Source organism: Pagrus pagrus (genome assembly GCF_965226575.1).
Source record: "Pagrus pagrus genome assembly, chromosome: 3".
Classification (NCBI taxonomy): domain Eukaryota; kingdom Metazoa; phylum Chordata; class Actinopteri; order Spariformes; family Sparidae; genus Pagrus; species Pagrus pagrus.
In genome coordinates, this window is record NC_140187.1 from 2,809,677 (window position 1) to 3,043,675 (window position 233,999).

General features: G+C 40.2%; 18 protein-coding genes and 2 long non-coding RNA genes across 33 annotated transcripts in view; 5 read left to right on the forward strand and 15 right to left on the reverse strand.

Moving 5' to 3' along the window:
* LOC311255474 (serine/threonine-protein kinase 4-like) overlaps positions 1 to 4,151 on the forward strand; it is a 30,950-nt gene extending 26,799 nt beyond the window's left edge. Inside the window, exon 11 of the mRNA XM_084349988.1 lies at positions 708 to 4,151. Within this exon, the coding sequence (XP_084206114.1) occupies positions 708 to 866 (159 nt within the window). The 3' untranslated portion in view covers positions 867 to 4,151. The remainder of the gene's footprint in view (positions 1 to 707) is intronic.
* A 2,468-nt stretch (positions 4,152 to 6,619) lies between these two features.
* Positions 6,620 to 19,923, reverse strand: LOC311254295 (delayed-rectifier potassium channel regulatory subunit KCNS2). Its single transcript, XM_084347995.1, has 10 exons — positions 19,678 to 19,923; positions 13,143 to 13,319; positions 12,916 to 13,049; positions 12,502 to 12,666; positions 12,224 to 12,395; positions 11,430 to 11,513; positions 11,173 to 11,334; positions 10,931 to 11,014; positions 9,363 to 9,455; positions 6,620 to 9,152 (listed from the first exon to the last, which is right to left on the reverse strand). The coding sequence occupies exons 2-10, from the start codon at positions 13,311 to 13,313 to the stop codon at positions 8,691 to 8,693; spliced, it is 1,527 nt and encodes a 508-aa protein (XP_084204121.1). The 5' UTR covers positions 13,314 to 13,319; positions 19,678 to 19,923; the 3' UTR covers positions 6,620 to 8,690.
* Positions 19,924 to 23,130: 3,207 nt separating this feature from the next.
* LOC311254304 (odorant receptor 131-2-like) lies at positions 23,131 to 26,168 on the reverse strand. The gene is made up of 4 exons (XM_084348007.1): positions 25,663 to 26,168; positions 25,301 to 25,441; positions 23,990 to 24,254; positions 23,131 to 23,876 (listed from the first exon to the last, which is right to left on the reverse strand). The coding sequence occupies exons 1-4, from the start codon at positions 25,833 to 25,835 to the stop codon at positions 23,472 to 23,474; spliced, it is 984 nt and encodes a 327-aa protein (XP_084204133.1). The 5' UTR covers positions 25,836 to 26,168; the 3' UTR covers positions 23,131 to 23,471.
* Positions 26,169 to 35,269: 9,101 nt separating this feature from the next.
* On the forward strand, positions 35,270 to 144,604 carry LOC311255408. Of its 2 annotated transcripts, XR_014622369.1 has the most exons (5): positions 35,270 to 35,355; positions 37,522 to 37,625; positions 137,427 to 137,575; positions 144,235 to 144,295; positions 144,517 to 144,604. It is a non-coding gene; the product is annotated as an uncharacterized lncRNA (long non-coding RNA). The 2 variants fall into 2 exon arrangements; XR_014622370.1 differs by lacking the exon at positions 144,517 to 144,604 and having other exon boundaries at positions 144,235 to 144,416.
* LOC311254665 (odorant receptor 131-2-like) lies at positions 39,870 to 41,623 on the reverse strand. Its single transcript, XM_084348542.1, has 3 exons — positions 41,410 to 41,623; positions 40,705 to 40,969; positions 39,870 to 40,592 (listed from the first exon to the last, which is right to left on the reverse strand). Exons 2-3 carry the CDS (start codon positions 40,942 to 40,944, stop codon positions 40,188 to 40,190), a joined length of 645 nt encoding a protein of 214 aa, XP_084204668.1. The 5' UTR covers positions 40,945 to 40,969; positions 41,410 to 41,623; the 3' UTR covers positions 39,870 to 40,187.
* On the reverse strand, positions 50,658 to 52,326 carry LOC311254239 (odorant receptor 131-2-like). Of its 2 annotated transcripts, XM_084347880.1 has the most exons (3): positions 52,094 to 52,326; positions 51,493 to 51,757; positions 50,658 to 51,380 (listed from the first exon to the last, which is right to left on the reverse strand). In XM_084347880.1, the coding sequence occupies exons 2-3, from the start codon at positions 51,730 to 51,732 to the stop codon at positions 50,976 to 50,978; spliced, it is 645 nt and encodes a 214-aa protein (XP_084204006.1). In that variant the 5' UTR covers positions 51,733 to 51,757; positions 52,094 to 52,326; the 3' UTR covers positions 50,658 to 50,975. The 2 variants fall into 2 exon arrangements, with proteins under 2 accessions (XP_084204006.1, XP_084204005.1); XM_084347879.1 differs by lacking the exon at positions 52,094 to 52,326 and having other exon boundaries at positions 51,493 to 51,895.
* Positions 58,155 to 61,314, reverse strand: LOC311254800 (odorant receptor 131-2-like; the record flags this gene model as incomplete). Its single annotated transcript, XM_084348799.1, has 4 exons — positions 58,155 to 58,559; positions 58,673 to 58,937; positions 60,820 to 60,960; positions 61,169 to 61,314. 4 exons carry the CDS (start codon positions 61,312 to 61,314, stop codon positions 58,155 to 58,157), a joined length of 957 nt encoding a protein of 318 aa, XP_084204925.1.
* LOC311255406 (odorant receptor 131-2-like) lies at positions 69,432 to 73,461 on the reverse strand. The gene is made up of 5 exons (XM_084349858.1): positions 73,389 to 73,461; positions 72,096 to 72,335; positions 71,492 to 71,630; positions 70,763 to 71,188; positions 69,432 to 69,831 (listed from the first exon to the last, which is right to left on the reverse strand). Exons 2-5 carry the CDS (start codon positions 72,296 to 72,298, stop codon positions 69,574 to 69,576), a joined length of 1,026 nt encoding a protein of 341 aa, XP_084205984.1. The 5' UTR covers positions 72,299 to 72,335; positions 73,389 to 73,461; the 3' UTR covers positions 69,432 to 69,573.
* On the reverse strand, positions 74,921 to 75,758 carry LOC311255042 (odorant receptor 131-2-like). Its single transcript, XM_084349172.1, has one exon. The coding sequence runs from the start codon at positions 75,741 to 75,743 to the stop codon at positions 74,967 to 74,969; it is 777 nt and encodes a 258-aa protein (XP_084205298.1). The 5' UTR covers positions 75,744 to 75,758; the 3' UTR covers positions 74,921 to 74,966.
* On the reverse strand, positions 83,976 to 86,214 carry LOC311254801 (odorant receptor 131-2-like; the record flags this gene model as incomplete). Its single annotated transcript, XM_084348800.1, has 2 exons — positions 83,976 to 84,797; positions 86,059 to 86,214. 2 exons carry the CDS (start codon positions 86,212 to 86,214, stop codon positions 83,976 to 83,978), a joined length of 978 nt encoding a protein of 325 aa, XP_084204926.1.
* LOC311254802 (odorant receptor 131-2-like) lies at positions 88,138 to 89,182 on the reverse strand (the record flags this gene model as incomplete). Its single annotated transcript, XM_084348801.1, has 2 exons — positions 89,072 to 89,182; positions 88,138 to 88,896 (listed from the first exon to the last, which is right to left on the reverse strand). Exon 2 carries the CDS (start codon positions 88,885 to 88,887, stop codon positions 88,138 to 88,140), a length of 750 nt encoding a protein of 249 aa, XP_084204927.1. The 5' UTR covers positions 88,888 to 88,896; positions 89,072 to 89,182.
* Positions 91,550 to 92,594, reverse strand: LOC311254803 (odorant receptor 131-2-like; the record flags this gene model as incomplete). Its single annotated transcript, XM_084348802.1, has 2 exons — positions 92,484 to 92,594; positions 91,550 to 92,308 (listed from the first exon to the last, which is right to left on the reverse strand). Exon 2 carries the CDS (start codon positions 92,297 to 92,299, stop codon positions 91,550 to 91,552), a length of 750 nt encoding a protein of 249 aa, XP_084204928.1. The 5' UTR covers positions 92,300 to 92,308; positions 92,484 to 92,594.
* On the reverse strand, positions 94,627 to 99,464 carry LOC311254804 (odorant receptor 131-2-like; the record flags this gene model as incomplete). Its single annotated transcript, XM_084348803.1, has 5 exons — positions 94,627 to 94,641; positions 94,940 to 94,977; positions 95,119 to 95,196; positions 96,148 to 96,940; positions 99,315 to 99,464. 5 exons carry the CDS (start codon positions 99,462 to 99,464, stop codon positions 94,627 to 94,629), a joined length of 1,074 nt encoding a protein of 357 aa, XP_084204929.1.
* LOC311254805 (odorant receptor 131-2-like) lies at positions 103,374 to 105,542 on the reverse strand (the record flags this gene model as incomplete). The annotated part of the gene is made up of 2 exons (XM_084348804.1): positions 103,374 to 104,168; positions 105,387 to 105,542. 2 exons carry the CDS (start codon positions 105,540 to 105,542, stop codon positions 103,374 to 103,376), a joined length of 951 nt encoding a protein of 316 aa, XP_084204930.1.
* On the reverse strand, positions 107,047 to 117,750 carry LOC311254806 (uncharacterized protein; the record flags this gene model as incomplete). Its single annotated transcript, XM_084348805.1, has 6 exons — positions 107,047 to 107,865; positions 109,548 to 109,707; positions 112,703 to 112,962; positions 113,212 to 113,392; positions 115,408 to 116,171; positions 117,601 to 117,750. 6 exons carry the CDS (start codon positions 117,748 to 117,750, stop codon positions 107,047 to 107,049), a joined length of 2,334 nt encoding a protein of 777 aa, XP_084204931.1.
* Positions 125,523 to 139,864, reverse strand: LOC311255403 (uncharacterized protein). 4 transcript variants are annotated; one of them, XM_084349847.1, is made up of 16 exons: positions 139,634 to 139,864; positions 139,216 to 139,370; positions 137,205 to 137,312; positions 136,690 to 136,827; positions 136,160 to 136,297; positions 135,732 to 135,857; positions 135,451 to 135,555; positions 134,444 to 134,522; positions 134,062 to 134,290; positions 132,116 to 133,895; positions 131,842 to 132,015; positions 131,285 to 131,458; positions 130,002 to 130,169; positions 129,104 to 129,265; positions 128,503 to 128,549; positions 125,523 to 128,325 (listed from the first exon to the last, which is right to left on the reverse strand). In XM_084349847.1, the coding sequence occupies exons 3-16, from the start codon at positions 137,270 to 137,272 to the stop codon at positions 127,778 to 127,780; spliced, it is 3,936 nt and encodes a 1,311-aa protein (XP_084205973.1). In that variant the 5' UTR covers positions 137,273 to 137,312; positions 139,216 to 139,370; positions 139,634 to 139,864; the 3' UTR covers positions 125,523 to 127,777. The 4 variants fall into 4 exon arrangements, with proteins under 4 accessions (XP_084205973.1, XP_084205974.1, XP_084205975.1 ...); XM_084349848.1 differs by lacking the exon at positions 139,216 to 139,370; XM_084349849.1 differs by lacking the exon at positions 136,160 to 136,297.
* Positions 141,180 to 171,539, reverse strand: matn4 (matrilin 4). 5 transcript variants are annotated; one of them, XM_084349851.1, is made up of 20 exons: positions 171,208 to 171,539; positions 157,266 to 157,401; positions 155,517 to 155,692; positions 155,157 to 155,315; positions 154,582 to 154,813; positions 153,487 to 153,609; positions 153,046 to 153,168; positions 151,809 to 151,931; positions 150,048 to 150,170; positions 149,832 to 149,954; positions 149,624 to 149,746; positions 148,958 to 149,080; positions 148,304 to 148,426; positions 147,753 to 147,875; positions 146,147 to 146,244; positions 145,419 to 145,550; positions 144,838 to 145,021; positions 144,591 to 144,743; positions 144,124 to 144,228; positions 141,180 to 143,092 (listed from the first exon to the last, which is right to left on the reverse strand). In XM_084349851.1, the coding sequence occupies exons 2-20, from the start codon at positions 157,336 to 157,338 to the stop codon at positions 143,034 to 143,036; spliced, it is 2,478 nt and encodes an 825-aa protein (XP_084205977.1). In that variant the 5' UTR covers positions 157,339 to 157,401; positions 171,208 to 171,539; the 3' UTR covers positions 141,180 to 143,033. The 5 variants fall into 5 exon arrangements, with proteins under 5 accessions (XP_084205977.1, XP_084205978.1, XP_084205979.1 ...); XM_084349852.1 differs by lacking the exon at positions 150,048 to 150,170; XM_084349853.1 differs by lacking the exons at positions 149,624 to 149,746; positions 149,832 to 149,954; positions 150,048 to 150,170.
* On the forward strand, positions 144,913 to 154,673 carry LOC311255407. Of its 2 annotated transcripts, none has more exons than XR_014622367.1 (7): positions 144,913 to 144,998; positions 145,451 to 145,591; positions 147,245 to 147,353; positions 148,351 to 148,487; positions 153,093 to 153,199; positions 153,515 to 153,661; positions 154,587 to 154,673. It is a non-coding gene; the product is annotated as an uncharacterized lncRNA (long non-coding RNA). The 2 variants fall into 2 exon arrangements; XR_014622368.1 differs by having other exon boundaries at positions 153,093 to 153,160.
* rbpjl (recombination signal binding protein for immunoglobulin kappa J region-like) lies at positions 157,357 to 200,860 on the forward strand. 2 transcript variants are annotated; one of them, XM_084349857.1, is made up of 16 exons: positions 157,357 to 157,471; positions 164,260 to 164,316; positions 164,637 to 164,770; positions 165,185 to 165,279; positions 171,113 to 171,260; positions 176,575 to 176,709; positions 176,793 to 176,863; positions 176,990 to 177,105; positions 179,114 to 179,288; positions 180,087 to 180,224; positions 181,280 to 181,392; positions 182,916 to 183,056; positions 183,138 to 183,293; positions 183,638 to 183,741; positions 186,238 to 186,569; positions 200,778 to 200,860. In XM_084349857.1, the coding sequence occupies exons 4-15, from the start codon at positions 165,225 to 165,227 to the stop codon at positions 186,536 to 186,538; spliced, it is 1,653 nt and encodes a 550-aa protein (XP_084205983.1). In that variant the 5' UTR covers positions 157,357 to 157,471; positions 164,260 to 164,316; positions 164,637 to 164,770; positions 165,185 to 165,224; the 3' UTR covers positions 186,539 to 186,569; positions 200,778 to 200,860. The 2 variants fall into 2 exon arrangements, with proteins under 2 accessions (XP_084205983.1, XP_084205982.1); XM_084349856.1 differs by lacking the exon at positions 200,778 to 200,860 and having other exon boundaries at positions 186,238 to 186,769.
* Positions 200,861 to 204,139: 3,279 nt separating this feature from the next.
* Positions 204,140 to 226,367, forward strand: LOC311254947 (CD276 antigen homolog). Of its 3 annotated transcripts, none has more exons than XM_084349029.1 (7): positions 204,140 to 204,260; positions 204,405 to 204,604; positions 217,052 to 217,363; positions 220,911 to 221,186; positions 223,593 to 223,610; positions 223,930 to 224,018; positions 224,215 to 226,367. In XM_084349029.1, the coding sequence occupies exons 2-6, from the start codon at positions 204,535 to 204,537 to the stop codon at positions 223,983 to 223,985; spliced, it is 732 nt and encodes a 243-aa protein (XP_084205155.1). In that variant the 5' UTR covers positions 204,140 to 204,260; positions 204,405 to 204,534; the 3' UTR covers positions 223,986 to 224,018; positions 224,215 to 226,367. The 3 variants fall into 3 exon arrangements, with proteins under 3 accessions (XP_084205155.1, XP_084205154.1, XP_084205156.1); XM_084349030.1 differs by lacking the exons at positions 204,140 to 204,260; positions 204,405 to 204,604 and adding exons at positions 213,205 to 213,257; positions 213,424 to 213,606; XM_084349028.1 differs by having other exon boundaries at positions 204,140 to 204,604.
* Positions 226,368 to 233,999: the final 7,632 nt, after the last annotated feature.

Below are 233,999 nucleotides of genomic sequence, written 5' to 3' on the forward strand. Positions count from 1 at the left end.
TTCATTGGATGGGGACAGAGGCAGACAGAAAACAGGGAGAAAGAGGGACATGATGTGCAACAAAGGCTGGCAGCTGAAGTCAAACCAGTGACGATTGTGCTAAATTAAGTGAGAAGCGAGACCTTATGGAAAAGTTAAGTTAGAAGATGTATCCAACAGATGTTTTCCCCTCTATAAAGGGTATTTTTTATTTTGAAAAATCATCTATGTCATCTGAGATTTGTTCAATAGTACAACCCCGAAAAGTTGGGACACTGTGTAGAACATAAATAAACACAGAATGCAGTCGTTTGGCAAACAACTGCGTCAGAATAAGCAGCAGACAAAAATCACTGAAGTTAATGAGTTGGTCAAAAAAAAGATCAGCAAAGAATCACGTTCTGTTTTTCTTTACACAGCGTCCCAACTGTTTTTAAATCAACGTTTCCAAAAACTCGCCTGTTAGAATCTCCTGAACCGAAGTTGACATCTTCTAAACTTGTATTTTTGTCAGACCGACAGTGGAAACACAAAGATGTTCAGGTCAGCGTCAAATAGGACAAAGAAAAGATGAAAATCCTCACGTGATAATCTGTCAATAAGCGTTTGGTATCAATGACTGGAAAATGACATGAAAATAATTCCCGTTGATGTTGGTAGATATTCTGAACTGTGTTTGTTTGTTGTTTTACACGACGGATGTGAATAAAGATGATGTGTGTGTGCAGGTGAGCACGTGGTCGGTGGAGGAGCTGCGTCTGCGTTTGGCCTCTCTGGACCCTCAGATGGAGCAGGAGATCGAGGAGATCCGTCAGCGTTACCAGGCCAAGAGGAAGCCCATCCTGGACGCCATCGAGGCCAAAAAACGACGGCAGCAGAACTTCTGAGAGGAAACTGCTGAGCTCCTCGCAGCAGCAACTGGAGGTTTGATCTCTCGTGTTCAAACGTGTCTCACAGCTGCTGAAGGACACGAGACGACACCGCTGGACGTGATATGAAAAACTGTAACGATCGTCACTCTGATGTCAAACTGCTGAAGAAGAACAAAGAGCTCATCGTTGTTCAGGATATTATTATTGTGTCTGTTTGGTTTAAGATCCACGTTTCCTTTATTCTGCCTTCTGGAGACAATCTGGAGTCTTCAAGAACTGTTTTGGATTTCTGGCTTTAACGGTTTCAGAAAGTGAGAAAGTTTGATTTCATACCATCTGCAGCTGATTTGGACATTTTACTTTTTTCTTTTTATTTCTCAGATATCTTTGAGTTGAGTTTTTTCACTGATTTGTGTGGTACAACGTCATTTTAACTGCTGTCTGTTTGACTAAGGTACTCGTCTTAAGTGTTTCCTGTCATTGTTGGTAAATGATGACGCTGCTGGACTTCTCTGTGCTCTCAGTCCGGACTGTGAAAGTCTGAAGTTTGCAGTCTAGAAATGGATCAGTACCTGGTCCTGTCTGAAAATACAGATTATTGTTATGGACACGTGAATTTGAATGTTTCTCTCAAACTGGAATTGAAATTTTCTGAAGCAAAATGTTTGAAGTGAATTTAATCACAACATTTTGACTTTCCTTTGTTTAATTTAATTTGGTGTCCAGCGTCTTATTTGTCTTCCTGAGTAAGCTACAAACAAAGACCCGAGTCGACAAATTGATGAATTGAACAAAGCGCTTATTTCCTGGATTTATTAGTTTGATCTGGCGCCGAGGACCGAACGAGATTTATCCCCAAAAACGTGCCAAGAAGCCGCAGACTGAATCTGGCGTCGACCGCAGTCTGATTTAACTTCTAACATTCCTCGGAGCAACTCAGCCGCTCGTTTTTCATACGTCACAAGGAGGATTTATATTTTTCTACACATGTTTAGAGGGTAGATACATGTTGGCTCGGAGAGTTTTGATCACAGGGACGTCGTCAGAATGAAAACCAGCTTCTCAGGTCATGAAACTCCTCAGGGTGTAAAATAATGATGAGAAATGACTGTAGATAGTTCACACAAAGAGTCACGTCTGTGTATATATATGAGCACAACCGAGCTGTATTTGTATATTGTGATTAATTTGATCAGTTGAAGGGTTTCGTCCCAAAAACGAGACACTTTTCTTTAAGTTATTACTCTGAATATTAAACTGTTATCAATAAGAATCGGTGTCGGATGTTTTTGGCGAGAAACCCTTCAGCTGAGTCCAGACCCGATAACAAAATACTGTATTCAAACCTCCAGACTTGTTCTCGATGTGCAGGATTCTCAATGATACGTGAGCACAATTCATTTATATTTTTCTGTTCTGTGTTACAAGCATAGCAAAATGTTGTTTTGTTTCTTTTTCTGCCTCATTTTGGATGTTTTTATTTTATTTCTGCACAGTGATCGATACAGAAACTGTCTGCTGACTTGATAACATGAAAAAAGGGAAAATACTGAAAATAATGGAGCTTGATTGTTATAAAATGTTATAAAATGTGGTGCTGAGCTGTTTGGGAGGCATCAGGAGTTAAAGTCGTAATCACTGGAGAAGATTTGAACAGAAGTTAAACTGTTCAGATGTTTTGGAATCAGTTTTTACATGAATCACTGTTTTTGTTTTCTTTTTAATGCTTTTAATTATTGTCTGAACCTTTAACACAACATTGTTTTCTGTAAACTGGTGACTAAATATTTGTTTGTTTTTGGTCAGAATCACTGAATTGTGCTAAAAAGAAATCACAGCACCATGAAATCATAAGAAACATCTGGATTATATTTAAATGTGCTTTAAAGGAACAGTTCTTCCAAAAACTGAATGTAATCCAGTCATCAGCTCCTCCCTCCATGCTGATGTAAAGTCAGGGGAAGTTTCGTAGTCCACAAAACATCTCTGGAGCTTCACAGCTAAACGGAGCTGCAGCATTCTCCCAAACAACCGAAGTAGCTGAACAAAGATAAAATGGTCCCATACAGCCCAGCCGCTGTAATCCTGGTCCCAGAGATCCCAGACTGATTTGAAAAGACGTTATTTTCATCCTTTTTTAAGCCGAACTCTTCACTGTCGATGAGGCCTGTGCGGTTGAACAGTGAAGAGTTTGGCTTTGGAAACGCGACGTACCAGGAGCCACACTTTCACATTTCCTCTGTCTGACCTGTTAAACTGGGGATTCAAATGTTAAAACAATCTCGCTCGTTATTTTTAATTTTTCACTGTTGTTTGTTAGTTTTCACGTTGGGGGGTTAAAAAACAAACATAAACAAAAGTACAGGGAAAAAATGCACCTTTTTGATTTTAGAAGTCTGTTGTCGGTTTGATTCTTGTGAATCATCTCTTTTACCAGCCTCGCCTAAAAACTGTTTGGTTTTTTTACAACAATTCAGTTGTTTAGCAGAACGCTTCAACTGTTTTTCTGTGAAGCTCCAGAAATGTTTTGTGGACTACGAGACTTTACCTGACTTTCCATCAACATGGAGGAGAGAATGACTGGATTTACATTATTTTGTTGAACTGCACCTTTAACTTGCTCTCGGTAGGAAAGCGATCTCTGTAAAGATGTTTCAGAAGCACAATCGCTTCCTGAGGCTCTCATTTATTTAATGAATGAATCGGTTACGTTGGCGTCTAAATTTTTACTGAAACACAAAGTGAGCGGAGTCGTGTTTTCTGAAGTGTTACCAGCTTCGGCTGCTCAGATGTTTAATTTATTCACTCATGGATCCTCAGTCGCTCATATCTTTTTAATATTTTGGTTGTTCATGTGTTGTTCAAACCGTCTGTGGTCTCATAGCTCAGTATTCAAGTACAAACTGTAAAATATTCAAAAGCAAAACTCATTTGGTTCCATATGAAACTGTGATGCCTGAAAAAGTGAACAAACACAAGAACAAAAAGTGAAGAGGAGGAAAAAAATGAAACAGTTTTTTACAGATTTACGTGAAACACCAGTTTGAGTTCTGCTCGGCCTTTTCTTCGTTTGGATCTGCTGTTAACTCGTCTCTTGAGCTCTCCTCACATTTTTGCACACTTCCTGTTTGATGCCTGATTTATTGTTCAGTTTCTGAAGTAAATGCTGTTTTATGCCTTAAAGTATGCAGTGGAAAGTTGTGCATATGTTTGAGATCACTGATATTTGGTTTGTGTATTTTATTTGTTTTTGTTTTTGCTCGACTAATAAAGAAATTAATAAAAGTAAAGAAAGTTGAAGCACGTGTCTCTTTGTTTTTCACACCACATCCTACATTTGGCACTAGAAGGCTGTTTTCACATTCACATCTCAAAATGTAAATTTTCTGTGCGCTCACTGAAAATCAGATTTTAAGAGGCCTACGAGCGTGATTTGTGACTTCAGACAGTTCGGAAGTCGATCCTGGTCCGATATTCAGCCAAGACGAGCGTGATGTGGAAACCTTTGAAAAGTTGAGACATGAGAAATATTTAAATAATCACATAGTCAAGATTTTATAAGGAGGAAGAACAAACATGTCATTTTAAGGGCTTTAATTAGATAATAGAACATTTTTTTTGTGTCTAAACCACATCAGAAACACATTATGAGTCAGAGTAAAGTGTTTTATACACATCGTAAAACATCTTTAAGTGGTGGAGGATGTAGTCAGATTACTGAAGACAGAGTAGAAATACCACGCTGTAAAAATATAACAAGTTCCTGAATTGGAGTGTGATTCACTTTTCCCTGCAGTAGATTTCTATATCATCTACCAGCAGTGACGTCAGAAGTTTCAGCTTGTAAAGTCGATGTTTTCACATTTCTTCCTCTGTATTTTCCTCCTCTTCATCGGCCTCGACTGAAGGACGGAGCGACTGAACTCAATGTCGTTGTCGCTGTTTATCAGATCGGTCGGAAACTTTTAAAGCTCGTTTCCTTTTTGTTCTTTTTCACCACGACGAGACGTCTGCCGGCCAAAAGAGCAGCGATAAATTATTTATCAGCTGGTCACGAATCTGATCTCAGGTGTGTAGTTTCACCCCTAAATAAAGAGCCGAGGGTGTGTGTGTGTGTGTGTGTGTGTGTGTGTGTGTGTGTGTGTGTGTGTGTGTGTGTGTGTGTGTGTGTGTGTGTGTGTGTGTGTGTGTGTGTGTGTGTGTGTGTGTGGTCACAGATAAAAGAAGTGTGTCTGAGAGTTTGTAGCTTCTTAAAGCTTCCTTGTATTTGGGACCTAACTAACTTGTATATATTTCTTAAATAAAGACACTAAGATGATTGTGATGTCGACATAATTCGACTTAAATCAAACTTGATCGTCGCTTCATGCAGCACAGAGGTGATTCGGCCGCCTGCTCCTGACTCCCGCAGGTAGATTTAACTAAATACTCGAGAGAAACACAAAGAATTATAAAAACAATGTGATTTTTGATCTTTATACTTGTATAAAATCCTAAATGTTGCTCTTCAGTAAGAAATCAGATATTTATTCAAAGGCCACTAACTGCATTTTAACTGCCTGGCTCATATTGAGTTGCCATCATCTATCATCGGGGTATTAACGGGGCTGTGGATCAATACCAGTGCAGATATCACTGACACACCTGGCATTGAAGACTTCCTGTGCACTGAGGCGTTCAGCCAGAACCAACACTTTCAGGTCTGAAGCAAGAATTCGACCTCCTCGGGTCTCCAGAACATAAAACAGACACACGAGCTTCTCTCCTGTTGTCTTCATGTGTTTACTTCCCTCACTGGTCCATTTCATTTCCAGCAGAACTCTGGGACCTGTGTCATTCACCCATAAATAAAGGACTTACAACCATATTTAGTTTGGTGAAGAAAGGTTTCTCTGTGAAAAACTGTGGAGACGCGTGGCTGAACATCAAATAATCAAAGTTTCCAATGATCGTTTGTGACTGACCATTAAATAAGGATGTGAAGAACTCACTCTGTAACCTCATATTCACATCACAACGACTTGAATCATCATTCGATCATGAGTGTTTGCTCCTGAGCGTTCAGTTTCTTTTCTTCTGTTCACCTCCTCCTCTGACAGATCGCAGCTTTCAGCTCTGACTCGTCCTGACGGAGCTTCAAACTGCGTTAACGTCATCTCCTCTCCTCTTTAATGCTCTCAGATATGAAGGAAACCTGCAGGAAGACTCATGAACGTCCATTATGTGAAACACAAGCTGAGCTGCAGAGACGTCTTAATGTCATTCGTCTTGTTGAGACGCTCGAACTGTTTCCCTTCTTCTCCTGTTTCAGAACAAAAAGCTCCCAGATTCTGCTGCTTTTCAGGTTCATGCTACGAGAAAATCTTTAAAATGAAGATTTAAACACTTAAATCTTCAGAAAACACATTATTGTTCTCACCCTGTCCACTTCTGCACCACTGGACTAACTGTGTATGTACTCGTTGAATCAGCTTCACCACCAACAGCTCCCACAGTCAAATGTTACTTATGGATTGATGCATCGAAAACAGTAATGTCAAATATAATATTCATGACACTGAGACGGTTCAGAGGAGCCTTTTCCCTGCAGAACAAGTAAAAACAGGACTTTTGCTTTGACAGTGTTGTATTGGTACTTTTCACTCAAGTAAAAGATGTCAGTACTTGTTCAAACACCAAATACTGTGATTTGAATCATAAATTAAAACGGCATCACAAATTTTGTACATAGAAAAAAATCTACATTTCTGCACTTCATCAGTCTTTTACAAATCTTTTCTTTATCCTGTCTTTTAATTTATTTTGCATAATCTTATGTTTGAACATGATGTTTAAAATCTCACTGAAATGAACCCGAACAGAGACAGAAAACAAGAAGAAAATGTTCAATGAAAGAGAAAAACAAGCTGAAAGTGAAGTGAGAGACGTGTCGTGGTGTTTGACGCTCACAGCTGCAGTCAGATCAGCAGCTCATCAAACATCTGTGGAGTCACGATGATGTTAAATGACAGTTTGACAGTTTGTGATCCGTCATCCAGTGAACACAGAGGACGCTTCACACTGAGGGCGTCTTGTAAATGAACTCTGAGGCTCCGCTGGAGCTTCTGTCAGACACAAACTGTCTGTGAAACACTGAACGGCGTGTTTGTTATCAGTGTTCATGGACATATTAGAAAATAAAATGCCGTGTTTGTTCTTGCTTTGATTCCTGCGATGCTGTAGGAGGTAATATTAGATTCTGTGATAGTGTTTCTATTTTTGTCCTGCGAACACCTCGGCTCTGATCCGCCCACCGCTTTGATCCAAACTGAAATATCAGAAAACTAACTGATGAGTTTTGCCTTGAAGTTTGGTTCAGACTCTCATGTTTCCCCTCAGGATGGATTATAACGACTGTCTCCGTCTCTCTGCGTCATCATCAGGTCAAAACTTAAATGTTTTAATGACATTCAGCCTCAAATGTGCTCTGTCCTCAGTGCTAGCATGCTAACACCCTAAACTCAGATGGTAAACATTACACCTGCAGTAATAATTGACATTGTAAGCATGTTAGCATTCTAATGTTAGCATATAGCTGAAAACACCACTGAGCATCAGCCTCAGAGCCGCTGGCATGTCTGTGACGTTATGTAGCATGTCCCAGTCAGTGTCGTCCTGTTACTGACATTTCTAACTTCTAACATGACAATTAATAAGTATTGATGTGTTCATATTTTTATATCGTCACAATACATGGTACATCTAATGTAGTATGACAAAAACACCAGGACGTCCTACTGCCTCTGCTCACATTTTGCAGCATCCAAGCCAACATGCTTATCAAACTATTCTGACCCACATTCCTCTGCACAGCGGATCAGGACCATCGCTGCAACTGACCGACGATGTTTTTGTGATGTCATATCTGAGCCTCTCAAGTCCAGAAAAATAAACATGTTTAACGTTGTGAGAGGGTTCATTTAAACTCAAACCGTGTTTCCCTGAACCTCACTTAGTGTTTCTGTTGACAAAACCGAAAACAAATTGCGACAGAAAAACAAAACAGGAACTTAATAAAAATAATAAATGAAGAATTTAAATCCTGGTGTCTTGAGCGAGAATCCTTTTCGTATCACAGCTCGCTCCAGATGTGGTTTTCGTTACTATTTTGTGAGTTGAAATGATTCAAATCTCATACTTTTTCTTTTCAGTTCAAATATCGCGCTACAGACTGCGACAGATGTATCAGCAGGAGGGTCTGAGCTCAAGGCTCGATGTGATGACGAGGTAGCACGTTGCCCTGACGCTCCTTCAGAGGAGTTCATCAATAAAATCAAGACGACATGAGAAGTGGATGATGAGACGAACATGAAACATGCAGCCTACAGAGGCCAGCGCAGCTTCTTCCACAAACGTTTCTCACAGTTTTTCATGATATTTTTTTATTCAGGTAACTTTATTTGCCCGCATGCTGTTTCACTTCAGTCTTTTCTTCACATTCATGTTTTTAACACAGAAACACGTCCAGTATCAGAGTGAACAAACCTCCCAACATGCACGAACTGAGACAAACTACAGAACAGTCCGTCATGGAAGACCCAAAGTTATCGTCCCACCTGCGTCAGACTTTAGTCACATGCCGTCTATAACTTTGATTTTTAGAAGCGTCTACTCAAACTGCTGCCTTCTTCATTCACCGTCTTCACTGTCTGATGACAGTCAGAGGATCAGGAGTCCAGTCTGACAGCTGACACCAGATCTCCGTGGCGTTGGATCAGATCAGAGTCAGTTTCAGGAACAAACAGGAGCTGAAAACATCCTTCACACTGATTTGAATCTGGTCTGAGGTCGAGCTCGTCGTCACAGCTGACGCAGCTCCTTCATCTTCAGTATCGACGCGTACGACGGATGTTCCACGTAGCTGTAATTGATCACGCCTCCGTCGTCCTCGTAGTCTATATCGTCCTCCTCGATATCATCGATATCGATATCATCATCGTCCAGACACCTGCTGTCCCCGTCCGACCCCTCATCCTCGTCCTCCTCGTCCTCCTCGGGCTCCTTCTCGCAGCTCAGTCTCATCTTCCTGCGGTTGTTGTTCCTCACCGACGCCTCCAGAGCTTTCTGTCTCCGGTAGAAGTGGGAGAACTTGTTGAAGATGATGGTGATGGGCAGCGCCACCACCAGGGTGCCGCCCAGAATGCAGCCGCCTGCCGCCAGCTTCCCGGCCACCGTGACGGGCACCACGTCCCCGTAGCCCACCGTGGTCATGCTCACCGTCCCCCACCACCAGCAGGCCGGGATGGTGTCCAGACCCACATCCTGGAGCAGAGACAGGCGGAGGGGATTCAGATTAACGTGGTGACATTGTTACAAAACAACAAACACGTTGAAATTAAAAAGGACAAGAGACGTTCATGTGAAAAGAAAAGATGAAAGGTTCTGCTCAGTTTCTGGGTCATTTTATGGATGATACAGGAAACTGGTTTAAAGAAACGTAAACATCAAGAGTCAAACAGGATTTAACTTCACCTCCTCATATTCGGCGGTGTATGCGATTCCAGAGAAGACGGACACTCCGACAGCCAGATACAGCAGCAGGATGCCGACCTCACGGTAACTGTGCTGCAGACACAAGATGGAGGACGACTCGTTAAAACTTTACATTACTGCAGGTCAGCGGAGGAGAGGAGAGGAGAGGAGAGGAGAGGAGAGGAGGACATTTAGATTTGGACTACATTATCCTGTAATCCTGTTTCCCCCCGGGGACTCTAAAGACACCAGAGAAGAAGAACGTCCTCCTCAGCTCAGTCGTTTCTAAAAATAAAACGCAGCCTTGATATTTCCATTAATGCAGTGAGTGATGTCACGATGCTTTGTACAAAATATTTCAGATAATTTAATTGTGTTGTTTTTACTTTTAAAGAGGAAACAAAAAGCAAAACAGATGTTTTATGATCAGTGCATGACGAGCTCGTCCTGCAGCCAGCAGCATGAAGCTCTCAACAGAATGAGTCTGATTCTCTTTACGGACATCAGCTGTGATTCAAACCGTCTCTCATTTAAACTGATGTCCTGTGTTTGTCTTCCACAGTAGTTGATATGCAGAGAAGAGAAACTAAAAGCTCCTGAGTCATTGACTGAAGTGCTGCTGCGATCTAAATGTAAAAATAATTCATCCAAATCCGGTAAAGCTGCCACGTTTCAAACGGTAAAACAAATGAGTGAAGACAGCGATGTATCTGCTCACATCACAGCTGATGTGTAACGATGTTTTATACTCAGATGATGCTCTCCTCCGTCCTGTGTTGTGACTGTAACATGACCTGCTGCTCACATCACGTCCACTGTGATGAAACAGCTGCACAGTGGAGGACTGAGGGAGCTGAGACACTTCATGAGACCGAACAAAGAGCTGACATCTGATAGAAACACAGGACGTCCGACTGAACGATTCAGAGCTGAACTTTGATTTGTTTGTTTTTCTTCTTATTTTCTCTCTTTGTTGCTGCTCGGGACGCTTTACCAACCCAACATGTGGCTGTTTGACGTCCTGGGAATGAGACTCAACAATCAACTATCTTTGTGGTGCGTTCAGGAACAGCTGGGACAAATCCTGCTGACTCTACCTTTAACTTTAATAGTCTTTGAATTATATTAACATGACGTGAGCTTCAGTTAGCTTTGACCACAAATGTCCTTCAGAGGGAGACTTTTTACTCTGATACTCTGAGTACATTTAGAGCCTGTACTCTATTACTTTTACTCGAGTAAAGAAGCTGAATCAGTACTTCTACTTTTACCAGAGTCTGTTTTTACACAAGTATCTGAACTTCTACTGGAGGAAAGACTTTGTGGACTACCTCTGATAACTGAATTTTCATTCAACTGTTCCTTTAAATGTTTGTGTGACATCGGCTCAGACCTTCAGACCAACATCTGCTCACAATCCATCAACCTTCATCTGCTGCATCTGCAGAAAGGTCAACGGACCAAAATGTCACAAAGAAGATAAAAGTTAATCTGATTGTTTTTATTGTTTTCGCTGCGAGTCAGGAAGTCAAACGTCATGAAACATACAGACGAGAGTCCGGACTCACCCGAAGTGTCGCTCCCAGTGACCTCAGTCCTGTCGAGTGTCGGGCCAACTTCAAAACCCTGAAGATCCTCATTAACCTGAACACCTGAGAGACACAGAGACACAGAGACAGACAGGGAGACAGACAGAGACAGACAGAGAGACAGAGCTGTGTCAAACATCTGTAGAAGCAGAATGCATCATTAACACACAAACATTTGCTTCACGTCTTATAACAGACAGACTGTATAAAGACTGCTGAACCTGTATGAGCCGTCCCAGGTCTCCCAGCTCAGACTCCGCCCCCACCAGCAGGTCAAAGACCAGGGTGATGTAGATGGGCACCACAGACACCATGTCGATAATGTTCAGAGGGTGATGGAAGAACTTCTTCCTGTTCGGAGCGAGCAGCAGCCGCGTCACCACCTCAAAGACAGAAGATACTGTGTTTTCTGTTTTCATCCATATCTTTACGCACTTCAGCTGTTCGACAATGACACGCTCTGTTTTTGTTTGCTCACCTCGAAGGTGAACCAGCAGGTGCAGAAGACCTCCAGAGCCTGCATGGTCGTGTCCTCGACAATCTTCCCTTCACTGTCAAAAGTCTGAGAGGAGAGAAGGGAAAGAGTAGTGATCACATCTGCAGGACGTTTTAACCTCATTTTCCCTTCTGCTCATCCTGTTAAATATTCCTAAACTCTCCTCACAGCTGGAATTAAAACTGTAATCTGTAATCAGACTGAACAAACACACACATTTCACATTTGTCTTAAAACTTAAAACTTAAAACGTGATGTTTCTAAATCAAGCTCTGCAGTTATGAAGACCGTCTCTTTTTATGATTTCTTAGCGGTTTGATGGACTTTTTACATCAGAGATGATGACGACTAAAAGTGTAAATCACAGAATCTAAAAATATGTGTATTCAGATTGTTCTATTTGAGTTCGTCTACAGGAAGCAGTTCAATTATTTATGCAAACTGCTGCAACTGGTCTGGATTAAGTACCTTAATTTCCTCAATGAGCTCCATAATCAAAGGATTACAGTCACTAAACAGGGCTCGAGCACCGACCAGTGCAAGGAATGACTACTTCCAACGTGAATTACATGTTTTGAGGAACTTAAGGTTTCAGAAACTCATGAAACTTGACACATGTATTGATGGTTCTTGGTCATGGGCGTGTCAAAATGTTTAGCTAGCGCCTCCTAAAGAGCAGCCGTCATGGCAAGGTTGACAAAACTTTGGTAGACCTGTGTATCATATCTGATTCGCTAAAGAAAAGTGTGTTGGGGCCAAGACCTGCTCATGCTGACCTGATACTCTGGCATGCTGTTGATACACATGGTGGCGATGGAGGTCAGCACCACTCCGATGGAGACCAGACTGAAGAGCTTGCTGGGGATGGAGTATCCCGGGTTCTCCAGCGTCAGCCACAGACACTTCCTGGCGTTCCCATAACGCACCTCCTGGAAGTGCTGCATGTCTCTGTGAGGGCGGAGGAAGATGAAGAGTTAACGATCGACACAAAGAGGAAGACGTAGAGGGATGTGAGCGGAGAGCTTGTAGATTTCAAAACGCTCTGTAGTTTTACCTGTTGAGGTCGGAGATCTCGTCCACAGACGTGTCGATGCTGCTGACGTCGCTCTCGTCGTCCCAGCTGCGATGCCGGCTGCTCTCCAGCTTGCGGTCGTGGTAACGGTAACTGCAGCAGCTGTCCAGGAAAAACTCATTGATGCCCCAGTACTCGATCTCCTGACTGTGTGGGAAACATAAGGACAATCAAACCCCACCGAGCTCCACCCAACATCCTGCCAAATGATCAGAGAGAAAACCAACTAAATGGAAGAAATGTCATACTGTGTGTGTCTTTACTGATAACTTTATTCCCCCTGGAGACGTGTGAGAAGGTTACCAGAACAATTCAGGGACAGGAAATGAATGAAATCAAAGTAAAGTTTGTCTGAGAGGCAGGATGATGTTTAACATCAGAGAGAGAGAGACAGACCTGAAGGAGAAGACACACAGCTCCTCCATGATGTGGAGTTTGCCGGTCTGATAAAAGTGGAGGACGTAAGGGAAGAGGCCGGGGTTCCTATCAAAATAAAACTCCTTCTGCTGCACGTCATAGTCGTCACACACCTACAGGAGGGAGGAAGAGAAGGAGGGGAAGAAAGAGGAAAGGTTGAGATTATGGGTAAAAACATGACCCACTCCCAAAACCTTTCCACCCACCTGCAGGATGTCCTCCTCTGAATCACACGCCAGCAGTTTTCCCAGTCTGGTGTCGGGGAACTTCTTCAGCGTGCTGGAGCAGAGGCTCCTCTTCAGACCGCCGACGTTCACGTGGACGAGACCCTCGTCAGAGTCCTGGTGGACCCAGCTGGGCAGGCTCTCCTTCACCATGGTTACCTGCAAACAGTGGAGAAGACCAAACAGAACAAACGTAGCTTCACATTTTAGAGTGTGATCATTCATTTTGGTGATATTTACGTTTTTATACCCTCCAACTCAGAAACCACAGCAGGTGAGGCTAACGTGGCTAACATTATACATGACGCTGCGGGCCGTGCTACAGGTTACTGTCGGCCCGTACTGTATGTAGGGAGGGCTCCTGCTCTGTCTCTGTCAACTGAAGGTCGTTGGCCTGAAGATCTGTTTCATACGTTTCTTATATTTCCTCTCTGCTGTGACACAAGAAGCAACTTTAACGTGACCTGGTCTCCCCCTCAGAGATCAATTATGTTTTTCTGAAGCTCTTTTTTTTTTATTCTTCACACAATTATTTCTGTGAACAACTGAGTGTAAAACACTGTGAATGTCTTCCAGGAGAAAATGTGTCCCGTGATCTTCACATTCAAACAACATAATCTCTCTTCCCTCTCTGCGACGGCTCTCCAGCGCGGCTGTTTGGATCTGCTGTAAACACTCTGAATTTCTGATAACACTTCGTAGGAAACACTTCTCTTCTAGCAGAACACTCACAGGAGTAGACCCAGTCACAAGACCTGTAGTAGGAGATAAAATAAATAGCGGGTAGAGAGGTGAGTCCATTCACAGGATGCTTTTAGCTGTGGCAGAAATCCAAACAGGCACTTTGTTGATTTTTTAAGATGGAGGAAGTCTTTACCTTTCTTTAAAAAGGTACTTTATTGTGCCTTTTATTCCTTCATGAATAATGAAGAGTGATAGTGGAGAAATGAAGGAGAAAGAGAGATGCAACAAAGCTCTCCGGCTGGAATCAAACTAGGGCTGCAGATAATTAGATTGATAGTCAATTAATCTGTAGATTTTTTCTTAATTAATCAATTAGATGTTTGGTTGATGAGTGTTTCCCAAGTTGATGTCTTCAAATGTCTTGTGTTGTTGTTCAGTTTACTGTCTCAGAGGAAATAAACCAGAAAATATTCACATCTAAGAAGCTGGAATCAGAATTTTGACTGAAGAATTACTCAAACCAATTAATCTATTATCAAAATAGTTGGTGGTTAATTTAATAGTCGATAACTAATGGATGAAACGCTGCAGCTCTAATTCAAACTGTGGACGCTGATGCTCATGATCGACGTCTTTAAGGACATTTTTCAAGCTAATAACAGAACAGTATGAATTAATTCCTTCTGGCCATTAAAAGACATCTTTCTAATGTGAAGTGATGGGTTAAAATCCACAGTCCTCGTTCTGTAGAAAAAATACACTCCAAAGTTTATAATGAATTAATATGAGGCTCAGTTTCTTCCGAAGTTGAAATCGTTGTAGGAAATTCCCTCTTTGTTTCCGTCCCTCTGCTGAATCTCAGCAGGAAAACACAAATATATAAAAAAAATTAAAGGAGTATTCATCGACGAGGATGTCCTGAGGACATTCAATCCTTCTATGCAGATTCAGTTACATCAGAGCTGCCTCGTACTGTAACCGCAATGTGTGCTGAGTACCGAGTTAGAGTAACACTGAAACATAATCTCTGTCCTTCGTTCTGCTCATTCAAACGTCATCATACACAACAATTTAATCATTTTGATATAAAACAATGTCAGAATATAAATATTTTAAAACCTTGGAAACAGAAAATCTTTAGTGATGTAAAGCCGCTGTTTCCGTATTCTTTGTTTATTTTTGTCTCATGAAAAGTTTTATAGTTGAGTGAAAATAAACATATCATATAAAAATATTACAACAATTTTACTACCATGAAAGTGAATAACCCACACCTGAAGTGTCTCATAAACATACTTTATAGTAAAAGTATTTTCTTTAAGTAACTAAAAGCACAGGTATCATAAAAATTATATTATTATATAAATATATAATTATAATTATACATAAAATTATTATTATTATTTATTAATATATTATGAATAAGTGTTAAATTCATAGTAATTTAATAATAGCTATATAATATATAATTAAACTTTAGTTAATGAAGTTATACATTTTCATTAACAGGCCCGTCAAAATAGTATTTATAGATGAATCTCACAGTATTTATTTATGACTCACAAAGTGTTATAAACATCAGCTGCAACTTAACAACAAACAAAATAAATATTGTAGCTAACTAAATAACTATTATAAGTTTAGCATATCTGAAATGTATAGAAGCTAAATCAACTTTCAATTTAGCATTTATTAAAGGTGCAATATGTAAGAGTGGTGCTTAAAAACATAACTTCATGAAAATCAACAGAATGTGAAGGTGTGACGTTATGATGTTTAGCATGCTAACAGTTAGCCTCTACCCGACCCAGTCCAAAGCTCCTGTTCTAGCCAAGTAAACACTCAGGGTTCGTGATCCACAGCGCCTCTCTGTGGTTTACTATCTGTTTTTTATTTCGGGGCATCAGAGCGAGGAGGATGCGGGTGCATGACTGATCCACGGGAGACAAAAATACGGTGAATATTATTAAGAAAAAGAGCCACGGTGACGTCACCAGCGCCTTTCTGAAAACGCGAAACGCTCGGAGTGACCGCAAGACACTCGTGCTTCTTTGGGAACACTATGTGGACACACACCCTAACACTCCACCAGTGTTTCGAGCTCCCAGTCCGGACTGCGCAGCTAACAGAGCTAACTGTGGCTACAGTTGGCAGCAGTTAGCGGTTACTCTGGTGATATGCTGCCCCTCATTATTTCGAGTATGTATTCAACAGCCGGCCAGTTCTTAGATGCTGCAGCTTTAATGATGTTTATCATAAAGTGTAACAGATTATCAGATCGGATTCAGCATCGGATTTTTTTTTTTTTTTTTCCCAGGCTCTGATGCAGCATTAAAATCTGCAGAGTAACTAGAAGCCGAACTGAAGTTACCAAATACCTGTAATGGAGTGATATTATAAAGTAGCAGAAAATGGAAATACTGTACCTCAAAATAGTTTTTTAATACAGAGCTTGAGTAAATGTACTTCAATCCACTCAGTATTTGACATTGAAGCTGCAGTTTTGTTTGGAACAAAGTTTTTTAATATAATTATTCTGGATGTGACTCAGACGTCCCTCTTTCCTTCATCTCAAGCTGAGTCAGCAAAAACCAAAACCCTTTAAAAACTTTCTGACGAGGAGGAGCCTGACTTTTATCCTCTCAGCTTCCTCTTGTGATGGGGCCACTCTAATTTCACCTACTCTGCTAAATGCACTTCAAAGACGGGACGACCGGACGCTAATTTGATTGTCCCAGACATTTTAATATAAACTCTGAAACACAGTGTGCGTTGGTGCAGAGCCAGAAAGCTTTTACTGGATTTTTATATCTTTGGAGAATGAATTAATATTTTCCGTGTGTAAGACAGATTTTTTTTAAAAAAGAAGAAAACAATTCAATCATCATTTAGATCCTATCAACATTAACACAGGGTTGAAGCAGCTTGTTTTCATGTGATGATCAAGTTTTAAAAAAAAACACATGTATGCAGCCAAAAGAGACTCCCACGCACGCTCATCTACTGTACTCTGCGTACAAACACCCACACAGTGTACACACTGTCACAATGAAACTATGAAATCACTCAACACATGAATAAATAATAAAGTTCACATCAAACTCTCACACTGTGCAAACATCTTAAAAATGTCAGTTTGTAGTCCTGCCCAAAGGCCTCGAATGTTTCCACTGTGTCCTAAAATACTTTTACAGTACAGCGCTAATGTGGCTGCCAGCAAACATAATTCAGCACAGCTCAGCTGGCAAATGTTGGTTTAACATTGCTTAGCAACAAGTGAAGTTTCAGGGAATGAAGATGTTTTTATGCTAGTGTTTTTTATTTCTGATCAGAGTGACGCCTCCTGGTGTAAAGCTGCTCCTCTCTGACAGGACTGAGGGTATTTGTCCATTATGAGACGGCAGTTAAAAGCCTCCAGCTCCAGGTAAAGTGAGGCTGTAATGTAACGTTATCATGTCTAATTGCAGAGTGTAGGAAATGGCCCAGGTGTTAACCTAATGTGGACTTAATGGTGTTGTAACCAGCAGAGCCGTCTGAATGTTTCTCTCTCTTCCTGCTGCTGTTTAATCACGTTTCTCTCTGACAGTGAACGGTGGTGGGTGTGTATGTGGGAAGCATGTTAGGATTTATAGACGGTAACAACAAACTTTTACTGAAGTTGTGCATTCAAGTGCAATTTTGATATTCTTGTACTTTGAGTGTTTGCATTTTGTGCTGCACATGTCAGAGGGAAATATGACAGTTTTCACTTCACTTGAAGGGGAGCGGTTATAGAGTGGTCTTTAGGTAGAGCGGGACGTCCAGTAATCGAACCCCAAGATACCGAACCCCAAATTCATCAGGTCGGCACCTCGCACGGCAGCCTCTGCCATCAGTGTATGAATGTGTGAATGTGAAGTGTTGTGAAGCTCTTTGAGAGGTCAGTCGACTGGAAAAAGTGTTACAGAAATGCAAGTCCTTCCTGTCTTCGCTGTTTATTGAAGCGTGTGAGAAGAAAATACAAAATCAGCAAGAAAAACTGATTGAAATGCTGAAATAAACAAGTTGTTTGGGACAGGAAGGACCAGAACTGAAAGGCTCGAGGACGATCGTGGAGGAATAAACTGTCCCTGCAAAAATAAATAGATGGGATACACTGATATTCTTGGTTTATTCTGGTGGTTGGGTTGCATCTTTTGTTTTTGGGTTAACTTTTGTAAAGAAGTTTCTAATGCTGCGTTCACGTGCTCCTCTGATGGTTGATGGTAATGTGCTCATTACCATCAACCCAGTGTTTACTTCTGTCCGCCATGTTTCGGCGTCACATGACGTCACCTTGGCGACTCGCGTACCGATGTTTTCTCGGACTTTCCAGGTTGTTGATCTGACTTGAGCTGCGTTCACGTGAATTCTCCCAGAAATATGTGTACAACACAGTGGAACAAACACTGTGAGGCACACGAAGGGGGGACCAGTCTCTAAACTCTTAAAAACATATTGTCTCACATCTTTAATTAGTGTTTTCATTGCATATTATTGTATTATCTAAAATGATCTGTTTACAATGATAAAGACTATTGACGGGGGTTCTATACAGTATCATATCGTTATCATGACATGAGACTTTATCATTTTAGATTCTGGATCTCATATATCCTGATATAACGTAAGTGTTCTCCTGGTTTTAAAGGCTGCGTTACAGTAACGTGATGTCATTTTCTGAACTTACCAGACTGTTTTAATATGTGTCTTTATATGATATCCACATTACTGATGATTATTGATCAAAAATCTCTTATTATTGATATTTTGTTAAAGTACCAATAGTTATCACAACTATACTGTTGCTATGATATTGAGGTATTTGGCGAAATATATCCTGATATTTCATTTTATTTCATTTCATTTCATGAAGAGCTGTTGAGGAGATTGAATGAATGAATGAATCTTATCTGAACACTTTGTTTAAAATAAAAACTCAGTAGCAACTTTGAACAAACGTTCTGACTGTTACTTTGACATCTGGAAAGAAATAAAGACATTAAAACACTGATGATATTAAATAATAATTTGTTTGCTGATTGTAGCGTTAATGAACTAAATCTGCAAAGTAATTAGTAACTAAAGTTTTAAAGTACATTTACATTTACTCAAGTATTCTCCACTGCTTTTGGAGGCAAATATTAAACGTTTTACTTCTCTATGTAATCTGCAAAGTAACTAGTAACTCAAGTCATCAAATCACTGTAGTGGAGTGAGAAACACTATGTTGGCCTCCAACATGTGGTGCAGCGGAAGTATAAAGTAGAAGAAACTGGAAACACTCAAGTAAAGCAAGTACCTCAAAGTTGTATTTAAGTACAGTACTTGAGTAAATGTACTTAGTTACATTCCATCACTGCACTTATGGCGATGAAACTCAAAAATAGAAGTCTCAGCAGTAACAGCAGTTAGTCCAATGACGTGATCACAATAATCTGTATTATCATGTTGTGTACAAGCAACAAACAATCAAACAAACAAACAAACGAAAAGAGAGTAAACAACAGTGTGTGTGTGTGTGTGTGTGTGTGTGTGTGTGTGTGTGTGTGTGTGTGTGTGTCTATAATTACACGTGTGGCCCATGCTGAGCTCTCAGGGGAGCTGCCATGCTGCACATACAGAAATAAAGTTGATCTATAATTCAGCAGAGGGAAGAGCTGCAGCTTCAAACAACACACGGAGACAAACAGTGAAGTGAACACAACACAACACAACACAACACAACACAACACAACACGACACAGAGGAACTGATCAATACATCTCAGCTTCATACACAGGAACATCCCAGATAAAGTGTTGCTGGATCTCACCTGTGAGTTCCGCCACGACTCTCCGTCATCACCATCACCTCCTCCTCTCAGGTCACTTTCACCCCATGATGTCTGGAGGAGAAGTTTCACACTTTCAGCGCTGAGAAAGAGACCAAACTGTCCAACACGGATCGAGCAGAAGAAGAAAACACAGCGAGCTTCTTCTCTCAGAAACTTCCAGGACGACCTCCAGTCCGCCCGCAGCAGCAGACAGTGCAGGGGAGCTGCGGGAGTCCGCCGGGGAGGCGCGCGGTGAGCCTCCGTCCGCGCGTCTGTCCGCGCGCAGCGGAGCATTCGGCCTCTTCCGCCACATTCCGGAGCACGAGCGGAAAATCCCGTCAGGCACGTGCTGCTGTGATGCGTGTGCGGCGCTCAGCGGTCCAATCAGAGCGAGCTAGATTAATTATAAAGTCTTTATTTTCACATCTCCTCAGAGGCGTGGTCTGCTGTGCAGTGGGGGAAAGTAATAAAGTATATTTACTCGAGTACTTTACTTAAGTAACTACATCACTTGAGTATTTTTGTATACGATACTTCTACTCCATTACAATTCAGAGAGAATTATTGTACTTTTTCACTCCACTTCACTTATTTAGAGTTTTGTAAAAAGTACTTATGAGTCATACTCGAGTAAAAGTAAAGATATCACGTTACAACATTACTTTGATAAAAGTGAAAGTCAACCATGTGAATATAATATAATAGTACTTAAAGTATCCAATTTGAAATGTACTCATGTATCATAAGTACTTTTCTGGCAATCAATGTACTTAAGTAACTAAAGTACAAGTAAATGTAACTGCATCAGATATTGTCAGTTTTTTTTAAATCACTAAAGTAAATTGATTAAAAATGCCCTTCTTTGGCTCTGATGTAGCATCCAATCATAAAAGTAACTAGTAACTAAAGTAATCAAGTAAATGTAGTGAAGTAAAAAGTACAATATTTGCCTCCAAATGTAGTGGAGTGGAAGTATAAAGTGGCACAAAATGGAAATACTCAAGTAAAGTACAAGTACCTTAAAGTATCTAAAGACAATATTTGAATAAATGTACTTCATTTAATCACTGATTATTTTACTTTAGTTACTTTGCAGATTCAGTTTAGTAATGCAAGATATAATCAGCAAACAAATCATGATTTAAGATTATCAGTGATTAAATGTAACTAACTACATTTACTCATGTAAAATTTTGAGGTACTGAGTATTTCCATTATTTGCTACTTTAAACTTTCAGTCCACTACATTTTGGAGGTGAATATTGTACTTTTACTCCACTACATTACTTGATAACTTTAGTTGATAGTTACTTTACAGATTGAGTTGAACATAATCAACAAATAAATTATGATTTAATGTTCAATATCAGGTCTGATGGTCGGTAAGCATAATATACAGTATAAACATACATGTAAATATATCAATAATTTACTTTTACTTGTACTTTTGATACTTCAGTACACTCAACCACAGATACTTTGAGACTTTTACTCAAGCGTGACTCGTGTACTTTTTACAACACTGTATATTTTAGGGTATAATAACATTTAATTGATCCTTGAGGGGAAATTCTCGAGATAACCAGAAGCAATCCTATATAAAGTAGTTAAAGTACCAAAAATAAAAGTACTGAGTATACAGAGAGGCATATTTCAGAATATTGTATATTATAATTATTGATGTATCATTGTGTTCATAACTTAAATGTTGAAGCTGGTAAAGGATGTTTCAGAATATTCTAAAGTACTTTTACTTCACTAAACATGCAAATGCTCGACTTGTACTTGCAACTAAGTATTTCTACACTGTGGTTGCTACTTTTATTTAAGCACCAGATCTGAGTGCTGTTTCCACCTCTGCTGCTGAAGTCGATAATAAGTTTAAAGTGGTTCTTAATGGAGTTTCATATTTCCTGTAATATTCCTGAGCTCTCACAGCTGGGAGTTCAACAGTGTGTGTGTGGTCCTTAATAACATTTTGTGAAATCTCTGGAGTCGTTTAACGAACCCATGATGTTTTTATTTTTTAATCACAGTAATAAGCCTCTAATGTCCATGGAGACAAACTGCACTGACAGCAGGTTTCCCACTAACTACAGCTGACTTTTCACTTTTCCTCATCAGGATAAACTCAACAGAGCGCAGACGCTTCCTCTCTAATGCCCAGCAGTGCACAAACACATTAAAGGAACAGTTCACCCAAAAATGAAACAATGTAAACAATCAACAGCAGCTTTTTCTTCTCATATATCTCTATTTATTCATTAAAGCTGCGTGTCATTGACTCCTGCAGGTCTGTGATGATGGCTCCATCTAGTGGCCAACAGCTGGGTTTGCGTCTTGAAAAGGCCTCATGTACTGTTGGCCTTTCTTTCTCCCTCATTTATTTATTTCCTAAACAGTTTACTTCACACAGCAGAACCACCAGTCAGAAATCTGCTATCTTTTGTTGTTTTCCATATGAGGTTTGGCTTTTTAAGAGAGAGACTTGCAGTTAAAAATGAATGTTGTCACTGTGTGTATTTCTTAATGCTGTGTTTTCTAAAGTGGCTATAAGGTGATGGAGGAGGTCTTGCAAGAATTTATAGTCATAAAAACCTCATCTGTCATCTTTTCAGACGGTATAAATCCTACAATGCCTCTTCACAGTCATAACAACAATAACTGACATCAGTCAACTGATATTAGTTTTTAAATCTAAGCATCAGGTGTTGCACAGACATTTTTATCAATCAACCATATCGGCCCCCAAAAATGCCCCCAAAAATGCCCCCAAAGCCAAAGTTTAATGAAGAAACTGAAATCAATCCATATATGTTCTACTTTGGTAAATTACCACTATGGAGATAATTGTTGTGTACGCTTTTTGGTTGATTGGTTTGTCAGCAGGATTAAACAATAACTACAGAACGGATTTCCACAAAACTTGGATGAAGGATGTGTCTCAGTCCAGAATAGACCCCATTAAGTTTTGGCTTGACTCCAGATAAAGGGACAGATCCAGGAATAATTTGTCAATTTCATTTACATTGCAAGATAAGGCATTTTTCGAACAATTTTGTAAATATTCTCAGGGGATAATGCATGGATCTTGATGAAAAAAAATCAGGCATATTTATGCGTCTGGTATATATCAGTGATCGAAATAAAAATCTGGATCCAGCAGACTGTTTGAAAGTGGATTTGGCTTGATTGAATTAGAAGAGATTGTAGCACTCCCCATCCCAGAATTCTGAGATTTATATGAATAAAATAAAATGTAAAATATCTGTTTAAAATCAGAAATTATATTATTAATCATTATCAATTATCACTATGGTTGAATTAGCCATTACCTTAAACTTGAACTTGAATAGTGTGATATTTTTGAGGCTGTTCAGGTGTTTGGGATCATTTAAGGTAAAGTACTGAACATATTCAGTTTTTCAATAAGAACAAAGGCTGAAGCAAATACATTTTTAATGTTGTTTATTCTTTTTTTATGCATTCTGCACTGCACTTCAATAGTCAAACAGTATTTGGAGCATTGTTACTAAAGCTGGTTTACATGGTATTGTTGTATTTCATGAAAATGTGCATTTACTATTATGGAAAGAAACTTTTACAAACTTTTTCTGACGCAAATGTAGCGTTGACCCCTTAAATCATGACGGCCTGAAGGTATCGGAGCAGATTTTAACACAATTATGTTGATTATTCTCTCACAAACATTCCTTTCAATTAAAAACCAACATCAACTCGTATTTGCAGATAATTAACTAAAACATGCAAAATCACTGGTGTTTTAAGGTCATTCAGTGTGAGACCTTTTTGGACCTTCTCTGGGGGTCCATCGGGTTCACCCTCTTCTCTGCAGGATAGCACCTGGAGCAGAAGTGCATCCTGACGTGGCAGCTGAATGTCTTGTCTCTGATGCCGTATATGAGCGGACTGAGCAGACGTGGAAGTATACCGGTAACCAGGTAGGTGGTGAAGAGAATTGTGGTGCGTTTCTTGGGCCAAGCGGTGACTAACATGATGTTGATGAATGGAGCAATGAAGGCGGACATGCAGATGAGGAGCTGGACTCCGTGCAGCAGGATGGTGTTACGGGCGTTTCTGGCTGAGGCCTGGTTCAAACCTGAGGCCGCCCGGGCAGCGCAGAGGACCTTCAGGTAGGTGATGAGCACAGTCAGGAAGACGAAGCAAAGCAGAAGCCCCTGAGGAGGACACAAAGGCACACAAGCCAAAAACATAAACAATCTGCTCCGTGGAATAAACAGAAATGGCTGATATCATAAAGGAAATACAAGATTAATAATCAGTATTTCACCTGGACAACTGCCCTGTGTGTCTTATGGGACGGTGTGCTGAAGATGTTGAAGTGGTAACAGATGATGTTTCTTGAGAAGATAGAAAGAGGCTGGGTTGCAACAAGGATGATGACATCTGTGACGGTGGGCAGGAAGGAGACGGCCCAGATAAGTGCGATGAGACCGTAGGTCCGCTGCAGGGTGCAGATCTGGACGTGATGAAGAGGTTTGCAAACAGCAATATAACGCTCGAGTGCCATGCCAGCCAGGTTCAGAGGGCTGTTCCTGGGTGAAGACAAATAAAATCACACGAGATTTGATTTGTTCATGATTTGTTAAGATTTACATTACAAAAACGAATGAGGTGTGGATCTCATTTATGAACAGACATACTGTATATGAATCTGCTAATGTGTGTGTGTATCCGAGTCATTTAATATTTTGTATCTGCCAATACCGAGTCCCAATCCGATACTTAGCCCTAACTAATATTTTCCTAGATAATACAGCTGCATTAAGAAAAAAATACCTGCAAAGTAAATACTTTCATATGACTCTTTCTTATTCTGCATATGCTATTGCAACATTGGTTTTCATTTGTCATGGCTAAGCAATGACATGGGGCAAACATCAGAACTCCAAATGTCTGTCGTAAAGCTAATAGCAGTCACATCTGTTAAATCACCTTGTAGGTGGTCACGAACTTTGCTGTACATCTCTGGTAAGGCGGTATCCAGAATGTAATGCCGAGATGGTAGGGCCTCCCGGGGATTCAAAAACTCCAGAAGACAGCGAAAACCCTGATCCTCTACCACAGAGATGGGCTGGTTATCCAGGGCGATGAATTCAGTTACCTTCTCTGTAATATTTTTGGCCATGTCGCTGTCTCGAGGATATTTCCCTTTCCTTTCGAAAGTATCCGCGAGTGTTTGTTGCTTCGGTGCCTTTGCCTGTATTGCTTGAGTGAACTCTTTGTATTCTTTCAAGTGTTCGTTTTTTGTGTGCCGTATTAAATGCAGCTCTTTTGTTTCCCCCTTGCAAAATAGTCGTATTGCTTTCTAATTTAAAATATTTCCACACTGCAGACATTTTATCCACAGGTTTGCCAGAGTAACATTACACGCACTTCTGCGTTCTGCCACAAATTGTGCTACAGTTGACGTAAAAATCATTGGGCTTGGGTCCATGTTCAAAATTGCCGATCCCGAGCAACGAAACAATGCCCATATCGGCCTTGATCACGATCCCGCAGATTGGCTCGGGACATCCCTAGCCAAAGCAAATAAGCAGAGTAGTTAACACTTTAAGTTGAACAAATAACACACACCTACTTGCTTGTAGTGGCTAAGATGAGCAGCATGAAGCAGCAGGGAGCCAGTTTCAGGGGAATGGTGTATGTCATGATCTGCAGCGCCACAGCAGTTGTCAGCATGATCATGTCGTTGATAACCAAATGTATGTACAGCACATACCTGCAGGAGAGACGAGCACAGCAGTCAGCAAGGAGAAGATATGACAGGAGAGGAAAAAATAAGAAGAGAGCAGGGTTCAGAGGAAAGATGAGTCACCATCACAACATTTGGTGAAATATATGAAGGTACAAGAGCAATTGATTGATTGATTTGATTCATTGATTTGACTGTTATCATCTTCACATATTTCTGTGAGAGAAAACACATGGTCCTCGTATCACCTGGGGTCTCTCTGGAAGACATGGCTCTTGAAGTAGGTGTAGACAAAAGTTCCATTGATGAAGTTGATGATGACGGCGATAGCAACTGTGATGAAGTTCTTTAAGAAAGCTTCGCTCAGGCTGTCAAGACGACTGGTTGAGTTCATGTTCTGCTTAGTTTTGAGAAACCACATCTCGGTTCAGATCAAATTGAAAAAAGAGCTGTCAGGGTCTCAGTTATTGTTGAGTCAATTTAACCGTCTCAGTTAAGTTCAATTGAAATATGGTTAAGTGCAATATCCAAATCACAGAAGCCTCAGTTGTTTGATAATGGTAAAATACTTGATGTAGGGGTGGGCGATATGGCAAAAATATCATATCACGATTTTTTAAAAATAAAATCATGATTTCGATTTTATCATGATCTTAAATCAAAAAAAGAAAAACAGACAATTTAAGCCAAAGAACCTTTCTGAACAGATTTTAATTTAAATAGTTGCAGTTTTGCCAACATGTGCAAACAATGCTTTTTTTGGGGGCAAGTTTTTCCTAACTCGAATCGAGGGTCGAGGGTCGAAGGACAGAGGGTGTCGTCTCTGTACAGATTGTAAAGCCCTCTGAGGCAAACTGTGATTTGTGAATTTGGGCTATACAAATAAAATTTGATTTGATTTGAATGTAAACATACTAAAAGGTAAACAACAACACTCTGATAAAGTGCACTCTTGCAACATAAAAGGTAGCTTTCAATAAACATGAAAGTAAAATATCAGTGAAGACATTACTGTTTGTTTTATTCAACACAGTCATTTTAACAGGATTTAAGTATATCAAAACACTAAATAGCAGAGTTGGGAGTTGTGGAGTCAAGTCATCTCCATGCCATGTATTTGTTCTGTTCATGCACTTAACCAGCTGAGTCCGATCAGCACAGCTCTTCAGCCAGGAAGGTGAGATAATTAGTGAATGCACCTGGGGGGTATTCCAGAAAGCGGGTTTTGTGAAAACTCTGAGTTTGTTAACCCTGAGATGAGAGAAACTCTGAGTTTTCAGTTCCAGAAAGAGAGGTAACTTAAACTCTGGGTCTGTTACTGAGGTAACTTACTCTGTGAACATAACCTGCTCACTGGCAGGTTTACCTGAAGAAACCCTGAGTCTGACGGAGCTGTCTGACAGCGGCTGTCCTTTCCTTCTCAGTCCGATCATGTTGAAGCAGAAATAATTCACAGTTTTACACCAGGAGGAGAATTTAGATTCATTTAGATGAGCTCTCACTCCCTGACGAGGACTGAACCGAACAGTAGCTACCGCTCCTCATCAGTCCGTCATTTATATTCTCCACAGCGAATATCAGGCTACACGTCATCGCTGACGTGCTCTCAGGTCTAAACAATCCTCTTTAATCACTTCGCAGGTTAATCAATCACCTTCCAGCAGCCAGAAAAGGAGAAATAACTCACATTTCATTTGGCTTTCTGTATTTCCCACTGATAGCTACAAAAGTAGCCTAACCATCAGTAGCCTATTTTTTCCAACAACGTAATTTCAAAGTCCGTGTTTCTAGTTTGCCGCCGCATTGAGTAGGAGATTAAATGACTTCTAGTTCAATCTGTAGACAGTAAGTGTGTGTCTGCCTCTAATGTTGGGTCCTGGGGGTGAGTGACGCCCTCAGCCTCTGGTCACCCAGCGAGCTGACTCAGGACCAGCTCCTCTGCCTCTGGTCACCCAGCGAGCTGACTCAGGACCAGCTCCTCTGCCTCTGTTCACCCAGCGAGCTGACTCAGGACCAGCTCCTCTGCCTCTGGCGGACGTGGTGGAGGTGGAGGTGAGCACCACTTCATGTTCATCTACTCAGCAGGATGTCAGGACACAGATGTGTGTTAAACAGGATCTGTTGGTGGTAAAAGCTACTACAAGTTAAAATATCCACTGAATAAACTTTTACTTTGTTTAATATGTGAAATAAAACCAAAGTGAGGAGCCATCGTGAGACTGTTTTTATATTTCATTTTCAGCCGATAGCCTAAAATAAAATAGCCTAAAATAAAATAAAATAAAATAAAACATTGAACAACATTCAACCACTTCCTCAAAGGCTAATATGAAATAAAGTGATGTTACATTCAAAATGAAAAGAAGACCGCATCTAAAACTCTGTCAGTGATTTTTATAGGGCCGCAGCCGTGTCACTTTTTCCCCCCCAGAAAATGTCTGCTTCCTGTTTTCCCCCGTTGCCATGGTGAATCACAGTATCGGAGCTCCATTGATGATGGCTTTTTACTAGTCGTCAGGCACGAGCTCAACTCAGAGTTAACATACTCAGAGTCGACTTACCGAACTCAGATCAGCTGTTCTGGAACTGAAAACTCAGAGTTTCACTTCACAGGGTGAGTCAACTCAGAGTTCATGGATAGACTCAGAGTTTGTTGAACCTCCTTTCTGGAAGAGCCCCCTGGTTCAGTGACTGAGCAGAACAAATACATGGCATGGAGATGACTTGATGACTCTTGAGATGGTGAAACGCTGTTTTTTCTTTTTTGTTTTTTAAAAAGCGACCAACTCCTCTGTTTGGCTTTCTGCTGTGGCTCTCCATGCGGCTACCGCTACACACATAAACAAGGAGGCGGGTAAGAAAGCCATCACTGCCTGTAGTTCGCTATGATTGGACGGTCAAGGTTGACGCCGTAATACGTTTGGTGCGTCGGTGCATCAGCATAGAACTGCAATTCATAGAATGTGTAGACGATCCTACGATCTCTGCACTTTGGCAGATCGTCTACACATTAAAATCCTTCACGATCTAATATCGTCATATCGCCCACCCCTAACTTGATGGAAAATCAAGTACTGTAGTGTTGCAGAATGTCCTGGCCTACAAATCTAGTTATCCAGACGTAAGAAAACATTTATGATCAGTAGAGACTCCAACAAGTGTCACAACATCATGATGTTATAGTTTTTTCAGTGAGAAGTTCCACAAAAAAAAGAAGTATAATTACATAAAGCTCCAACTAACAGTTATTTTCACTGACAATCAATCTTCTGATTATTTCCACAATGAATCGCTGTCGGTAAAAAGTCAAACAATTATGAAATATCACAATTTCCCAGAGCCCAAAATGATGTCTCCAAAAACTCACAGACTCACTTACAGAAAATTCTCACATAATAAAAGACACATGATGCTTTGAATATGACTGAAACGGTGAATTGATTATTGAAGTTGTTGACAATACATTTTCTTTTGATTGATGAATTGATTATCCTAATTGTTGTATCTTTGATTTAAGAGGAAAAATAGAATAACATTGAAAATAGAGAAAAAAACAGCCCTATTTATGATTAGATAGATCTGTTATCTCTGATTGGAATAAAATATCACATTTTCAAAGTTATAAACAAAGGAGTTGTTCATCAATACATTTTGTAATAACTGACACAATTAAGGCAAAGCAAACAAAGAACAAATGGACCATTTTTGAAAAAGGCTGCAGATCTCAGCTAGATTCAGAGCACTGTCTAACTTTTGAACAAACTTTGAAATGGAAAGGTAAATTAAGAAAGTTAAACTTACTTCAATGCCACACTGGTCCGGCCTATGATGAGATATCATGTAACTGTCTGTGAGTAGTGAGAGCAACAAGAAGAGATGCTGTTATATAGATTTCTATGATGATAATTCAGTGAGATGATGCCGTCATGGAGAGGTGGGAGTCACTGAGGAGGGTAGATTTCTATTTCAGTGTTTGAAATTTAAATGTATTATGGATTTAGTGTTTGTAAAATAAACCTCTAATCATGTCGATCATCTGCTACTATAACCCATTATCAATCCAGTACCGTAATCTAATCCAGAAAAAGTTAGTTCATCATAAATCTGTTGTGGTTGGCAAGTGTTTGTAGCTCGTGCAGAAGGTCTGATTCTTGATAAGGACTGCAACTAATGATAATTTTCATTATCAATTATTATCAATCCACTGACTGTTTTCACTATGATTAATAGTTGAGTATATGTCAAAAAATGTGAACACTGCTCATCACAATTTCCCACAGACCAAATGACACCTTCAGTTTTCTCCTTTTTGTTGCATCTCTATTCTTGGTCGTTCAAACTTTTTCATCCTTTGCTTGTATGGTCAGCTGTTTGATAGGAGAATTTGCTATTTTTCACAATCATTTTAAATGTAATGATCTTGGCCTGTTGGGCACTTGAAGACATTAAAGAGCTACGCTACGATGTGCATCTTTTTTATTTGTTATATTAACATTTTATTGACAAAACAACTAACCAGTTATTCCAGAAAAAGGAGAGGGTGTTGCTTTTCAATTTCAAAAGAAGACAACACAATTGTAACTTGCAATATGTGTTCCACAAGTGTTGTTATTAAATAAATAAATGTTGTTAGAGCTGTGAATAATAAATCATCCATCTTTGCCCACTACATCTTAGCCTTTTCACCCCCAGGGGTGATAACACTACAGGTTATGAACTTATTTTTAAAGTACAAAAATGTTAAATTATTATCTGGTATCAGTATCGGCCGTGAGAAGAAAATAATGATTGGTTATCGGCTGAAAAAAATCCATATCGTGCATCCCTACTTTCCACCATGATCACAGTCTTCCTTGTGTGGATTAGTGGTATAAAACTTTAGACTGGACCCAGGAATGAGTCTGCAGCATGTTGTTGGCCTTAAAGGGTAACTCCACCAATTTTACCCATCAAGTGTGTTTTCAGCTCTTGGGGAGTACTACTACTACTGTATATGTAAAAAGAAAAATACTTTAAAGCCTAGAGGTGGGTGCAATTCATCGATGTGGCGATGCGTCACGTGACGATTTGGCATCGATTAATTAACGTCGATGCTTTGCTAGGTCCGCGCATTTACACAGAAGGCGGCAAACTGGCGGTCTGTTGTGGTCCGCCAATTTGACGCCTCTGAGGGTACACTTACTGCCGCCTCCATTGCTATCTAAATCCGAGGCGTCAATGTGCCGGCAATTTCGTGACATGGGCGGAGGTGTCGATGACGTGCACTGTTGTGCGACCCGCACCCGGGAGTTTTAAAACCAGGAAACAGCTGATCACAGCAGTCAGTTCATCACTTCTTCCGCGGATGTCAAGATGAGCACCTGGAAAGCCGCTGAGATCCGGGAGATGCTACCGTCTCCTCGGTCTCTGTAGCTGACAGCTAGCGGACACAACCAAACAGCTAGTAGCTGCTGACTGTCAGCTGTTGTGTAGCGGCAAGCTACGAACGGTCACTACCCAGCAAACATTTTGACGTCTATTTGACGTCTAATCAACGTCGGTCAGGCAGGTCGATTCGACGTCTACAAGAGGTGCTGAAATGAAAGTTTTTCTGACGTCGGTCTTATGACCGACCACATTTCGACGGCTCTTAGACCGCATCAATTCACGTCGTTTCAACGACATATCAACGGCTCACAGAGCAGGCTACTTCAATCTATGTCATTATTACGTCGTATAGACAACTTTTCAACGTCTCTACGTGACGTCTATCTGACGTCTAATCAACGTCGGTCAGGCAGGTCGATTCGACGTCTAGCAGAGGTGCTGAAATGAAAGTTTTTCTGACGTCGGTCATTTTGACGTCATCAATTCACGTCGTTTCGACGACATAAAAACGGCTCACAGAGCAGGCTACTTCAATTATTACGTCGTATAGACAACTTTTCAACGTCTCTACGTGGCGTCTATTTGACGTCTAATCAACGTCGGTCAGGCAGGTCGATTCGACGTCTAGCAGAGGTGCTGAAATGAAAGTTTTTCTGACGTCGTTCTCATGACCGACGTCATTTCGACGGCTCTTAGACGGCATCAATTCACGTCGTTTCAACGGCATATCAACCTTTGTCAAAATACACATGTATTGCATTTAAAAATATGTTTACCTAAATCGAGTTTCAACTAGTGCCTACATAACTGGCATTACCACATCCATACATTCTATTACAAGCACAGCTCTTGTGCTGTAGCCTATAGTCTACATGTGCAATTCTCAATGCTCTAATCTGCAACTATTTAAATTAACTTATCAATTTCAGTAAAAAAATCCTTAAAATGCAAAGAGGTCAAAAAGTCCAATAGACAACACCAGCAAATTTCACATTTGCCAACTTAAAATATCACAGGAATGGTGAACCTGGTTAAAACTTTCATAGTAAATAAACTCAGCTGTGATAAAGTTAAAAATACTCGAATCATGTTCACCCATACTGTAAAATACAAGTAGTACATGGACAAATCTCAGGTAAAAAATTTTTTTTTTTAAAAAGACAGCATTCAGGACCAGATATATGTAACGATTTATCTATATATTGAATAATTGAATAAAAAACGAACATGTTTATTGGAACAAATGTTTTATTGACTTCCTTTTTATTGCAGTCCTGTGGGGGTCTGCCCCTTGCCCCCGCTCCTTGGTGGGGCATGTTTAAGTTGGTTCTGAATCACACTCTCTATTTCTGCATCTGTGGCCTTTGGACTCCATCTCTTCACAGCAGCTGGAGAGAGGGCATAAGAAAAAAATAAACATTTTTACAGAGCGCCTATTCAGAAGTTAAATGCACTTTATAGATGGCAAGAACAAATTGTTTGGGGAGTTGAAAGAGTAATGAAAGAACCACTTCTTAGAGCCACTCAGTAGCCTGAATCTGATGGTTTCTGATAAAGCCAGTAGGCATTAACAGTCTGTGCTATGGTAGCCCAGCTTAGCCCAGGATAGCCACATGCACATGAAGCCCATTCAGTAATTTCAATTATATCAATCTTAGTTTCTTACACTTGATGACATGGAACATCTTTGTGGCTTTAAAAGGCACAACACAGAGAGGCAACCCTAAGCATAACTTCTCTTTCATGCAGGTGCCTGGCTGTTCACACAGGGAGCACAATAGCACATTAGAGGTTTTCTTTTAAAGGACAATTCCATTTCATTTCAAACATGTGCTACAGTTTCGGAATACATTTACTCTAAAAGAATGAATTTGAAGATATTCCTCACTGTTGCTGCTGTTATGCATTAGCACCTCTGTCCAAGCATCATCACAACAGCATAAAACAGTGGCGGACGGCTCTGAGGCTGTATCCAAATATTCATATTCATTCAAGCCCCCCCATTCAAGTGTGTGTGTGTGTGTGTGTGTGTGTATCTCACCTGGTGTGCGTCTCACAATAAACCTGTGAAGTGAGGTAAATTGGACAAATAGTTATCAAAACAGGCCTATGCGAGGGACAGAGACACACAAATAGATTACTTTTATATGTAGAGAGATAGTGACATTGATTAACCTCTGAAGTCAATAAAAATGTAAAAATTTTAGTACGCCTAAAATAAAAAAAAAACTGTAAGGATGAATAACTGCTTGTGGCTTCATCTGAGCATGTCAATGGCATTATGGGGCTGTAGCCACACTATCAGTGAACACTTGTTTCAAATTTGAAGAAGATGGCACAAAGTATGACCATTCTACACCTACGCTGTGATTGACAGATAACCAGCCACACTGTCAGTCACGTCTCTACAATAAGATGGCGCCCTCTGCCGTTGCGGTCGTGTAGCGACACCAGACAACTATCAGCATGTGTCAACGGTTAGACCCCGGTTATAAGACGATTTCTGGCCACATATCAATGTCCGTGGACCAGATATTTTTCGGGAGCTGGTATGGACCGTATTGGACCGTCCCGTTTTTGGTGTATGTCAAGCGACACCTATAGGCCTGGCATATGAACTACAGCGTTTTCGGTTGATCCGTCTAGATGCAAATATTCTTGAAACAATGCCGAGGAAGACGGAGAAAAAATAACGTTTTCGCCCGTCTGGACGGCCCCTTAAAGTGTTTTGGTTCTGTAACGATGCTAAACCGATAGTTGCACAGATGTTCGGCTCGGTTTAGCATCGAGCACCTCACGTAGCCTGTGAGCTAACTCAGGGCTAGTTTCACACGGCAGCTAACTCGGCTGCTAGCCGCCGCTCGGTTACGAATAAAAGCAAAAAAAACAGCTATCTGTAACAATACACGATGCAGCAACAAAATCAAAACTCTAACATGCAACTGATAAACGTATAATGTCTTACCAAACACGGTTTCATTTTAAATTACAGTACTTTTAGTAACTCACCTTTCACAGGTGTCTGTGTCTCCTCCCCGTCAACTGACAATGCAAAGTTCTTCTTGCGCATGCGTAGGAAACCACTAGGTGCGCTAACTACGCGAGGAAAAATAGTTCCTAGATGGATGCTAGAATCACAAACATTTCAGCCCACATTGCCAATATGATACTACATTATTTTCTTAAATTCACAAACATATTTCCATTATTTCGAATAGTTTTTAACATTCGTGCGTTGATAGGTCGTTGAAACAACGTCTAAATGACGTTGGTCATTTCAGCCCCTCAGATAGACGTCAAATCAACCTGCCTGCCCGACGTTAATCAGACGTCCCGACATGATTGGATATCTGCATCTCGACACAGCAGTAGATAGAGGAAATCATTCTTGACTGTTTTTTCAGTTAAATATGTTTTCTTTGAGATCGTATTCCCCCTAATGTTAACATGTCGAAAAAAAGTCGAATTAAAGTCACGTCGTGACGCGACGTCGATTGGACGTCTTCATCTAGACGCAGGTCGAGAAAGCGTTTTCTGGCAGTGTTTATTCAGTTAAACCGCTCTAAAATGCATATTTAATTAGGTCATATTTGCCATGATATTATTTTATGATGTTGAAAAACAGTCGAATTAAAGTCACGACGTGACTGGACGTCTTCATCTAGACGCAGGTCGAGAAAATGTTTGCTGGGTACTTTCAAATTAAAAGCCCCCCGCTAAGAACCCAGTTCTAAAATCCAATGGGGTGCAATGTAAAGCTCTTATTTTGAAGACAAATTTGTTGTCACTGATCACTGCCCAACTTCGTACTTCACGTCACGTCACATGTTTACGCCTCATTAAATCCAGGGCTTGACTGTTTTCAGTGTTTTACGCCAATAGAGGGGGCTCTCCTGCAAGTGGAGCTTTCCCTGGTCAAAGTTAAGTAGGTCAAAGTGCAAATGTTTACATAGTCATAAAATAAAATATTGTTCAAATGTTCAAAAAACCTTGTTATTTACTTAAAGGGGACATATTATGCAAAACTGACTTTTTCCTTGCTTTAGTATGTATATTTGCGTATCCGGAGTGCCTCCCCACCCCCTAAGCATGAGTTTTGACAACTAAGTCAATATTTTGTACCTGGCAGAGTCAGGAATTGAGTCTCTAAACGAGCCGTTTGGATTTCACCCGGATTGTGACGTAACAGTCGGGGTGATCTGCATACTCTTTGCGTATCTCCTCCCACATTACGCCAGCTACCTGAACGAGGATCCGCCATTTTTTTCCCCTCGCTAACTTGTACCGACAGCCTGACCGCTGCCATGTACGACCCGAAAGCCAAGCACTGCTGCTCTGTCATCGGATGCACGGATCCTCATGTTTCGCTACATCGCTCCTACCAAAGAGGATATCAGAGCGAAGAGGCTACTTTTTATTTATCAGGGTCCCAGCTTCAGTGAGCAGAAGCGTTATGGTCTGTGCCAGTCACTTCACCCCGGACTGTTTCAGCAACCAGAGTCAGTATAACGCTGGACTGGCAACGAGATTGTCCCTTGAAAGATGGATCCATACCCGCTGTCAGTGATGGAGCTGTAAGTATTTAAAAAACAGTGTAGTTTGTGTTACTTTGGCCGTTTAGCACATGAGCTAACGCTAACCGTGGGTGTAAATATGAGGCTGAGCTAACATTACATGTGAAGTTATCAACGTTGGGCTTACTGGCCGTAGGATTCACGATAATGTTAATGATACGAAACGTTAATGTGTCATATCAGCACTCTTTTAAAACATGACGGTGAATTGAGACAATGAATTAGGATATTGAGATTTTATCGCTTCTAACCGGCCGGTGAACCACTGCTCGGCCGTGAACATGGGGAGGAGACGGGGTGAAATGTCTCAGTTGTTCGCGGACAGTGAGCTGCTGCTCGGCGGTGAACAAACAGAGGAGACAGTGCGACATCGTCTCAGTTGTGTGTGTCAGTTGTTCGCGGACGTTTAGCTGCTGTTCCGCGGTGAACACGCAGAGGAAACGGTATGAACTGGTCTCTGTTATTCTCGGCCAGTGAGCTACGTTCATTCATTAGCATGTTGTGCTAAGGGACAGTGTGTAAGCAAACTTCTAGAAGAGTGTCTTGTCTGAATGCACTGCTGACTGTGTGACAGCCCGAGGAGCTGCTGTAGTTGGGCAGATGTCCTGGCTCTGGGAGACTGTCCTCTGACCGTGTTTCTGTGTGTTGGTATACATGTAATACGTGTGTAGCGTTAGCCGTAGCGTTAGCTGTAGGCTACAGCTAACGGTACAGCTAATGCTACAGCCTGTAGAGTTAGCTGCTGGCATGAGAGACCTGAGAGCACCAAAACGTTATCTGCAGTAAAGCAGTCACTACTTTGTTTTGGAGCTGGAGACAGGGGCTACCTGCTACATGTCTGCTGTGCTACTATCAGTTATATGCAGGCACGGACACTGAAAAGCTGCGCCGCGCTGTGTATTGCTCGTTGTTGTTGTTGTTGTTGTTTTTTTTTTTTTCGTTTTTTTTTCTCTCAACTTTATTGAAAGTTGCTGTGTAGCGCTTGTTGCCATGGTCCCGCGATGCCGTCCTCACGTCTTCCGGTCGGCAGGAAGAAGTGGGCGGCGCACGCAGTAGCTCATTAACATAATGAAAAAAAAGTCAGAATCCGGCTGCTGAGAGCAGGGCTGTGAAACTGGTGTGTAAACAACCCTGCTGTGCTCAATCCTTCGGTTTTTTCGACCAAAGCATGTTACTATCAGTCTATTTAGACATCAAGGACCCATGTCAACAAGCAGAAATGAGCATAATATGTCTCCTTTAATGAGTGTAGTTTTAGAGGAACTGAGTTAATTGATAGGCTATTTATTTACAAATGTAGCCACAGATGAAGACAAAATCAATCTTGTGTGGAAAAAAGCGTTAAAAATTGCAATAATCGAAGAATCGTGGCACCAGTAATCGAATCGAATTGACAATCGTTGTAATCGAGGAATCGAAGAATCGAAGAATCGAAGCTCCCATAATCGAAATCGAATGGAATCGTGAGGTAGACTTGTTGGAACACCCCTAATAAAGCCTTCTGTGGCTCCAGAGGAAGGTGCATGTAATCTGATAATCTGCACGGGGGCTCAGTTACATTGTGGGTAATGTAGGCACCAGATTTGGAAAGTAGTTCACTGCTCTGCAGTGAATGAAAACATTTAGTGGTAGTGACGATAGAAATATACAATATCTACAAGGGTAGCTCAGGTCTTTAATATTATTATTTAGAGATGCAACAATTAGTTAACCAAAACATTTTTTGCCAACTATTTTGATAATCGGTGAATCGCTTCAGTAATTTTTGAAGCAAAGGTGTCAAACATTTGCTGGTTCCAGCTTCTTAAATGTGAAGATTTGCTGCGTTTCTTTGTCATTAATGATAGTTGTACACAAATGCTACATATGAAGATTATACGCTAGAAGTCTTATTTTGACCGGCTGTATTTTTACTCTGCTGCCAGTCATTAGTTGCCTTTATTTGTAACAACAGACTGTAAATTGCGATTGTATGGAGCCAGTAGTAGATCGAATATTGTCATTCAGTATATTGTTACGACTTGGCATTACGGTTATGAGACTCTTATATAACTTTGCTAAACATTTTTGAGGACATTACAAGGTTTATTACGTGTGTGTCTCACTGTAGCAGTTACACTGTTAGATATTGTGCACAGTTAGTAAATTATGAACTTCTTGCTCCAGGAAACAAGGAGCAGATCCGGCTTCTACCCCCATGAAGAAACGACCAGGCCTTCAGAGCTGGAATATGCCGCTGCAGCAAGCATTGGACCGAGTGACAGTGACAAGTAAGTCTAAAGTGGCTGAAGATCTCAGTTAGCTGTACTTTGTAAACCGTGTACCCTGTGAAAACCATGTGGCTGTTGAAAATGTTTGTCTCTGCAGTCCATGTTTCTGCTACATGACAATATAAAATCATTAGTTTTGTACACAACTGTTCCTTACTTTCCTCCTACAATGCCTCTTCACAGCCATAACAGCAATAACAATAATCAGTCAAGTGATGCTAGTTTTTTAAATTTAAGCATCAAGTGTTGAACAATTTGCACAGACATTTTTATCAAACAACCATATCGGCCGGCAAAAATGCTGTTCCTAGTTCCTAGTTATAGCCTTTTTACTGACAATGAGTAGAATTTTCGGATATCATAATCCAATATGTTATTAACAGTTGTATTTACAATATTCCAATAAGGTGTTAATTTACAACAGCACCAAAAACATGTGTATGGTTGCCCTCTTGGTTACCACAGAGCCTCCAGCATGGTTGTTGGGTTTTAAATTGTCTGCTCTTAATCTGAGGTGTTATGAAGAATCTAGTAAGATTTTTCCAACCAAACTCCCTCCATATCTGTGAGCTAGTGGTAGTGCATTGTGTCATGCACATTTTGTACCAATCATCCCATTTGTTTTTAAGGTATAGTGTTGAGCTTTCTCTAATATCCTCGAAGGCTTTGTAAAAAGCTGAGATGACCCGAGAATTACCCTGATAATACACATCCGCTATAATTTGGATAATGCCATTCAATTCCGTTTTAGAATCAATTCTAATCTCTTTCATAATATAATCTCGAATTTATAAATATCTGAAAAAATCTTGTTTTTCTAATCCAAATTTCGCGTTTAATTCTTGAAAGGTCATACACTTCCCCCGTTTAAAAATTGTGCAGAGAGCAGTAATGCCTTTCTCTGTCCATTGTTTAAACCTTGAGTCACTCAGACCTGGTAGAAACTTTGGATCATAAGCCACCCAACTGAATCTTTTTCTCTTTGAGAATTTGTAAATCTTTGACTTCCATTTCTATATCTTTCCACCTCGCTTCATACTCAGGTATGCACCAACATGCACTAATATCTTCTTGATCCCGCTGTACTCTTTCTTCTTTTGAACCACTTCTGTTGCATAGTCATGGTCAAAAATCAGCTGCCGCCCTTCCACAATGATTTTCTTTTGCCAAGCTTTGTTCAGGACCATCTCTTTGACGGCAAGTTCCAGAAAGTTAACAATCATGGACCTTGGTGGCGAGTTGCGGTTCGGCTTTTGGGCAAGCGCCCTGTGCTTGCGTTGGATTTGCAGGCTGACATCAGGTGGCAGTGAGAGCTCCGTTATGAGCAGTTTTTGGATGTATGTGGTGGCAGAGTCACCTTCTTCATCTTCGGGTAATCTGGAAATACAGATATTATTTCTCTTATTCCTCCCTTCAATATCCGTCAGCTTGTCTTGCAGTATTTTCTGTTGTTTCAAAGATTTACACAGCGCGTCCTTCACCTCCATATTCCACGTCTCCATCTCATTGAGTTCTGTGTGAGTGTAAAGCTTTAGTGTTGGCAGAGAGTTGCTGGAATATTTCTCTCTTTAGCTCGTTGATTTCAGACTTAAAGTGTAACTAAACCCCTAGGTTTTGGCTGAGGTGAATCGGGGCTGGAAATTAAAAAAATGCCTTGATTGTGGGTGGGGCTCCAGGAGCAGTTAAGACACGTCCAGTCACTCTGTGCAGCCTCCAACAGAGCGCGCCCCCTCCCACACCACTACACTCACACATGCAAAAACACACACAGAGGGGCGGGGCGAACAGTGGTGGCTTGTGATGTAAGCTGCCTCCAAAACTCATCGGCCTCCATCTCAGCCAATAGCAAAATTCGATTGTAATAGCCGGGTTTCAACCCATAGAGGGCAGTCACTCTTACATTTTTACAACAAAATACACCAAATTGAAATACTTTGACTAAAATGTCAAGAGTTGGACCAGAACACATCAACAACACTACTTCATACCCAAATACATTTGTTTTCAGCAGAAAAAAGTGGTTTGGGGGTTTAGTTACACTTTAACATCTTTCGTAATTTGTTCTTGGTGTGTGGCCAAGTCTTTCTTCATCTCCGTTTTGAGGTTGTGTATCTCTTTACTTATTGCATCAAGCGCATCATCTCGGTTAGCGGGTTAGCATTAGCAAGATGCTCGTGGCTTTCATCGTTCTGGTTCATAAGAACAAAGGCTAAAGCAAATACATTTTTAATGTTGTTTTTTCTTTATTTATGCATTCTGCACTGCACTTTGGAACATTGAAAGTAAACAGTCAAACAGTATTTTGTAGCATTTTTACTGAAGCTGGTTTACATCGTAAACCCCCTATATTTCGTAAAAATGTGCATTTACCATTATGGAAAGAAACTTTGCGTTGACCCTTTAAATCATGAGGGCCTGAAGGTATCGGAGCAGATTTTACCACAGAAATGTTGATTATTCCCTCACAATTAAATTGTGTTCTTTTCAATGAAAAAACAACATTAACTTGTATTTGCAGATAATGAACTAAAACATGCAAAATCACTGGTGTTTTAAGGTCATTCAGTGTGAGACCTTTTTGGACCTTCTCTGGGGGTCCATCGGGTTCACCCTCTTCTCTGCAGGATAGCACCTCGAGCAGAAGTGCATCCTGACGTGGCAGCTGAATGTCTTGTCTCTGATGCCGTATATGAGCGGACTGAGCAGACGTGGAAGTATACAGGTAACCAGGTAGGTGGTGAAGAGAATTGTGGTGCGTTTCTTGGGCCAAGCGGTGACTAACATGATGTTGATGATTGGAGTAATGAAGGAGGACATGCAGATGAGGAGCTGGACTCCGTGCAGCAGGATGGTGTTACTGGCGTTTCTGGCTGAGGCCTGGTTCAAACCTGAGGCCGCCCGGGCAGCGCAGAGGACCTTCAGGTAGGTGATGAGCACAGTCATGAAGACGAAGCAAAGCAGAAGCCCCTGAGGAGGACACAAAGGCACACAAGCCAAAAACATAAACAAACTGCTCCGTGGATAAACAGAAATGGCTGATATCATAAAGGAAATACAAGATTAATAATCAGTATTTCACCTGGACAACTGCCACGTGTGTCTTGTGGAATGGTGTGCTGAAGATGTTGGAGTGGTAACAGATGATGTTTCTTGAGAAGATAGAAAGAGGCTGGGTTGCAACAAGGATGATGACATCTGTGACGGCGGGCAGGAAAGAGACGGCCCAGATAAGTGCGATGAGACTGTAGGTCCGCTGCAGGGTGCAGATCTGGACGTGATGAAGAGGTTTGCAAACAGCAATATAACGCTCGAGTGCCATGCCAGCCAGGTTCAGAGGGCTGTTCCTGGGTGAAGAAAAGACACAAGATTTGATTTGTTCATGATTTTTTCAGATTTAGGTGTGGCTCTCATCTGTGTGATCTGTGTGTGTGTGTGTGGATATATATATGTGTATATGTATATATATATATATATATATATATATATATATATATATATATATATATATATAGGTAGGTAGGTAGGTAGGTAGGTAGTGAACACCCGCTGATCAGTTTGCTGAAAGACGAAGCTGATATGTTGTTATGCTACGAGCATGCTGGAAGTACTAGTGATTGTTTGTTCTCATCGATGGATTAAAAATAACAGTAAAGTCATTACCGTTATCACTGTGTTTTCAACGAATCGAAGTGAAAATGAAACTTAACGTTACACAGAAATGTCTGTTGTTTTCCCTCTGTTGTAGTTATCCATGCTACTGTAAATAACATGCCCTGCTACTGACCTGTTGTACTCTGGTTATGATCTCTGGTCATGTCTCTGCCACAGTAGGTTAAACATGCTGGTCGTACAGTGATCATCGCCATCCACAGTGTTTTAAGCTGGTGCACAAAGCCAAACAGATTGAATACACTTTACACACAATTACTTTACACTCCACTGTGGCTTCAGTTGTAGTCTGATCTCCAGCTTATTTTATTGGCCATCGCAAAGTGATGAGAGGCTGCGTTTCTCCAAAAGTTGACTGTCTCAACTATTCCGACGTGCACCGCTGCAGCCAAAACCGACTACCCTCATTAAAATGAATGGGAAAACCTGTGTTTTTGCTGCAACACAAGATCCAATGTGAATCCACTCACCGCGCTACGACATGCACTGCGTGTTTTGTTTGTTTTTCCCCTCTTGACGCGCCTGCCGGACACTAAATCCTTGATTCCACCTTTGATTTCAATGGTCAAGATCGTGACGTCATTGGGATCTCGATCTCTGACTTATAGGCAAGATCCTGACACCCCTAATAACTGTGACTTCTTATTAGGGCTGCACGATTATGGCCAAAATGATAATCACGATTATTTTTATCAATATTGAAATCACGATTATTAATCACGATTATTCATTATGTTGGGTAAAACATATCTTTTTATTGCACTTTCTTTTTTAAACAAACCGTATGTGAACAAGGCTTCAAATTGAAACTTAAAATAATAATAAATCATAAATAATAAAATAACCCAAGACAAAGGGCAAAAAATAATTATGCCATTGCAGAGTGCAATCATGTAGTGCAAACAAATGAAAAAAATTAAGCCTATGCAGAAAAGGCACATACTACAAGGAACAGGAACATACTACAGGCCTACAGATGTTTGGAGAGAAACACCAGCCTGTCAACATGTTCTGGCTTCAGAGCCGCCACTGGGGTAGGCGTAAACATGTGACGTGACGTGAAGCACGAAGTTGGGCAGTGAACAGTGACAACGAATTTGTCTTCAAAATAAGAGCTTTACATTGCACCCCATTGGATTTTAGAACTGGTTTCTTGCGAGGGGCTTTTAATTTGAAAGTAGCGACCATTCGTAGCTTGCCGCTACACAACAAGCTGACAGCAGCTACTAGCTGTTTGGTTGTGTCCACTAGCTGTCAGCTACAGAGACCGAGGAGACGCTAGCATATCCCGGATCTCAGCGGCTTTCCAGTTGCTCATCTTGACATCCGCGGATGAAGTGATGGACTGATTGCTGTGATCAGCTGATACTGTCTGCTTCCGACATTGCGTCTCACTCTCACACTGTTGAATATAATTTGAGGCTGCTGCAGGGTGCGCTCCCTATTTAGGCAGCTTAATGAAGCCCTAACCTTCCGTTCGCCCCCTGGTGGTTGGCTGACTATTGGGTTGAGAAAGTGCTTGATTTGATATGCAACAGAGCCCGCTTTTTAAATGTTAATATCGCGACGATCATATTAATTTAAGACTTTTTATCTCATAATTTTGACTTCTTATGATAATTTCTACCTTGTATCTCATGATTATGGCCTTTTCTCTCATTATGATTTACCATGGGAATATTCTTCATCAAGCTCAGTTTTCACCATATTCTTTTCTTTAACTGGCAGAAAGGGGCTTCCATTTTCAACACTGTGAACCCTGTGTAAAGCCTGGCACAGACATGTTTGCAATAGGTGATAACAGAGTGAATTCAGCAGGTAGGCTGATTTAGATTTAGTTTATACAAAGCTGCTGCTGTGCACTGTAACATGACATGTCACGTTTTAAATGAATATAGGCTAATAGTTTGTTTGCTCTGGTCCTAAACACAGTTGCTGCTCTTGGTAGCTTGTTTTGAGTGTGTAGGTCGGTGAAATGCAGCAGAGTAATAATTATGCAAACTATGAACATTATTTCCTCACTTGGAGATATGAAAGTTTAAACCTGACGTTGAAAGTTGGAAGTTCAGCACCTACACTTGTTCTGATCTGAAACAGGTAGATTTCTGTTATTGTTATCGGCTGAAAAACTCAAAATAGTGCACCCCAAACTAAAACATGTACTGTATGCAGTAGAAATGTCAGAATCAAGAAAACCCCCGAAGCTAGGGATGTCCCGATCAGGTTTTTTTTTTACCTGCAAAGTAAATACTTTCATATGGCTCTTTCTTATTCTGCATATGCTATTGCGACATTGGTTTTCATTTGTCATGGCTAAGCAATGACATGGGGCAAACATCAGAACTCCAAATGTCTGTCGTAAAGCTAATAGCAGTCACATCTGTTAAATCACCTCGTAGGTGGTCACGAACTTTGCTGTACATCTCTGGTAAGGCGGTATCCAAAATGTAGTGCCGAGATGGTAGGGCCTACCGGGGATTCAAAAACTCCAGAAGACAGCGAAAACCCTGATCCTCTACCACAGAGATGGGCTGGTAATCCAGAGCGATGAATTCAATTACCTTCTCTGTAATATTTTTGGCCATGTCGCTGTCTCGAGGATATTTCCCTTTCCTTTCGAAAGTATCCGCGAGTGTTTGTTGCTTCGGTGCCTTTGCCTGTATTGCTTGAGTGAACTCTTTGTATTCCTTCAAGTGTTCGTTTTTTGTGTGCCGTATTAAATGCAGCTCTTTTGTTTCCCCCTCGCAAAATGGTCGTATTGCTTTCTAATTTAAAATATTTCCACACTGCAGACATTTTATCCACAGGTTTGCCAGAGTAACATTACACGCGCGTCCGCGTTCTGCCACAAATTGTGCTCCGTTTACGACAGCTGACGTAAAAATCATTGGGCTTGGGTCCGTGTTCAAAATTGCCGATCCCGAGCAGTGAAACAATGCCCATATCGGCCTTGATCACGATCCTGCAGATCGGCTCCGGACATCCCTACCCAAACCACATAAGCACAATAGTTAACACTTAAAGTTGAACAAATAACACACACCTACTTGCTTGTAGTGACTAAGATGAGCAGCATGAAGCAGCAGGGAGCCAGTTTCAGGGGAATGGTGTAGATCATGATCTGCAGCGCCACAGCAATTGTCAGCATGATCATGTCGTTGATAACCAAATGTATGTACAGCACATACCTGCAGGAGAGACGAGCACAGCAGTCAGCAAGGAGAAGATATGACAGGAGAGGAAAAAACAAGAAGAGAGCAGGGTTCAGAGGAAAGATGAGTCACCATCACAACATTTGGTGAAATATATGAAGGTACAAGAGCAGAAATCTCATCGCTTTAACTGTAATCATCTTCACATATTTGTGTGAGAGAAAACACATGGTCCTCGTATCACCTGGGGTCTCTCTGGAAGACATGGCTCTTGAAGTAGGTGTAGACAAAAGTTCCATTGATGAAGTTGATGATGACGGCGATAGCAACTGTGATGAAGTTCTTTAAGAAAGCTTCGCTCAGGCTGTCCAGACGACTGGTTGAGTTCATGTCGCACCTCGTCCTGCCTAGTCCTGAGAAACCACATCTCGGTTCAGATCAAATGAAAAAAGAGCTGTCAGTGTCTCAGTTATTGTTGAGCAAATGAAACCGTCTCAGTTTAGTTCAATTAAAAATATCACCAAAATTGCAATATGGCTAAGTGCAATATCCAAATCACAGAAGCCTCAGTTGTTTGATAATGGTAAAGTACGTGACAGAAATCATTATGATGAAGTACTGTAGTGCTGCAGAATGTCCTGGCCTACAAATCTAGTTATCCAGACGTAAGAAAACATGTATGTTCAGTGAGACTCCAACAACTTTCATAACATCACGATGTTATAGTTTTTTCAGTGAGAATAAAAACTGTGATGCAAATGATGAGTTACACTAATCCTGAATCACATCTGTCAAAATAATGGCAATAGATCTTTTTAAACATATCGTGCAGCCCTGAGTTCCACAAAAGAAGTTTAATTGCGTGAAGCTCAAACTAACAGTTATTTTCACTGACAGTCAATCTGCTGATTATTTCCACAATTAATCGATTGATAGTCTGTAAAATGCCAAAGAATTATGAAATATCACAAAATGATTTCTCCAAAAGATCACACTGTTCATTTACATTCATAAATGACGAGGAAAAGAAGAAAATTCTCACATTAAAGAAGACACATTTTGCTTTGAATGTGACTGAAACGATGAAGTTGTTGACAATGAATTTCCTTTCGAAATAAAATATCACATTTTCAAAGTTATGAACAAAAGAGTGTTTCATGATTCCATTTTGTAATAACTGACACAATGAAGGCAAAGCAAATAAATAACAAATGGACCATTTTTGAATAAGGCTGCAGCCTCAGCTAGATTCAGATGAGCTGACTAATCTGCACTTGTATGTTCTTACCCTTAGCACTAAATCATAGCAGGTATTTACTCAAGGTATCCTTGATAAATAGCAGCTTCTGTGCTCAGACGAGGGCTTGAAAATTCTTTCTATTTTTTCATTTTTACTTTATCCACAGTGATATGTGGTGGTTTCTTTCTTGTGACAAATGTACTTTTTGTAAGCTGCTTTGAACAAAAGCGTCTGCTAAATGCCGTAAATGTAATCTTTAAATGATCTGTATTGTACATTTGTCTGAAAAGAGAAAACATTTTAAAAAACAAAAATAGTAAATCTAACAGTGTTGAGGGAAACAAAATCCGTAGTTGAGCAATGTCTTTTAAATGGAAAGGTAAATTAAGAAAGTTAAACTTACTTCAATGCCACACTGGTCCGGCCTATGATGAGATATCATGTAACTGTCTGAGTAGTGAGAGCAGCAAGAAGAGATGCTGTTATATAGATTTCTATGATGATGGTTCAGTGAGATGATGCCGTCGTGGAGAGGTGGGAGTCACAGAGGAGGGTAGATTTCTATTTCAGTGTTTGAAATTTAAATGTATTGTTAGTGTCACGTACAATTTGATTTAGTGTTTGTAAAATAAACCTCTTATGTCGATCATCAGTCTACAATAACCCATTATCAATCCAGTACCGTAATCTAATCCAGAAAAAGTTAGTTCATCATAAATCTGTTGGCAATCTGTGGTTGGCAATTTTATGAGTGTTTGTAGCTCGTGCAGAAGGTCTGATTCTTGATAAGGACTGCAACTAATGATAATTTTCATTATCAATTATTATCAATCCACTGACTGTTTTCACTATTAATGGATTAATAGTTGAGTATATGTCAAAAAATGTGAACAATGCTCATCACAATTTCCATCAGACCAAATGACACCTTCAGTTATCTCCTTTTGTCTAAAACCCAAAGACTCTTTATTTACTGTCACAAATGACAAAGAAAAGCAACATATCTTTATATTTATGAAGCTGGAACCAGCAAATGTTTCTTGCCTGAAAAATGACTGAAATGATTGATTATCAAAATATTGGCACATAATGTTGTTTTGACTGACTAATTGAGTAATCGACTAATTGTTGCATCTCTATTTTTGGTCGTTGAAACTTTTTCATCCTTTGCTTGTATGGTCAGCTGTTTGATAGGAGAAGTTGCAATTTTTTTTTTCAATTTTAAATTGAATGTTTTTCGACTGTTGGGCATTTGAAGACATTGAAGAGCTATGCTGCGATGTGCATCTTTCATTTATTATATTAACACTTTATCGACAAAACAGCTAACCAGTTAATCTAGAAAATATTTGATATTCATTGATAATAAAAGATAATTGTTAGTTGAAGTCTGGGAAAAGTGTACAGTTGGCTTCTGCTGTTAAACAGAGCTACCACTAACTGGTATTTTGGCAAATATTCCTCATTGATAAACAGCACAAAAAGTAAGGAAATTTGTGTTTGGTAAATTATTTCTTTGTTGTAACAATGCTTCTTGGCAATAAATCTTATACCGTTTGAAAGCCTGTTTATTTCCCTTTTAAATGGAGCCACATTTGTAAGGAACATGCACCCCAACTGGAGATGGTGCAAGTCTTCTAACTGATGTGAGGTTCATGCAGTTTGAGCCAGGGGAGACCGAGAACAACAGGTGAAGTGGGGGAGGGAATGACATGGAGCTGGACCTGCTCATGATGATTACCAGAAATAACAGGTTCACAGGTATAGTATGGTGAGTTACAGTGGCTATGAGTCTGCCATCTCAGGCATTAACATTATCTTACAAGGGGTTCCACTGAGGTCTGAGCCTTCTCCACTCATTCAGAATCCACAAAGTTGTCGTTGGCACCGGAGTCGTTCATCTCCCCCACTCTCAGAAGGGGGAGATTGCGAAAATCTACAGAATGAGAAGCTAGAGGCTGGGAACCCTGTCGTAAAGACATAAGGCGTTTAGAAGACTCCTGGTGCTGACTTACTCTCCCACAAAGCTGTAGCCTACTGTCCTGCCCTTCCTCTCAACAAATTCATGACAGCACCTGATCATGTCTGACCACTAAGGCTCCTTGAGCACTGAGTGCTTGTTGAATGGTGTCTGGGTCTGCTGGATCCATGTTGGCCAGATCGCTCTGTTACGAATTGTAGTGGTTTGAAGTTGGACCCAAAAGCGGACACCAAGACGGTGAATAGGTAAACAGGAATTTATCCAGGAAGCTCAGGTAAAGGGGTGGTGGTGGAGGAAGGCTCATGCTCAGAGCAAGGGCTCATGGTGCTGGAAGGCAGAGGCTTTGGTCGAGGCTCCGGTGAGTGGCAATATTGGATCCACAGAGGGATCTGGCTGGTGGCTGAGGAGCAGGAGGCTGAGCAGCAGAGTGACTGTGGAGCTGCAGCTTAGAATTGCACTGGCTTTAGGAATGACATGGATTGCAAAAGTATGTCTTGAAGAAACAATGTAACAAATAAACACAAAGTCACAAGTAGTACAAGAGGCCAGCCAACCCTGGAAGCCATGCCCAACCTCTGCAAGAAAACCTCAGAGCATACAGACCAAAACCAAAACAGGAAGCACAGAGAAAACGCAACGTCCGCAATCATGACAGTGGATTTGGCTTGGTTGAATTGAAAGGGACTGTTGGTGGAGGTATACATTCTATTGAGTGCCATTCTAGCACTCCCCATCCCTGGATTCTATGATTTATATGAATGAAATAAAATGTAAAATATCTGTTAAAAATCAGAAATTGTATTAATATATTATCATTATTAATTGACTTGAATAGGATTATATTTTTAAGGCTGTCCAGGTGTTTGGGATAAAGTACTGAACATATTCAGTTTGTCTTTTTTTTTTAAAACTTTGTTTTTTATTTTATTTTCATTTTTGTTCACACAAACAGACAAACACAAACAGTGATAAACAAGAACACAGAGGGGCATCTCCGTCATGTGTGGTTTCCTTCTCAGTACTTTAAATTAGTCCATTTATTCGTTGGTATCACTTTCCCTGTAGGTGGTCCATTTCCTCCAGTTCTTGTCAAATATATATCCCTTGAGTTTTAAATTGGTGAGTCAACTTTTCCATTGAGTGAATACCCTGGATGATCTCAAACCATTGCTCCTTGTTCGTTGTTTCCACTTTGTACCAGTTCCTAGTTATAGCCTTTTTACTGACAATGAGTAGAATTTTCGGATATCATAATCCAATATGTTATTAACAGTTGTATTTACAATATTCCAAAAAGGTGTTAATTAACACAGCACCAAACAACATGTGTATGGTTAGACTCTTGGTTACCACAGAGCCTCCAACATGGTTGTTGGGTTTTGAGTTGTCTGCTCTTAATCTGAGGTGTTATGAAGAATCTAGTAAGATTTTACCCGAGAATTACCCTGATAATACACATCCACTATAATTTGGATAATGCCATTCAATTCCGTTTTAGAATCAATTCTAATCTCTTTCATAATATAATCTCGAATTTGTAAATATCTGAAAAAATCTTGTTTTTCTAATCCAAATTTCGCTTTTAATTCTTGAAAGGTCATACACTTGCCCCGTTTAAAAAATTGTGCAGAGAGCAGTAATGCCTTTCTCTGTCCATTGTTTAAACCTTGAGTCACTCAGACCTGGTAGAAAGTTTGGATCATACGCCACCCAACTGAATATTTTCCTCTTTGAGAATTTGTAAATCTTTGACTTCCATTTGTATATCTTTCCACCTCGCTTCATACTCAGGTATGCACCAACATGCACTAATATCTTCTTGATCCCGCTGTACTCTTTCCTCTTCTGAACCACTTTTATTGCATAGTCATGGTCAAAAATCAGCTGCCGCCCTTCCACAACGATTTTCTTTTGCCAAGCTTTTTTCAGGACCATCTCTTTGACGGCAAGTTCCAGAAAGTTAACAATCATGGACCTTGGTGGCGAGTTGCGGTTCGGCTTTTGGGCAAGCGCTCTGTGCTTGCGTTGGATTTGCAGGCTGACATCAGGTGGCAGTGAGAGCTCCGTTATGAGCAGTTTTTGGATGTATGTGGTGGCAGAGTCACCTTCTTTATCTTCGGGTAATCTGAAAAAACATATTATTTCTCCTATTCCTCCCTTCAGTATCCGTCAGTTTGTCTTGCAGTATTTTCTGTTGTTTCAAAGATTTACACAGCGCGTCCTTCACCTCCATATTCCACGTCTCCATCTCATTGAGTTCTGTGTGAGTGTAAAGCTTTAGTGTTGGCAGAGAGTTGCTGGAATATTTCTCTCTTTAGCTCGTTGATTTCAGACTTAAAGTGTAACTAAACCCCTAGGTTTTGGCTGAGGTGAATCGGGGCTGGAAATTAAAAAAATGCCTTGATTGTGGGTGGGGCTCCAGGAGCAGTTAAGACACGTCCAGTCACTCTGTGCAGCCTCCAACAGAGCGCGCCCCCTCCCACACCACTACACTCACACATGCAAAAACACACACAGAGGGGCGGGGCGAACAGTGGTGGCTCGTGATGTAAGCTGCCTCCAAAACTCATCGGCCTCCATCTCAGCCAATAGCAAAATTCGATTGTAATAGCCGGGTTTCAACCCATAGAGGGCAGTCACTCTTACGTTTTTACAACAAAATACACCAAATTGAAATACTTTGACTAAAATGTCAAGAGTTGGACCAGAACACATCAACAACACTACTTCATACCCAAATACATTTGTTTTCAGCAGAAAAATGTGGCTTGGGGGTTTAGTTACACTTCAACATTTTTCGTAATTTGTTCTTGGTGTGTGGCCAAGTCTTTCTTCATCTCCGTTTTGAGGTTGTGCATCTCTTTACTTATTGCATCAAGCGCATCATCTCGGTTAGCGGGTTAGCATTAGCAAGATGCTTGTGGCTTTCATCGTTCTGGTTCATAAGAACAAAGGCTAAAGCAAATACATTTTTAATGTTGTTTTTTCTTTATTTATGCATTCTGCACTGCACTTTGGAACATTGAAAGTAAACAGTCAAACAGTATTTTGTAGCATTTTTACTGAAGCTGGTTTACATCGTAAACCCCCTATATTTCGTAAAAATGTGCATTTACCATTATGGAAAGAAACTTTGCGTTGACCCTTTAAATCATGAGGGCCTGAAGGTATCGGAGCAGATTTTACCACAGAAATGTTGATTATTCCCTCACAATTAAATTGTGTTCTTTTCAATTAAAAACCAACATTAACTTGTATTTGCAGATAATGAACTAAAACATGCAAAATCACTGGTGTTTTAAGGTCATTCAGTGTGAGATCTTTTTGGACCTTCTCTGGGGGTCCATCGGGTTCACCCTCTTCTCTGCAGGATAGCACCTCGAGCAGAAGTGCATCCTGACGTGGCAGCTGAATGTCTTGTCTCTGATGCCGTATATGAGCGGACTGAGCAGACGTGGAAGTATACCGGTAACCAGGTAGGTGGTGAAGAGAATTGTGGTGCGTTTCTTGGGCCAAGCGGTGACTAACATGATGTTGATGATTGGAGTAATGAAGGAGGACATGCAGATGAGGAGCTGGACTCCGTGCAGCAGGATGGTGTTACTGGCGTTTCTGGCTGAGGCCTGGTTCAAACCTGAGGCCGCCCGGGCAGCGCAGAGGACCTTCAGGTAGGTGATGAGCACAGTCATGAAGACGAAGCAAAGCAGAAGCCCCTGAGGAGGACACAAAGGCACACAAGCCAAAAACATAAACAAACTGCTCCGTGGATAAACAGAAATGGCTGATATCATAAAGGAAATACAAGATTAATAATCAGTATTTCACCTGGACAACTGCCACGTGTGTCTTGTGGAATGGTGTGCTGAAGATGTTGGAGTGGTAACAGATGATGTTTCTTGAGAAGATAGAAAGAGGCTGGGTTGCAACAAGGATGATGACATCTGTGACGGCGGGCAGGAAGGAGACGGCCCAGATCAGTGCGATGAGACTGTAGGTCCGCTGCAGGGTGCAGATCTGGACGTGATGAAGAGGTTTGCAAACAGCAATATAACGCTCGAGTGCCATGCCAGCCAGGTTCAGAGGGCTGTTCCTGGGTGAAGAAAAGACACAAGATTTGTTTTGTTCATGATTTTTTCAGATTTAGGTGTGGCTCTCAGCTGTGTGATCTGTGTGTGTGTGTGTGTGGATATATATATATTGCTGAAAGACGAAGCTGATATGTTGTTATGCTACGAGCATGCTGGAAGTACTAGTGATTGTTTGTTCTCATCGATGGATTAAAAATAACAGTAAAGTCATTACCGTTATCACTGTGTTTTCAACGAATCGAAGTGAAAATGAAACTTAACGTTACACAGAAATGTCTGTTGTTTTCCCTCTGTTGTAGTTATCCATGCTACTGTAAATAACATGCCCTGCTACTGACCTGTTGTACTCTGGTTATGATCTCTGGTCATGTCTCTGCCACAGTAGGTTAAACATGCTGGTCGTACAGTGATCATCGCCATCCACAGTGTTTTAAGCTGGTGCACAAAGCCAAACAGATTGAATACACTTTACACACAATTACTTTACACTCCACTGTGGCTTCAGTTGTAGTCTGATCTCCAGCTTATTTTATTGGCCATCGCAAAGTGATGAGAGGCTGCGTTTCTCCAAAAGTTGACTGTCTCAACTATTTCGACGTGCACCGCTGCAGCCAAAACCGACTACCCTCATTAAAATGAATGGGAAAACCTGTGTTTTTGCTGCAACACAAGATCCAATGTGAATCCACTCACCGCGCTACGACATGCACTGCGTGTTTTGTTTGTTTTTCCCCTCTTGACGCGCCTGCCGGACACTAAATCCTTGATTCCACCTTTGATTTCAATGGTCAAGATCGTGACGTCATTGGGATCTCGATCTCTGACTTATAGGCAAGATCCTGACACCCCTAATAACTGTGACTTCTTATTAGGGCTGCACGATTATGGCCAAAATGATAATCACGATTATTTTTTATCAATATTGAAATCACGATTATTAATCACGATTATTCATTATGTTGGGTAAAACATATCTTTTTATTGCACTTTCTTTTTTAAACAAACCGTATGTGAACAGGGCTTCAAATTGAAACTTAAAATAATAATAAATCATAAATAATAAAATAACCCAAGACAAAGGGCAAAAAATAATTATGCCATTGCAGAGTGCAATCATGTAGTGCAAACAAATGAAAAAAATTAAGCCTATGCAGAAAAGGCACATACTACAAGGAACAGGAACATACTACAGGCCTACAGATGTTTGGAGAGAAACACCAGCCTGTCAACATGTTCTGGCTTCAGAGCCGCCACTGGGGTAGGCGTAAACATGTGACGTGACGTGAAGCACGAAGTTGGGCAGTGAACAGTGACAACGAATTTGTCTTCAAAATAAGAGCTTTACATTGCACCCCATTGGATTTTAGAACTGGTTTCTTGCGAGGGGCTTTTAATTTGAAAGTAGCGACCATTCGTAGCTTGCCGCTACACAACAAGCTGACAGCAGCTACTAGCTGTTTGGTTGTGTCCACTAGCTGTCAGCTACAGAGACCGAGGAGACGCTAGCATATCCCGGATCTCAGCGGCTTTCCAGTTGCTCATCTTGACATCCGCGGATGAAGTGATGGACTGATTGCTGTGATCAGCTGATACTGTCTGCTTCCGACATTGCGTCTCACTCTCACACTGTTGAATATAATTTGAGGCTGCTGCAGGGTGCGCTCCCTATTTAGGCAGCTTAATGAAGCCCTAACCTTCCGTTCGCCCCCTGGTGGTTTGCTGACTATTGGGTTGAGAAAGTGCTTGATTTGATATGCAACAGAGCCCGCTTTTTAAATGTTAATATCGCGACGATCATATTAATTTAATCGTGGAAGCCAAAATCGTGAACGTGATTAAAATTCGATTAACTGTGCAGCCCTACTTAATTTTGACTTTTTATTTCATTATTTAGACTTTTTATCTCATAATTTTGACTTCTTATGATAATTTCTACCTTGTATCTCATGATTATGGCCTTTTCTCTCATTATGATTTACCATGGGAATATTCTTCATCAAGCTCAGTTTTCACCATATTCTTTTCTTTAACTGGCAGAAAGGGGCTTCCATTTTCAACACTGTGAACCCTGTGTAAAGCCTGGCACAGACACGTTTGCAATAGGTGATAACAGAGTGAATTCAGCAGGTAGGCTGATTTAGATTTAGTTTATACAAAGCTGCTGCTGTGCACTGTAACATGACATGTCACGTTTTAAATGAATATAGGCTAATAGTTTGTTTGCTCTGGTCCTAAACACAGTTGCTGCTCTTGGTAGCTTGTTTTGAGTGTGTAGGTCGGTGAAATGCAGCAGAGTAATAATTATGCAAACTATGAACATTATTTCCTCACTTGGAGATATGAAAGTTTAAACCTGGCATTGAAAGTTGGAAGTTCAGCACCTACACTTGTTCTGATCTGAAACAGGTAGATTTCTGTTATCGTTATCGGCTGAAAAACTCAAAATAGTGCACCCCAAACTAAAACATGTACTGTATGCAGTAGAAATGTCAGAATCAAGAAAACCCCCGAAGCTAGGGATGTCCCGATCAGGTTTTTTTTTTTACCTGCAAAGTAAATACTTTCATATTGCTCTTTCTTATTCTGCATATGCTATTGCGACATTGGTTTTCATTTGTCATGGCTAAGCAATGACATGGGGCAAACATCAGAACTCCAAATGTCTGTCGTAAAGCTAATAGCAGTCACATCTGTTAAATCACCTCGTAGGTGGTCACGAACTTTACTGTACATCTCTGGGGATGGTAGGGCCTCCCGGGGATTCAAAAACTCCAGAAGACAGCGAAAACCCTGATCCTCTACCACAGAGATGGGCTGGTTATCCAGAGCGATGAATTAAATTACCTTCTCTGTAATATTTTTGGCCATGTCGCTGTCTCGAGGATATTTCCCTTTCCTTTCGAAAGTATCCGCGAGTGTTTGTTGCTTCGGTGCCTTTGCCTGTATTGCTTGAGTGAACTCTTTGTATTCCTTCAAGTGTTCGTTTTTTGTGTGCCGTATTAAATGCAGCTCTTTTGTTTCCCCCTCACAAAATGGTCGTATTGCTTTCTAATTTAAAATATTTCCACACCACAGACATTTTATCCACAGGTTTGCCAGAGTAACATTACACGCGCGTCTGCGTTCTGCCAAAAATTGTGCTCCGTTTACGACAGCTGACGTAAAAATCATTGGGCTTGGGTCCGTGTTCAAAATTGCCGATCCCGAGCAGTGAAACAATGCCCATATCGGCCTTGATCACGATCCTGCAGATCGGCTCCGGACATCCCTACCCAAACCACATAAGCACAATAGTTAACACTTAAAGTTGAACAAATAACACACACCTACTTGTTTGCAGTGACTAAGATGAGCAGCATGAAGCAGCAGGGAGCCAGTTTCAGGGGAATGGTGTAGATCATGATCTGCAGCGCCACAGCAGTTGTCAGCATGATCATGTCGTTGATAACCAAATGTATGTACAGCACATACCTGCAGGAGAGACGAGCACAGCAGTCAGCAAGGAGAAGATATGACAGGAGAGGAAAAAATAAGAAGAGAGCAGGGTTCAGAGGAAAGATGAGTCACCATCACAACATTTGGTGAAATATATGAAGGTACAAGAGCAATCTCATTGATTTGACTGTTATCATCTTCACATATTTCTGTGAGAGAAAACGCATGTTCCTCGTATCACCTGGGGTCTCTCTGGAAGACATGGCTCTTGAAGTAGGTGTAGACAAAAGTTCCATTGATGAAGTTGATGATGACGGCGATAGCAACTGTGATGAAGTTCTTTAAGAAAGCTTCGCTCAGGCTGTCCAGACGTCTGGTTGAGTTCATATCGCACCTCGTCCTGCCTAGTCCTGAGAAACCACATCTCGGTTCAGATCAAATGAAAAAAGAGCTGTCAGTGTCTCAGTTATTGTTGAGCAAATGAAACCGTCTCAGTTTAGTTCAATTAAAAATATCACCAAAATTGCAATATGGCTAAGTGCAATATCCAAATCACAGAAGCCTCAGTTGTTTGATAATGGTAAAATACGTGACAGAAATCATTATGATGAAGTACTGTAGTGCTGCAGAATGTCCTGGCCTACAAATCTAGTTATCCAGACGTAAGAAAACATGTATGTTCAGTGAGACTCCAGCAACTTTCATAACATCACGGTGTTATAGTTTTTTCAGTGAGAATAAAAACTGTGATGCAAAAATGATGAGTTACACTAATCCTGAATCACATCTGTCAAAATAATGGCAATAGATCTTTTTAAACATATCGTGCAGCCCTGAGTTCCACAAAAGAAGTTTAATTGCATGAAGCTCAAACTAACAGTTATTTTCACTGACAGTCAATCTGCTGATTATTTCCACAATTAATCGATTGTTTAGTCTGTAAAATGCCAAAGAATTATGAAATAACACAAAATGATTTCTCCAAAAGATCATACTGTTCATTTACATTCATAAATGACGAGGAAAAGAAGAAAATTCTCACATTAAAGAAGACACATTTTGCTTTGAATGTGACTGAAACGATGAAGTTGTTGACAATGAATTTCCTTTCGAAATAAAATATCACATTTTCAAAGTTATGAACAAAAGAGTTTTTCATGATTCCATTTTGTAATAAATGACACAATGAAGGCAAAGCAAATAAGTAACAAATGGACCATTTTTGAATAAGGCTGCAGCCTCAGCTAGATTCAGATGAGCTGACTAATCTGCACTTGTATGTTCTTACCCTTAGCACTGAATCATAGCAGGTATTTACTCAAGGTATCCTTGATAAATAGCAGCTTCTGTGCTCAGACGAGGGCTTGAAAATTCTTTCTATTTTTTCATTCTTACTTTATCCACAGTGATATGTGGTGGTTTCTTTCTTGTGACAAATGTACTTTTTGTAAGCTGCTTTGAACAAAAGCGTCTGCTAAATGCCGTAAATGTAATCTTTAAATGATCTGTATTGTACATTTGTCTGAAAAGAGAAAACATTTTAAAAAACAAAAATAGTAAATCTAACAGTGTTGAGGGAAACAAAATCCGTAGTTGAGCAATGTCTTTTAAATGGAAAGGTAAATTAAGAAAGTTAAACTTACTTCAATGCCACACTGGTCCGGCCTATGATGAGATATCATGTAACTGTCTGAGTAGTGAGAGCAGCAAGAAGAGATGCTGTTATATAGATTTCTATGATGATGGTTCAGTGAGATGATGCCGTCGTGGAGAGGTGGGAGTCACAGAGGAGGGTAGATTTCTATTTCAGTGTTTGAAATTTAAATGTATTGTTAGTGTCACGTACAATTTGATTTAGTGTTTGTAAAATAAACCTCTCATCATGTCGATCATCAGTCTACAATAACCCATTATCAATCCAGTGCCGTAATCTAATCCAGAAAAAGTTAGTTCATCATAAATCTGTTGTGGCTGGCAAGTGTTTGTAGCTGCAGAAGGTCTGATTCTTGATAAGGACTGCAACTAATGATAATTTTCATTATCAATTATTATCAATCCACTGACTGTTTTCACTATTAATGGATTAATAGTTGAGTATATGTCAAAAAATTTGAACACTGCTCATCACAATTTCCCACAGACCAAATGACACCTTCAGTTTTCTCCTTTTGTTGCATCTCTATTCTTGATTGTTCAAACTTGTTCATCCTTTGCTTGTATGGTCAGCTGTTTCATAGGAGAATTTGCTATTTTTTATAATCATTTTAAACGTAATGATTTTGGACTGTTGGGCACTTGAAGACATTGAAGAGCTACACTGCGATGTGCATCTTTTTTATTTGTTATATTAACATTTTATTGACAAAACAACTAACCAGTTAATCCAGAAAAAGGAGAGGGTGTTGCTTTTCAAGTTCAAAAAAAGACAACACAATTGTAACTTGCAATATGTGTTCCACAAGTGTTCAGAGATGAGATGAGGGAAAAGCCAGATGTAACACAATAAATGTTACTAGAGCTGTGAATAATAAATCATCCATCTTTGCCCACCACATCTTAGCCTTTTTACCCCCAGGGGTGAAAACACTACAGGTTATGAACTTATTTTTAAGTACGAAAATGTTAAATTATTATCCTGTATCAGTATCGGCTGCAAAAAAATCCATATCGTGCATCCCTACTTTCCACCATGATCACAGTCTTCCTTGTGTGGATTAGTGGTATAGAACTTTAGACTGGACCCAGGAATGAGTCTGCAGTATGTTGTTGGCCTTAAAGGGTAACTCCACCAATTTTAAGTGTTGACCCTTTAAATCATGAGGACCTGAAGGCATCGGGGCAGATTTTAACACAATTATGTTGATTATTCTTTCACAAACATTCCTTTCAATTAAAAACCAAAATCAACTTGTATTTGCAGATAATCAGCTAAAACATGCAAAATCACTGGTATTTTAAGGTCATTCAGTGTGAGACCTTTTTGGACCTTCTCTGGGGGTCCATCGGGTTCACCCTCTTCTCTGCAGGATAGCACCTGGAGCAGAAGTGCATCCTGACGTGGCAGCTGAATGTCTTGTCTCTGATGCCGTATATGAGCGGACTGAGCAGACGTGGAAGTATACCGGTAACCAGGTAGGTGGTGAAGAGAATTGTGGTGCGTTTCTTGGGCCAAGCGGTGACTAACATGATGTTGATGAATGGAGCAATGAAGGAGGACATGCAGATGAGGAGCTGGACTCCGTGCAGCAGGATGGTGTTACGGGCGTTTCTGGCTGAGGCCTGGTTCAAACCTGAGGCCGCCCGGGCAGCGCAGAGGACCTTCAGGTAGGTGATGAGCACAGTCAGGAAGACGAAGCAAAGCAGAAGCCCCTGAGGAGGACACAAAGGCACACAAGCCAAAAACATAAACAATCTGCTCCGTGGAATAAACAGAAATGGCTGATATCATAAAGGAAATCAAAGATTAATAATCAGTATTTCACCTGGACAACTGCCCTGTGTGTCTTATGGAACGGTGTGCTGAAGATGTTGAAGTGGAAACAGATGATGTTTCTTGAGAAGATAGAAAGAGGCTGGGTGGCAACAAGGAACATGACATCTGTGACGGTGGGCAGGAAGGTGACGGCCCAGATAAGTGCGATGAGACCGTAGGTCCGCTGCACGGTGCAGATCTGGATGTGATGAAGAGGTTTGCAAACAGCAATATAACGCTCGAGTGCCATGCCAGCCAGGTTCAGAGGGCTGTTCCTGGGTGAAGACAAATAAAATCACATGAGATTTGATTTGTTCATGGTTTGTTCAGATTTACATTACAAATACGAATGAGGTGTGGCTCTCATTTATGAACAGACATACTGTACATGAATCTGCTAATCTAACCTTAATTGCTACTCACTTTGCAGGGACAATTTGTTTGCATGTTGCCCCTGCATACAACTTGTGCTTTTTTGTTTTCACCTTCACCATACCCCTTCTACAGACATACTACTGATCAGCCACAACATTAAAACCAGTGACAGGTAACGTGAATAACCTTGATCATCTCATCACAATGTGATGTTCTGCTGGGAAACCTTGGGTGCTGGCATTCATGTGAATGCCACTTGACACACACCACCCATCCAAACACTGTTGTTGACCAAGTACACCCCCTCATCACGACAACACTAGTCGATGGCAGTGGGCCCCCAGTAGGACAGTGTGCCCTGACACACCGCAAACACTGCTCAGGAACAGCTCGAGGAACACAATAAAGGGCCCAAGGTGTTGACCGGGCCTCCAAATTCCCCAGATCCCAATCTGATCGAGCATCTGTAAGACGTGTTGGAGCAGGTCTGATCCATGGAGGAGGATCCACTATAAAACGCCCTGGTGCCAGACACCACAGGACACTCTTACAGGTCTTAAGTCCATATATATATATATATATATAAAATGTGGTGTTGTTTTTTCAGTTAGGTGTACTTCTTTATGATGCCTGCGGAGCGGTCCTGACATATTTGTTGTGTTGCCTGTGTACGTGTGTGTTATGTGTAGCGAACACCCGCTGATCAGTTTGCTGAAAGACGCAGCTGATATGTTGTTATGCTACTAGCATGCTGGAAATACTAGTGATTGTTTGTTCTCATTGATGGATAAAAAATAACAGTAAAGTCATTACCGTTATCACTGTGTTTTCAACCGAATCGAAGTGAAAGTGAAACTTAACGTTACACAGAAATGTCTGTTGTTTTCCCTCTGTAGTAGTTATCCATGCTAAATAACATACAGCCAGACACTGGGTGCGTGGCTAAATGCTTGATTCCACCTTTGATTTCGAAGTTCGAGATTGTGACATCATTTCGATATCGGATTTATAATCAAGATCCTGACACCCCTAATAACTATGACTTCTTATCTCATAATTTTGACTTTTTATCTCATAATTTCTACCTTGTATCTCATGATTATGGCTTTTTCTCTCATTATCATGATTTACCATGGGAATATTTTTTCATCAAGCTCAGTTTTCACCTTATCCTTTTCTTTAACTGGCAGAAAGGGGCTTCTATATGCATCACTGTGAACCCCGTGTACAGCCTGGCACAGACACTTTTGCAGTAGGTGATAACAGAGTGAATTCAGGAGGTAGGCAACAGTGTATACAAAGCTGCTGCTGTGCACTGTAACTTTTGTCATAATGTTCTGTGAATATTTTTGCCACTGAAAATTTCTGAGCAGAAACTCCTGCTTGACTTTGTGCACAAAGTCTGGACATGTCACATTTTAAATGAATATAGGCCAATAGTTTGTTGGCTCAGATCTTAAACACAGTTACTGCTCTTAGTTACTTGTTTTTAATGTGTAGGTCAGTGAAATACAGCGTAGAGTAATAAATATGCAAACTATGAACATTATTTCCTCACTTGGAGAAATGAAAGTTGAAACTTGGAAGTTCAGCACCGACACTTGTTGTGATCTGAAGCAGGTAGTTCTGTTATCGGTATCAGCTGAAAAACTCAAAATAGTGCACCCCAAACTAAAACATGTACTGTATGCAGTGGGAATGTCAGATCCAAGAAAACCCCTAAAGCACATATGCAGAATAGTTGTGTTAACACTTTAAGTTGAACAAATAACACACACCTACTTGTTTGCAGTGACTAAGATGAGCAGCATGAAGCAGCAGGGAGCCAGTTTCAGGGGAATGGTGTATGTTATGATCTGCAGCGCCACAGCAGTTGTCAGCATGATCATGTCGTTGAAAACCAAATGTATGTACAGCACATACCTGCAGGAGAGACGAGCACAGCAGTCAGCAAGGAGAAGATATGACAGGAGAGGAAAAAATAAGAAGAGAGCAGGGTTCAGAGGAAAGACGAGTCACCATCACAACATTTGGCAAAATATATGAAGGTACAAGAGCAGAAATCTCATCGCTCTAACTGTAATCATCTTCACATATTTGTGTGAGAGAAAACACATGGTCCTCGTATCACCTGGGGTCTCTCTGGAAGACATGGCTCTTGAAGTAGGTGTAGACAAAAGTTCCATTGATGAAGTTGATGATGACGGCGATAGCAACTGTGATGAAGTTCTTTAAGAAAGCTTCGCTCAGGCTGTCCAGACGTCTGGTTGAGTTCATATCGCACCTTGTCCTGCTTAGTCCTGAGAAAACACATCTCGGTTCAGATCAAATTGAAAAAAGAGCTGTCAGGGTCTCAGTTATTGTTGAGTCAATGAAACCGTCTCAGTTTAGTTCAATTGAAATATGGGTAATGTAATATCCAAATCACAGAAGCTTCAATTGTTTGATAATGGTAAAATATGTGATTGAAAATCATTATAATGAAGTATTGTAGTGCTGCAGCATTATCCAGATGTCAGAAAACATGTATGTTCAGTAGAGACTCCAACAAATGTCATAACATCATGATTTTATAGTTTTTCTGTGATCAGATGATCAGTCACACTAATTCTGAATCATGTCTGTCAAAATAATTGCAAAAGAACTTTTTTAAGATATCGTGCAGCTCTGAGTTCCACAAAAGAATAAAGAAGTATAATTACATAAAGCTCCAACTAACAGTTTTACTGAGCCCAAATTGACGTCTTCCAATTTTTTCTTGTGTCCAACCAACAGTCCAAAACCCAGACTCTGGGTAGCAGCAAAGCAGCAAATCTTGATTGATTTTACTGACAAACAATCTGCTGATTATTTCCACAACGAATCGATTGTTTAGTCTGTAAAATGTCAAAAAATCACTTCATTTACTTTCATAAAAGACAAGGAAAAGAAGAAAGTCTCACATTAAAGAAGACACATTTTGCATTGAATATGACTGAAATGATGAATTGATTATTAAAGTTGTTGACAATTAATTTTCTTTTGATTGATGAATTGATTATCCTCTATTGCATCTCTGATTAAAAAAAGAGAAAAAACGGAAAATACATAATTTCTTCACAGAAAATGATATAAAATTTATATTAATTCGATTTGAAAAATAGAATAACATTTGAAAATACAAAAAACCCAGGCCTATTTATGATCTGTTAAAAATATTCCCTCTAGTTATCTCTGATTTGAATAAAATATCAAATTTTCAAAGTTATGAACAGAAGAGTTTACAATAACACACAATTACACAATTAAGGCAAAGCAAATAAAGAGCAAATGGACCATTTTTTAATAAGTTTTAGTAGTAGTAGTTTAAGAATTCTCTAACTTTTTAACAAACTTTTAAATGGAAAGGTAAATTAAGAAAGTTAAACTTACTTCAATGCCACACTGGTCTGACCTATGATGAGATATTGTGCTAACTGTCTGACTAGTGAGAGCAACAAGAAGAGATGCTGTTATATAGATTTCTATGATGATGGTTCAGTGAGATGATGCCGTCATTGTTAGTAGTTAGTTCATTATCATAAATCTGTTGTGGTTGGCAATTTTTTGTGAGTTTTTGTAGCTCGTGCAGAAGGTCTGATTCTTGATTTTGATTTGATTTGATTTGATAAGGACTGCAACTAACAATAATTTTCATTATCAGTCAATCCGCTGACTGTTTTCACTATTAATGGATTAATAGTTTAACAGAAAAAAGTCATTTTTCAAAGATCTTTAGATATATTATAGAGATAGAAGATATATTAGCAAAGATATTTCTTCAATGTGAGAATTATTATTATTATTTTTTTTATAACTTTTATTTATCAATTGTCAGGCATGAAATACATAGGTACATACAAATAGTATTATTTCTTTTTCTTTTTTCTTTTTTACATTCAAGAACATAAATGAACATAAATGAACAATCCCCCCACCCACCCACCCCACCCCGTCCACCCTGGTAATTTTGAAGGTAAGTATGTCATATTTAGGTAGGGTGACCCACACACTCTCTCAAAATTAAAATATAAATTGATAAATTAATTCAAGGAGAAGGAAAAAATAAATAAATTAATTAATTAAAAAAAAAAAAAAAAATATATATATATATAAAAAAGAAATGGTAACTAAATAAATAAAAGAATAAATAAGAGTATTTAATTGAAAAGAAATACAGACACAATAAAAATATATAGGAAACAACAAGGAAAGAAAGAAGGTATGATCACATATAAAGAGAAAAACCACAAATAACAACACAGAAAATATTAAATTAAAAGTACAAAAATAAAGTGCTAGTGCTAGTCATTATGAGGTAGTATCAATGGTTGCTTGCTCCTTAAACCTCAAATTAGATTTGTCATGCTGGGATGTCTTAGAGAAAAGCTTTTTTAGGGGGGGGGGCAGCCGCCGCTGGCGCAAATGGATAAGTTTGTAAATGTTCGCAAATAGGCTTCTACAAAGAAACTTCCCGAGCTGGTAATTTGTCTAAATATTTAAGTAACGGTCTCCAATGAGTAAAGAACCTATTGGAAGAGCCTCGGAGGGAGAATTTAATCTTCTCCAACTTCAGGAGAATATCATGTAACCAGACTTTGATTGATGGTGGCTGAGGCGATTTCCATAGCAACAGAATTCTTTTGCGGGCGATAAGAGAGGCAAAAGCAATAACGTTGTTTTGGATACCTGTGGTACGAAAGTTGTCTGGAGGTTTGCCAAATATAGCAATATGTGGAGTCGGAGTTAGATTTATGTCTAGTATATCTGAAATTGTTTTGAAAAATCGTAGCCAAAATTCAGACAACCTGGGGCATGCCCAGAACATATGGGTAAGGTTGCATGGAGTCTGAGAGCATCTGTTACATTTGTCATCAAATTTGTCCGGGTAAAGTTTTGACAATTTTTCTTTACTGTAGTGTAGTCTGTGAAATACTTTAAATTGTATTAATGAAAGTCTGGCACAGCTGGATGACGAATTAACGGCCCCTATAGCTCCCTCCCAGAAAGTCTCAGAGAAGCTCAGCTGGAGTTCTGACTCCCAGTTCACCTTAGTCTTATGTGAAAGGGATTCGCTGGATGGAGATAGTAAGTTATAAAAGTAGGAGATGTGGCCCTTTAGCAGGGTGTTACGGCCCTAACGTAAACAAAAGCAAAGACTCAAACACAACGAGGCCAGTAACATATAAAGGACGCCGACTCAGCACAGTCAATAACAAAAGAGGATTTATTTGATTAAAGCAAAAACGGCCGTAGCCGAACACAATAAACCCCGATAATTAAACAACCCAAAACAAAATAAAAGGGGCAGGAGTTCCTGGCCAAAATGAACAAAAGGAGAGAAGAGACCCCAGACCAGCCTGCCACGACCGTCGCATCCGGGGTTCCTCCCGACTAAACTGCCTAACCACAAGAACTAAGCTATAAAGGGAAAACAATAAGGACACGAAAACAGGACTACCAGGAACTCAAACCCAAATGAAAACTACAAAGCCTGGACACTCTAACAGGCCAGGGAAATGAAAGCAGACACAAATCAGGAAAAACCACAAAAGACTGCGCGACCAGCGCCCACCTCCCTCCTCCGGCACCACACCTGCAAATGAGAGAGAGAGAGAGAGAGAGCCGCCCCGCTGCTGCCTCCTTTTAACCTGCTCAGGTGATTGCCAGCACCTGAGCTCAGGCAGAGCAGGGCGGAGACAGAGGACACACACATACAGGTAGACTACTGCTACCTGGTCACACGTAACACCCCCACCCTGAGCTTGTGAATATCAGGGAGGCGAACGTGAGAAAAACAAAAAGAAACACAATAAACACATTCACAAGCCTAACAGCGCGACAACGTGTCGGCCAGGACATTGTCCCGCCCCTTAACATGCCTGATCTCCACGTTGAACGACTGCAGGAAAAGCGCCCAGCGCATTAGCCTCTGGTTCGAGTTTCGCATCTGATTAACAAAAACTAGAGGATTATGGTCCGTGTACACGACAGTGGGAAAACTCGCAGAACCGACATAGACCTCAAAGTGCTTCAGAGCCAGAACTAAAGCCAACGCCTCCTTCTCAATGGTAGAATACGCCCGGTGGTGCCTATTGAATTTTTTTGAGAAGTATGAGACGGGATGCTCAACCTCATCCAAACCCTCTTGGAGCAAAACAGCCCCCGCCCCAGCATCACTTGCATCAACAGACAGTTTGAACGGACGATCGAACATGGGGGCAGACAGGACCGGAGCACTCGTCATTAAAGCCTTAATGCACTCAAAAGCACGCTGACAACCCTCAGACCAACGGAAACACCCCTTCGGACTCAACAAATCAGTGAGGGGAGCCGCAACTGCAGAAAAATTCCTGCAGAAACTACGGTAGTAGCCGGCCCTCCCCAGAAAACGGCGCAATTCCCGCCGTGATCTTGGAACAGGAAAAGAGAGAATGGCCTCTACTTTTGAATGCACAGGCCTAACCTGACCCCGACCAACCACCTTGCCCAAGTAAGTGACCGTAGCCTGGCCAAACTCGCACTTAGCCAGATTCAAAGTCAAGTTAGCATCACGCAAACGCCCAAACACAGAAAAGAGCTGCTGAATGTGCTCATAATCAAGGCTCAGATCAGATGGCAAAGACGCATAGGCATCCTGAGCTTTACCTGTAAACACACACTGCAAAAGTAAAGGCCACACCTGCTTGGGCCACTGCAAGGTATTAGCGACACGTTCAAATAAGGTAAAGTATTTGTCAACATCTTTATCATTAAAAGGCGGAACAAAACGGATGCATTTATTGACGTCAAAGCCACCGGAGGAGGAGGAAGACGGAGATGAAGAGGACTGCCGCAGCTCCAGCTCTTTTAGGCGAACCTGCCTCTTTGTTTCCTCCTCCATCTTCCGTACCTCCATGTTATTATTCAACTCCTTCTCTTTCAAATCAAGACGGCGCATCTCAATCTCCAACTCCCTGAGACGGACCGCCTCACCCACATCTGAGTCTGCACCCGCACCCTTCACAGTCTCTTCACACAACAGGAGACCTCTCTCAGCCAATACAGGCAAGAGTTCAGCTTTAATAGACTGTTTCTTCATCTGCCTAGACACAGGGATTTCAAGGAAACTGGCCAGAGAAATTAAATGCTCTTTAGTGAATGAATGAAACTCTTCTAGTGTCGGGTGAGCGACAAATTCCTCGGCATTGAACGCCATAATGACGCGGAAAAAAAAAAACAACACACCGGCCAAACCGAAAAGGAAAAACGACAGCACCAGCAGAACACGGTGCACGAGTGCGCTGTTTGACAAACACACAGGTTGTAAACACATAGCAAACCAAAGCTACCATGAACGACAGTGCCAACACACACGTCACAACGACACAGCTTGCGCAACAATCACAACAACAAACAAGCCACGCACGTGTCAGTGACAACAAAGGCACACCACAAAGTCACCCCGGTAGGCTTGCACAACCCTACAAAACAAACACCGGCACTCATGGTTGGAGTCCGCAAAAGAGAAGACCCAACACGAAATGGACGAGCCCCCAAATATGTTACGGCCCTAACGTAAACAAAAGCAAAGACTCAAACACAACGAGGCCAGTAACATATAAAGGACGCCGACTCAGCACAGTCAATAACAAAAGAGGATTTATTTGATTAAAGCAAAAACGGCCGTAGCCGAACACAATAAACCCCGATAATTAAACAACCCAAAACAAAATAAAAGGGGCAGGAGTTCCTGGCCAAAATGAACAAAAGGAGAGAAGAGACCCCAGACCAGCCTGCCACGACCGTCGCATCCGGGGTTCCTCCGGACTAAACTGCCTAACCACAAGAACTAAGCTATAAAGGGAAAACAATAAGGACACGAAAACAGGACTACCAGGAACTCAAACCCAAATGAAAACTACAAAGCCTGGACACTCTAACAGGCCAGGGAAATGAAAGCAGACACAAATCAGGAAAAACCACAAAAGACTGCGCGACCAGCGCCCACCTCCCTCCTCCGGCACCACACCTGCAAATGAGAGAGAGAGAGAGAGAGAGCCGCCCCGCTGCTGCCTCCTTTTAACCTGCTCAGGTGATTGCCAGCACCTGAGCTCAGGCAGAGCAGGGCGGAGACAGAGGACACACACATACAGGTAGACTACTGCTACCTGGTCACACGTAACACAGGGCCTTGGCTTTAAGAGCCAAGTCCATTCCGTTGGGAGTCGGTATCTGTGGAAATGAAGTTGTGTGCGTCTTCGCAAAGTGACGCATTTGAAAGTACCGGAAAAAATCTGATTTATTAAGATTAAAGTTAGAAATTAATTGATTAAAACTTGCAAAAATACCATTGATGTATAAGTCGCCCAGACTACGAAGTCCCTTGTTTTCTAAGACAGAGAATCTTGGATCAGTCTTTGCTGGGATAAACAAATGATTGTTGCAAATCGGGGATGCCAAAGGGAGGGTGAGCCATCCAAAGTGGCGTCTTATTTGCGACCAAATTTTTAATGTTCCAATAACAACTGGGTTAGAAGAAAGACTAGACGGGGAAGACTGCAAGGTACTACATGCTACGGCGCGTAGCGACGAGGAGCAGGAGGCCGCTTCACTCTGGCACCAACTAGTTTGGGGGGACGTGTACCAAGATAGTATTTTATGCATGTTGGATGCCCAGTAATAACCAATTAGATTAGGTAGACCCAGTCCCCCAGCTGATCTATCTCTATAGAGAAGTGAGCGACTAGCTCTTGGTCGTTTGCCAGCCCAAATGAAAGATGAAATAATGTCGTTTATAACTGTAAAAAATGATTTGGGAAGAAAAATGGGCAAACATTGGAAAACGTAAAGATATCTTGGTAATACATTCATTTTTATAATTTGGATCCTACCGGCTAGGGACAACGGTAAGTAGTTCCATCTTTGTAGATCAGACTTGACTTTCGTTGTTAGTAGAGTAAGATTTTGCTCTCGTATTGTTCGTAAGGAACATGTAACTGCAATGCCAAGATATTTAAATCCTGTGCTGGCTTTTTTAAAAGGTATAGTCGATGGGGGTATGTCGGCGGCCAATTGGTTGATTGGGAAGTATTCGCTTTTGGAAATGTTAAGTTTATATCCAGATAAACGACCGAAGGAGTTTAATATTGTCAGAATGCGTGGAATATTTGATAAGGGATCACTAACATAGAGAAGCAGATCGTCTGCGTATAACGACACTTGATGTTTTATGCCCCATCTATTAATCCCTCCGAATCCCTCCACCAATTTTAAAGCTACTGAAAGTGGTTCAATCGCAAGCGCAAATAATAGTGGGGATAGCGGGCACCCCTGTCTTGTTCCCCGAAAAAGTGGGAACGGAGCGGAGCGTTGGTTGTTTGTGAGAATTATTAATAAATCTTTTTAAATGAAAAGTTTTTCGACTGTTGGGCAGACAAAACAAGACATTTGAAGATGTTGAAGCCCTGCGCTGTGATGGGCATCTTTCATTTATTATATTGACATTTAATTAAAAAAATAATCAATTAATTGAGAAAAAAAATTACAGATTCATCAATGATACAAAAAAATGGTATTTGCAGCCTGTACAGTTTGAAATTTAAATGTATCTTTGAATGAGAGATTTAAAAAAATAAATAAAAACGATAGCCATCATATCAATCTTTAACTTGTTTATTGTGTGTTTTGTCTCTTTTTTTGGCAAATAAATTACCCTGAAAATACGAGTGTAGGGAGGTGGAGAGAGAGTCTGTAACCATACCTGACGAAAAAGTGAAGGTAAGAACACAAGGTTTAAAAGCCTGCAACTCCCCTCCATTTAGTTAGAACTGAAGAAACCTCCTGAATGAGACGACAAACTGAAACAAGTCCAGTTGCCTATGATATAGCACTCAGAATTTATAAATGAGCAATTACTATCAACTGCTCAATAACTAGTGAAAAGGCAACCAGGTGAACTCATAAACAAGAGATGCACACGGCCAAAGGTTTTCTCTGGATTATTACAATATTGTCATATGTTTATTAACAACATGATATCAATATTTCATTTTTTAATATCACGGTTATTGTGAATATGGCGACATCTGTAATCTATTGGTTTTATCAAGTACCGCTTTATAAAAACTTGCAGGAAAGGGGAATGTATTGAAAACATGGTTGCTGCCTTTAGATACCTTCCATCATGATTACCCTGGCTTCTGTGTGTGGATTTATGGTATAACATTTTAGACTGGACCCAGGAAATGAGTGTGCAGTATGTAATGGGCCTTTAATGAAGGCTTAGCGGCAAGATTACAACATCACAGTTCACATCATGCTTTGTTTAAGGTGCTTTATAAACAGCTGAACAATATTTGACACATTAATCCATCCATCTGTGTGTCTTTCTTTTTTGATCTGACTGAAATTATTTAAATATCAGTATGGAAGTTTGCTGACTTTCTGTAAACGGTTATAAAAGTTTTATCCTGGGGGGGGGGACGGACTGTCAATAATTCCAACACTCAGTCAGTCAGAAGTCACACTGACTGACTGTCAGTTGGACGACAGGTTCACTTTCAGTAACACCGGTCGGACCCTGAAGATCCTTTGGCTCCGACAAGCCAGGTACCGTGTCCAGTACTTCCTGAACTGCTCGTCCCGAAAACCGTAGATGACAGGGCTCATGAAACGGGGGATGATGTAGACGACCAAAAAGAAGATGTAACGAATCTCCAGACTGAAGCGGGGGAAGAGGGAGATGAGAGCGGCCTGAAGGGAAGGAACCACGAAGGCAAGCATGCACAGCAGCAGCTGAAACAACAGGACAGAAAACATTTAGTGGTAGTGACGATGGAAATATACAATCCTTACAACAACCTTACCTTGCAAACAAATATTATTATTTAGAGATGCAACAATTAGTCGACCAAAAGAAATGTATTTTCCAACTATTGATTGGCATTGATAATCAGTGAATCGTTTAAGTCATTTTTTAAGCAAAGGTGTCAAACATTTGCAAGCTCCAGCTTCTGAAATGTGAGGATTTGCTGCTTTGCTGCTTCCCGAGTCTGGGTTTTGGATTGTTGGTTGGACAAAAGAAGAACTTGGAAGATGTCAGTTTGGGCTCTGGAAAATTATGATGTGAATTTTATGACATTTTATTGACAATAATCTGTAGATGAATCACTGAAGAAATAAATTGTTAGTTGCAGCCCTAGTTTCATTAAAACCAAATCACTGTATTTAGGCCTCAAATTATTGATTACTGCGCTATAAATCTACTTATCCTGAATTGTGTGCAGTTTAAGCCAATTTTTGTGCTATTCAAGTTGAAAAATTCCTTCTGGATCTAAAAGTGAAATACTCAATTATTCAGACAGAAATATCAATATCATTTTTCTTTAATGATTAATGATTTCTCTGTTTTTATGTTCTAGTTGAGATAAAATCAGGGTTTTGGACTAGTGTTCACGTTGATGACGAAGGTGTCACCAGTTGGACTGTCAAAGAAGATTTTATGTAAAAATAGCATAAACATGTTTTTGTTACACAAAACCCTGGTGGTGTTATTCTTGACCTATTTGAGGGATGAGCTTTATGTTGGAAACTGTCCATATTTTATATCTCAGTAGGCCTCAGTCAAGCTGGACATTTTGCCTTGATGCAATATAGCTGATCACTATTATTTAAGGCCATATCAACCAGCCGTAGCTGGAGATGATTTGTGTGTAGAAGCACCCACCTGCACCCCATGAAGCATGACGGTGTTCCTCGCTCTGTTCACAGAGGCCAGGCCCGTGGAAGCGGCTCGTGCTGTCAGCATGATCCTACAGTAGGTGTAGAGCAGCGTCAGAGCTACAAAGGACAGGTACACCCCGTCAAACACGCAGTTCTTGTAGTAGATGGAGCGGTGGCGGAAGAGAAGCGGGTGGTCGCAGAAAATGGTGGTGTGGAAGAAGCTTATGGGCTCGTTGACGATGGTGATGAGGAGGTCAGAGATGGGTGGGGTGGCGGTGAGGATGAGGATGACACAGATGAGGAGGAGGGTGCGAGGGACGGTGCACATCTGGCTGTAGTGTAAGGGAAAGCAGATGGAGATGTAGCGCTCCACTGCCATGCCAGCCAGGATGAGAGGGGTGGAGCGGGTGGTGAGGACTGCTGTCATGATCTGAGGGAAACACAAGGGTAGTTGTTGTGGTAGTTGGATGTGAAGAAGAGGAGGAGGAAAGATGAAGATCGAAGCTGTCACTCCTGAAACAACACTGTCTTTGTTTGTGAGAGCTCTTTATTTGTGTTTGATACGTTTTAGAAAGTTTAGAAAGATACTCAGAAACAGATTCATGTTCTTGTACAATGTTTAAAAGGTATGGACATGTTAGTTACTATTAGGGGTTAAATAGGTGGAACCGGGTGGACACGAGGTGGAACAAAGAGTAACCTGCACTTCTGTCTGTTGAGAGTAAGGACTTACCAGAAAGCAGCAGACCGAGGCGTGGATCCTCCTGAAGATGTAGCTGACCACATAGAGAGCTGTTACAAGGCTGAGCTGCAGAGCATCATTAATCACCATGTAGATAAACATGATGTACCGGGGGTTCTCATAGAAGAGACTATGTGTTGAAACATAAACAAGAGCCGAGAAGGACTGTGTCAGTAGTGAGTACAGTAAGTTAAAGTAGGGCTGCAACTCAGGTTTATTTAAATTATCAATTCATCTGTTTATAATTTTTTTAATCTAAGGGGAAAGTCATCAGTATCTTGTTACGTATGACCGACCAACAGTCGAAATCTAAAATAGTCATTTTACAGTAAGTAAAAAGTCATGCAACAAATCCTAACACTGGGGAAGGTGGAACTTCTGGGATCTTTGGTATTTTTGCTTGAAAAAGTACTTAACATGATCTAAATTGTTGCAGAACAATTTGATGTCGATCATTTTAAATAATTTGTAAATAAGGTGCTTTAACTTTATATCTTCAGTTGGAATCATGTTAAACATCACAAGATAAAACACACAACGCTGGAGTTATGCCTCCATCATAATCTGTGTTCAGGAGCTAGCAGTGTGTTTCTACCTGTGCCGCAGGAAGGTGTGCACCATGCTGCCATTGATGATGCTTAGGGCCAGCCATACCAGCATGGCCACTATGTTTTTGGTGAGAGCATTAGAGAAGCTGTCTTTAGGCACTGCCACAGCGCTCCCTGTCAGTGCAGAGCTGGTATTACTTGTCAGCAGGTCCAGAGGGCTGGAGGAGGTGGAGTTGAGCACCAGCAACATCTCCTCCTCGCAGTCTGAAGGAACACGGACATGAAATCTGTTTTACAGAAAAATACAAACAATTCTATTTATATAATGTTTTAGAGATGCATTGTACACCAGTTAATTGGATATTAAAAAACGATCAATAAGAAAAAGCAAATAGATTATATTCTTTGCAAGTGACACAAAGACATGCAGTATAAGGAACAAATGAGTACATAAAATGCGTTAAAGGCTGAAATTGATTATTTTCTTATGGAGAAATTACAATCAAACGGCACAGCTATATAGACATATTTTATATACATTAACACTTTGTCATGGCTCACTGAGTTCATGGCTCACTGATTTAATATGAGACTTTGAAAACCTGCAAGAAGATGAAATAAATATTTAGTAAGAGAGTGTAGATAATATATATATATATATATATATATATATATATATATATATATTTTAGTTTGGTGGTCATGCTCTGATACACACAAACAAAAAACACAGAGAATCTGGATGCTGAACTTTGCAATACTTATATTTAGAAAAATGATTCACTTTATATGTTTCTCAATATTTTCAAATCTTCTCAAAAACACACTGTGGGTGACAAAATGTGGGTGACAACATTTTTGACCAAATAACCCGATATCGCTATGGCCATCAAAAAATATGAACACAATGAGATTTCCTATCAATTATCATCAGTATTGTGGATATTATGACTATGTGGGTAAAGGCACATATACAGAAGAAGTGGAGCAATCTGGTGTATATATATATATATATATAACTTTATTCAGCAGCTCATAAATTTTCACGCTGTACTCTGTAATGCAAAATCAGAGAGGGTGTCACATTGAAATAAATATCTTGTTTCATTGTTTGTGCATCAGATTTACATCTTTTACACTTAAGTATCCATAATATCAACACAGTAAGAAAGCTTTAGTATAAAACATAAAACCAGTTCAAACTCAAAAGCTAAACAAAGAAGAAAGAAGCACATTGCCTTGTGATAATATAGATATAATCTGTAACCGAGAGCTTTGAAAACAAGTATTAACAAAGACAAAAAGTCCACAGATAATAAATTGACAGAGCCTCCTCTCACCTGCTGAGTCACTGACAGTGTCAGCAACCTTGTCATGAACAGCCTGTTGTCTCATATATAAGGATTTGTATGGATGCTAGTGTGTGTCTCTGTGTGTATATTGATCAAGTTGTTATGGGGATAGAATGAGGGTCATGATGTCACAGTCACATTATGAATCCCTGTAATGAGCATGAGGTGACTTAAGATTTGTAAGACATTGATTAACATAAACATGAAGAATATTTTTATTTGAGTTTAACAGAACTGTTTTTTAATTTCTCCATGAAGTTTATAAAATCTGACCTGTATTAAAGCTACTGTTGATCAGTAAGGTCCAGGGGGCTGATGGGAAATCTAAAGCAACTAATTCACAAGTACAAAAGAAACATCTTGGTTTTAGACATTTACATTTTTGTGTCTTCTGTCTAATTGTTTTGTAACTGACCAGAGTGTGTCACTTATTTCCTTGTGATTTGTATGCGAGTAAATTACATAATAATTTATTGATAATTTATTAATTTGCATTTAAAAATTCAGTGTGTATGATTTAGGAGACTCTATGGGATATAATATCTAAATTATACATTCATTAGTGTATATAATACCAAAAACTGAGAACTGTTGTGTTTTATATGCTTTAGATTGAGGCTTTTATATATTTATATATGTTTACTGTCATGTTTCTAAAGCAGCCCAGAAGAGACAAAACAAACATTCTACATTCTAGAGAGGCCCTTTAAATGTTTTGTGTTTTTAGCTGCCACCATCATGTAGTGTGAATAATGAGAAGGTGCTCAGTTGGTTGCAATTTGCCACTAAATGCTACACAGTGGACCTTTTTAAGAGTTTTATTAAACAAAGTAAAATTTCATTCATAGTCATGCAGTGAAGCTGTTACACAATGGTTTGTGCCACCTGGTGGTGTCGTCTTCTGTGTCAGACGGATCTGTCAGTGCTGCTTCCAGACCCACCTCTCCTGAGTAACATGATGGTTTGTGTATGATATCCTTGTCTTTCACACTGTGTATGTGTACATATTGCAGGCCTTGTATTGACAGCTAGTACTGCACAGAAACAACATTACAATTATAGCTAAAGATTAATTGGCATAAGTAACAGGAATTTGAAGTACAGAAATGCCAAACTCACCATGTGTCACAGATCATAATATGTCCAACAGAAAGCACTGACGAGTAGATTTTCAACTGATAAAATTTCAGTCAGTATGTATTCGTGTCACTGAAAACAATCTAAGAGATGATGATGTGTTGTATAAAGATTCCTCCTGTAATGTCTTTATCTTAAAGAATACTATGAGTTTAAATGTATGTCTTTTACAGACTCATTACATGAAATGAGATGATTTTATCTGACAGCACAGTTATCTTTTCCATATTTTTTATTTTGGCAAATGAACATACAAAATAGAGCAATGTTATTTTTACTGCCACTTACCACGTTGCCATTTTCATACATTTTATTCTGACTCTAGAAACGATTTTTCCGTTACCATAGTCTACAGTAGAATTAAAAACCAAAGGTTTGATTCATCAAACAGTGGATACATTTGTTCAAACCCTCTTATTATACAATCTGTTACATGCCATCTTTGTCACTCGGGGCCACTGTCTGCAGTTTGACCCTGCACCTGCTGCTCAGAAGATACATCTTGAGATACCTCCTGAACTTTTTGTCTCTGATGCCGTAGATTATTGGGCTCAGGAAGCGGGGCAGGATGTAGACGATCAGGTAGTTTGCATATCTGATTTCTAGGGTTCGGCCGGGGAAGATTAGACGCAGGACAATCTCGACACTAGGGGAGATGTAGGAGAGCATGCACATAGCCAGCTGGGCCCCGTGCAGCAGGATGGTGTTCCTGGCTCTCTGGGCTGACATCTTCTCTGTGGAGAGCGCCCTGGCTGCAAACAGGATCCTCAAGTAGGTGAAAACCAGAGTCAGAAACACACAGGAGAAGTAGATGATATCAAAGACTTGTCTTTTGTACGCCAGGATCGGGTCTTTGAACACATTCTGGCGCAAGCAGAACACCCGCTCGTGAAAGAAGCTCAGGGACTCTGTTGCCAGCGTCACAAATAGATCTGTGATATCTGGAGCCACACATATGAACCAAATCAACCCGATGACAATGTAAGTCCTTCTCACCGTGCAGATTTGGGAGTGGCGTAAAGGCTCACAAATGGCAATGTAGCGCTCTATGGCCATGCTAGCTAAGTTGACTGGGGTGTTTCTGGTGGTGAAGACGGCCACCAGGATGAAGAAGCAGCAGAAAGAGACGTTAATCTTGTAGAAGATGTAGCTGAGGACAAACAGTGTGATTGTGACGGTCAGCTGGATGGCATCATTGATCACCATGTGGATGAAGAGGATGTAACGAGGGTCTTCATAAAAAGCCTGGCGGAGGAAAATGAGTGAAAAATGTAGTGTTACATTTTGTTACAATAAAGAGAAGAGGAAAAAGAGAGCTGGGTCAGGTGATTGGTGGAGGAGAAGGGAGAAGGGAAAGGAAAAGGGACAGGTCATAAACCTTCATTTGCCTAATTGTGCAATTAAAAATTAAATGCAGTCAGTAGGGAACGAAAACACAGATAAAAGACAATGAATAAAAATCCTAAGAATACAAAAATGAATAGGAGCATTAACAAAATAAAACTAGTTAAAAGCTAGTTTTTTTTTTTAATTATTATTTAAATGGTACACTGATGTAGGCAGAATAGGTTGTAATGAAAACTTGATCAACTTGTCATGTTGATAAGAAATAAAAAGACAAAATGAAGCAAGTGTAATCAACAAATGTTTCATGAAACAAACAGCCAGGTGATGTCTTCGAAATAAGTACTTTGTCTGAGTAACAGTCCAAAGCCCGGAGATATTCAGTTATAAAAAAGCCTTTAGCTTAAAAATACCACAATTGATCATCAAAGGCCGATTAATTTTCTGTAAGTTGGTTAATTAAATTCTCTTCAGCTGTAAAGTGGAGTGAAACAGTGGTGGGGTCATGTGGAGATAGGAAGTGAGAGGACAAAGTCAGAGGTCGCTGGTTGTGTTTACGTGCACACAATATCAAATATATTTCTGCAACTCTTTTTATAGTGAAAGCAAAAGAGCACAAGATGATCTTATGTACTGCAGTGTGGCAGCAAATAAGGTTGTTAAGATACCAGAATTTTAAACTCTGAAACAATACTACTATAAAAAATACTACTATAAAGTAACCAATACTTGATTACTCTTTTGTTTCTACACAGTGTTTGTACACAGTGTTGGTACAGAACTGAACACATGACAACACATTTGTAATAATGTTAACATCTTGTGCTTTTTTAAAAAAATGGAACCTGTACTTTCAATACTCTATAATGTATAATAAATGGTGAGTATCATTTTAAATTTGATAACGTAAAAGTATCAAAGTATCTAAACATTTTTGACAATCTTAGCAGCAAGTAACAACCTCATGAAGCGGTAAACATAAGTTTGCAATATTCCATATTAAATCTTTATATATCTGCTGCCCTTTTAAACTGTACTGCTTTTATCTTTTATCACTATGTTTAAATAACTCCTGTTTAAGCACAGTGTGACTGAGAGGGCTGCAACTAAGAATTATTTTAATTTTTGATTAATCCGTTAATTATTTCCTCAGTTTCCTCGATTAGTTGTTTGATCTATAAAATACCAGAAAATGGTGAAAACTGATTAATTGACTATGAAAATTAGTTGTAATTTCATGACAACTAATCTATTAATTGTTACAACTTTTGAATAAGCTGAGTGACTTCAAGTGTATCTACTGAGCCAGCAGGCTGCCTATGTGTTATAGGTCTGCAACTAATCTACTTCAGATAGTGGCTCTAATGTTTTTGATTAGGAGATTTTTTTTTTTAGTCTGGAAAAGTGTCCAAAATAGTTTCAGATGCCTGTCACGTTTTCTCAGAATCCGTAATGACATCTTCAAATTCCTTTGTTCAACCAACAACAGGCCAAGGATTTATAAACTGAAAAGGTCAAAATTTTTACAAAGATACAAAACAGAAAAGCAGCAAATCCTCATTTTTGAGAAGCTAGAACAAGGATTTATAAATGACTGAAATTATCACTTACAGTACGTAAAACACTTGTTGATTCTATTAGTGGCTCTGAGTTTGTGTTTGTGTACCTGGTGTCTAAAAAAAGTTGCAACCAAGGTGCCATTGATGTAACTGAGGATGAGCCAGACCAGAACAACAATCAGGTTCTTTATAAATGCAGTGGTGTAGGTATCTCTGACGAGCAGGAGCTGATCCAACAACAGAGGGAGCCAGAGAGAGAGAAATAGAAATTACTTTCAAATACAATGAATAATTCATCTTCCATCACTGTTTCTATCGGCTGTGACCTTGTTTGAAATGTAGAAAAATCTATTGGGTATAATATTTGGTATATGTTATGTCCATTAAGAGGAATGTTAACATTCACTGTACTCTCACCACAAGGCCACAATGTGATTCTTGGGACCTTGAAAAGTATTTTGTCAAATGTTGATGAAAATTACACATCAACTCATACAGCTCGTGTTCATGGACAAACGTTTCTGTGATTGTGAGCTGAACGCATTTAATGTTAAAAATGAAAGATTGCCATTAAATTGCCATTAAAGATTGTAAACAGCAGGGTTTGATGATTATTATCATAATGTATAAAAAATATATCATTTTAAATGTGGTCACAAATAAGAAAAAAACAAAAAAATGTCCCTTTAGTCTTTAAGTATTTAAGGTCACATATGTGCATATGGTGAAATATGCGTATTGCTAAACAGAAAACTTACTGCAGCAGACTTTTGATAATTGTAATAAAAACATTCACTGCCAGATTGTGCGTTTGAAACTTGCAGGATAACGATAATTATTTTCAAAATGCGACAGTAAAAAGACAATTTCTTCACCAGACCTGAAAAGGAGATGTCATGTTGACTCCGGGACCCACTGATGAGCTCATCCTTCACTGAGACCTGAGAGAGAACATAACACAGAAAATACCAACTGACAAACCTACAAAGTAACGCACCAAAACTGCAACCTAATAATTTATTTATTTATTTATTTATTCAAGAAAGTCTACTTCACTTTGTCAGAATATTGTTAAATTGAATGTAGCATTTTTATGATGCATGCACAGTATTTTGACGAGGCATTTAAAAATTACTCCTTTTTTATTTTGGCCCTTTTTGTTGTTTAGAAAATCCAACAATTAAAAAAATGGATTTGGTTTCACCCTGAAATGCTGTTGATTTCATTTCATTACAAGCATAAGACCTGAAGCTGGTGACAGTTTGTGAATCTGACACGGAAGTTCACAATGTGTGGATACATTTCAAATCACACAAAGCAATCTGCCATTATTCCCCTTTCACCTTCGGCCTGATTTGTTTTCTCCCCCTCTACCTTATCAACCCATATATCATCCTAAAACATATAAGTGTAGATTATTTGTTTTAACAGAGACTGGTGTATAAAGGCTCTACATTTGTACATGATAGCACTATTTATCTCCAGCAGTCAAACTCATGACAGAACACAAGTCAATGAATCGCAAATGATCATTATGTTGTAATGTTATTGTAAACACAAATATAGCAGCCCTGGTGTACCTCGGGATAAACACAGGCTGTCAACATGCAAGATTCACTCAGATCACTATCAGGCTAAATAGTAAATGTACAATCCTCCAAATATGAGCATCTACTAATACAAAAAGTATTGTACTCTAACATAAAAATGTAAATACATGTTAGATTAGATTTAAATTGTAATCATTTAAGCTTTGATTTAAAAATGGAAATATTTAGATGAAATAACTAAAAATAGGCAAACAAACTCGTATTGTAATATTGCTTGACAAAGAGTTGAACGTTAAAGACTTAAGTCAGGAGCTACCTCACCACGATCTCCGTCCATTTCCACCTACCTGAGTCCAGGTCAGACACGCAGAAGGCTGACAGCTTGAAAGATGAGCCTTTATAAACACTTTCAAACAGGTCCTAATTGATTTTCTAGTCATCTTCATCCCCAGTGTTTATCAGAGAAGAGAAAAACAAAGATAATGATGATGACGCACATCTTTTGGTTGACAGTGAGGTCAAAGCATTGTTTTTGAGTTTTATAACCAGAAGCACCAGTGAGACGAGCATGTATGCCCTTTTGATGATTGATATATGATTTTGTTTTTTAAAATCATCATCGTATATCATGTGAAACACCAGAGCCCTGATGCCTGTTACTTGGATTCAGTGGGTTCACTTAAAAGAATTTTGAAAAAACTCAATGTTTTATGGGATAAAGTCTGAATCACAAGGAATCTAATAATGGACTGGGGTCGGGTGCTGTTCACATTTGAACCCATACCAGTTCCGATACCGGTACCTGGAATTCGATACCGGTACCCAACAGTAAATTTTTTCGGTACTTAAATCTCTCTGTAATAATAAAAACAGTAATTTCAGTTCTAACCAGTTAAATCATTCACTTCTTTTTTTGTCTCCTTTTTTTTCACTTAAATTTTATTGAGCATTTTGTAAACGTACAAAACCACATATAAACAGAATTACAATTAAGTTCCGTAAAAAAAAAGCTTCGAATAGAGCCAGTATGTAGTCCAGTAGTAGTAATAATCTCTTACGTGTATGTATATTTATGCCAGTAAGCAAAATTAAAGAACAGTAATATAACAGAGTGACATGTGAGCTTTCTCCCTTATTTGTAATGAACATTATGATCTGAATACAACCCTCTTAATTTGTGGTGTCATTCAGTTTTCTTTTATATTCAACCCACTTTTCCCACCTTGTCTCAAATTTCCCCTCCTGGAGCCTCAATATGTGTGTGAATCTTTCCATGTCAAATATTTCTTCTACTACCCCCAGCCATTGTTCCTTCATAGGTGCATCTGTTTTTTTTTTACCATGCTCTGGTTATAGTTTTTTTGCTGGCCACCAGCATTGTCTTGATCAGGTATCTGTCCCCACCCTGTGTGTTTGCTTGTGCCAGATTCCCCAGATATAACACAGAGCCAGTTTTAGGCATCTCATATCCTAGTATCTCCTTTAATACTCCCCATATTTCTTCCCAGTATTCTTTTATCTTTTGACGTTTCCAAAATATGTGCGTGTGGTTTGCCCCCATCGGTCCACATATTCTGTTCCTGGGTGAACCTTCCTTTCATCTTTGGGGTTATGAAATATCTAATAATATTCTTCCATCCAAACTCCCTCCATACCCTTGATCCAGTGGTTGAATGCTGTACCTTGCACACATTGTACTATTCTTCCTCTGTCAGCTCAATCCCAAGTTCCCTTTCTCACTTTTCTTTTAAGTACATTGTTGAATGAATCATTCACTTCTAAAGACAAGGTATCATGAGTCATATTTCCAGGAACAATGCACAGTCAGACTCTTAAAGTTTTATTTCAGTAGCATCTTCCTATACTGCATATAAATCTGGTATATAAAATACCTTTTTGAAGTAAATTGCTACATTTATTTGTTCCTGCTCATCAACCTAGTGCTATAAGAATAAATATAATAGAAAAATTAAAGATGTATATGTGCTTCCCTCTTCTGGCACACAACTTCTTCATCGTGTTGGTTGTATTTTAAACCGACTGGGAATTTTGAGTTTGTGTTTTGACCCCTTGAGCTTGCTGTTGTGGTTCAGTCTTGAAGCTAGAGCACCAGATTGAGTTAATTGTGTGAAGTCAGCCGTTATAATTTTGCTTCCAAAGCAGATGAAATACACATATGTGTGTGTGTGTGTGTGTGTGTGTGTATGTGTGTGTGTGTGTATATATATATATATATATATATATATATATATATATATACAGTACAGTACAGACCAAAAGTTTGGACACACCTTCTCATTCAATGAGTTTCCTTTCTTTTCATGACTATTGACATTGTAGATTCACACTGAAGGCATCAAAACTATGAATTAACACATGTGGAAAAATGTACTTAACAAAAAAGTGTGAAACAACTGAAAATACGCCTTATATTCTAGTTTCTTCAAAGTAGCCACCTTTTGCTCTGATTACTGCTTTGCACACACTCTGCATTCTCTTGATGAGCTTCAAGAGGTAGTCACCTGAAATGGTTTTCACTTCACAGGTGTGCCCTGTCAGGTTTAATTAGTGGGATTTCTTGCCTTATAAATGGGGTTGGGACCATCAGTTGTGTTGTGCAGAAGTCAGGTGGATACACAGCTGATAGTCCTACTGAATAGACTGTTAGAATTTGTATTATGGCAAGAAAAAAGCAGCTAAGTAAAGAAAAACGAGTGGCCATCATTACTTTAAGAAATGAAGGTCAGTCAGTCCGAAAAATTGGGAAAACTTTGAAAGTGTCCCCAAGTGCAGTCGCAAAAACCATCAACCGCTACAAAGAAACTGGCTCACATGAGGACCGCCCCAGGAAAGGAAGACCAAGAGTCACCTCTGCTGCGGAGGATAAGTTCATCCGAGTCACCAGCCTCAGAAATCGCAGGTTAACAGCAGCTCAGATTAGAGACCAGGTCAATGCCACACAGAGTTCTAGCAGCAGACACATCTCTAGAACAACTGTTAAGAGGAGACTGTGTGAATCAGGCCTTCATGGTAGAATAGCTGCTAGGAAACCACTGCTAAGGACAGGCAACAAGCAGAAGAGACTTGTTTGGGCTAAAGAACACAAGGAATGGACATTAGACCAGTGAAAATCTGTGCTTTGGTCTGATGAGTCCAAATTTGAGATCTTTGTTTCCAACCACCGTGTCTTTGTGCGACGCAGAAAAGGTGAACGGATGGACTCTACATGCCTGGTTCCCACCGTGAAGCATGGAGGAGGAGGTGTGATGGTGTGGGGGTGCTTTGCTGGTGACACTGTTGGGGATTTATTCAAAATTGAAGGCATACTGAACCAGCATGGCTACCACAGCATCTTGCAGCGGCATGCTATTCCATCCGGTTTGCGTTTAGTTGGACCATCATTTATTTTTCAACAGGACAATGACCCCAAACACACCTCCAGGCTGTGTAAGGGCTATTTGACCAAGAAGGAGAGTGATGGGGTGCTGCGCCAGATGACCTGGCCTCCACAATCACCGGACCTGAACCCAATCGAGATGGTTTGGGGTGAGCTGGACCGCAGAGTGAAGGCAAAAGGGCCAACAAGTGCTAAGCATCTCTGGGAACTCCTTCAAGACTGTTGGAAGACCATTTCAGGTGACTACCTCTTGAAGCTCATCAAGAGAATGCCAAGAGGCCCTCATTTGACCTCATGGGGAAGCAGACGTAAACAAAATGGAGATTAGTGTGGGGCAACAACTTGTAGTAACACACTGCAGTGAGAACAAAACTACAATTTTTACAATTGCTTGGCAGCACTATCAGCTGCTACGAGAGGCCTCTCTTATTCATTGTTGTGGTGCGGCTGGAAAAGTACAGATGGTATCATTCAGATTTTTAATCATAAATATCTAACATGTTTGATATTATCAGGGTGGCCTGATGAGTCTGTCAGCAGTTCAGGAGGCTTCAGACTGGATCTGTAAACCCCTTGACTTTTCTGTCATCGGTCGGGTTTTAAAAGTAGGAGTAAAACATTCTGATATCGTTATCATCCCATATACAGACATTGTTTGCATGGATTCCTTAAATGTGGTTATCAAACACAGAAATATGTAATGGAAGCAGGATAATTTACAGTTAAACAATAAACTTTGTTTCAGTGCACCAATGTCATTTTTAGACAATAGTTTACTTCACTGGGAATTTAATAATTATTAATAACCCCAAACATCTTTTTCAACAATACATTCTCCCAAAAAAGTTTAGTATTAGCTCATATCGGACAACATATATGCTGATCTCTGTGATAGGCTTATATTGGCCGATGATATTAAGCAAATTATGTATCGGTAGGGCTAACAAGGCTATAACATGACAACAAGGTCCGACTTTTCTTGGCCTGAAGCAGAGAACAGCAGAATGAGTAAACATTAATTACATCAAAACTTTATTTAGAAATACTCACTTTTTTTTTGTTTACATCAGGCCTTAAAAAATAATGTAAAAAAAATCACAGATTGTACAGGTGATCAATACTGCAGAAAATAAGGATTGAAAGCCTTTCTAATATTCAGAATCAATATGTATGAATGTATTGTATGTATTGATAAATATGTGCATATATAAATATGTGCATATATAAATATGTGCATATATATATATATATATATATATATATGTGTGTATATATATATGTGTGTATATATATATGTGTGTGTGTCTGTGTTTATTAATTTTTTGTAGCAGTAGTTTTTGTCCTGATGGTTTTAAAACATAAAATATTTTATACAAAATGTACCGCACATCTTGGCTTTTTTTGACTAAACCATTTTTTAGAAGAAACCTTAAGAATGAGAAAATATTTGATCTAGCTAGCTGATATTTATTGGAATTTATTTGTACTTTAAATATTATTGCTACCTCAAAATAAAAGACAACAAAGAACAGGTAGATACATAATACACATGTAGTGTTTGCCAGAATGTGATTGGAAACTGAGGAACTCAGTGCAGTTTCATAGTAGGCCTCATGTGTGACATGGTGACACTTTCTGGGTGGTTGCTTATGCTCCACTTACAAAGCAGGTACCTTCCTACATGTCTCCTGAAGGTGTTGTCTCGCAGTCCGTACACAATTGGACTAACAAGCCGTGGCAGGATCTGGACAATGACATAGCATGCGAAGCGTACAGCCAGTTTCTGATTTGGCAATATGTAGAGCAGACCTTGTTCAAACATGGGTTTCACGTAAGTGAGCATACATAACATGATCTGGAAACCGTGGAGGAGAATAGTGTTTCTGGCTTTTGTAGTGTTGACAGCCGCTCCCTTGGCAGCAAACAGAATCCTGAAGTAAGTGTAGAAGAGTGTCAGCCAGACCAGGGAAAAACAAACATAGTGTGAGGCATCCCTTTTCCTCAGACTGTAAGTGCTTCTAAACACGTAATCTCTGGCACAAAACAATCTAGAGTGAAAAAACTGCAGCGGCTCTGTCGCCAGAAGGATGAAGAGATCTGGGAGGATAGAGAGCACACTCGCAGCCCAGATCAAACCAATCAGGATGTAGGTTTTCTTGACCGTACAGATCTGTCCATGACGGAGGGGGATGCAGATGGCGATGTAACACTCAACTGCCATGCCAGCCAGGTTGAATGGGGTATTGAGAGTGCTGGTAATGGTAATGATCAGCAGGATGAGGCAGAGGGATACATTGATTTTGTACAGGGCGTAGCTGATGATGTGGAGGAGAGTTGTCAGGAGCAGCTGCATCATGTCATTTATCACCAGGTGGACAAACAGAATGTAACGAGGGTTTGAATAAAAGATCTGAAGAAGATAAAATTAGTGTTAGTAGAGTAGTATTAAAATTGTAGATGTAGATGATTGTGTTTTGCTGCTTTCATTTTTACACTTTGTTACAGCAAAAGAGCAATAAAGGAAACACTGGACTATGCATTCAGCTGTAACTGACTCAAAACAAGTCAACAGACCTGAGATATTATAAAATATTTAATTACTTCCAAATCAAATAATTTACCCCAAATAAAGAACTTAAATGAAAACTACCCTTTCAGATGTTTTCTTGAAATAATAGTACCTGTTAAATCTGCTCACGTCTAGCTCATATGATAAGTAAGAAACTCACAGATTTAAAGACATGTTGCGAATTTGACTGAAATATGCATGAAAAAGCATAAAATCATTAAAAGCAGGGACCCAAATCAGATTCATATTATATTGGTACAGTGGTATATACGTAACTTAATACATTTAATACACACTTTATTTATTTATTTATTTATATATACATTTTAGGTACTTGTTTTTTAACACTAGTATTTATATTTTCTGCGACTTTATACTTTTGCCTCACTACATTTTGGAGGCCTGTGTTATCCTTCTTACTGCACTACATTTATTTGACAACACTAGTTACCAGATTCAGGTCATGAATACAAAATGTAATCATCTAAAAAATAATGATTTATTAGTTTGGATTAAGATACCCAACAGTAAATAAAAGGTAAAACTAACCCCACCTTTACCAGCTGCAGCATCAGCTTACACATTAATGCATCATTAATTATTAACCAGTAATATAATATATGTAAATCTGAAATGAGCCTTTCTGCATAACAAATTTGTTTTCTTTTAGTACTTGATGTTGTGTTTTCACTTGTTATACGACTTTAACTTAAAAGATATTAATAATTTTTCCACCTTAATTATCTAATGATACCAATACATGTGGTTTAGCCTCAGTTATTTTTCTGTTTTTTGCCAATCATTTGCTTCAGGTTGAAAAAATGATGTTTCTATTACATCCTGCTCTTATCATAAACATTTACATTTATAATTTACTCCTGTCTATTTTATATAATCTCTTTTTATGGATTTGTTTAAGCTGTGACAACAATGTACACGAATAGAAAAAGAAGAAGTTTAAAGTGTGTTTAGAGCTGAGAGCTAAAGAGGAAGATTTGAGGACAAAGGAAAAGAGATTTAGGCATATTTCAACTCCCCTCTTCTGCTGATCCTAATTCCCTTTTTGTGCTTGCACACATATACTGTTAAAAAAAAATCACACCTGGTGCTCTCTGAATGTGCGGACCAGAGTACCATTGATGTAGTTGATGGAGATGCAGAGGGCTGTGACGATCACATTCTTGGTCACAGCTGTGATGAACGTGTCTCGCTGATTGCCAGTTACAGTTGAGGTTCCATTGACAAATGAAAAATTCATGTCTAAAATGGCTGTCTGAAATAAGCACAGATCATTTTCTAGATTATACTGTCATCCAAAGTGTTACAGTAAGTGTTTAAATAGAATATATGAATGTAAAAGATTTTAAAAAATGAAAACTATCTCACGAATGTGCCATGGAATTAATTGTTCTGTCTAAATGTAATATTTCTTTAAAACATAATTCACATTTGTCTTTGTGTTTGAGTATGTTTTAGCTGCGTCCCAAGCTCTGCAACTAATTCTGAATCTTCATAAGATATTTCAGAGCATATGGTACAGCTCGACCCAGTGTTGGCTTTGTCTGAGGTGATAATTGAGCATAATCCCAAGATCTACTTTTGTCCCAGAATACTACAGAAAATACTCACTACACTCACTCTATTTGTACCCAGAGTGACAGAAACAAAAATTCAGCAATATGTAAATCACAGAAACAAAACGATGATAGATAAAAGAAATTATGTACAGTAATATAGACAATGATAAACACTAACAGTAATCTGCAGTTCATACAGTATCAGTTCAATGCAATAAAAGCAGTAAGCATGACTGTACTTACCCAGCAGCACGTCACATAAGACCAGTCGGTTGTGGTTGTAGTGGAGTTTTATATGATGACTGAAGACATTTGGGATTATGTTGGCATATATGGTGTGTGTGTGCATGCTGTTGAGTATGTTTTTTAAGGAATAGTTTCAGATTTTTGGATATACAGTTATTAACTTTATTTTAATGTTTGTCACATTAGTGGAATTTCTAACTTCGATATAATACCTGGACAAATAATATTTGACACCATCTTTCATACCACAGAGAAAAATTGACAGAAAATTTTAGAATTTTAAACTATAGATATAACTTGGTCTGTGGACTTTGTGTTAAGAACAACACAATCTAAGACTTGACTTTCAGCATCTGTCTAACGGCAATGAAAAAGCACCCAAAAAAATAGCATACACCTTAAAACAGACACTGATGTGGACTGACTGTAGGAAACAGGAAACTGTGTTCTCCTATGTTAAAGACCGACATTTTGTTTGTGTCTCTATTTGCACCTGATGGAGAAGAGTTATAGTTACTTATTTTTTTACAAAATATGAATGCAATGTGTCTTTAAAGCATCATTTTATTTGATCTGTGCCAGTGTTTACATAATTAAATAAACTACATTTTTTGTTGAAAAAGCTCTCTTAGGGCCCATGTCCACATAATGTTCTTTCCGAGTGCCAGCATGTTAAATTTTTCGCCCAGAGAAAAGGCACAGTGCCCAGCGTCGCAAATCTCTCAACCTTTTAGAAAGGTTGCTCTTTTCTTTTTCCTGGCGATAATATTCACCATATTTTTCTCTCCTGTCGATCATGTCATGCAACCACATGACAATGGTAAATGGTCTGCATTTATATAGCGCTTTTCCAGTCCTCTCGGACAGCTCAAAGCGCTTTACAACACATGCCACATTCACCCATTCACACACACATTCATACACTGATGCCGGAGGCTGCCATGCAAGGCGCCAGCTGCTCATCAGGAGCAATTTGGGGTTCAGTATCTTGCTCAGGGATACCTCGACATGTAACTAGGGGGAGCCGGGATTCGAACCAGTGACCTTCCGATTACTAGACGACCCGCTCTACCTCCTGAGCTACAGCTGCCACCAATGATCTGAAAAGAATGCTATGTGGACATGGGCCCTTGAAGCTTTTTATTGTCTTTTATATTAGTTAGTGGGTTCTCACATTTATGAAAATAACACATAGTAAAGAATCTGTTCTCTTTTCCTCAATTGTTTTCACTGCTAATGATTAATTAGGGCATTTACAGTAGACAATTTCTTTTTGTGTTTGAAACATTATTGGGATGTGAACAACTCTAAATAACTCATTGTTCATGTTAGAGAAGTAAGTTTAAACTTGATATGGTCTATAAGCATATAAGTCTGTATTGTTGCAGGAACTTTCTGAATGTCTTGTCTCGTAGCCCATAAATTACTGGACTGATGAGTCGAGGCAGGACATGAATAAGTACTGAGACAGTAAAGCGAATGGCCAGTATCCCTCTTGGGAATAAGTATGTCAGACCTTCTATCGTAAGATCATGAACGTAGGTGAGCATACACAATATCAGCTGGAAGCCATGGAGGAGGACAGTGTTCCTTGCTTTCTTTGCATCTGCAGCAGCTGCCTTTGCAGCAAAAAGGATCCTGAAGTATGTATAGAAAAGAGTTATCCAAACAATGACCATTAACACTATGTTGGAAATAGTGCTCTTCTCTGCGAGACTGGGGTTTCTGAAAACATTTTTCGAAAGACAAAAAACTCTTGAGTGTAGGAATTTGAGGGATTCTGTTGCCAGTGTGAAAAATAAATCTGTTAAGATTGACATTGTACCTATAACCCACGTCAGGCCGATCACAACATACGCTTTTTTGACTGTACAGATCTGGGTGTGGCGTAGAGGGAAGCATATGGCGATGTAACACTCTACTGCCATAACAGCTAGTGTTACAGGATTGTTTAGACTTGCAGGTATACTAATCATCAGCAAAAATATACAGAAGGAGACATTAAGAGTGAACACGATGTAACTCAGGACTTGAATAAGGGTGAATAAGGTCAGCAGGATAATATCATTGATTACCAGATGGATGTACAGGATGTATCGAGGGTTCATATTGAAAACCTGCAGGCAAAACAGAATTGTTTAGGATATAAGAGGAAAACAAGAGAAACAGTGCCACTGAGTATATGAGAATACAGTATATGACATGTTGCTTATCCCTAAGGCGATGAAGTAAATGTACACTTAGCATAGTGATATATGTATGCACAATGTATTTCCAGAAATCAATCCAGACCTGATGTTTCCTGAATGTGTGTACCAGGACACCATTGACGTAGTTGATGGAGATGCAGAGAACCACAGTAATCACATTCTTGATTATAGCTATGTTTAAGCTGTCCCGATAGACAACTGCTGTGACATTCCTGTCCGTATTTGAAAGGCTCATGAGTCAACTGACAGGGTCCTTCAAACCTTCAGACCAGAGACAGCTGTTGGTTAAGTCATTAGAATGTGTTAATAGAACAGAATTGATCAGCAGGCCAGGTACTTTGCCAGAAAACAAAGCAAAAATAGCACAAAAAAAAGAAGCATGTCTCATAAATACAAAGAATGTGACAAGTGTTGTAAAGTGCGTTGTATTTTCATTAATACTTACACAAGAATCTGCCACAAATCAATTACACTTTCAAAGATGTGATGACAAATAATTTCTAATCAGATTCCTTTTCATCAGTGCACTCAAAATCTCTTCACAGAATATATTATAGCTGACTGCAATTAAGCTGCTTCAGTGTCAGGATCCTGGTATTGTACATGCTGGCTCATTGCCATAACTTAATGGGACACATGAATAAAACAAAGCCATGATTAAAGTTATTACTAACACCTTTTTTGTTTTTCTTCTTAGTAAAAAACAACCTTTTGTGAGTAAGACATTATATTATTTAAGTCATCCAGTTTGTCATCCCAGTGAGCCAGCATGCACAAGACCAGCACCATGAAATGAGACAGTGAAAGGTTCAAACCAAATTAAGAAGAAACTTTTCTAACAGTTATTTTGTATATCCTTCAATATTCAGAGAATCAGTGTAAACATCTACTGTACAAGATGAGCCACAAACACAATGAGAGTAAAATAGAAATGTCTACAATTCTGTATTTTGTCTTGTAATACACAAAGAATAACACAGAATATGTTCTCACCTTGACAATAGTGATATACAGTATGTGAATGATACATACACTAAGTGAGATGTCTGGCAAATTACTTAATATATAGTAGTCGAAGACAAATGTCTTGGGATCAAGAACAGTCACAGCCCTGTGTGTTTGTGAGTAGGTGTCAGTTGGTTTGCATCAGGGAAGGCCTGAAGAAAATTAGGCAGATTGTGCAGTGTGCTTCATAAGTTCAATGTTCTTCATTTTTCCTAAAATCTTAATAATATATAATGTGTGTGTGTGTGTATATATGTAGCGGGTCGGGCCTCTATCTCATGAGCAGTTCATGGGCACAGGCTTAATTTTTAAACCCTTGCTGACCACTATTTGGGACTACGTTCCTCCAATCGTACAACGTCCATATTCTTTAGATTCCTCAGCAGCAGATCAGCTGTTTGGGCTGGACTTTCTGCATCTGTCTGACGGCAATGAAAAAGCACAAAAAAAAATCCAAAAATAGCGTCCACCTTAAAACTGATGTTGACTGACTGTAGGAAACAGGAAACTTGTTCTCCTGTGTTAAAGACCGCCATTTTGTTTGTGCCTCTATGAAATCATCCTTCTCCTTTGCAGCCGATGGACAAGAGTTATAGTTACTTTGGCTCTGAGAAGCCTTAGTCAGTTGGACAGAAACGTAGATCGTTTTGGGGCATTTGTCTGTCTGTCTAATTAAGCATGAATGAGCAGAAAGAAATGCAGCACACGCTCCAAGTCCCAGACAAGCTGCCGTTTACCTGGAGGTATGAATGGGGATCAGGTGCTCCAGGAGCTGGACTAACAGCTGCCTCAGTTCTTCAACACAATGCAAATAAAAGGATGAAAGGGTTCACGTTACACAATAATTTAGTTACCACAAAAGCAATAGCAGAGAATTCAAGCAGGGATCATTTGCACATGAGTAAACATGGTTGGTAGATTTCCTAGCTGTTTGACTTTTTGAATTTGCCTTGTGGCTCTACAGTGGTTTATCAAACTGCAAATGAATAGCTAAAGCCGTTGCCTGTGTGTTTCTGGGATTTACTTGCAGTCCAATCTTGTTTAATCCAATTTGAATGTATGGTTTTACATATTTTGATAGTAATGCCATTACTTGTTACTGTTGTGATATTAAAGGAATCCGTAAAATGACATTTTTAAACGCATTGCTAATGCCAGTGAACTGAACACATCACTCTGGTCTCACCCTTGTTTTTTCTTCTTATAAATAATTCTGTTAAAATAATACAAAATATGAATGCAATGTGTTTTAAAGCATCACTTTATTTGATCTTTGCAAACCTTTCACGGAAATTAAATAAACTCAGTTTTTTGTTGAAAAAGCTCTCTTCGGGCCTGTATCCACATAATGTTTTTTTCTGAGCGCCAGCTTCTGTTGTTCAAGTGTTTGCCCAGAGAAAAGGCGCAGTGCCCTTTTTTCCATGCACTCCGCCTTTTTTGTGCGGTCACTCCGAGTGCTTCAAGTAAAAAATCTCTCAACTTTTTAGAAAGGTGCAACACTAAATAACTAATTGTTCATGTTAGAGAAGTCAGTTTGAAACGTAATATTCACAATCTACAAGCATATAAGTCTGTATCGTTGCAAGTACTTTCTGAATGTCTTGTCTCGTAGCCCATAAATTACTGGACTGATGAGTCGAGGCAGGACATGAATAAGTACTGAGACAGTAAAGCGAATGTCCAGTATCCCTCTTGGGAACAAGTATGTCAGACCTTCTATCGTAAGACCATAAACGTAGGTGAGCATGCATAATATCAGCTGTAAGCCATGGAGGAGGACAGTGTTCCTTGCTTTCTTTGCATCTGCAGCAGCTGCCTTTGCAGCAAAAAGGATCCTGAAGTATGTATAGAAAAGAGTTATCCAAACAATGACCATTAACACTATGTTGGAAATAGTGCTCTTCTCTGCGAGACTGGGGTTTCTGAAAACATTTCTTGGAAGACAAAACACTCTTGAGTGTAGGAATTCCAGGGACTCTGTTGCCAGTGTGACAAATAAATCTGTTAGGACTGACATTGTACCTATAACCCACGTCAGGGCGATCACAGCATACGCTTTTTTGACTGTACAGATCTGGGTGTGGCGTAGAGGGAAGCATATGGCGATGTAACACTCTACTGCCATAACAGCTAGTGTTACAGGATTATTTAGATTTGCAGGTATACTAATCATCAGCAAAAATATACAGGAGGAGACATTAAGAGTGAACACGATGTAACTCAGGACTTGAATAAGGGTGAATAAGGTCAGCAGGATAATGTCATTGATTACCAGATGGATGTACAGGATGTATCGAGGGTTCATATTGAAAACCTGCAGGCAAAACAGAATTGATTAGGATATAAGAGGAAAACAAGAGAAACAGTGCCACTGAGTATATGAGAATACAGTATATGACATGTTGCTTATCCCTAAGGCGATGAAGTAAATGTACACTTAGCATAGTGATATATGTATGCACAATGTATTTCCAGAAATCAATCCAGACCTGATGTTTCCTGAATGTGTGTACCAGGACACCATTGACATAGTTGATGGAGATGCAGAGAACCACAGTAATCACATTCTTGATTATAGCTATGTTTAAGCTGTCCCGATAGACAACTGCTGTGACATTCCTGTCCGTATTTGAAAGGCTCATGAGTCAACTGACAGGGTCCTTCAAACCTTCAGACCAGAGACAGCTGTTGGTTAAGTAATTAGAATATGTTAATAGAACAGAATTGATCAGCAGGTCAGGTACTTTGCCAGAATAAGAACAAAAAAGAAGTGGAGCATCTCTCATAAATACAAAGAATGTGACAAGTGTTGTAAAGCACTCTGACCAATCAGTTGATTGGAAAAGAGATATAGAAATGCAAGTCCATTTCCATTTGGACTAAAATCGTCTGTAAACGGTGACTTCCTGAACAAATTATATCTGTAAAATCTTAAATTCATCCATACCATCACTTGCACTGAGTATTTATCCACAACACACAGAGTTTTAGTTACTGTTGGGTAATGTTGTATTTTCACTTGATATTTACACAAGAATCTGCCACAAATCAATGACACTTTAAATGATGTGATGACAAATAGTAATCAGATTCTTTTCATCAATGCACTCAAAATTTCTTCTCAGAAGACACGTTGACATGTCACAGTATGAAAATCAGCTGTAAATAACAAAATAAATGATGGCTGACTGTCATTTAGCTGCTTCACCGTCAGGATCCTGGTATTGTACATGCTGGCTTATTGCCATAACTAAAGGGACACATGAATAAAACAAAGCCATCATTAAAGTTATTACTAACACCTTTTCTTTTCCTTCTAGGTAAAGAAAAACAATATCTTGTCACTCAGACATTAAAAATAGACACTTACCAAGTTAAGAATTATGACTCGCCAGCAGTAAAGCACCTGTGGAACAAATAACAATAATGCTGCTTCTGTTGCATTAAATCATTCAGTAAGTCAGCCCAGTGAGCCAGCATGCACAAGACCAGCACCATGAAATGAGGCAGTGAAAGGTTGAAACCACATTAATAAGAGACTTTATAACAGTTATTTTGTATATCCTTCAATATTCAGAGAACCAGTGTAAAGTGTATCTACTGTACAAGATGAGCCACAAACACAATGAGAGTAAAATAGAAATGTCTACAATTCTGTATTTTGTCTTGTAATACACAAAGAATAACACAGAATATGTCCTCACCTTGACAATAGTGGTATATGTGAATGATGCATACACTAAGTGAGATGTCTGGCAAATTACTTAATATATAGTAGTCGAAGACAAATGTCTTGGGATCAAGAATGGTCACAGCCCTGTGTGTTTGTGAGTAGGTGTCAGTTGGTTTGCATCAGGGAAGGCCTGAAACAAATTAGGCAGATTGTGCAGTGTGCTTCATAAGTTCAGTTTTTCAAAATTACATTTAGTTGTTTTCTGTTTTACAAAAATGTTTAAAATCTCATATATTTAACATTTAACATATTTTTTTAAAGATGTATATTTATGTTTGTTTATAAATATGTGTGTGTATATGTATATATTTATATACTTGTATGTATGTCTGTATTTATATATGTATATATGTGTGTGTTTGTGTGTGTGCGCGTGCCTTTTATATATTAGGGCTGTCAATCGATGAAAATATTTAATTGCAATTAATTGCATGATTATCCATCGTTAACTAACAATAATATAGTCATTCCAAAATGACAATCCAAAACAATGACGAATACTGTCCAGAATATTCTCCATAATAACCTCAAAGGTACTGCATGCTCAAAAAACATGCTGAAAGCATAACATGGCAAACTCAAGTCCAACAAGCAACAACAGATGGGCATATTGACTTTAATGTAAATTTCCTTAGCAATACTCACACAATAAAGTGTCCAACTTTACATTTGTTAAGGTTAAATAAACAATGTTAATCGGCCTGCAAGCTGTAGCCACACATTTAGCTATTGCTCTTAAAAGTTTGTCTTGTAAACTATCCACCGTGTTCTGCCTTTTGAGGGGAGGAGGGCTCTCTGCATCAGCTGTGTGGCAAGCAAGTGGTATTTGAGATTGATGTACTCCCTAGCCCTAACCCTAACCCATTTTTTCCAGGGACAAAAAACTCACCTGAATTTCACTAGCTGAGCACCCACTGCGAACAGGGGAACAACAGCAAATCAAAATAACACAATATAATGTGTAAAGAATAATATAGCACAAATAAATTCAGTAATCAGTTACTGTAATGTCCTGAGTAACTTTACCACACTCAGACAGCCAAGTAACACAAAGAGACCTCACCAGAGAAAAACTTATTATATGGCGTCCCTCAATGTACGCAAACGCACGAGGGACGGTCCAAACAAGCGGCCACTCACTGCGAACAGCGAGTCGGCGGGGCGAAACAAAACAATATAAGTACAAACAGCAGAACAAAACCGTTCGCTTACCAACGCTTGCCGCTGACCACCGTGCTCTACCAGGACACCTGTAACAACGAGCAGGAATAAGCACGTCACGTCGCCAATAAACACGACACTCACCAAACCACACACAATCCACAGGGACCGTCGGCACCTGCACCGTAGTGTTGGATTGATAGTCGGGTCCTGTAAATGATAATACTCACGGTCTCGGATGAGGCGAGTAAGGCAAAGAGGAGGAGGCGATGTCACTGGAACCTCTTGTAGACTGTGAGCCACGCCTCCTAAGGTCAGTCATATGACGTTGACATAAGGTCTTGAGGATAGGTAGTAGGATGGCATCATTCAAGGTGAAGACCGTGGTGACGGTCTGAGTGAGGTCGAAATAGATCGTAAGTTATGCCTATAACTATGGATCTATGAGACCGAACGATGACCGTCACTATTCTCTTGTCGTCCAAGGTGAAGACCGTGGTGACGGTCTGAGTGAGGTCGAAATAGATCATCAGTATGTGTGTGTGCTTCTGATCTGAAACACACTTTTTTGGTAGAGCTAGACCAATAAATCAACCAGGTTAAAGGTCAATGTTTTAGATTTTTACAGGAGAGGATTAAAAAAAACCAAATCAGTTGACTTCTGACTTTAAACTCAGAATTCAGACTTTTTTCTCAGAAAAAATAAAGTCATAATTCTAAGAAAAAAGTTTGTTCACAGCAGATCAAAAACTGAATTGAACTGAATATATGACAGGCCACCTACAGTAACTCATATGTTGTGTATATATATATGTGTGTGTTTTGCCACGTGAGTGTGAGAGCAAAAAATTATTGATATTTCCAACACCTGATTGAGCAGTAACATTTAGCAAGGCACACAACTGTTATATGTTTTATATTATGTTATATTGTGGGTATTTGATTTATTTTCTTGTCTTATTTCCAGTATCTTTGGTTTATTTTCAGATCTCATTGTACAACAGTACCTACTGTAAAAAACACTGAATAACTTGACATGTTGTACAGCTCCTGCTTATAATGTGCCGAGCACATAAACACTTACAATTTCATTTCCAAAAATGTATAACAGTCGTGTGTCTGGCTAACTGTTTCAATGTTTCAATTTATCCGCTACTTGCCTGAGTGAAGTGATTAGTGTAAAGGTAAAGAAAACACTGGGTAAGCTGCAGAGACTGAGGAGTTTACTTGTTAAACCCTGTGGTTGACAAAAGTTTTACCAGTATCACCCTGGTTTGTTGTTGCATTAGTTCTCACTTTACACAACAGATGCCTTTTCAGGTACTTCCTGAAAGTATTGTCTCGAAGGCCATAGATAAATGGACTGATAGATCGTGGGAGCATCTGTACTGCAATATAGAAGGCGAAGAGGGAGTCTGTAAAATTCTCCGGGAACCATTGCTGCAGAACATATTTGAACTTGGGGGTCGCATATGAAGCCATACAAAGCAGCAGCTGAAACCCATGGAGGAAGATTGTGTTTCTGGCTTTCTTTGCATTTTTGCTAGCCGTTTTTGCGGTGAAGAGGATCTTGAAGTAAGTGTAAAAGATGGTGATCCAAACTATAACTAGAAATACTAAATATGTGTAAATATGCCTGTTCTTGGTGATGATGGGATGTGGGAAGACATTGTTTCTGAGGCAGAACACTCGTGAATAAAAGAAGTCCAGTGGCTGTGTGGCCAAAGTGATGAAGAGATCAGACATACCAGAAAACATGGTTGTCGTCCAGATTAAACCAATCAGCATTAACGTTCTCTTGACGGTGCAGATCTGCACATGCCGAAGGGGGATACAGATGGCTATGTAACACTCAACCGCCATGCAAGCCAGGTTCAGAGGAGTGTTTTCAGTGGTGAAAACAACAAGCAGCATGATGACGCAACAGACAGAGACATTTATTTTGTAGATGGTGTAGCTGATGACAAACAGCATGACGGTCAGGGTCACTTGGATCATGTCGTTGACCACCAGGTGAATGAAAAGTATATACCGAGGATTCGTGTAGAAGATCTGGAGGGTGGGAACAAAAGCACAGGTTGTGAGACCAAGTTTGAGGTCAGAGCACTCAGCTTTAAAGGGGGACATCATATGCTCATTAGGTCTCAAAAGCAGTGTTTGCCATTCATAAGTCTATCATTTACAATCAACCGCTACCTATCTTTGCTCTCTCTAAATTAAATATATGTGTTATATTGATGTAAGAGTTATAAATAGTTCAGCTCGTTTGCTGCATCTGTTCCCCAGCTCAGACTACTGATTTGCTGAACAAGTTTCCATTTTGTGGTGGTTCACCAAAATCTGATGTTGGGTCCATTGACAGCTAGTTGAAAAGATAACTGACCAATCAATGAACAATAGACAATGAAAAATAGACAGAAAAATGGCCACAAGCTTTTCAGGTTAGGTGACTTACAGACGTAACAACTATAAAGCTGAATATTATCATAAGAAAAGCATTAAGTCAACTTCTCCCTGTAACTGTTATCGCAGTACATCACTTTCTCCTGATCAGGAAAAAAATAAAGCAACATATTTAATGGTGGTTATATCTATATATCATCTTTTAATTGATACGAATGCATTTAAAGTCATATAATTGAGGTATGATTATGAAAATAAAAAACAAAAGATGACCCAATTTCATGAAGTCTGAACACTTTCAAACCCTCAGAAAGTCTCAATGTTAAAGAGTCATGTCTCTCAAACTGTCCATGTTTCAGTTCGGAAGAAATATTTTTGCACTGAACAGATTTAAAATGGTTCTTCAAAAACCAGAGACAATCCAGGCTTTTCCAAATATAACAAAGTGTATCAAACAAAGACGGAACTATTTAAAAGCCTCTGTTATCATGGCTGAATAATTTAAAGGCTAGTCATTAAAAAAGACAACATGGTTTGACACTCAGTCTTCATCAGGGTCCCAAAAAACAAATGTAAAAATGTAACTCTGGGAAATGAAAATATAAAAAGTCAGCAGGTAAAAAAGATTCACATTGAACTTCTATCATACTGATAAAATATCAGTCCATTCAGAACACAGTTCAAAGTATCACGTAGTTTCCTGCAGGTGGAACTTACCTTAGTTAATGTGTTTAGACCAGCACACCAACAGCTCAGAGTTTAGTTTAGTTTAGTATCTTATGTACATGATCTAAGTTATGCAGCAAACATGCTTTTTTTTAACCCTAAACATGATCTTGTCCTACAGCTAACCAAAGGCTTTGACGCCTCCATCGAACCAAACTGATGTTAACCACGCTTTAGTCCTTTTGGCCTGTTGTTGGTCAAGCGGTCATTTCTGGAGTCATTGGCAACTGATCTCTTCTGTTGTCCATGAACTGATGCTTACTCTGGGCTGACTTTACAAAACAGGTTCCTTTTCAGGTACCTTCTGAAAGTCGTGTCTCTTATGCCATAGATGATTGGACTAATTGATCTTGGCAGGATCTGTGCAATGATGTAACATGCGAACAAGGTGTCTGTTTGACTCTTCGGGAACCATTGCTGCAGAACATCTTTGAACCTGGGGGTCGCATATGAAGCCATACAAAGCAGCAGCTGAAACCCATGGAGGATGATCGTGTTTCTGGCTTTTTTCATATCTTTGAAACCTCTTCTTGCAGCCACCAGAATTCTGAAGTAAGTATAAAAGATGGTGATCCAATCTATAACTAGAAATACTAAATATGTATTGTCCCTCTTCTTGGTGATGATGGGATGTGGGAAGACATTGTTTCTGAGGCAGAACACTCGTGAATAAAAGAAGTCCAGTGGCTGTGTGGCCAAAGTGATGAAGAGATCAGACAGAACAGAAAACATGGTTGTCGTCCAGATTAAACCAATCAGCATTAACGTTCTTTTGACGGTGCAGATCTGCACGTGCCGAAGAGGGATGCAGATGGCTATGTAACACTCAACCGCCATGCAAGCCAGGTTCAGAGGAGTGTTTTCAGTGGTGAAAAGAGCAAGCAGCATGAAGATGCAACAGACAGAGACATTTATTTTGTAGATGGTGTAGCTGATGACAAACAGCATGACGGTCAGGGTCACTTGGATCATGTCGTTGACCACCAGGTGAATGAAAAGTATATACCGAGGATTCGTGTAGAAGATCTGGTGGGTGGGAACAAAAGCAGACAGGATGTGAGAACAAGTTTGAGATCAGAGGTCAGGTGACTTACAGACGTAACAACTCTAAAACTGAATATTATCATAAGAAAAGCATTAAGTCAACTTCTCCCTGTAACTGTTATTGCAGTACATCACTTTCTTCTGATCAGGAAAAAAACAAAGCAACATATTTAATGGTGGTTCCACCCAACAAAACATCTGCTAACATGAGCTCTATGCAAGGCAGAATTACTGAAGTGGAGGAATACTCGACCTGGTGTTTGCTGAAGATGTGAATGAGGCTTGCATTGATGTAGTTTATGGAGATCCCGAGAACCACAACGATCACATTCTTGGTCACAGCTTTAGTGAAGGAGTCTCGATACTGTAAAACCACCGTCATGTTGGCAGATGAGACATTCATCTCTTGAAAGCTGAGGAGAAAAGAATGATCAAGATTTTTCAGTTCAAAGTAAATATTTGCAGTGATTATATATAATAACAAATGACCTTATGAGACAACACTGATTTTAGCACTTCATTTTTTCATTTTCAACTTTCTGAAGATCAGAAACAGATAAACTAAAATAAGGTAGAGCAAATAACTTATGATACTTTTTAGATGTTTTGTCAAATTTACACAAAAGCAAAATTAATTCAGAAGAAATGACAGCAAGACACCACCAGTACACATTATAATTAGTAATTATTGCAAACTCTACGTTGGTCTTCTCTTTTTTTTGAGACAACATGAGAACAAAGTCACTGAAATCAGTTCATACAGAGGATCAGAGCAATATTTGAAAGGTAAATATCTATATATCATCTTTTAATTGATATGAATCATGTCTGAACACTTTCAAACCCTCAAAGTCTCAATGTTAAAGAGTCATGTCTCTCAAACTGTCCATGTTTCAGTTCGGAAGAAATATTTTTGCACTGCACAATTTTAAAATGGTTCTTCAAAAACCAGAGACAATCCAGGCTTTTCCAAATATAACAAAGTGTATCAAACAAGAAAGGAACTATTTAAAAGTCCTCTGCTATCATGGCTGAATAATTTAAAGGCCAGTCATTAAAAAAGACAACATGGTTTGACACTCAGTCTTCATCAGGGTCCCAAAAAACAACTGTAAAAATGTTACTCTGGGAAATGAAAATATAAAAAGTCAGCAGGTAAAAAGATTCACATTGAACTTCTGTCATACTAATAAAATATCAGTCCATTCTTAACACAGTTCAAAGTATCACGTAGTTTCCTGCAGGTGGAACTTACCTTAGTAAATGTGTTTAGACCAGCACACCAACAGCTCAGAGTTTATATGTGATGCTGTGACAGATAATCTCTGGTGTATGAATACTCGAAGAGGTGACCACGCATGGGTACAACGTGTGTGTGTGTGTGTGTGTGTGTGTGTGTGTGTGTGTGTGTGTGTGTGTGTGTGTGTGTGTGTGTGTGTGTGTGTGTGTGTGTGTGTGTGTGTGTGTGTGTGTGTGTGTGTGTGTGTGAGTGTGTGTGAGTGTGTGTGTGTTCATACATTTAATCATCTTTAACTTTTATTGTTTTTGTTTTGTTTGTCACACAAATGTGAATTTTTAAAAGATGCAAATCTGCATTTGCACTTTGATGAACGTTGGAAACTTCAAAGCAGAGGCCTCATGTACAAACACAGCATTGACACGTTTAAAAGTCCATACATGGGTGACGTTTTGTGATTGGGCTGTAATCATCAATATAACATTTTCATCTGAGAAATTCATACAGAAATACCAAAGGTACATTAAAAAGATAAATATTATTTCAACACATAACCAGAAAACTTACAATAAAAGGAATTTCATATCTCTGAGCTGATTCTCGTTGATATTTTGCCCAGAGCTGCGTATCCTATTGTATAAAAAAAACATTATAATGGTGCCAAATTACAACACATCTGAGTTATCATGTTGCATTGAATTGATTTGAGTATACCAGAAACAAGCCTGTGTCTGTAAAACATGATCTAAACCAAAATCCACTTGAATAACTTATAAGAATGAGCAAATAACAATCAAGAATATGAGCAAGCAGTCAATGCCGTCTGTTATCAGCAATTTGTGATTCACTGCATATTTTGGTCGGTCACAAAATAGTTCTGAGGTCTGATTCCCCGCCATTTTTCATATCATTGTAACTCATATAATTATGAGTTATAGTGATTTTGTGCTGTTGGCCCGTTGCTGGTCAAGCGGTCATTTCTGGAGTCATTGGCAAACGATCTCTTCTGTTGTCCATGGTGCTCACTCTGGGCTCACTTTACAAAACAGGTTCCTTTTCAGGTACCTTCTGAAAGTCCTGTCTCTTATGCCATAGATGATTGGACTAATTGATCTGGGCAGGATCTGTGCTGGTGTTCAGCATAGTTGTAGGTGACATGGGGTCTGATGGATGGGCTCAGTAATAAACAAAGGTTTATGAATAACAATTTATTGCCAAAAAAGAAGTGCTCAAAATAATCTGTCAACCTGAATAACTACAAGAAATACATTCAATAAAATCTTTACATCTGAAAATACATTTTTCAATTTTCAAAATGTCTTGAGGGCCATATACTTCAACTCTGAAACAAAAGTTGCGTTTTTTTTCTCAGCCTTTTGTAGTTTGCCTATTTGGACATGTGTTGGTAGACTAGTGTTGCAAATGCTAGGAAATGTTAATGTTGCCAACATTAGCTAATGAACGTTTGCGTTACTAATGCTAAACATTAGGGGGCAGTACATTATGCTGGGTGCGCACTGCAGCCATTATTACCCCACCCCCACCCCCCCACTAACAACTACCAAGAGTCTTGATCGTTGACGAAACACACATTTATGCTGTTATAACTGTATAACTGTACATAAAGAATATTTACACAGGGTCAGTGTCGGGATTCCCAAATCCTAAGAGACTTCTCCCAGTGCGATCAACTCTGTCCCTACTACACAGCAAGCTAGCCCAGCTAATATTAGCGCCACAGCAGCAGGTTCCTCAGCCAGGATGCATGGTAGTAGCTTCATCTTTAACTTGTCATATGGTAATAAAATACATTTTAGGAGTGTTTCTTTCAGCAAAAGTAGTTTGTCAGTTAACAGCTAATAACAACAACTGTTTTCAAAGCGGACAACCGGATAATCACAAAAGGCATCCAGTGTTGGATTTATCGATATTGATTTATTTTACAAAGTCTCCAAAAAGACACTGCAGTTCAAGGCTGGATTATAAAGCTACTGAAAGCGATACGATTGCGGCTGAGGCATCGTTGGGAGGAAAAAAAGTTTCTGGACATAGAGGAAGTGTCTTAACACACACATTTTTGGATATTTTATGTTATCAGGCAAGGTACAATACCAAAAGAGAAACAAAAAACAAAAGAACCCAAAACGGTCTGCTCTACCACGAGTATATTTATATCAGGTCACATACAGCTGACTTCATCATCAATTAAATTAATCACAATATGAGATGTGTTGATCTATATAGTGATATTTAAAGCTAATTTTATTAAACTGTTTCTAAACTAACATGGACAAGCAATGTCGGCCTTCTTGTGTAAGGATGGCCCAAATTCTTCCAACTTAGACCAAACCCTTGTCTTTGCAAATATCAGATGAGAAAGTCAAGTGAATTACTGGGACTGAGCAGTGCATGAGTGAGTTTACCAACTAAAAGGGAAAATTAAGTTTTGTTGCATCATGACCAATGTTATTATTGCAAATAAAGTGAAGAACCTTGTGGGATATGTTAGGAGACAATAACCCATTTGAAACAGCCCCTCTAGTTTATTTCAGATGGGTTTCTTTAGCCAGTCCCAGTTTAGCTCACCAACAATAATATTTCATTATACTGCAGCTCAGCTGCTTTAAACAGGACAGGTTGGGATGGCTATACCAAGTTACACTTAATGATTTGATATGTGCTCAAGTCTAGGGGTAGACCAGTTATCGGTCCTGGTTGATTATCGCGCCGATATTCAGCAATTATGCAGATTGGTATCAGTGATGTTTCTCACTGGTTGTTTGAAATTTTGACACAAAGAGTTTAATGGTTACTGTGAATTGATATCAGTTTTCAGTCTCCTTGATTTCAAATAATCGGTATTGGTATTTGCCCTAAAAAAACACATTGTCTATTTTCCTACTCATGTCACATTGCCTTGTGAGGCTGCTGTAAATTGACCAGAACAACAGCTGTTGACAGCTTAGTTACAGAGAAACTTTGTGATTTCTCAAAATTGATTGTTTTTTTTTTAATGAATTTCAGCATTCATTCAGTTATTTTGATGCAGCAAAATAAATATTTTTGAGCGCTATTTTAAGAAAGCATTGTCAGTGTTGTCTTAGGATGGACGTTTATGCTACATAGGAGATACCTTTTGAAGTACATCCTGAAAGTTTTGTCTCGTAGCCCGTAGACAATAGGACTTACAAAGCGAGGGAGGATTTGGTTTATGATAAACAAAACAAAGTATATGGCACTTAGCCTTCCCGGGAAGAAGTATCTGAGAACCTGATGTAGCATAGGTTGCACATAAACCATCATACACAACAGCACCTGAAAGCCATGAAGGAGAAGAGTGTTTCTAGCCTTTTTAGCATCTGTGTTGGCAGCTTTGGCTACAAACAAAATTCTGAAGTAAGTGAAGAACAGAGTGACCCAAACCCCTACCAGAAACAACATGTGGGATGCATCCCTCTTCTTTAAACTGTACTTGCTCCGAAACACCGTATCCCTATAGCACATCACTCTTGAGTTTATGAACCCCAGAGGTTCGGTTGCAAAAAGGATGAAGACATCTGGCAAGACAGTAAATGAACTACATGTCCAGATTATGCCAATTACAATGTATGTTCTTTTGACTGAACATAAGTTGTTGTAGCGGAGGGGAATGCAGACAGCAATGTAGCACTCAGCTGCCATAAAAGCTATGTTCAGAGGGGTGTTTTGTGTGGTCATAATGGCCGGGACCATGAAGAGACAACAGTGGTAGACATAGATGGTTTGGAGGGCGTAGGTGGTGATGAAGAGGGAAATGCTGGTTGTCAGCTGAATCATGTCGTTGAACACCAGGTGGATGAAAAGGATATAGCGTGGGTTCGACTTGAAGATCTGAATTGTACAAATCTAGAGTTAGACTGTAGTATAACACAAATCCATAACTGCTTTAAAGCTGAAGGGATTAGTGCATTAATTGATTAGTGCCATAGTAGATAGTAGTTTTTCCTATCATTACTCATATAATTGTAAACTCATGCTTTTTTATGCTATGTAAAATATTAGAAAACTGAATATTTTGGATTTTAGACTACTAATCAGACACTTCATATATCAGTATGGGCTCTGCAGAATGACATAGGAATGAATAATCAAGAAAATAATTGATTATATAACAAAGACAATAATTTACAGTAACATCCTTTTTGTGCATACATTGAATATTAAAGGGGCAAATTGTAAGAATTTTAGTTTAAAACAGTAAAAAAGAACTTGAAAATGATCAAGATCATGCAACCAAATAAGTTTGCGACACATTTCAATTGACTCTTTAATGCACGTGCATACAGTATATGCGCCCATATACCAATATCCTTATATATATCCTATATATTTAATTCCTTAGTGTACAGCCTCCCACATGAATCTAATGTAGTCCATCAACTCAATACACTCCAGTATTATAATGAACTTGAACACCTGTCAATCTGTAAGCCTGATAATCAATACTTTCCCATAAAATCCACCTGTCTTACTAACATTCATATCGTACATGTGCCTTGACTTGATTAGAACCGCTATGGCAGCTACAGTTACCAGCTGTAAGGTGATATGCTGCCCCTGATTTGAGCATAAATTCAACTTGAATTCTTACACATTGCACCTTTAACATTCAACCATGGTCGTGTCACAGACTGTATGCACACTGGAAGAGAAGGTCAAACAGTATAAAAGATCACTTTCCCTCTTTGTTACCTCCATTACAGTATATAACAGACAGAATGAGGTGGTTTAAGTTAAAGGAGTAACATTGTTCTATCCTAGTTTTCTGTTTAAAACACACATGCAAGTTAGAAAACAAAGTGGGGCAAAGGAGCTAGAAAGCATGATGTTGACAGCAAAAACAATGTGACACTTCTTACATTAATGTGAATTCCAACTAATTTGATAATACTTTTCAAACCCACCTGTTTGTGTGAAAAAGAATAGAAGCAAGCAAAAGAAAAGAGGGGAGAGCTGCACAGTTTCATACACATCATACACATTGTACTACCCTATTTACCTTTCTTATCTAACTCTTAAAAAAACTACTGGATTCAATGAAATACGCACATGATGTTTGCTGAATGTGTGGACCATGTTGGCATTGATGAAGTTGATGGTGATGCCCAGGACAAAAACTGTTAAATTCCTGCCAAGAGCTGTAAGAAACCTGTCCAGGTAGTTCACAGCTCCTGTCACATTGCTTTCCACAGGTGTGAAATTCATGTCTGCAGTTGATGAACTTAATTAAAAAGCAAAGGACACAGCATAATAAAATGAATATCATGTAAAAATCAACACCTTTACAAGGTTGCAGAAGTAGTCAAGTGAAGCAGATAGTTCAGTACTGACCTGAGATAATGTATTGTGATCTGGAGATTGGAGTCCACATCAACATGACTGTGCTGTTGCATGAGTTTATAGAGAAACAGAACATCAGTATGTGTGTGTGCTTCTGATCTGAAACACACTTGTTTGGTAGAGCTAGACCAGGGGTCTGCAACCTGCGGCTCTGGAGCCACATGCGGCTCTTTTGCCCCACTGCAGTGGCTCCCTGTGGCTTTGACATTTTACATGAAAATGAATTTTATATATATATATATATATATATATATATATATATACACGTGTATATATACATGTATAAATCATTTATATATACATATATAATTCATTTTCATGTAAAATGTCAAAGCCACAGGGAGCCACTGCAGTGGGGCAAAAGAGCCGCATGTGGCTCCAGAGCCGCAGGTTGCAGACCCCTGGTCTAGCTCTACCACATATATATATATATATATATATGTGTATATATATGTGTGTGTGTGTGTGTATATATATATATTATATATATATATATATATATATATATATATATATACACGTATATATATATGTGTATGTATATATATATAAATTCTTTTATTTCATAAATGCACCAAGACATGGCATCATTGAAATGGCCCACTGCAGAGTTGCCACATCATGTGGAATTATAAATGAATGCTCATTGAGGCTGATTAATAATCTTGATAGGCTAATTTAGGCTTTCTAGGCCGTGTTACCTTCATTATGAGACACAAATATGTTTTGCGGCTCCAGACATATTTTTTGCAAAAATGGCTCTTGATCGTTAAGGTTGCTGACCCCTGAGTTAGACCAATAAATCAACCAGGTTAAAGGTCAATGTTTTAGATTTTTACAGGAGAGGATTAGAAAAAACAAATCAGTTGACTTCTGACTTTAAACTCAGAATTCAGACGTTTTTCTCAGAAAAAATAAAGTCATAATTCTAAGAAAACATTTTATTCACAGCAGATCAAAAACTGAATTGAACTGAATATATGACAGGCCACCTACAATAACTCATATGTTGTGTGTATATATATGTGTGTGTTTTGCCACGTGAGTGTGACAGCAGTGCGATAGGTTGTCACAGGTTTCGTTTCACAACTTAAATCCTTATGTGTCCAGCAAAAAAAAAAAAAGAAGATATTTCCAACACCTGATATGAGCAGCTTACCCTGTGTTTTCGTTACCTTTACACTATTCAGTTCACTCAGGCAAGTAGCAGACAATATAACATTTAGCCAGACACACAACTGTTATATTATGTTAAATTTGGGGTATGTGATTTTTTTTCTTGTCTTATTTTCAGTATCTTTGGTTTATTTTCAACTCTCATTGGTAAAGAAAACACTGGGTAAGCTGCAGAGACTGAGGAGTTTACTTGTTAAACCCTGTGGTTGACAAAAGTTTTACCAGTATCACCCTGGTTTGTTGTTGCATTAGTGCTCACTTTACACAGCAGATACCTTTTCAGGTACTTCCTGAAAGTATTGTCTCGTAGGCCATAGATAAATGGACTGATAGATCGTGGGAGCATCTGTACTGCAATATAGGAGGCGAAGAGGGAGTCTGTAAAATTCTCCGGGAACCATTGCTGCAGAACATCTTTGAGCTTGGGGGTCGCATATGAAGCCATACAAAGCAGCAGCTGAAACCCATGGAGGAAGATTGTGTTTCTGGCTTTCTTTGCATTTTTGCTAGCTGTTTTTGCAGTGAAGAGGATCTTGAAGTAAGTGTAAAAGATGGTGATCCAAACTATAACTAGAAATACTAAATATGTGTTGTCCCTCTTCTTGGTGATGATGGGATGTGGGAAGACATTGTTTCTGAGGCAGAACACTCGAGAATAAAAGAAGTGCGGTGGCTGTGTGGCCAAAGTGATGAAGAGATCAGACAGACCAGAAAACATGGTTGTCGTCCAGATTAAACCAATCAGCATTAACGTTCTCTTGACGGTGCAGATCTGCACATGCCGAAGGGGGATGCAGATGGCTATGTAACACTCGACCGCCATGCAAGCCAGGTTCAGAGGAGTGTTTTCAGTGGTGAAAACAACAAGCAGCACGATGACGCAACAGACAGAGACATTTATTTTGTAGATGGTGTAGCTGATGACAAACAGCATGACGGTCAGGGTCACTTGGATCATGTCGTTGACCACCAGGTGAATGAAAAGTATATACCGAGGATTCGTGTAGAAGATCTGGAGGGTGGGAACAAAAGCAGACAGGATATGAGAAAAAAGTTTTGAGGTCAGAGCACTCAGCTTTAAAGGGGGACATCATATTCTCATTGGGTCTCAAAAACAGTGTTTGGCAGTCGTAAGTCTATCATTTACAATCAACCGCTGCCTATCTTTGCTCACTCTAAATTATATATACAGTACTGTGCAAAAGTTTTAGGCAGGTGTGAACAAACGCTGTAAACTAAGAATGCTTTCAAAGTATAAATAATAATTGTTTATTTTTTATCAATTTACAAAATGCAAAGTGAGCGAACAAAAGAAAAATCTAAATCAAATCAATATTTTCTGTTACTACCCTTTGCCTTCAAACCAGCACCAATTCTTATAGGTACACCTGCACAAAGTCAGGGTTGACTGTCATTTTTTTGTAGGATTGTAGTCAGGTGTATGATCAACCAATTATACCAAACAGGTGCTTGAAACACAGTCATTAACTGAAACAGCTGTGTAGGAGGCCAAAAACTGGGTGAGGAACAGCCAAACTCTGCTACCAAGGTGAGGTTGTGGAAGACAGTTTCATGTCACAGGTCATACACCATAGCAAGACTGAGCACAGCAACAAGACACAAGGTAGTTATACTGCATCAGCAAGGTCTCTCCCATACAAAGATTTCAAAGCAGACTGGGATCTCAAGATGTGCTGTTCAAGCTCTTTTGAAGAAGCACAAAGAAACAAGCAACGTTGAGGATCGTAGACGCAGTGGTCGGCCAAGGAAACAGCTCAGAACTAGCAGAAACCAGTGGGACGCAGGTTCACCCATCTACTGTCTGGAGAAGTCTGGCCAGAAGTGGTCTTCATGGAAGAGTTGCAGCCAAAAAAGCTACACCTCCAACATGGAAACAAGGCCAAGCAACTCAACTATGCACAAAAACATAGTGAACTGGGGTGCAGAATAATGGCAGCAGGTGCTCAGGACTGATGAGTCAAAATTTGAAATATTTGGCTGTAGCAGAAGTCAGTTTGTTCGCCGAACAACCTGGAACAACCTGGAACAACCTACCAGCCGAGTTCCGAGTGCAAGTGTACCTAGAAGAATTGATGCTGTTTTGAAGGCAAAGGGTGGTTGCACCAAATATTGATTTGATTTAGATTTCTCTTCTGTTCATTCACTGCATTTTGTTAATTGATGAAAATAAAATATTAACACTTCCATTTTTGAAAGCATTCTTAGTTTACAGCATTTTTTCAACTTTTGCACGGTACTGTATGTTATATTGATGAAAGAGTAATAAATAGTTCAGCTCGTTTGCTGCATCTGTTCCCCAGCTCAGACTTCTGATTTGCTGAACACGTTTCCATTTTGTGGTGGTTCATTAAAATCTGATGTTGGGTCCATTGACAGCTAGTTGAAAAAATAATAACTGACCAATCAATGAACAATAGACAATGAAAAATAGACAGAAAAATGGCCATAAGCTTTTCAGGTTAGGTGACTTCCAGACGTAACAACTCTAAAACTGAACATTATCATAAGAAAAGCATTAGGTCAACTTCTCCCTGCAACTGTTATCGCAGTACATCACTTTCTCCTGATCAGGAAAAACAAAGCAACATATTTAATGGTGGTTCCACCCAACAAAACATCTGCTAACATGAGCTCTGTGCAAGGCAGAATTACTGAAGTGGAGGAATACTCGACCTGGTGTTTGCTGAAGGTGTGAATGAGGCCTGCATTGATGTAGTTGATGGAGATCCCGAGAACCACAACGATCACATTCTTGGTCACAGCTTTAGTGAAGGAGTCTCGATACTGTAAAACCACCGTCATGTTGGCAGATGAGACATTCATCTCTTGAAAGCTGAGGAGAAAAGAATGATCAAGATTTTTCAGTTCAAAGTAAATATTTGCAGTGATTATATATAATAACAAATGACCTTATGAGACAACACTGATTTTAGCACTTCATTTTTTCATTTTCAACTTTCTGAAGATCAGAAACAGTTAAACTAAAATAAGGTAGAGCAAATAACTTATGATACTTTTTAGATGTTTTGTCAAATTTACACAAAAACAAAATTAATTCAGAAGAAATTACAGCAAGACACCACCAGTACACATTATAATTAGTAATTATAACAAACTTCGAAGTCTTTACGTTGGTCTTCTCTTTTTTTCTTCTTTTTTTATTTGTGAATACCTACCTACATATTTAAATATTGAGAGCCAGCCATACAGTAAATCAAAACACAAGATAAATCTGAGGATGATAATGATGCTAAAATGTAGTTATTTGCACTGAATACAGAATAATATTATACACTTTAAGTTACATGATAACCTGGAGCCTACCAGTGTCGGCACTAACTGGTGGATTAGTGTCTTAAACAATCATGATGAACTGATTAATTAACATATATTTACATCTACAACAAAGACAGGGACATGGAGACAAAGATAGGATGGCTGATACGTTTATAATAGCATTTACTTCTAGTTCTCAAAGGCTCAGAAAACTTGTTTTAGCTCATTATGTATTTGTGCTTGATAATATAATATCAAAAGCTTAAACAATATACTTACATCTGGCATTGTCTTTAAAGTTATGGGCTGTGTTACAGCTCTCATCAAATGTAAATAGATTAAAAAAAAGAAAGTCCAGATGAATTAAAAGAACTAGACACTGTTAGAACTGGTGTTATGAGGTCAACATGTTTCAGGATAATCCAGCATGAGGCCTCTCAGTAACAACATGAGAACAAAGTCACTGAAATCAGTTCATACAGAGGATCAGAGCACTAGTTGAAAGGTAAATATCTATACATCATCTTTTAATTGATATGAATGCATTGAAAGTCATATAATTGAGGTATGATTATGAAAATAAAAAACAAAAGATGACCCAATTTAATGAAGTCTGTACACTTTCAAACCCTCAGAAAGTCTCAATGTTAAAGAGTCATGTCTCTCAAACTGTCCATGTTTCAGTTCGGAACAAACATTTTTGCACTGAACAGATTTAAAATGGTTCTTCAAAAACCAGAGACAATCCAGGCTTTTCCTAATATAAGAAAGTGTTTCAAACAAGAAAGGAACTATTTAAAAGCCTCCGTTATCATGGCTGAATAATTTAAAGGCTAGTCATTAAAAAAGACAACATGGTTTGACACTCAGTCTTCATCATGGTCCCAAAAAACAAATGTAAAAATGTTACTCTGGGAAATGAAAATATAAAAAGTCAGCAGGTAAAAAAGATTCACATTGAACTTCTGTCATACTAATAAAATATCAGTCCATTCAGAACACAGTTCAAAGTATCACGTAGTTTCCTGCAGGTGGAACTTACCTTAGTTAATGTGTTTAGACCAGCACACCAACAGTATGTCTGAAGACAATCTCAGAGTTTATATGTGATGCTGTGACAGATAATCTCTGGTGTGTGAATACATATTGAGGTGACCATGCATGGGAAGAACGTGTGTATTTGTGTGTGTGTGTGTGTGTGTGTGTGTGTGTGTGTGTGTGTGTGTGTGTGTTCATACATTTAATCATCTTTAACTTTTATTGTTTTTGTTTTGTTTGTCACACAAATGTGAATTTTTAAAAAAGATGCAAATTTGCATTTGCACTATGATGAACGTTGGAAACTTCAAAGCAGAGGCCTCATGTACAAACACAGCATTGACACTTTGAAAGTCCATACATGGGTGACGTTTTGTGATTGAGCTGTAATCATTATAATAAAAATGTAATTTTAACAAATTCATACAGAAATATCAAAGGTACATTGAGAAGATAAATATTATATCAACACATAACCAGAAAACTTACAACAAAAGGAATTTCATATCTCTGAGCTGAATCTTGTTGATATTTTGCCCAGAGCTGCATATCCTTTTGTTTAAAAAAACATTATAATGGTGCCAAATAACAACACATTATCTAAGTTATCATGTTGCATTGAACTGATTTGAAACAGAGTTTTTAAACGTTGAACAAACAGCAAAACAAAATTGAAAAGTATACCACAAACAAGCCCGCGTCTGTAAAACATGATCCAAACCTAAAGTCATTTGAATAACTTCTAAGTGTGAGCAAATAACAATCAAGAATATGAGCGAGTATTCAATGCTGTCTGTTATCAGCAATTTGTGATTTACTGCATATTTTGGTCGGTCGCAAAAGAGTACTGAGGTTTGATTCCCAGCCCTTTTTCCTATCATTGTAACTCATATCACTATTAACTTTTATAATTGTAAACTCATGCTTTTTTTGGCCTGTTGCTGGTCAAGCGGTCATTTCTGGAGTCATTGGCAACTGATCTCTTCTGTTGTCCATGAACTGATGCTTACTCTGGGCTGACTTTATAAAGCAGGTTTCTTTTCAGGTACCTTCTGAAAGTCGTGTCTCTTATGCCATAGATGATTGGACTAATTGATCTTGGCAGGATCTGTACAATGATGTACCATGCGAACAAGGTGTCTGTTTGACTCTTCGGGAACCATTGCTGCAGAACATCTTTGAACCCTGTGGTCGCATATGAAGCCATACAAAGCAGCAGCTGAAACCCATGGAGGATGATCGTGTTTCTGGCTTTTTTAATATCTTTGAAACCTCTTCTTGCAGCCACCAGAATTCTGAAGTAAGTGTAAAAGATGGTGATCCAAACTATAACTAGAAATACTAAATATGTGTTGTCCCTCTTCTTGGTGATGATGGGATGTGGGAAGACATTGTTTCTGAGGCAGAACACTCGTGAATAAAAGAAGTCCAGTGGCTGTGTGGCCAAAGTGATGAAGAGATCAGACAGAACAGAAAACATGGTTGTCGTCCAGATTAAACCAATCAGCATTAACGTTCTCTTGACGGTGCAGATCTGCACATGTCGAAGGGGGATACAGATGGCTATGTAACACTCAACCGCCATGCAAGCCAGGTTCAGAGGAGTGTTTTCAGTGGTGAAAAGAGCAAGCAGCATGAAGATGCAACAGACAGAAACATTTATTTTGTAGATGGTGTAGCTGATGACAAACAGCATGACGGTCAGGGTCACTTGGATCATGTCGTTGACCACCAGGTGAATGAAAAGTATATACCGAGGATTCGTGTAGAAGATCTGGTGGGTGGGAACAAAAGCAGACAGGATGTGAGACCAAGTTTGAGGTCAGAGGTCAGGTGACTTACAGACGTAACAACTCTAAAACTGAATATTATCATAAGAAAAGCATTAAGTCAACTTCTCCCTGTAACTGTTATTGCAGTACATCACTTTCTTCTGATCAGGAAAAAACAAAGCAACATATTTAATGGTGGTTCCACCCAACAATACATCTGCTAACATGAGCTCTGTGCAAGGCAGAATTACTGAAGTGGAGGAATACTCGACCTGGTGTTTGCTGAAGGTGTGAATGAGGCCTGCATTGATGTAGTTTATGGAGATCCCGAGAACCACAACGATCACATTCTTGGTCACAGCTTTAGTGAAGGAGTCTCGATACTGTAAAACCACCGTCATGTTGGCAGATGAGACATTCATCTCTTGAAAGCTGAGGAGAAAAGAATGATCAAGACTTTTCAGTTCAAAGTAAATATTTGTTATTAAAGATAATAACAAATGACCTTATGAGATGATAAAGTAAGGTAGAGCAAATATCTTAAGATACTTTTTAGATGTTTTGTCAAATATGCACAAAAGCAAAATTAATTCAGAAGAAATGACAGCAAGACACCACCAGTACACATTATAATTAGTAATTATAATAAACTTCGAAGTCTTTACGTTGGTCTTCTCTTTTTTTCTTCTTTTTTTATTTATGAATGCCTACCTACATATTTAAATATTGAGAGCCAGCCCTACAGTAAATCAAAACACAAGATAAATCTGAGAATGATAATGATGCTAAAATATAGTTATTTGCACTGAATACAGAATAATATTATACACTGTAAGTTACATGATAACCTGGAGCCTACTAGTGTCGGCACTAACTGGTGGATTAGTGTCTTAAACAATCATGATGAACTGATTAATTAACATATATTTACATCTACAACAAAGACAGGGACATGGAGACAAAGATAGGATGGCTGATACGTTTATAATAGCATTTACTTCTAGTTCTCAAAGGCTCAGAAAACTTGTTTTAGCTCATTATGTATTTGTGCTTGATAATATAATATCAAAAGCTTAAACAATATACTTACATCTGGCATTGTCTTTAAAGTTATGGGCTGTGTTACAGCTCTCACCAAATGTAAATAGATTAAAAAAAAGAAATTCCAGATGATTTAAAGGAACTAGACACTGTTAGAACTGGTGTTATGAGGTCAACATGTTTCAGGATAATCCAGCATGAGGCCTCTCAGTAACAACATGAGAACAAAGTCACTGAAATCAGTTCATACAGAGGATCAGAGCACTATTTGAAAGGTAAATATCTATACATCATCTTTTAATTGATGTGAATGCATTTAAAGTCATATAATTGAGGTATGATTATGAAAATAAAAAACAAAAGATGACCCAATTTCATGAAGTCTGAACACTTTCAAACCCTCAGAAAGTCTCAATGTTAAAGAGTCATGTCTCTCAAACTGTCCATGTTTCAGTTCGGAACAAACATTTTTGCACTGAACAGATTTAAAATGGTTCTTCAAAAACCAGAGACAATCCAGGCTTTCCTAATATAACAAAGTGTATCAAACAAGAAAGGAACTATTTAAAAGCCTCTGTTATCATGGCTGAATCATTTCAGCCAGTCATTAAAAAAGACAACATGGTTTGACACTCAGTCTTCATCATGGTCCCAAAAAACAAATGTAAAAATGTTACTCTGGGAAATGAAAATATAAAAAGTCAGCAGGTAAAAAAGATTCACATTGAACTTCCATCATACTAATAAAATATCAGTCCATTCAGAACACAGTTCAAAGTATCACGTAGTTTCCTGCAGGTGGAACTTACCTTAGTTAATGTGTTTAGACCAGCACACCAACAGTATGTCTGAAGACAATCTCAGAGTTTATATGTGATGCTGTGACAGATAATCTCTGGTGTGTGAATGCATGATGAGGTGACCATGCATGGGTTCAACGTGTGTGTGTGTGTGTGTGTGTGTGTGTGTGTGTGTGTGTGTGTGTGTGTGTGTGTGTGTGTGTGTGTGTGTGTGTGTGTGTGTGTGTGTGTGTGTGTGTGTGTGTGTGTGTGTGTGTGTGTGTGTGTGTGTAAATTTGATATTGTAATGAGTTTTGTTCTTTGTTTAAGCACAAATATACACTTAGGGCCTCATGTCCAAACACAACTTTGGCATGATTGAAAATCCATACAAGGATTACTTTGTTACTTCTGTTGAATTGTGTTGATGTTTTGAGTAGAGGTCAACTAATAGTGGATTTTTAAAGGTTTGGAGCAGAAAAAAGCAGATAGTTGATTCATTGGCTGATATCACTGTTGAAAAAAATCATAATGACTGATTGCTATTGGAAAATAGGATTTATTTTTGTGACAGCATTCAGTATTCTGACTCTTGAAGAGGACATTAAAGTTGACATAAATGCTTACTGTGGGTTCACCTTACAAAACAGATACCTTTTCAGGTACCTCCTGAAAGTCTTGTCTCTTATGCCATAGATGATTGAACTAATTGATCTTGGCAGCATCTGTGCAATGATGTAACATGCGAACAAGGAGTCTGGATAATTCTTTGGAAACCACTGATACAGAGCTTGTTTTAACAGGGGTTCTGCATATATTGCCATACACAACAGCACCTGAAAACCATGGAGGATGATTGTGTTTCTGGCTTTTTTAGCATCCTTGCTAGCCGTTTGTGCAGTGAACATAATTCTGAAGTATGTGTAAAAGATAACCAACCAGACTATAACCAGATACACAATATAGGTAATGTCCCTCTTCTTGATAATGTGGGGATTTGGAAAGGCAGTTTCCCTGAGGCAGAAGACTCGGGAATGAAAGAAGTCCACTGGTTGCATGGCCAAGGTGACGAACAGATCAGGAAGAACAGACAACAAACTTGTCGTCCAGATTAAACCAATCAGCGTTAACGTTCTCTTGACGGTGCAGATCTGCATGTGGCGGAGGGGGAAGCAGATGGCGATGTAGCACTCGACCGCCATGCAAGCCAGGTTCAGAGGAGTGTTTTCAGTGGTGAAAAGAGCAAGCAGGATGAAGACGCAACAGACAGAGACATTTATTTTGTAGAGGATGTAACTGATGATGAACAGCATGACGGTCAGGGTCACTTGGATCATGTCATTGACCACCAGGTGAATAAAAAGTATATACCGAGGATTCAAGTAGAAGATCTGGAGGGCGGGGAGAAAAGCAGACCAGATGGGAAGTAAAGGTTTGTTATACAGTAAGCGTAGAACAACATTAATCATGAATACTTGAATAAATAAAGTTCATATTAGTGAACACTAGTTTTTACGATAACGTGCCGTTTCTCACATCTCAAATAATTTGATTATGGAAAGAAATACCCAGTATTTTCCACACATACACTTTACATAGGTGGGACAGCCAGGTATATTAACAGAGGCTTAATTATATGTGGTGACCCATGTTGGCAGTTTTTTAAATAATTTTTTGTATCCGTCAGAGAGAACGACGTCGTCTGTGATCCATTAACTAGTGGTCAGTCTGCTGTCACACACTTTAAAATCTCACAAAATACAAGTTACTCTATAATGCTTCTTTGCACTGCATATCTCAGAGTGCATCCTATTTATTCATTTCATAAAGCACATATATTAGGGTTCCCACGCGTCCTGGAAAACAGTTTTCCATTCACAGTGAAAACACATGGAAAATTAGAGAAAAAGCAGAATGTCCTGGAAAATCTTGTGTTGTCCTGGAGCATTATTTAAACTCCCCCAAAACTACACAGAACAGTTCGGTATCAACTGTGTAGAATTATAAAAACCTAGATTTAAATGGAAACCAGTTACGTGTTTGTTTTAAGAGACTTGTCTGATTTTTCCTTTTGTATATTTACTATGGATCTTGATGAAAGCCAAACTTCAGCAACCCTTGGTTACTGGTGTCCATGCTATTCCGTTATTGATGTTGGTCATATTTGTATGTGAAAAGTGAATGTATTATTATTTTTACTTTTTTTACAGTGGTATTTTATTATATATTTCCATTATTCTATTGTGTATTCTATTGTTGCTTTTCCTTTTATCTTTTACCTCGTTGTCACAATCTGTAAACTGCTATAATGCGTGATTTTCCCGGGGGAAGGGATCAGAAGTGTTTTATCTTTATTTTATCTTGTCTTAATGTTGCTTTAAGGTGGACAGCTTTTAGACCGTTTCTGAAAAAGATAGTTGAGTCTCATTCTCAGGTTGTCACATACAGATGTACCAAGCACCATCCAACTGGCAGTACAGAGCCCAGCAGCCGGTGTGTTTATTGGGTTTATATAGGTTTGCTCATTAGATTTTCTACCTTTTGAGCAAAAGTGAATACAACAGCCAGTTTTCTCTGTAAAATAGCACTTAATTAAAGCTATGCCCCTCAAACATCCTGAGTCCCTCACTTTCATTAAGTAATATTTTATAAGCTTAAAAATGGTCATGTAGCACCAGTTTCAAAAGTAATTGCATCTTTTACTGCATATACAGCCCACTTTTATGAAAGCACCAACTTTTAAAGAAATACTTCTTTTATTTAAATATTTATTTATTAGTTTATTATTAGTGTTTACACGTAAATAAAAGAAAGTCATACCTGGTGTTTGCGAAAGGTTTGAATGAGGCCTGCATTGATGTAGTTGATGGAGATGCTGAGAACCACAACAATCACATTCTTGGTCACAGCTTTGGTGAAGGAGTCTCGATACTCTATAACCACGGTCACATTGGCCGATGACACGTTCATGTCTTGACGGCTGAAGATCTAACATAAGGAAAAACATGACATTAAATATTGATTATAATAATAGACATCCTAATAAGCACTTATTTTAAATAATTAAATACTTATTTTGCACTTTTAAATACATGTTATACATTATAATGTTAATACACTATATTATTATAATCAAGATTATTATGAAGAAAACCGACATTACGTTTGTTAAAATAACGAAAAACCTTTTTGAATATCTTCTTAAAAGGTTTCCATTGCACATTCAAAAATGTTAAAAGTATGTTTAAAAATGCAAACTTCACAAACTTCTGTACATCATTGTCTTATTGCATTACAGCATCACTTCTCATTACTTAACATTATGATGTGTGGCAGAGGGCATCAACAGTGAGACTAGATTAAACAATATTCAAACTGGATCATGACAGTTTCATTTGGTTTATACTCGTATAGTATTTCTGTCTTTATCATTCATAGATACTGAAATGTTAAATAGCCCTAAAAAAAAATGTTCTAACAAAACATCTGCAGCAGCTGTTGGTCATTGTCGCTGTGAGCTGAAAGTTGTGAACATTCGTTTCTGTACAGTAACCGTAACATAAAGAAACACTCACCTCAGGCCCAGGTTCAGTGCATCGACTTAAAAGATAAGAATGAATGTATTGTTATTTGAAATTGAAGTGAATGCATTTAATATTTAGTAGTTAGCATGTAGGATCATACAGATCCTGAGTGTTCTGCATCATTTTCAGTAAATGTTTTCTGCATCCTTTCTAAGCTATAATCACAAAACAAGCTGATCAATCATCAATCAATCATTTTTATAGAATAAAATTTAAAATTGTTTTTAAACCAAACTTGCTCTTCTTATTGCTTCATCCAGCAGACTCCAAGTTGTGTTCTGGGAAAGTGAATGAGAGAATTTTGAGTGAGAAAAACATGAAAAAGAATCAAGTCAAACATTTACAAAGAAAATACAGCAGTAAAACGTTATTGTCTGTGCAATCTGTACAATACCAGGCCGGCCATGCTGGTTCAAACACGGTTTATACAGTTTATGTATCAGGTGTGTCAGGATACAGCACAAAGTTCAGTACAGTTCAAAGCTTTCAAGGCAACATGAATAGCTGATATAAAGGTAACATTGTTGGTCAATACTTCATTAAACTTTACTGTGACGCATTTAAAACCACATGACTGCACAGAACTTACCTGAGTTAATGCACTTAGACCAGAGAGAGTTGAGACTTTATATATGGTTTAGTGGGCAATCATCTATGGACTCAGAAGTGTGTTTATGTACATAGTGTGAGTGTGTGCGTGTGTGTGTGTGTGTGTGTGTGTGTGTGTGTGTGTGTGTGTGTGTTCGTTCGTTCGTTCGTTCGTTCGTTCGTTCGTTCGTGTGCGCGTATGCATTTTAAAGAGTAAATGTATGAAATTGCAAAAATAAACAGGTATGAATCTAATTGTACAAGAATGTATATAAATAAATTATATAAAGAATATTTTTTTTCTTCCTTTTTTCCAAAACATTCCAGACTGAAATACCAAAATAACTTCTGAATCGACTGCCTTGACATTTTATATAGACATTTTATGGCTTAAAAACTCATTGCATAAAGACAAATAATGTTTGCGTCCTCCTGTTTGAATTGTGTCACAAATCACACAAATGTCTGCAGTCAGTTTTTTAGGATACGATTTCAAGTCATAAAGTCTCGGTTTGTCTTAAAGTTAAAAATCATGTAGTTTTGTGTTAAAGTTCTCAGTGAACTACATCGTCTCGCTCAACACAACACCGCTAACTGGGCTCAGAAAAGGTAGTTAAAAAGATGTAAATCACATATTTTCACAACTGCGGTTATGTGAAGGGAGAGTTGGTCAGTTCTGTGAGCTGCTAATATACAGGAGCAGCTCTACAATGTTTAAGTTACGGGTTTTGGTGAACATTAAACAAGAGGACGTCACTAACGAGACTGTTGGCTGTGTCGTCTTCGTAATGACGTATTTTCACAGACTGATATTTCATTAGTTTGATGACAAACTGAGACTCTATTGACTTGAAAATTAAATTTTAAATTGACCAACATCTCTCTTCATTTACTACCATACAACATTTTTCCTAAATAAGGTCCAATGAGGGAAACCGTAAGGGGTGTGACTTCGGCTCTCTTTTGTACTTTAATGAGCTCCTCCTACAGCTTTAACCAGATCAACTTAAAATTTTGTCAGACTACACTTAACACTTTTGTAATGAAAACGTATGAAAAGCTTTAAAAGAGTTCTTGTTGGCAGGTGCGTGGCGATTATTGATGATTCGTCATAAAACAGGAAGTTACTGTAACTCAGCTGTAAATGGTCCAATCTGCTCCAAACTTTGCACGTTTGATAAAGTGGGGGTCCCACCCAACAACGTTATATCAAATCTGGACAGCGTTTGAGGGAGAACAGCCGTTCATTCCAATCAAAGCTGCTTTGGTGCTTTGAAGCCAACAAAGCTCGACCAAGCCGGCTAACTTCCGGTTTAGTGCCCAGCTAACTTGAATCGGGATAAAATCATTGAATCGTACGACTCTTCTGACTTTCCAAATTTTATTTGACTTAATGGCGCAAATTCAATGACAGTCAAATGAGTCATTTCGCGGGATTGTGATGCTCATCAAAATGTATCCACCATTTTACAGACGCTTCTTTCACAATGTTAGGTTATGGGAAAAAATCTTTTGGGGTCGAAGTACATCATGTGACGATGTAATTACACAGTTTGGCCACTATTAAAACTGGCTTCCAAGTCACATCATTCTTTGACTTACATAACATTTTCATGGTGCGCTTGAAACCTGATTTACTACTACCTAATGTGTGATAAGTGACTGTTCAGGAAGTCACATCGCCCTCTTTCGTGCAGTGTCCAAAACACATGACATTCGGAGCAATTACCTCCATTAGCTGTTAGCTCGGTCAGCCAAACACAGCGAAAGCTAACAGCTAACTAGCTCCTCTCCTGCTGGTTTAAATATGGTTTTTCAGTGCCCTCTTGGTTTAACCAGCCCAAATATTCCCAAGATCCTGCCAGCAAGCTGTTTGTGACTGAGGGGATTGATGGACCGGTACTGTAGACCAATTCTTGTAACATTAGGTTTCACACTGAGTAGCCAGCACTGAGACAGCACAGTGGACAGAGAGATAACTATGGTAACAGCGTGAGATGACGAGCTCTGTTGTAGTCAGCGTATACAGCAGTAGTCAGTTTGTCATTTCAAACAGACAGTTTGTTCGTCCCAAACATGTTTTATGTGATGGAGTGCAGTACGCTATAACATTTCAGGGACAGCGGAGAAACTGTCTTGTGTGGTTATCTGATCGTCTCTTCTGATCGGCCTTTATAGAGACCGCCGAGCAAACTATGTACTTTACTCTTTACATTGAAGGGATCCTCATCAAGAAACTCATCAAAAACACCAGAACAATTATTATTAGTTATTATTATGAAATGATCTAAATCACAGTCACCAAATGTGTGTGAAGTACTGTAGTGCTGAAGAAATGTCCGGGCCTACATTCATCAAGATAACCTGATGAAGGTCTCAGTACCGAAACGTTAAATTTCATCGCAAGTGAGCTGAACTGTGTGCAGTTTTTCCTGATTTCACCGGCCCTTGGTCTTCTCCTACACACCTGTTGATCCACAGGTGTGCAGAAGCTGTACTCTAAGTGACGCAAAAATGATCATTCACACTAATAATGAATCATCTCGCAATTACAATGTCTGTCAGAATAATCGCAGTCATGTTTTTTTTCTGTATAGTGAAGTTTTTTGTTCATGTATGTAAATGATAAAACAGTATTGTAATTGGTCTCAAAACTCCAATACTGGCTGGAGCTTCACTATAAAAGTTCACATTAGAACAAAATCTGATTTTTAATTTTTAATCTGATTAAGTGTGTGATTTTTTGTCTCACTTTTCCTCCACTATGTGATCTTTTCTTTTTCATCGGTTTAATGTTTAACAGATACAATTTGTATTTTAATAGATCCTTCAAATTTAAACCTGGAAATAAGAAATGATGCCTCTGGACTCAGCTCTGTCTGTTATAATATTATGTTATGAAGTCACTCATTGCTTTCTGGAACTTTTTTCTGTTAAACAAATGTTGTGACACTTCACGACACTTCCCTATAATATTTGACTCACTTGATTAAACTTACTGTGAGCACGAGTTTGTTGCACTTTCCAGAGGAAAGACTTTTGGGACCTTCTGACATTTTCAGTAATCCTCTGTGTATTCAGGAAGTGAGTCATGCTGCAGGACACAGAACGAGCTACCATCTCATCAACCCTCATTAGGCTTCATCATTAAAGGTCACACACACTGGGGTTGTTTGTTATGTAGCATCCAGCATGCGAGGCACACAGCATCAAAGGGATTTATTAGATAAGTCTTCTGAGAGGTTTTCTCATTGTTGTCATTATAGGAATCTGCAATTAGAAAGAGCTGGAGTCTATTAGCTGTGACATTAAAGACTTTAAATGACCTTTTTGGTCAGTGAAAAACAAGTTGCAGCATACTCAGTAGAGAAGTGCTGCGACATTAACGAGGTTGTTTTAAAACACAAACATGTCCTCTGTGGACAAATCAACTGGTGATCCCAGAGGAGGACAGCTTTGTTCTTCACATATGTCTGACTTGTTTTCTTTTTTTTATGAACTTTTACTGTGAGAACAATTAACAGAACTTTCCTTCAGAGAAAGTCAAAGTTTGTTTGTGGTGATCACAAATTTACCATGAAGTTGTTGCATCATTCACACTCTCTCTTTCAACCACATACTCACTAACGTTACACACACAACCTTCGCACAGTGTTAGCTACTTGTATGACACATTTTAGTTCAATAAACGACCTAAATGTTTTTCTCAGTTCTTACAATACCTCTGATGTGTCAGCATCCATTTCATTTGTATTTTTGGTTTAAACTTGGCTCTTTCTGTCTGAATTGATTTGATTTTTTAACGTTTGACCTCTGACATTACATGGATGGACAGATCCACTTGAGGGGGTTGGGGGAGGAGAAGATTGTCGTTGCCACTTCCTGTCACCTTGAAGAACTTGAAAGCACCATGTCAAGTGACGTGACTAAAACCCAGCCTGAACACAGACATCACTTCTAAATTTATGTCTGAACCTGGTCTGGCCCGGCCTGTTGGGTCCTGACTGGTTCGGGTCGGGTATCCATGCTCTGCTGCTAATACAGAATACTGATCTGATATTGTACCAGTACTCTTTTTTTCCCCAAATTTAAAATCTGTACACTTAATTAGAATTAATTGGAATCATTTTATGTGAGATAACATTAAACCAGAGACAGATGTGGCCCTAAACTGAGTCTGGGCCGCCATTACCGCATGTATAACTGAATACTGAATTTTTATAATGACATTAACACAGAAACTGTAATTCTCATGGATCAGTGGTGTCATGGCTGATACCCGACCTGCTTAATAAGGTCAGCATCTGCACCACCATTGATCTGGTGTATTAGTGATTATCTCCATTAATCATTGTTAAATGCAGCTCACTTTGCAACTCGTATCACTTTTAATAAAATAAGTTGTACTTGGTCATGTTTGTTCAAAAAGAGGAGAGAAACTTCTGGAACAAACATGTCTTGCATCACAGTCCACTGAGAAAATGTGCTTAAGGTCAATGTCAGTAATGACGCTCTTTGTTGGGAAGCAGTCAGTGATCCCTGAGGAGCTGCTCTTTAAACACAGCAAACAACAGTCCACCAGGAATTAGCTTTGTTCCTTTAAGCTTTTCACTCGATGGTACTGTATGTCTGCTTACCCTTTCAAAAACAAAACTTACTTTTGACCCACTGAGGACAAACTTTTGTCACCAGGGTCCTGAACATTAAGAGCCTTACAAAGACAAGTTTAGTTAAAATGTTGAGTTCCACACAGTTCTAGAGATGTTTCAATATCAGATTTATCTTCCAGATACCTTAATGTGAATTGGCTGATACAGAGTACCGATTGGATACCAGTACGTTAAAAAAATGTATATATTAGGGCGCCCCATGTACAGAGGACGTGTTCGGCTCCGGGTTCGAATCCGACCTGTGGCGCTGTGCCTCGTGTCATCCCCCCGCTCTCTCATCCTGTTTTCTGTCATCTCCCTAACTTGTCCTATCAGTAAAGCCATGAAAAGGCCAAAACATGAAGCATGAATAAATATTGAAACATATAAATAAAAGCAGTATGCTACTAATCCTGTATGAATATAATATGATTGATATTGTTGTATGGCCTGACTTAGGTTAACCCCTTTGTAACTATGTAACTACACAAGCCATATGTTAGTAGCTTATATTGATTATTTTTTTATATCATGTGAATTGTCTTCCTGCAGTAACGACTCTTTAGACGGAACTGATGAACAATGAAGGAATAAAAGATGAGATCTTGCTGGTTGTACTTAGGGGGTTTTCCATCTGCACCTTTGGCCTCGACTGAGTCAAGCTGATTTGCTTTTACAATTGTAGTTTAAACATGCAGAGTTGAGCAGGGCAGCAGCTGAGATGGACCCTCTCTTGAGTGGTTCCATTTTGTAGTTTTTAACTTAATCTGAAATATCTGAAATAATGAATGAATGTTTACTTAGTGTTCAACAGAGCTTTTCACTCAAGGACATGCCTTTCATTATGTTGTTCTTAAAAATCTCTAAAAAAAAGCTTTCCTTCCATATGACAGAGGCCACTGTAATATTTCATTAAAATACAGAGAATACAAAGTAACATTAGAAAAGTGACTTGGATCAGTTTGACAGCTGAACAGCTCTGCTTTAATAGCAGGAACCTGAATCTCAGGCTCTCTGTAATAGTTTGCTATAATATTTCACAAAGTGTGCTGTTGTATTAAACCACCAGCAGCACCTGAGTTCTGCTTCATCATCTTGTGTCTCAGTCCTTGTGTCTTTCTTCTGTATGTCGGAGGGGTGGGAGGCCTTTTACATGCTGTGTCCGGGCCTACCGTCTCTGAATCCGTCTGTTTGTAGGGATTTCATTGCAGACTGAAGTGTGTGTCAGTGAGCCGTGATTATAGACAGGACCTCCAAGCTGGGAGTCATTGTTACCCAAACAATTACAAGGAAAGTGGTCAGAATGAGAGTGGTGGTTTGCACTGCTGGTCATAATCTCCCCATTTTACAGGCCTAGAGCCACAAGATTTGTCAGGTTTTTTGTTCCTGAATATTTGTCTTTCAAAAAACTAAAGGAAACATTTATATTGACTGCATTTTAATGTTACTTTTTAAATGTATGAAGACAGAGGTGTGAACAGCTACACATTAATATGCAGCTAGAGACCACAGCTATTTTTTTTCTTGAGATTCAGAGACAAGAACTTAAAGAGCAGTGGTGGGACGATTAGTGGCTGTACAGAAACGTGAGCCTCCAACAGACTGAGACCACCACAAGAAGTCAGATTATTTTCCTGTCCTTCAAGAGTAACTCTTTTAGTTGTGTCTTTAATCATTTGGAGATATAAAGCCTGGCAGAGTATTTCACTGTGGTGTGGCTCTGCACATACAGAGTCTGCTGCACATCTTTATACCAAATTATTTCACGGTGTCTACAATGTTTCATCCACCTGACTGAAGCTGGCCTTTAGCACAGTTTGGACAACATCTGTTTTCTCATATCACCTTCTTGTTTATTACACACAGAACATTTTGCCTGTGATACAGATGAACAATATAAATTTCACACTCACTCAAAAACAGCCTTTTATTTTCTTTATTGACACCAATCACATATAAAGAATCATAATTAAAAAAAATTATACAAAAGAATAAGCAGATTGGTCAATAATGAAAACATCATTAGTTTCAGTCCTTCACAAATACAAAATTACTCCACCTCAACCAGCCACCACTGTAAAATTCTGAGTGCAAAAAAATCTTATCATGTAATCTATAAAAACATATCACAGTGGATTATTCTTCCTTAAGTGCTTTCACTTTGTAATATCTTAGTTACAATTCAGTCTTTATATTGTGGTATTAGTAATAACTTCTCTTTTTACATCATTTTGTGAGGTGCCCTCTGGTGGTGAAAACATAAACTGCATGATGTCATTTACACAAATCACATGAAATGTTTTTGAATGATAAAAAAGCAAAATATGATTAGACATCACTGTGATTATTGGTAACCAACAGTGACGTCCAATACACGCATTAGTGCTTCATATTAAACTGGAAAGGTAAACTGACTCACAGAGAACTGACAACAATAATATTCACACTGATATTATTACAAATGATTTCAGCACTAATGTTCAGCAGTCTGATAATAATGACACTATATGTGACACTGCTGTAAATACTGATGTCAGTAGTTATCTTATAGTACAGACCTGCTCAACTGGTGGCTTGTAATATTTCTTCTTTAAAATAGAATTGCATTGTTTTAACACATTTTAATTATGAGCTTTACAGGTCAGACATAGGGAATGTAAAAGTCGCCCCCCTCGGCACTTTTTTCAAATCTTGCCCTTAAAAAAGAAGTTGAATAGGCCTGTTATAGTACTTAACTGACTGATATGTGGAGTAGTTACTGACACCCAGTGGTCAAACTGAGTCACTGCAACACTACATGACACTGAAATGTATCAAGCATCATCAGAACTTATTAGGGATCCATACTAATCATGATTGATGACGTTATGAGATGAGGAGTGCTGCAGTTACTCCCTCTGTCATCTACTATTCTTCTACATATAAATTGTGATGTCAGCAGTCTTAGCTGCAACAATATCAGTCAGGCTAATTGAGTGTAGATATGATTAAGTATTAATTCACTACTACAATGCTTTCTGAAATCAAAGAAATCAGGACAAGATAATCAAGTTGCACTGCCCCGCTGTGGTCACAGTGAGTAACTGCAACAAACAAAACATGATCAACATCAGAACAGGTAAACCAGGAGATACACTGTAAAAATGACATGAAATGTAAAACTTCTAACCAGGTCACACTTTTAGAAGTGACAGACACAATGACAACACAACGATGCACTGTAAAAATGATGACTAAGGAAAGTGCTATAGGATAAAAGGAATGTATGTAAAAAATGTCAAATATAAACCAAAGACAATAACCAGTTCACCAACTCATCACCGGTATACTGTTGTTTATGTTCGACTTTTAATTAAAGACATATATATGTGTTCTTATATATGAATATATGTGTGTATCCTGTATATATATGTATGTGTAAATATACTCTAATGCAGCCACAGAAGATTGCTTTGCTATAAGGGGTAGTCACGTTAGTCAGCTGTAATGTGGCTGGATAAGCATAATCTCGACTGAAAGGCTGTGTTGTGTTCACTGTTGCAGAACAGCAATCAAAAGTCCCTGTTCATGTAATGTTACTAAGGCGTCCTGCATTCTTCAGCAGAGTTGTGTGAAATCCTACTTACTGTGGCTGGGTGATATGACCTGAAAATATTGTCACAATATTTTGACCAAGGCCTCTATTGATATTGCGACAATATTGTAGGGATGACTATTAGTACTTTCACAGAATATTAACACTCGGTAATGTGGATATAGTGATTAAATGGGTGAAGACAAATATTAGAACAAGTAGAAAAGTCTGGTAAGTTTTCAGCCTTTAAAACCAGGAAAAGACCCCAGTTATGCCATATCACGATTTAATAATATCCAAAATCTAAGATGATTTATTGTCTGAAATCACAATAAGATTCTGATGTACTTTCAATGAGCCCTACTTACTATGGTTAAATGTTAGAAGAGAAAACACTGAGCTAGTGGAGAAAGCCTAACTGAGCAACCCACCAGTGGTGGCTGATCTCATTCACTTTATTCGCCAACACAGATTTTTACTTTTGGTGGCGGTGTCAATTTTGGACCTTGAACCGAGCTAACATGAGCTTTGTGTGATCCTGGACGGACTCAACTGATCTGTTCAGCAGTGACTGTTTCTCAAACAGGAGGAGACTCTCCATCCTACAGAGAACACAGAGACACTGAAGAACCAATCCTGGACCAGAACCCAAACCCGAACCCAGGATGAAGAGGTTCAGTGAATGTGGTGTTGAAGGTGTGGAGGTGGACCAGTGTGTTGGAGGAGACTTTATAGAAGGACAGAATACCAGCAGGATGGTCCACATACACTGCCACTCTGTGACAGGCAGAGGGCGAGGAGGAGGAGGAGACGGGTATCCTTCTGTTATTGTGACAGACGGTGTAAGAACCGTCAGAGCAGATCAGACTCCAGGACTGATTATTCTCTCCAAACCTGCAGTCAGTGGTGTTTCCTCTCCTTCCCATTCCTCTGTAGGAAACCGATATAAGAGCTCCTCCTCTCCACTCGACCTCCCAGTAACAGCGACCGGTCAGACCATTGCTACACAGCAGCTGCCTCCAGCAGTCGAATCTGTCTGGATGATCTGGATATGACTGATCCCCCTCCACATACATCACCTTCCTGTTGTTGTCAGACAGTTGGAGCTGTTTGTGTACAGTGTTTGTGTCGACTGTGAGTTCACAAGAATCTGACGGGGAGAACAAGTCACAATACAGCAGCAGTTATTGATCTGTCATCTGTTCATTTATTGACAGTTTGATGATGACTCGTGACATCAGAGATTTGAATGAGGGATGTCACAGTTTGAAGAAGGTTGAATGTGTGCTGCTTTGCTTTTCAAGAATTAAATTGAAAACACACTTACACTTCCTCAGACCTGGTCTCAACCACTGGCCTCCAGCAGGCTCCACCCTAAGGGAAGGAAGGTGGGGTCAGAGCAGCATCTTCTTTCAGCATACAAACATGGACATGACATCACTCTCTTTGTTTTTCTTTTTAAACTTGGTTTTAGATTTTGTTGATGAGCCACACTGATCAGCAAATATTTTTTGACGACTAACTTAAAACAATGACGTATGACTAAAGTAGAATCTGTTAGTCACGCGTCATCCTCTAAGCTTGGCACCCTGACAACAGAGCCTGAGAAGCCACAGAAGAACCAGCAGCGGATCATGTGCTCTCACAAATCCCTCCTGAGGATTTTAGCGTACTTGCTATAGCATCAGTTATATCAGAACTGGAGAATATATTTCATTGAATGAAGAGCAAAGAACGACACTGAAGGCTTTTCTTGATGGAAAGCATGTGTTCACTCTTCTCTTGACTGGCTTTGATGAGAGTTTCATTTATCAAACAGTTTCCATAGACGACTTTCCAGGTGACAGGTTATCTATCACCAGCTTTGACACAAAAAAACGTTTCTCTATCAGACTGATTGTCTGGAGCTGCAGCTGGCCTCTTCATACCTGAGAATGTGTGGATCCTCCAGCCAAGTAGAAATCTGCTTCACTCCTGAGTCTCCTGGATGATTGTAACTCAGGTCCAGATGTCTCAGATGAGAGGCGTTGGAGCTCAGAGCTGAGGCCAGAGAAGAACAGCTTTCCTCTGTTATCAGACAGCCAGACAGCCTGCAGACACACAAAACAACACACGTCAGATCATCCCTGGAGTATATGTGACTTTTGTGATATTTCTCTTATATATTTTGTTGAGTTGTGTCCTTATAAATGTGTCCAATAATGTTCAAACCAGAGAAATCCACAAGAATATATTGCCTGTGATCTTTTTTGCGTCATGTCAGATTATAATTAGCAGATACACACAGAGTGTGTGTCTGTGCCTGAATTCAGGTCAACCTCTGACTAAACTCAGCACTCAGCAGAGACTCTGGTTCTCGTCTTTTTCACCTGTCCTCTGTAACGTTACATACATGAGGTAAAGTACATTTCCCCTCCACTGCTGTCTGTGGGACTCCGTGTGTTTATTCCTCCAGAAGTTCTGGCTCTGTCTTTTATTCTTAATAAATCTTTGATTCCAAAACATGAACTCTGTCTCAGTATAGGCTAAGTGGAAACGCAAGTATGGGTAATGATAGGCGTTAAAATGTATTATATTGTGTTGCTTCTTGTTTTACTTTCAAAAAACTTATTAGGGGAAAGTGATCCACATTGACTGACATTTCCAAAATGCAACAGAAGACTTAAATAGTAGATCATTAAAAAAATACTATTGAGTGAAAAGCTTGTTTGGTAATGTAATTTAACATGAATCATAAAAGCAGATAAAAGCCTGCACAGGTTAGCTGTTTATCAAAAAAATGTAAATCATCAACGTCATCAGTTGGAGGGGTTAATTAATACTGACCTGAGAGTTTCCAGTTTAAGGCTCTTTAGCCCAGCAGACAGCTGCTTCACTCCTGAATCCTGCAGGTCATTGTTACTCAGGTCCAGCTCTCTCAGACTAGAGGACTGGCCGCTGAGAGCTGAGGACAGAGCTTCACAGCTTCCCTTGGACAGGTTACACAGACTGAGTCTGAAAATGAAAAAAAGAAAAAGAAAAGACAAATAATATTTTAAAACGTTGAGTCTGGACTTTACGTAACGCATCAATTCCCAGCACAAAATCCTTGCTGTATTACTCTGGGCTGTTGGAAACATGGCAATTAATTTGATTAAATCGGGATTAAAAGTCATCCACTGATAAAAGTAACATGCTATTACAACTAAATAAATAAGTTGGATTTTCAATCTCAGCCAGACTGAGTCTGTCTTAGGGTTGGGTGATGTCTGCCGAATGGGGATATGACGATGTCTATAGTGAACATTGTGATGGACGATGACATCAATGTTTATGAATTTGAGGCAGCGTGTCCCCTTAGTGTTGTTGTAAAGCAGCAGGTGCATATTAGCTCACCACTGTAGCCGCAGTTTCCCACCATTGCTCTGACATAATTTTCCAACTGTCTCACCCTGCAGAGGAAACTAGCTCCCGTTACCACAACATAAATCTCTCTACCAGGTTTAAAAGCATCCTCGTCTCCACACCACATGTCAGTAATTTAGCTTTGTTCAGCCTCATGTGCATAAAACAACGTTGGCCGACTAGCCAAGGAAGCTAAGCTTAGAAAACTGTATAAAAACGGCAACGACTGAGAGAAACAGCCGCCCGTGGGAAAAGAAACACTGCTGCCACAAATTTAGCCAAGTATCTTAGGTTTGCCTGACTGAACTGGTTTAATAAGAAAATAATAAACGGGACATGGAGATGTAATATTAGTGCACTGAGCAGCAACATACTGTTTTTCATTTCCTCTCCCCACATATCACAAACAACAACAACTCTTGCCCTATGGCAACTCTGAGGGGACAAGCCACTCAGTTGTGCTCTCTGGTGAGGAGCCTTTAAATCACGATGTTATGATGGTCAGGGATTAGTAATCGATGGCTGTCAGCAATCGGCGATGGCATCGTCCATCGGCCCAACCCTAGTCTGAATTAGAACAAACTACACCAGGAAAATAAAACATTTTCTCGACTGTGTAACTTCAAATCCTTACGGGACAAAAGTTGTTAAAAGTTCAGTCAAATGGAGCTGAAATTTTGGAGAAATATCTAAATAAGTTTAGACAAACTGTACACTGATCTGACCTGAGTGTTTTAATTTTACAATGTGGACTCTTCAATCCAGTCGAGAGAAGCTTCACTCCTGAATCCTGCAGGTCGTTGTTGCTCAGGTCCAGCTTTCTCAGACTGGAGGACTTGGAGCTGAGAACTGAGGACAGAACATCACTGCTTTTCTCTGAGAGGCTACAGCCAGTCAGTCTGAAGAGGAAATAATAAAAAAGAACACATAACATTTGTGTTAACATGCTGGGTCGCATATAATCTCTTCTCAACACGTTAAAATCCTTCCAGCTTTACCCCAAACAAGCTGAATATGTAATAATTAATCATTCCTACATCTGAAATAAACAGACATCCAGCAAAAAATGTTAAATGTTAACAAAACATAAATGAGATTCTCGATCTCAGCCACAGTTCATGTCGTGCTGTACAATATCTGCAAATATGAATGAGAACAAAATGAATTGGAAGATTCAAACATTTTCTGTCCTGTGATATGTGAAATATTGAGGCTGTTTTATGGAGGTTAAAATTTTAGGAATTACTTTAATAACTGAAGACAAACTGTGACTTAATCTGACCTGAGAGTTTCCAGTGTACAATGTGGACTCTCTGCTGCGGGAAACAGCAGCTCCACTCCTGATTCCTGCAGGTTGTTGTTGCTCAGGTCCAACTCTCTCAGTCGAGAGGACTGGGAGCTGACAACTGAGGACAGAGCTTCAAAACTTCTCTTTGAGAGGTTACAACCACTCAACCTGGAGAGACAAGAGTAAGGAAACCAGTAAGTAGTTATTTATTTACCTCTCCTGTTAAAAGAAAGAAGATCACTTATTGATTTTAAAATATCCTACTTACAAAGCTTTCTTGGAGGCTTTGACCACTGGCAGAAGCTTCAGAAGAGCCTCCTCTGAAGCAGAGTATTTCTTCAGGTTGAACTCATCCAGATCTTTCTCTGATGACAGTAGGATGAAGACCAGAGCTGACCACTGAGCAGGAGAGAGATAATATCTGGAGAGATTTCCTGAACTCAGGTACTGTTGGATCTGCTCCACTAGCGATCGATCGTTCAGTTCATTCAGACAGTGGATCAGATTGATGCCTTGCTCTGCAGACGGAGCCTCTTCAAGCTTCTTCTTGATGTACTCGACTGTAGCCTGATTGGCTTTTGAGCTACATTCTGTCTCTGTCAGCAGACCTCGCAGCAGAGTCTGATTGGTCTGCAGTGAAAGACCCAGGAGGAAGCGGAGGAACAAGTCAAAGTGTCCATTTGGACACTGTAAGGCCTTGTTCACAGCACTCTGGTAGAAATGTGTCTCTGCAGATCCATTTGTTGATGGTTCTTCTGACAGCAGATTGACACCAGAGTTGAAGAATTTACGATGGACATGAAGAGCCGCCAGAAACTCTTGAAAACTCACATGAACAAAGCAGAACACTGTGTCATGGTACAGGCCTCTCTCTTCTTTAAAGATCTGTGTGAACACACCTGAGTACACTGAGGCGGCTTTGATATCGATGCCACAGGCTTTCAGGTCTGATTCATAGAAGATCAGATTGCCTTCCTCCAGCTGTTTAAAAGCCAGTTCTCCCAGTAACACAACCATCTTCTTGTTGTCTGGAGTCCAGTGTGGATCTGTCTCGGCACTTCCATCATACTTCATGTTCTTCAGTTTGGACTGAACCACCAGGAAGTGGATGTACATGTCAGTCAGGGTCTTGGGCAGCTCTCCTCCCTCTCTGGTCTTCAACACATCCTCCAGAACTGTAGCAGTGATCCGACAGAACACTGGGATGTGGCACATGATGTGGAGGCTTCGTGATGTCTTGATATGGGAGATGATTCTGCTGGCCTGCTCCTCATCTCTGAATCTATTTCTGAAGTACTCCTCCTTCTGTGGGTCAGTGAACCCTCTGACCTCTGTCACCATGTCAACACAGTCAGGAGGGATCTGATTGGCTGCTGCAGGTCGTGTGGTTATCCAGAGGCGAGCAGAGGGAAGCAGTTTCCCCCTGATGAGGTTTGTCAGCAGAACATCTACTGAGGTGGACTTTGTAGCATCAGTCAGGATCTCAGTGTTGTGGAAGTCCAGAGGAAGTCGACACTCATCCAGACCATGTAAGATAAACAAAACCTGAAACTCTTCAAACCTTGTGATTCCTGCGTCTTTGGTTTCAGTGAAGAAGTGATGGATGAGTCCCACCAAACTGAACTTTTTCTCTCTCAGCACATTCAACTCTCTGAAGGTGAATAGAAATATGAATTCTATGTCCTGGTTGGTTTTGCCTTCAGCCCAGTCCAGAGTGAACTTATGTGTTAAGACTGTTTTCCCAATGCCAGCAACTCCCTTTGTAATCACTGTTCTGATTGGTTCATCTCTTCCAGGTGAGGGTTTGAAGATGTCTTCTTGTCTCATTGTTGTTTCTGGTGTGGCAGTGTTCCTGGATGCTGTTTCAATCTGTCTGACCTCATGTTCAGCGTTCATCTCTCCGGTTCCTCCCGCTGTGATGTTGAGCTCTGTGTAGATCTGGTTCAGACTGCTTGGTTGTCCTGCTTTAGGGATTCCCTCAAAAAAACTCTGGAACTTCTTCTTCATGGTAGTTTTAAGTTTACCCTGACAAACACCAGCATGACTTTCTGAATGAACACACAACACAGAAGATCAATAAGTCATTGATAAAGAAAATATGACAATTTAATTCCCATAAAGAATGTATGCTTATAAACATATTTTTCCTCCATCTCCAAAGACATAAATGCTCCATTCATCCAGCTTGTTAAATATTTGGAGAAATCCTCTTACTGCTCTGCAGACAGTCAGCCAGCTCCTCCTGCTTCATCTTCCTCAGGAAGTGCAATGTGATCTTCAAAAAGGCCTCTCTGCTGCTCCTCCTCTGCTCTTTCTCTCTACCATCCATCACCTCCTCATCCTCCATCTGACTCTCTAAGGACTCTGGGTGATTTGAACTCAGAACCTTCTGGACCCTTTTCAGTTCATTCTTCACAAATGAAACGATGTTCTCCTCCAGCAGCTGGAAATGAACGTTATATAAAGAGCACAGTCAAACTAAAATCATGAAACCAAACATTAGAATCACGTTGAACAGACTGTAGATCCACTAATCTTCAAAGTGCGGTAGGGAGATTTGTGTGAATAGATGAATAAATGTAAAAGTTGTACAGACCATAAATATTGAGTCCAGGTGTGTTTGATGCTGCTGGGCAGAATGACCACTGGGAACCTCTGAGCTCTCCGGGTCGACTCTGTGGAGGAATCATGAACAAGAAGCTCACATTATGTCTGTCCATGCAGAGACAAACACGGGCAGATCCTTTGAGCCCAAGAATAATTACCACATTGAATCAGAATTTTCCCAGAATCAACACTCCAGTCTGCATTTCAGTGAAGCTTTCAGTTTCTGATTTTTGTCCGAATCAAAAAATAAAACTGCCATACCGGCGAGCTGATATTTACACGCACATTTCCTCTCCATCAAAGAAAGAAGAAAGCAGGTGTTTTGGATTAAGACCATCACCATATTTTCAGACCATCACGGCGCATAGTGTTTTTCCACCATCCAACCTGACCAGCTGGACCGCCCCAGGGAGGAAGCGGGTCAGAATCAGAGCCATGGTTGCTAATACAGCTTGGTTTAAGGCTGCTCCTGGCTAATGTTTGGTCAGAAACAAAATCAGAGACTGTTGTGCCCACAGAGACCTGTCTCCGCCACAACATCTGCTGTTGCACATGACGAGCGGACCGTGTTCTGAGCCGACAGAGCGCAGAACTACAGCTGGACGAGGAGAGGTGGACTCTGTGTTTATAACAACACATATGAAGATGCCGAGCACATTATCATCACCATCTTGTTACTGCTGTTTACATTCACCCTGACCGGATTCAAAAGATGCACTATGATTTATGTATAATTTGTGCATCATGAAGGAGTTTACAAACTTTTATTTCATTATGCAACCCTGTGTTGTGTAATAACGAATAAATTACCTTGTACCTTGAACCTTGAATATGCCAGGGCCAGGGCCTATTTGTTACGTGCTTAATGTTGGTTTGCCTTTAATGCTTACACCTGAGACAATCAAACATTTCCATTTTTAAGACAAATCTAAGTATTTTTTTATTGCTATCGATGACGTATCCATCATATTTTTCTTATCACTTTTAGATGCTCACCTTTGATCAACAGAGTGCTGTCCATCTTTAAAGGATTTATGATGTTTCATAAACCTGCCACTCCTCAGGGACACTCTGCTGGGTTCAGGTGTTTCCTGCTTCCTCCTGGTAGAAACACAAAGACAGGTTTTGATCTGAACTGCACCCAGAACAAGTGGTTATACTGAGCAGAACAAGAAGAACAATGCTTAAAATAAACATACAGATTTAAAAAAAACATATCTGGATTAATAACAAATAGAAAACAAATCAGTGATATTTTTACTTCATCAGCAGTTTACCTCTTTGCAGCAGAGGATTGTTGTCCTCGTTTAAAATCGATTCCACGATCAACTGACCAGTCACTCTTAAAGGACACACAGCTGGGTTCAGGCTCAGGTTCAGCAGAATCGGGTCTCTTCTGGATCCTGTTAGACAGAAAGGAAGACCATCAGGGATGGAAATTCACCTTTTAGTCCTCAGACACAGATGCTGCTTCACTCAACATGGAAAATATAAATGAATAAACAAATAACGCAAAAATACAATTATAATATAAAACACAGCACAACAAGAGATGAGACCTGTGGAAAGGCTTCCCCATAAAGGGAAGAACAATGCTGAAATTAAACATACTGATAAAAAAAAAAAAAAAAAAAAACTTATCTGGATAAATACCAGCTAAAACACGAATCAGCTACTGTATATGTTAATGTTATCGGCAACTTACCTCTTTACAGCAGAGGATTGTTGTCCTTGTTTAAAATCGATTCCACGATCAACTGACCAGTCACTCTTTAAGGACACACAGCTGGGTTCGGGCTCAGCTTCAGTTTCAGGTTTAGCAGAATCGGGTCTCTTCTGGATCCTGTTAGACAGAGAGGAAGCTTACCAGCTATCAAAGAATCAAAGTTCACTCAAACATGAAGCTGTGAGAATATAAACGTATGTAGGTAAGTAAAGTCTAGCTTTTCTTTCTATAGCTCTTCTTAAAACAGGCAGTCACAAAGTGCTTCACACACAAAAAAATATAAATGAATAAATAAATAAGGTAAAATACATTGCAGTATAAAACAAAGCACAATAAGAGACAGACCAAACTAAATTGAACCAAAAGAAAGAAAAAAAAGGGAAAGAGATCTACAAAAAGTCTTCCCTATAATGTGAAGAACAATGGTGAAACTAAACATACAGCTTTTAAGAAACATATCTAGATAAATCAAAGTTAGAAGTAATATTTAAATTTCATCAACAGTTTACCTCTTTGCAGCAGAGGATTGTTGTCCTCGTTTAAAATCGATTCCACGATCAACTGACCAGTCACTCTTAAAGGACACACAGCTGGGTTCAGGCTCAGCTTCAGGTTCAGCTTCAGCAGAATCTGGTCTCTTCTGGATCCTGTTACACAGAAAGGAAGACCATCATTAGTCTAAAGAAACAGAAGAAGGATCAAAGTTCAATAAAACATGAAGCTGAATGATTTCAGCCTGTGTATCATCGGTTCATTTTTCCCTTAAAAACCACAAAAAGAGCCAAAAGCAGCACAAATATTGAACTAAATACAGGGGTAAATGTTAAACTGAAGTCAACAGATGAAGACTTGGAAACTTGGCAGCTGTCAGATGTGAGAATATAAATGTGTGTTCGTACAAGTTTGCTAAAGTTTCATGTATAAAGCACTTTTTGTTTGAGTGTGAATACTGATGATGGAGTGCTTTAAGTTCTGAGCTCTGACATGGAAAAGACTCGTGGACAGCTGGAGACCCTCATCTCACCTCTGAGATCTGGTGCGGCTGAGACGCTCCACCTTCTCTTCCTCCTCTCTGTCCTCACTCTGATCCATGCTGCTGATCTCACAACCACGTCAGCTCACACACTTTAATCTGGAGAGGAAACACAAATGCTTCATCTGCACATGAACTGAGATCAGTTACATCATTTCTCCTTTAAAACCATCAGCTGCTCCTCCAGTTAGTGGCTGTTATTGTCTGTTTCAGGTCAGTGTGAGGCAGAGGAAGCCGCCTTCAGCTGCTGTACTTACCCATCAATCCACTAGATCGTCATGAAGCTGTAGTGAAGTGGAGAGCAGCACACACACATGCATGGAGGACCATTGACATTCACTGACACAGCAGCAGTAACTGAGGTAAGATAATGTGAGCGAGTGTCACTGTAAAAACATGACTTGATGCAACAAGCTACAGCTGTTTATTTCACACCAGCAGCTGAAATTAAGACTCAATGTTATAACATCCAATCATTTCCCATCTTTGGCGATAAAAAAACATCTTTTATTAAAACACTACTTATATTGGCTGTTTATGGTTTCCTGTAACAGACTCTAATTATAGTCATTTATTTTAGGTTTGAAATGGGTCGACAGATATTTCTTTTTCTTCAATTATTAGAAATCAAGGAGACTGAAAACTGATATTTAGGACCGATAGTCGTACATTTATTTGTTTACTAGTTACTTTGCAGATTCAGATTATTCAGTGTTCAGTTTAAATGTGACGTGTTACCAATCAGATAGTGTTGTGGGCGAGACATTGTGTGAGAAGAGAAAATCTCTGATACCAATAATTTGAAAATGCTGAATATCAGCCCCTTGTTAAAACAGAGACGTGTTTAATTGGTATTTTTCTAATTAGTAAACTCAAATGAACTGTTGAGATAATTTAATTAGTGCAATGCAGGTCAGCTGAATATGCAAAAATATTAACATATGTGAATAAAAGGGCTGCAACTAACGATCATTTTCTCGATTAATCAACAAGTTGTTTGCATGGATGCAGGAATTAAACCTAAAACGAGGCTAAAACCAATGCTGAATTTACAAGAAGGACCAAATAATTAAGAATTTGTCATTGACAGCGTTTCACAAAGTTTAGAAAGCTTCTCCTGACTCAACAGCTCACAAAATGTAGTGATTTTATAAGGGAGTCTGGGGAATTTATCTCCCTCTTCATCTCCTTGCTGTTGTTGACTGTAGTCATGTGGCTGCTTTGACCTACAATACGCTGGTGCGGTCTAAAAATGTTTGTTAACAATCAGATACGTTATCCTGGACATTCAAATTAATATGAAAAAACATGAATGTCTCACAACCTTTACTATGATGTCATTATACAGACTGACCCCCTCAGCACAAACTGTGAACGACTCCCAGGTCCCTGGTTGTTTGGTCTATAAAATGTGAAACATGTCAGTCAGTGTTTCTCAAAGCCCAGGATGACTTCTTTAAATGTCTTGTTTTGTCCACAACCCGTAAAAAACAGAAAATATTATTTTTTCTTTAAAAAAATACTCCTAAGCTTTACTGGAGTAAAAGTAAGTCCAACATTAAACATCTTATTAAAAGTAAACCATCAGCTTCATATGGTTCAAGTATCAGAAGTAAATGTACTCATTTCACAGTAAAACGTCTCTTTTTATTGAGTAAAAGTACCTGAAAAGTACTTATGTAGGCTCCAGTATTTGAGTAAAAGTAGTTACTTTGTACTACTGATGAATAATATGATCCAGAATACAGATCCAGATAATAACTGAAGTAAAGTCTCAATAAAACATTGAAACTTTGATCAGCCTCCTTCATGTAGTTACTGTCTGCAGCTGTGGATCATTAACAGTTATGTGGGCCCATTACTGATCAGAACCGAAAGTAATTAACTGCTGGACAGTTCTGAGAGCACTTCATGAGCCTGTTGAGCCTTAAAAAGCTGTAACTGCCACACTGTGTCCACATCAGTCCTGCAGTGTCCACACTGGATGATGAGGGACACTCACCGGCTCTAACAGCTGGATTCCTGCGGCTGCCTGCTGCAGGCGTCCGGCCGAGCGGAGCCCAGTTTGAAGCGGGAGAGCAGCGGCTCGTCTCCGCCTCCTCCACCGCCTGACTCAGGCAGGGAAGCTGCCTTCAGCCGTCAGTAATATAAGTGGTGCTGCACAGAAACACAGTATAACCGACGGTGTTCAACAACCGAGGACCGACTGACTCTAACTCCGCGTTACAACTCTAAAATATAAAATGGCGGAGAGCCGTTGGGAGCCGTTATGTCTCACTAACTGTTATCAAAGTTGTTAACGAGCGAGCGACGGTGAAGTTCTGCTGTTTGACAGCAACAAGCTAACAGAAGTGAACACTAACAAGATGAGCAAAGAGTTTTCAAACTGTACAACAGGATAAAAATGTCGTTTACATTACCTTTACACGGAGAAATGGACTGCGCCATCGGGCTGTGAAGCGAAAGTAAAGTTAAAGACAAACAGGCGGATACAGACCGGAGCTGGGCGGGTCACAGTCCTGGACACCGGCCAACAAACGGATAACTAACTGCAGCACCACCTCGTGGACGAGACACGACACTACACTGATCCACAGGTTATAACGTTACAGACACAGACTGACCACAGGAAAACACTGGCCCAACAGTACATATGATTTATGACATGAACACCTCATAACATATAGTCACAACAACAATATAACAACAAACAATACAACAATAATAATATTAATTATATAACAATTATAATATTTATTTTATACAAACTATATTTTATACTGACGTGTCAGGTCAAGAAGCCATCAGCCTTATACGGAGGAGCCCACCCCCACCCACTCCAGTACAGATGCAAAAAAACAGGACAAACAAGAAACTATAAAAATCTATGAAATGATGATGAAAATCATAATAATAATGATGATTATTAGAATAATGTGCATAACAATTATAATAACAATACTAATGATGACTATCATAATAGTATTAGTAATAATGATGATAATGATAATAATAATACAAATCCAGAGGCCCTTTTGAAAGCTAGTGCAATGAATCACTATTGCCTTAAAAGATTGTTGCGTTGAAATTTTGTCAGTTTTAGTATTTATAAACAGTATTAAAACCATTGAATTAAATGTTAATAACACACTATTGTGTAGTTGTAAGCAAGTATAAGGACATTTTTGATCGACAAGTGTAATTTTTCCTGTGACAACATACGTGTTCACACAGCAGCCTCCGCTTATGGAGGAGTTAGAACCTTGTTGTTGAGATAAACATTGAAGGAGCACTGTGTAGTTTTGGAGAATAATTTAATATTTACAATATTAATGAGGTAATAATGCAAACACATAATGCACATTTCTACATAATGTTGCTTTAATTCCTGTGTTGTACTTCCTTTGAGAAGTTAAAGTTGATCTTTCACTGGTGTTACTTTGTTTCTTCTTGACATGGAGCACAATGTAGAGCTGAGCAATACGGCCCTGAAATAGTATCCAGATATTTTTAGGCTACATCATGATACACTATATTTTGTAATTAATGCTTAAATCGCAACATTTTATATCAAATACCTCGATAGTGATGTTGTGACATTATTTAAGTAATGATTGGTACTTTTACAAAATATTAACACAATGAGATTTTTGATCAATTATCATCAGTAATGTGGATATAATGACGATATAATGGGTAAAGACAAGCATGAGAACAGGTAGAACAGTCTGGTTAGTTCAGAAAATGATGTCACTTTACTGTAATGACTTGACTTTAATCAGTCACCATATAACAATATGACAATATATAGTCTCATATCACAATAATATTATTGACTAGCCCTAACTGGATGTAACTAATTTGACAACTACATGATACATTTGTAAATCCAGTTATCTGCTCAGCTCGACACGTAGCTTTGCAAATATGGCATCCTGAAACGTAAAACAACTCAACACTCGCAGGTGAAAAGTTCAGTCTTTTATTGCCTTCTGTGCTGTAATACAGGGATTCATCAGAAAAGTACAAAAAGGTAAAGCTATTAGAAAATATACAAAAACATACAGGCATTCAAATATAAAGGGGCATACATATGTGGGGTTTTTTATACAAAACTACAAGAATGAGACGATCTACCGGAGCTAATGTGGTCGTTTAATTACATACACCGCCCTGTGAGGCCTCTCACTCTCCCTTCATGTGACTAGAGGCTGCCGATATAACTTTATGTGAAGGAGAGTTTATTTTTTTAATTGTATGTAAACCAACAGTCAGACATGTGAAGGGCGCTGTGAGACAAAATCTAGAAAGTGCAGAGCGAAGAAACAAATTTGATTCCTGAACGGATCAGACCACAGCTTCAGCGAACAGAGAAACTTTAAACTTCCTAACGTCCCTTTTTGAAAACATCTAAACCACTTTCCTCTTCAGCCGCGACCCTGGAATAAAATGTTAGCAGTTAATGTTTCTGTAAACCGCTCAGACGTTCAAATCTGTGCATGTCACACTTAAAATACTGACATTTGCACAGAAACGTCATATCAAGTTCACTTTGCATTTTAATGACCCGGCTCTGATAGTGGTGAGTTGCAGCTAGGCGAGAAAGCTGCCAAGCCAGTGATCGTAGTTTGAGACGGCGTTTCAAAATGTGTAAGCGTCACACCGCTGGATAATTTTAAGGAGCCCTCGGAAGAGTTGTCGGCTGTGTTTGTGGTGACAAAAACAAGCATTTTAAGCCAAAACATGATCTTTCCCAACACTAACAGAGTGGTTTTGTGCCTAAAAGTAACCAGATCATCAGCACAGTGTTGTCACAACATAAAATTGCAACATCTCTGTGGTTTGCAGAAACACACATTGTGAACATTTATTCTGGCGATGTGGTCTCCTCTTCAAAACTCCTCACACTGCATGCCAGTTAGTCCTGCGATCAAAACTCATGTTTCTACGGGCAAACAATGACCAATGACCAATTCAACATTGGGAGTGGTAATAACACTTCATTCTTTTCTAACTTCTTTTAAAAAAATGCTATACTACCGTTGTACTTAAAAAAACAATCTGCTATAAATACATCATATTTAACAAACCGTACAAAACAGATCAAGTATAAACAGCACGAAGAGAGACAGACGGAGTGTGTGTGTGTGTGTGTGTGTGTGTGTGTGTGTGTGTGTGTGTGTGTGTGTGTGTGTGTGACTGAATGAAGTGTGTGTGAGGCTGCTCCTGTTTTCACTGAATAACATGTTGTGCTTCTATCTAATATCTACAGTACGTTGATTACATCTAGTTTACAAAGGTAGCCTACAGTCCCCTCTGTGCTGCTGTGTTACAGGTCAATAACAAATGTTGTACAATCTCTTGAATTTATCCTTAATTCTGTTTGTTTGTTTGTTTGTTTGTTTGTTTGTTTGTACACATGCACTAAGAATCCCAGATGTTAGCAGACGTCTCGGGGAATCATGACAATATAAAATCCTTCTGTTTGATGAAAGCATTTCGTTCAGTGATGGATGGGAAAGTGGACGTGGTGTCGTTCTTTTCTTTTTTAAGACAAAAGTGTACAAATAGGTCATTTACATTGATTCCAGAAATATGATTCTATATCATCACATATATCACGTCATCCTCATGAAGAGCAACAGAGCTACTGAAGGCCTCAAAGGCTTTTTGAAAAGACACTTTGGTTTTGTCCGTCGACTCGAAGGGTTTCTGATTTCCCCTGTTAATGATCTCGCCAGGATGTGCCCTCCTCCTCCTCCTCCTCCTCAGTCTGTTATTCTTCTTCTGTGGTGTCCCGTTCGCTCCTTTAATACCAGATCACTTCCTGGAGAGAAGCTGGTTCTCCAGCTGCTCCAGACGAGCAGTCATGCCGGACAGTAGACAGAGGATTAAGGAATAATAATGACAGGTATTAACTGTAAGTCTGCTCATAAACACATGCACCGACATCCATCAGAGTTTTGACATGTGTCGAATATTAGAAGGTTTAAAGTCACAGTACACAACTTTATTTTTGTTTGTGAACAGATGTTTCCATGTGATATCATGTGGACCACAGAAAAGGTTTTTATTATCAACAAGTCCAACTAAAAAGACAAAAACCAACATTAATATTGACTTAATTAATTAACTTAACTTAATTTGGCTCTCAGCTCCGAGCCCATCGGTTCCTACTGAATTAATGTAAAACTTGAAAAACTATATAGATAAAAATATATAGTTTCATGTTTAAAACCTATGAATTGTTGAATTTGTTTTGTGACCTTTGACTAAATTCTAATCAGTTCATCCTCGAGTCCAAATTTAAAGAAATTTAATGAAGGAGTTCACAAGAACAGGATGGATGCACAGACAACAAGAAAAATACTGTAAAATATGCTGACTTAGCCGTCACTATATCTGTGCACACATTCGTTCCTCCAGTAGAAGAACAGATACTTGTGTTAAAAAAAAGACAGTAAAAAGTAGAAGTACTCCAGTAAAAAGTAATCGAGTACAGGCTCTGAAATGTCTCCCTCTGAAGGACATTTGTGGTCAAAGCTAACTGAAGCTCACGTCATATTAATATAATTCAAAGACTATTAAAGTTAAAGGTAGAGTCAGTAGGATTTGTCCCAGCTGTTCCTGAACGCACCACAAAGATAGTTGATTGTTGAGTCTCATTCCCAGGACGTCAAATAGCCACATTTTGCATGAATAGTTTGAAAGCATCGAACTAAAGTAACAAGCCTGTTTTGAGGAGCAGAGAGTTCAGATGTTTGTGTTCAGACGTAGGGAGAGAGAGTCAGAGGTTTATACTTTGATACTTCCCACCTCTGGGTTTAAGCGTGAGGCTTCTTGAGAATATTTGATTATTTCTTTTGTTTCGCCTCCTCGTGTTTGGATGAAGCTGTTTTTTAAAGGATATGTTTCTGTGTGAGCTGCTCCAGGCTGCTCATGGTGGCCTGCTGGAACTCCACCAGACTCTCACAGGCACACGGGTCCTTCACCTCGATCTCCCCCTGACTCTCCTCTGCAGGGAAAAGGGACACAGACAGGAGACCATCAGCAAACAAACACCGTCACTGCTTCCACCTAATGCAAGTATCAGTTACTCATGTGAGAAACACACATCAGACTGATAAAACATGATGTGTTTTGGGCAGTTAAGGACCACCTGAGTACTTTAAAACGTTCACTCAATAAACAAAAGACTAAACTCCAAATTATAACCAGATTTTGTTCATGTTTGATACTATTTATATTATATTGTTGGTATATATTTTGTTTTTCCTTTGATATTTTAATGCTTTTTCTACAGCTGTCAGCAGAGGGAGCCAGAGGACAAGACTCCTTTTCAGGGACCTGCTGGTGTCACATGTGGCAGTTTTGTACCTGGGCACACGTTGAGTTTGAGGTTCTCAGCGATGTTGCTGATGGCAGTGAAGTCGGTGGTGTAATAGAAATGTTTCTCCACAGGCTCAGATGCGATTTCACGAAGTTCATCCTCCACAGCTTTTCCAACACCGACTGCGTACATGGTGATACCTGCATACAGAAATCACATCATTACTCCACCATCACGTAGATCAGGAACACAAACTATAGATGTAGTTTGCCCCTCACACTAGTTGAGTCTTACCGGCTTCTTTGGCCTTCTTGGCGAACTCTGTGATGTCGTCCTGAGAGCGTCCGTCTGTGAACACCAGTCCGATGCGGGGGATGTTGCGGCTGGCGGGACGAGCGCCCTCCGCCTCTGAGAAGCTGTTCTCCACCATGTGTTTGAGGGCCAGACCTGTCATGGTACCTTTCTCCATGTAGTCGACCTAGATGAGCACAGTAACAACAGTTAAAGTAAAGTAACTGAAAAGCATTTCTTTCACCACTGATGACATTTTGGTGAGTTTGATTTAGTTTAGTTTTAGGCGATTAAGCTCGTCTCAGTTCAGTAGAAGAGAGAAACTTGAATCAGATGGTGTGTGGTTGTATTTTTCTGTTTAGTAAGGAAAAAATGTAAAAATGTTTCCTTTCTTGACATTTTGTGAGTTTATTTTGTTCATTCATTACAGTAAAAGCTGAGAGAACTTGTGAAACGCAGTGAATCTACGGGGGCTATTAGACAACGGGAATACTTGATTATACTTTATGTACACTGCTAGTTAGTGATGATGCATCTAGAGCTAAATATAAAAGATAGAGATGAAGACATTTGTTGGCCTTTACCTTCATGACTGCAGCTTTGATCTCGTCAGCAGTGTGGTACATGTTGAGAGGGAACTCTGTCCTGACCCGGCTCGAGTACTGAATCAGCCCAACTCTGGTGCCATGAGTAGACACGTCCAGGGAGTCCACAACCTGCAGCACAGGAGGAGGTCAGGGACGTTCATCCGTCACAGGTACAGGTCGTCTATCAGTTTGCTTTCATATACATCGGCTTATTGTACGTCTTGTGTCCAACAGTTAAACTTTTGAAATTAATATGCAGATATTTTCACTTCACAATTTTACTTTTCTATCCTTTTATTCATCAAAATCCCTGTCAGACAAACATTAGAGAATTCTTTGTATGCCTTAAAACATGTGTGGAGGGATCTACATCATTTCCTGTGTCTCCACAACAAACACTCGTTATTTATTGCTGCATATTTCTGATTTCTGAGTACAGTTCTTCATTTCTTCTGTAATCTGATACTGGTCATTAATTAATCTATGCTGGGAACCATTTGCTAAAACTACTGACCAGCTGGCTGTTTTACAGATCAGCCTGTGATCAGATGAGCTGCTGGTGGATGTGTTCAAACATCTCATCTGTGCAGGAGTTTGTTCTTCTTGTTGATATATAATTTTAGATTTCAGTGTCAGATTATGTTTGATTCTATCCTGTTTTGTGTTTTGTTTTTTTCATATTGACATGAAAATACTGTAGCTGTCTGTCTGATAACATGCCCCACCTGGTTTACAAACTTTTTGACCAGCTCAAAGTTTTGAGGGCGGACGCTCTTGGAGCCGTCGATCAGGAGCACCAGGTCGATGTTGGCAGACTTGCAGGCTGAAGGAGAAACACCAGAGGACAGAGGGAGACTGATTATGATTCCTAATAAACTGGACCGATATGTTGTTGCTGATGTATGTCAGCTGATAAGTCACAAGAAATTTGAGCACAGAAAAGATAAAGATATCTTTGAGGTCCAGTCATTTTGTATCTGAACATATCTTGGTCGCAGTGCTCGGACAATGACATTTCTGGGATTCTCAGAAAATATTTGCATATGTTACCGAATGTTTAATGATAAAGAAAAAAGTATAGTGGTGCAAATGTTGCTTTCAGTATCGGCCTCAAAAATCTGTATCGGTCGAGTAAATCAGTCCTTCATCCTGAAAATGTGTTTGTTATGTAAATACATCTCCTTAGAAAATAAAATCGTTACACAAAAATCTTTGTTGCTGTTTCTCCATAACAGCTGTTGTGCATATGTATATAAAAAACGGTTGATATGGCTCAATCAATATTACTCAAGTATTCAGACGGTAAAATAAGAACGAGTGCGAGACATTTTGCTCACAGGAGAGTTGTCATGGTGACAAAGGGAGTCAGCTGGAGCAGTGGTCTGTCGGTGTAAATCTGAACTGGATGATAAAGCCTGTGTACCACCATGAATGTCCACATGGAGGCGCTGTGTGAAGGCTTCTCTCAGCCTCCCCGGAGGAAGATCTCATCACTGTGCAGCCAGCTCCTTCCAGACATAACTGAGCTGCTTTTAACATCAGCCGGAGATTTGGTTTATTGTCAAACACATCTTTATTTCGTCTCCTGAGAAAAATAACCACATTCTTTTCTTACTCCAACTCTAATCCCAGCTCTGGAGGTTTTCCCTCATCTGATCGCTCCACGATGGATCTAGGTGTCATGACATCAGATGATGTGATCCTGACATATTACAGATTTGTTTTGATTGTGTGTATATCAGAGTTTGAGGCAGACGGTCTGGGTTCACGTCCCTAAAGTGTTTTCTTTGTTCTGTTTTTCTCTTTCTGTGGACTGATCTCAGACCGATGCGATGATGACGATGCTGACCTCCTGCTCCAGCCGCTGCACCTGTTGGTCCCACAGATCCCACCGGATCTTAACCCTTACATCTGACATTATCCTTAATCCTGGTGAGTTTCAAACACTGCTCAAAATGTAAATACAACCAGAATGCAATCATTTTCCATTTTTCCAAGTATTTCCTGAGCCCATGTAGTGATCTGCTTTATACAGCCACGTGTTAAACGTCGCTCCATCTTTGCTTGTGATCGACTGAGCCTTTAAATCATGATACTATCACCTGTTATGAGCCTGTTTACCTGTGCAATGATCCAAACAGGTATTCTCGCCCTGTCCCAACTCCAAAATTCAGAATAAACATATATTTACAAAAAAAAAAAAAAGTTGATGAGGAAAAACGTGAACGTGTCCTGTGGTGCCCTCACTGGTGGTTTTGTCCTGTACTGTACCTCAGCGACCATGCAGGTGATTTCATATGAAACAGATAATGAATCAGAGAGTCGACTCACTGCCGCAGCTCTTGCCGTCCTCCTGCAGCAGTTGTCCCTCCGGACAGATACAGTAGTAAGATCCAGGAGTGCTCACACACTGGTGCTCACAGCCGTGCTCCACTGTGTTACACAGGTCCATGTCTGCAAATACAGTCAGTCAACCATATTATATTATACATTAAACCTGCACAGACACATACATGAAACCAGTGGTGGGCATAAAATAACAGCTGTGCAAGTCTATCTTGTCTATCTTGTCTGACCGCCTGGATTCAGCTCAGTTCTGTTTATAAAAACTGTTGAAACTTTTTTAGAGACTTTTTTCCGTCCGTCGAGCTCCAGAGAGGTTATAAATATACATTCAGTGTCGGATAGTCACACATTTCACACCTGTTTCATGCAGTTTGTATACAGTTTGTATGTAATTCTAATGTTTCTCTTCTCAGTCAATCTATGGATGCCTGAGGTAGATTTTAAATCAGGGATAACACACTGAGAGCACACATATGACGAGTTGAGGAGAAACACACGATTGAAAAAAAAGTTTTTTGCGTGTGAACTTCACTGACTTGTGCAGGTCTTCTTGTCTTTGTTGAGTTTGAATCCTTTGTTGCAGTCGCAGGTGAAGACACCAGGAGCGCTGATGCAGATCTGTTCACAGTCGTGCTTCCCCTCGGCACACAGGTCGATGGCTGAATAACACACACATGCACACATGAAGTTTGTAATGAACGCTGCTGTGGAGCATTCTGTGTAAGTGATGTTTTTCTTTGTTTCTGTGTGAATGTGATTTCATTTGTCTACAATCATAAGTTAAAGTGAAGCCGGAGGATCATGTAAAAAAAAACATTATCTCCACTTGAGTTCATCAGGAAGAAGGAGAAGAAACATGCGACTGCACCTGTTTAGAGGGGAATTATGAGCTGCAGCAACATTAGCAATATATATTTTGAATTGATTAATCTGTTCGTTATTTTAATAATGAAGTTCAAACTGCCTTTTTACTCCAAAAACCCCGGAAGATTTATTTAAGAAGCTGGAAGCAGCAACTGTTTGTACATGATGGATCATCAGAATGGTCATTAAATCGTTACATAAAAAGTGAATGAAAATACCACTTCTACAAGACAGACGCTCCATGAGTGATTTCCTTTCACTGTTAACGTGTGTGTGTGTGTGTGTGTGTGTGTGTGTGTGTGTGTGTGAGAGACGGCCTGACTAACGTGTGCAGGTCTTCTCGTCCTTGTTCAGTGTGTATCCTTGGTTGCAGTCGCAGGTGAAGACGCCCGGCGCGCTGACGCAGATTTGTTCACAGTCATGCTTCCCCTCAGCGCACAGGTCAATGGCTAGATAACACACACACACACACACACACACACATATTGGGTTAAAGTGTGTGTGTGTGTCTCTGTGTGTGTGTGTTGAAGACATTGTCATTTTGATGCTCTGGTAAAAATGTATTTTCCAGAGAAAAGTGCCAAAGAGTGTTTTCAGTTGTTGGATTCAGTTTTAGCAGCGAGTCCACACATGAGGCAGGTCAGGTGCTTCCACACTCGTCCGTCTCACACACATTTCTCTGCAGTTTTGTTGTTGATAGTTGATGTAAATTAAAATAAACAAGTGATTTAATTGAATAAGTAAAGTCAGGTATTTGTTAAAAGTCAGCTAATATTCATCTGATTGAATTAATATCGATGTAAAAATGATTTTCTGTAAAAGACAAAACTAAGAAAGCTTTCTGTTATAATGCTGATGGAGGGTACTGTGTCTTTGTGCAAATGGGAAATGACACTTCTAGATGCACCTGGAGTGATTTCCTTTCACTGTATTGTGTGTGTTGGTGTGTGTACACCTGTGTATGTGTGTATTTGTGCGACGGCCTGACTAACGTGTGCAGGTCTTCTCGTCCTTGTTCAGTGTGTATCCTTGGTTGCAGTCGCAGGTGAAGACGCCCGGCGCGCTGACGCAGATTTGTTCACAGTCGTGTTTCCCCTCAGCACACAGGTCAATGGCTAGATAACACACACACACATGGAGTTAAAGAGTGTGTGTGTGTGTGTGTCTGTATGTGTGTATTTGTACGGCGGCCTGACTAACGTGTGCAGGTCTTCTCGTCCTTGTTCAGTGTGTATCCTCGGTTGCAGTCGCAGGTGAAGACGCCCGGCGCGCTGACGCAGATTTGTTCACAGTCGTGTTTCCCCTCAGCGCACAGGTCAATGGCTAGATAACACACACACACACACACACACACGTTGAGTTAAAGAGTGTGTGTGTGTGTGTGTGTGTGTGTATTTGTACGACGGCCTGACTAACGTGTGCAGGTCTTCTTGTCCTTGTTCAGTGTGTATCCTCGGTTGCAGTCGCAGGTGAAGACGCCCGGCGCACTGACGCAGATTTGTTCACAGTCGTGTTTCTCCTCAGCGCACAGGTCAATGGCTAGATAACACACACACACACACACACGTTGAGTTAAAGTGTGTGTGTGTGTGTTGAAGACATGGTCATTTTAATTCTCTGGTAAAAATATATTTTCCAGGGAAACTTTTTTCATTTCTTTCTCTTCATCTATTCGAGCCAAAGAGCATTTTTCAGTTGTTGGATTCAGGTTTAGCAGCGTGTCCACACATGAGGCAGGTCAGCTGCTTCCACACTCACGCACATCTAATGGAGCCATATCACATTTCTGTTTATTTCTAGAAATTGAAGGCGGATCATGGAAACGATCAGCTGGATTCCTTTTTTTTTTTAATAAGTGAAAATCTCAGAGGAACGAGATGTAAACTGTAACTCATCATCTTGTTTATCTAAATGAGCATGTGTATTCAAACGTAAACCAGCTGTTTCCAAAAAGCCCAGAACAGCTGAAGCAGCAGGTGGTGATGTTTCATTTCTCTTTACATGCCTCTGCTGTGGTATTTGGGTTAAACTGGGTGACACAATTACACGATGCGTTACTTTGAATGTTTGTGACTTTCAGGGAGCAGCGAGTCTTTGGCTGTAAATTATGCTCATTTCATAGTTTTCTGTCAACGAGATCTCGTACTGCAGGTGTTGCTGCCTCTGAGACGTGTGTGTGTGTGTGTGTGTGTGTGTGTGTGTGTGTGTTTTTGTGTGCATGAATGAATATGTACAAACATGTTGGACGTGTGCATTCCCATGCATACAACATACTTGTGTGTGAGTGAGACTTTAGTAATGCTCTTTTGTTGCTGCATTTAAATGAAATGGGTTTGCAGTAAAGAGTTTTTATTCAGAAATGAGCTTCCAGGACAGTTGAGGGGTTTAGTTGTTCAGTGAATGAACATTACGGCCACAAAAACACTGACTTGTTTCTGTGAAGCAGGCGGATTGCTGTTAAAAGTCCTTCATATAAATCAGTTTACAGATGTAGTTTCTGTCAGCAGATGAATCAGAAGCAAAGTCACTGCTGGTGGCAGGAAACAGTAAAACCAAGGGATGTTTTTTTTGTGAGATGTGTTTTTTGAGCATTAAAGCATGTAAACCTATTTTAGTAGAAACCCAAAATATAATGATGAGGCTGAAAATGAGCTGACTCTGTCTGCTTGGTATTCTGAGCCTCTGCCTGTTCTCTCACTGTTTATTGCTCAGGTTGAGTCGTGATGCAGTAAAAAGATAAACTGGAGCATTTGAAAAATAACTGTGTGATTTTAATTGGCATCCTGTGACGACCCTCAGATTAGAAAGGGGGACAGACAGCGGACAGGTGGAGCCAGGAAATCTCAACAGAGCTTTGTTAAAGATTCACATCAAGAACGTTGCAGCCAGAGATGGAAATACTTGAAATGTATCTCCTGAAGTTTCCAAACAGAGAACGGAAATGTGCAATGTTTGCTCTGTTCTGAGGTTGTTTAGAGATTTTAAAGGAAAGACTACGTGATCCTAGTTGAATAATACTTGTGTGTTCGAGGCTCCACCAGGTCAAGGTGAGGCAGGTTTCACTATCGTAAAACAAGGTAGTAAAATCTGATCCTCACCTCCATCATAGCAGCAGCAGATAACGTAGTTTTGTTTTTATCTGTATCATTAACAGTGACTCATCTTTGTACTACTCACCCTGGCAGGTCTTGCCGTCGTCCAGCAGCCTGTAGCCCTCGTTACAGCGGCAGTGATAGCCATTGAGCACACTCACACACTCATGATCACAACTGTGGTTCCCAAACGAACAGTAGTCGATCACTGAGGGGAGGGAAGCAGCGAGGCCGTAAGCAGCAGAGCAAACAGCAGCCAAATGTTCGGGATCAATGCATCTATGTTCCCTCCGTGTCTCAGTAAATCTTACCTGGAACGAGCACGAGGTCCTTAAAGGAGCAGTTCACCCCAAAAAAAGATTTTGTCAAGTCACTGTCTCCTCACCCTCATGTTGATGTAAAGTCAGGGGAAGTTTCGTCGTCCACAAAACATTTCTGGAGCTTCACAGTAAAACAGAGTTGCAGCATTTTCCTCAACAAACTGAAGTAGCTGGGGACTTTTTTTTAAATGGAAAAAACAACCAAAAAATCATAAAATGACTCCTGCATCAGTCTCTAGAAGCCTCGAGGTCCCAAATGTGTCTAAGAGGATATTATGTACATCCTTGCATGGTTGAGCTTGTGCAAGATCTTCAGACTGCTACCGTGAAGATTTCTGCCAAACAAGGGTTTAAATAACATCTTTTCGAATCAGTGTGGGATCTCGGGGCCTCAGGAGACCGTGATTACGCCGGTCGAGCTGTATGGACCCGTTTTATGTTTTTTTTTAATGTTTTAAAACAAGTCCCCAGCTACTTCAGTTGTTTGCAGCGACGCTGTTTTGCTGTGAAGCTCCAGAAATGTTTTGTGGACTATGAAACTTCACCTGACTCAGAAGATAATGGATGAACTGTTCCCTCAAGTGGATATGCTGTTAAAGCTGCATGACTCACGCGCAAAATTACAATAAAAGTCTTTAAGATTTAATAATTATAACAAGGCCAGTAGACTGCAGTATATATTACGGTTTTTAAACGAGGTTCTTCTTGTAAAACAGCCGTGCACATCCTGATTGTGTCCAGTTGAGGGTTTTCAACCGGATGTGCAGGAATATAAAAGATGTATTGTTTAACAAATACAAACAGCAGCAGGAGGAACATAGTGCAGACCCACACTCAGCTTCATGAAGCAGCAGAAATATCAAGACTGAGCAGCTCAAAGCTCAGAATCCATCTCAGCATGAATTCAAGCACAATTTATGATATAAAGCCAGCAGCTATCAGCAGTTACTACAGTTTCTACATGTGTTTGTTTGTTTGTTTGTTTGTGTGTGTGAGACTAACTCGAGCAGGTCTTCTTGTCGTCGTTCAGTTTGTATCCCTTGTTGCAGTCGCAGGTGAAGGAACCAGGAGAGCTGACGCAGATCTGTTCACAGTCGTGTTTCCCCTCCGCACACAGGTCGATGGCTGAAACGCACGCACACACACGATTTATTGAGTATGTTCATTTTCAGTGATTAACCTTTTCCATGCAGGTATCTTAAGTTTACACCTTTAACACATTAATTTTCTGTTCTGCAGTTGCGTGAGGTGTTTTTAGCTAAAACAGAGGTCAGGTGTGCCTCCCCAGGGCTGACACAGACATGCTTTGATTGTATTGTAGTTTGGAGATAATTAACTTTCTTCATGACCACCCAAATGTGGATCTGAAGTTGTGAAGTTAACTGTGGAAACAACATATTGTTGCTCATGTTTGTGTGTGTGACCTTCGTCCTCTGCTGTTACCTGCACATGTCTTCCCGTCATCATTCAGAGTGTATCCGGGCAGACAGAGGCAGTGGTAGGAGCCCGGGGAGCTCTCACAGATGTGCTCGCAGCCGTGGTCCGACTCCAGACACAGATCCACACCTACAGCACACATCATGTCAACTTCAGAGTCCAGAGCACACATCAGCTGCAGGTTCATCGTCGTCTTAAAGTCCCTGAAAATGTATTAACTCAACCAGCTTCTTATAATCTGTGATGGACCTGATATAAACACACAATTCTGCCAAAATAAGAAGAGTTTTGTTTTATCCCTGCACCAACACCTCTAAGCTACAAACATCTTTTAATTAATTTCTTAATTCCTTCTTTCATATTCATTCACCGTCTTCAGCTGCCTTTGCTCTCTTTTCCATCTCCCTCTGAGGAGAGCCAGATATTTTTTAAATCAGCCGTCCAGTCTAGAATAATAGCAGCACGGGGAAATATCCTGCACTTAAGGGATTTGAGGCGGCTGTTATGAAAAAGTATTATGTTCTGAGGGGTTAGATGGGCACGGTGATTTCTCTTCTGGTCAGACGAGACATTCAAAGTGTTTTTAATTACACAAAGAATCTGGTGTTGCCCAGGATGAAGCATGAAATCCAAACTCCAGACACTTGGCTGCAGGTTTTTGCTTGTCTTATGAATCTAAATGGAAGTTATTATAAAATGTGAAGTTTCAGACGGGGTGTTTACAAAATATGATTTCAAATCCATAAAGTATTAGTCCTCTCAAAGGTCAGGATCTTTATGACCTTTGTACCTGTATTTAATGTGGCCTTATGACAGTGAGGATTTAATTTTCCACATTCCAGGAAAATTTTCTTTATTTAGAAAATGTATTCTCATAAAACTCTGCTAGAAATAATGTAACAAAACCTGAAATCATCATCCAAACCGAGTCATGATTAAACCACGAGCTGTGGTTTGTCTTAACAGCCACTTTTACCGGCAGCTAACCTTCATCGAAAAGTTCCTGTTATTATTTAAAAATGGTTTTAGAAAATGTGATAATGAAAAAAACAAATGTATGCTTTGGATTTTTACAGACAGTGATGTCATTTCCTGTCTTACCACAGAGTTTATCCTGGAACTGCAGCCCAAACTGGTGAATGAGATCGAAGGACTCCACCAGGAAGACGTGGTCTTCGAAGGGCGGAGACGCCATGGCCCTCAGTGATGTCATGTCGGCTCTGGCCACACCCACGGCGTAGATCTCGATGCCTTTCTCTCTGGCCTCGGCCGCCACCTCCGCCACGCGGTCCTGAGGACGTCCGTCTGTCACGATCACAACCACGTTGGGGACCTGTTCGAGAGAAAACCTCAGGATCAGAGCTCAGGTAACGCAGGGAGGACGGTGGTGTGGAGGTCATAGTCTCAAATGCAAATCTTTTGAGCATTAAGTTTTCACAAGAAAAACACTTTTTCTTGAATGATAAGAACTGTTTCTACCGTATATCATCATATATACAGCTGAAGGACGTCAGTGTTTTCGATGTCCTAACCCTGACTCAGGAAGTCGATCAACAAGATTTTATGAATTAAACAAACTTAACTAACTGAGTGAATTGAAGTGATGAGGCCCTCAGTATAAACTCAATACATTAAAAGAAGACGTGTACTAAAACTGTCAAGTTGTCTTGCGTTACCTTCGGTCTGTCTCCCGCCTCGACAATGAAGGCATTATTCATCACGTATCTGATGGCGAGGCCGGTCATGGTGCCCTGAGCGAGGGGAATGATCTCATTGATGCCTTTCACCATCGTGTCGATCTTAGCGTGAGTCTTCAGAGAGAACTCGCTGCGGACCTGAAGACAAGAGCAGAGAGGAAGCACTGAGGTCGGATCAGAGCGGAGCAGAGGCAAATATTATCCTTTATTATATCATCATCACTATTCCATCAGTCTGGAAGAAGAAGTGTTGGACCGACCGACAAACAGATTCTGCTAACGTGACTAAAACAACACTGAAGAATGAAAACACAACATGAAGACGGGTTCCTGCGGTACCTGGCTGGAGTACTGAACCACTCCCACTCTGGTGGCGTTCAGTCCGATGTCCAGAGTGTCCAGGATGTCGATCATGAACTTCCTCATGGTCTCAAACTCATGTGGCCTGACGCTGCGGGAGCTGTCGATGAGGAAGACCAGATCCACCGGACCGGACTTACATTTCTGCTCGGGACCTGAAGGAAGGAATAAAAACACTCAGCTGGGAAATATGGAGCTAAAAACTGTGGTTGTTGTTTCTGACAGCGGAGAGGACTGAGGGAGAACAGAACAAAACAATAATCAACAAAGAACACAGTGAAGACGTTCAGCTGGTTGATCCCCTGTGATGTAAATGTTCATGTACATTAACACCTTTTGGAGTTAAATGCAGTGGTGTAAATGTGCCAACGTGTGTGAGGTTCTCAGTTTTACATTTTTCTCGCATATAGCAGCAGCAGATGCCTTCGTACTCTGTAGCATTATGTGCCACCTGAGCTCGCTCCTCCATGACTCCAGGCGCCTGTTTTTGTCTTTAATTCGTCGGCATCCCTGTGAAAACTCTCCCGTGTCGTAACATCATCTCGTTCAAGAACGCGGCAGTCAAGGATGAGGTATGAGCTGAGCCTGTGTTTGTGCTGTGATTTCATGAGTTGGAGTTTGATTAATGCGCATCCAGAGTTTCCTCACAATGGTTGGACTGAAACTAGAAGAGGCTAGAAGAGTTAATGTGTGAGGGATTGTTGAGGAATTCATCTTTAGTTTCAAACAGACGTGAGTAACGGCTGGTTTCTTAACATCTTATAAATATGTTCACTTCATTGTCTGGTCGTATAAATCAAGTCAACCTTCAGCTGCAGGTATAATGTTAACCACATTCAAATGTAGACAGCAGGTCTTATACACAGTATTCATTACATTAGTTCCTTTAGGTAAAGTTATTATTCACAGACTCGTGAGAAGAGTCTCGTTCCAGCCACATCACAGAATAATGTCTGCATCGTGTTCCTGTAAACCACAGTTATTCACATCTGTATGTTTCATATACATCATATCATGACCATGACCATACATTGTATGATGTGTGACATAAATAAAGTTTCTTCTTCTACATGAGCCGACCTCATGTCAGGAGGAGGAGGAGGAGGTGGAGGTGACGGTGTGACAACATGAGGTGGCTGAAGTGTTTGAAACCACTGGATATTTTTAACAAGACATCAGGACATTTTTCAATCGTGTTTGTTGCGACCAAAACATGATGTTTTCCGGACATAAAGAAGTGTAAGGTTGAAATTTTAAAGAAACAAAGATTCGATGTAAAGGAACGTCAGGTTGCAACATTAAGAAACATACAGTGGAAATCTAAAGAAATGTAAAGTTGCAAGATAAAAGAACAAAGTTTCAACATTTCTGTGGTTTGCAGAAACATTGCCAACATTTATTCTGGTGATCCGGTTGCCTGGTCGGTGTTCGGTACCTGCAGTTGAGGGATTCGCAAGTTGTAGAGTTTTCAACACACAAGGAAGTTGCTCTTAAAATGTCTGTCTGTTTTATTTTTTTGAGTAGTATTTTTCATTCCTGACGATGACCATGACTCGTTCAAAATAAAAGATATACTGAGATAATAAAGGCAAAAAGTCAAAGTTCTGGTCGGTGCTCAGGTGTCTTGTGAAACAGTACTCTCTCATCTTGAACGGAGGGTGACGATAAAAACAGTCTTTCCTTTGTCTCGGCCTATTTTCTTTTTTCTCAAAGTTGCGGCACACTGACCTGTTTTTGGTCTGGCGGCGGCGAGGACGGCGAGGGTCAACAGAATGAAGCCTCTGAGCTGTCTCATCTTCATCCTGATGATAGCGATCTAGCAGACGGGTCGCTCACAGCTGGACTCGGCTGGCACTGGATCAGACTGTGAGGGCGGAGAGATGGAGCGTGAGATAGAAGGAAGAAGAGAGGAACTGAGAGGACCTGAGTTTGTGGTAACGACCAGGACACAGAATAATGGCTGCTTTATGGCTGATTTACACTTAAATAGTGTCCAAAGAAGTCCGGACATCAAGGTCAGGTGTTACTTTAACAGCTTCAGCAGGTTCTGACCACAGAATTCATGTAAAGTTTAAAACAGATTCTCCCCTTCAGACTTTGATTTGGTGTTATTAGCTTGTTTTATACTGTTTAATGTCGCCCTCTATGATGTCTTTTCCTCTTGAGCCGTTTTGAAAGGTGATTGGTTGTCAGTGGTTTGAGCAGCACTGAGATATCATTAATCATATGGTTTAATCAAAGGTTATTTTCATTATTGATTAATCGATTACACTAAAGCAAATGTTTCACATTTTTGCTTGACTGAATGAAACCAAATCGATTTTCAGTGCAGTTGGTGATGGATTTTTTCTTGGCCTTTCTCTAGTGGCCGTAGGAATTATGACTCATTGTGATGTTGTCATCGAGCCACAGAGTCTGCAGAGGAAGGAGTTTCCTGTTTCCTAACGATACTTCACCCCAAACCAAACCATGATTTTCCTCTCTAACTCTTCCAAGTTGTCTTTTGTGCCAAAAAACCAACCAAACCTTAACCACAGTGGCATGAGAGCAGAAATCTGATCAAAACAGTGATTTGTAACAGTTTTTAAAGACACTTCAAATGTGTCATTCTGGAGACGATTACAAACAATGTAGTACTATTTAATATGAGGACTTGTTTGAGGAGACTGAGGGTGACGGAAAGAAATTGGGGACACCACCGGATGTCGCCAGTACGAGACAATGAAATCATATTATCCAGAAACTCTCAGATTTTATATCTCAGTCAGTAACCCTCGCAGTTTTTCTGCTGCCACGTGACGCTGGATCTGCTGTGAATGATTCAGAGTGTAGACACTGCAGTGACTTCCTGCCCTGTGTGTGTTTGTAAAGCGGCGATAATGTCGATGTGTCACAGAGGGACATTCCAGTCCTGCCCCGTCGTAAAACACTCGTCTGCAAACACCTGGAGAAGGTTCGCAGCATCTCCTGCTAATAGGAGGCTGTGGATAAACACTCACGCAGTCACTAATCTGCCTGTGTGTCTGACAGTATCCCTGTAGGCTACCAGCAGCAGCACAGCGATAATGATAATGTCTGGGAAGTGTTTATGTTCAGGGGCACACACTCAGTTCCAACCGGCACCATGAAAGCCACCTCTCTTCCTCTGGTCTGTGGAGAGGGGTCCTTCAGGGTTTATCTCTGTGTGACTGGCAGCCAGAGCCTGTGGTCATCGCTGGCTCAGCTCTGGGTAATGAGTCAACACATGGACCCGAGCACAAAGACTCTTTTCTCTGTTTGTGTCTCTGTTTGTCTCGTTGTCTCTCTCGTCCACATGTTTTCAGCAGCGTCTCCGTAGCGAAGCGAGGGTCAGCCAGACATTTGGAGCACATTATCCGTGCTTTCTAAAGAGCACGCCGCAGTAATGCCTTCTACATTTTGGCGATGACCTGAACAGAACGTCCACCGTCAAAGGTCCGGCTGTATATAACACGTCCTCCCACCTGCTTCACATCACGTATAGATCTGAGTCTTCAGGCTTTCTGTAACAGATGTTTCAGCACGGAGGAGACGCTCTCCTCTCCTCTCCTCCATGAACCCCTCAGACTATAAAACAAAAGGTAACTGTTGGTGTTTTGGCCCGAACACTTTGGAACCGACATCTCAACTCATCAAGTCAGGAGGATCTGTTGAACTATTCAAAAGTCGACTAAGACATCATTTTTATATGTTCATCTTTTATTTGTCAGAGCAGAGGTGGATGTCTGGTGGTGGCACATCACTCTGTGTGCATGTTGATATGTTTCTGTCATTACCTCCAGCAAGAGGACGTTTTCTTTGCCCTTATCATTATCTGAGCTCATCAGAACACACTGGATTAATTGGAGGAGGAGTAATGACACTGATGACAATTTAAAATGAGACTCAGGAGACATGATTAAAAATGGGACCTTGTATTTAGAAAAACAGAAAATAACAATAAACCCATATTAAAGTTTACAGTCGTTCATCGTGGCCACACAGAAACTCAACCTTCTTTTCAACCATTTAATTAATCCAGTTGACTTAAAGGACTGTTTTGGTTTACATTATAATATATAATATAATATAATCTGTTTAATCTATACGATCTGATTTTTTTATTAAGTCTATTTGGTTTTATTTGGTGCGGCGTAATCGTTCAGTTTCAGGATTTGGATCAAATATATTGAGACAAATAGGGTTTCAATGTTTAACCTCTTACTTTCAAACATAATATAGATATGGACCTGTGTCACAACTGGGTCAGAGAAACATATCCGAGAATTTGAAATAATCAGCAACCCTTCAACTCAGCTGTTAGCCAGTATGCTAACATTATGCTAGCAAGATTCAAAGTCATAACACTGCGTACGGTCGACAAACAGTAAATATGGATATAATAAATAAGATTGTCCTGAATAAATGATGGTTCATGTGTTCTGACTGACGGCTGCAGCCTGAAGAAGTTTCACAGTGAACGAGTTGTGAGCAAAGATTTATAAGAACTAGATACCGGATGAAAAGATGGCGTCCGTTCACACCAGTGAGACGTTTTCTAGCTTCCTGGTTTACTTCCTGGTTATGTGGCTCATTGAATATGTTCAGTACAGTTTCCTGCTCGGCGCACAGACTTTACATTGTGATGATGTCACAGACTTTTTCTGTTTTTTCCTGCGTAGAAAAGTGGATTCACTGGTAATTTGCTCCTCTAATGATCTTAATGATAAAACAGATGTGAGGGCAGGTCACCTGTGGCCACTGGGTGGGGTTATTGCTCCAGCTTGATGCTGGCAGAGTGACTGGACGACTGGAGATGGAGCAAATTAATCTTTTCAATATAACCATCACGTTCAACAGCGAGCAGAGACGACGGATAAGAACTTGACATATTGTCTTTACACTACGATAATTTATAAACTAATAAACTAATAATCAAATGTAAATCAATGTAATAATAGGCGTTCGGTAACTGTTAACAGTTTACATCAGCGTCTGTAAATTTATGAATGAAAACACTTCATCTTCACAAACAGAGGAGACTTTTCAACGTATGAACTCATTTCAGAGTTTGGTCTCAATCCAGGTCTGATGGGACGAACCTGAAGCCCGAGACTGTTTTATGAAGAGTGTGTGTGTGTGTGTGTGTGTGTGTGTGTTTGTGTGTGTCTGTGTGTAGGACAAAGACCCCTCAGTACAACTCTCTGTAGCTATATGGCCGTCGCCAAACCCCCCCACCTCCACCCCCAACAACCTTTTCCTGTCTCCTTCACCAAACAACAATCTACGACCATCCTGCTGCTACTGAACGCACACACACACACACACACACACACACACACACACACACACACACACTCACTGCTGCCGCTCAGCGTGGCTCACAGACCAACATATGTTCTATAATTATCCACAAAGAGGATCATTGAGCTCAGACGTGATATTTTCTTGTTAAACGTTTAACTGACTGGTCGGGGGTGAACGCCGTGGTCACTGCTAACTGTGTGTTTGTTACTCAGCTGTTAAATATAGAAGTGGAGATCCTATTTCCTCCGATTAACTCTTTAAACAAATTAAAACTGTGTCTGCTCGGGCACCTTTAGTATTCTGTTTATTATGTGAACTAACTGTGATACAGATTTTATACAGAGAACCAGATTGTTTTGTGTTTCTTCTGTGTGAAAGTACAGGATAATTAACTAAACCACCTTATTACTGACGTCTAATCTGAAGGAAAATGTGCTATAAATACAATATAAAAAAGAAAAAGAAAAGCAGGTCACGTGTAGCGAGTTTAAATCAAGCGCTCAGTAAACAGAGTTAGTTGTTTAAAAGGAGACAGAGAGCTGCAGCAGTTGTTGACGTTGGCCTGAATGTGAGATTACAACGACAAAAGAAACAGTTTCTTAAAAAGGTCTTTTCAAGTTCAGGCTGTAAAAATAAACCGTCAGGTTTCCTCCAGCAGAGATTCAGAGATTCAAACTACAACTCAGTAAACCTTCAAGCTTCCACAAAACTCTCACAATGTCGAGCTATTGTGAAAGCAGAGGCGGCAAAAGTCCACACATTCTTCACTCAGGTAGAAGTTCAGACACCTGAGGTACTCAGCCCTGCTTCAACCTGAGACCACTCTACAGAGCACAGAGGATCAGAATCATAAAGAAGAAAAGAGGAAGATGAGGAACAAACCAGCTTCACTTCGTTAAACAAAGTGCAGCAACTCAAACATCAGCATCTTGTGAACTTGGCCTGGACTTCCTGTTACTGCTGCCCCCTGTGGAGCAGGACGTGTTAATGCATTTTCCATATTTCCACTTAAACTACAGTCAGAGGACACGAGGAGCTCTCACCTGAGCCCAGCATCACTCTGCACAACACATTCAACTGTACAGGATGTTTTTTAACTGCATTAGACCAGATGTGACTCTGATTATCAGATAAAACACGTGTTAGAGGGAGATATGACTGCTGCTGATGATCACTCATCGATTAATCTGCTGATTAAAGCTTATTTAAGCAGAAAGGGAATTTTCAGAGACAGTTTCTCTGTGACAAAAGAGACTGCTTACAGTTTTAGCTGCACTAAATTAATTTGGACTGAAAATCTGATAATTATAACAGACACTTGTTTCCAGTATTTTACAGTTAATAGACAAAGAGCTGCAACAATTAATAGATTAGTTGTCAATTATTAAATTAATCACCAACAACTTTGATCATGAATGAATCACTTTGAGTCAGTTTTATAAGAAAAAAAGTCAAAATTATCTGATTCCAGTTCCTCAAATGTGAATATTTTGTTTTTTAATTATTTTTATGTCTTTTTTAGTTATTTTCTGACATTTATAGACCAAACAACTCATCGATCAATGGAGAAAATAATCAACAGACTAATCAACAAAGGAAGTGATTGTTATTTATCACGTACAAACTGCATCTGCACTCAGACTCAGTTGGAAATACAATATTACTGACTTGACTTTTGGATTCAGCCCCAATTTTTTGATGAATTAATATGAAGCTAAAGAAACTTTGATTGGACACCTGGTTCTGATCTGTTCTGGTCCTGCTCATCAGCATGCGAGGCAGAGGCCCAACATATTTCAATCAGGTTTGGATCGATCGTTGTTCGAGCTCTCCAAACTCTTTTCATCGCGCCTCGATTTGAGTTTGACTGATGTGACTTCAAACTCTTCCTCCGGCGTCTCACGTCAATTCAAACACAGCAAATCTCTTTCTCGGTAGTAATCACTTCACCGGGGCGGTAAACAACTCCAGCTGTCGGACGGATCAGATATGTATTTTTGGAACGGTAACCAGGACTTATTTATTGTTTGTCATTCTCCGCCCTGCTGTCTGATAGAAAACGCAGGCGTGTTGTTGAGTCCTGCTGTTTGATTTCAACAGATTGTAACGTCTTCAGCAGCCTGTAACACAGACACACTGCAGGACACACTGCAGGACACACTGCAGCGTCTCTGTGTGTCTCCGAGGGGACGAACTCAACCAACTGAGTTTCCTTTTGAAATATAGAGCTGGTTTATAGTTTGTCTCCTCCACCGCTAATATTTTACTACCTGCTTTAAAACCATATTAACTGCATTTTTTAAGTTTAAAGGGATAATTTAACATTTTGGGAAATACACGTATTCTCTTTCTTGCAGAGAGTTCGACAAGTAGATTGACACCACTCTCACAGGTTAGCTTAGCTTAGCATGAAATAAGTATCTGCCATCAGCACCTCTAAAGCTCCCTAGTTTACACATTATATGTTGTTTGTTTAATCAATGTATTGATTCCCGTGGCGTCTCGTGATATTAAAGAGTCCCACTTCTAGTTTTTGATGGAATATTTACTGCTCACCATGAATGGTCTTCAATTAGTTTCATACAAGAGTCCAGTGTAAGTGTCCATAAATCTCCACAAGAGCATTTCACCATTATAACTGGTACATGTAGATGGCCTGATGTGGCCTGATGTGGTCTGATGTGGTCTGATGTGGTGTTCAAGTGTAAGTGACACTTTCTTTCTTCTTTTGAAGGAAGAAATAACAAATTCTTACTTTAACAATTAAATAAACAAAACAGACAAAACTCTGTCTGAAATGAATCCACTCAGGGTTTCTGCTGCTAGTCTTGTGGGACCAGTAGCATGTGGTGGCTAATGCTAATGCTTGCGAACATTATACGATGACTCTTCTGTTCTTGTGCTTTTGTTATGTTTGGATTAATTATAACATGATTATAGTATCTTTCGAGTCACTGTGAATGCATTGGCTTGACGATTCTGGTGATAATTAGTGTATTTTATGTGTAGTTTTGTTTATTCGGTCTCAGGATGTTAGAAACGTGCTGATCCTAAACGTCGGGGCTGTAAAGAAACATAATGACCTTGTATACATTAACCACAGCTACTGATAACCAAGTCTGTGTATCTACAGCAGACTTCAGCAGTGGCTTCATCATCACATGTCGATCATTTAGAGTCACTGGAATCAATAACAGCACTATTAGCCGGCAGGACTCAGTTTATTAAGTGTGCAGTTTGACTCTGGATCAATAAAGAACATTTTTATGGGTGTTTATAATTTTGTATTTATGTACTGTCCCTTCAGTTCTGATTAGCAATAATAAACAGCACCGAGCGGTTTTTAGTACACAAGAAATAAAACGTGGTTTGCATTTTAGACTGAACAGATAAACTTGATGTGAACTTTGTGTTTCAGAAATGTAAAAAAAGGAACATTTATAGGAGTCAGCTGCAGTGTTTGTCAGAGAGAAAGGTGAGTGTGAGAAACCTGCAGTCGGCCAACAGGTGATTATCTCTTTATCCACACACACTGAGAGATACAGTAATGTACACACACACGCACACACACACACACACACGCACACACGCACACAAACAGACCGGTGGTCAGATAACAGATCCGGGATGGAGTGCAAACACGTTCACACACACAAAGACACACAGAGACACACTTACATCGTTTCCACTAAAGCCTCTCTGACTGTAGACTGTACGCTGTGGTGGAAACATCGTGTTTATGAACTGACTGATGGACTTCTGACGCGTTCGAACTAAACTAAACCTTTACTGCAGGCACGATGGTGAAACTGTGACATAACTGTGCATCACTGGACGTAAAGAAACTGAACCTGCAGCAGAATGAGACGAACAACAGGAGGATTTTAACTGAGAAGCTGCACAACGAAGACTTGACTTCTTGATTTCAGGTCAGCAGAACTTATTATTTCTTGTTGTTGACTGTATTTCTTAATATTATTGAAGTTTGATACATAAACTGCAGTATTTAGTCTGTTTTTTGGGGTCTGTGTTACATTTAAAGCCACAGTGAATTGTCCTCAGTGAGACGGATCAGGTTGTTAGCTGCAGTGAGGGTGACTTTACGCAGATGATCCAACAGCAGGGGAACGTCTGAATGCAACAGACCATCAAGCTGCAAAACAAAGCCAAGCTGATGTTTAGTGGACAGCTGCATGAATTGAATTATTCAGCTCTGATGGACACTGGAGGCTCAGTTTTATTCCCTCATAATAAAGTCTGCCAGTTGTGCGTTTGCTTGTCAAACCACATCACTCACATTCACAAAGAGATCCGTGTTAACTGTGCGGTTATCCTAAAAACAGGTGTGAACGTCACCATGGACCTGAGGAACGCCCCCTCTTAATGTCAGCAGAGGCCATCATGGAGGAGTTGGACATCGGGGAAGATGGCGGGAAAGGTGAGTCGGAGATGATTTTGCCGTCTTATTTCTATCAAGCAACAAACAACAGTTCAAGCTTCTTCACAGGGATTAGTAAATCATTTTTAATAATACAGTTTAACGAGACTGAAGCTGCACTCCGGACAACTCTGTGTCTGATGTCACACAACAATGGGGTTTATTTTCATAGGGTGTATTTGTATTCGGTTCGTGAATCAAATATTTAGATATATTTCCATTTATAAAAGTGCTGTGAAAACATGTAAAATGGCATCTGTTACCTCATGAGTTTGTTTTTACTCTGCTGCACTGCTGAGGGTTTACTCGTGCGTACACAAGTTTTTTGTTCACTTTCGTCGTTGTGCACCTGAAACACTTTGAATTGGGGATTTGGAAATGTCATTTAGTAAATTCAGACCTCTGGTGTTGACTTGAACGCAGCATGAGAGCCATGCTAGCAGTAGCAGCAGGCTTTGAGCTGAATGCTAACATCAGCATGCTGAGATGCTGATCATGAACAGGTACAGTGTTTACTGTGTTAGTTTAGCATGTTTACATGTTAAGAGATATGGACTCTGGTCACTGTTTGGATGACTTGATGAGACATGATGACTCGGATGACTTGTCTGTGTTCATTTTTATGTTTTTAGTTCATTCTTTTTCTTTTTCTAGTCTTTCTGTCTGTTTAACTGTTTGAAAGTGATGATTAACTGCTCACAAACATCTTGAAATACAAACCAAATGTTCAATGATGCTTCCAGATAAGTATAATTATATGTTTACTTCTTCACCCTCTGTCAATCATCCGACCCCTGATAACCATCCCGTGACCTCCTGCCGGGGTCGTGACCCTGAGATTGAGAAACTGAGACAGGTGACAGATATTTGACCCTGTTGTCGACGTCCCGTTGGAAAGTTTCCGCTCCTCAGTTTGTCAGGGGAAAGACGACTGAACTCAGGTTATAAAACATTCAAGCGTTTCAGAAATACTAACTGTGCACACAGCGTCTCAGTTTGTCTTGTTGTGCTCTGATGAAAAGGGTTTTTGGGGGCTGTGTTGGTTTGGAGCTCAAAAGTTTCTCCAGCAGAAGATATTTGTAGCATCCAGTCCTCAATCAGCATGTTTCACTACTGCCTCTTGGACAATGTGCTCCTCTTACATCAGCTGGTTGTCATTTCATGTTAAAACAAAAGCTTTTCTGTTTCAGTGTTATGAAACAAAGACTGCAGTGACCCTGTTAGACAGTCGAGCTCCAGGATAAAGAACAAAAAGTACCTGATGCTGTTAAAGCTGAGGAGCTGTGAGATGGTTAAAAGAGGAGGAACAAAGGTTTATACATTCAGATTTGTCTTTAATCTTCTGTTTTATTTGAGGTGAACCCTCTGGAGTTTGTCTATGCATTGATGAACAAGTTTTATTTATAGTAAAATAACTTTATTAGCTCCACATTGTTAATATTTACAGTGATTTACAGACATACTTCATGTTGGTACATTAACTTTTGGTTTTTACTGTAAGTTTGACTTCTCATTTACTCAGTTTAACAAAATATAAAGCTGCCAAAAAAACATGAAGAACGACACAGGCGCCTGTAAAAATGTACAAATCTTAAGTGATAAACACTCAAATTATTATTATCGAGTAGTTCTAGGTATTAAAAAGTAAAAAGTATAAGCAATAAACTGATGTGGTGTATTTTAGGCTTGGACCAATTTTAGATCAAAATATCACTCTATTTACTGTCATAAATAATAATATGTAATATTTCTAACAATATCAAATATCTAACAGCTGTTAGGACATCTTCAGGGTTTTATTTTGAAAGGAAATGGCACACAGATCTGTCATGGCAGGCATGGATGAATGCCAGCACGACATTTTGGCAAGTTTTGGGTTTAAAGTGGGAGAAAATGTGGAGCCAGGGGGTTTGGATGAGGCTTTACGTCGTGTTTGCTGTAAGCAGCTGTAAACTAAACAAGACGACTTCACTAATGTGCAGTCTCACCTCAGCGTCCATCAGCCTGCGCTGTTCGCTGGGCCGATAATATCGTCTATCGTGATATTTGGCCGGGACAACATCGTGATATCGCCCGAGCCTAATGTGTTCATGTTTGAAGCGACTCGTCTTTGTGTCTTCTTCATTGAGAGGTCTTAGTTTACTTTAAACATTTTATTTTGCTCTTAATATCTGATTTTGTCACCTCATCACATCTGAAATCAGTTTCTTAGACTGTGACTGATGCACGGACTGATATCACCGCTGTTGTTGTTGTTCCTGGAAGATTATAATTAATGTTGCAGCGGGAACATTATTGCAACTGAGCAATCAAGTTTTTGTGAAATGATAAACAGAAAAATAAGCACAAGGGAGAAGTTATCCTGTTAAAAACACCTGGTTAAGGTTGTCGAAAGGTCTTTTTTTTAACCCAAACTGTCTTTTCCTGAACCAAACCAAGTGTTTTCGTTGCCTAAACCTTTAAAGTTACTGCAAGTAACTCTGATATTTTGGTGATTTTGGAGGCCCCTGTGGACAAAATCGGTATTGTTTCTGCCTTCAAAATATAGTGTAAAAAATAAAATAATCTAAAGAAGAATCTCCTCCTGAGGCATCAGAGTTAAACTGAGACTGTTTCATAACCAGTAACAACTCTTTAACCTGTTCAGCCACATCAGCTCCCTCCAGTTCTCCACTGTGAAGCTCTTTCGTCGGATGAAACGATGCTCCTGGAGCGACGTTAATTAAAAAACACAGACTTGGTGATATCAGTTAAACCGTGGTTGGCAACGGCCCCCTCCTCGGGCTGAAAGATTAAAGCAACAGGTGCAGGACGTGGGTCAAGAAGTGTGAGTTACATATAAAGTTTGACTGACGGGCCGGATTCACACTGAGATAAAAACACATCAGCTCTGCGGCTCAGGACAGAGATGGAGACCATATGTTCACACACGGAGGCAACATAAAGTAAAAAAAGGTGAAAGTAAAGCGTGATGGAGGTCAGAGAGGGCGGAGCAGCAGCCTGCGGTCGCTACTGTAGGTGGCGTGAGTGACAGCTGGAGCCACGCGGAGATGAACACACAGCACTTCTTGTTAGTGGCTGAAGATTGGAACCAGATGTTGACTCTGCTACTGTTAGCAGTTTCACTGACTGCCTGCCTGTTTCACTGACTGTCTGCCTGACTGCCTGTCTCACTGACACACTTCCTGTATGACTGACTGCAGGGCTGCCCACAGTCTTGCTTGTGCTCGGGACAAGATGATTTCTGTCAGCATTGTAAGGGTGAGAGGGATGTTTCTGACAACATACCCGGTGTGTCCCCCCCCTCCGTCGACAGCCCTGACTGACTGACTCTCTCGCTGTCTGACTGCTTGATTATCTGTCTGCATACCTGACTGTACACCTGAGGCCAGTTTCATAAAGACTTTTTAGCTGCATTTCCACCCGAAGTACCCAGAAACATTGATCCCAGGGACTAATTTCCAAAAAATTGAAAGGTTCCCGTGGTGCTTCCTCCACGTACGTCTGAAGACTGTGAAGATGAGACACATCAGTCCGATGACGTATGAAAAGGCGACGGCTGTTTTTTAGCGATGAAAGACCGTCTGTCTTTCCTTTGTGACTCTGTGTTGATGGCACAAAACAAACTGGTTTGTGGCTGCAGATTTTTAAAAAAAGGTGGCTGAAATGAAACCCAATCAGAAATGATCCACCTCCGCCAGCAGAGACTTTTTGGGGAGTAAAATAACGTCCCTGGAAGTTAATGTAGACGCTGGTTCCTTCGGTGGAAACACATTGAGTTCCTCCAAAGGTTCCTCGTCCCCGGGGACGGTCCCTGCAGTTGAAACGCAGCTTGTGATTTTGGATTAGATCAGACTTCAGATCGAAATCTAAATGCTTCTGTTGCACAAACCTTCATACTGTAGTTCCTCACTATCGTACATAGGATTTATGCGCCACTAATTCTGGGGAAATTAAAACTTTTTTTTCAAACTAAAAAACACAGCTGACTCAGCAAAAGAGTCAAACTGCTCAGCTCCCTTCAGTAAATCTTGCCATGTGTGAGAATTGAACAGTTACAGGACATTTTACTCGGAAACTTGACAATACAACACAAAATCAACGGCCAGTAGCATAAAATCTGACTCAGAGCTGAAGGGACCTGTTGGCAGGACTCAGTATCACATCAGGCTGACAGCATCGCTGCTGTAACTCTCCGTCAGGTTACCGTCGTCTCATTAAACTCTTCCTACAACCTCAACTTATCAGCCACGTTTTCCTCTTTATTGTTTGGTGCCACTGGACAGCAGGTGTCACAGGCTGTTACCATGGAAACATGACTGGTTAAAACCCCTGTTAAAACTAAAAAAAGTCTCATTTGCAAATGTGTGACGATGACGGTTATGTGAGTTAAACTTCCAGTGAGAAACATCAGATGTGTCGCTGCGATGAGGAGACTGCACTCGTTACTTCACTCTGACCGAAGCTCCTTTAATTACATCATCCCGTCATGCTCCTTTGTTCAGTGGGAACCTAATATCCACATATTAATGGATGGTTTACTTGTGGACTGTGATCTGTGGAAAATTTGCACTAAAGTTGAAAAAAAAAAAAAAAAAACTGAGGGCGGGATGGCTGATTTTATTTTATTATATTAGAGAAATGTAAAAGTAAAATGAAGACAAGTCTGAACTGTCTTTGTGAAACTGAGTCTGCACTCACTGTCCTACCTGTCTGCCTGTCTGTCTGCCTGTCTGTCTGTCTGCCTGTCTGTCTGCCTGTCTGTCTGTCTGTCTGCCTGTCTGTCTGCCTGTCTGTCTGTCTGCCTGTCTGTCTGTCTGCCTGCCTGTCTGTCTGCCTGTCTGTCTGCCTGTCTGTCTGTCTGCCTGTCTGTCTGTCTGCCTGTCTGCCTGCCTGTCTGCCTGTCTGTCTGTCTGCCTGTCTGTCTGCCTGTCTGTCTGTCTGCCTGTCTGTCTGCCTGTCTGTCTGTCTGCCTGTCTGTCTGTCTGCCTGTCTGCCTGCCTGTCTGCCTGTCTGTCTGTCTGCCTACCTGCCTGTCTGTCTGTCTGTCTGTCTGCCTGTCTGTCTGCCTGCCTGCCTGTCTGTCTGCCTGTCTGTCTGCCTGTCTGCCTGCCTGCCTGTCTGCCTGTCTGTCTGCCTGTATGCTGCCTTCTGACTGCACAGAGCTTCACCTCCATTCAACCAGTGTGAACCCACAGCATTACTCTGCCTCTCTCTCTCTCTCTCTCACTCACTCATCTATTTTAAACCGGCCATCAGCACCTCTGATGTTTCCAAAAATATTTGATATTTTCAGTTTTGTCTCTTTTTTTTTAGATAAATGCCTTTAATGATCCACCTCACAGCTCTGTGTCTCATCATCAAAAGTTTTAACATGCAGGAAAACTCCTCTGAAAGTAGATTTAAGAGGCAACTGAGGCAACAATTATTATTTTCATCACAGATCAGTCTGTCCAACACTGAGTTGACTGTTTTGTCTCTTAAATGTCAGACACATGACACGGTGGCACATAAATGTCTTGTTTTGTTCGATCAAGAGTCCAAAAGCCAAAAATATTCAGTTTTCTGTCACTTTAGATAAAGAAAAGAAACAAATCATCTCATTGTAGAAGCTGGAACAAACGAGGGTTTGTTTGACACAAATGATTCACGAGTAATCGAGTAATATTTTTCTCTTAATCGACCAATCAGTCCAGCATCAGTTAGCATCTGATACTGAGCTGCACTGTGCGCCTCCACACAGCTGCACAGACCTGAGATCAGCCTGCAGATTGAGTTTAATGTAACTCAGATTAACTCGACCAGTTTGTCTCTTTTAATCTCGTCCTGCCAGAAACATCGACCGGCCAGTCCGGATTCCCCCCGGCCGACCCGGCTCTGTTATACCCCCCTCCCCTGTCCCCTGACCCGCTCAGCCCGCTGACTCACCTGGGGACGCTGCTGGCCGGACACGACGCACCGAGGACCGGCGGATGGGACAGGTGAGACCGCTGGGAACTGTCTCGTCAGAAAGTCCCGTCACACACACACACACACACACCGTCCCAGTGAGGAAAGGTGAGCTCACAGTTTACTGAAGTTTATCCCAAACTTTTTCTTGTCTTCGGAGAAGTCCTCACTGAGCGCTCGGACGTGAGAATGCGTTCAGATCTGTGTCGCTCCGTGACCTTCCCTCGGTTTTACTCGCTGGTGGAGTGAGGTGGTGGAGGGAGGTGGTGGAGGGATGGTGTGTAGGTATTAAAATGGCAGGAGGAGAAGTATTTGTGAGGGCAGAGACCCCACCCCCCCAGCCTCCGAAACCCGAACAACGGGGAGAGAGTCCGGGGTCTGGAGAGGTGCGCACGGAGCGCAGCGTGGCGCACGAGTCCGGGTGGCATCACCGACAAAACGTTTTCTATGAGACTTTAGAAACGCTTCAGTATTTGAGTAAACTGGTCATAAAACGTGTTTTCAATGCGACACTTGAGCCTTTCTCATGAGACCTGCACGGCTGGACTCATCTTACAAACTCTTCAGGTTTCTATTTGGATTCAAATCAACTTTATACAATATTTTCACTAAAATCTCCCCAGAAGCGCACACAGGACACACCAGGTGTTCCCTACAGGATGTCCCTTAAAGGAACAGTTCACACAAAAATATAAATTCAGCCAAGCTGATGGAAAGTCAGCTGAAGTTTCGTACTTCAGTTGAGAACGCTGCAACTCTGATTTACTGTGAAGCTCCAGAAATGTTTTGTGGACTACGAAACTTCTCCTGACCTTATATCAGCATGGAGGGAGGAGATGATGACTGAATTTACATTTTTGGATGAACTGTTCCTTTAAAAATAAACTTCCAAATTATTTTTCCTCATAAATATTCGATAAACATGAACGTGACTTCAATTAAAGCTCTTGTTTTGATTCACACTAGAACAAAAAGTCTGTTCGTCCATACACAATTTATCATATCGAACACGTGCAGTATGTCTGAATGACAACATCACATTAAACAGAGATGAAAGTTATATTTGACTGAAACAGGATGTAAAGAGCAGTTTCTTGTGTAATAGTTGACGTCAGTACTCAGGTGAGGACAGGTTCTGTTACCTTGATGACCTCGTTATGGACGGTGACACTAAAAACGTCTAAACTACGTTCCCCTCGTCCATTTTTACAACCCCGACACCTGTTGAGCCGCGCTCGCTCACAAACCTAACGATGATTGCGGTCATTACGACTTTCAGCCCCGACGACCAGAGCAACCTCAGTTTGTGGAGGTGAAAGTGGATTCCTCTCCGCGCCGCCCCGCTTTCTTCCTTCTGTCTATTCTGTGTGCTCGGTGTGAAATGCCAGAGAGTCTGAGCTCCTGACACACTGACCTTTGACCTTTGAAGAGGGGAAGGTCTAATTTAGACTACTGCTGGCACCCTGGTGACTGCTCACACACACACACACACACACAGCCAGTCAAGTGTGAACCCTGAACTGTGTACCGGGTCAGTGGGATCCCCCTCATATTTGAACAAAACATTCAGTATTCAGCTCAGCGGGCCGACTCTCCTCCCTCTCAAGCAGCTGCTGCTCCGCTGAATACATGAACCGCTGTATGAGGGCAGGAGTCAGTTAATGAAAGAGTCTTTACCTGAGGTTTGTCTGGAAACAGATGACTCATGAGTCACTTGATTGTTTCCTGGACTGGTGTCGTAGTCTCGTTCTCATATCGTATCGTATCGTATCATATCGTACATTTGGACCTTAATGGTTCGGATCTTAAAACTACATTTATAACGTCAGCCTTGTTGTGGTTCAAACTCTACACAAGTTGGATGTGCAGAGTAAATGTTTATATGTGGAGGATGTTTGTGTGACTCAAAGATAGTTGATGATGCAGGTTAATGTCTTTAATCAGCCCAGTCACCAGAATAAAATGTTTTACATTTCTGCAAACCGCGGGTAAGTTTAAATTTGTTTACGTCGCACATGTTCGGGCCGTTGCAACATACCTGTGGTTTGATGTTGCAGAAACGTACATTGCCAACATTTATTCAGGTGATTGCGTTGCATTATCAAACCAGTCCCATCAATCTGCGCACAAACAGCTTTACACTTCTCAGCTTCAAGCTGCTTTTCAACAAGTTAACGTTGACTTTTGGTTTCACGTGGGTCGTGACGGCGGTCTCCTGGGGGAGCGGGTCCTGTTTGTTTGACCCATTCATCAACCGTGTCTCCACCCTGCTTGGACGTTCTTGTTGTTTAACTGCATCACCTGACATTTTATATGTGTGGTATCTGGATGCATCTTTTTTTCCACAGAACTTAATGTGAAAGACCGGCACACAAAATTGGTCTTTGTCATATTTACTGCACACAATCTGAAAGTCTAAAGTCGAGTTAATTGTACGCAGATTGAAGTGAATGTGCTGTTTTATCAGTGTTCAGGTGTAACAGACATGTCAGGTTCTCAGATTTCAATACATAAGATGTCACAAAAAAAGAGTTTTATATCAAAGAAACAGATCAGTGGTCACAACAACAACAACAACAACAACAACAACAACAACAACAGTACAAACTGTCTTACAGTACGATGCATTACACCAACATGGAGTCAGCGTTTCCTCCCCACACAAAACTTCAGAACTACATGAAGGAAAAAAGGTTTTAAAATATTTCTAACAGTTGATACATCCAAACATGAGGAGCTGCACACTGGAAAATGCTCCCCTGAACATTTACGACCTCCACTGGTGACGTTTTGGGCCCAAAGTACTCTGTCAGCTCATTCATTCACTCTCATTCATCCAAAACAAGACGTCAGTTAAATTCAGTTGAGTTTGATTCGACCTGAAGTTTTTCTGTTTGCTCTTATGAGCAGAGAGGAACATGAACTCTTGTTGTTAAGTTGTGACCCACTTGGCCTCTGCATGACTCGGATCAGTGTGTTCTGACTGTGTGACCGTGCTGTTGTCGGGTTGTCCTTGTTAAAGCGAGCACCCTGCTGCTTTACAGAGCAGCTCTGCTCCTCTCCCCCCGACACTCAGGCCGCGTCCACACGTACAGACGGATTTATTAAAAACGTGGTGTTTTCCGAGAGTTTTGGCCTCTCGTGCAAACATAAACTGAGTTCTAGGTCACTGGAAACTGATCTTTTGGAAAAGTCCAAGTGAAGATATAAAGTGGCTCCGTTTACATCTTAATGGCAGAAACAGAGATTTTTTTTCTTTCTTTGTAGAAAATTTGGTGCAATCATGACGTCATCACATCATTTAACATGCATCCACTATTTCACTTTATAAAATGTGGAATCATTTATATTTAACCCCAATCCTTTAAAGGAATAGTTCAAAACTTTGGGAAATACACTTATATGCTTGTTTTTTGAGAGTTAGATGTTCAGATCAATACCACTCTGATGTCTGTATGGTAAATATGACGCTGCAGCCAATTAGCTTAGCTTAGCATGAAGACTGGAATAATGGTTAAACCGCCAAATGTAACAAAAGTTCACCTCCTAACCTCACGAATAAACACGTTATAGTTGTGGTTTTATCAGACGTCATGTTTCAAACTATTTCTCAGCATTGCAAAAAAAAAAATCCTAAAATTTTGAACTATTCCTTTTTAAAATAAAGAACAACTGAGATATTCAAATCTTTATTAAATAATATTTCTGCTATGAAGACTTTTTCTGAAGTTCAGTGATTATCAAACTTATTCAGTAGTGAGAGAACAGAGTGATTGTAAAACTAAAGAGTCACCGACACATTTGTATTTATGTCTCAAACCTGTTTTAAGCTCTCGTCCGCTGTTTGCCTCTGTGGTTATCATCAGTCACTGAATCCGTCTTTATCTTTCCATCCCGTCTTCTTCTCTTCCTCTCGTGTCAACAGTCTTCATTATGGGGAGCATTCCAGACTGCCGGGCCCCGGGGCAGAACCTCCTCATTACACCGTTACTGCGATGTGACAGCTGCTATTGTTAGCAGAGCTACACGGGGCCGCTCGGTCCATTAACGTCGCCGCTCCTTCGGTCACTTACCTGCTGTTCAATCGAACGTTTGAAATCTAATCACGCAGATGAGTCTGCAGAACATGTTCCTGAAAATAAGGCACGTTCAAATTAATCACTCCGCCTGAAGAATTAATGATGACGTTTGTGAGAATATCCAGCGGCTTAATATATACGTAGAAGAAGAGCGTTTAGAGCCGTCTGTAAAGTTTTTGTTCCCAAATCATCGAGATTTTTTCTGTGTGACAGTCAGTTTGCAACCTGTCGGCTTGTTTCTTCTTCACTTCATGCAGAAGTGAATCATGGGAAACCTAAAGAGAAGCAATCTGACTTTATTCACTCCTATTCTGTGTAGAATTGAATTGCTAATGCAGAAATATGTAAAGGAAAAACTCCTACACAAATGCATAGACGAGTGAGAACATTGTTCCTTTGTTTTCTGCACAACTTAAACTGTAGACATCCACACTGATTCAGAATCAGAACCAGCAGCTGTTAGAAAAATGATCCTGAATGATTCCTGCAGCTGCCTTTTGTTTCTAATTAGTGTAGCTTTGTTCTTGTGATACACCTGCTGCTCACTTCTCTGCACTCAAAACTCAAAAGGTCCCACATTTTGATATAAAGAAGAAAACTCTGCCGGTAGTTCAACGCAGTTCAACGATCAGTGTTGTTTTAAATCTGCTACTGTAACTAATCGTTTACTTCTGCTGTAAATCGTTGAGTCGGCTTGATGTGAAATGAAATAACAACCGTGTAACTTTCCATTTTCACTGTGACTCTGGTTTCAGTCAGAGCGAGTGCTCCAGTAACAGAAAACTGTCCAGATATAAAACATCTCTTCATTGTTGAATGTGTCAGTAGTGCAGAGATATTGGAAACTATCTTTGGCACGTCTTTATTCACGTCTCACTGTTTCTCCTTAATGAGGATGGATGGAGAAAATAACTCTGTGTTTAATCTGAGGGAATTTATAACCTCGTTCCCACCAAGCAGTCCGCTTCAGTTCAGTTGATTCAGTTTAATACACATCAGCAGTTATTATTGTGGACGCTCCGTGCCCTCCTGTTTTTTCGTCACCCTTCTGTTGAGGTATCAATCAAACGCACTCCCGGGTTGTTTTGCAGTCTGCGAACGCACCACCGCTCCAGTTTACTTTAGTCTGTACATCAGTAAGTGAATGCACCACCACTTAATTTCACTGCAGTTCACACTAGCCCTGTTTCAACCTCCATGAGCCGCACGCCACAAACGCAATATACTTCCTGTTTGTTTGTGACTGACAGCATTCTTGTCCAATCAGGAGACTGGACCTGGGGTTTCAAGGCTGTCAGTTACTGGGATCGACGAGGGAACCAGGAAGAGAAGCTCACGCGGACCAGAGCGTCACCATCCTGCACGCCAAGGTGGCTCAGAAGTCCTACGGCAACGAGAAACGGTTCGCTGACAGTCGAGACTCATGTTCAGAAGAATGACATGTTTGATTCTGTAGTTAAGTCTGTGCTGTTACATCACCTGCAGGTTCTTCTGCCCTCCTCCTTGTGTTTACATCAGCGGTCGAGGATGGAGAGTCATGCAGGACCATCTGAAAGGTGAAGACACTAAAATAAGTTTAATTTTAGAAGAGAAACATTTGATTAAGTTCTTTGAATCTGAGTGTACCTTCCTCTTTGTCTGCCTGCACCTTCATCCCCCCATCGTTCTTCTCTCTCCTCCAGAGGCCGGCTATGGAGACTCTGTATATCGACTGTGTGGCTACATGTGTCTGGACAGCTCCAGTCAGTCTCAGGCGGACTCGTTCAAACTGGTCTTCGATCAGCAGCCAAACTCCAGGGTGAGTGTGTGTGTGTGTGTGTGTGTGTGTGTGTGTATACCTGATCTGATGCCATGTGCACACCTGTCTGCTGTGTTTGCCTGTCAGTCAAATTCCTTCAACAACAGAGACACCAGTCGTCTGGAAGTTTCAACTTTGACCCGGCTAAATTATCAGGATCAACCGGGAGGCTTTTGAATGTTTTACTGTGAAAACTAACTGATTGCTTTTCTGTTTTCTGCTCTCCACTTTTGTTTGTGTGACGTTTGTTTTTGACACAAAGAAAATTCATGTCAGTCATCCGGTGGAAAACATGTTCAGTCGCTCAAAAAGACCCAAAACTGTCCAACACTTAACTTTCATCAGAATGGATGACTGATGGTGTCAGTGTGCTGCAAACAAAGGTCTTTTCAGATCGTCTGAACCATCCTCCAGACATTTCTGACAGGATGCTGCTTGTGACTGCTTCTGTAACTTTCTGAGAACAACCAGACACACGAGAGCAGAATTTAAACTTCTTTCTGTCTCGTCCTATTTTGTCCTTTCCTGCACAAATCTCACAGCCTTTAAACAGAACCAGCTGTTGTCCGTACTAGAACACAGACCTGCAGAGTCGTCTAGCCTCAGATCTCCAGTGGTTACTGAGCAGTGGTTCAGCTGTTGTATTTACTCAGTCGTCAGGTTTATATTACTTCTCCTTTGTCTTTGCAGGTTTCAGGTCTTCATGTTTGTGTTGAGCTTTAGTTTAAAACGAGACTTTAGAGTTGTGTTGTTTTTTGTGCAGCCAGATCAGTGATAATCAGAGGTGGTAAAAGTCCACACATTATTTCCTCCAGTAGACGTACAGATTCAGCTTCTTTACTCCAGTAAAAGTAATAGAGTACAGGCTCTGACATGTACTCAGAGAATCAGAGTAAAAAGTCTCCCTCTGAAGGACATTTGTGGTCAAAGCTAACTGAAGCTCACGTCATGTTAATATAATTCAAAGACTATTAAAGTTAAAGGTAGAGTCAGTAGGATTTGTCCCAGCTGTTCCTGAACGCACCACAAAGATAGTTGATTGTTGAGTCTCATTCCCAGGACGTCAAATAGCCACATGTTGGGTTGGTAAAGCGTCCCGAGCAGCAACAAAGAGAGAAAATAAGAAACTCTCTGCAGATACGAGACACTAACACGCCTTTTCTCCCCATTCCAGCCTCCCTCTCTGTCTGTTCACGTCTTCTCACGTCTTTGTTTCGTCTCGCTGCGTCTGCCGTGCGTGATGTGCTCTGATAGGTCGACATCAGTCTTGTGATGTTGGGAAGGCGGCGTGCGATGACGCCAAATAACAATAATCCATAATTCACCTCAAATGCTTCAAACTATAGTTTGACAAAGTTTTTGTCAGAAAAATAATTTCTCAAGTTAAGTAAAGATACCTGAAAAATCTACTGACGTACAGTAACAAAGTATTTGTACTTCATTACTTCCGTCCTCTGGTGTTAATGATGATTAAACTTGTTGCCATGTTGATTATTGATCTCAAAGTGAAACCAGCAGCTGTAGACGAGCGATGGACCGGATCCTGAACGCTGCTGGACTCAGACCTGCAGCCTGTTGTGTCTGAGCGACAGACAGCTCTGTGTGTGTTTACCCAGACGAGACAATCACCTCTTTTATTACAGACCACTGTTGACTCGACAAACAGTCATGTCAGACAGAAAATCTACACTGCTGTAAACACAGCGTGTGTGTTCACTGGCTGCTTCTTTATTTACTGGCTGAGGCAGAAAACAAGAAGCAAGCGTCTGCTTTACTGTACAGTTTGAAGGTCCAGACGTCTTAAAGAAGTAAAGAAGTAAAGTCCAAATAAAGTCCAGTTAACTTGGAGTTACTTTATAAGAATCACAAACCTTCAAAGAGTTTTAAACATCTCATCAGGATCGCGGCGTCTTCTGACACTTGGATTAAACTTCATAAACATGCTTCATCTCCTCTCAGACACGTCCTGCTCTCCGTCACTCACACTTTCTCTGTTTGCCTCCATCAGATGTTCGCCTGCGCCAAGTCTCTGTTCATCTCCGACCAGGACAAGAGGAAGCACTTCTGCCTGCTGCTGCGACTCTTCCTGGGCAACAGACAGGAAGTGGGTTCGTTCCAGAGCAGGATGATCAAAGTCATCTCCAAACCCTCCCAGAAGAGACAGTCCATGAAGAACGCCGACCGTGAGCCACGTTTTTTATAATTTTTAAAAAACATTTTTCAAATATAAATCACAACCATAAGTAAGCTAAATACAAAAGACCTACGCTACTGTACTGCTACTGTAAAACCACTGAACATTTATACTTAATGTTTCAGTCATTTAACAAACGTTTTGTAAAACCTGACTTTAGTTTTTTATTCAGTGAACAAAGTACTTTGAACCACAGAGAGAGAGAGAGAGAGAGAGAGAGAGAGAGAGCGCTCCAGGTTTGTCTGAGTGATTGACAGCCAGTTGTGACTCCCTGTACTGTTGGGTCACTGCAGGTCACAGGGTCAGTCTTATTCAGTCTCACTCACACACACACACACACACACACACACACACACACACACACAGAAGCACACACAACACACGCACAGAAACTAAAAGGAGACATCACTCTGACAGCTGAGATAGCAGATCAGGTGACGTCAGATCACTGAGGTTACTGTGAGTCTGACCCTTAAAGTGTGTGTGTGTGTGTGTGTGTGTGTGTGTGTGTGTGTGTGTGTGTGTGTGTGTGTGTGTGTGTGTGTGTGTGTGTGTGTGTGTGTGTGAGCGTGTCCGTGTGTGTTTGAATGTCTCACAGGTTACAAATTATGCATCGGCTAATAAAATGCAGCAAAAAAAGGGACTTGAGTCTGAGTCCTGGCTCGATTTTCTACAGTGTAGTCTTTACAGTATCTCTCTCTTTCTGTGTGTGTGTGTGTGTGTGTGTGTGTGTGTGTGTGTGTGTGTGTGTGTGTGTGTGTGTGTGTGTGTGTGTGTGTGTTTTCAGTGTGTATCTCTTCATGCTCCAGAGTTGCTTTGTTCAACCGCTTACGCTCGCAGACGGTCAGCACTCGTTACCTCTCAGTGGACAGAGGAGCCTTCATAGCCAGCGCCAGACAGTGGACAGCCTTCACCATCACCCTGGGTAAGTGTGTGTGTGTGTGTGTGTGTGTGTGTGTGTGTGTGTGTGTGTCTGTGTGTTAACTGTATGTTCTGAGCTCTTGAGTCACACACTGACTGATGCCATACTGTAAAGGTCATGTAGTGGGCAGTCTCCTCATGAATTGACTGTTTGACTTTAAATAAAAAAACAGGATCAAAAGATTTTTTAAGATTTCTCATAAGAACGTTTCTTCCTGAAGAGGAACTCCACACAAATTAATTTTCTGCGCACACAGGATTGTTAGCGGCCTACATTAAAGGTCTCATATTGTATGAAGTGAGATTTCCTGTCTTTAAAGTCGAGGTAGTTTTATATAAATACTGTGAAACTGTCAGAAGGCTCGGTTCACAGAGAAATGCTCACAGTCTGTTTTCAGAAACTGTTCCTTCAAACAAGCTGTCAGGACTTCTGTTAGTTTGTGATGTCACAACAATACAGTCATCGCCCTTTAGCCACGCCCCCAGCATGGCCGTGGTGTTAAAAACACAAACAGAGCTGACCAATCAGAGCAGACGGGGCTGTTGGAAAATAACATGAGACAGGCGAGTTTCCTGCTCAAAATAAGCTTCTATGTGGATTTAAAATGTCAGATCATCAGTGAACATCAGTGAACATCAGTGGCATCGAACACGTGACCTTCAGTCGTCAGATGGTTTCTGTCACCACTCAGCCGTCCGCCATAAATACAGTCAGTGTGTGAGTGTTTCCCTCACACACGTCTGGAGAAGCCGGTCGGAGGATCTGTGTGGTTATTTATTTAACACAGTGCCGCTGTGCACGGACCTCCCAGCACCAAGACCTAAACCTCAGCCATTCATCAGCCACACACACACACACACACACACACACACACACACACACACACACACACACACACACACAGTCCAGTTGTCTTTATTCATCTGTTTGTGGGAAAGTTATCCACAGTAGGGAAAAAAATTTTATGGGAAAAAATTTAAATGAATGTGTATGAATATTCATTCGGTTGTGTGTTTGTGTGTGTGTGTGTGTCTGTGTGTGTGTGTGTGTGTGTGTAGTAGAGGACCAGCGTGCTGACCAAGGGGACTTTGTGCTGAGCGAGGGCTTCGTCTGTTACGGCTGTGTGGTCCAGTTAGTGTGCACCGAGTCTGGAGTCACTCTGCCACCCATGGTACCACACACACACACACACACACACACACACACACATGTTAGTGTTCTTATTGTGAGCATGTTTTGTTTGTTGCAGAGTTTTAGTTCTTTATGAAGAGAAATATATCGTTAGTTTGACTTAGTTTGTTTGTGTTGTGCAGCACTGACGCAGAGTCGGTTGATCTTTCCATGTTCACAAGCAAAGATGGAGCGACGTTCAACACTGAAACACATGATTGTATAAAGGATGTCAGTACCTGGGCTCAGGAACACTTCAGAAAACTGTTGTCTGTTCTGTTTTAACACAGCGTCATGACTTTCTGGACTCGTATAACCAGAGGAGAGTGTAGAAACCGGACCCACTCTCTGTGACTCTGGACTGTTGCTGTCTGACTATCGAGTGTTTCACCCACAGAGTAAAGCTGTAATCAGCGCTCTGGCTCTATACGTCTTACAGATGTGTGTCTGTGCAGGTGTAACGTAGCCTGCTGATCCTAAAATGCTGTTATTGTTGAGCCGTCCTCCACTTTAAGTTAAACTGAGACAAACCTCCGAGCAGAATCCTTCAGAATCTGCTGAGCTGACTCTTTCTCCGAACCTCCTGAACTGCTGTCATAACATCCCCGGCCGCTGCCCGGTGGTGGATGGTGAAGGTATACCTCCACACTACACCTCTATATGTTTTTGCAGTTGCACGGTTTGTTTGAAGACATTTTTCCTGCTGAGTCGTTTGCGTGAGGAGCGGCTCGGTTCTGCTGTTGGGTCGTGGTCGACGCATGAGGAGGTGGAGGTGAATCTACAGACCTACGGGTTCAGCTGGATCAGCAGCTGTGGAAAGACTTAAACATGAGAACAAAGTGTTTTGACACTGAGTGTGCGGTGCAGCGAAGGGTGTGTCTGAATGTGTTAATACTCAGGACCGGGTCTCGAGGCCCGGCGATACCAGAAGTAATTCATTGTGGAACCTCCAGCAACGCACAGACCACCTGGTTTTATACAGAGTCTGCACCTTTTTAAAGCCCCGTGACCAAACGGTCAGATTACTGCAGGCAGCTGTGTTGTGTTTCATTTAAAGACTTTGTTCTCTTCATACTGCAGCGCGTTATTCTTCACCCTCATGATACCTCACGCGAATTATGGGCGTGACTTCTGGTGTTTTCTGTCACTTAACTGGTGCTAATCCTCTTTCTTTGAGCGACTGGTACGACGTATCCTTCATTCACTGGTGCAGTGCCCGTTCAAAACATGCTGTTCAACAATATAACGTGTTATTCATCTTTAAACTGTTCAGCATTACATTAGAATTAAAGCTCCAACATAAACAGACGTTTAACTTATAATAACAACAAAACACCCAAGACAGTTACGAAGCAGCCAAAGCGTTTTTTACAGCTGAACGTTTCACTAAAATATGATTCACAAGCAGCTCAAGTGACACATGCAGTCTATTGAGGCTCTGCAGTAAGAAAAATACTTTACTGTCATAAATGACAAATCTTGACCTGATATTATTGATTTTTCTCGTCTTGTTCGTGTCTCCAGGTTATCCGAAAGGTCAACAAGCAGCACGCCATCTTAGACGTGGACGAGCCGGTCTCTCAGCTCCACAAGTGCGCCTTCCAGTTCAGAGACAACCCATACGCATACCTGTGTTTATCCAACGACACCATCATACAGTACCAGGTGAGACTCCGTGTCCTCTCTCGCTCTTTCTTCCTCTGCTCTGCCTTTCAAACGTCTCCTCCGTCCCTTCCTACCCTCCAGGCCCCGTCCAGTGCCAGGGACCCCAGCAGGGTGGTGCTGAACGACGGATCCTGTTGGACCATCATCGGAGTGGAAGCAGTGGAGTTCACCTTTAATCAGGGTCTGGCCTGCATCCAGACACCAGTTACTCCTTTTCCTGTTATCACCGGGTTAGAGGTGAGTTAGAGAAGCACACAGGAAAGTGTGTAAAGTGTAAAGTATTTATTTATCGGCTCCAGCTCAGATCTATGAGTAAAAGCAGCGCCCGAACATTGTTCAATCTACGTTGAGTTTGAAAAAGAGGCTGAAATAAAAGATATTACAAAAGTCAGTGGCCTCAGTGTCAGGACCAGATCCATGACAGACGTCTGATGGATACTGTGCATGTGAAACTAGCAACAGAGATGAGAACCTGCACAGACTGTAAATCACACACGAGATAATCAAATCCAAATCACATCCATTGACATCCAAATCAGATGTAGCTACAAACATCTTTGTGTGTGTTTGTGTCACTGCAGGTGAGCGGAGGAGGACACGTGGCCACGCTGGAGATCCAGGGAGAAAACTTCAGCCCTCATCTCAAAGCGTGGTTTGGAAACAGCGAGGCTGAGACCATGTTCAAGTGAGTTCAGAGGAGATTTATTAACGTGAACAGACAATAAGAAAAGACGTGATGAAGGCTGACAACCCAGACGCTGCAGTAAAAGTTGGCAGTGTATCTGGGTTACTGTTGTTTTTAAGAAATCCTTTGTTTTGTTCACATTTCTGAAGAAACTGACCCAGAAACCTAAAAAGGAGGGAAGAAATATAAACATACAGTACAATATTACAGACACCAACAGTTGTCATTATACTTTTACTGGCCTGCTGCTCTGTTGTCTGGCTGCCTTTTAATAAGCTGGAAATACTTTCGTCATCCACATCTTGCTCCATATCTGACTCAAGGAGAGCTGCTTCATGATGAAAATACGTTTTTTAATATTTTAATATGTTGATGAAGTGTTGAAACACTGCATGCAGTACACATTATTTCAGTTATTACAGTTGATCTCTCACTTTATAGAGTCTGAGCTTCAGGCCAGTGCTGTAGTTATGTGTAGCTTCTGTTTTTAGGTGGATTTTTGCTTTAACGATCAGTTCGGAGGCCCTATTTTTTATATTTATGACTGTTTCGTGCGGTTCGCTCTCATACTGCTTCGCCACAGAGACACCAGGTGCAGACGAGCAGCACGAAGAGAAAATTAAAGTTGTCGTCCTGTTTAAAATGAGACTGAGCCGGCTGCTCACAACAGTCTGTTTTATTGTACATTAAGTGGCACTTCCACACTAAATATTATGTAACCGAGCAGGTTTCACCCACATTGTGATTCATTTGACCTAAAAAACTGAAGGCAGTTATTTTGCTGTTCGTTGAGGAATTTCAGTAAAGCACAAGAGACTTTTAGAAAGGTCTGTCCTGCTGAACGTTGTGGTAGGATTCAGGGAAAGAAGATTTTCAGTCGGCCTGGCTTGTCCAATAACTCTGATGCATAATGAACCTGCATCAATCAAAAAACACATCAATATAATAAATGTCGAGATATGTCGCAGTACAGCATGTTGACATCTCAGTCTCACTCAAGCCAGCATAACAGCTTACAGTACATATTTTATCACAAAAAGACTCACCTGATCCACTCACAAACCTACAAGGGTCTGGAAATTATTTTAATTTATTTAAGTATATGAAACAGTAAAAGAAAATGTCAGTTTCCAGAGTCGAGTGTGCCTGAAATGTTTTGTTCGGTCCGACCGACAGTTTAACTCCAGAGAAAAGATATTTAGTTTTTAATAATTTACACCAGAGAATGGCAAATAATTGTTTACATTAATTAATAATCAAAATAGCTTCTGATTAGTTTTCAGTTGACTGATCAACTGATTAATCGACTGATTGTTTCAGTGTTCGGTTTCAAAGAGTTTGATGAATCTCTTCATTTTTCAGGACAAACTTCTGAACATCATTACAGAAACAAGACGAGCAGTTTTCCAACAAGTTTGACTTAAAATACTCTCGACAGTCCTGACATGAGATTAACTGAACCCTCCTTGTACCTGTATTCATCCGTTTTATGGGGTCGGAGCCAAGACTGGACCCGAGAAGCATAAAGGATCTTATATATTCAAGCATCACTCGGAGGAGCTCAGCTCGGCTTGCACTGAACCATCGTCTCTCTAACTCTTGTGTGGGAGTCTATAAGTTACAGAAGGCCGCAGCAGAAACTTGACGGTCAGGCGTCTCCTCGCAGGATCTCAGGTGACGCATCCCGAATCAAAACAACCTCTCTGACGTCAGAGTCCACCTCAGAGCCCACACCTAAAGTGCTGAGGCATCGTAAGTCAGGGTCTCTGAGCCCGAGAGCGGCTCGCCACCGGCTTCTGCAAATATCCCTCCCATCAGCAGCAGCGTGGCAGCGCAGAGGAAAGCCGTATTTATATAACAGTCACCCACAATGTGCTGTTTGTACGAGAAGCTGCAGCCAATTAGCAACCTGACCCCTCACTGCCATGTGAGCCAGAGGTGTAGATCAGTTTAGATGAAATAACTTATAGAAGGGCATTCAGAGTCGCCGCTGCTCGCTGGTGTTTCATACTGGCCGCAGAGTTATGTTTAGTCTGTGACATAATCATCTAATTATCTACTTCCATGGTTTATTTTTCTGCCTTCACGCCGTTGTTGCTTTTGTTGCTCATTAAGTTCAGAAGAGCCTCCCGCAAAGTCTCACACCAGATAATACAGATGTCTACATTTCATGTTCATGTTGTTGAACATTTTTTATTTTATTCATGTATTTATTAAATCTTATTGTTTATTATTTCGGGACAGCGCACAATTAAAAGTAGTTGCACCAGAGTTAGCTGGCAGCTAGTTTCTGTCTGTTGTCTCTGTAAGAGGAGACAAAAAAACACAGAACAACAGATACACAACATAAAAGAGCATAAAGAAGAAGTAAGTCCAGTAAGTCGATCCTCGCTGGCTCCTCCCTCTCATCCAAATATGGTCACTTCTGGTTCCAAAAAACCAAGATGGTGGCGACTATAATGCCAAATCATCGTTTCCTTGTTTTTTTCTCCTCAGGTCGCCCAAATCTCTGCTCTGCGTCGTTCCTGACGTCTCTGTCTTCACTGACGGTTGGCGTTGTCTGCGACGCATCATCACCGTCCCGCTGTCCCTCATCCGATTGGACGGCCTGATTTACCGGACGTCCTTCAGCTTCACGTACACCCCCGAGCTCCAGCCTCCTCCGTCCGTCCGAGGAGCAGCAGGAGGAGGGAAGAGAGAAGGACGGATGGAGGGAGGACAGGAGGACGACTTCCTGTTAGAGACCATCCATCAGGAGTTCACCAGAGCCAACTTCCACCTCTTCATGCAGAGTTAGCTCACCTGTGTGACAGCGGTGGAGTCCTCAGGTGAATGTTTGGAGCAAAGACACACAGCAAGAAACTGAGTTTTGTTCTGGTTTCGTGTAAATGTTCTGACTCATTCTGGAACAAAATACTCTGCACCCTCTGTGTCCTCTTCATCTTTGAGATGTTTATCGGAGCAGGTGTCCCACAGACACCATGGAAATCCTGTCAGCAAGATAATTAGATGTAATGTTAATAAAGTTATGAGAAAAATACAAAACACAAAATTCATTTCAGACCAGATCCTCCAAATTGTTCACATTGTTTAGGAAAAGCTGACATTCAGTATCCCTGAGTACTGAGTGCTCAAAGGTCCAACTTCAGTTTTGATCTGAACGACACCTGTAACATCTCCTGTGGTAGTTCCTGCTACAATAGGTGTCACCAGAACACACACACACACACACACAGATGAAAACTAAACCAGCCAGCCTGTCGCGGCTGCTAACGAGTGTGGCGAGTGTGTAACGCTGTGGCGTGATCGACAGAGTGACAGAAGTGAGGAGGAAGTTTTTTCAGGAGAACGGACACGCGAGCTGAGGGCAGAGTGTTGTGAGAGAAAGCAGCCGTGAAGCTTTCAGCTTCTCATCTGATCCTCTGAGACGACTTCAAACTCAATATTCTGTGTGTGTGTGTGTGTGTGTGTGTGTGTGTGTGTGTGTGTGTGTGTGAATGGCCCTTTGTTGCTCAACTGTAACTGTAATAATCCTCGTGTGGGCGTCTCCGACAGGATCTGTGTAAACGTTTTCAGTTACTTTCCCATCAGAGGTTCGGTGAGTGATGTCAGAGACTGTTCAGTCTTAGGTTGGTTCAGTTTTGGCAAAATGATAAAAACTTGTACAATATCAACGAAGAGTGATCCTCAGCAGGTGACGCCCGCGAGGCCTGATACACTTCAGATTTGTGTCACAGTCACAGCTTCCAGTGTAAACTTTGTAACTAGCAGCTTTTTTTCAAAGAAGTTAATCCGACTCTTTTATTTCAGGAATAAGAGACTTCATTGTATTTTATTTTTTCGTATTGTACCACACACTCGATAACAGACAGAAATCCTCTGGATCACGTCCGATAATCCACGCCGGCCTCACATTTTGTCCCTTTGTCCCTTAAATCTCTCATCCTTATTACGTTAATCCAATTAAAGTGTCTGGCCGGAGCCAAATTCAACAAACCAACAGAGGCGATATCAGCCGACTGTGTGCTGCACTTTGTTCCCACTGTATGTTTGATCTTTGGGAGTTAAGTTATGAGTAATTAAGTTCGTGCTGAAAAGAGCAACCGAGAAGCTCTTTTGTTCCAACCAAGTGAAGCAGGAGGAAATCACACTGGCGTGACGGGACCTCCCACGTGGCTCCATCGCTCCACAGTAAACCCAGATTTCATTCTCTTTTCATCCCGTGCAGACTTCTCATTCATTACACGGCTACTTCTGATCAGCTCCGACACAGTGGGAGGAGGATCTTTCTTCATTTACAGAGACGCTTCGATTCACAGAACAAACTCGTCCCATCTGTTTGTGAGACGCACGGACGAGATGATCGATACGACGCTGAGCGATCTGTCTGAGTGTTTACGTCAAGTTCTCTCTGTGACTTTGATCGTATCGCACAGATGTTCCCTGAGCTCGCTGCACCTGCAGAGCAGCAGGCAGATATTAATTTAATGACCTGAGATGAACTCAACAACAGTGTGAGTGTGTGTGAGAGAGAAGAACTGGACAGGATGAAGCGCCATCTTTGAACACTGTATCCAGATCTGTTGATAAAGAATCAGATAAAGAAGAAATAGCTAACTACAACAGACCCAGATTACATTTAAAAATGTGTAATTAGATTATAGTTACATTGATTCCACTCACAACTGTGCAAGATCCAGACGTGACACTTTATAGGAATGTAGCTGAGATGGAGGATGGACGTGGACTGACCCATCAGTACTGTGTACTCACTTTCAGCAGTGACGGTAGACGAACAGCTACAGCGAACATACTTTCCAACAGGTTGCTGTGGTGGAAAACAAATATCACTGAGCAACATTTGACTCGTACAGCGGCTGCTTCTGTTACTGCTCTCTGACACTTTGTGACGTATTCCTGAGAGTCAAGTTTGTCTTTTTTTTTCTTCAACGCTGCAGCCGTCCCTTCACCATCGCTGCTTGAAGTCTACTGAGTAGTCACGGATCAGACTGTGAACCGTGATCCCGTCACAAGACAGTCTCTAGTTGATGATGTCTTTAAAATCTGGCATTTTTGATATTAATAAGCTCCGTTAGCTCATGACATGAACTGTTTTGAATAATTTTGATGTGACCAACTGTAAATGCTGAGTTTGTAAAATGCAGATTATTTGCATTGAAAATGTTTTGAGATGTTTAAAGAAAAAAAAATATTTGAGCAACTAAGTGACTGCATCCATTGATTTGGTTTGGTAAAAAAAGGAATATTCAGATTAGATTACATGATTTATTACCTTCAGTAATTCAGTGACTAACTACTGACCTGCTCCCAGACATCACATCATTTTGATGCAGACATTTTGAAAGTTTTAATTATTTTAAATGTTTAAGTGTGTCTGAAAAAACTAATTAATGTGACTCACACACTGACAACAGTCTTCCCATGATTCATTGTGCAGGCTGACCTCACTGACGCTAAATCACTGTGCGACACCTTTTCATAACCACAAACTAGTCGGCTAAATACGCATAATTAAAACATGTTGTCCAGTTATCTGTATTATTATCCCGGGTGTACGGACATTCTTGTGAGTCGCGGTGGATTGTTCTGTGATTTATTGATCCAGAGACTCAGACGGACCGTCCGCCTCAGAAACCAAAGCATAACTTGCAGAGGGAGAGGCGAACATCACAGGCTGGAACGTCGTGCTTTTCAGTTCAGCGTCCATGTTAACAGGTCAGAGCAGACACACTGACGCGACTTCTTCCTGTCAAGCGAGGATGCAGCGGCACGTCATCTAGAGATTCAGAGTTTCGCCTATTTTTACTGCGACGTGTACAATTCTCAGCAAAAATAGACCTGAAAACGACCTGTAGATGGTCATATCGACATCACACCAGTGTTCATGTCTGTTTGTGTTCAGTGGTGGTAACTGAAAATCACATCATCATATTTATTGATTATTATCAAACTCCATGAAAACAGTAACAGCAACGCAGCCGTCACGCACTTCACAAGCGTCCAGTGTGGACAAAGCGCCGGCCGTGCTTCAACTGCTGCAGACTTGTTCATCCCTGCTCCATCTCTCCGTCAGTTAAAGGTGTCCTGAGATTCACCCTTTGAACTTCTGGCTCAGTGGTTTGAACAAACCTCAGTTGCCCAAAACTCTCAACGAATATGATCTTTAATTACTGTAGGATTATCTGCACAGTCTCTCAAAACAAAAACCAGAACGAGGAGTGCATTTCTGACGTCCAAGAGAAGAATTCCCATTTCCTCTGGACAGTTTTAAAGGTGCATGCATTTTTTAAATTCAGCCACAACGACTTTTCTGTCGATCCTGGGGATCACACCGAAGTCGATCACCATCAAGAGGTTGAGAAGCAGAAAGCAGTGGTGGAGATAGATGAATAATTCAATCTGGAATAAACAGACAAACGTTGACATTCCTACAGGCATCCTGCAAACAAATGTTTTGTTTTTAAAATGACTTTAAGACAACCAGGAGCCCGTGGTTTGGTTCTTGGCCCAAACTGCAGTGAAACATACAGTAGCTTGACCTTCGTCCAGCCGACCCACCACCCACAGTTATTGTAAGGAGGCCTCCAGCTTCCCTCCATACCTCCTCACGTGTCTGATATTCAGAGGGGAACTGAACGGCATGTGTCTCTCTTCCTGTACTCTCTCCTTCCTCTCCTCCTCCTCCTCCTCCTCCTCTTCCTCATCATTAGCAAGACAAACATGTGTGAGAGAGGAGGAAGGAGACGGGCAGAAACACAAGACCGTGCGGCCTCCGGGCTCCTAATCTCTATCATGTGGGAGAAACTTCAAACTGAGAGATTCACGTGCCCAAAACACTGACGCCCGCCACGTTTTCCCTCCTGACGAACGAGAAGCTATATGAAAGGCTCCATTCTTCGGCTGTCATCTGTAGGAACACACCTTCATTCTTCATTCAGACCTCGTCCACCGCGGTACCTGAAGACCTGAGCTCACTGACTTTAAACCCTCTGCTGATTTGTGTTGCTTTGCTTCACACTGAATATATCTTCTGTTATCACAACGTTCACTCCGCCTTGTTTTATTGTTTTCAGTCAAATAATAAGCTGAGACTCTTGACATGATTTTTCTATTCTAAACTTTGGTGTGTTGCTGATGGAGATTACAAATCTGTGTATTTGTGTTATTTAGGGTGCTACAATTCATTGTTTGTGCTGTCAAAAAGAGAAAAAAAAGTAAAAAGGAGCAGTTTATTGAGCTTTCTAACGACTAATATGCAACTATTACTAATTTTAGTGACGTTATTGTGATGATGCAAAAACAGGAGGTGAACGTTCAGGCCAAAACACTGAGCCGCCGTCTGTTTCCTGATGCTGTTGTTGCGACTTTAGTGGCTCATCAGAAACAATAAGCAGAAATCACGTTGAATCCCTTTGAGCTGAGGTTAACTGTCGAGGTGGAAGAGTTAAAGTCTGGATCAGGGTTCAGAATGAGATCAGAGTTAAGTGTTCAAAGTGTTCAAAGGTTAAACTGATTGATTGATTTTAGGATTCAGGATCGTAGAATTGGATTAGAATAAAGTTTTGAATCTTCACAGAGAAAACACACGTGGACGTGTGTGTGTGTGTGTGTGTGTGTGTGTGTGTGTGTGTGTGTGTGTGTGTGTGTGTGTGTGTGTGTGTGTGTGTGTGTGTGTGTGTGTGTGTGTGTGTGTGTGTGTGTGTGCGTGTGTGCAGCAGCATATTATACCGGGGCCTCGACCTCCTCCCTGCAGGACAACATTCAGCTCTCATATCCTTCACAGTGCGGTCGAGGGGCCCCCGTCTCTCTGGGTCCTCTTTGTGTATTACAGTGGGATAAAGGAGCCTACTGTCCAGCTCTGCTCTGCTTTACCACAGTCCTCTTCCTGTATATCATCACCTCAGCATCACTGTGATGGACAGGCAGCGGGGTGAAGAGAGAGAAAACATGAGAAAATGCAGAGAGGAAAAAAAAAAAAGAGGAGAGGATAAGAAAAGTGGAGGAAAGAAAGGAGTGACTATAACAAGGACTGCAGTTCAGATGAAAACGAGCAGGAGAGATGAAAAGACATTTAATAGCAGATTTTGACAAGATGGTGGAAAAGACGAAGACACTGAATGTCAGAGAAAAGAGAAATAAAAGAGAGGTGGAGAACAGAAAGGCATGAAAATTAGTATTTTAAGACAAAGAAAGGAGAACAAAAGTTATAACAAAAAGAAAAGGAGCTGTTAAAAGACGATCGGAGACATCAGAGGACAATAAGACGCTATCAGCTCGTCCTCAGAGATGAGACAAGAGCTCGTCAGCCGTCCGGTCACCGTTGGTGAAAGAAGCTGTCAGTGAGGAATCTTCCTGTCAGAGCAGCCGCAGAAATATGAGTAGAATGCTAATTGTCAGAAGCTAACAGAGCATGGGAAATATGGGAGGAATGCTAATGATGGTTAATGGAGATTATAGCCAGGTGGTGGTCGAAGAGACAGGCACTGGAAAACATGCAGGATTTCGAGGAAGACGATGGGAGAGGCGTGTTCACACTGAGAGGAAAACTACCTGCTTTCACCATGAAAAGACTCTGTGATTACCTGATTCAGTGAAAACTGTTTTCATATTAGTCGTGTTTCTTTTATCTCCTTTAAGCTCTGTTTTTGGTCTCCACCATCTCCTGAGCAGCATCTAAGCTATTGCTGCAGGAAACAAACTCTGATGAGAGCGTTAAAAACAAACAGCTGAAAGATGCCACAATGCTCCAAGAGAGAGAGAGAGAGAGAGAGAGAGAGACCGCTGCTCGAGACGACATTTCAACACTTGTAAGCGTGAAACCACTGAATATTTTTGAGGAGGCTTCAACACATTTTTTCACCATGTTAGTGGCAACAGCACCGGATATTTTTGATGAATATGCTCATATCTGAGATGATCTTACAAGCCAGAGACCACTGTTCAAGACGGTGTTTCAAACCACCGGATAATTGTGAGACATCGGGACATCGAGATGTGAGAGACCACTGTTTGAGACGGCGTTTCAACAGCTGTAAGCCTGACACCGCTGGATATTTTAAAGGAGACGTCTGAGACAACTGAGACCTGCAGAACATTTGAAGTGCGCCGTCATAATTAAATGGCGGGTGAATCATTTTTATATACGATAATTTATATTTCTTTGGGGGCATAGCAACAGTAACCAGGGGGCTGCTTGTCTCCCATGAATTGAATCTCTCTTCCAGACAGTTTGTGTCCACCTGGGTCAGCCTGTACATCCCACATACAAACAAGCCTTCAGTCCCGTCCTGACAAGAACAAATACAGATGTACATTCCTCCTGTTCACTGCCACATGGGGAAATGTGTGTGTGTGTGTGTGTGTGTGTGTGTGTGTGTGTGTGTGTGTGTGTGTGTGTGTGTGTGTGTGTGTGTGTGTGTGTGTGAGAGAGCTGATGTTACCCCGGCGATTAAGGACATCGTTGTGTGTGTGTGTGTTTGAGTGACTGCACATCAGAGGAAGTTACCCCAGATACCCACAAAGCTCAGGGTCATGCGTGGTGCGAGATGGTGAACAGGAAGACTTTACGAGCCTCTGCAGACATGAAGCGCCTCGTATCGTGGTGTGAAAAGTGTTTTACGAGCCAACAGCGAATATAATCCATCATCAAATAGTCGGACAAGTCTGAAAATCACCTGGCTGAGGAAATGCCGCCGAGGTGCGTTACCTAAGCGTACAACTTGGTCAACAGGTCGGATGGTGATGAGATGTGTTGTTGCCATCGTTGTGTAAGGCTTTTGAAGGAAAGCTTCAGGAGCTGCAGTTTCTTCACAGCGCGCTGGATGACAGACGACACGATGCAGTTACTTTTATTGAACAGGATCCGTGAAGATTAAAGACTTTAACGACTGTTGAGTGTAAATCCGCTGCACACAGCCTTCTGTTTTTACTGCTCTCTTGTTGAAAAGTTCCAGTTCAGCTTTCCTCTCGGCAGGCAGAAGATGTCATCTGGCGAACAGATGTTTCAGAGGAGCAGGTTTCATGACATTAATATGAAGCTCAGTGCGAGTTGACACCATTTGGTTGGTTGAATAAGTAAATCACTGGGATTTACCACATCGGCAGAGACAGCACCGCCTAAAGGGAGTTCAGTGTGAATGTTGAAACGTTTCACTTCTAATGACTCCACCGCCAGCTCCTCCAACACCAGTTCCTCCACCACCAGCTCCTCCACCACCAGCTCCTCCACCACCAGCTCCTCCAACACCAGCTCCTCCACCACCAGCTCCTCCACCTAATGACATGAAAGGAGGCTAATAAACATTTACTGTGAACGTGATACACCACCTTTGGTACAAATGTCAACCTTGGACGTATCTGTGTGCAGAAACGTTCACTGCTGACATTATATCCTGGAGACTGGGCTGCTGAAGGAGAGTGCAGAGTGAGACAGGTGGGAGATGGTCCATTCAGCCCGTCTCAGCTGTGTGTCATGGTGATGTCAATTGACTCGAGGTTAAGGTGAAACTTTAGACTTTAACATCGACAGAGAGGAGAATCTGGTGATGTGTTGCTGTAAAAATGTGTTGTCACCATCAGAAATGTGTAAAAAATAGCAGGTTAGAAAAAGTTTCTGTTTTTCTCAGCAGCGTTTTCTGAACATGCACATGTTTTTGTTTTGATGAAATAATCCTGCATGAAGAGTGAAAACTACAAAAGTAAGAGGAAGTTACTCCTGTTAAGTTCAACAACGCTGCTCTCTGATTCACCCAAACATTTAAAATCATTTTAGGCTTTTTAATCCAGACATGTTCACATTTTAGTTTATTTTAACACTGAACACAAATAAATACACTGATAGTATCCATGATATCATCTGTTCACATCTCTAACGCACCGACCACTGTCAGAGGAACGTACACAAAACTCTGTGTGTGTGTGTGTGTGTGTGTGTGTGTGTGTGTGTGTAACATGTGTGTTTTAATGACTGTTGACCTGCAGTGTCGCTTCCTGACCTTCACATCCTCCTGCCAACCTGTGAACTGAATGCCACAGCACCCCTGGGAGGACACACAAATACACACACACACACACACACACACACACACACACACACACACACACACACACACACACACGCATGCACGATCAAAGACACACATGCATCACCACATACTAACACAGACACCCACAAGTGGAGGAACAGCATGAACGTTAAAACAGATTTGTTTTACACCGAGACAGCAACTGTGAAAAAGACTCAATCACACACGCACACACACACACACACACACACACACACATACAGAAGAACATAGTGTGTCCGGCTGGCCAGTTGGAAAATAACGATCCGGTGTCAGCTTGCAACAGTGGAAGTGAAACTCTCCATCTCCCTCAAACTGACCTGACTGATGGATCTGAGGGAGACGATGAAGGACATTCGCTCAGATGACGTTTTATTAGGTGCACGTCTCTAAAGCTGCCGTCACAGGAGGCCTTTGATAACGACCAAACAGCAAACCAAAGTTCGGTGCACACCACTGGATATCTTAAAGGACACCTGGAGACGTTTCCAGATGTTTCTGTGGTCACCAAATCGGCTGTTTTTCACAGGAAGTCAGACGTCTCCATCTGTGATCGTGGCAACCAAAACAGGCGTTTTAATCCAAACCATGATGTTTTTCCAAACGTTTACCAGGTGGTTTCTGTGCCGAATCCTAACCAGAGCGTAAACACAGCGATGCGACGAGAGAGAAACAGCAAATTCAACCTCAACAAACGTTTGGTTTGAACTCGTCTGTCTGGTTCCTGTGAGACACCGACTGCCACATTTATTCTGGAGGTTCAGTTTGTCCACACGGTGAATAAACTGACTTCTTTAATCAGGATATCAGAGCGTTGTAGTCAAATGAACAGTGAGGATCAGCTGTTCATAACCTTGAGTGGCGGTGAGGAAATAATGAAGTGTGTGTGGTGTCTTGTTTTGTTTTTCTTACACTGAAAGCAAACCTGTTTCCTGGCAGGAAGCGTTTACCCACAGGAGCACAGCCCAGGACGGTTAGTCACACACACACACACACACACACACACACACACACACACACACACACACACATATCAGTGTCTGTCTCTGACACTTTTCCCGTCTTTTATTGAGGCAGCGCAGTTTCTCAGCTCCTCTCCTACTTGGCAGGCGGCTCGCAGCCACCTGCAGATGTGTGATCACAGTTGTGTTGTGTTGGTTCGCACCACGGCTCTGCAGGTGTAACTCAGCCGGCGAGACGACCAGAGCAGAGAGGCCAGCCGCTCACTTCATTAGCCTGCAGTACACCACGTTTCTGCATGATGTATGGCTGCTTTAACTGTTTATCACAGTTAGACCCAGAAGTTAGCACCGCCCTGGTTCCCTCCACTAAAAGCCTGTGAGATTTTTGATACTTAAACGTTTTGCTCATCAAGATAACCTTCACAAACTTGTAAATTAAATGTGTAGCAGTAAAAAGCTAATGTTAGGCTATAAACAGACGACATCACGGTCACATGACTTAAACGTCTCCACCACTAAGTGTCTTACTGCACAATTACTATCCAGGTTTTCTATAAACTGATCAATGTCCAAGTTGTAAAGTGACAGTGAGAACAGTGTGTAACTAAAGTGGGCCTGTAAAGACGGACTACTGAGTAGATGAGTCTCTGTGTTCGCTGTGAGGACGTTTAATGTCCCGACATCCTCTGTAGTCTCATTCAGACACTTGTTAGCAACCGCCGAGCTTTCTAATTAAACTGTGGGACATTTAATGATGTATTTTATATCAGAGAACAAACCTTGTAAATATCTTCAGCCTGTGGAAACCACACACCTTAATTCAGACATTAAACCAAAAACCAATGAAAGAAACTCACAGACTTTGAGACGAGGGAAGCAGATGTGCTAAGATACTGAATTTTGGGTTTTTTCAAGTGTGTCACCTGGAATAGATGAAAACAGAAAGATTAACACTTTGTATTAAATTCTAATAACAAAGTGTTAATCTTCTTTGTTTCACCTGCTCCAGGTGACACACTTGAATCCAGATTGTATAAAAGTGTTCAGCAGAAGTCAGAGGATCTGCTCTGTGGGGTTCATATTGAAGGAGGAGAGGTTCACCGGTGACTGTGGGTTAGAGGTGGAGGAGGAGGAGGTGGAGGAGGAGGCTGACTGGTGCTGGACAGCAGGGAGGAGTTACATTCAGGGTGGGCTGGTCTGAGGAGGAGAGGACGAGGTGGTGCTGAGGGGAGAGGGAGGGCTGAGGCCAGCAGAGGGCTCAGAGCAGAGAGAGGCCTGCCAGGAGGTGCCTGTGTGGAGGGTACGACCTCGTACCACTTTACTGCTGTGGAGCCCGACTCAGTGTTCGCTTTCTGTGTGGGTGTATATATATATATATATATGTATATTTAATACTGCTGGACCCTGCTGTAGAGTAAGTCTACAAAGAAGAATCGCTCTGCAGTTCCTCTCAGCTCGACTGTTTCAGCTTGTTTAATCGTAGTGATCAGTCTCGGGGGTCTGCGGCCGCTCGAGAGGACTTCTACTGCTCCATGTTCAGCCTTTGTGAAAAATAATGTGTTTGTTTCATAATTTCGTAGCCGTATCACAGCAATAATGTAGCTGTGACGCTCCTGGTGGACTACCTCTTCCAGGAGCGCTGGAGTAGGCAGCCTTCCCTGAAGAGCAGTCACATCTCTAACACAACTGTCTCCTCACCCTGACCTCCTCCTTTTGTAGACTTTTTTAATCACTACGGCCACTAGAGGTCACCGCCTGCTGTCACAGTCGACCTGCAGTATACGCTCGTTTCCTGGCTGATTATTTGTCTTGAATATTGTACTATTATTAATTTGTTTGCTGCTGTACGAGCAGCTTCGATCCTCTCACATCATGACGTCGTGTGAACGCTGGCTCTCTAACATCGCGGCTCGTTTGTCGTGGGAGATCTCTGCTGTAGATTACTCTGATGATTAACGCTCTGAGGCTGTTGAAGTACTGAGCAAATAAGACTGAGTGTGAGTCATTAAACTGAGACTTTTGAAAGAGGTCTTTGACGTCCTGGTCCTGGCTCTGATGGAGAGTTTGAGGTGGTCTGTGGTGCGGCAGCGTCCGGGCAGAACCGGGCTGTGTTTGTGTTCGGCTGCAAATATTTAAACACTCTGAGGGAGGCTTGATTTATTAGAAAGCATCAGACATGTAGAAATACTGAGAAGGAGTCACACCTCACTGCTGACTCATGATCTGGATCTAGAATAATGTAATTAGCTGACATGACAGAAGATAACGAGGTGAAACAATATAACATGTCTGTGGATGTGAACAGGTGATAGAGATTTGGTGGACGTCAGGTCTTCTCAGGAAAAGAAGTAAAACTCCAGAGATACTCTACAAGTAAACTTCCTGCATTCAGACTAACTTAAAGGTGCAATACGTAACTATTATGCTAAAAGTCTCGTAATATCGCTTCTCACCTCAAGAGGTGAACAACAGTGATTTCTCTTCAGGTTTTAGTCTGATGAACATCAGCAGCAGGTGAAAACGGCGTGCAGAGCCTGAATATTTCCACATCTTTCTCTGTGAGCTGAGGATTTATTTGGACCGAGCCAGAGGTGACTGTGCAGACAAACCAACACTGTTCTGGTGACTTTGATTCAGTTTATGTCCAGTTTGAATGAAGTGTGTTTTAAGACGAGTTAACGTGGCGATTAATCTCGTCTTTGTTGAATTCAGACGGTGTTCAGGTGTAGTTTTCTGTTCAGTGAGGACAACAGGTGTCAAAATATTTCCTTTCTGGACATTTTGTGATTTACTTTGTTCATTTATTAAACGAAAAGCTAAGAGAGCTTGTTGATTTACTGGATTAAGCAGCGACTGCTCCGTTGCATACAGCTACAGAGGCTATCAGACTATCCAGAGGGAAATTCCCTGATACCTTTACAGTAAACAAATCATTACCACTGCGGTTCAGACCCACTCTGTGTTTCCACTCGACTCTGCCAAAAGAGGTGTGAACGGTTGTGATCTGATGTGATTTTATGATGAGCATCACCTGCTTCACACGAACCTCCACCGCCCGCTCACATGAGGAGAGCACAGAGAAACCAACTGTGATTTTATCTGTCTGAGATGAGAAGTGATGCTGTGTGGTGAACCCTGACCCTGAACACACCTCGGACCCTGAACACACCTCGGACTCTGTCCTTTCCCACGACACACACACACACACACACACACACAAGCCGGCTGTCTGTAGGAGATTTAGCTCACATGACCGCCCTGATGCTGCTCTATCCACCGGATTAAAGGGCCAAATAAATTTATGTGACCGAGCTAAAGGGCCAACAGATCGGCCGCCTCATCCTGTGTGTGTGTGTGTGTGTGTGTGTGTGTGTGTGTGTGTGTGTGTGTGTGTGTGTGTGTGTGTGTGTGTGTGTGTGTGTGTGTGTGTGTGTGTGTGTGTGTGTGTGTGTGTGTGTGTGTGTGTGTGTGTGTGTGTGTGATCAGCTGCTGCTCGTCTTCACACACGTTGTTTTCTGCTGTAACACTTTCCATCTTTGACTCTCCTGCAGAATCGAACAGACGTCTGTGAAATCCGTGTTTGTTTCCTGTAACGGATCATTTCAACACGGAAACATCTGACTGACTTTGGTTCAAAGGATTTTAACTTTTCAGCTGAACACCAAATGTGCTTTTGCTACAATAAGTCTGGCTTGATATCAAATCAAGCATGATTCACCAGCTGCATCCCACTTTTTTTCACCAAACAGCCACAACAGAGAGGTGAAGTGATTAACAGTGATCATCTCGTTACAGCGCGGTGTTCAGACCTCAAGGCATCGACCAAATCAGAGTCCTGCTTCCTGCTGTGATATAATTTCTCCTCCACATTATCTCATTACACAATAACGTATGGTTGGGTGGTGCTCCACCTCCACCGCAGCCTCCAGCTGTGGTCGGGCCTGCGTGGCCTTTTTCCACAGCAGCAGTCAGAGAGTGGAGGAAGTGTTTCCACTCAGGCAACGGCCGACGGCTCAATTAAAAGACGAGTTCAAAGACAGTACGAGCAGGTCAGCTTAGGACATGAGTACGTACAGGAGCAGCACTGTTTGTGCTGATTATCCCTGATGGCTCAAAGGTCAAAGGTTCAATTCCCAGAGCTTTCATCCCAATCTGTTTCTGAACTGAACACAGAGTCAGCAAATTCCTCAAAATATGAGTGACTGCAGTGTGAACAGATGTGCATTTAATTAGAAGTGTAACTCAACAATCAATCAAAAAAACAAATACATAAATAAACAGCTGACTTGAACAGACGTCAACCAGTTTTACCAATAAAAACAATCCAACATGAATAAATGTCAGATGTTTCATTATTTCCAGACCCTCAAACCTGTGTGTGTATATGTTGTGTGTATGTTGCATTTAGGTGCTGGTGGAAAACTCAGACGTGGATTTTGTGGCGTTTTGGACGCTGTTTTGCTGTGAAGCTGCAGAAATGTTTCGTGGACGATGAAACTTCACCTAACTTTCCATCAGGGGGAGATATACTGGGTGAACTGATCCTTTAAGGAATTAATGTGGATGAAAAATGTGCATGTACATGTTTTTTCAGTCCAACTCTTTATCCTACATCTGTAACGTTCTCCATTATCAGGGCGTCAGGAGCGAAACTTTAATCCGTGCTGACTCTGAGAACCTAAAGGAAATTAAATCCAAACGTTGGAGGTCTGCAGACGGATGACATTTCATCTAATGAGAGCACAGTGACAGATGTGAAGACTGACTGACGGGAGAGTTTTATCTGCTCTGTGATGCCTTTAAACTCTTTAAAAGGAACATTTGAGTCAGAAAACTGCAAGTATTTTTTGTTTAAGTGTTCCTGTGTCTAACTTAAATCTGAAGCTGTTGGAAAAACCTCTCATTTTAACTCACGAGCCTCAAAAAATGACAATAAGCTTCAATCAGCTTCTCTGAACAGTTTATTCTCTGTTTCTTTCCATGTGAACAGAATCCATTATCATCCGTCACTGCGATGACCGACACTCAACCCAGAGTTTAAACACATGTTTGGGTGGAGCCGCTCTGCTCTGCTGCCAGGTGAGTGAAAAGGTCAAACTCACCTGGTGAGAGATTTGAAAGATTAGAGAGCTGCAGGAGAAGATGCTGAGGTGAGTGTGGGAGGATCAGGGGTCACCTTCTTGTTTCAGGCTGGTGTCCGTCAAAGCTGCACAGACAGATATTTTTAATTACAACGGATGAAATGAACACGTTTGAAAGGTTTCCTCAAACCTACAGAGATGTATCACCTGATGCTGAGCTTCTCTTCCATGTTCTCATCGTTTCTCTCTCATCAGTAATGTTTCAGCAGCAGACAGAAAACACTGTGATGAATCCAGTGAACACGACCTGCAGAGTAAGAGACGAGCTGTCGAACACAGTCGAACATAATATCTTTCATGCTATTGTGATGCATTAAGTTTTGTTTTCTACTCATTTTGGATCTGCAGCCCTGAGGTGCATTAACACAGTGTTATTGTTGACGTCACCACCAGGTGGCACTGAAGTTAGACATTTTTAAATTCTACACATGATGAGAAATAATTTCCAGAAGAAGTTACTCTCATTGTTTAAGACATTAATTTGTTTTAGACAATGAAAACACTTCATCACGCTTCATTTTTAAACTGTCACTGCAACATCAGATGATTTCGGTATATTAACCGATACTAAACATACATTTCTGCAAACTACAGATTTGTGATAATCCACATTTCTGTGGGTTCAGTTTCCTATTTTCTGTTGTGACAGCTGAAGTTATGCTCTGGTTACGTTTAGGCACAAAACTACTTCAGAAAACATCACGTTGTGGCTTAAATGATCCAGTTCTGTCGCGTCAAAAACACCCAGTGGTCTTAAGCTTATCAATGCTGAACACAGTCTTGAACAGCGGTCTCTTACGTGGTTGTCTACCACCTCCTCTGAACGGGAACGTCAGCTCGTAAACATGTAATGTGAATGTGTGTGACTTGGTTTGCAGAAATATGAAACGCTGGTTGAAAAGGATCTTGTAGATTTATAGCCTTCAAAATAAATATCAGAATCGCCTTCGTTGGCCGGTTATGTTTCCAGTTATAAGGAATTTGACTCTATATAGCTCTTAAAAGCTCCAAGAATCAGCTGATGTTTGAGATTTATTTGTAAATATCAGGAATCAACTGCTGCTGATTTTCACACTCTGTTCCTTTTCTATAGAAACAAGTCATGTAGATCTCTGGTAGTAAAAAAAAGGTTTATTACATCATGACTCTTGTAAATCTCCTACATAAAGACGTCAGGCTTTCTGAGCTACATATCAGAGTTAGTTATTAGCTGTGGAGCTGCTATAAACCATGTTCTCACCAGCAGCTGCTCCTCAACGAGCATAAATTACAATTCACACATGATTTTGGAGTCATTTCTCTCAGTATTTAAACAGTGAGGTCGACCAACACATCAAGATTTAGTGAATTCCTTTAAGCGTGCAGCAGGAAGAGTGAAGCTTATAGAGCGGAGGGTTAGCGGTGCTCGTGTCTCAGCAGCTGGAGTCAGGTCAACGTCTCTGGAGCTCCGGTTTGTTGTGTTTGGCTCTGCAGCGGCTCCCCCTGCAGATATGAGCAGAAACTGTGGGAGAGCGAGCTGCCGACAATGCTGCGAGTGTCCCCGACCGACCAACAGGGACCAGAGGAGGTTATGTAACACACTCGAGAGCTGCATACCGACACAATAACGCACAAAGCTCAACATATACTGACTGACGTTAGCCTTTAATTCAATCTGCTGCTGAGCTCGCCTGAAAAGCCAAAACCAACAGGTCATATTTAATGTTCAGGGAGTCATTTTATTACTCTAAAATCAGATTCAGAAATAAAACTGAAGTCAAGTGAAGAACAAACATTTCTGGCTGTTTTAGAGAGAAAGAAATATCAGTATATTGATACGGATTCTGAATATTTGAAACGGCCCCAACACTCATTTTTACAGCAACTTTATATTTCTTTATGTTAAATGTTGTCACATACGGTCTGTGTTTATGGTCTTGTCAGGTTCAGGCTCAAAACAACGCGGTCAGGCTCAGAAAAATAAAATGTTTTGTTGGTTCTGTCGCCCCAAACGCAGCTGGAAATGTCCTGATGCCTCATTAACAATGTCCGCTGGTTTCACGCTTACAAATATTGAAACACTGCCTCTTCCAGCGTCACTGGATCTGCAGTCATACAGCCGAGCCGTCAGATTAAGGCCGGTATTTAACTGCGAGTCTTTGTTAATCAAAGTACAGCGATATCCTGATCAGGATCAAGTGTCATCATCGCAAGGAGGATATAACAGGACCATCGTCACCACAAACACTCCGATGTCAAACAAAGGAAACGGATCAGAACAGAAGAGAAAAAGCTTTGTTTTAACAAACACCTGTGTACATGTGGACCAGTTATCAGTCTGGAAGTCACGGGCCTCCAGAGAACGACACAGACATTTTGGGGATTGTCTCATTTTTCCATTAAAATACTGAAAACTCGTTGGCCTCTTGACGTCCTTCAGTCAACTGAGACAAAATTTAAAGTAACAATCACAATTTTGTTCGAGTGTCCGTCACACTGAAGATGCAGCTTGTGTCAGGAGTCTTGACTTCATGTTTCAAGGTCTCATAAACCAAAGAAACAAAGAATTAGCACTGAGATTATTCAACGTGTAGCAGAGAAACCTCTGTAAGGACCCTCGGGTGTCCCTGGACCTCAGCTAACTAAAACTAAACTTCCTGCCTCGCTGCGACCCAGAATGATGTTTTTATTTATCAGCGTTGAATCAGATTAGGTTAGAAAATGTAAAAATCAAACTCAGTCACATGTGAACGTTTCCTCCTCTGATCAAAGTCGGTGTCATTTCTGGAAGTGAGAGGTTTGTTTGAGGCTCTGTGCTCGATGATGCGGCGCCCCCTGCTGGCCTCAGACTGACACTGAAAGCTGAAATACTGATCACAGTTTAATGTTTCACATCTTAGTCTCCTGTGTGCACTCAGGGGACATGGTGTCAGAGGTTTTTCATCACATGCATCATATTCAGAGGTGTTTTTATTATTCTGTCCAGTAAAACACGTCTTTGACTGCGAGCTCACGTCATAAACACGCAACTGAATTTCCACATTTCTGATACTGTCAACAAAAACAATGTTATAAACTTCATGAAGTGGAAATAAGTCTGTCAGGCTTTTACTTAAGTGACCACATTTAAATAAAAACCAGAGAAAGTTAGGTTTCATTTCTTCAGTGCTCCACTTCTCCTCTTTCAGTTCTCATGAAATGTGATTATTTCTACTTCAGCCACCTGATTTAACAACGTTAGCTGCTGATGTTCCTGATGAAGCTGTGACCTGTCAGGACCTGCTTTCAGAAGACTTCCTCAAAGACAAGTCTCAGCTGGTGTCGTGTGACAAAGTGTCGTTTCTGCTGAAAAGGTGAATGTTTGAGGAGCTGCAGTTTGTTTTTTTATATGTACTTTTATACTTTTTTATAAAGTGTTTCTCACTTTAACAAACAAACTGCAGATTTCAAGAGTTACAGGTGTGTAGAGGATGTTCCTGAAAACTTTCTGTCTGAAGTGTTTGCAGCTGCAGGCTGAGGAACAGAAACAGGTTGTGATGAAGCAGTCAGGGTGTGGAGGAGCGTGTGAAGCTCCGTCACATAGAGACATCATCAGTGTGGTGAAGTCCTCAGAGGACATCGACAACTATGGAGCTTGTTCCTCTCGTGTGTCTCTGTCTGCTGAGCTGCTCTGGAGAAACGTCTGCTGCTGGAGACGGTAAGAAAACTGATCATCACTCACTGAGAGTTTTTCATTCTCACTTTATTTCATCTATATTTTCATTTAGGGCATTTGGCAGACGCATTTGACCAAAGTGACTGACAATAAGTACATCTGAGAAAACACAACAAATCACTGTTGATCAAGTAGAAAAGATAGAAACAATATTCAAGCCCTCTTCTGAGCAAAGTAGCTGCCATTTATCAAGGATATCTTTCGTAAGTGCTATGATGTAAGTGCTAGTTAGGAACATATAGGTGCATATGATTATTTTTATTTATTTATTTTTTCATGCTATGCGGGGTCGAGGTGAAGTCTGAACAAGTGAGTCTTGTCGTCCTGACACTGACATCCGGACAATTTCATCTGAACAGCCGAACAATGTGGAAACATGCTGGATGTAGTGTGTGTGTGTGTGTGTGTGTGTGTGTGTGTTTCCTGTGAAATGAAACCTAATGATAGCAGCCACACCTCTAACTCTGGGATCTTATCTCTGACACACAGTCGGCTAACACAGCAGAATAAAATAAAGATAAAACTTGTGAATGTTGAACGAGCTCCAGGAGTTTTAGTATTTGAGACCGTTTTTCATGATGATTAAAGGAGCACTCCGTAGTTTTGATGAATAAATGTTAATGAGAAGAGAAAGATCTTAATTTTTCTGCCTAAACAAACTAAATAAACAAACTCTTTGTTTTCATGACTGAATAAACAAACTGACCTTAAAGGACAACACAGTTTATACTGTTTTACTTTGTTTATATGTGGCGGACCCTGCCACCTTTCTAGCTTCAAACAGTGTTCCCACTCCTGTAACACTCCTGTTACAAAAAAAAAAGATGATGACAAATAAGTTTCATGTTAAGTCGGGACGGTCGTCACCCCAAAGTGTCGTCGAGTTGGAAAATGTCCCATAAACTTTTCTTACAAAAAGGACCTTTAATATCCGTGCTGGAAACATCTGACAGCTCTGATAGCTCTGTCTTTCTGAGCATGTTAGCATTTAGCTCAAAGCAGTTAGCTTCTAAGTACAGCCTCTCAGAGCTGCTAGCGTGGCTGCAGAGTACAGCATTTAAATTATCACATCATGTTGTAGCTGATCAACAGAGACTGGTTCAGACGTCCCTTCTCCGTTCAGACTGAACATTACTTTATCTTCGTTTCTCGGATGCTTATCGAATGTAAAAACTACAGCTCACACTCAGGTAGTGGCTCTTTACTGACGTCATGTCCTGTTGAAAGGTGGTGAGGACGGACTGATTCTCTTGTTAATATGTTCACAGGTGCACCTCCAAAGCCAAACGTCAAAATACTTGATCAAAAAGAAGACAAGATGCTGCTGCAGTGTGAGGTTCAAGGTACTTTCCCAAAGCCTAAAGTGGTGTGGCAGACCCTCAGTGGAGACATCCTCCCTGTTAAGACCACAGAGGTCACAGAAGGAGAAGGCAGCTACTCCATCGTCCTCGAAAGTACAGTGACCAAGGTCGGCTTCTACTACTGTGTAGCCAGACTGGAAGAAACTGGTCAACTGTCTGTTTCTGGGATCTTTGCATTTATAAGAAGTGAGTCTCTGTTTTTGTAAGTTTCATGTGTGTTGTTTCCATATTAACTGTTCTCTGTGTTAACTCTGTGTTCAGTCTGCTGTACATGAGTGTTACATTAGCTTTTTCTGCATTTTGTTTCAGGTAACAAGCTGGAAACATTTGCAAAAGATTTTCAATTTCAAACCCAAGTTATTATACCTATAGTTGTTGGAGTAATGTTGGCAGTTACAGTGCTCGCAGTGCTCGTTTATATCTACATCAAAAGAAGAAACGAAGGTAAGTTTGAATATTTTTAATCAATAGATCCATAATTTGCCGGCAACAATATAAAAGATACTGTGACTGTCATTTCCAAGAGTCTGTGACACTGTTTGTCTCTGGTGTTTTAGAAAATTCACTGAAAATATATTTATATAAGAGGCCTCTGGGTCTAATAATGAATAAATGAAAGTAAATAAAGATGTGAAAGAGAGCTCTGCAGTGGGCCTCAATTCCTCCTTTGATGTTATCACTAAAACTGTTTTTGTCAAACAAACAGGATGCACTCAGTCACGGATGTTAGAGACCAAAGCCTTCATGATGACTGATGACTCAACACGAAATCTTATTTGTAGTTCATTTGTGTGATAATAGATTCAGCATTGTCACTCTGGTTTTACAAGAAGACTCGGCTCAAAGCGCATTAGGACCATTAATCCCACCGCTAGGCAACTAAAGCAAGAGTAACAGAAGCGGTGCATGCCCACAAAGCTGACGCTAGCGGTCACAGCGCTTCATGCTAACAATGCAAACGATGTGCCAGATAAAAGCTGAGGCTGCAGATTTGAAAGTCGAACACTTCATCACATCTCCACTGAAATCTCTGTAACTTGCTCTGCTGCACTTTGTCAGCATCAGTCCTGACAGAGGGATCGTTCAGATGTTGTGCTGTGGTTTTCTAAATGTTTTGAGCTGTGACTCTACAAATGCTGAAAGTTCTCAGGCAGAACTCAGATATTTTATTTATGCTGTGTTCTAGCTTCATTTTCTGAGCTTCAGATCAGTACTGATGCTTACAGCTCTGCACAAATCTCACAAGTGTTACCTTTATTTTGGTACCAAGACTTTTTCTTGAGACTTTGTAGTTGCAGAAGCCCCGTTCACGCTGCTTTTCAAGGCAGGAATGAATGAATGAATGAATGAAAGTTACAGAGGTGTAGAGTGGGGACAGTTTCCTTCAGCCTCTGATCGACTAGCAGAGGTAGTAACAGAGCCGCAACAGAGGGCGAGAGGGCGTCTGTGTGAATGGAGAAGCCGGCAGGAGTGTGTCGGTATGATGCCGTTCAGTCTGACAACTAAACAGATCCTTCACTCATCAAATAAGAGAGAAATGACCCACACTTCAGCCCACAAAGCAACGTTACAAGACCAAACAATAGTAATGCGGTAGCAGGTCGTGTCTTCAGCATCTTATACGAGGAGAAAAATCAGTGTAAATGTTTAGAGTGGAAACACGTTGAAAGAAAACACAGACTCTCATCATTATTTTGTGTTATTTGCTGCAGGTTCGACTCCGGAGCCAACAATGGCCCTGTGATAATAAGGAAACGTCCGTGTATGAAATGTGACCAACAACAGCCCACGACGAAACAACGCCACATCTTCAACGCCACTCTGCAAAACTGACATGAAGCTGATAGCGGGGTCGTTGACCTACATTAGAAGAGGAGAGGGGAGTTAATCCTGTGCATCGCTGCAGAGATACTGTGACGTTACTGTTCCCTTTATTGTGATGTTTTACTCAAAGATCCTGTTTGAATAACGGTTAAAGAATAAAATAATGGAAAGGTGATCAGTAGAAGAACATACACCATGTGTCACAAAGTAAACATCTCTAATATACAAACTACTTTTCACCTGTTTCAGAATCAAATCTACTGTCAGGGAGGTACTGCAAGTACTGCAAGTACTGCAAGTTAAAAATCCTTAGTACAAAATAGAAATTTACAATAAAAGATGTAAATTAAATCCTTTTGACCAAACAGCAGCTAAAGGTAACGAGATCGCACCGTCACAGTCCGAACTAAACATTAAGGCCTAAATCATTCCTTTGACAGATCACGTTTGTTTTAGGCTCTTTTGTTTTTAATAATAATAATAATAATATTAATAGCTTGGATTTATAATGCGCCTTTCACGAGACCCAAGGACGCTTCACACAGTTGGTATGTATCTGAAGCTGTGACCCTGACGTGTTAACAGATCTTGTTTTTGTGTGTAATCTGAACTGTTGGTGCGACTCGTTGAACAGTGTTCCTGTTACAGACGTGTGTTTACAGCAGAGTGTGTCGGGACAATGTGATGTTATATTGTTATATTCAGACAAAACTACCAGACTTCATCTGAAGCGTGCCATGATGCTGTTACAAGTTTAAAAATAACTGATTAAGTTTTTTTTTACATTTTTATATTGTGTGCTATTAGAATTGTTTTCTCGTGAGACAATGCTTCTTATGTGTTTTTATGTTTTAGGAAATTTAGAAGTGAGAAGATTGATATCACTCTCATGTCTGTGTGTTTAATATGAGACCTGGAGATAGTTAGCTTAGCTTAGCTTAGCTTAGCTTAGCATAGCATAAACACTGGAAAAACATGGAAACGGCTCGCCTGGCTCCATCTGGAGGTCTGGTCATCGCTGCACGAGAGACTAAAAGGCAGCTGAGTTTTGCCAACGCTAATTTTTTTTTTTTAAACCTCTGGACAGAACCAAGATAGTCCGTCCACAGAGCACCCCATAATGTTGTCGTACACTTTGTGTTTCCCCCTGTTTCCAGTCTTTATGCTAAGCTAACCAGCTGAGGGCTAGCCTCATCTGTAAGGGCCGGATGTGAGCGTGGGATCAATCTGCTCATTTAACTCTCAACAGGAGACTTTTATAAAATGTCAAACTTTTCTTTCATGATGACCAGATAAAGTCTGAAGAGTGTTGAGTGTGAAATGATTACACACACGTGTGACTTGTGTTCATGTTACAACACATTAACACTGTTTTTACTGTCTGCTCTGCGTTCTGTGTTCAGTTTGCATGAAGTGAATAAAAGTGATTTGACCCTGTTGGTCCGTTTCTGAGACGTGTCCTTGAAATGCTTTAAAGTTTGAGAATTGAAGGAAAATATCAAGGCATTAAAAGTTTTTGAAAATAGACACAGGTTATTGAAAGTGCTGGAATGAATATATTTAATAGAAATTAAAGTTATTTTGATGTTTTTTGAAAGATGCAATATGTGACGAATTTAGGTTTAATCATTCAAAAATCATCAAAATGTGAAGAAATAACAGGACGTTAAGAGCGTGTACAGGATAGGACCACTAGCTGCACGGCTAACTGTGCTAAATAGCTAATTTGTTAGAGTATATATATGTTTGAGTATACATTTTACAGGTGGCTGATTATTACACATTGAACCTTTTACATACTTAAAGGGACAGTCCACTCCAAAATTTAGCACATTGACATATATTAAATATCAGAGTAAGACTGTGTAACTAGATTATTTGTAAATCCACCACTCATTATACGTTGGACTGTATTCAGATCCAGACTTGTTGGAGCCTCGTTGGAGTATTTAAACCACAAGTTAGAAACAAAAAGAGAAGTGTTCCCTCTTTACCTGAACTCTGAGGTGTTGGTTTCCATTTTCAAGACTGTGGCTCCCTCTACTGTCCTAAAACCAGCCTCGATGTGTGGAACAGAAAGGTCTGACGGTGCAGATGAGTGTGTGTGTGTGTGTGTGTGTGTGTGTGTGTGTGTGTGTGTTTGCTGCACTCTACTATTAAACTTTGCTCTCATGATATTTCCTGTTTGGCACAGATCTGAGTTTGTGTGTGTTTAAAATGATCAGATCTCACATGGAGCTTGTGTTTACGTGAATAAAACAGAATACAATCATTTGCATGTAGTTTTTGTCCTGTATTTAATTTAATTTCTGTACAAAGACGAGATATTTTAGGTTGAAACTAATAAACTATGTTGATTTCTGTAAATATTTGCTTCCAAGTTTGGGATAGTGGCAACAAAAGACTGCAGGTGAACAGGTTCATTGGTAACAGGTGATAGTGTCATGTTGAAAGGCTCAGTCAGGTTGGAGTGAGGTTCAACTCTCTGTGAAACACATGATTGTGTAGAGGATGTTTCTACATGGACTCGGGGAGTTGGGTGGTTGGTTGAGTAGGTTTGGGGGGGTCATATCCTCTGTTGAGAAAGCTGCTACTTTCCGAGAAACTCGTCTCCTGCAAACATCCTCTCGTGGTTTCACTGTTGGAAGATAAAGAGTTACAGTGAGTCGTCTGTGAGAAACACAAATAAGTGAGGTTCAACTCTCTGTGAAACACATGATTGTGTAAAGGATGTTTCTACACTTCATAAAACTGTTGTCAGTGAACAGTTTGTTTGTAAATGACTGCTCTCTGGTTTTATTCAGGTGTAACACAGCCTGACAACTCAGAGTTAGAGTCTTTATAATTATATTGTTCCTGAGAAAGTGGCTTTCAAGCTTCATTTCATTCTCTGCTTGCTTCGTTCTGGCAGCATGGCAGTGCGTGTGTGTGTTTGTGTGTGTGTGTGTGTGTGTGTGTGTATGCGTGTGACAGGTATGAAGAGTGCCACATCCTCTTTTAAGAAGGCTGCTATTTTCAGTTTCTCGTCAAACATCGTCTGTGGTTAACACATGGGCGTATGAGATTTGTAAGTTTTGTTCCACAACATAAAATACATCAGTAAATAACTCATTTAGATTAAAAAACACTTATGTGTATTAAAAAGTTGCGAACACTAAACAGAGGTCGTCTGGGACATAAAACCAAATGTAGAAAGTTGACTGCAGTTTTCTCACTGATATATTTTCAATATTTAGCTCAATTTCTTCACATTTGAGATATAAATTGTTAGAAATACGTTTATATGTAAAGCATTTTCACAAATAGAATAAAGGTTTCACGGATCAGAAACTGTGTTATAATGAATGTTTAGCCTCTGTAGATTAATCTAGTCCAGATTTGAGAAGTCTGGGTACAGTGGTTTTTGACCTGGACCTGGTCTAATGAGGTCTGTAGGTATCAAACAAAAACGGTGAAATCTCCCCTTTAGCATTTTCACAAATAAAATAAACGTTTCACAAATACAATAGCGGGTGTCAGGCAAAGTTAATGTCTTACCTAAAATGTCTAAAATGTTTTTACATCAAGAAGTCTCACAAAAAACAGACAATCAGTGTACAAACAGTCGCACTGCAACTTCAGCGTCGTCATTATTATCAGATGGGATTTTGTTTAAGAAAACAGAGAACGTCATTACTTCATTTGTTTATGAGTTAATTGCACATGTCAGCAGGATAAAAACAATATATTCTTTCTGTGAACAATTACAATATATTGTATTTCATTTAACAGAAGCATGTGATACACTTGTTATAATAGCTTAAACAACATGTTTCATTTCATATTTCATCGTTGTGAGTTGATTAAAATGATTTGTATTGGGTGTAAACATGATTAATATGTGAACATGATTCATGTGTGAATTATTTGTGAAACTACAGAGAAGCATTTTGTATTTCTTCTGTTTTATTCTGTAGTTTTCACGGTGCATGGTGCTCGTTGAGAGGAAGAAATAAATCAACACCCGTTTGAAACTCTCTGCGTCTTGATCAATAAATCCAAGGGGCCGCTACAGTAGCATCACAGCATGTCTGCTCCCTCAACTGAGCTAGCATACAATTTATATATATATATATATATATATGTATATATACACACAGAATCCTGTCAAAGTAAAAAGGCATCAATCCGCTCTGACACATTTGTCTGACGGTTAAACAACATCTGAACCCGACTCACTTCCTGAAACCAACAGACCAACGTTCACATCCACTTCAAGCAGTGATTGGCCAAAACAGGAAGTCTGCAGGGTTTAAACTTCTCGTTAATTCTTCACACAACTTCTTCTTTCACGTCTCGTGTACAACAAAGTACAACTTCCAAGAAAGATTGTATGAACGTAGTGGAAACACCTGAAACTTTGACTCTGTTATTAATGTTGTTGAGGACAAAGACGAGCTCTTTCACTCTGTTCTGTGTTGCTTTATTCTTTTATTTTTATATTCTGATTATCTGATGCGTCTCTAGCAGCTGGTCAGTTGTGATCACTGATATATTTTCAATATTTAGCTGATTTTCTTCACATTTAGCTAATTTTCCTCAAATCTGAGGCATAATTGTTAGATTTGTTAGTTAAATGTTACATCTAAATGGGTCACCTGTAATATTTAGATTTAACATGTTTGTATATATATAAAAAAAGAAGTTAAATCAAAATCTAACATTTAGATTTAAAACTAAACTGTTTTTGTTTACATATAAACATTTTTATAAACAATTTGTCTCAGATGTGATAAAATGAGCTAAATATAGAAAATATCAGTTTGAAAACTGCAGTCAACTTTTTTACATTCGACACTCGGTATAAAACATCATCAGGCTGAACTGGGGGAGATAATGACTCCAGAAATTCGCTGACACATCCTGAAAACAGACGCTTCTTACATGTGCAGAACTTGCCTGAGAAATCTCCTGTTTTTAAGTTTCCTTCAGTCTCACAGTAATCCACTGATAGTTGTCCGTTCATCAACAGGTTCACTGCAAACAGGAACTACTAACAGCTAATTCAGCAAAGTTTTAATGGAGTTTTATTTTTGTTGTTTTTCTGTTTTAAAACAAGTCTCCAGCTACTTCAGTTGAGGAGAGTTTTACTGTGAAGCTCCAGAAATGTTTTGTGGACTATGAAACTTCACCTGACTTTACATCAGCACGAGGGAGGAGATGATGATGAGTGTTTGTTTTGTTTGAGTGGACTGTTCCTTTAACTGTATTTCCAACAAACTACTGTGGTGTTTGTGTTGCCTGAATATGAGGAGGGAAGCTGGAAATGTTTTGTGGACTATGAAACTTGGGGGCTGAGTTACACTCTTCATCACAGACTGTTTCTTCCAACACGTCTGGAGCGGATCTTTATTTGCTTGTGTTGGAGGAACTGCAGAGATGTTTCACTGCTGCTGATCAGGTCGCTCCAGGTCAGGAAGAGAAGCAGCTTTTACACATTAACAGTGAAGCTGAAGCTGAAGCTGAATTTCAGGCTGTAAAGTTGATTTTTTATAGACAGCTTTAATGTTAGTGTGAAGACAAAGTGCAGTTCATGAGTCACAGTGAAATATGTGGTTTGTACCGGATGTCTTGCAGCTCTCACTGCCTGCAGGCTGAGGAACTGCAACAGGTTGTGATGAACCAATCAGGGTGTTGAGGAGTGTGTGAAGCTCCATCATATAGAGACATCATCAGTGTGGTGAAGTCCTCAGAGGACATCGACAACTATGGAGCTTCTTCCTCTCGTGTGTCTCTGTCTGCTGAGCTGCTCTGGAGAAGGTAAGAAAACTGATCATCACTCACTGAGAGTTTTTAAATTCTCACTTTATTTCATCTGAACAGCGGAACAATGTGGAAACATGCTGGATGTTCGTCAGTTTTTTCCAATTGCTAAAACACAATTTTGCAAACTAGGCTGGTTTCACCAAAATACTTAACACAATTCACAAAACCACACACCCAAACTGCAAAATACCTCATATATCCTGCAAAATGAAGCACTGCAGCCAAACTACATATAGCATTGTCAAAATCAAACTTTTGCACCAAATGGCGCACACTTCATTCATATTACCAGATTTTTGTCTAACCAACTACACACGGTTGGGCATAATGAAACGCACTCTCATCTTTAGTATGCTTTGCCATAATACTAAAATAGTCCAAATTGTTCACATGCACAGAAATATTTGCAGATACACACACACGCTGTTGAAACATTTATTTATTTTTCACCAAACAAGTCAGTGCAACATATGCACAGCAGATATATTTACATTGGAGTGAACAAAACTATGCTCACAAAACAGCAAACTGAAAAAGAAAATTGCAGAAAAAAATGTGCAGAAAAAATATAGAAAAAAAAGAGGCAAGGGTGGTCAGCACGCCAGTTTTGGACTGGGGCTGCACGACGGAAGCTCACGTTGTCCCATACTACAACTTACTGGTTTCTTTGATGGTCTGCATCATTCATACGCTCTGGTGGTGTGAGAATGTTGTGGAGTCTGTCCAGAACTGAGAGAGTTTGGGCTGTGTTGTATGGTCCAAGGTCGGCAAGGTCTTCCATTGTTGTTGTAAAAAAAACTGGTGTTGCTCAACTGTGGTCTTTTAGTGCTTGTTCCTGATTGAAGTGGTAACAATTAACAATTGTTTGGCCAGGTTTCACATATATTGGCCAATTAGCTCATGTAGTGTCATTTTGAATGGCAGACATGTGACTTTATGTCAGATTGTTGTGTCTTATGCAGAGAACCGTGTTCAGTGCATTTAAAAAGTGCCAATTTGAATTGCAAAATGTGTCTAAAGTCTAAAATCAGCTGCTTCCTGCTTTACTTTAGTGCGTACGAGACACCTGCTCAGCGCGCTGTGACGTCACATGTACCCTGATAATCAGCACACATCGATAGTATTGATCGGATTGATGCTCTATAGTGATGTGATGTCTTCACTAGTGTTTTTTGTGTTTGTTTGTGTGCTTGTGTGTGTGTGTGTAGTGTGTGTGTATTTTGTGTATGTGTGTGTGTGTAGTGTGTGTGTGCATGTGTGTGTGTATTTTGTGTGTGTGTGTGTGTGTGTATTTTGTGTGTACGTGTGTGCGTGCGTGTGTGTATTTTGTGTGTGTATTTTGTGTGTGTATTTTGTGTACGTGTAGTGTGTGTGTGTGTATTTTGTGTGTACATGTGTGTGTGTGTGTGTGCGTGTGTATTTTGTGTACGTGTAGTGTGTGTGCGTGTGTGTGTGTGTGTACTTTGTGTGTGTGTGCGTCACCTCCTTCCTGCTGCAGACTGGTGGTTTCTGATCATCTCTTGTTCTGAACTGAAACCTTCTGGATGTCTGTTGGACTTTGGACTCGCTGAATAAACTAACGCACTCAGAACTTAAACAGAGACGTGACTCAGTCCATCATCCGCCCTGAGCTGTATGAACATGAACTCACAGTAGTTTCACATCGTCCTCATTGTCTCTCTCTCCGTCTGTCTTTTTGTCTTTTTCCTGGAGGTTGGTGCTTGTTAGCAACATGTTAGCATGCTAACACACTGACCAACATAAAACACTCCAGTTATATATTATTAAAAACTAAAACTAAATGTCCATCATTGGTCCTCAAAGCCCAAGATGATGTCCTCAGATGTCTTGTTCTGTCCACAACCCACAGATATTCAGTTTACTGTCACAGAGGACAGAAACAGGAAATATTCACATTTAAGAAGCTGGAACCAGAATTCTGACTTTCTGTCTGAACTCCAGTCGATTATAAAAATAATTGATGATTAATATAATAGTTATAGAAGTAATCGATGAAGCGTAGCAGCTCGAGTTTCTTCAGTTAGTGTGTGGTCGGGCGGATGTGGTGGATGTGGTGGGTGGAGCAGGGCTTTATGTCTGATGACAGAGATATTGCAGTCGTAGACGGCAGCAGATTATCTGAGTGTGTCCTCTACCGGAGTGTTTCTACAGCAGCAGCTCCAACATTTTGTGTGTGACGTCCTCGAGCGTCCTGTGAAACGAGCTCAGCTGCTCCTCCATCAACAGCAGCAGTCGAGTTCTGAATGTGTTCAACTGAACTCAGGTTCAACTGGATGTAATTTAACATTTTAATCATGTTGAAGTGAAGATTAAATGAATAAATCTTCATGTGAGTCGAGACTCAGTGATCCTCAAACTGTTTGGACTTTTGTCACAAACCAACGATCACAGCAGGTGGAGGTCAGGTCTTATCACTGACTCAGGTCAGGTGTGACTTTGTCTCATTGTAGCTTCTAGTTTATTGATTATCAGCATCAGATTCATTTGTGATTGTGTGTTTATTTGGGGATGGCAGGTTTAAAGTTGCCTCATTTATATAAAAACCAGAGAAGTTTATTTGGTTGTAGTCCTCCTCTCTCTGACACTCACACTCATTTTTTGACAATGTAGTAGCACCTGTTTGTGTGGTTGTAGTTAGTACTGGTGAGGAGACATCGTCTGATCAATGATAAGAGCTGTCAGACCAACAGGTTCTTAAAATGTTTCCTGGTTTTTGTTTCCTTCATGATGACTGAGAGCAGTGAACTCAGAGATTGAGCTGTCAGACTTCACACAAACAGAGAAGCAACTTTCAGCTCACGTTATTCACTTGAGTCTGATCGCAGGTTTATTCACCCAAACAGACAGAAAACTTAACTGTACATCAGCCTCAAGATTAACAACCTGCACCGAGTGTGTGCGTGTGTGTGTGCGTGTGTGTGCGTGTGCGTGTGTGTGTGTGTGTGTGTGTGCGTGTGTGTGTGTGTGTGTGTGTGTGTGTGTGTGTGTCATGTGAAGCTTTAATCTGATGTCCTTAGAAAGTACAGTGAACATATTTGAATTACAAAGTAAAAAACAACCTGTGTGTTCAGCTGAGGAACAGGATAGTTTGGTGGTTAGTTGTGTCTTTGAATCCAGTCCAATAAATCAAGATGAATGAATAAAACTACAACTTCTCCTGGTGTTATAAAGCTGAAGAGTTCCCAGCTGAATACATTTTGTAAAATTCAAACACAAGGCTCAATAACAAACATAATAAACTATACCGTAAGCTAAAATACACTTAAAATATGTCAGTACAAGCACGACACAACCAAAACTATTATGTTAGAGGAAACTGTTTGAGTTATTGTTGTGGTGTGTAAAGTTGTTATCTGACTTTGTTTCCTGATGACTCTGCATGTTAACATACTGAGTAACACATGTTTTTATCTTCCAGGTGTCAGAGTGGTCGTGGAAGAAGACCATGATGCTGTTTTACCCTGTTCCCCCAGCACCAAGGAGGACATGACAGGAAAGGTCTTTGACTGGAAGAAAGACGGTCAGAAGGAGGTGTTCATGTATGTTTCAGGCACCATCACAAGTGAAGATCAGCAGTTCAAAGGTCGAGTCTCACATTTTGAAGATCAACTGAAGAATGGCGACGCCTCCATAAAGATCACAAAAACAAAGATGGCCGACAGCGGGAACTACAGCTGCATTTTTCCAAATCTTCAGCCGAGACAAACATTCTACATTCAGCTTGTTGTTGGTGAGTGCTTTCATTAAACAGTTAAAGATGTCCGCTCATTTACTGCTGCGACTGGTTCAAGAGTCCCAGATGGACTTTTGTTAAGTGGTCAGAAGACACATCTGGCAGGGCCTCGAGCCCACAGAGCTGCAGCCACATCTGGAGAGATGACCTCTGTATCAAACATGCCTGATATCAGAGACGCTGCAGATTATGTCTCTCTGTACAATGAAATTTCAGCCGTCTGTAGTAGATGAAATATGACTTTTACACAGTATTACCTGTCTGTTTCAAAACAATCTAACATGTGTTTGTTTTGCCTTTCAGATCAAGTCTTAACCTCTTGGGGTTCATTTTGATTTTGTGCGTCTCTGCCTCTTAATATTTACTCATTTTAAACTGTATAATACAAAGACCACGAGGAGCTGATACATGTCCACTACATCACTGTAAAGCAAACACTCTGAGGTTTATCAGGTGTGTTGATCTTATTTAAAGCTCAGAGAGAGTTGAACTGGTAAATGATTAAACAGAGAAAAAGTAAAAGTTTTATTTTGTTTGTTTGTTTCATTTCATGTTTTAAATTAAGTTAATAAGTTATAATCTGGGCCATCAGGCTGAAATTCACAGGATCTCTCCCTCAACTTGTCTCAAATGTCTGAACCAAATTTTAGGCTGACAGACAGAAGAGGCTCTGAGATATTTTAGAAAGTGCAGTACAGATTATCTCCAGCAGATGTCCACAGAGCTCTCTAAAACTTCTACAAAGTTACCAAATGATGATTATAAATCCCTTTAAGATGCTGAAAAATGTCCCTCAGTGTTAAAGTTGACGATAAAAAGATGTTGTGAGTGTTTAAATAAAGATTTACATATTTATTATCATTGAATCATGTCTCCTTAAACATATCGATAAAGTTTCTCTGTTATGTGGGTGTCCCGCTACCACAGGAAGTCCGACAACACTCACTTCCATATATGGTCACACAGGTAATTTAATTGGCTGCTGACTCAGAGTGTTTTCACGGTGCTGACTAACCATTGGATGAGAGCAGCTGTCAATAACACACTTGTGGCGCTCGCGCAAAGAGGCTGTCCTGTGATTGGCTGGTGGAGTTAAAAGCCCGTTAGGTTCGTCCCTTTAGGTCGTAGAAAGATGCTGATTGGTTGGTTTTGTTCCGGGGCGTTTACTGATTTCAGAGATACTGAACATCATTGGTCAAATCTTTTGTCGATACTTTAAATTGATTAAAATGAAGTTGTTTGGAAAGTTTGACGAGCGGCGCTAAAAATAAACGAGGGACACAATCGACTTTTATTGTGGTGGTTTTAACTTCCGCTTCCGTTTAAACGCGCTGGATTTAATGGGTGGACTTTTGTCTTTAAAACGAGCCGCTGTTCGTCTATAAATGTCTGATTTTACACCTATAAACACATTTTAACTGCGGCTACACAGGCTAGCGAGTAAGTAGCTAACTGTTTACTGCCGTAAAGTGAGACGCTGCTGTTGTGATGTCGTAAATCTTTATCTTAGGTTCCTAAATGTGTTGATAAAACGAACATGTCAGCTTTCAGATGAGGTGTAATATGTGTGTGTTGACTTCTGTCGTCAACATGAAAATATGTTTTATGTTTATTTATTAATTTTACACGTAAATATCGGGTCGCGTGCATCCTCCGCACCTTATAACATTAAGAGACAGAACAGGTGAAAACATCCAAGGTGAGTCCTGATTGTGATGACGTCACTCTCCACCTCTGCAGGTGTTTCTGTAAATGTCTTCTCAGGCCTGTCAGTCTGAACACTAACATCTGTGGGCCTGAACCTCTCTGTGTTGAACTGACTGGGATCACTCGTCACTTAAAGGTGGACACGTTTATTATATTATAGTTATACAACAACATCTTTTAAGTCCAAGAAGCCTGTGTGTTATTAAATCTAATGCTTTTATTCAGATTGTCTAATTACATGAAGAAGTAAAATAATTAATTACTGCATTTCCTAAAAAGCCTCCATATAAAGTCTTTTTACTGACATGACAGAATAATGTCATCTACTTTATTAATGTAGTTTAGTCCCAGGTTCATTCTGGGTTCATGAGTTTTAACTTCATGTTTAATATTTATGTCACGATCCTTCTGAGTCCCAACATCACAATATTCCTTTTATTCTTTTTTTTATCTCAGTAATGATCAAATAGTTTCGCTGTGAGCTGAAAGAAGCTCTTTCTGAAGCAGCAGTGACATTTGAAGCCTCTGACATCATCAATATACTCGTCATCATCAAACTTCACCTGATATTCTTCACCTGACACGAGCTCTGACACAGCGGCAGCCATCATATGGTCTTTTTGAGGTTCCCTAACTCAGGACAACAACTCCTGCACACTGTTGACCTCAATCAGGAATTAATTTAATAATGTTTTGGTACAAAGAGCTTCATCAGGTTCCATCAGGGAAATGCTGAATGCTTCAATGTTGCTTTTTGTTTCCTCCTTTAGTGTAAAGATACACTGAACTAGGTTTGTCAGTATTATCCAGAAAATAAGTACAATTCAAAATATTATTTGTATAATCATTAAAACATACTTTAAACTCTTAACATGCCTCTGAAACAGACTGGAATCACTTTTTATTTCATTTTTTTGTTCAGAAATCTGCATCACAGATATTTCAGTATCACAGGAAAGATGCAGGCTCATCTTGTGACAATTCAAAATAAATCAGAATCAATATAACTGTAAGTTATTGAGCTAGACAGCTTTTTATGTCACTGGTGTGGAAACTCACATTCATCTCAATAATGGTAATTCACTATTATCAACTTATCAACTAGTGTTTTTATAGCAAACCACAATCAAAGTCTTCTGTCCTCCCGTCCCTTCACTGGACCAACCTTTAGGCAAGGAAAAGATCATTTAATTTAAAAACATTAAAGCGATGCACCAATCATACGTACGTAGAGTCAAATGTAAGTGCAGCTGGATCCTGTTAGAAACAGTTGTTTCTGTTGGAAAAGTTCACGTCACAGAGTCAAACAAGCTTTGGAGCTTCAGCATCATCTGCTCATCTCTTGGTGCTTCTCAACTGTGTTGTTTGTGTAGATACTGAGAAGAGTTTCTAATGTTCAGTCTGCCCTCGCTGACATTAACACTCTCATGTTTAAATAAATGAAACAACCCAGTTAAATCTTTCACAACCTTCTCTTGGCAGAAGTTCAACTAACTTTCTGGTTAATTTTTCTTTCAGGCAGCATAATTAAAGTAGTTCTCACTAACATGTGACACATCAGGTGTGTTTACCTTTGAACACTATGTTTTATATTTTATTACAATCTTTATAGTTCAGTTTAACAAGTTGACTGTATTTGTGTGTCTGCCTCAAACTGGAAACAGTTTAAAATGTTTGAAATATCGTCCCATAAAATGATGCTGGAGGCTTTTATTGTGTTTTTCTCTTCACACTGTAAACTGTATACAAGCAGAGTGTGGATGAACTAAATCCCAATGTTACATTAATAAAGCTGAAACTGTCTCTTTATAATCTATTGTTTATAATGTGTTCACAGGTTTAGCCCCAAAACCAAATATTGATACACTTGATCATACAAAGGACTGGATCCTGCTGCAGTGTAAAGCTCATGGTGATCCACCTCTTACAGTAGAGTGGAAGGACAGTGCTGATAACACTCTTCGTGCTGATGAGCGAAAGGAGTCAAAACAAGGAAGATATTCATACATCACTGTCAAGACTACTGTGACCAAGACCGACAACTACAGCTGTGTAGCTACACAGGAGAAATTCAGCCATCAGACTGCTGCTGTGATCCCTGTGTATATCCATGGTGAGATTCTTCCTAGTTGTGATTTAATATGTAAATAATTTCAAATGTTTTACATCACACACACACACACACACACACACGCATGCACGCACGCACGCACGCACGCACGCACGCACGCACGCACGCACGCACACACACACACACACACACACACACACACACACACACACACACGTGTTGATGGTTGTACACTGGGTGTTTGTGTTGAATAAACAAGTTTTCAGGATTAAATAGAGACAGAAAATTGTGTTCAGTCTGAATTCACCTTTTAGGAGCATGAACATCATTAATTATTGTCTTTGTGACGATGAACAACGTTTATTAATTATTAACACTATATGTGCTGTATGTGATATGCAGGTAGATCCTCAGTATTACACTCACTCTCTTTACATTAAATATATTTCTGAGGAAACATCTGAGGACAGTTATGAAGCTCATTGAGAAGTTTTGTGCATCATGAATCTTATAGTATCAAACTGCAACACACACAAATCTTTATTTTACTTTATATTTCATCATAAAAGTGAAGTTTGAGTCAGAACAGTTGTGTTGGATTGCATCAGATCATTAATGTGTGCCTAATAAAGTGGCCACAGTGTGTTTGTTAGTCTGTGTGTAATTATACACGACTACAATATGAGCACATACACTTGATTCATGTGTTCATTTAGTTAATTAATCAGAGAAACTGTGTTCACTGAGAGAGAAACTCTTAGTCCTGAAACATCTGAGCTCTGTCTCCTCGAGTCACACTGGTGCTGCTTCTGGTTCTGATGCCACAGGATCTTCATCACTAAATCTTTGTCTCAGTGACATAAAGAATGATGTTGGTACCAGCTCAGGTCCACTGAGGAGCTCAGACTGGAAGTGGTCCTGAACTCTGAGCCTCCTTTTCTGTGAAGTTTGTGGCTCCTTTCCAGTTGAGAGACAGTTTCCACAAAGCAGGCCTGTAGTGAAGCTGCACAGGCTGCCTCTTCTGCCTGCTGACTGTTTAAATCCTTCACACCGACTGTTTGTGAGTTCACACCTGGACAAGTTAAATGTACATACATGTGGTTATTGAACAAAGATTTCTGCATCGCCAGACTCAAATGAATCACAGCACACAAACTGAGTCTCACACACAGCTGAGCTTGTTGTTCAGCACATAATAACTACGAGGTGTAACTGTTGAGTCACTGACTGAACCAACTGACAGAACCGGGTCAGTACAGAAACACAGAATATGAGCTGTTGAGTGAGTAGAAGAGGAAACAGAAGATAATGTGACATGACACTGATCTGAAATGATGAGTTATGATGAGTCATAATAACAACGTGAGTCATTAAACATCAGCACACATTTTAACTCACTCTGACTAAATATTCATCAAACATTATGATTATATAATATTGCTAGAATTATAAGTTATTGAAGTTACAGAACAGTTGCGTTGGATTATTTTAGATTAGAGCTGCGAGGTACGGCTTTAAAATTATATCATGATATTTTTATGCCACATCCTGATATACGATATGTAACTGGATATTTTAAATCTTCTCTAAAGCGCTTCATAAACATCAGGATCATCATTAATGTGGATATAATGACTCAGTGGGTAAAGAAAGTATCAGAACAAGTAGATCAGTCTGGTGAGTTCAGAACATGACGTCACTTTACTGTAATGAGCCTTTAAAACCAGGAGCAGACAACAGTTATGATATATCACCATGTGAGAATATCAAATATCTGAGACAACATATAGTCTCATATCATGATAACAGTATATATTGTATATGTTGCTCAGCCCTGCTTTAGATTGTACAGGTGTTCCTATTAAAGTGGCCACACCCGAGCCCTGTTAACAGAAGGGGACAAGCTTTTAATGACGCTGTGTTTCATATTTCACAACACATTTTCTTTATTATTTAATGTAAATAGACGACAAAGTTCACATGACGTCCTTTAATGTTTTTTTAAGCACAACAAATGTGTAAAAGTTCAGGAGCTGCTGTAAAGTCTTCACTGTTGATGTGTTTCTGTCCTGATGTGAGTCAGAAAAAGTGTTTCAGTTGTGAATAGTTACAAACTCTTTGTAGAAGTGAAATGTGTCTGAAATATGATCCTCTGTTGAATAATGCTGGGAGCTGTAACTGAGCCTCATCATGCTTTTTATTACTTTTTGGTTTTATTGTGTTTTTCTTTCATCTTAAACTCGCTCTAATCAACAAGCAGAGATGTGATGAACAAGAAACATCCCAATATTACATTTCTGATGTGCAGTTTTTTTGGAAGAAATTAGAAATGTTTAACTTTTCTTGTCCTGGTGAAGAGAAGTGTTGAACAAAAACATTGTAATATTACATTTATAATCCTGTCATGGTCCTTTATAACTGATAAGTCACTGCTTGTTATCTTCACAGGTGCAGCTACACAGCCAGGTGAGACTCTTCCTCTTCATATTGTTTTATTCAAGTTTTATTTGATAATGTGTGTTCAGACCGAACGTCGAGACATTTTATAACAATATCTTCATCATACTTTTAGTGTTTGAATAATCTGCTGTGTGAAATTTCAACTGTTAATAAACCTTCAGCTCGCTGGAGCATCAGCATCAGGTTACCATAGTGACCTATTGATGTTATATATTTCAGGAGCAGACTCACCTTTAGTTGTTCTGTGTGAGTTGTGAGGTCCAGTCTGCTGTTCATCACCTGCACTGACACTCTGACTGACGCCTTCACTGTTCATCTGTTTCAGGGTGGTCTGCTGGATTGGTCACGTTGTGGTTCTTAGTGTTGCTGCTGCTGTTCTAGCTTTGCTGCTTTGGAAACTCAGTTGTCGGACAGGTAAGTTTAAATTATGTATTTTATCAACATGTTCATAATTAACAGACAACACAGCTCATTCTTTACATGGATCTCATGTTCAGAGTCTCGACAGTTGTTTTATCATCTCTGACATTAATTATTCTGTGTGTTGACACTGAGTAGGATCAGGTCAGGTGGGACTTTCTTCACTGTGAGTATGTTTTACTTCCTGCAGATAAAAAGAAGAGCGGCGCCAGAACTGACCCAGATTCAACAACACCATTTACTTTTCTGGATCTGATCCAGAAAAGTAACCAGCTCTACATGTGCTGTGAAGTTCTCTGCTGTGTGTGTTTCCACCATGCTGGATGATGGTGAGGACATTTTGTCTGGTCTTCTCTTATTTCAGGCAGTTTGAGGATTAAAACATGTTTTTAAAGTTAAAATTAATTTCAGGTTCAGGGTTAAGGTTGTGTTGAGGCAGATAGTTGAGATGGAAGCAAGATAAAATAAATGAAGGCTGTTTGTCGATGTGCATGTATCTCATTAACACGACCTCAATCTGTCCCTGAACTAAACCAACTGTTTTTATAAGATGATCTACAGAGCTAACTCACAGTTAATATACAAAATATACACATATACAGTCCTCGCCTTTATCTCACAGCACTCAGTCACAAATAGTGTCCAAGTCAAGTGTAGGACACAGAATCCTGTCAAAGTAAAAAGGCATCAATCCGCTCTGACACATTTGTCTGATGGTTGAACAACATCTGAACCCGACTCACTTCCTGAAACCAACAAACCAACATTCACAGTAATTGGCCAAAACAGAAAGTCTGCAGGGTTTAAACTTCTCTTTAACTCTTCACACAACTTCTTCTTTCACGTCCTGTGTACAACAGAGTACAACTTCCAGGAAAGATTGTATGAACGTGGTCGTTGACGAGGTCGTTGTGTGTCAGGAGGTGTTAAAGTAGTTTAATGTTATCGGACAGATTGGAGTTAACGAGGTGACAACAGGAGAGAGCAGGAGGCCTTTAATGCTGACAGGACTGATTATTAATGAATCATTCTGTTCAGTGAGAATTAAATGAAAAGTTTGTGTTGAATTCTGATATTTGGTGAGATTCAGTTCCACTCTTGTGAAGCTTTAAGAGAAAAAATGACCAAACAAACTTTGACTCTGTTATTAATGTTGTTGAGGACAAAGACGAGCTCTTTCACTCTGTTCTGTTGCTTTATTCTTTTATTTTTATATTCTGATTATCTGATGCGTCTCTAGTTGGTCAGACCAGCACCTTGCATGGTAGCTCACTGCCATCGGTGAGTGAGTGAGTGAGTGGATGAATGAGGGCAGCAGTGCTGTATAAATGCCGTCTATTCGCCAAATATTATCAGACTGCTTGTAGTGCTTAAAGCTCCTGACTGAGCTCCACATGTGCTTTAAAACCATCAGACTTCACTGAACTAAAGCCTGCTGTTAACACTGTCAGTCAGTGAGAACACTTTGTAGCTACAAGTAAATATAATGTGACTTTTATATTCTGGTTGTTGGTATTATTGGACCATTATCTGGCCCAAAAAATATTTCCATGTTACATCATAATTATGAGACAAAAGAAGTAAAGATTATGGCATAAAACCTCAAAATTATGGGACGAAAAGTCAAAATTATGAGCAAATAAAATAAAATAAATCGACATAATGAATTTAAAAAATCATAATTGTGAGATAAAAAAATGTTTTCAGTTTTTCTCACGTAGTTTTGTCTTTTATTTCATAATTATGATTTACCATGGGAATATTTAATTTTTATGAAAGCTTATTTTATTTTTATATTTCTATGCTTCTTTGTATTTGTTACGGTTCTGATCCAGAGTCTGTCAGGTCCAGTTACACACTGAACTCTACACTCAGTGTCCAGTTTATTAGGTGCAGCAGCTGAAGCTAATGCAGTCTGATGCAACAGTCGTGCAGTAAATCCTCCTTCATGAAGGTTTAATGTTCAGTTTGTTGTTAAAGATTCGACTTCATGATCAGTTTGGAGGCTGCAGTTTGTGCAGCTGTTGAACTGTTGTGTCTTATTCTGGCAGCTGTTTTTATTATTTTATTTTAGTTTGAGCCGGGTGTCCCTGATAAACTGGACACTGAGTGTTTACTGTTGGTGACTGATGTTTGAATTGTGGCTCGCAGAGTTCATGTATGTTTCTGTTGTTCACTGATGATGCACTTGTAGTGTATCAGGTCACTTCAGGCAGCGCTTCATCATTTCTATACAAACGTTTGAATAAAACATGAAAAATGTCAAAACTGTGTGTTGTGACTGTTTCTGATGTTTCTGTGTTCAAACTGTGATCAAAGAAATAAAAGTGATTTTAATTTCTGGGTGTGATTCTGAGATGATCTGTATTTTACAGCATTGTATAATATTATACACTGATTATATTGTATACAATAACATTTCATGGTTAAAAAAAAAGAAGAGAGAATTAAATTTGCAGTAGGCTACTACTATAAATATGCACCATGTATTGTGGAAGTCAGTTGTCCATATTTCAAGTTAAATTAAATGAAACGGTGACATGTAGTAACACTGTGGTCCTTTAAACATGCTGACACTTGTGTCTGTTACTGCACCAGGTGTATGTATTTTTCACGTGCAGCCTTCATGTCCACTAAATTTCACTCCGAGGGACAAATAAGTAAGTAATCTTGAATTTTAGCACTTAGTCCTTGTATGATATTGATTAAACAAAATCAGGACAACTGACCTGCATAATACATTGTGCATATTTATAACAGCAGCCTGCGGCAACTTTACTTTTTTTTTTTTTTTACCATAAAATGTTATAATAAGTCTATAATTTTCTGTCAGGGAGTAAATCACTTCACTGCTAAAAGAAAAGAAAGCGGACTCACTGCCAGCTGCAGGGTCTTATTTTGATTTGCAGACTTTTTGTCTCAAGGACGTCATTATTAGAACTTAAACGAATATAAATCACTGAATATAAAAACGATTCATCAAAATCAGTTAAATGTAAAGTTGAGCAGGTGTCGCTGTGTGAATCATGGCAGTCTACTCAGTGGCGGTCCTAGCTTGCATGACACCCCAAGGCCCTAACTGGGCAATTTTCATACTCATATTTATTATTTATTAATAACAATACACTGCCACACTGTCTATAATTACACTGTTTATATTTGTACATATTATGTATATATGATTCTATTTCTTACCTTTTTATTATATTGCTTATTTTTTACTATTACTACTTATTATTATTATTGCTTATTGTTATATTGAACTGTCCTTTGGCTGCTGTGACGCACAAATTTCTCCGTTTGCGGGACTAATAAAGGAATTCTGATTCTGATTCTGATTCTGCTTGAGTGGCCTGGCTATCATAAGCATCAACTCAGAAGTGGCACAGCAGCTGTCATATGATGACCTCATTGATGACTTTGCATCCAGAAAATGCAGACATGTGCATCTGTAAAAGGCTCAAAATAAAATTCTGCTTAGGGCCCCTCAGCAGAGGGACCCTGGTTGTCATCCCTGATGCAAAGCTCAGAGTGTCCAGAACATCGAGGGGAAATAAAAACTGACCTGTCACAAAAGTAGAAAAAGGACTGAAAATGCTTCACCTGCAATTCATGATGTTTCTACACTACAAATTCTTCAAAGGAAAAAATGAAATATCTGAACTGCTCATACGACAACAAAGGACAAGCCAACTTTTCACCAAAGGGTTGCACCTGTTTTTGAAGGTGAGCCTTTAAAATTCAGTTTTCATGCAAGCCTGTAAACACTGTGGTGGAGAAAAGTGCAACTAAAGGAGACTGCATGCATTTTCTGGAACGATGCACCAGAGGGCGGCCACGAGACAAGGTGCAAAGTTGTTTACACATGAGTCCTGAGAGGCTTTGAAACAGCTGAAACCCTCCTACAAGAGCATTTTGGCAATGAAACAAAGATCACAGCAGCTTACATGGAAGAAGTTCTCCACTTGCCTGTTGTTAAGGCTGAAAATGTTTCCTTGCTCCAGCGTTACACTTTATTCCTGTGTGGATGCAACAACGCAATGTGTGATTTGCAGGACATGAGAGAACTTGACATGTCTGCTCATCTTAAAGTTTAAACTGAGAGAACGAAAGAAAGCACAAAGCGGACTTCACTGACGTCGTGCACTTTGTGGAACATCAAGTCCAGCTCTTGTCTGATCCAGTTTTTGGGGATATTCAAGGTACTGAAAGAGGAACGCATATGAAAAGGGATGTGTGCCAAAGTGTCTGTGCTATTAACAAACTGCAACACAAGGAGACGAAGCAAACCAAACTGAGGAACACAAGGAGCAACATCAATTGTTTAAGTTTATTGTTTAAGTCGCTCTTTGGATGAATGTCAACAATTTGCCAAAAACAAACATTGTGAAAAAATCGACTTCTTAAAGGAAAAAGGAGTTTTCCTTTGGGTGTCTCAACACTGAGCATTTGTCCATATCAAGAAAAAAAATGGACAAGGCAGTGAACACCAGTGGCATATACTCCAGTGAACCTGAACCGACTGTAAACAACAACACTTGTGTCGTCTCAAGCCTAGAGTCCTTCCATGACGCTGATGGTTTCTGATAAACTGTTATGCTGAACTCTGCAGTGAAGATTAAATAAATTAATCTTCATGTGAGTCGAGACTGTATGTGTGTGTGTGTGTGTGTGTGTGTGTGTTGCACTCTACTATTAAACTTTGTTCTCCTGATATTTCCTGTTTGGCACAGATCTGAGTTTCTGTGTGTTTAAAATGATCAGATCTCACATGGAGCTTGTGTTAACGTGAATAAAACAGAATACAATCATTTGCATGTAGTTTTTGTCCTGTATTTATTTAAATACTGTACAAAGATGAGATATTTTAGGTACAAACTAATAAACTATGTTGATTTCTGTAAATATTTGCTTCCAAGTTTGGGATAGTGGCAACAAAAGACTCCACAGGTGAACAGGTTCATTGGTAACAGGTGATAGTGTCATGTTGAAAGGCTCAGTCAGGTTGTAGTGAGGTTCAACTCTCTGTGAAACACATGATTGTGTAGAGGACGTTTCTACATGGACTCAGGAACACATCATAAAACTGTTGTCAGTAAACAGTTTGTTTGTAAATGACTGCTCTCTGTTTTTAGACAACTCAGAGTTAGAGTCTTTATAATTACATTGTTCCTGAGAAAGTGGCTTTCAAGCTTCAATTCATTGTGTTTGCTTCATTCTGGCAGCATGACTGTGCGTGCGTGTGTGTGTGTGTGTGTGTGTGTGTGTGTGTCTGTACCTTTGATTCCAGCCTAGAGGAGGCCTTTCTAACCAAAGTGCTGAAATACCAGCAGCTGAAGCAGACCATCTCTCAGCTGGGCTACAGATGTAAACTTCTAGTCTTTATATTTGGAAGTCTGGGGCATGTGCATAAGTTGGTTGTGAGGGGCCTTCAGGTGGCTGGCCTCCCTAAAAGAAGAGCTAAACAGTTAGCCAGGTACTGCTCAGTCTCAGTTATTATTGGTAGCCGTTCAATCTGGAGGAGACGATGTTTTTTATATCCTTGAATGTCTGCTTTCTACCTGACCTGTAGGTCATTTTGTATGTAACTGTGTTCAGCCGCCCAGGCGCTTTGTGACTGACGTCTTCCATTGTCAACTGCACTGGCAGTGTTTATGTCCCTTGTGCAAGAACCCTTGTACTTCTTTATTATGTGGGCATAAATAAATATTTCAAATGTGTGCGTGTGTGTGACAGATGTGATAGTGACACATCCTCCTTTAAGAAGGCTGCTATTTTCCATTTCTCGTCAAACATCGTCTGCGGTTAACACATGAGCTTAAGAGATATGTATGTTTTGTTCCACGACATAAATACATCAGTAAATAACTCATTTGCATTAAAAAACACTTATGTGTATTATAAAGCTGCGAACACTAAACAGAGGTCGTCTGGGACATAAGTCACAAGTCAAGTCACAATTTATTTATAAAGCACATTTAAAACAACCTCAGTTGACCAGAGTGCTGTACAATTGCAAAAGCACAACAAAGTTAATCACAAAAACAATAAACAACAATAATACAATAAACAATTAAAAACAACACAAGGGATAATAGTCAATTTAAAACAAATCTAGATTAAAAAGAGAATAAAAAGAGAGTAAAAAGAGAGAGAGAGGGAAAAGAAAAAGAGAGAGCCAAGATTGTTTGCTTAGCTGGGAGTGAATGCCAAGGAAAAAAGATACGTTTTTAGGAGTGTTTTAAAATGTTCAACGGACTGTGCAGCTCTAACATTAAAACTAAATGTAGAAAGTTGACTGCAGTTTTCTCACTGATATATTTTCAATATTTAGCTCATTTTCTTCACATTTGAGATGTAAATTGTTAGAAATATGTTTATATGTAAAAAAAAAAAAAAAAAAAAAAGTTTCACGTTAAATCTCATGTTGCAGCTAAATGGGCGAACTTTAACATTTAGATTTAACACAACTTTTTTTGTTTACATATAAACATGTATTGCTCTATAGGTCAGGTGTGTGCACCTCTGTCAACAGATAGTTAAAACGTGAATACAACAGAATACAATCATCTGCATGTATTTTTGTCCTATATTTAATTAAATACTGTACAAAGACGAGATATTTAAGTTTCAGACTAATAAACTATGTTGATTTCTGTAAATATTTGCTTCTTGTGAATCTGATGGCAGCAACACGCTTCAAACAAGTTTGGCATAGTGGCAACAAAAGACTGCAGGTGAACAGGTTCATTGGTAACAGGTGATAGTGTCATGTTGAAAGGCTCAGTCAGGTTGGAGTGAGGTTCAACTCTCTGTGAAACACATGATTGTGTAGAGGACATTTCTACATGGACTCGGGGGGGTTGGGTGGTTGGTTGAGTAGGTTTGGGGGGGTCATACCCTCTTTTGAGAAGGCTGCTACTTTTCAAGAAACTCGTCTCCTGCAAACATCCTCCCGTGGTTTCACTATTAGAAGATATGGATGACAATGCGTGTGTGTGTGTGTGTGTGCGCATACAGATGTGAGAGTGCCACATCCTCTTTTAAGAAGGCTGCTATTTTCCATTTTTCATCAAACATCGTCTGTGGTTAACACATGAGCTTAAAATATGTATGTTTTGTTCCACGACATTAAATACATCAGTAAATAACTCATTTGCATTAAAAAACACTTATGTGTATTAATAAGTTGCGAACACTGAACAGAGGTCGTCTGGGACATAAAACCAAATGTAGAAAGTTGACTGCAGTTTTCAATATTTAGCTCATTTTCTTCACATTTGAGATATAAATTGTTAGAAATATGTTTATATGTAAAAAAAAAAGTTACATGTTAAATCTCATGTTGCAGCTAAATGGGTGAACTTCTTTTTTAACATTCAGATTTAACACTTAACTTATCATATCCTCTTTTGAGAAGGCTGCCACTTTCCGAGAAACTCGTCCCCTGCAAACATCCTCTCGTGGTTTCACTGTTGGAAGATAAAGAGTGACAGTGAGACGTCTGTGAAAATAAAAAAACACTCTATTTTATTGTAATTATTCTCGTGAATGCTGCTCAGTGGTTCCAACCTGCTCGTGCCCATCCACTGTGGGAAGGTGTGTGTTTACTGAGGGCAGTGTGGACAGTCTGATCTTCACAACAAGTGTGTGGAAGTGTATCATGGCACGAACAAAGGAGACTTCTGAGGACCTCAGAAAAAGAGATGTTGATGCTCATCAGGCCGGAAAAGGTTACAAAACCATCTCTATGAGTTTGGACTCCACCGATCCACAGTCAGACAGATTGTGTACAAATGGAGGCAATTCAAGACCACTGTTACCCTCCCCAGGAGTGGTCGACCAACAAGGATCAGTCCAAGAGCAAGAAGTATTATCACCGGCAAGGTCACAAATGACCCCAGGGTAACTTCTAAGCAACTAAAGGTCTCCTTCACATTGGCTAATATTAATGTTCATGAGTCCACTGTCAGGTGGTAATGTTGATGTTGTCATGTTGATAACAGACGAGCCCGGACTCAGAAGGGAATAGCACTAGCATATCGTAACAAAATATTGGTGAAATGAACTAGTTTCGTGGCAGATAATGCTCATAGAGGCTGCGCTTCGGTGCCCTGATCACTCACATTATATGGATATACCGGCGCTCCACTGGATCTAATTTCGTCTGAACGACGCCAAATGACACCAAAGTTATCTGGGTGAGTAAATGATCATATATTTTGCTAGAAATAAGGTCCAGGTTGTAAAATCAGTAGTTATCCTTTAATTAGCGCCCTTGGAGAGCGGAATGAGGTATGAAAAATGTGTGCATTATTATCAGATGGGATTTTGTTTAAGAAAACAGAGAACGTCATTACTTCATTTGTTTATGAGTTAATTGCACATGTCAGCAGGATAAAAGCAATATATTCTTTCTGTGAACAATTACAATATATTGTATTTCATTTAAAAGAAGCATGTGATACACTTGTCATAATAGCTTAAAAAACAAGTTTCATTTCATATTTCATCGTTGTGAGTTGGTTAAAATGATTTGTATTGGGTGTAAACATGATTAATATGTGAACATGATTCATGTGTGAATTATTTGTGAAACTACAGAGAAGCATTTTGTATTTCTTCTGTTTTATTCTGTAGTTTTCACGGTGCATGGTGCTCGTTGAGAGGAAGAAATAAATCAACACCCGTTTGAAACTCTCTGCGTCTTGATCAATAAATCCAAGGGGCCGCTACAGTAGCATCACAGCATGTCTGCTCCCTCAACTGAGCTAGCATACAATGTATATATATATATATATGTACACACACAGAATCCTGTCAAAGTAAAAAGGCATCAGTCAGGTCTGACACATTTGTCTGATGGTTGAACATCTGAACCCGACTCACTTCCTGGAACCAACAGACGTTCAAGTCCACTTTAAGCAGTGATTGGCCAAAACAGGAAGTCTGCGGGGTTTGAACTTCTCGTTAATTCTTCAGACAACTTCTTCTTTCACGTCTCATGTACGACAAAGTACAACTTCCAAGAAAGATTGTATGAACGTAGTGGAAACACCAGAAACATTTTTTTGGCTCGACTGTTGGGAGAAATTTGTCGTAAATGGTGCAAAGGAAACAGACTTTGACTGGAGCTCTTTTGATTATAACGTTGTGTCTTCTGCCTCTGTTTAAAAGCATCTGACTGGAGAATTAACTGTTTATCTCCATGAACCAACTCATTATGTTCACATAATGTCGTCAATTTGCATTTTCTTTTGTTGCTTTTCTACAAATTCTGTTTAAACATTAAAATCTTTTGTCTTCAGATTTGGTTCGACAAGACGTCGTACAAACTAGTTGGTCCAGCGCTGAGCTTAGTTTAGCTTCCTGATGTTATATATGCATCAGACAAAGCTAAAAGGTTTAACAGTAGTTCTGTGACACTAACAGCACATTCACCAGAGTTTATTTGATCTTTCCCACAAATCTGATCTAAATGTTAACCATGCTGTAGTTAATTTTCCTCAAATCTGAGGCATAATTGTTAGATTTGTTAGTTAAATGTTACATCTAAATGGGTCACCTGTAATATTTAGATTCAACATGTTTGTATGTAAAAAAAAAATAAAGAAGTTAAATCAAAATCTAACATTTAGATTTAAAACTTTACTGTTTTTATTTACATATAAACATTTTTATAAGCAATTTGTCTCAGATGTGATAAAATGAGCTAAATATAGAAAATATCAGTTTGAAAACTGCAGTCAACTTTTTTACATCTGACACTCGATATAAAACATCATCAGGCTGAACTGGGGGAGATAATGACTCCAGAAATTCGCTGACACATCCTGAAAACAGACGCTTCTTACATGTGCAGAACTTGCCTGAGAAATCTCCTGTTTTTAAGTTTCCTTCAGTCTCACAGTAATCCACTGATAGTTGTCCGTTCATCAACAGGTTCACTGCAAACAGGAACTACTAACAGTTAAT

Coding starts and splice junctions, on each gene's coding strand:
- LOC311255042 (XM_084349172.1), bottom strand. CDS start 75,743: ATGGTGATCAATGATGCCATCCAGCTGACCGTCACAATCACACTGTTT.
- LOC311255403 (XM_084349848.1), bottom strand. CDS start 137,272: ATGGATCAGAGTGAGGACAGAGAGGAGGAAGAGAAGGTGGAGCGTCTC. Junction 135,556..135,731: donor CAATCCTCTGCTGCAAAGAG/GTAAACTGCTGA, acceptor TGTTTCTACCAG/GAGGAAGCAGGAAACACCTG. Junction 128,326..128,502: donor GAGACCAGGTCTGAGGAAGT/GTAAGTGTGTTT, acceptor TCTCCCCGTCAG/ATTCTTGTGAACTCACAGTC.
- LOC311254304 (XM_084348007.1), bottom strand. CDS start 25,835: ATGTGGTTTCTCAAAACTAAGCAGAACATGAACTCAACCAGTCGTCTT. Junction 24,255..25,300: donor ATCTTAGCCACTACAAGCAA/GTAGGTGTGTGT, acceptor GTCTTCACCCAG/GAACAGCCCTCTGAACCTGG. Junction 23,877..23,989: donor CACACAGGGCAGTTGTCCAG/GTGAAATACTGA, acceptor TGTCCTCCTCAG/GGGCTTCTGCTTTGCTTCGT.
- matn4 (XM_084349851.1), bottom strand. CDS start 157,338: ATGAAGATGAGACAGCTCAGAGGCTTCATTCTGTTGACCCTCGCCGTC. Junction 151,932..153,045: donor CGACAAGAAGACCTGCTCGA/GTTAGTCTCACA, acceptor CCCTCCCCTCAG/TGATCGACTACTGTTCGTTT. Junction 144,744..144,837: donor CAAGAAGGCCAAAGAAGCCG/GTAAGACTCAAC, acceptor TTCTGTATGCAG/GTATCACCATGTACGCAGTC.
- LOC311255406 (XM_084349858.1), bottom strand. CDS start 72,298: ATGTTGCTGGTGCTCAACTCCACCTCCTCCAGCCCTCTGGACCTGCTG. Junction 71,189..71,491: donor CCTCGGTCTGCTGCTTTCTG/GTAAGTCCTTAC, acceptor TGTTTCCCTCAG/ATCATGACAGCAGTCCTCAC. Junction 69,832..70,762: donor TCATGCTTCATGGGGTGCAG/GTGGGTGCTTCT, acceptor CTGTTGTTTCAG/CTGCTGCTGTGCATGCTTGC.
- LOC311254665 (XM_084348542.1), bottom strand. CDS start 40,944: ATGGCACTCGAGCGTTATATTGCTGTTTGCAAACCTCTTCATCACGTC. Junction 40,593..40,704: donor CACACGTGGCAGTTGTCCAG/GTGAAATACTGA, acceptor TGTCCTCCTCAG/GGGCTTCTGCTTTGCTTCGT.
- LOC311254947 (XM_084349028.1), top strand. CDS start 204,535: ATGGAGCTTGTTCCTCTCGTGTGTCTCTGTCTGCTGAGCTGCTCTGGA. Junction 204,605..217,051: donor AACGTCTGCTGCTGGAGACG/GTAAGAAAACTG, acceptor TTTATCTTCCAG/GTGTCAGAGTGGTCGTGGAA. Junction 217,364..220,910: donor CTACATTCAGCTTGTTGTTG/GTGAGTGCTTTC, acceptor ATGTGTTCACAG/GTTTAGCCCCAAAACCAAAT.
- LOC311254239 (XM_084347880.1), bottom strand. CDS start 51,732: ATGGCACTCGAGCGTTATATTGCTGTTTGCAAACCTCTTCATCACGTC. Junction 51,381..51,492: donor CACACGTGGCAGTTGTCCAG/GTGAAATACTGA, acceptor TGTCCTCCTCAG/GGGCTTCTGCTTTGCTTCGT.
- rbpjl (XM_084349857.1), top strand. CDS start 165,225: ATGTCAGCAGAGGCCATCATGGAGGAGTTGGACATCGGGGAAGATGGC. Junction 183,294..183,637: donor CTGTTATCACCGGGTTAGAG/GTGAGTTAGAGA, acceptor GTGTCACTGCAG/GTGAGCGGAGGAGGACACGT. Junction 183,742..186,237: donor GAGGCTGAGACCATGTTCAA/GTGAGTTCAGAG, acceptor TTTTCTCCTCAG/GTCGCCCAAATCTCTGCTCT.
- LOC311254295 (XM_084347995.1), bottom strand. CDS start 13,313: ATGGTGAAGGAGAGCCTGCCCAGCTGGGTCCACCAGGACTCTGACGAG. Junction 13,050..13,142: donor CAGAGGAGGACATCCTGCAG/GTGGGTGGAAAG, acceptor TCCCTCCTGTAG/GTGTGTGACGACTATGACGT. Junction 9,456..10,930: donor CACTGGGAGCGACACTTCGG/GTGAGTCCGGAC, acceptor TTGTGTCTGCAG/CACAGTTACCGTGAGGTCGG.